At 39.9% G+C, this 213628-nt stretch overlaps 12 protein-coding genes across 28 annotated transcripts; 5 read left to right on the top strand and 7 right to left on the bottom strand.

Moving 5' to 3' along the window:
- The first annotated feature begins 17092 nt into the window (after positions 1 to 17092).
- Positions 17093 to 19720, top strand: LOC306831675 (UDP-glucuronosyltransferase 2C1-like). Its single transcript, XM_079355878.1, has 4 exons — positions 17093 to 17185; positions 17368 to 17667; positions 17754 to 18464; positions 19092 to 19720. The coding sequence occupies exons 2-4, from the start codon at positions 17368 to 17370 to the stop codon at positions 19674 to 19676; spliced, it is 1596 nt and encodes a 531-aa protein (XP_079212004.1). The 5' UTR covers positions 17093 to 17185; the 3' UTR covers positions 19677 to 19720.
- A 10629-nt stretch (positions 19721 to 30349) lies between these two features.
- On the top strand, positions 30350 to 42631 carry supt20 (SPT20 homolog, SAGA complex component). Of its 6 annotated transcripts, none has more exons than XM_079356183.1 (24): positions 30350 to 30530; positions 30933 to 31028; positions 31190 to 31225; positions 31378 to 31503; positions 32609 to 32735; positions 32824 to 32927; positions 33153 to 33269; positions 33402 to 33455; positions 33552 to 33691; positions 33886 to 34042; positions 34774 to 34830; positions 34957 to 35034; positions 35849 to 36018; positions 36107 to 36139; positions 36259 to 36370; positions 36606 to 36711; positions 37239 to 37394; positions 37866 to 38175; positions 38265 to 38380; positions 38614 to 38669; positions 39049 to 39159; positions 39530 to 39611; positions 40335 to 40423; positions 41617 to 42631. In XM_079356183.1, the coding sequence occupies exons 2-24, from the start codon at positions 31026 to 31028 to the stop codon at positions 41761 to 41763; spliced, it is 2487 nt and encodes an 828-aa protein (XP_079212309.1). In that variant the 5' UTR covers positions 30350 to 30530; positions 30933 to 31025; the 3' UTR covers positions 41764 to 42631. The 6 variants fall into 6 exon arrangements, with proteins under 6 accessions (XP_079212309.1, XP_079212308.1, XP_079212307.1 ...); XM_079356182.1 differs by having other exon boundaries at positions 38268 to 38380; positions 39521 to 39611; XM_079356181.1 differs by having other exon boundaries at positions 30351 to 30530; positions 39521 to 39611.
- Positions 42550 to 46011, bottom strand: exosc8 (exosome component 8). Of its 2 annotated transcripts, none has more exons than XM_079356188.1 (11): positions 45908 to 46011; positions 45426 to 45462; positions 45268 to 45331; positions 45093 to 45166; positions 44967 to 45012; positions 44461 to 44566; positions 44309 to 44354; positions 44134 to 44230; positions 43914 to 44034; positions 43720 to 43826; positions 42550 to 42767 (listed from the first exon to the last, which is right to left on the bottom strand). In XM_079356188.1, exons 1-11 carry the CDS (start codon positions 45922 to 45924, stop codon positions 42649 to 42651), a joined length of 834 nt encoding a protein of 277 aa, XP_079212314.1. In that variant the 5' UTR covers positions 45925 to 46011; the 3' UTR covers positions 42550 to 42648. The 2 variants fall into 2 exon arrangements, with proteins under 2 accessions (XP_079212314.1, XP_079212315.1); XM_079356189.1 differs by lacking the exon at positions 45908 to 46011 and adding an exon at positions 45565 to 45858.
- Positions 46012 to 46401: 390 nt separating this feature from the next.
- alg5 (ALG5 dolichyl-phosphate beta-glucosyltransferase) lies at positions 46402 to 50627 on the top strand. The gene is made up of 10 exons (XM_079355763.1): positions 46402 to 46803; positions 47218 to 47386; positions 47836 to 47882; positions 48004 to 48072; positions 48193 to 48285; positions 48383 to 48496; positions 48632 to 48691; positions 48786 to 48937; positions 49528 to 49613; positions 50008 to 50627. The coding sequence occupies exons 1-10, from the start codon at positions 46741 to 46743 to the stop codon at positions 50121 to 50123; spliced, it is 969 nt and encodes a 322-aa protein (XP_079211889.1). The 5' UTR covers positions 46402 to 46740; the 3' UTR covers positions 50124 to 50627.
- Positions 50628 to 53487: 2860 nt separating this feature from the next.
- smad9 (SMAD family member 9) lies at positions 53488 to 60898 on the top strand. Its single transcript, XM_079355608.1, has 8 exons — positions 53488 to 53592; positions 55195 to 55702; positions 56458 to 56673; positions 56926 to 57183; positions 57478 to 57588; positions 57893 to 58114; positions 59535 to 59791; positions 60310 to 60898. The coding sequence occupies exons 2-8, from the start codon at positions 55507 to 55509 to the stop codon at positions 60451 to 60453; spliced, it is 1404 nt and encodes a 467-aa protein (XP_079211734.1). The 5' UTR covers positions 53488 to 53592; positions 55195 to 55506; the 3' UTR covers positions 60454 to 60898.
- A 31-nt stretch (positions 60899 to 60929) lies between these two features.
- rfxap (regulatory factor X-associated protein) lies at positions 60930 to 63849 on the bottom strand. The gene is made up of 3 exons (XM_079355609.1): positions 63116 to 63849; positions 62287 to 62397; positions 60930 to 61302 (listed from the first exon to the last, which is right to left on the bottom strand). The coding sequence occupies exons 1-3, from the start codon at positions 63557 to 63559 to the stop codon at positions 61198 to 61200; spliced, it is 660 nt and encodes a 219-aa protein (XP_079211735.1). The 5' UTR covers positions 63560 to 63849; the 3' UTR covers positions 60930 to 61197.
- Positions 63850 to 67249: 3400 nt separating this feature from the next.
- dclk1a (doublecortin-like kinase 1a) lies at positions 67250 to 111430 on the bottom strand. Of its 2 annotated transcripts, XM_079356508.1 has the most exons (17): positions 111030 to 111430; positions 110094 to 110489; positions 109032 to 109381; positions 95333 to 95432; positions 91087 to 91194; positions 83339 to 83433; positions 75558 to 75639; positions 74962 to 75131; positions 74249 to 74368; positions 71929 to 72075; positions 70149 to 70282; positions 69849 to 69926; positions 69586 to 69682; positions 69394 to 69474; positions 69193 to 69306; positions 68894 to 68967; positions 67250 to 67416 (listed from the first exon to the last, which is right to left on the bottom strand). In XM_079356508.1, the coding sequence occupies exons 2-17, from the start codon at positions 110452 to 110454 to the stop codon at positions 67359 to 67361; spliced, it is 2169 nt and encodes a 722-aa protein (XP_079212634.1). In that variant the 5' UTR covers positions 110455 to 110489; positions 111030 to 111430; the 3' UTR covers positions 67250 to 67358. The 2 variants fall into 2 exon arrangements, with proteins under 2 accessions (XP_079212634.1, XP_079212635.1); XM_079356509.1 differs by lacking the exons at positions 91087 to 91194; positions 95333 to 95432; positions 109032 to 109381; positions 110094 to 110489; positions 111030 to 111430 and adding an exon at positions 85118 to 85229.
- Positions 111431 to 113236: 1806 nt separating this feature from the next.
- Positions 113237 to 119399, bottom strand: ccdc169 (coiled-coil domain containing 169). Its single transcript, XM_079356392.1, has 8 exons — positions 119259 to 119399; positions 119082 to 119164; positions 118787 to 118897; positions 118453 to 118493; positions 117062 to 117160; positions 116565 to 116618; positions 116017 to 116093; positions 113237 to 115415 (listed from the first exon to the last, which is right to left on the bottom strand). The coding sequence occupies exons 1-8, from the start codon at positions 119333 to 119335 to the stop codon at positions 115244 to 115246; spliced, it is 714 nt and encodes a 237-aa protein (XP_079212518.1). The 5' UTR covers positions 119336 to 119399; the 3' UTR covers positions 113237 to 115243.
- Positions 119400 to 120542: 1143 nt separating this feature from the next.
- On the bottom strand, positions 120543 to 127633 carry sparta (spartin a). The gene is made up of 8 exons (XM_079356510.1): positions 127159 to 127633; positions 124843 to 125619; positions 122731 to 122925; positions 122249 to 122402; positions 121825 to 122019; positions 121459 to 121620; positions 121185 to 121275; positions 120543 to 120980 (listed from the first exon to the last, which is right to left on the bottom strand). Exons 2-8 carry the CDS (start codon positions 125596 to 125598, stop codon positions 120935 to 120937), a joined length of 1599 nt encoding a protein of 532 aa, XP_079212636.1. The 5' UTR covers positions 125599 to 125619; positions 127159 to 127633; the 3' UTR covers positions 120543 to 120934.
- Positions 127634 to 127870: 237 nt separating this feature from the next.
- On the bottom strand, positions 127871 to 130907 carry ccna1 (cyclin A1). The gene is made up of 9 exons (XM_079356511.1): positions 130726 to 130907; positions 129810 to 129968; positions 129482 to 129701; positions 129282 to 129397; positions 128927 to 129153; positions 128621 to 128825; positions 128390 to 128503; positions 128153 to 128286; positions 127871 to 128006 (listed from the first exon to the last, which is right to left on the bottom strand). Exons 1-9 carry the CDS (start codon positions 130729 to 130731, stop codon positions 127955 to 127957), a joined length of 1233 nt encoding a protein of 410 aa, XP_079212637.1. The 5' UTR covers positions 130732 to 130907; the 3' UTR covers positions 127871 to 127954.
- Positions 130908 to 138263: 7356 nt separating this feature from the next.
- Positions 138264 to 148250, top strand: sertm1 (serine rich and transmembrane domain containing 1). 2 transcript variants are annotated; one of them, XM_079355550.1, is made up of 2 exons: positions 138264 to 138494; positions 147003 to 148250. In XM_079355550.1, exon 2 carries the CDS (start codon positions 147008 to 147010, stop codon positions 147347 to 147349), a length of 342 nt encoding a protein of 113 aa, XP_079211676.1. In that variant the 5' UTR covers positions 138264 to 138494; positions 147003 to 147007; the 3' UTR covers positions 147350 to 148250. The 2 variants fall into 2 exon arrangements, with proteins under 2 accessions (XP_079211676.1, XP_079211675.1); XM_079355549.1 differs by lacking the exon at positions 138264 to 138494 and adding an exon at positions 138527 to 139193 and having other exon boundaries at positions 147003 to 148249.
- A 2496-nt stretch (positions 148251 to 150746) lies between these two features.
- On the bottom strand, positions 150747 to 209452 carry nbeaa (neurobeachin a). Of its 9 annotated transcripts, none has more exons than XM_079355747.1 (59): positions 209126 to 209452; positions 206557 to 206652; positions 206292 to 206413; positions 202787 to 202913; positions 201353 to 201472; positions 200012 to 200158; positions 195137 to 195334; positions 193133 to 193266; positions 192170 to 192278; positions 190615 to 190767; positions 188427 to 188595; positions 183456 to 183535; positions 183005 to 183067; positions 182523 to 182620; positions 181577 to 181669; positions 179806 to 179914; positions 179620 to 179701; positions 179194 to 179317; positions 178876 to 179068; positions 177049 to 177735; positions 176079 to 176528; positions 174899 to 175116; positions 174493 to 174646; positions 173904 to 173927; positions 173364 to 173447; positions 172435 to 172615; positions 171652 to 171776; positions 171470 to 171538; positions 171171 to 171339; positions 170433 to 170812; positions 169919 to 170055; positions 169003 to 169157; positions 168109 to 168235; positions 166969 to 167088; positions 165853 to 165986; positions 165067 to 165128; positions 162847 to 162911; positions 162200 to 162308; positions 161721 to 161887; positions 160737 to 160861; positions 160492 to 160641; positions 159951 to 160087; positions 159749 to 159866; positions 158970 to 159072; positions 158762 to 158877; positions 157927 to 158039; positions 157499 to 157639; positions 157266 to 157385; positions 156011 to 156163; positions 155715 to 155879; positions 155271 to 155360; positions 154199 to 154376; positions 153203 to 153274; positions 152712 to 152867; positions 152319 to 152489; positions 152098 to 152199; positions 151474 to 151670; positions 151225 to 151376; positions 150747 to 150960 (listed from the first exon to the last, which is right to left on the bottom strand). In XM_079355747.1, exons 1-59 carry the CDS (start codon positions 209210 to 209212, stop codon positions 150870 to 150872), a joined length of 8571 nt encoding a protein of 2856 aa, XP_079211873.1. In that variant the 5' UTR covers positions 209213 to 209452; the 3' UTR covers positions 150747 to 150869. The 9 variants fall into 9 exon arrangements, with proteins under 9 accessions (XP_079211873.1, XP_079211870.1, XP_079211872.1 ...); XM_079355744.1 differs by having other exon boundaries at positions 154199 to 154391; positions 171470 to 171535; positions 209126 to 209451; XM_079355746.1 differs by having other exon boundaries at positions 154199 to 154391; positions 165859 to 165986; positions 171470 to 171535; positions 209126 to 209450.
- Between the last annotated feature and the right edge of the window lie 4176 nt (positions 209453 to 213628).

Raw genomic sequence — 213628 nt, forward strand, 5'->3', positions numbered from 1 at the left:
TGAGACAAGTGTTAAAACAGTAGTCATCACCACCTCAACTAACCAACTGAGAGCTCCCACTCTGGCGTATGTGTGAAAGTAAAGGTCCAGAAAATACTTGGGTCTTTGTGTTAATGCACATTGTTAAGAAAATGTCAGGGATTCAGGTGTGAAGGGCCTATTCAAAATATTGCCATAAACACCCATGTCATTACAAATGACATGCATTACATGACTCAAATGATAACTTAAAAGCCCTTTGTGCACTTTGCTGTCTAACTAGTCCCCTGCAGAATCGTTCAAACACTACAGGAAACAACTGCAACCCATCAGCTTTGATATGCCTGTTCTTTGTTTTTCCAGCTGTTTCCTTTGTTTTGGTAGTCTTTTCCTCCGAACTATATCAAGGAAGGAAAACACACCCAGTGCAGCAGACAATAATCTGTCACACAGTAGGTATAAAAGACTCTGTTCATCATCAGCTGTCAGACTATATTAAAAAAGTGCTTCAAATAAAGGATTAACAGTCAAATGTACGGAATAGGCATTAAAGATCAAACCTGCTCAGCCGTGTAGAAGTCTGATGTGTCATTTATCTTCTGCAGTAGCTGAACTCTAGATAAATAAAAGTTGCTGTTACGGTATCAAAACTTATTTTTTTAGTTACAGTGTGCACAAGCCATTCTCATTTGTCAGCAGGGCTCTGGGCAGGATAATGGCCATGTGGAAACGCCAGGATGTGTGACTCATGCCTCACAGAGAGAGCTCTGCAGCCCCACACGTGAAGAATGAGACAATGGCTGGAAGCACGGGGTGCACAGATTATAAAAGCAGATGGACGAGAGAATCAGAAATAGTCTGTAACCTGTAGTTTGTTTATCTTGTGACAAGGTTACCTAAATCCATTAATTCTCTTGTTTTACTCTTGGATTTCTAACGTCTACTTCGACACTGGTTAACTCATTGTAAAAATTATAGTTCACGTGTGGTGGCACATAAACCAAGTGACCTTGTGTCTTCTAGGAAAGAAGCACACAAACAATTTCTGCTAAGACCAACAGATTATGTACAACTTCCTTTCAAGGTCTCTTAGAGGACTCCCTCTATGTGTGTATGCCACCCTGGTATAAGAATATAAACCTACCAGAGTAAGGCAGGCTTTTTTCTTTGTATACTTGAAAGTGTCAAGGCAAAGTCTACTGTCTTTTGTGCTATTCATTTCCTGAACAACAGCATTAGCCATCCATTGTTTTGAATACACAACATTTATATTCATGTCTTAAATCTTAATGCCCCATCTGGATGCATCTACCTTGTTTACTCTGCACCAATAAATTAGATTGCATAGTTGTCTTATTCTGTCTTATTTGATCATTTGCATGTTTTTGTTTCCCTTGCGTGTAAACCTGTAGGCAGGTTTTAGACTTCTTAACAAACCATTACATCGCGCCCACCTGTCAATCATGTCAGCTACGCACCAAACAATGGAAAACGAGCATCGTTTTCAATGTTGGTTCATATTCCTGGCTCAAGTTTTTGTGCTATCTGTTCTAGTTTGTAGTTCTTGCCTCTGGTCATCATGTCTAGTGTTACTTCCTCTCTTTTTGATTACCTTCAACTGTTTCACCTGTCTGGTTTGTAACACCTGTTTCCAATCACTAAAAGTCTGTTGAGTGTCTTTGTGCTTTCTCTTCTTTGTCAGTGTGTCATATGTCATCCGTTCCTTGTGTTTGTACTCTTTGATATGCTATCTTTATTTTGTTTTTCCGGCGACTTCTCTTTGGGATTTTTCTTGTTTGTTTGTTTTTTTTACATTGGAGTTTTGCTGGACTGTGAAAGGATTTTTCTCAACTGATTTTTATCAAGTGAGTTTTGTTTTACCTATTGGTCATTGAACCTTTTTGAGTTTTGCAATTGTTTGTGTACATATTTTTGCAGTTGTTTAAATATTCAGAACTGTGACACACAGTTGCAAAGATCACATTTTGCAGGGAAGGGTAAAGAATGAAATGACTCTTTTTCATACCTGAAACAACACCTGAAAATTAAAGGGCCAAGAGGTTTGTCTGATTCCAAAGGCCGGGAAGGGCTGACACTCTCTGGCAAAGACAAGTGAAGGAGATGTGCAACTTTAGCAAATGGTAAGCCGGGATCTTTGAGCAATCAGTTTAACCTGCCTGTTTGATAAATGGCATCGCTGAAGGCTCAAGATTAATACACACAAATAGAGTATTCACAAATCCCCCAAACTTATATCAGCTTAATCCACTATTGTGATTATCACTGTACATGCAGAACCCTAAAAAAACACATCTGCTTTCATAAGAGCTGTATTAAAAACTTTTGAATGCCGAAGGAGGATTTCATTTTGCTTATGATTAGATCACACGGTTGCCTCTGAAGTTGCTAACTGGTCTGTAAATGAGGCAGCATAATGGAATGAAGTCTTTTTTTAGTAGCCACTCGCTACACCAGAATTACCCAGAAGTTGGCATAGGCGTATTGTTCAGGCATATATGGGCACATGCTGTTGTGAATAAATAGCTCTTGGGTCCCTTAAAGGTCAAATAGCGGTCCCTAGCTCCAGTATTTGTAAGGCTTTAAAGACTGGTAAAGTTCAAGGTTGTAGGGTATTTATTATTCTTTTAAAGGAATTGGACCTATAATTTAGCACATCATTTGTCCTCAAAATGACTAAGTGTCTTCAAAAATGCCCAGTATGGACACATTGATGTGTGCAGACAAGCAAAACCTCAATCAATGTCACTTCTGAACAAGCTCTCACACATTCCTCTACTTTTTTTCCATTTTCTGATGGAGAGAAAGAGCAAGCAAACACTTGCCAAATGACTCGCCCATTATGGTGACATTCTGTGTTTATGCATTGATGTGTCAGGCTGTTCAAGTTTCCTTGGAGTACAGATGATGATGAGCTCTGTGGATCCTGCAGCTGACAGGCGAAAACTTTAAAAACAAACACAAGTCCAAGATACATCATGATGGAGTTCCTCTCATGTGCCAACCTGCTGTAAGAAAAGAAAGAAACACACAGCAAAGGCAATCTCCATGTTTCAGTGATGGATAGTATGTCAGGAATAATGTCAAATTCTCTGTCCTTTGTGAACAAAAACTATCTTCAGGAGTAAAGACTTACTGCCCTGTACTGTTCTTTGGTTACTTAAACACGAGGGCAAAGTTGAGCTTATATGAGCAGACACACACACAGAGCCAAATTAAAGGACAGATATATTCTCAAAGACAAATGCTGATTACAGGCTCCATCTGTTTTTAGTTTATTTGCTTTGTCAATGAAACATCAATCATTACACCTCAGTAATCATTGTTTACACGCAGAATATTTGTTCTAATCTAAATGTTATTATGCAAAAATGTACTGAAATTTGATTTCTTATGTCAGTCAAGTATCTTATTATGACTTTAATTTGATAAAAGTAAACAATGCTTTTTCCTTTCTCCATTCCAGCTCTTGCAAGACACCACAGATGTTATGCTTAACCTTATTTTTTGATCTTCAACAGAAAATGTGCTTAAGTTGTGGCTTCAGAAAAGTGAATCAAACTGCATGACATATTTACCAAATAAATGTAATTGATTCCAGCAGAATTCAGATTTCCTTTCTCGCTCATCAGCAGATGTTCAATATGAAAAACATATTTCACACAGTCAACATCTAAATGTGAAATCCACCATAAAGTATTATACATAAACAACCATTTGTTCTTTTGGAATGTTTAAATGGAGACCCCACGCAGTGCTGGAGACAGTTGCATCATTACAAAGTGAATTCTGTATTGTTGTTTGGCTGGCAGGCAGGCTCAGAATAACTGACTGATTGATAATTCAATCTATTTCAAGGACAAATAACGACACAAAAATATCCTTAACGGAAAAGCAGCAACAGTATAACTATATAACAAACACATCATTCTCAACAAAAGTCTTACCCTACCGTTGCTAAATCAGTAGAAAGCAGAGACTATGGTCTTCACCACCCTTTATAATCTCACTATACACGTGCACAAATGCAAAGTTGCCTGCACATGTGAACATAGCATTTTTTTTTTCACCCACCAGGCTCGATCTGAACATGGCAAATGTCACTGTGGCACTGACAGCTCTCACAAGAGGCCATTTGAATCTCACATACTCCCAAATGCACTCTCTTTAAGGGTAATCAGTTTGTGAATTGGACGCTATTTAATGGATTCCTTTTACTGATATCTGATCCTACGTCTTTTTGTTCTGCAGAACACGTTAAATGGAAGTGTTGCTCTTATGTTGGCATTTCAAGTACCGTAAATTCCGGACTATAAGCCGCTACTTTTTTCTCACACTTCGAGCACTGCGGCTTCTACTCCGGTGCGGCTAATGCATGGATTTTTTATGGGGGACAATGAGCTTCTGCCGCAAAAACATTTGACTTCGTCACGTCGGATCTTAATATCAGTCATTTTGCGCTTCATGCACGCACCCTCATGATGGAAAACACACGGAGAAATACATATGATGCAGCTTTCAAGTTAAAGGCGATCGACCTGGCTGTCAAAGAAGCTAACAGAGCTGCTGCACGTTAAGATGACACTGACAGCGACAACAGAGACTGAGGAAGTGAGTAATGAAGTCATTCTGAGGCAGTGAATGGATGGACTTTTTCTTGTGAAATATATTACGGTCATCTTTTTCATCAGCCGTGTTACAGACACCGTCGGCTAGGCTTCGTATTGTAACGGTTCATGTTGTAAAGTCAGTAGTTGATAATGTGTTCATAATTCCGATTATGTGGAGAGTCAGTGAATGCACCAGCGAGAACGTGTTGAGTGGCTGTATGAGAGAACGCTGGGGGAGAGAGTTGGATTGTTACGGCAAGTTACGTGTGTTGCTCTCTGCTGTAAACGGCGTGGTCACGGCCGACAGTGATCGGGTTAAGTAAAAGTTATTATTTGAACGCTCTCGTCGTCCTTTAACGTCCGTACGGACGCTACAGTATTTGCGGATGTTACCGGTAGCCTACGTCTGTGTAAATAGCTCTTGTTATAGCGTGGACACCTGCGGCTTATAATCAAGTGCGGCTTATATATGTACAAATACATTTATTTACTTATTTTTAGCCGGTGCGGCTTATATCCAGGTGCGCTCAATAGTACGGAATTTACGGTAAGTGTCCAAATATCATAGGACAGGCCCAGAACACAATATGTGGAATTTAATACTCACATAAAAAACATTTCATGATCTTCATGAAAGATCTTGAGAACACTGCTGGGGAAAAACTGCTAGCTCAAAAGCTAAAAAATAAAGCATGATGTGAAATTTGAGAATTATTCATTCAACTGGTCTCTGACTGGTGACTTATAGAAAGAGTTCCTACAGTGTCTATAGCATAGTTAGCAGCTGGAATACATATGAGCTAAAATGCCCCTATTTGAGTTAAAGCAATGATTACTATGCTTAATGACTGACGCATATGAACGTTCACAATATTGTTTTTAGACTTAACTTAATCTGCCAAAACTTTTCAGGGTATCAATGCCACTGACTGAATTCCCACAGCTGAAAATATAACAGTCAACAGTCACTCATAGATTAAGCTAACAACCAAAAAGGTGCTGTTTGTTCCTGTGAAAATTAACATTTGTGTCGACCCACGCCCAAGCTAGATATTAGAAAGGCTAAGATGTCTAATTACATTAGGCCTATTCTATGTTTCGTTGATTTTTTTTTTCTTCACCAGACCCTTAACTTCAAAGTTCACATTTGTTTTTCTTAGTGAAAAACAACAGTATAAAAAGGCAATAAACTAACGGTAAGATGAAAGTTAAACATTGACTATAGACAAAAGGCTCCTCTATAAAAGCAATCTGTGCAGGTTGTGGTTTTGCACCACAATCTTCACAGACATCATTAAACCTTTTGGCAACCCTTGCTGGCTAGAAAATGCTGGAAGGAGGAGGAAAGGGTCATTCCACGTGGGAATAATAGTTTATCAGTTTGCAGCATACTGGAGACATCATTTGAAACTCTGCAGTGCTCCATGTGTCACACCTAATCAAAGCATACGTTTTGTCTTGTGTAATGAGTTACAAATCAGCTTGTACTATTTTACCTCCTTTTATTGTTTTGTTTTCAGCTGCTTTTCTTTATGTTTTTACTTGTAATGCTATCCGTAGTTGAATCTTTTTTAATATATTCCAATATAATATATGTGTGAATGTAATACATTGTGCAATCTCTGAATGTGTTTTTTTTAACATCAACGGGATCAATAAAGTATCTATCTATCTATCTATCTATGACGGACTATAGACTGCTGAGAGTTTAACAGAGAGTATGTGTAAGGTCATGCACTCTTATCGAATGAACTCTAAGCAGAGTTACCTGATATCCTTTCATGTCTTTGTAGCATGAAGAACGACTGATTGTTTTTTATTTACAGTTTAAAGATACACAGAGAGATTTATAGCCTCATAAATGCACATTCAGGATCCAAAGTAAACAATAATGGCACCTGGTAAAGACTGTCTCATGGGAATCTATCCAAGACACTGACTGAGCATGTGTGATAAATGGTGTGTTGCATATGCCTGTGTGTTAAGGCACCAAAAACTCAGGTCTGTTTACAAAAAAAAGTTATGGTCCAAATGCGTTTCATGAAACAGGGCAGTGTTTAGGCATAAGGACGTCGTGCATAAAAAAACCCCACTAAAGTCCCAGCATGTTCAAATATCTCTCTGAGTAACTAAAGCTCAACGTTTATACCGGAGAGACTTTTGTAAACATCCATAAACAGTGGAAAGGTTAAAGCTACAGCATGATGTAAGCAGTGGAGAAATAAACTACACTGCTATGGATAAACCAGAACCACACACCCACAAAACCACCAACACCACTCCATATGAGAAAGCAAAGGCGTCTTTAATTGTGGTGATTCAACAACCAACCAACTTATTCCAATATGTAAAAAGTGATCAAGTGTAAACAAACAAAGTGAAAATCAAAGAAAGAATCACATTATGACCACAGTATTTCCTTCATTTTAACCCAGTAGTCTAATGCCGTAACACACACATCACTCTATTTTAGCTTCAAACTAAATGCTGCAATTCAACTTTGATGAAGCACATCAATTATGCCATATTGAATTTTTTTGCCATGTGTCCTATATTTTTTTGGTTGAAAATAGCCTTCTTGCTAAGTCATGCTTTTAATTAATCATCCCCATCCCTGTGAGGCTGATGCATACACAGAGTCAACAAACTGGGGCCTAACTGTCAAATTATTTTTTTAACGTTTGGTACAAAAACTAATTTTAATAAGCAACGAATACTGTTGTAATCGTCTGAATTTTCTTAACGTTAACTGAAATGTAAATTGGATGTAAAGACACAATTTAATCTCCCCTCCATCATAAAAAGGTTTATGTATACATTGTTTTATTTGTATTGTACACATTGTACCTATAGGCTCCTTTTTTACTCTGATTTACATTTTATTATGCACGCTTACAGAATGCCCCTATTGACAAAGACTCTCCAAATTCAAAACCCAAAAGCTGCTGAGTAGTTTAACACAGAGAAACACAATCTGACACTACTTGTGCTTTGTACACACCCACCTAAAATCCCACTCAGGATCATTTTAAGCTGTAATCACATCCCCAGGCCCGAGACTCAGACTTAAGCCTCCCACCTTCATTGTCAACTGTACTGAATCATAGTCTGGACATCAGTCAAACACACCTTTAACTTCCCAGCAACAGGCCAAATGTACGTCTCCCACTCAAAAGGAGTCTCAACTCCTTCCTCAGTCCTATAATAACAGACTTAATATCTCACTTGGACCCTGCTAAAAGCTATCAATGTTCTCAAGTCATTTTTTCAGACAGTCAAACCAACCTCATATAGGCTACATATTTGCATGTGTGTGTGTGTGTGTAGTTGTGTGTGTTCTGTATTTTACAGCCATTTGGTCAGTCATGACGTTCACAGCTTTGTTATCTTAACTAGAGTCTATATCTTGTATTAATGGTTAAAGCATGGTCATTTTGGAACACGTGCTAGTTTCAAAGTGTCAGGACAAGTCTGGCAATTGTCCTCCTCAAAATTGCCTTGAAATTGCAAATTTAGTACAACATAATGTCACAGATGTGATTCTTTAACAGTTTACTACATCAAAATATCAGTTTATGTTGGCCAGTCCTTAAAATAAACAGTAATTGATTTCTGAGAAAAGAGAAGTAAAACCTTTGGCTCATATTCATTCGTTGTTCAGTCAGTTTCAGTTGTGGTTTGATCTTTAAATGGAAAAGAATAGTAAGAAAAGCTTGTTACTACTTTTCTACCTTCCTGTCATTCATTGTGCGTCTGTTTGTAAACACTAGTTAATTCATTCATCCCACTGTTTAGCTGAACCACCCATGGTTCATTTTTGCTGCAAGTTAGCTGCATTGAGATGTGCAGTGAAAAGAACAAAAGGTATAAGGTTAGACTCTGTAGATTTCCATTCACACACACACACTTCATTTTGTATCTGTGACCAAAAAAACTCACATTTTTATTTTTGTCGTCCACTTGGTTACAGAGTTTGATTTTACACACGACACACAGTAAAATATATGAAGGTTGTTTGTACAAGTGATGTAGCTCTAGAAGTATGGTGTATGAAAACCTTGCATTTTATGATTGAGTTACTAACTCAGAATAACAGACATGAGAGTCTGTTGACTCTATTCTTATAGTGGACTTGCTCTCTTAGAAATGCACTTTTCCCTTGACAAAGACCAGAGAAACTGTTAGCTTATCTTTCCATAGCAAGTTCAGCGACTCTTACTCAACTTGACGATAACTTGCATCACTGTTCCTAATATGGGGGGGGGGGGAATTATGTTCCTCTTGTTGCAGCACTATTCTCTATTTGTTTCCTATTAATGCTCCTTTACTCAACACAAGTACATCTGTAAGTGCACACACTAAAAAATATGACAATGTCTCTGAGGCTGCATTAACTTCTGACTCTGTCTTAACATTGATATGTCAATATATTCTCATATCCTCTTTGGGAGCCAGTAGACAGACCCATTGTTCTAATACACTTGCACCCATCAGTACAGAAACTGAACATTTCCAAGGTAGGTTTATGTGGTCGTTCAGGCTGAACTTTCAGCCAACGGCCTGCACATTGCATGAAATCAATCTGATGTTTCTGGAATATAACTCCATCTGCAGACAGAACAATCAGACAGAGACTCTCCATTCAAACAGGCATTGCCAGTGATGTCATTGAGCAGATGCTCATATACGATCCGGCACAAACCTTTCCCTTGTTCTCTCTTGTGTGACCTATCCTCGTTTTCAGTTTTTCCAGCATCTGTTCTGGTTGACAGTTTTGTTGAGTGGTATAAAAGTAAGGAATTCAACATTAATCCCCCTCATCGTTGTTGGGGTTGCGATAGAAAGGATAAATTGACAGGCGGTTTCTCCGGAGGGCTGCTTTGAAATGTCTGACACATGCTGCACTTTCAAACCACTCCAAAAAATCTGAAGAGCAGCTTCATTATATCAACCACACCCAGACTCAGTGCCATCCTTTGTGATCGTCCTAAAAGCAACAAGAGAATATGTCACTGCCTAAAAGTGATTTTCCTTTACCTGATATCAAAACGCAACTACCCAGGTGAAAAAATAACACACTTCAATGAACTAAAAATGTACTTAGCCTAAATACCTCTTTTTCAGTTGCTATCTGTCTGTATTTGCTTGCCTTTGAAGGCTGGCTTGATTCATTCTGTTACAGTTCAGCGAAGACCCAATTGCAGAATTAAAGAGCAGAGGAGTAACGCAAAAAAACTGAAAATTTGCTTAATCTTTTAGGCAGAGTACCATAAGTCCATTCCAAAAATATGAACAACAAAAATCAAGAAAACCAGTCCAGTGTCATTCGGGGAGAAATCCAAAAGGGCAATATTCTACTGGCTGGAGACAATAGAATATAATAGACATATATATTATCTGTTATATATATGTATAATAGAATATATATTGAGGGTAATGAGCAGATGAGCAACAGGTGTGCTGGTGCGTACTGGGAAACGTGAAAGGTGGGGTGTATTCTCTGAAGGTTCCGGGGCAACTGTAAACGGACAGCAGAGGGATTAATAATCTTCGACACCGGAAATGGACCAACAAACCTCGGAGTTAACTTTCTGGAAACAGTCCGGAGGGGTAGATCCCTAGACGACAACCAGACCCTTTGTCCTATTCGGTATCTGGGAGCAGCGGATCGGTGGTGGTCTGCCTGTTTCTTTTGACGGGCAGAAGATCGCAGGAGTTGGGTACGGGCTTGTTTCCAGGTCCGGTGACATCTGCGGACGAAAGCCTGGGCAGAGGGCACAAATGTCTCCTCCTCTTGTGAGGGGAACAATGGGGGTTGATACCCAAAACAGACTTGAAATGGGGAGAGCCCAGCCCTGTTCACACAGGAATTAGCCGTGCTCATCTTTGGGCGGGATGTGTTGGCATCCTCAACTCTGACAGGAAAGCATAGTGGAACAGCGTAAGAGCAGTTACATCCAGAAAAGCTGAGTGCCCTTATTGGTAAGTAGTGGTTCAATCTATTGTTCCTCATCATTTTGTTCTTATGCCGCCACCCTTAACTTGGTCATAGCCAGAATCAACATGTTTTAAGTTGTCCTTATATATGCATGCCCCTCTGGAAAAGCATGATTTGTAACACATTTTTTCTTCTCCTCTATTTTTATACAGATATAGTCATGGCTGAATTTCAAGGAACAACGGTGTCTGATGTGAGAGCAGTGATTCAGAGAAAATGTAACATTGAGAGTTTTTTGTCCAAAAAGAAACAGTAAGCAGTAACAAAAGTAGTAATTGAGGCTAGCACATCTTCTTTCAGAGTATTTCTGAAGAGAGTTTTCTGTTGAAAATAATGTCATAATGAAGAGAAACTGTTTGAAAATGTTTAGATGTTCCAACTGTACATCTTGAAGTTGCATTTAAATGTAATGTAATTTTCTTTTAATGATGTGTTTGTCAAAAATTAACTTTTTTTGTACTTCAAGTGTGTTGTTTTTGTTTACTTGATATTTAGCATTAGTGCACTAAAGTGTGTTAAAAAATGTACTGAGTATATTAAAGATTTAATGATAATAAGACGTACTAAAATACAACTTTGTGTACTTAAGTGTACTATTTTGAGACACCATTAAGATCAACTTAAGTGCACTTAAATTTAGTATGCCACAGTATACTTTTTTTTCGCCTGGGTAAATCACAAGTCAGTATTTTTTTTTTTACTCTTACCTTTACTCTTTTCTTCACTACATCTTCGAACTGTCACTCTAACTCTGCTCAGATGCCAGCTGGCCACTAGCCAACACATTACAAACCCCTTGCTCCTGCTGCTGTGTTGAGAGACACATTTGCAAATCAAGGACTAGAAAACCTGGCAGACTCTTTTACTTTACTTTTCCTGTGAAGGGTGGATGGATGGCTGTGATGCAGCACGAGTCAAAACAGTTTTTGTAGACATGAAGAACATCCAGTGACAGATGGGTATGAATTGTGCATTATTCAGAAGCAAGTGCAACAGTCCAAACAAAATTGAATGACTGCAATGCGCTGCAAATGAAAGAAATGCACTGCAAAAAGCAGAAACAACTGCATTAACATTAAACATACTGTAAACACATACACATACAAGATTAAAAATTACGTATCTAAAAAACATTTTAAGACAAAAAAAAATCAAGTATTTAGTGCTTCATGGCCTCCATTGCTAACCCATCCTCCTTTACCGATCATTTAGACACTATAGTGTTATTAGCATCCTTATTATAATAATCTGCTGCCCTACCGCTGTCATTACCTGCCGTATGCTGTATTACCTAGTGTATTAGGAAAGTTTAAAAAAAACATTCAGAAAAACATTCTTTAATGTGAATATACGGTGAATAAAAGTTGTTTACTACGGTGAATAAAAGCTGTTTACTTTATCCTATCAATTACTCTTTATGTACCACTCTCAAACATTATGTGAAGAAATTAGGACACGGTAGAGTTAAATTCAGGTAACACAAGAGCAGTGCTAAAAGAAATGGTGTTGGAGTGGCAGAGTTTGTGTTGATAGACTGATTGACAGATGACATCTCACTCTCGCACAGACTTAAACACAACATGCTGTGGTGTTTGGGTTGAGTCACAGATTCCATCAGACCAGCTGACAGGCTCCATGCTTTATAGTTCAGTGGTAGTTTTCAGACCGCATCTCTTGTGCCTGTCGTAACAAAAAGTCCACTTGAAATACATTTTTGTAGGTACAGTATATTTCCGCTGATGTGTTCCACCTCTGTTTTGACTAATTCAGACTTACCTTTTGAAGACATAAGACAACTTTTTTTTTTGTTCTCATAAATCAGCAAAAACAAAACCAAGTTCAATGAATGGTGATAATTCATTTATTCACATTTATTTATTCTTGAGGAATCATTGAGGGCAGGCCCTCATTTACAATGATGTCGAGAGTACAACTAGTGATAAATCTGAGGGTGGAATGATAAACTGGGTCTAATGATGTTAGGGTGGAGGCAGAAGCATGTCTATAAATGATGTCCACAACAGACAGGAAGATTGCTTCAATTACCCATTTTCTACACTCCAGAGGGAATTTCCCTTTGTTTCTGTACAAAATATCCAATGTTCTGTCGTAATTTAGTAATTAATGTGTCAATGTGAAACTTAAATGAAAACGATTGATCGAGCCAGAAGCCGAGGTATTTATACAGCGGTACTCTTCCAATATTGTGACCTTCCAGCGTATGTGCAAGTCAGTGTCTCAGATATTTCTGGCTCATGAAAAGAGCATGTATTTAGTTTTGTCTGCATTCAGTTGTAATTTTAAGTCAAAGAGGGCATTTTGTAATTTGTGCTTCTTGTAAGGATTCCATTGCTAGATGTGCAGTCTCTGCAAAACAATACAAAACTGTGTCATCCGCGTAAAGATGGGCCTTACAATTTGTGAGTGAGGATACAATATTATTAATGTACATTGTTAACGACACAGAACCTTGTAGAACCCCTTGCAGCACAGTATTTCCCTTGAAACAATATTATTTATGACTAAGGTAGTTGTTAATATGGTGCTGTATTTTTCTCTGAAACCAGATTGATGAGGACTTGAAGCGAATGATTTTAGTTGATTGTTGACTAATGACTTGGTTGGTAGTTGTTAAGTTTGTTTTGTCACCACCCTTATGCTGGGGGGCGATGTAAGCTGACTTCCAGATCTGAGGTACAACTCCTGTAGAAATTGAGAGATTAAAAAGATGAGAAATGAAAAAGATAAAAATGTTGAAGGGTGACAGGATCTCTACACTGAACAAAGTCTAACACGGAGCAGCATCCAAGCATCAACTTTTATTTGAAAAGAAAAACTTTCCTTTGTGGTGGCTTCCTTTACAGTCCACTGTGTGTTTTTATACGGTCTTCTATATGTTTTTTCTTTTTCTCAGTAACAATTTGATTGTGCCTCCTAGTTGTTGGAAGCCCACTATGGATCCAGTTGCGAGCAGTTATGTAAGCCAGAGGAGCCTTGGAAAACAGGGCTGAACAAACTGGCCCGACTGAGTATCATTACTCAGACTCTGGATGGTGAAGCAGAAGAGAAAAGGGAGAACTTTATGTCTACGTCTAAAGAACTTGGGCCATAGAAAATAGTTCAGCAAGACAACTCACAGTTGTATCATTTCAAATATTTATTGCAGCAGAACATAGTTTGTGTTTCATGTCTAGGCTACAGACTAATCACTCCTCACAGTCCGAGCCTAAAGGTGGATGCCGGGATAGTGGTGGGGCTGAGCGAGAGTGCAGTACACTGGTGCAGATCAGAGCTGGCAATAAAAGAGCAGAGGAAGAGGCCGAAATCCTGCAGCTGAAATAGACGGCTAATTGGAAGGAGGTGTTGTCAGGTGATTGTTGAGATTTGAGGCATGTCAAGAGTTAAATCAGTGCAGCTCGAGCTGACAGCCTGAACTAGCTAGCAGGCATCACATCATTTGCTAATCTGCCAAATGAAGCAGGGGTATTAAATATTTGTTTAACAGTTATTTCATGCATTGAATATTTTCACACTTAACCAAGCTGATGTGTAGCATTGATTGTCTGGTAAAGGCTTTATAGATTTCTGCTGCTGTTTGTTTGAAGAACCAGGAACAACGTCCGTGTTGTGACTGAGGTCTTGACCTGGCTGTATAGACATTTTTGTATTTGACTTTCTTTCTGTCAGCACGAGGTCTGGAGAGTATCCAAAATAATGATGAAGTTGTTTGTGGAAAGCCACTTGACTGTTTATTTTTGCACAGAAATGTTTCAAAGCACAGGTGAGAATTAATGGCTTTAGGTAATTAGGAGACATCGTTTTTCTACTATCCTGGTAATAATTTATCATATATTGTTTGACCACAATTCTTTTATTAGTCTATTTAACAATTTATAACCTCGAACCAATTTAAAAGAAAATTACATTATCCCTGTTTCCATTACCCACACACACAACACTGAGTCTATTTATAAGCTTGGAGTCATACTCCATTCATGTTGAACTTTTTGTTCCAGGCAGTGTGGTTACAGTCATGACATGTTTGGCCAGTGAGGTCATGAACAGCAGAGGTAAAGTGTATATGAGGGGTTCAAGGGTTGTTTAATGTGCAAACAAGCATTCTCATCACTACACTATGCTTCCTTGTTTGATGTAGTATGCACTGTGCCACACAAAGTAAACACGTGTGAGACACACACACACACACACACACACACACACACACACACACACACACAAACAGACTTCTGTTTCTACTTTATTACTCACTGTTTTTCATTTCTTGCTTATTGGGTACCTTATTTTGTTTTTGTTTGGTTGTTAATTGCTTGGAGCTTTTTCTCTCTTTTTTTCTGTGGCCATGAATTATTTCATTTTATCAAAACTGCACCACTGTTACAAAACGTGTTAAATAGCACATGTCATGTGAAGTCCTCACAATGGCCAACCAAAGCTATCCAAGATTGAGTTTAAAAAAGAGCGATTGGCTTGCTGCAGTAAACCTTAACACACATCCACACGCCTGCAGGTTACATTCCTGTCTGAGCCAGCTCTCCTCTCAAAACCAACGCTGGCAGGATTTATGTTTGGCAAGAACAGTGTGAGACAATGCTGGAATGCTAATGGAGTGTCACACAGTTCAAATGACAAAGTCCAAGAAGTGAAAGACTAATGGGGAACCTATGAGTTTCCATAATCTCTCAGACAGTCGGGACTTTCTCCATCTGAACTTGTTAAAGCTGTGTCTTATTATTTAAATAGTAATAAAAACCCCAAGAAAGGAATCATTATTGCTCATTTTAATTAATTTTAGCACCCAACAAGATTTTCAGTTTGCAGTCTGCAGAATAGTGTGCATTGTGTAAATCATAGGATAATAAATAACATTTCAAACTTTGAAGTAGCACTCTGAGGTGCTGAGTATAGCAGCAACTGAAGCCCTGACTTCAGCTCATTGTCATCTTGTAAAGCTGTGACCCAAAATCTCTGGAGAAAATTACTGTCCATCAGTATATATACCAAATCTAAGCAGGACATGGTTTTTCAAGCTAAATTATTTTAATTTTCTTACGGTTCAGATGAGGATAATTCTTATGCATGTGGTTTTCTGTAACATGCAGTACTTAACAAATTGTAAATCTCTCCTTTGGGAAGGATGAGCAACAAACCAAGCTAAAGCATCCTGTTTTAAAATTTGAATAAGAAAAGGCTTTGTATGTGTTTGTGCTTGTTCCTCTAGGTTACAATGAGCTTCTACATCTCTGCTGTCATTTGTTTCCTCCTGGCACAAGTTCGGCTGAATCCCACTGTATGAGTTAATGAAAAACATCAGAGCAATACAAACATGTCAGCCTGTGAGAACCAGGCCAACTGAGAAAAGGGAACCGTAAGTAATTCCTGTTGTTTGCATTACCACAGTCACTCAAGTTTGTGCTCTTGTGCACTATTGTATCTGCCAAGGATGCAAAAATGTATTTCTCCCAATGGGTATCAGCAATGATGTAACTAATTAAGGGCCCTATATCTTAACCAAGCACAAAGAACTGCAGCGCACAGAGCAAATGCCATTGATCATTTACATCAACTGTAGTTGCCTTTTTCCCGCCCAACACCCATGCTGTGTAAAAAGCAGTTGAACTTGTGCCCAAGTTAGCGCCCAGGAAGCATGTTAGAATTATAATGAAATGCAAACTGAGGTGCACTGCTGCTGAGTTGCTATTTTTGAGACACAAAAACTAAATGACACAGACCAACAAAAAACCTGGTCTTCACTCTAAAGTCATCGATTCTCTGTTGTAGGCCTTTACATGACACACGTAGAAGCAAACAGCTAGAAAGACTCACATAATTTTAATACCTAACAACCAGTGCCACATTCCCTAAGATGTTAATATGAGAGTGTTTTTTCAGTGTAGAAAACAACATCCCTGTTAATTTTGGAAAGGCAATGATTGTTGTCTAATGTGTTACATGAATGGACCAAAGTCCAATCTTTTTAAAACAAGACAAAAAAAGTCTGAAATACCAAGATAAATAACAACCCTAAGACATGCACATGTTTACCTTTAAGTGAATGAGAGATCAGTAACCACTCAACATTGGTAATGATTTGCATATCTGCAAAAGCAAACAAACCTTCTGGTAAAAAAAAACTGGAAATTCAATACTGCATGTGAAATACATACATGGGCTGGACTCAAAACCAGTCATATGATCTCCAGGATTGACAATGTGCAGGTTATCATTAATAAATCACTTTTTTAAACACGATGCATTGGTTGCAGGTTCCTCTGAGGTAAGAATTGTTCTTTCTCGACTCGAAGAAACGCATCCAATCAGACTACAAATTTGTACCAGCAGATTAACAAAATCCACAAACAAAACTAAGACGACAGAGAAAAAAGATATCAACTTGTTTGAGATTTATAGAAAGTTCAATGAAGGGCAAGAGTTTCATATGAAAAAGTTCCACTCGTAACTCATTTACATGTGAATGGACTAATGGTCAGATGATTGGAGTTTGTCCTCAACTATATTAAGAATCCACAAGTGTACCATCAGACTGCGGGTGAGTGAAAGGGTAAGTGAACATTACTATGTTTTTAGCAATATCAGTTTGACAAAATACATATTCATTTATTTTACCAGCATAAACTGTGACTTTACAAAGATTTTACCTGATAAAAAAAGAGCACATTTCTACAACATAAAATGCTCATGTAAAACCATTTATTATGCTTTGATTCCTCACTGTTACGTTAGATGACCATGGCATTTCATCGTGTGGGTGGAATATTGGTATTACTCGGAGCATGTCTGATGTCATTCACACCACCCTGCGATGGAGGAAACATTCTAGTGTTCCCTCTAGATGGAAGTCACTGGATCAACATGAAGGTCCTGCTGGTAGAGCTCCATGCCAGGGGACACAACCTGACAGTGATGAGAGCCTCTAACAGCTGGTATATTGAAGAAAACTCTCCCCTCTATACATCCATTAGCCTCATAATGGAGGAGAGCATGGAGAATTATTTTGATGATTTCATAAAGGAGAATATAAGGGTATGTCGTGGGAATTAATCATTTCGTTGTTTATGTATCAACTTGAATTTTGTGCTGCCCCTCTCATTACTAACTTTTTCTTTTAGGCACAAAGAGAGGGCTCATCACTCACCGTCTTCAAACTTATAAAAGGCTTCTTTTCCCTGATTTCAGAAGTACATAAATTGTGGGTTAATATGACTACTAAAATCATTGATGATAAACAAATGCTCAAAACCTTACTTGATGCCAAATATGATCTTGTTCTAACCGACCCAGCTGTAGGACCAGGAGTCTTTTTAGCCAAGTATCTGAAACTCCCCTTGGTGCTTAATGTTCGCTGGATCACTTCAGGAGACGGCCACTATGCGATTGCCCCCTCACCCTTCTCTTATATCCCTGCACCAGGATCGGGCTTAACAGACAAAATGAACTTCATCCAGAGGGTCAAGAACATATTTTTCCAAAGTGTTGTTGAATACCAGCAAAGATTTGTGTTGGGGCCATCATATAATACCCTCTGTGATAAACACATTGAGAGGGGATGCAGCATCATGTCACTTCTCCAGGAAGCAGACATTTGGCTGTTCAGGACAGATTTCGTGTTTGACTTTCCTCGACCGACGATGCCAAACGTGGTCTACATTGGAGGGTTTCAGTGCAAACCAGCTCAGCCTTTACCAGCAGACCTGGAGGACTTTGTGCAAAGTGCTGGGGAGCATGGAGTGATCATCATGACTTTGGGAACTTTGGTTAATGCTTTGCCTGAAGACCTTGCTGATGAAATCGCCAGCGTCTTTGCCAAGATGCCCCAGAAGGTAAGACATGAACATTGATTCACTACAAAGACAAGAGATTAAAAGAAATGCTTTTAATGTGTAATCCAAAATGGTTTGACCCCTTGTAAAAGTAAGCAGGAAGCACAAGTAGAAGAACTTTTTATTTTTAAATCTAGAAATAAATAAAGGATGGTCTAAAACTAAAGAAATCAGTCCCCAAAGAAATTAATTAAACACGAAAAGAGATTAATAGTATAGTGATAGACTGACATGAGTCTAATCAGTTGCTAAGAGTCAGGATGTAAAAAACAACTGATGTAATTTGATGAGAATTCAACTTGAATTTTTTTCAAAATGAAGATGATAAATCAAGGACTCACTAACTTCCTCAAATTTAACTTTAATGTCCTCTTTTGTTACTTTTATTGGCTTGCTTTATATGTGCAAATTTGTCTGCATTATATGCAAATTTATATGTAGAGCATCATCAAATGTGTTTATTTTGAATGTTTCTAATTATTTTAAAAACTTTGTGAAGTTTAGTAACTGACATTGTGGGTTATATCCTTTATGCAATACAGTCTGAAGAGCTGCAGCAGCGTAATAATTTTACTGTGTTGTGTAAAGAAGGAAAATAATTGTATTGTTCTTTCATTTTCTGGTCAGGTGATATGGAAGCACAAAGGGAAACGACCCTCTACTTTGGGAAACAACACCCTTATAGTGGACTGGATGCCCCAGAAGGACCTCCTGGGCCACCCACAGACCAAAGCCTTTGTAGCTCATGGAGGTACCAATGGAGTCCAGGAGGCAATTTACCATGGGGTCCCTGTGCTCGGCATACCGCTGTTCTTTGACCAGTATGACAACCTGCTACGTCTGCAGGAGAGAGGAGCTGCAAAGATTCTTGAGCTAGCTCATGCCAACAGACACACTTTTGAAGAAGCCATCAATGAAGTCCTCCATCGGGACAGCTATAGACAGAACATTCAAAGGATGTCACGTCTGCACAGAGACCAGCCGATAGCACCCATGGATCAGGCCATCTTCTGGGTGGAGTATGTTATACGCCATAAAGGGGCTCCTCACCTTCGTACAGAGGCCTATAAGATGCCCTGGTACTCATACTACTCTTTAGATGTACTGCTTGTATTGATGACAGCAGCAACTGTGCTGCTGCTCTCTACTTTTGCAGTTTTCAGGTTCCTATGCTGCAGACCAGGAAGAAAGTCCAAAACCAAACAACACTGATACACGTTAAATCTGTTGAGAGTCACAATAAAAACCCTTAAGCTTCGAATTTAAAGATAAAAGATTATATTTTGAGCAGTTATGTATATTATGTATATTTAAATTCAAGTGATAAGCAATGTTGGGATTTAGTAATAATAATGAATTAAAGACATTTTGAATTATAGTTGCTGATCAAGTTCATGAGCTAAAAAGTCCCAGTAAGTGTTCAACTGTTTTTAGGTACAAATTACTCATTGTCTATTTCAATTCAATTCTACAGTTTCTAAATAACAGAGCACTAGGGTAGAAGACAATCAATAACTTTGTCAGTGTTTAATTGGGGCGTTTGTTATTGCATGAGTGTCATCCAATCATCCGTACTTTCTCTGAGGGGTTACTCATATGTCATAGAAGTAGACAGAGTGAAATCTAATGCTAATGCCAAGGACATTAAATTCTACACCAGTGGTTTGGCTTCAACTCTGCCATCACCTTCAGGAGGGCAAAGCACGGCCAAGGCTATCAAAACAAGAAAAACAATATCAAACAATGAAACAAAATGAAAGTATGATTTGATTTATGGCAAACAAAGACTTGGCTGAGTCTGGTTTTGACATTGTGTTTTCATGATCTGCTGTTCTTTTACAGACATAAACTCCCAGGGTATTTATTGTGTGATTTTGACCTCTGACTGATTAGGGGTATTAGGGTAAACGTTTGTATAAAATAGTCAAAGCCAAAAGCATATACAAAACAGAAAATTAGGACTCACTTTAGTTTTGAAAAAGAACATTTTCTCTCAGATGAAGACTGATTGCATTTGGCATGATCTTAATAGCCTTAAGCAAGTTTTTTCCCTTTAAATAGTTACGTTACATTTTGTAACAAGATAGAAACTGTAATTCAAAGCAGAGAGTTATGTAGTTTGGGTGGGGGTGAGGGTGAAGTCTCCACCTCCGAGACTGTGAATGGAAAAAAGCACTGTCAACTTCAATGGAATTTTGGTACGTGGACAAAAAGGTCAGTTCAGTACGGACCAAATATAAAGATGTTCAGACACATTTGGAAGCCCTAAATAAGCACAGTTACAAATATAACGAAAGGGAGGTCACATCTTTAGAAAAGCCTTAAGTTGGGGAATTGTTTCTTTATGGATAATTGATGCATAAAGAAGGACTTTACCCATTTTATACATTTAGATATAATGGTATTTGAATTCACAAATTAAACTTTTGTTTTTAATTTAAATTGTTTATTGTGAAACTGTGGGAAGCTTGAATCTTGACAAAATTCAAATTCATCTATATTAACTTTAAATTCCGACTATTTGAATTATCAATCCTTCATTTTAAAGCATCTAAATAAAATAATATCAATAATCTCTTGCTAAATGTTGAATCATTAACTTAATGATGTCTCTGTAGTCAGGAAGCTAACCCAGGTCTCTGCATCTGCATTTTAGCCAACCCTGAAATATATGGATATATGGATGACTTGAAAACACATCCGAAAAATCTGTGCCAAGATGAAATCTTAAAGAAATAAAAGCCCTTGTTTTGCAGAAGGAGCTATAATGTTTCCTTCTTTTGTCTAATACTGTCAAAGTCGAACATCTGACGTCAGATCTTCCATTGACAGTTACGAAACTGATTTCTTCCACTGGCCTTTGACATTACTTATGACGATCTGAGATTTCTTGTTACAAGACTTTATATTTAAAAGTCCAGCAACTAATTTTCCTTTTTAGTTACATGGCAGCACTTTCCACACGTGAAATCAAGGGAGCTGTGTCTTGAAGTTAATCAGTTCAGACAATTGTAGCAGGGAAGCAGGCAGAGCGGTAATGGAGTAAACTTGTCACCATGTTGGAAAACTGAGGACATGTGCTCACTCGCTGGCTTCTTGTGTGTTTCCCTTGGCATAGGCCTCATGCTCTGTTGTCCCATCAGTCCATTGCTGTCTGAAATTATTTCTCCCTGTCTCTCTCTATCTATTTCTCTCCCTCTCTCTCTCACACACAGACGAGAACACACACATGCACACACACACACACACACACACACACACACACACACACACACACACACATCCCTTCTTTCAAGTTAAAAGAGTCCACATACATAACAGGACTTATTCTGGGTCAGAATGTTCAGAATGTTTGATAAAATACATTTTTATCATTACTTCAAGTAGGACTTGATTAAACTGTTGGTTTGAAGTCACACATGGCGCTAATTGTAACGGTTCAGATTGCTGCAGTATTACAAGCTTCTCCAGTGACTCAGATCCCATGATCTACTTTATCAAGTGACTAATTGACCAGAAATGAGGCAGCTCTTGTTTTTGTCTTTTTTCAACACAGCAACACTGCATCTCGGGAAGTGCTTTGAAAGAATACCATCAGAAAATCGGTTTCTAAATAGGTAAAATATGAAGAAAAGAAATAGACAAATACAAGTTTGATATGAGCCAGTGACACTCTTTTTGCACTTTTGGCATTTTTTTTTTTGATTGATTTTAAGCACAGACAAAAAACAACAACAATTGAACACACTAACAACATAACTTCAACAAACAGACAAACACTTTTCACTTTTAACTTCAAATTTGCCAGACACAGATGTAACAGCAACATTGTTGAGTCTACTGGAATATTTGTAGACAAAATCATAATTTCTTTATTAACCACTTTCTTCCAGAAGTTATTTATTTTATTGCATTCCCATATGCAATGTATGAATGCTCCTTGATTTTCTGTACACTTAAAACAGAGGCAGGGATGTTAATCTCACTAATATCTCACTGTTTCTTTAGCTCCTCATCAGTAAAAGCTTCAGCTTCGAGTTGGATTAAATAAACCTTTAATATAGAACGGTGGAGTTAGGACATAGTATCGAAAACAACCTAATATAGAATTTGTAATGATTGTTATGTGGCAGTATTTCTGAGAAAAATCTATATACAGTCTCACAGAATTGATTTCAACAAATAAAAATATAAAGTTACAATTGGAACATTAAGAATGAAAGATTTACAAGTGTGGTGGTGTCCATTGTGAAAATAAGGGCAATGACTCTGTCAAACATGAAAACCTATGTATAGAACATTTTGAAAGGCTGTTGTGTTGCAGATTTCTGTTATCAATGCAAAAAGAAAGGATTTTGAATCAATCAATGTCTTTGTTTCATTTAATTCTTTTGCAGCAAAAAGTAACAAAGCTTTAGAGTTTCAAGACAGTTGGAAGGATAACTCAACGTAATCACAATATGCTTGGGTCTTTATACACATGCTTCACAGAAAAACCTTCATGCCTAAATAAGGAGGGTTTATACAGGCGCAGTCAGAAATGTCAAAGATATTTTGTCATAAATTTCAACATGTTAAACAGTAATGTCAAGGAAACAAGTCTGAGCATCTTTGATATTTCACTATTTGTTAGAAACCTTTGACCAATGCAATTCAGATAATATATATAAAGTAGTGTAAAGACCTTCCCATGCAATTTTTTTACAATTTTCTTTTTTGAATATTATAAATGTAATTGCAAGGTGTGAAGCAATGCAGCCTAGAAACAGAAATGATATAACCTAAGGATACAAAAGAAAAAGAAAAAAACATCTGCCAAACTTTGTGATTGTACAAATAAACGTATTGATGAAAGCAAATCAAAGCACTGCCATTAGAGCAAAGCAACAGACTTTTTCCATACAAATGTGCTGACAAATCAAAGATGACGGTCGTGTAAGTATAAACCCATACTCAAATTCCTGCATAGCAGTCGTGTGGAGAAATATACAGAATTGGGTAATTTTAGTTCAGTTTTATTTCAGATTAGGACCTGCAACCATTCGTTCAGCTCATGGGTGTTGCTCCCTGGAAAGGTATGGGTGGAATGCAGCCAGAGCTTTGTTTATTTTTTATTTGTTTATTTGAGCAGGTGAAATTCTGCTCAAAAGAAGTGGGCCAAAGCAGAAGCTTATAAGTGCCCACCCCCGAAATCAATACAAAAAGAATTTACATCAAAATGGTATCGAGCTAATCACCAACTGTCTGGGATGCCTATGTTAACTGGATTTTGATTACAATTTAAACAACTCTTAGTTTTTAATCCAGACTGAAGATTTCAGGAGGGGAAGAGATTTGATTTAGTGTGCATATGAAAACATGGAAAATACAATAGGTTTGATTAAAGTATACAAGTATTTTATGTCTGTGGCTATTTATAACAGATTGTACTGAGCGCTTTATAGTTGATCTCCTGGGAGTGGGAGTTGAAAATAAATGTGCCTACAATTCTTTACAATTACTTTACTTCTGCACCTGCTGATGTCTGATTAAAATGAGACTCAACCTAACTCACCCACACTTAAACACAATACTGTATTACAGAACTTGTTTATAATACTGACGATTTGTCAATAGAGTTTGCATTGTATAGCACATCCTCCAACAAGAAACTGTACCTGCAGCATAGTTTTTGTAAGAATTGGCTTGTTATTTACTGTATATCTCCTAAAATCACTTCTGACTTACATAAGTCTGGAATGCCTTTTTTCCCATTATATTCCAACCATCAAATTCATTTGTTATCATCGCAAATGGGAGCTGGACTCCAAAGAGAAGGATTTAGTCAAAAGCCTGGCCATATGTGAGAAGAAAACTAATCAAAACAAAGTATTAGTTTCCCAATATTATGGGATGTGTAATGTGGGAAAAAAACACATTGAGTCGTTGAGGGCAGTTTTATAGGTTCCAGTTGTGCTCCTGAGGGGTTTATATCTGCAGATCTAGAGTCTGAAAACTCTGCATTAGTGACTTAGTTAATATCCTCAACAATGAGCTTCTCTGTAGTGTTGTATGGGATTACAGTGCAGAAAAAAACATCTTGTGATTTCACGGGGGGAGGAGCCAACACCCACAGAGAGTTGGCCAGTAGCTGTTAGAAAAACAGCTTTCTCTTTATGCATGTTGATGTAACCTGGTTTATATTATTCATTAATGGTTGGAAATACAAAACATTTCTTTGATTTCAATGTACATTTTTATTTCAGATTCAGTGTTTCCTGGGTCCGGCACAGAGATTGAAATAGATTTTATTGGTTGTTCAGGCAGAGCTGTTATTTATTTTAAGGTAAGTTAATTGTAACTGTACCATACTGTAAAACCGATTGTACAAAAGAATAGGATTTCTTAACACTACTGTATCTTATATTATGCTGCTTATCTTTAGTTCAAGGCACTCTGAACAAATGCAGAAATAAATCTAGTCAAACAAAAAAAGTATTTCCTCCTCAGCAGCAGTCTTTCTTTCTGTGAGGTCTGAGTTTCATCACATTACATTCATCACAGACAGGCCATAGCAGTGAGAGCTAGAGATAAAAAAAAAACCCAAAACAAACAAACAAACAAACAGGTCAGAGACAGACACATTCTCGGGTAATCCACGAAAATTCAGTCCTATTCTTCCAAAAATTCCCACAAGAATAACACTTGTTCTCATGACATTATTTGTGTGAGGTCAAATCTTGTTGTTTGCAGGTGGAAACCTGTCACAGTTAGTTTTAACTCCAGCTGAGATCACAGCTGGATCTGTGTCATGACTTGAGTCAACTCAATTTGCCATGTTTCTAACTTTGGACACTTAATAATGATGTACATGAAATAGCTAGAACCACTTACTATATCCCTGTTTTTGTGACACTATTGTCGTTTACACTGATGGGCCAAAAATAAAACCTCAAATGGCCACTAGCCCACTGGGTTTTGTCAATCAGAAGATTTGGTTTTGTTGTTTTGGGGTAATCTCTATTAGAAGAGCTATTTTTATTTAATAGAGATGTTAAATGTGTTGTTCAGTTGTAATTTTATGTATTTTCATGTACAAGTGTGGCTGTAATATTTTAGTTGTTTTTTGTGGTTAAAATGAGACACAGGCACATTTAGAGCAGATGATGTGTCTTTTGGATACACAAATGCCATGAGTCATTCAGCAGACCAAACTGTCCCGTGTAACCACACTGAGCTAATGTGTTTGTTTTTCAGTATTTCCACGTGAGCAAAATGAATGGAACAATGTACCAACAAAGATACACAGATGTTTCAAGAGGGTGTGGGAGAATAAAGGCTAAAATAAGTCATGTACCTTCAAAGATTAAAGTAAATTAAAAGTCTTTAAAAACGGAAGTACCCTGGCTGCTGTGTTTTGCTATAGAAAAAATACTATAGCCTCCTGTGTCCTGCTCTAGTATAAACTGAGTGTGGAGATTATTGTTAAATGTGAGTGAGAAATATAGTACATTGTAGGACACAATGTTCATGTTTAAGTGAGAAAGACTGTTAGGCACACGTGTCATTCAGTAGACTCAGATGTCCTGCATGCAGCCATGTTGAGCTGATATGCTTGTTTATTCAGAGAAAGAGTAAAAGTTGTTATAAAACTCAGTCTCACTAAGAAACATTGACATACATCTCTGTACCCAAAATTATTGAGTGCAAGATAGACGTCAAATCTCAATCACGCCCAAGGGTAAAATCTATGAACCCCCCCCCCCCCCCCCCAAAAAAAAAACTTCCATACGATGGATAGAAATGCATAGGCCAAACATCCCATCAAACAGGTGCCCGCCACATGTAATAGAGACAATATCTGTATGGGTCTGTATGAAACACACAAGAGGAATCTTTTACTCTTGTTTTAGTCAAACAGAGGTTGTGACAAAGCCTAGGGATTTGAATAAGGGAGATTTGAAGGATTTGAAATAGGCTTGTGCAAAGGTTGACTTGTCTAAATGTCGCTGGCTCCCAATATCTTATTTTACTTTGGGGGCTACAGTGTTTTATAAACCCAAAAACCTCAAAAGTAAGCTTCAAATTGTGATAAACCTGCTTATCCTTTAACAAAGTTATGTTTCTGTTGTTTTTTGCCTGTGTTTTCAAAAGTGGCTCTCAGTCCTGTACAGCAGGATCTCAAGGCTTCCAGTCAGATTTTTGAGAACGATAGGAGCACTCGGAAATGGAAAGCAGAAAGAGAAGAAAACTTGAACTAAATTAAAGTCCTTAAGCCCTGCCTGCTTCCATTGTAGCTTGCTCACAGACTGTGTCTACATTTCAATAATGTGACCTTATGTGCACTCTTTGGCCCTACTGTAATCTATGTCATCCTCATAGATCGGGTTCCAGAAGGTCCTTGGCCAAGATGTTTTAACTCACTCTCAGAGTTGGGCTGCTGGACGGATGAGAGTGAACATCAATGTTGGACGTATTCCTGAAAGAGCAAAAAGGATCAGGAGGGTGACTAAAAGGGATGAGGGAGTGCAGGGTTTGCAATGGATAGCGCTGTCCAAACCAACAAACACTGTTTTGTTTCATCTGTTTTATTGTGGTTATTAATTTTGGATGTATCTCCGTTGTAGCAACGAAATAAACAACAGACTTAACTGATTTACTGCCTAATGAGCTGTAATAGCTAAAAGAGCAGCCGTTTCTTTTATCTATGTTTATTTTACTGTCATTGTTTTCTGTCTTTGTTTTCTGTTGAACATGTCTAACCATGCCAGGTTAGATATTTTCAGCTATATTTTTCCTGTTCCTTTACTATGATGACACTTTTACCCACATATTCTCCTCGTGCCAATTATCACATCAACAAGTTTGAATGGTTCTGTGTGAGGCATGCTTCACTTCCGCGGTCTAAGTGTAAGCCTGCTGGAAGAGAGAAATCCTCCGCAGGGAGTAAAGTGATCCCAAAGAGATTTTAAAAATGATCTAAAATGTTTTTCTTCTTCTCGTGTTTGTGTTGCCTTCACAAAACTGAAGCCTTAATAATCTCTGCCAAAACCTGAAATGTGAATTAATGGAACAGCTGCAAACCTGGTTTTTACATGAGCTACTATTCCAGCAATTAACAATTCACTGTCTCGTGTTTGGCTCCTGCTTGTGCTGTCTATAATAGCTCCTGCAAGTAATTTTCTAATCAGTTATGATAAGATAGAAAATACTATTGATGATTATCTATGAGCTATGAAAGCAAACTAGAAGGTCAACATAAAAGTTGTTCTGGTAGCTGGAGTGGTGCCAGAAAATAACAGAGTGTAATAAAGGGATTAATAAAGTATACTACAAAAAAAGATAGAGAAAGATGGCGTCTCTTTTGGAAGATTTGCTATTCTGTTATTGCACATTTTTGGCCACTGCTTAGGTTTAAAGTTTGTGAGCACTCAGGGACTCCCTACTGGTCGGGGCGCCAAGCATTTGCCAGCCTTGCCTGTCGACAAGCAGCGCCTCTGTGAGCATGCAAGCAAACAAGCAGCAAACTGTTTTGAAAACTTCTGGTGACTTTGAGAAAGAAGAAATAAAGGGAGATGGTGGTGTTTTCTTTTCATAACCTCCATGCAGGGACCTAACTATTTGTCTCGGTGTCATGGACACAAAAACAACACAGCAAGTTCAAGTAATTAATTGAATTAAAGTATTGAGTCTGCCAGAGAGGAGCAATCTCAACTCATCACATTTTTTTATGGAGGGATTCAGGATGTTCTCATTGAAACGCATGGGGAATAAAGACTCTGACGAGCCAGTCATTGGGGATTTCCTCTGGTTTAATGAGGTTAGTAAATTTGTGATTAAAGAGTATTACAAATTACACTATTTTAATTTGACAACCATGGGAATCAGTTCAAGTGAATTATTCATCACTATTACCAATGCTTTTAGCCATATCATGTGTCAAGCTCCAACACTGACTAAGACTTTAATAAAGTATAGATAATAAAAAAGTAAATTAATGGTAAAAAGGCAATTGTTTCTGTATTTAAATTCTCCCAATAAATAAATCCTGGAGTGATTCATAAAAAAAGTATACCTTATTAATTAAGAAAGATCAAAGCTATAAATGCAAGTCCAGGCAAACAATCTTGTCATTGATTTTAGGGAAAGAAAATTAATGAAGATCTTTGATAAAAGTCTGAGAGAAGTTAGAGCTATGTCGAATGAAAGAACAAAGTGTTTGAAATGGGCCTTCAAGGTTTCAGGCAGTTTTAAGCTGAATTATTATGATGGATTGCAGTTAAAAAAAAGGTGTGCAAGGCTAAATCCTTGAGGATACATCTGGGAATGCAAGACTTGGCAAGTTATCTGTAAGTCAAAGATGACTCAGGTTTGTTTCCCTTGAGTTGATGTTTTGCCAAGTGCTTTATCTCTTTAATTTAAACTTTATGTATGTTTATAATGTGGTGGTACTTCATCATGACTGATTATATCTATGTGTTGGCAAACCTAGTGTAAACACATTGCAACATTTCATGAGCTCAAAACACAGCCCTGTGTTGTGTGTACGTGTATGCGTGCATGCATGCATGTGTGTGTGTGTGTGTGTGTGTGTGTGGTAGCAGGTGAGGACTGGTCCTTACTAAACCCCACCCAGAACCTTTCTGCCCTCATAAAGGACCTACTTAGTGTGACATTCATGTTGAGAGAACACTATTCAAAATCGACAGCATTAAAAAGAACATAGCTGCTCACTGATACATAAACCAACAGTTAACAATACATTTATGTAACTTTTTTTTAAAACTCTTATCCATGTGCTTGAACAGCATCTTCTTCCTTTTTGTTTGAGTAAATGTTTTAATTAACATATTTCTTAGCTGTCTAAGAAGGCTTTGTTTTTATGTTTCTATGGTTAAAAAAAAAAAAAAAAAAAAAAAGTTGAAATAGTATTAATTATGCATAATATGGTCTGCAACATTTTTTGTTTGGTACCTTCAGATTGTAAAGGACTCCCGAACACTTCAGTGATCTCATTTTTTAGAGTTTAACGTGAGCGACGAATGAGTGACCTCTACAGGTATATAAAAAGTCAAAATGGTCAAAAAGGTTTTCTGACTTTCATGTCATCTTAACCTGCTTCATTCTGCTCCATTCTTTACATATAATAAATGATGTCCTCTAAACTGAATGTTAATATCTGCATGAAAGGCATGAATTTTGCTTCTTTTTTTTGTAAAAAAACAAAAATTTAATGAGTGATAGGTCTACTAAATAGTTTTACTGTCTGGTGCTGATGAATTGTTCTGCTGTGGCATTCAGCCCATAATCTGCTATCCTGCCCCTCCCTCTACTGTACAATTATGGGATAACCATAGGCCTATGTGTTATATCCTTTTTGCTCAATGTATGAGTTGATATGATAAGGTTTTGTCCAGTTTGTCATCTTATTTCCGATAAGCTTGAACTTCAAAATCTCTGATTTTAAAATCAGTTCTTAGATCTTGCTTTAGCTCATTTTATGTTTCATTAATACATTTCCACAAGCAGGCTTTCAAATAGCCTCTCCCTGCCAATCTTCTGCAAATAACTTGCAGTGTGCACGCTTGAAGGTATATGTTTTGGTATAGTCTAGACAGACAGACAGGCAGGTGTAAGCAGACTTAGCAAAGCCCTACAACAACATCAGACACTGAACTGATATGATGTGAGGAGAATTTTAAGAAATAAAACAAAATGTTCATCTAATACAATTGGCCATCACCCACTTTTTTTAATTAATTAAACCATTGCAAAATGGAACAGTTGTTGTGCAAAATACCTAAGAATAATGCAAACATCTGCAAATTGTCTCTGAAAAACAACAACAACAACAAAAACAAAAACAACAACAACAACAAACACCTCTCAGCTTCACACATCAGTTAAGTCTGCAGCCACGTTAGCCCCGCCCTTATTTTTTTGCCTCAACCGGAAGTTTAGCTGTTGTTGTCACACTGGAAGAAAATGGCTGCTGCTCCGACTTTTTTTCAATGAAGACACTGATATTTCAATTTCATTTCGTTTCCTCGCGCCGGAGCTTCGTTCGACCGCTATGCAATCTTGAAGGCAAGTCGACCCTGTTCGTTGAAATTGATGTCGCCTCATTGGCTAGTGTCTCAGTTGACGTAACGTCATCAGCGTGGCTCGTAACTTACAGCTCTGCCACTAGGAAACGGGCTAGCATGCTAACGTTAGCCATGTTAGCCTCTCTCTGGACTGAGTGAACTCACGTTTGCTACCCAGTTTTTTTGTGACCCCGGTGCATAATGCGCACTCATTGGTTTTCCTGGAACATTTCGGGTAAAGGAGAAATTATTAAACAGTTTTCGCTCATCAGTCGTCTTAGATGTTTTTGTTTTTTTGACACAGGATTGAGCACCAGTAAGGCTCTTTGAAATCAGTCCTGTTTTTATTCTATGTCAGCCACATAGTGTCTTTAATTTAATCTGCGTTTGCATGGCTGTGCAGGGTGTGAATGGTCACTCTAGGAAGGTGACAGTGTGGGGCAGAAAGGACAGCATCGTCTACCCTCCCTCCCCTTGCAGCTGGCGGTGGACCACAATGGTAAGAGAGATATCCTTGCTGGTCATTTGTTTCTTTACAATCAGATGACCTGTCGAGTTGTGTGCCTTTAACCAGACATCTCAAACAGAACTTAATCCTGCAGAAGTTTGAATTCCCATTAACACGATTGTTGTCTTTCATTTGGCTCCTCTTCCACACAGCAACAAGTTTTGGAATATGCATTGGATCGAGCTGAGGTAAGAGCTGCTGTTTCACTTTTGTTTGTACGTGAAGAGAGTAATCAAACAGCTTGTGCTCACATGTGTCCATGTATAAACTATATGCATCATGCACTGTGCAGAGATAGGTCTTGTCTTTGATTGACACGGAGCACCTTACTGTTTTTCAGTACATTGTTGAAAGTGCTCGACAACGACCAGCCAAAAGAAGAATTTCTTCAGGTGGGAGGAAGAGTCTTTATCAGAAGCTCTATGAGCTGTACATGGAGGAATGTGAGAAAGAGCCAGAGTTAAAGGTTTGTGTTGTGCATTGGAACTCTTTGTTATGACCTTGCAATTAAGGGCATGTAGGAACAAAATGTGTTCATTCAAATCTGATGGGGCTGAGTGTGAAAGATTAGTTTGACTATGACTAACTGTGTGTGCGTATAATGACATCGAACAAGTGGGTGACAGTATCTGTCAATTGTATCTACAGTTCTCAAAGTGTGTGTGTGTGCAAGTGTAGCTGGATGTTGTGTGAAAGGAACTAAAACGTTTGGCACCGTGTCGTTTTTTTTAATAGTTTTGTTCAGCTCATGGGTTCAGACCAGAGTGTCAAAGATAGCTTCTGTTTTTTGGCTGTTCATTAACTACGGTGCAAAAAAAAGGATTAAGTGATTATCTTAAAAAAAAAAAGATATCTAATTCAAAATATTGTAAGTAAGGAAATCAAGTTAAGAAAAAGATTCACAAAATATTATCATGACCAAGGGACGACAAGTGTACTGGGGTCATATGACCTAAAGGAGATCTACCGCTGATGAAGGGATGGAGCAGGGTAGAAATATAATCCGGTGCCTGATCATACAGGGCTTTATAAAGAAATGCAAGGATCTAATTGAACCCTACACATCTTTGTAAGCTGATGTAGGAAAAATAAAAGATGGGCTTTTATGTAGGTTGACCTAGTTAACATCTTTGCAGCTGCGTTTTGGATCATTCTTAGAAAGTCGAGGGTGGATTTAATAAGACAAGAGAAAAAAGGGGATTGCAGCCAAGTCAGAAAGATGCACACGCACAAAGAAGCATCTCTCATTCAGCTTGGGAGACGACAGATCATTGTATAGCAGCTGTATTAAGTTGTGTGCTCACCCCTGGTTTACCCTTGCCCCTGTATTCTCTTCCTCATTTTCCTTTTCTTGCTTTGTTGTAAATCCCTTTTTGCTGTTTAGTTTTGTGATTATGCTCACGTTTATAAACCAAAGAATGGCTGTTGTGTGACAAATGGTCTTTCAGAAAAGCAAGTCAGTTACTTAAAGTTGGCTTTAATTCACAGTCCTTGTTTCAGAGAGTTGGCATAGTTGGAACAACGTGATACCTTTCTTATTTATTTATATTTCCTTTTGGTTGCCCGTGAAGAATTTAAGACGAAATGTGAATCTACTGGAGAAGCTGGTGTCTCAGGAGTCCGTCTCATGTCTGGTGGTCAACCTGTACCCTGGGAATGAAGGCTACTCTTTAATGCTCAGGGGCAAAAATGGATCTGGTAAGTAAGGTCAATTTTCCAAACGCCATCTAGTCGTGTCGTGTACCACACATTCCTCATCTTAAACATGTTTGTGTTGCAATTCTAGATTCAGAAACCATCCGGCTGCCATATGAAGAAGGAGAACTGCTGGAGTACCTAGATGCTGAGGAGTTGCCTCCTATTCTGGTGGATCTGTTGGAAAAATCACAGGTTTGTATGCACCTATTAAAATATACTTAGGTGATGCACTGCCTGTCAGCTCCTGAATGCGTTCAGATCTTCAGTGGATTTTTAATGCATCAGTATAACGTTTTATATCGACTGGTTTGAATATGAGGTAACTGCATTGCACCTGTTGTGTGAAGCATCTTTAAAGGCTGCAGACATATTTTCCATGTTTTTGGTCATAAATGTATTTTAAACTTTGTGTTTTAGGTGAACATCTTCCACTGTGGCTGTGTAATAGTAGAGGTGAGAGACTACAGGCAGTCTGGTAATACAAAGATGCCCACCTTTCAGAGCAGACACATCCTGCTGCGGCCCACCATGCAGGTATATAAAACAATGAAATGACTTAAAACCTGTACAACTACTCTTAAACTACTGTATCTCTGAGGACATGGAGCGACAAGTATGAACTGACAGGTGGCCTTTAACGTGCTGTCTGTATTCTTTACCCTGCAGACTCTAATCTGTGATGTCCATGCCATAACCAGTGACCACCACAAGTGGACACAGGTAAATTGTCCTGTTTGCTGTCTCCGTGAAAACTCAATGGTTCCTTTTTTTTTTTTTTTTTTTTTTTGGGTCTAACATTTGTGTTCCTTGCTTTAGGACGACAAACTACAGCTGGAGAGTCAGTTGATTTTGGCCACAGCTGAACCTCTGTGCCTGGACCCCTCCATTTCTGTGACCTGCACGGCCAATCGCCTGCTCTACAACAAACAGAAAATGAACACTCGCTCCATGAAACGGTAGGCACTGCACTCACACACTCGCCAGTGTAATTTAAGTTTATTCCTCACCTTTGAGTGTTTTTCTTGTGGGTAATTGAAAATGAGGGAATGACAGCTTGGTGATTGTGGGGTAATTTCAACATCTGTAGAGGAATAAAAAGACTGAAGCTTTTTAAGTCGTGTAAGACACATACTTGTTACTTGTGTCCTAGATGTTTCAAGAGGCACTCTCGAGCCTCCTTGAACAGGCAGCAGGAGCTCTCCCATCTGCCCATTCCACCACAGCTACAACTCTTCGACTACCTGCAGAGGAGGAAGGAGAGGAAACCTGCTCCTGTCATAGACCTGAAGATCTCAAAGATCGGAAACGTATGTACTTCAACACTTCAAATACAAGCCTGTCCCGATTTTAAAACCCCAAATTCTAATAACGGCTCGGTGTGGCAGCACATTTGACCACACATCACTCTCATGGCGGAGGAAACAGCACAGTGCCTGAATGCTGTCTTCAACGGAACATGACGCATAAACAAATGTCATTTCAACATCTGTCTGAGAAAGATGGTAAAGCCCTCATTGTTTAGTAGCTTTAGGAAAAAAGTAAACAATCAGCTGGAGCTTTATATATGCATGTGCATTCATAAATGTGAGCACAGCATCTGCGTGATGAGCAGGATAAAGACTAAAGGAATGTACAACACAGTTACCAGAGAACTTTAAATAAATATTGAAAATGTCTGTTTACATTATACGTCATACATCTCGCAAAACAAGATCAAACTACTGATTTGTAATTCAATCTGTAGCCTACATTTTTACACGGGCAAAAATAAACTTAAAATCTACAGTTTTGTAGTTTTTTTCCCATCTTTGCTTTGTTCAACTTTTGTTTCAAAACAATTCAAGTTCCGTCTCTTTTTTGAAGTCTGAATAAATGCAGGGCGAGTTCAGAGATTGACGTCAATAAAAAGGCGGGGCTTAGTTTCACAGAAGTCAACATAACAACACTTAGACTTGCATTTGTTTACGTTAAACACTGAAGATGAGTCTCAGCTGCCGTAGCTTGTGTTCCTCACATCCCCTCTCGTCATCTCCTGCAGTGTGTCGACATGTGGAAGCAGAACAACTGCCAGTTAAGTGTACCCAAGGAAATAGATGTAAGTAGCTCTATGCAGTAAAGCTGTGACTGAAACACTTCAACCCAAATACTTAAAAACTTATGGTCTGGCTGTTATAATGTAGATGAAAAGTAACCACATGGATTTGTTTGTTTGATGCTCTAGGTGGAAAAGTATGCTGTGGTTGAGAAATCTCTGCAGCTGGAGGACTCTCAGCCCACCACTGTGATCTGGCCTGCTGAGGTAAGTGTGACAGCCGTAATAAAAGCCCCTGTGGGTACGGATCAATGATGGCTTTTTGCTATTAATATGATGCATAAGGAAATAATGTCCTTGGCCTCTCACACTGTGAAAAATACCAAACTGCCTCTTCGCTTTGTTGTCAACAACATTTGAAATGACAGAAAAGACATCTCCCACGTTGTGAAAACACAGCAAACAGATTCCTTCTTGATTGATCCAAAAAAAAAAAACTGCAGGAAATGGGGAACAGTTTTGTTTATTTCGAAACATGTTTCTGCTATTGGAATGGAAAAATAACGGACATGCTGGACTGCAGTTAAAACGATGTCACTGAGTTCAGTCAAAGTTTGAATCTTTTCACTTATTTCAAACACATCTCATTGATTCAGTTTTCTGCGCGTTCTGGTGGTGTCGTATGGGTTTGACTATTTAATCGTGTTCCTTTCCGTCTCTTCTCACCTTGCTGCAAAAAAGTTTTAAAAAAAAATTATAATTTGTGGAGAAGTACAGAAAAAAAAGATCTTTGACATTTATCTGATCACAGAAAACTAAAGCAAAAAAATAATTTTACAACTCGCCAACATTAATAATGAAACTACATAGGATAATTCATAAAGTTAATAAAGCTCATTGGTGAAGAAAAACACGACTCAAACACTCTTTTCTAACTGTCAGAATTAAGGGAATATTTCAACACACATCTTTTTGATACTCGACTTTAAACTTTTCTTTTTTTCTGCACACTTTACTCCACATGTATTTCAAATTGTTTCTCATTTCAGCCGTTTTGTTTTTGTCCGCCTTGTGAACACAGGAAGTTGTAGATGACTACACCTTTGAGTGTGAGGTGGGCGGCCAAGCCCAGAGGACCAAGGTGTCCATCTTCCAGTCAATGGGCGACCCACGTGTGTATGGAAAGATCTACTGTGCTAAAGAAACAAAAGCAGAGGAGGAGAGCAACGACCTGAAACTCATACATCCCCCGTAAGGAGAGAACAAATCCCAGCACATCATTGAATTTATATGTAGAATTTATAAAACTCATCCTCATCTCTGTTGTCTTGATTGACAGTTTTCTCATAGGCTCAAAGATAGACGCAGACCGGTGAGTGTCCATGTTTGCTTTCATAAAGAAGCCAGTTCCTTCGAAAAACTCAGCTTTAGAGGATCTGCAGGAGAGATAACGAGCTTTAGAATAAACATTGTGTCATGTCTGTTTCACAGGTTTCTCACTCAGTACAAAGGAGTGTATGAGAGAGATGTGAAGTGTCAGGTCAAGATGTCTCATAACTCAGGCAGCTTGGGGCAGGGGCCGCCCTCGCCCAGCAAAGACGAGGTAAGAAAAAGTTCATGTTTGTGGGATGTCCTCTTGGTGTGGGGACTTTAGCATTGATGAAACAAAGAGGATTTATCTCGATTGTTACAGTGATAACCTTTTAGTTATTTTTTTTAATGTTTGATCCCTCATAGTTGAAAGTTTACTGTGCTGTTTTGATTGGCAGTTTGAATTTTTGAATCATGTTTTAAGTTGCACGTTGACGAGAACAAATGACTTTCAATGACCTCTGCAGGGTGATGGTATTTCTCCACTTGTCCAGACGTCTGTTTTAGGAAAAGGGGTGAAGCATCGACCCCCTCCCATCAAGCTGCCTTCAGGAACAGGCAGCAGCTCCTCAGGTACATACATATGCTACTTCTGTCAAGAAAAAGCACATACATATGGTGGCCCTATAACTTTTTATTTTTTTTGTGGGGTTGTCTGGTAATTGTAGAAAATCACGCACAGGTCAGTGGAGAGGAAGTGCAACCAAACATTTAAAGGCAACTTCTGGACTCCATCAAACTTTGTAGTTTTCTTAACTTTAGCAGATGAAAAGTGCCATAGTTGTTTTGTTTTTTGCCATTGGCCCATGGAGGTCAGGTGGTGGAAGGATGGAGTCTTCTTCACATCTGGTCATACAAACGTCAAGCCCTGGGGCAAAGCATTTGTTTTTTTTGTTATTTCTTGATTTATTTATTTTTTTAAAACAACAACAACCCTCAAATGTCCACTTAAAACAGCCATGTAGTTCTGAAATGTGAATGTATAGAGTTGTGAGGTCTTAAAATTGTTCTCTATGCAACACTGTTTAAAATTGTCTTTTAACCAGGTCGGCTCCGGATCAGTTCAATACTACATGACAGCTGCTCTCTGTTTCCATCAGGTAATCCATACAGTTCACAAACCACCAGTGGTCTCCTCAAGTGTCCTACACCCCCTCCAGCCAAAAGCCAGTCTCTGAACAGGAAGCACTCCCTGGAGCTGGGCCAGGTGGGCCTGCTCTCACCTGCCTCCCTGTCCCCCATGGGCTCCACGCAGAGTGAGTACACAGCAGAGGCCGACTAACCGCTGGCCTTCTTGCTTTCATCAGCTGTCGTAATGGAGCATCTTACATCGGCTTTTCCGAAGCCTTTAAAAGTTTCCCATATCTGGAACGTATTTCTGATCAGTTATGAAAAATGAATCTGGCATTGTTTGACGAAAAAGGAGCAGAACTAAAGAGAGCGCTTTTCTGTGTAGCGTTAGGCCTGCTGACAAACCAGCTGCAGTGCATATTGTAAGAAAAGGAGATCAAGTCTTCATAGCTCATTTTCATTGTTGACTGTTCTGAATAACTGAAGAGATGAGTTGGCTGAAGATATTCAACCAGAGGGGACATGTCTATCCTCTTCGAAATGATGGTTGACACTAAAAAGACAGAGTGAGTCAGAAGTTCTCTCATGTTACAATCATATTACCAAACTGTTGGTAAACCTGTCTGTCTCTTTTTGACCCACTTTTCCCTCTCCAGGATCAGGAACCCCCAAGCCATCCACCCCCACCAACACGCCATGCTCGACGCCGCATCCCGCTGACTCCCTCTCTGCCCCTCTGTCAGTGACCCCCACCCTCTCCGATCCTCCCATTGTTCAAAGCCAGACGCAGCCCACCCTCCTGACTTCGCCCTTCGCCCAGCAGCAGCTCGCTCTGAGCCAACCCCTGCCCGTCATGACCATTCCCCTCCCCACTATGGGAACGTCGATCACCACGGGAACCACTTCATCGCAGGTCATGGCCAACCCGGCGGGCCTCAATTTCATCAACGTGGTTAGCTCTGTCTGGTAAGAAAATAATCCATGATCTGAACATGTGACTTGCTATTTGGTGTAATTTTGTTTGACTTTGCTCGTGTGTGTGTTTGTGTGTGCAGCAGTCCTCAGACCCTAATGAGTGGCTCCAACCCCATGCTGGGTCCAGGCCTTAATCTGAGCGGAATCCTGCCACCTGGAGGGTTAATGCCCACCATGCAGTCAGCAGCACAGCCAGGTGAGACATTTCTGAGACATCAGTGTGATTAATTAATTATTAATTTTATAATGAAATCACGCAAACCCCCACTGGAAGTGCCCCCCTGAGCTGGTGGGGGTGCTGTGACTTGCTCAAGGGCACCTCGGCAGTGCTCGAGAAGTGGTCTGGCACCTCTCCGGCTACCAGACAAACGTCCATACCCTCCGGTTCCCATCCCAAGTCTCTTAATGTTACTTTGATTTGTGTTGCAGGGAGTCCATTTGGCCTGAACAGCAGTGCAGGGTTGAGACCTCTGAATCTACTGCAGGTTAGTTGGCTGTTGGAGCATGCACTCTGTTTTTGTTTGATATAGAAACTGTCCTTATCCTACACCTGTTTATCACACCTGGAAAAACAAGCTGTGTGTGCATTTACTGCACGGCTCAGCTCCCTCACACACCTGACTGTATGTGTAGAAGAAAAACCCTTTACTACCCTTACCTTCCTTTCTGAGATCGTGATAGTGGTCTAGTTACCCTGAGTTGTTTGACTGCTTGTTAATTCTCCTGTTTCCCTCTCCCTGTATCCTGCTCTCCCCTGCCGGTCCTCCCTCTGTTATTCTCCACACTTCTTTTTTTTCTCCTTTTGTGGTCCCCATTGTGTGTGTGTGTGTGTGTGTGTGTGTGTGTGTGTGTTTTACCCTCCAGATCCCCACTGGTCCTCTCATCTTTAACTCTCTGCAGCAGCAGCAGCTGTCCCAGTTCTCGCCACAGCAGAGTCAGTCGGCCACTTCCAGCCCTCAGCAGCAGGGGGAGACGGTGAGAAGCACAGCCAGTCACACACGCGCATACGGCAACAAGTGATTGAGAGGCTCAAAGGCTGGAATTTCTGCTTTGTTTCCATCAGCAACACGTTCTTCACTTCCTTTCTATGTTGTTCAACCACTACTGTCTCTCTTTAGTCAAGTCAACGTTTATTTGTTTAGCACATTTAAAAACAGCTTCAGCTGACCAAAGTGCTTTACAGGCGGCGAATCAAAGAGGAATAAAAATAAAAAGCAAAGAAATACAGTATAGCTTGCAGCAGCTATGACTTGAAACGATGACTGTAGATCTGTTGTTGTTTCTTCAATAAGCTTCAGTTATTATTGAACATAACAATGACTCTCTTTTTTTTTAGTTGGAACAGGGCGCAGATCCAAGTTTAGGAAACCAGCAAACAGCAGTCATAAATCTGGGAGTAGGAAGCTTCATGTCCCCACAAGCAGCAGGTATGACACCCCACCCACCCACCCCCACACACACACACACACACACACAGGAACACATTTAAAACACACCAATTTCTCAAAACAAAGATCCCTCTGCTCATCCCCCTAACTTCTTTCCAAAAACAAATGGACACCGTACACCATATTAACTGGCACTAACAACATAAGATTGATGTGTTCATTATCATAAAGACGGTACACAAGGATTCTGTAACTACATGATGGTTTAACTGACTTCAAGCCATGAAGATTGTAACGCGTGACAGGAGAGACTCAACTCCCCCTTCTTCTCTGCTACATTCGCTCTTTTTTATTTTTCCTCTCTTGTTCCCCCACCCCCCCACCCTTCGTCCCACACCCCACCCTTCCCACCCCGACCTGTTGTGCTCTATTTCTCCTTCGTTACCTGTCCTTCTCATCCTCTCCTCCATTCATACTTCTTGACCATAATCTCCTTAAAAATGCCCATGCACATGTTTCCTCTGAGATTTCCCCTCGTTCACTCTTTTTCTATTTACTTTCCTTGTGTGTGGTTATGCATTCCCCCCCCCCCATATCATCAACACCTTTCCCCCTTATTTTGCCTGTATGTGGACCTTCTCTCATCAAACCTCGCTCTCCTCCGCTTTACCCTCTCCTTCTCCTGCTTCCTCTGCTCTCTCCCATCCCCTCCTCCCTCCCTCTGGGCCTCCCTGTCTCCCTCCTCCTCCCCTCCCCCCTCAGTGCTGTCCCAGTTGGGCTGTGGGCTGGACGGGTCTGGGCCCCCGCTGCCTTCACCAAGGCTTCAGCAGCAGCACCAGCCACAGATCCAAGTAATACAGCAACTTTAACATCTTTATACACGCACATACACGCTTTAAGAACACTGAGGCTGCATTCAACTGTCCATGCTGGGATTTGGCGGGCAGGCGCTCATTTTAAAGTGAAGAGCTAACAAGTACAGGAGTTTAGTGTGAAATAGATTGTAAAAGGCAAGCACAGCTGGATTTTATGAGCTTTAAACATCTGTAATAAAACCTTTCCATGACCTTCTATGACTAAGTTTGTATTTACTGTAAACACTCTTCAACGATAGCTGAGGGTATCGTCTTTCTTTTACATGTCAGGAGTAGTTGGAATTGATTTATGTCTGTAGCACCTCAGATCTGACATTCATCAAAAGACTCCAGAGATTCTTATTTTCTCTGTTGTGGATTCACACTCTTCAGCCCAGCTTGTGTTTTTTTTTTTTTTTTTTTCTTAAAAATGTTTTACACAGCAAACCAAGAACTCCCAGCAAACCCACACGTATACACCCACAGAGCTTCTTGCACTTCCAATGGCAGCAACTAACAGCGTCTTGAACTGGGAGGCATGCTCTTACAAAAAAAAAAAAAAAAAGCATTCAGGGAAAGGATCTGAAATATTGTCTGGGGAAAACGCACTCTGTTGTAATGTTGCTGACTGCATCATGTCAGGTTAGAGACGACATTCTGTAAGCATGAAACCTACGTTTTTGTTTCTTTTTTTTTTTGCCCAGTTGAAGTTGCTGACTTACTCCGAGCAGAAAGCACGGTTGCTAAGCTGCATGCCTGTTGTTGTCAGGATCACAGCCAACAATTTGTGCCTCCAGAACGCCACTGGTGCTGCTTGACTGTATCCTGCCTCACTACCCAACACACACCCCCCCCCCCCAAACCCGCCCACCAAACTCTCTCTCTCTTCCTCCTCCCCACCTCCCCCTTTGCACCCATTAACCTCTCTACTTTCTTCGCACTCCTGTATGATGACCAGGCTTTAGTGAAGCTTCACTAACACACTGACAGACATTCAAAGGCACAAAGCTTCCTTCTGGAAACCTGAGATAAATTCCATTCAGACTGCCTGTCACAATGTTTTGCTACTTTTTTTTTTTTTTTCAGTGCTACAGTTGCTTAAAGATATTCTTAGATTCTTACAACAACAAAAAAAAGTATTTTATTGCTGGAAATGACTCTCTGTCTCATCTTTCCTCTGCATTGGACAGTTGCAATTCTTGCAGCACCAAATGCAGCAGCAGCAAATGGCTATGGGAGCAGCAGCTCCTCAGGGGGGAGCGCCACGGCAACTTACCGTCAGCCAACCAAGAAGTAAGAGGAAGAGGAGCATGCCACAGCCGCTCCCCAAGTCCTGACAAACTGAAATCACACTAAAGTGTTCCCCAGCTACATGAGGACAATATGATCTATACTGTGCTCTTTGTCTGCCTCACTGTGGAGCCTGCAGACAAACAAAAAAAAAACCTTTGTCATTTCTGTCTTTTTCTAGCTGACAAATTTGTAGTAATGGTTGCCAGAGGGTTTTGGAAAACCAAGGCTGTGTCCAACTTTGAGTACAAGGATTTTTAGAACAGAGAGTCCTACACCTAAAGAACCATAGTGATATTTTTTGAGATGACAAAAGATGGTTCTAGTAGGAAACCGGCTTTTGTAATTACAAAACGCCCCTTCAGGAAGACTTTTCACATCAGGGGCCCTGTGGACTGAGAGGACGATGAACGCACAGTCTCAGAGGAGTCCTCACGAGGCTGCCCAACCTTCCTGCCTCTGCTCGGTTGAACCCCCAGGAGAAACTGCCCTTTAAGCACGGATCCCAGCTGAGCGCATCGACACCAAATCCTCCACGTAACCGTTGTATGTGAAAATGCAAAATCTGATCCAGAAGCAGTGCCTAGGGGGGGGGGCAGCTCTCTACCTCTCAGACTGTTGGAAGTTTTTCTTCTGTTAGCCAGTCTCGGCACAGGGCTCGACCGGAGTACTCGAGATCAACATGCAAGACAGTGTACCTGTTTTTGTACAGCACATTTTGAAAAAAAGGCATTTCTTTCTCAAGAGGTCAGGAGCCATGAGAGTATTCTTATGAGACATCAACTGAGTGTGTGTAAGACATTTCTGGACACTGAGAAATAATTTTTTAAGGAGTCTTTGTCAGCAGTTTTATTGTTATTAAAAAAAAAAAAAGAATATATATTGACAGTGGAAAATACAGCTTTTAGATAAAAAGTGTTGTCTGGGACTCTTTATTGGGCGGTCTTCACACTGTGTAGGACTTTGTCGATGAGTTTCTGGATCTCTCTCTGTCGCGTGGCTGCTCTGCTGATGCACTCCTGCAGTTTCTCTCCTGACAGTGATGTCCCTCCTGAAACAGACAGAAGGGGGAGGCTACGTTTAATAATCAAAGTTACAGTTTTCAGTTATTACAGTTTATATTGTGTCTGATGCCAATCTATTATAGGAGATCATCTACTGACAGTGTTACATTTGTAACCCAGATAAACTTGTTTCTATTGTCAACTCACTGCACACTAGACAAAGGAAGATAGATGCTAGATTAATACTGACAAGGTTCATTTCAAGGAAAGCCTCATATCATTTACAAAAGTAACTTCTTATTTAAATTAAAAAAAACTCAGGTGTGTTTGATCACAAATGTATCTCACACTTTCAGAGGTATGAACTAAGCTTCATCTTTAAAATAATTATTACTTAAATGTGCACCGTGGTAGTGAAATTTGTGGAAACAGTTGGGTCAGATGGGTCCCTGAACTGCACTGTTTAGAGCTTATAGACTACCAGGAGAGAGTTACAGTTTCACTGCTGCGGGCCCTCCACATCAACTTCTGGTCTGGTATTTTATCTTCAAACTGTAACAGGGACCACATTTTCCTCGAAGGACAGTTTGTATATAGAGTTATGAACATACCACAGAATCTGTACACTTTCCCTAACTTTCACATTTCTCTATAACACTCCATCGTGCACCTTTAAATAGACATTTGCTTTAAATGTCTTAGAAATGTAAACTGCACACTCTTGGGAATCTGTAGTTTTTTATAGTCTATAAAATAGAATTTATTATTCCTGACTTATTTTAGTTGACAAGTAATCACAGGAAAGATTCCTTTCCACATGATGTAGCTGCCTTGTTTAAGGTGGTTTTGCCATTTTGGTTTGCTTATCCCATTTTACTCCGTGAGCCTTGTGTTTCTGACAAGTTGGAGTCCTTAAGCAGTTTCCTCTCGTGTAGTCAATAAAAAAAAATGAAATGCCCATAGACTATAGATACAGAGACAGAGGAGACTGTGTCTGACCTGGTTTGTGTACAGTGCAGAGTCGATCCTCCTCGTCCGTCACCACAGTGAGATGAGCAGTGGACAGACTCTCCTCTTCAGACGTCGGGTCTACGATCAGGATGGAGCTGCACGACAAGCAAGTAAGGATTACAAACCACGCATGTAACTTATAAGCACAATAACAAATACTATCAAAAAAATCCTCCACTTACTCATCAAAGACACAAAAAGAGGAACCAACTGGATGTTTCTGAATCTGCAGGCCACGCTTCTTTTCTAAATTCACCTCTGGCGTACTCGTCTCTGAGTTGATGGTGACTTCTGGGAGCTGTGCTGTGGGAAGCAGGAAACCTCAGACATCAATATGTTGATTAAAAAAAAAACAAAGATGTCTTTGCCATGAAAATAATTGTTTGTCTCTTTAGCACATACTGTTCTTTAAAGCAGCCAGCAGGGCGATGATACAAGCATCCAACATGTTTCCATCGTAGTCCAGACACATCAGGTCGCAGTAAAGCACCCAGCAGAGCTGCAACCCGAGCAGAAGCAATCAGGACCAATGACCCAACAGGTAAAAAAAATCACCAATGTTTGATTTTTGATTTACCTTTCCTCTGTCAATGCACAAGTCTTCTGTCTGTATCAAGTCAGAGCTGCAAAATCAGCACAAAACATCTTAGTCAAAGCAGCAGAAGGCATCAGATGAGTGAGCAGGATTTGGAAGGGAAAGCTAAGAAATATGTTTGAAGTCTGCAGCACCTTTCGATGACATCAGCGATGAACTGACTGGCAGCCTGAGCTTGTTCTCCAGGAGGACCTGGTCGGAACCGAGAGGAACACAGAGGGGGCAGGTCCACATTTGGTACTGACGAGAACAGAAAGAGGAGTGCAGTTAGTTAGATTCACAGCCATCCTTAGGTCCATGCAAACACATACACAGTATTGTAATCGATTGATGCCAATCCATCTAAAACAGTATTAAGATACTTACAAATTAACATGACATGTTACATGATGGAAACAAATAAGATTCAATAAAACATGATAAAAAAGACATCCTGAGAAACAAGAAATAGTCACGCTGGTAAAAAAATGTTCAACAACCAGTGAAAGAAGAGAAGTTTTTTCACAATTATCACTCAACAATTTTATTTGATCTAAATTGATCAGAATAATGTAAACACAATAACAGAAACAAAAAAGAGATTAACTATCCAATGTCACTAGCTTTAACTCCACATTTGAAACATGGCTGCTGTTCTTACCAATGTAACCTTTACCCGGTGTCTCCACTGTAGGGTTTGCCAGCTCCTGCACATGAGGTGACACAAGAAGTCAATACCATTTTGTTTACCCGGGTCAGATCAATTGAAACAGAGGGTTTCATTTACCGCTTTTATCCCACATATGACAGTTGTGTTTCCAAGTTTAACCAGGGCAGAGCCGTCTGCTGTGGATATGGATCCTGAACAGAGCAGGCACATGGAGAAAATGATCCCACATGGACTCAAGAAAAAAAACACGCAACACATCATTCATGTAGTAAAGGTGATTCCCTTTTCCCACCTATGTTTAGCGTTGTGGTTCTGAATTCTGACAGCTCCCGTCCATCAGGCCGACAGTTCTCTTTCTGAAACATTTCAATTTTAGTTTGAGTACATACTAATAATGACACTGACAGAAGGAATAGAAAGGATAATCATTCTGTGTCAACTATCCCTCACCAGAAAGCTTCGGTGGTACTCCAGAGGCTCAGCAGTCCTAAAAGTGTACCAGCGAAGGAGGAAGACAGGCACTGTTAGTTATAGAGGATGAATTCATCACAGGATCATTAATGAGCCTTTAAAAATCTGCTTCATCCACCGGAAATTCATCACTTTGAAGTTGACAGATAAAACATGTTATCGTTTTAAAGAACAGAGGACAGGCAGAAAATCCTGATTACAAACAAGTGACTGGTTCTTTCATGTGATGAATAATTCAGCAAACGTTTTACTTTTACATATCCATCCAGTTCATTACTTTTACAGTCTATGTTTTACACCTCTTTCCACAGATGTGAATAAAATGCGCAGTTAAATATTACACCTTTACTTTTACTAAGAACAGGTTTAATGTCGTTCAACCATAACCTTTTACTTAATAAGAATACGACGTATAACAAAGTATTATTATTATTATTTAAATTAAGTTGTCTCAGTCTTACTTGAAACCAGCCGCCATGATGTTTTGGTTGACCACGTGGGTTAGGTCTAATCACTACGGTGGCCGATAGGAGGAGCCCAGTGAGAAAACGAAGTAATGTTCGCTTTTCTGCTTTCCACTCAATGTGTTTAACTTAATCGAAAAGAGTATATTTTTACTCCTCATTTGTCTACGAGAAAGGGTAACCAGAATTCTACCATACATACCAGCATTTATAACATATTAAAAAAGGACTGTCAAAATAATAAAGGGATTTCTTGAACTTAAGTGAAATAGGCTGGTTAGTGCAACAAGGATTTTTAAAGGACACTTTAAAATTCTGACTTTTTGTAGGTGTGTGTGTGTGTGTGTGGGGGGGGGGGGGGGGGTATGTATTGAACATTTAGGCTTTAAAGGGCCTTTATTAGACCCGTGATGTTTCTAGTCGTTCTCACAGTTGTCCACTAGAGGGCAGTGTCTCTGTCACTGAGACCTTAAACGGGTCGTTCGGTCCTCTCTTGCCTCAAACTGATGATGTGTCGAAAAACATCACTTCACTTCCGCGTCGCCGCTGTGTTCAGCTGTGATTGGAAGTAGAGTTCACTGAACTACCTCCCGACTAATGGAAATACACGTTTTCTTATTGAGTTTATTCAACTTCTAAATCTCATGAGCGAGTACTTTCTTGTTTATTCTGTGAAGTCGAAGTGTCGGACTCAGGACAGGAAGAAGCAGAGCAGGAAAAAGAAAGCTAGCATTTTAGCTGCTAGCCTTTTAGACAGGTGATCTGTCAGTGTCTGCAGGGATTCCTGTGGACAGGTGATCTGTCAGTGTCTGCAGGGTTACCTGTGGAAGATGGATCTTCTCTGTGAAATACTTCAAGCCCTGCTCGCTTTGGCAGCTCTAGCTTTGATTGTGGTAAGTAGTTGAATGTGTTTTAGCAGGGGTTCAGTATTTGTAACGCCAAGAAAAACGCTGTCAAAATAAACTGAGTAACTTTCGTCATTTATAAACTGAAGTGTGTGTTACAGTATGAAGATGTATTTATCCATGCAAGAAGTCCCTGAGTAATGTGTTACTGTGAAGAAGAGATGTTAACTTTAAGAGGTTTTTATCACCGTGTTTATCATGAGGAAGAAATGAAAACAAACACACGAATGATGAGTAACAGGCACCTTAGCATTAACTAATTATGCTGTTTCTCTTTTTTTAATGCATAAATATAAGACACATACTAAGTATAACAAAAATTCCCCTCAGGTTTTGTCTTATTTTCTTCATGGGCTCTGTCCTAAAGAAAAGAAAACACACCTCATATTTCTGTGTTTTTAGGTGCTCATCTTAGCTCACGTCACTGCAAAGATGGTGAACCTGACACGCCACGAAAAAGAGAAATATTTTCTTACAGCCACCGGAGAGAAGGAGCCTTTCCCAAGTTTACATGATCCCCACACCAGAGAGCTCTCAGTGGTGATCCCGGCCTACAACGAGGAACTCCGAAGTGAGTGGATGAGGACACACACACACACACACACACACACTCTCACACACACACACACACACCGAGGTTTCAGGTTATCAGGATCATCTGATCTCTGTTTACAGCACTGTTTGGAAATTTAGAAAAACACATTTTTAACAAAGATGAGATTAAGCGATGTCATTTCATTACACTGCACATTTGGAGGATAAATAAATAGGCTATATTACAAATGTGTGTTTGAAGGTCTTCTACCTTGTTGTTGCTGCATAAAAGAGTCCTCAACCAGATTCTTAAAAGTTAACTCTGTTTTTCATCAACAAATGAAAAATGATGAAGTGATCATACAAGTTGGTGGATTCAAACCCCATAATCTTTTCTTCTTCTTCCTCTTCTTTTTTTCGAGGCTTAATTCTACCCTGTCCTTGCCAATGTTACTAGTGTTAATGTTTGCATGTGTGTCATTATAGTGCCTGTGATGCTCGAGGAAACCATGGAGTATTTGGAAAACAGACAGGTAAGTGATTAATCTTTGAAAGGCAATGTATTATATGTAATACTCAAAGTGGCCAGTAGGTGGCATTATTCCATTGATCAAAAACCTGTTGTCAAACACGTTTTTTTTCCCCCTCACACAGAAGGAGCACCCCTCTTTTACCTATGAGGTCATCGTGGTAGATGATGGCAGCAAAGACAAAACCACAGAGGTGATCATTTAAAACCTTTTGTTTGTGCCACTTGTTAACCAAAGGTTTTATTGCACTCTGCACTGTTTTGATCGAGTTTCAAAGTCACGCCAATACAGAGTTCTTGTGGTTTTCTGCCAGGTTGCTTTGCGGTACACCAGAAAGTACGGCGCAGACAAAGTGCGAGTCCTGACACAGGTGAAGAACAGAGGGAAAGGAGGAGCAGTGAGGATGGTGAGACTGAAGATGTCAAATTACAGGAGGTCTGAAGGCCGCACTAAAGCAGCAACTGTTTAGACTTGAACCCCGTGTGTGTACTTCTGTCTTAAAGGGAACTCTGAGCTCCAGAGGGAAGCTCATTCTGATGGCAGATGCTGATGGAGCCACAAAGTTTTCTGACCTGGACAAAGTGGAGGCTGGACTTAATGAGCTCAACCTTAAACCGGTGCAAACTCATTCCATGTTTTTGGTGCTTTTTCACAAACTTAAAGGATAAAAAAATAAATGAAACCTGCATGTGTAGTGTCATCGTTTAACATGTTTAAAACACGTATTTAATGATGCATTCTTGTCCATTTAGGAGAACATGGCAATTTCCTGTGGTTCCAGAGCTCACCTGGAGAAAGATTCTGTAGCTCAGGTACTTGTCTGTTGTACATAGACCTCGGTACTTTGGTCTTTTGTTGTTCAAACTATTAAATAACCATCGTTGTTTGTTTTTTTTGTTTTTTTAGAGATCTATGTTTCGTACATTCCTCATGTATGGCTTTCACTTCCTGGTGTGGTTCTTTTGTGTGAGAGGAATCAAGGACACACAGTGTGGGTTCAAGCTTTTCACGCGTGAGGCTGCTCTCAAGACCTTCTCCTCGCTCCACGTAGAGCGATGGTAAGTACTTTGCACTGCATCTTGTTTGTTTGAATGTCTGATAGTTACGAAGAATATCATGCCTCAGACATTGTCATTGTCCAGGACAATCTTGAAAAAGAGAATTTTTTTAATCTCTATAAGTTTTTCTTCCTGGTTAAATAAAAATATTTAAAAAATACTATCAAAAAAAGTGAAAGGTTCAAAAGGCCCTCGTCAGACGAGTGGGTAAACCAGTTAAAACAACCGGTTTCTAGAATTATAATCGAAAGAGAATTATAATATATAATTTTATTGAACAACAAGAAGCTAAACTTCTCAAACTATGAACGTAGCTGCTGCAGAAACCATGACTGCCTTACCTGGAACATCACAATTTTAAAAAAAGGCAGCAAACGTTTCTGCATCATCAGACATTTGATGTGTTCAGTTTGTGACTGTTTTCAATATTTGGTGCCGTCGACACTTTTAGATCATTGCCAAATATGTCCTGATGTTCTTTACTCAGCCACAGAGACCAGCGCCTGTGTTATTTAGTAGCTGCAATAAAAACATGAATGTTAATGCAACTTTTGAGCATCTGTTGTGCACATGTTTCCCTCTTGTCACAGGGCTTTTGATGTGGAGCTTCTGTACATCGCCCAGTGTTATAAAATCCCCATAGCAGAGGTGGCCGTAAACTGGACTGAAATAGAAGGTAGGTCTCCATAGAATACATGGATGTTATCCCAGTATGCAGCCTCTCTCTCTCTCTCGAGTGCCATTAATATATCAATTTGATGTTTTCAAGTTTTGACATGGAGTGATCTTACCTTTTCCAAATTTGAATGGTAATATGTTGGGAGTTAATTATTTTTTTCTTTTGTTTATGACTGATTTATTTATCCGTTTATGTCTTGAATTTATTTCTTTTTCCATCATTGCTTCAGTCAAATTTGCATAACATCCTTTAAAATACTTAACAAATCCTACTTTTATGATAATATTGAGTTAATAAATGGCCTGCCAGTGTAAATAACTGTACTTGTTTCATTGGATTTCTGATAAATTCTTGACTGGAGAATAAAAAGTGTGTGCGTCTGCTCTGCCAGGGTCCAAGCTGATCCCGTTTTGGAGCTGGTTGCAGATGGGAACAGACCTGATCTTCATTCGCCTGCGTTACATCACAGGAGCCTGGAAGCTACAGTCACAGCTAAAGACAGACTAGCCAATCAGAAAAGCCCAGGTGTCATAGAAACAGCCTATGATAGGGCATTCAATCATTTGTATGAGGTGGGATAAACAGCTGTGTCCGTCACTTCCTGTGATCGAGAGAAAAGTTCAGTACTTCACGTTCTTTTATTCGGACGTCGTCACGTGAAGGAATGACACACTTGTGAGCTCTTTGATGTCCTGCCTTTTTTTTTTATCAGGTTCTGGCTTGTGATGGCCGTTGTTACAAGCACATTTCTGTTGTCATGGTTACAGAATGTCTATGACTGATTTGTGTACTAAATAACTCAACCTTTGTTTTGTGGCCAATCAGCTGTGAGTGAAAAAGATTTGTATTGAGAAGTGAAGGATCTGAGAATCATTGTGTAATGACTCTGACAGGAAGAATGAATGTTATATTAGATTTGAAAAAAAGGGAGGGATTGTATATTTGAGGAGACAGGGGTATGGGCTAATGGGCAGGATGACTTGAACCAAAATAAAAACAATACAAACATCATTTATGACCAATACGGTTCATTCCCAAACTGAAGCTAAGTCAATCAACCAAAATTCCACCTGCAATTATTTTGATCATTGATTGTTTGAGTTGACGATATTTTTTTAAACCAAAAAAGTCACTTTTAATGATTTGAGGTACCCAAATATCTCAGGTTGTCATCTTTTGTTCCTGTATTTTCAATATTCGGTAAGTATTTGGTTACAAGGTTTGAAGAATGAAGTAATCTGAAAAAGTTGTCATGTCAGAGGACACTATTAATCAGCAGTCACATGTGTTTGCACTATAAAAAGGACAAACAGAAGTTGTGTCTAGCCTCTCTGAGCCTTTGGTGGAGGATGTTGGAAAGCCAAGAAGCAAAATACATATATTTCCACCTTGATCTAGGAAGAGCCAAACATCTCTTTTAATCCCTGAACCAAAGCTCTTCAACTATGCCAAAGGATTCGCTTGCAACGTTACTTTGTTGTAAAAAACAAATGTCAATAGGGTTCATGTCAAATCTTTAGAGATAAGTTGTAATTATAGCAGTAAGAACATGTTTAAGATAGTGATGATATCCTCCACAGCAAAGAAAGGGAAATACATCATTTAAAAATTATTCAACCCAGACACCCTCATGTAAATTATCCTGCTTTTTTTCTCCACAGTGGTCTGACTAAATGAAGTTCTTTTTACTGCTGTTTTCTTATTCGAGCCTGAGGTCTGGGGCACTGATGCGGATGTCTCGGAGCCCCGGGGAGCGCATCCTGTTTGTGCTGTCTGTCTTTCTGTCTGTAGCCAGACAACACACAAAGACGATTTATCAGTCTGGTTGCTCTTTTTTCATTTCCTGTGCCAAAAGTCATATCTAAAGTTAAATTGACTAGTAGGTTATGTTCTTCGATTAATTGGTGAGCTCTTCTACTCTCTGGAAATTGACTTTTCAATTTATGCCGAAGTAGAAATGCATGACATGGACGCTTTTGCGTGGCTGTTTTCCTCTCGTGTTAATTTCTAAAGCTTGCACAAACAGTGGGTTCCCTCACTTCATGCTGCACGCGGCTTCCCTGGGGGTCCCGGGACCACATTCAGGAAGCCCCTCCACCTATTAGATTGACACCAACAGTATCCTGGTGGTGGATTTTGATGATGCACCTGGTAGTGAAAATAAAACAAAAACATGGCTTTTGACGGTGTCCAAAGAGTGGTTTCACTGTTACGAGTATTGTTACGTTCCGCTGCAGTAAACCGAAAATGTCAAACTTGTAGACTCGCTGTCGCCAGCCGGGTTTGCGTCATTAACTGGACCAGTCAAGGCACTCCCGATGAGGGATCGTGTCCATCCGCAATGAAAAAAAAAACCCTCTGCCAACAATGGGTGATGAAACAAACTCAGGAGATAAAGGAATAAGCACGACCAACAGTTTCGTTTCTTTTGCGGTCGGTAGTCTCTTCTCCATGTTTGGGTTACAGGTGCAGTGCAGAGGAATACTGGTAGTTTTTACAATCTCCCAGATTAAATATTTTAAATGCAAATATACAGACAAAACTCCTGACACTAAACCTTTGTTTAACTTTAGCACGTTGTCTCCACACGATTGGCAACACAATACAACACAGTATGCAATTAAATGAATACGTCTTAATAGCTTTCTAATGCCTGATAACATCAAGTCTCCCAAAGAACATATCACTGACATGTCATTTAGGTGATACAGGTGTTAAAACGCCGATAACGCATAGAACACTATACGGCTTTTGTCCCATATATGGATGCCAGTCAATTATTTTAAAAACAAAACAGGTGTGATTGCTTTTCTGCCAGTTCTACCTTACTGGCAGAGTAAGCACGGCTCAGGTGGGACGCACATATATATTTACGCGCATACACGCGCTCTTCCTTCTGCGGGACCTGACAGTAAAATCTTTGAAACCCCACTAAAGAGCCAGGAGAGGGAGGCGGAGGGATCTCACACGCAGGCGCTGCGGTTCCAGCCAGGCTGACGCCGTCGAGGCTGTGTGGCGCTCGGCTGGAGGAGCAGAGGCTCCGGGGCTCTTTAAACCTGCGTAAAGTCCTCGAGATAACGAGACGCTAATACAGGAAGCACTTTTTTACCAAGTCTTCACAATAAGAGCTGTAACAGTCACTGTATGCCAGGGGTGCCAAATCCTGGTCCTCGAGGTCCACTATCCTGCATGTTTTAGATGTCTCCCTCTTCCAACACACCTGATTCAAATGATCAGGGTCGTTATCAGGCTTCTGCAGAGCTTGATGATGAGACAATCATTTGAATCAGGTGTGTTGGAAGAGGGAGACATCTAAAACATGCAGGATAGTGGCCCTCGAGGACCAGGATTGGGCACCTCTGCTGTATGCTATGAGACGCATGCAGTGGAATTATTTGGCCTTTTTTAATTATTATTATTACGATGACAATGTATATCATCACATTGCATTCACTGTAGTACTTTTTTAAAGGCGAAATATATTCATATATTAAGCTCGATAAATTAATTTAGTGGAAATACATCTTGCTGTTCTTTATTCCTCTTTGCTCGGGCATTGTCATCCATTGAGGCATACACATTATTTTGTTAGGAAAAAAAAAAGATACACACTATTGATTATTTTTATTGACTTTGACTGTAGGACTTTATTGTTATTGCAGGAAATGTTTATCTGTTACGTGATGTATGGCTTGAGTGTCCCTATGTAGGACTATTCTTTTTGTTTCATCTTGCAAAACATACTTTTTATTTAAAAACATTTTTTTAAAAAAGCTTTTATTTTGAAGCTTGGTTCCGGACTGACGCATTCTTCCTTCGACTGGCTTGACACCTCAGCGCCAACACACGCTCGCAGACACAACTCACAGAGACACACACACACCTCCACGGCTCCAGAGTGCTGGCTTGAACCTCTCGACTGCTGAGTATCGACACGCACAAGGCTGTCTTCGATGCACTTGTTATCACAACAAAGGTGAGACCTGTAACCACATTATTCTTCCAGAAAATGATGATGAACGTATTCTTATTGGATTTGTTGCTTAGTTAAATATTCAAGGAATGTTTCGTTTCCTTCTCGCAATTTGAATATATATATATATGTTTGTGTTTGTGGGAATTTTTTTTATATGTTTGTGTGTGTGTGTGTGTGTGTGTGTGTGTGTGTGTGTGTGTACTTTTATAATAACATAGTTACCAATTTGCCTTATCAATAAATATATATAGAACAAGCTTAGGACTACTAAACAAACTTGATAAAATTCTAAATACACTAGCCTACTTTGTAATAACTGTCACAACTTGTTTTACCCAAGTTTACATCGACTTGTGAAATTATGACAATAATTAATCAATAACTCAAACTTCTGATCACAGGTTTTACTTGCATGGTTTGTGTTTGAACGGACAGCAGGGTTTGTGTCAGCGCAATGTTTCCTTGTTTCCAAGCCTAGTAGTAGAAGGAAGCTGGCGTGTTTACTTTTTTAGGGCAGGGGTGTCCTGGTGATAAAGCATTAGGTAATTAGCCTATCTGAGCCTGTAGACTGAGTGACGCCAGACTCCATAGTAAAGCAGCAGCGGTGGACTGATGCCGCATTGAGCTCGTGCGCTTTTGCTGTCATTGTAAACCCCAGCTGTCTGTTTGTGTGTTTGAAACCAGGGTTGGTCCCATAGAGCAGTATTTAGGCATGCTTATTCATACTCCATTTTACCGGTGAGCAATCTTTTTGCAAAGTAACTGATTTAATGTTTGTTTGATTTTTTATTTTTATTTTTTTCTTTCTGTGTATTGTAGAATGATAATGCCAAAAGAATGGACGTCCGCTTTAAATGGGCCACACATGATTTACAGCTTTGCCGCAGAAGTTTAAAAAAGTCCATCATGTAACAACAGAAACTGAAAAAAAAAGTCTACTGTCTACAAACTTGACTGTATGACATTTTGAGAGAATCACTAAGACGCTGCTGTTAAAATAATGAGAATTATACTGTAAGTGGTTGCCAGATTATAGTTGGGTTGTCTTATTTAACGTTATGCCACGATGTTTAAGATGAGCAGAATGAGACGACTGCATAAAAAGAGAGCTCTCTCTCCCTCTGTCTGCATCCCTCCCTCCCCCTCCTTCTCCTCCTCCTGTCCTGTGATGTGTTCTGGCCAGACAGAATGGCTCCTGGGCGTCAGTGGCATGATCATAGAAACAGAGGCCAAAGAGGACATTCCTCATTGTTGGTGAATCTAGAAATGAGCCTGGCCATCTTGCCCTGCTCATTCTAAACCCTTTTAGTACTTGCTTCATTTTCTGGACAGAAATAATAACCTTGTTGTTTAAAGTATCAGGATCCATTTGCCCTATTATCATGTGGAAATTCTCCCCTTTGCCTAGATTGTTAAACACAAGTTGTTTATGTGGTGTTCAGTATTTTATTTCCCTACAGACAAGCATGTCATCTTATTGACACAGGCTAAACTCTCTTTAGAATTAAATCCTATAGTATTTGGTTCTGAAACTCTGAACTCATCTTTCTTTCATTTGCTGCCGAATAAGCAGCTAATACCATCTCTTTCTGCTCTTGCCAGATGATTGAAACTTGACCTGGATCTGACTGTGCGAGGAATAACCTTCACTGCAGGACACTTTGAATCAGGAGCTACTGGATCCTATCTGTGCCGACGCAGAAGGGAGAAGGAGTTCAACTCCACATCCAGCCGTGCACGGAACTAACGCAACAACAACAATACAACTCAAAGACTTGTTGCACTGCTTCTTATTATCATCTACCTCTGCCCTGGCTTCTCATTATTTGACTCCTCGCTCATACCCTCCAGGGAACATTTATCCCTTTCACAGCACCCATCAGCTCATCTGGCCGACCATTTATCCATCTCATAATGAACTCATCGGCATCCATTACGTCCCTCTTCTCATTCACCAGCCCGGCAGTGAAGCGCCTGCTTGGCTGGAAACAGGGCGATGAGGAGGAGAAGTGGGCAGAAAAGGCTGTGGACTCTCTAGTAAAGAAACTAAAGAAGAAGAAAGGGGCGATGGAGGAGCTGGAGAGAGCCCTCAGCTGCCCTGGACAGCCTAGTGAGTATGACTAAAGTCTAGTTGTTAATTACTTAAGTCATACATCTGTACATTCATCTACTCTGTTTTCCTGTGAATATGAGAAATTTCCTGTCATTTTTTTCTTGTGATCTCTCACTGATTTATCAAGTATCCCCGGAGTTACGCTAGCACAAAACAATAGGCTATAGACTCATCGGGCAATGGCATTATGGCATGTCTGGCCTATGCCAGTGATCAGCTTAATGGGGTTTTTTTTCTAGTTCGACAAGCAATTATCCTGTGATCCCCATAAAACAAGCTTTTTTATCTCAAGATTATAAGATACATTTATATATTGTTACAGGAAAACCAGCCTTGTTATCTCGAGAAAACAAGAAAAAAGAAAAAAAACACAACAACCGGAAACTAACCATTATCACAGAAAAGTGGAGTAAATAAAATATGCCTTTCCTGATGCTATTGGCTTAGGTCACGGGGCAAAATTGAGAAGTACAAATTAATCTACTAAGGTACATTTTCCTCAGTAGATTAAGAAAATTATGCCTCTTCTCCACCTTTTAAAACAGTCCCCTGTGGTCTCAATGAAACATCTGTGCTGTGCTTTGGTCAAAAAGGGGATTTTTTTTTTTTTTTTGGGATTAATGTTGTAAGGGTACACGAGATAGTAAATCTATTTAAAAAAAACTGTAGAAAAATCCTTATCCGTGTCAAGTAAACACAGAAACTTTTGTATGACAACGTCTGCCGTTTTTTTTGTTTTTTCACTTTCTCAGGCAAGTGTGTGACAATTCCCCGCTCTCTGGACGGCAGGCTGCAGGTGTCACACAGAAAGGGTCTGCCTCACGTCATCTACTGCAGGGTGTGGCGCTGGCCCGACCTGCAGTCCCACCACGAGCTGAAGGCCCTGGAGAGCTGTGAGTTCCCCTTCGGCTCTAAGCAAAAGGACATCTGTGTCAACCCGTACCACTACAGACGCGTGGAGACCCCAGGTACAAACTTAATCTGGGAACATCTTCTGAATCTGCTGTGAAAAAAAAACAAAACAAAGAAAAACAAGGTTACAGTTGGATTGTAATATCATAACAGTATAAAGCGTTTGTGAGCTGCAGAGCATGTGATCTAATAAAGTTCCAAAGCTGAAAGGATTTGCAGTAATATGATCTTTTATAAAATCATCTGGCTCAGACTCTCTGTAACGTTGTCCACCTTGTTTTCTTCCCTTTCTTTATTTCTGCGCTCAGTACTTCCACCTGTTCTGGTCCCCCGCCACAGCGAGTTCAACCCTCAACACAGTCTACTGGCAAAGTTCAGGAACGCCTCCCTGCACAGCGAGCCCTTGATGCCCCAGAACGCCACCTATCCGGATTCCTTCCCTCCGCTTCCCTGTCCCTCCTTCACCTCCTCTCCTTCCTCCTCCCTCACCCAGTCTCCCACTTCGCAGAGTTACCCCAACTCCCCCAACAGCTCGGCGGAGCCCAGCAGTCCCTATAACATGACAGGTAGGGATTTAATTATCATTGTGATATATTATGGAAACAATCAAATCAAAAAGTCAAATCAAACACATTATTGTTAAATATTAGGAAAGCACCTGAAATAATAATAATATTATTATTATTTTATAATAATAATGATCTAAAAAACTGAAGTCCTTTAGGGTTAAACAAATCTCACTGACACTGGCATTTTAACACCGGCTGCTGCAGATTGTAATTTAAACACAACAGCAGAATTTCTCAGTGATTACTTCCCACGTTTGTGCTCCTACTGTGATTTGTGATGTCTTTTTCCAGCTGAGACGCCCCCTCCTCCGTACAGCATGATGGAGCCCAGCCCTAAAGAGGATGTGAAGCCCAGCAACTCCTCAGGGACCATTAAACTTACGTTCTCTGCCCCGCACACAGGTGAACTTCATTTTCATAATTCAACATTTAATAAAGAAAACATCCATGTTCAGGTCCTGCGTCCACTGACAGCATTTTGTCCCGCCGGCACTAAATGTTGCTACATTACAAAATAAAAACCATAACCAGGTACATTTAGTTTTATTATGAGTACAAAATGCTAAGAGGTAATGTTCATGTGACTGTTACAGGGAGTAGAAGTCTACTGTATATAAAATGAGAGGATCAATGTGTGTCTAGGTGGAGATGACATTATTATGAGAAATCTTCATAGAGAATTATTCTATTTTGTGTTTCTGTTTAGATTTACGGCCGGTATGTTACGAGGAACCTGAGTACTGGTGTTCCATAGCGTACTATGAGCTTAACAACCGGGTGGGAGAGACTTTCCACGCGTCATCCCGCAGCGTCTTAGTGGACGGCTTTACGGACCCGTCCAACAACAAGAACCGCTTCTGCCTCGGCCTGCTGTCCAACGTGAACCGCAACTCCACCATCGAGCACACACGCAGGCACATAGGCAAAGGTAGAATGGACTCATTTACAGTATGTCAGAATACCGTTTCAATAATTTGTGCTTTTTAATACGCATTGAGTAATTGGTCATATGATGCTCAGTGTCTGTTTGGGTCTTTGTTAACAAACAAACCACTTCAGGCTTCTTGCACATCTGTTTCTTGTGCATGTGCTGAAGTAAAGCCAAATATTTGTGTCCTGTAATTAAAAAAAATAAATAAAAAAGTGAAGAACTGCCATTGTTGTTGAGATATCAAGCATCTCCTGGTTAAACTGTGCACTGTTAGAATGTGTGTGTGTTTGTAAGGATAGTCGTTCAAGAAAGGGACGAGAAATAAGTAAAAAAATGGAGACTATTATGATACTACTCAGACACTCGTGTCTTACGAGCATAGAGAGCCCAGTGTTTGTCCTCTGTCAGAAAATGAAAAGCACAGTTTTTAGGTTTTATTTAATACAGACATTGAGGATGTTTTTTTGATTAGAGCGTAGAGTCGACACTCTACGCTCGTGACTTGTAGATGTGATCTGAGTTTGCAAAGCTTGTTTCACATCTTTTACTCATGTAGAAGTACAGTTCCTTTTTTAGTAACAAATACTGGAAAAAGAGGAAGTCTCCTAATAACACCTTATTTGAAGTGAGAGTTAATACATGTTCTGAAATGTAGGTCTTCTTACTCTGCTTAACGAATACTGAAAGTATCTCGAAGCTAACTGAACCATGTGTCATATTAAAACTATTACACTGAAACGACTTTAACTTGACACAAAACATTGTTGTAATGAAGAAATATCCTGAAAATAATGAACATTAACTGATAGACATCACATTCATTAACTGCCTCGTCTCCACAGTCAAGTTTCCCTTGTCTCTTGTCTTTTTCTTTTTTTTTATCCTTATGGTCATGTTTCTTCTGTCATCTATGATATAAACTGATGGATACAATCGGGTTTTTTTTAATCCATTATAGTTCAAATCAGTTTTGGCATCCTGCTATGATGCTAAATCAAACTAACCGATAATTTCGCGATAATCTCATGAAGTTAAAAGCCTGTTTTAAAAAGTAGAGAGTATTGAAAACATATTAGCTAAAAAATATGAAAATAAGGAAATACCCACAAAAAATAAAGACTTAAACAGAAGGCCGACAGTCACTTAAAATCTCTCAAGTACTGAATGATTGTATATCTATCTTCCTTCCCACCTGTGGTTATGGTTTTTAAAGTCACCCTCATCATCCTGTTTTTTGACGGACTCAGGAGTCAATTAGAAAATAGGTAAAAGCAAATGCGCTCTAACACTGTGTAAAGTGTTGTGTTGGAGTTCATTTGCAAACCACAGTAACTAATTATTATTGGGATAAAGCCAAACATTCAAGATGACCATTCACTTGTTCCTGACCATTTCATGTTCTGCTCCTTCCTCTCAGGTTTACACCTGTACTATGTCGGCGGTGAGGTGTATGCTGAGTGCTTGAGCGACAGCAGTATCTTCGTCCAGAGTCGTAACTGTAACTTCCAGCACGGCTTCCACGCCACCACAGTGTGCAAGATCCCCAGCGGCTGCAGCCTCAAGATCTTCAACAACCAGCTCTTTGCTCAGCTCCTCGCCCAGTCTGTTAACCACGGTTTTGAGGTTGTGTATGAGCTCACCAAGATGTGTACCATCCGCATGAGCTTTGTGAAGGTACAGAGCATTTTGTTATATTAAAAAAAAAAAAAAAAAAAAACCTGTAGCAACAGAGAAGCAGTTTGGTAATCGTTCCCGGCTTTTTTTTCTTCTCCATAGATCAAAGATTCTCACTGACACTTGTTATTGTTCAAGCTTGATATGCTGCTAAGCATGTCCTGTCCTATACTTCACCTACATATTATGTAGGATTACAGTCCTTACTTAGCATGTATTGGCTTCACACTGCAGCCTTTCCCTCCGCTGTCTGTGGGAAGATCAAATTCTGTTAATTTCCAATCGTAAAAAAAAGTTGTCTTAATGGCCAATGTTTAGTCAATTATTCACTCTGTCCATTTTCCACTTACTATCAGTTAAATTAGCGTTCAGCCACATCCTAGTTCAACAGACATATACGTTAGGAAGTGGCTAATAAGTAGCTAATATTGTTATACACTTGTACACTCTTTACTGCCATTAGAAGAGAATGGAAACTAATGGCAACAACACTGTTCTTTATGATGTCCTCTCCGCAGGGCTGGGGTGCCGAATACCACCGTCAGGATGTCACCAGCACCCCCTGCTGGATTGAGGTGCATCTACATGGACCTCTGCAGTGGCTGGACAAGGTCCTCACACAGATGGGCTCTCCACACAACCCAATTTCTTCAGTGTCGTAACATGAAGTCACTCTTTCCTGGTGTTTCTGTGCGTTTTCCTACGTCCAATTTTTTTTTTGTGTTATGATCCTTTTTTTTTTGTTTGACCCCTCAAAATATATAAAAAAAAAAAAGATGTCGCCAACTCCTTTTGTCACATAAGTCAAATATGATAGACTGAATGTTAAAAATGTAAATTAAAGCACATGTAGCAAAATGATTATGTTCCTTATTTTTCTCCAGTAAACTATTTCCCATTTCTGTAGTGATCTGGACTTTTCCTGCACTCCTAGGTATGACGCATTGGGATTAATTTGTAGGTACTCAAAGACTTGTGTTACCATGTGTTCTGTCATTATGATATAATGCATTGTATGTACATGAGTTGACTTACTGTACAAGTTGCTTTGTATTTGTTTGATTAAAGTTTGCGTTGTCTTTACAAATCTTTTCCACCACATTTAAGGAAAGCACAATGCGGAAACTAAAAAAAGAAATGCAGTCAAAAAAAATGTTTTAATATCAGCGTCATTAATTTAGTCTCATTTTCACAGCAGGAAATATTCACTACAACTTAAAAACACAAACAAAATACAGTACATGACTTTTCCTTAACACTTTAAAAACATACACAGTTAGTATGACCTTTATTCATTCCACCAAACACATTAGCCCTATTTCCACAAAGCAGTCCGGTTTGGTTTGGTACAGATTATTATTATAAAATCCATGATTATTATAAAAAGCAGCATTGACGTTTGAGTGTCAGCAGCCCTGAAACTGCTGCTGTGATTGACTGCGGCCCTGTGAAGCCAGGAGCTGCTGCTGCTGCTGCAAGAAGCTAATCACCTCCGGACTCCTGAGCAGAGACTGAAAGGAAAACACACAAAGACGCGTTCAGATTTTGAGCATATACACGAGAAAGACACTGTTAATCTATCAAAGCATTCAAAACTAATCCCCCGCTGCACTATTGGAATAAACACAACAAATTGGAGGCCGAAAGGTTACCACATGAGTCAAGGGCAGATGAGTGAAACGTATAAAAAGAATGATATAATCAATTAGAGCATAAAGGAACAAATGTAGCTGTAGGTGACATGTTCCTGGCTTGGCATGTGTAAGAGAGAGAAAGAGATGCGTCTCCTCTCTTTAAGAGAAGAGGATATATTTTATCATATCGTCAGTTTAAGAAGTATGAAAAATGATACATATGATAATTAACAGAGGCTATTCTTGAAGCTTAAATTTGCTCGAGGGTGATTCTTCAAATGAAAAGTGGAAACTTTTAAAATCCTATATTTCTGAAAGTAAAAACAACCTCTTAATCCAGGATCTTTGATTCTTTAAAAGCACTTCAAAAAGTAGTTTTTGGCCCACCTCAGTACTTCCACTGCATTTTGTCAGAAGAGATTGTACACTCCTAAACCTACTGTAAAATGCACTTGCCACCATTGGCATGGCTCCCATTTGGTTTTAGTCTAACTTATTTGAGAGCACATAGTGTATTTTGTTTAATGACACACTACATAAAAATGTTTTGACATAAAATATTAAGTACCTCAAGGCTCTGGTTTTGATCCCCAATAATTCTTTCAATGACCTCTGTGCCTTAAATAATACTGCTTGGTGTAAATTAATAACCACTGCTATACATATTATTATTGGGTTTATATGCATGTACATATATGAACATACAGTATATAGTTCAATAAAAAGAGAGACCACTAGAAACTGCCACTGCAGTAGAAAGGCTTCCATGCATGTGGAGATGCTGATTTAAGGCACATTTGGAGTACTCTCCGGATTTTTTAACAGACCATTTGAACTTTGACTTTTCCTTTTATTACTTACCAGTCTTTTCTGATTGAGAACCTGCTCTATCAAGGAGGGTCTGGCTGGCCTGTCTCCCATCGAACTAAGACGCTGTTTGTTCACCGACACAGGCCTTTCCTCTGAGTTTTCCTGATGATCATAAAGAAGACAAACACAACACATCAACTATCAGTGTTCTTTTTATGTACAGGCTAAGTTCAGGCTAGAAGGGAAACTCGTGTGCCAAAAATTATAGTTCCAGAGTACGCTTTTCTGTGGGCTTATATCAGGGGTGTTCAAAGTGCGGCCTGGGGGCAATTTGTGGCCCCTGAGTAGATCTTTTGCGGGCCCCCGACTTGAATCGAAAAATCACAAGATTTTGGCCCGAGGCCTCATTGCAGTGGAATATTTTGTTATTTTTCATTTTCATATTAGTGAGGGCTGTAAAATATTCCTAAAATAGAAAATGTTCATTACAATTTTAGTTTACTCTTTCTTTTTTTTTAACGGCTTTGATTATTTTTCACATTTTTGTGAACTATGAAAATGAATCTATTTTGTAACTTTTGCAAACAATCAAACTGTTGTTTAAGTATTTAATAACTTTAGCTAAATACAGAAAGCTTTTACAAATATAAGTACCACATTACAGGCTTGATTCTGAGAAAAACAGAAAAAGAAGCACAAGTATTTAATTTCCTTTTTGCGAACCTTTTGATTACTCACTGTTTATTTATGTTACTGTTGAAGAAGTCAAAATACAAAAACAAAAACACGTTTAATGAAGAGTTTTTTGTATTACACTTATATTACACGTGTCCACCACATCATGCGTGGATTGAAAATGATAAACAAAACCTGGTCTTACATCGATCTTGCCGCTGGACATGGCCTGATCACTCTTCTTCTTCTTGTATTTGTCTTTGTACATCTTGTTGCGGTGTTTCTTGCACATCCACGGTTTCCTCTGCTTGGCCACCTGAGTTGTGGTCTCCGTACATCCGTCATAGGTGCATTGTTTGGGGGCGTTGTCGCCCTCCGACGTGTCCTCGTCGTTGAGCTCCTCCGGGCTCCCGGCTCCGTCTCTGAGGTGGTCTGAGGGGTCCAGGACGTCGCTCTCCTCGTCCGGATCGTCCATGTCGTAGGAGGAGGCGTTGTTGTTGTTATTGTTGTCCGGTTCGTGTGGCGTATTCACATTACGGCTGTCAACTACTCCGCTCTTATTCACGTAGTACCTCTGCCCGTCTTTAGTCAACAGGAGGGTCGCATCTTTGTCTTTGGAGGAAGATGCTGAATTGTCATCTTCGCTCATGATTGCGAAAAAAACCCCACCGAAGCAGCAGCTAGCTACTTAGCTAACAAACATCCAACCAAATCAGGTTGGTTATCTAAAGCAGCTTTAGCACCTGTATCCTATTATTAAAAGGCGCTTACCTGCTTCGAGAGGCTGACATGACATCGACAGAACTCGATCTGCGAGCTTAAATTATGTTTTAAAAATTCGGCAGCGGTGATATTTCCACGGATTAGTTGTCACTACGCGTGTTGCATTTCAATAACAGGGGTTTTCTTCTTCGGTGCAATGGCGCATTGAGTTCATGTGTTAGAGCGCCCCCCGGTGGTCAATGTAAGACATACATGCACCTCGGTTTATTAGATATACAGTGGCAAGAATAGCAAAAGGGTCATTTCCTGTACTTAGTTGCTCTTAATTAGCCACTGCCAAGAAGAAAGTTGCTCGCATAAACATTAAACGACCTTGAATGTCATAAAGACGAAAGAGTAACCTTATTTTGTGATTTATAGGAGGCTAATGTAGTTTTGTAAATATGAATATAGTCGTCATTATAGTAGTTTGATGTGCTTTAATATGATAATCTGATAATAATCTAAATCCAACTACTTGTCTGATTACTAATCAACCTGAGTTCTACCTTTGTCTGATTACTAAAGCACCACTGACTCAAATATAAAGGAGGGAAAAATGCAGGTAAATTGAGTGATATAGTCTTGTTACATGTTACCATAAAATCAGGCAAACAAGAGCAATATAGGAGATATGTTTGTGCTCTTTCTTCAAAATACAAACTATCCATATGATCATATAATTGTTTTTACTGGTTCCTGCATCCTTAATGTTTCTTTTTATTCTGATTTATTAGGAAATGTGACACCTGATTTTTATCACTGACTTTGGGAAAAAGAGCAACTACCACTATTCACAGTCCTTGCGATGGCCAGGGTCAAGTTTCACAGAAAGTGGTCAGACCTAACGCCACTAATGCTATTGAAAAAAAACCAATAACAAATTAAACTCCCCAATATATAGCTGATATAATCAAAGGGCGAGCACAGACTATATATTTACTCTGTAACAGGGAGAACACTGTGTAATGCCACATGCAATTTCCCAGCAATATTATGCTTGTGAAGCCAGGCTAATAAGTATGTAGATAATAAGTAGATAATATGGTATGACAAAATCTCTTCTCATGATATAACTTTATGGGACCAACCAACCAACCTGTCAAGTCCAGTACATTTTGAATTCAACATTCCTGTTGGATTCATATCAATTAATCCTCCCCACCCAGCAAATAAATATTGACTAGAGCAACAAAAAACTTTGAAAGTATGATGCACATTTATGTGTTTTATATGATATTCTACTGATAAATTACAGTCAACATACATCTGTATGCAACAAAAGCAGGGAGTTTCAAGAGCATGAATAGTGACCCAAAGATATAGAATGTCAGAAGAGTGCTCTAGTCTTGCGGCACCAGGACTCCAGAGCAACTGAATTTTACCGACTGAAGTTGCCAACTTAACCATTTTTCAAAAATCAAGCACTTGAAAAGAGACAGACAATGCATTTTGCAATGTATTTTAATTATTACTATACGTATTGATAGACCATTGTTGAACAGAGGTACAGGTACTGATATTGCAACGGACTGAAATACTGTGATGCAGCTATGAGAGCACTTTGGTAAAACCCATGTGCCCATGTGCTGGAGCAAGAGCACAACAAATTCATACTGATCTGGTCAATATGGTGGCACATAACTGTTTTTGTGTGGCGATGAGCATTACACAGAAAGTCACAGACAAGTGACGACTGCAGGGAGATCATCTGTTAAAGAAACAAAACTTCAATCAATCCTTGGATGTCTTTTTTTTATTCACATCATTAACTTGAATTCTTTATTGGTTGCTTTTTCAAAGGAAGTAGCATCGTTTCCAGTGTCCTACAAGAAGCAAATATGGCGTTGTAGATTCATTCTGTCCAGGTCTGAATTGTCTTGTTCAACTATATTGTTTCATATCAACTTGATGATCTCCTTTACATTTTTTCCCTTGCTGAATGACTGAAACACATATTTGACTTGATTTTTCCACTGTTCTATTAGATTAAGTACTAGTAAAGAAATATACTGTATTGTGGACTATCAAAATAAATAAAGTTATGTTATTTACATAACATATAAACAACACTTCATCACAAAACTGTTTTTTTTTTAATAAGAATTGGCTACTGTAAGTTTGTCATGCTTTCATCTGAATAAATGAAGCCATGAATGAGGTTGTACAGAGCTGAAATAAATATTCTTCCACCCTTTAAACTTCACTGTTTTTCCAAGAGTGCTGCTGGTTCTCTGACATCGATGCCTTCTGTCTCTTGGACCTGTTCGACTGCACCGAGACTGCAGTACTTTGTGCAAAAAGGCAGCCCTCGTACACTGTGAATTGTGTACATTTACCACCAAAAATATCGCAACAGTTACACCTTTCATCCCTTCTAGAATATGTGCAGGACATATGCTTTTAGTGTTGGAAAAATGTAAACAAGGCTTACAATGTGTAAATGAGCATCAAAAATTCAAGATTTAGTTTAAATGTTTAAAGTAAAAATGTTTCAAATGTTGAGTTTGCTACACAAGCACCCAAATGCTGCTATATTTTTTGTGTGAAAATGTCATGAATGATGAAGCAGTCAACAAAATAACAAGGAGGAATCAAATGCACCATTATTATCTTAATAGCAGTCTGTGTAAAATGTAAACTGTAATACTGCAATCCAACATTACAGGAAGGCAACGCCAATACTGTGAGGAGCACAGATTTATAGCACAAGTGCTGACTTTGTTCTGACTTTTCTTTTCTTTTTTCTTTTTTTAATGAACACTATTTTTTTAAACACATTTGTAAGAAAAAACTAATTTCTCCTCAAGTCTACGGTAGCCTACTACAAAAGTTCTGAGCTCTACTTCTACACTGTTTCTTACTTTCTTTCTTTCCCACAAGCTCTAAGGACAAGTCAACAAAAAGTCCTTCTTTAAAAAGGGATAGAGATATATATATATAAAAAATGCAGTGAATAAAGAATGAATAAATAAGGTTCAATAAAACATGAACATTGGTCCATATTCTCATATTGCCTTGTAGAGCTGCTCCACCTTAAGGAAGTTACCGTGTCCAGCTCGGATCATCACTGAAAGGGGAACAATGCTGTCGCCCTTTCTTGCTCCTTGAGCGTGGTAACGTGCTCAGATGAGAGAACGTTAAAAAGAAATAAATGAAAAGTCTTCCATCTCATTTTTTCTTTTCCCTCTTCTTCGTTATGTCTGCTTCTTGCTGGTTCTTTAGTCTTTCTCTTGAAATCTCTACCCCACATTGTCCTCCACTTGTCCTTTGATCGATCTCTCCTCTAAGTTTTGAAAGACAGATAAAGGGGAGCTTGTAGTTCAAGCATTTTTTGTTTTTCCCTCAATAGTTTTTTTCGACATTCATCCAGGATGTTATCTTATAGAGACTGTGGGACAGCTGATATCTCCTCTTCCTCCTCCTCCATATAGAGGGAGAAGCTGGATGAGGATTTTTCCCACCTTCTCCTCAGAAGGGTGAGTTGGGGGAGCAGGTGTTACTGGCAGAGCTGATGGAGATGTCATCCGAGTCAGATGGGAGGTTGAGATTGGGAGAAGGATCAGATATAGTGTCAGGGGAGAGGGGGCACAGGCCAGGGAGACAGTTAGGAGGCTCCGCACGCAGTGTTATTGTTGATGTTATTACTGTTGTCACCCTTGTCACTGTCTGCAAAGGCAGCGGCTTTACATCCGTGTGGCGTCCTCGTCTGAGAACCTGCCCCTCCTTATCAAAAGGGGTGGCCTGAAGGAGGAAGGAACAGAGGGCTATGGTTAGATTATGGTTAGATTGTTTTACAAAGGGATCAGCAGGAAGCACACTTTTTATCAGTTGTGGAGGACCATGAGAGTCTTGCATGTTAAGCAATTTATAACCAATAGCTAATTGGACACTTCAAAGAGGGAATAATAAAAGCAGATGCATTTTTAGTTATTCTTTCCTCTTCACATACTTTAACTTTTTTTGTTTGATTTCACCCTATTCACAAGGCAGCCATGTTCCTCTGACCTTAGCTCAAAGAGTGAAGCTGCTATAACGCTAATCTACAGAGTTCTGGTTTGTGAATGAAATGAATGTAGGCCTATAGTAGCCTATCTACAAGTTTTAACATCTTAAAGTTTACAACTAATTATCAACTAAAAAGATAATTTCAGTAAACATTTGGAGGAAAATATATCAAGAGAAACAGCCTTTATTTCAGAGCCCCCTAAATTACCTTTTAATTTTGCGACTAATGTTAACATTCAACCCTTCCGAGCTAACATACCTTGGCGAGAAAGTTAATCTTTCTAAGGGTTAAGTTTTCTGCTACTTTTTAACTTATGGTAACATTAACTTGTTTGTGGATGAACACTAATGTTAGCTGAAGTGCAGTGCAGCTAACGGCTACGTTGTTTGAACCTCCATATTTTCAGTGTCTTTGACACATGTTGGTTAAAAATCTTAAGATATAAATTGTTGTGTATCTGTGTATTTGAACACATTATAAGTGTATACATTGTTGGATTACTATTACTTTTGTTATAAATGAATTCAAGGCTGTAATTAATCTCTCCTCTCAGTATGAATTTATAAAAAATAAATAAAAAAAAACTGTAGCCATGAAGCCCTAGGTCCTCCATAAATCAGTACAGGACAAAGTCCAAACAAGAGTATGACAATTTCAGGTGAATAACAAGCCATGCTATTAGTAGAGGCAGCCAGGAGAAATGACATTAATCACACACTAAAATCAATGAAACACGTTTGGGAACAGGGTTATTTCTTTGGAAGTTAAATCTCACAAAGAAACAATTTAAACAGACAGTGAAAGCATCAGCAACACGTATTTGATTAGCACCAAATGAAAGAAATTTGTCTACTCAACATTCCATGTAGACATTTTGAATCAAAAGTAACAAACATATTTCTAAGGGTTAGATGGCCCTCCTTATTCATATTTACAGAAGTCAAGGAGACAGAGATATATACGCACACAACATTGAGGACAAGGCTTAACATATTGCAGACAACAACTATGCATACTATGTGAGATATGCATTCCCAGGCAGGGAGGGTTGTCAAAAAGTCAAGCACAAACACCACAGAGCAGGGATGACATGAAGTTGTCAAAGCAGCACAGCATCAGCACAGCAGGGCAGCACATAGGGAGGAAGGGAGACACTATTTTTGCTGGTTTTGACCATTGATCTGGTTGTGTCGCTATGGAAACCAGGCGTACCTTATCCAGTACATGGCCGGGTGCTGGTAGAAATCCAACGACCCAGATCTCTGCATAGAAAAGCTGTCATCCAACTGAACACAAAGAGAAACCAGCATAATCAAACTTAACACCAGCTAATTAAAAAATATATCACAAGACAAACCTTAATACAAAGGTTGCATCTGTCTCAAAGGAAGAAGAAATAAACTGAAAAGACTGGTATCCAATATGATTTACTGTAGAGATAAAACCTATAGAAACAAGCTGTTACACCAGTTCCACCGTGGGTAATGTAATGTCCTTTGTTAGTGACTTACAGAAATGACTGACACTCCTGCAGTGGTGTCATTGACCTTCGGGCTGGTGTTGAAGTGCTTCTTTATCTTCCCTGCTACAGACAGCTGATGATCGTTCTCACATAGACCCTCGTCCTGTTAGAGAAAGGAGTAGCGACTTAGTGCATCTGGAAGAATAAATTATGTGGGAGGCCAAATAAGTTTGATGAAAATAGTACTTACAGTGACCCATGGGTGCTCTAAGACCTGGAGCGCAGAGTATCTCTGATCCACCTCCACCTCCAGCATGGATCGAATCAGCTCCTGCAGCAGCAAAAAACAAAACATTAGTGAGTTGTGATGCCTTTTGTTGAACGGGACTTCCTTCAAACACGTGTATGCTATGTCTATTCACCAACAGACAGATATACTCACCATAGCTGTCTCCGAAACATTGTCCCAGTATGGTAGAGGAAATTCTAGCTGTCCCATTAGGATCTGATCAAAAAGCAATTCTTGATCGTCATTACTCCTGCAAACAAAATATTTCAAAAGAATGGGCTGTTAAGAAAGATAACTCTGCTCTGACAAAAATGGTACACAATTGTTAAAAGATGTAGCATTATTTTTTAACATGAACTTTTACATCAGTCAGAGAGTAAATCTTTTTAAAAGAACAGCTTTGGCTGTTCGCGTACCCTCTGAAAGGTGGAAAACCACACAGCAGGATGTAAGTGATGACTCCAGCTGCCCAGATGTCAACCTTAAGGCCGTACCTGCAAAAACAAAGTAATATGATGACTACAAGGCAAATAATGAAGAAAAAGACAGGTAATTACAACATGTAAAGAGTTGTTCTTGTCTTTTGGGATTACATTTATTTAAAAGCAGTACAAGGAGTTTTCCTCTGTATCATACAGTGCAACTACTTTAAGATAGATAGTTTGTCTTCCACTGAATTGTTCCTTTCACCTTAGCTACAGTGCTGAAGCTCTTACCCTGTTTCTGCGATGATTTCAGGTGCTACATAAGTCGGGGTCCCACAGACCGTGTAAAGAGGTCCATCTACTACAGTTGCCAAACCAAAGTCTCCCAGTTTCAGGCTTTTGCTGCCATCTGCATGCTCATAGACCTAAACACAAAGCATAAAACAAAAGTTTTAGCAGGATTCGGAGTAACTACAGATCAGTTTGATCCTAATTGTGAGTAATGAGAACTTCTTAAAATGAGGTGTGTGTACACAAATGTTAAATTCCCACTATTCAGAGACGATGTGTGTCTAAATTGAAGCAGGATTATAGGTGATGTTAACATTTGTAAAAGTATGCCAATTTTGTTTGTAGAATAATCTTAATTACCCCAGAAGGATATCTTTGAGGATTTGGAAGAAGAGCTTTTCGCTAGACAGTTTTTATATATGTATATATATATATATCTCCACTCGAGGGCGCCAAAGTTGAAAAATACCCAAATCCTGCATTTGCTTCAAACAAATACCATTTCTAGTGACTTAAACACCAGCAACAGTCATGGTTAGGAAGTACTAAATTGAACTGTACATGGACAAAAGTAATGTGACAATATAACTGCTAACAAATAAGCTGCCAATTTTTGTTATTTTTTTTAATCATCAATCAAGTTTGTGAAAGGGGTCACTCCTCGATAACCTACAGAGAATGATTACCCAACTATGTTTTTTCCCTCTCTCCCTCTTACGGTGCATTTTTAGGTCTGTTAGCTCAGCCCTAATTTGTATTATGGCCCAAAACTTTACTTTAACATTTTCACAGTATCTATCTGTTAGTAAAAGCTTTAACAAACCCCTCTACTCTCTACATGCCTACCACCAAACAGCAGGAAAAAAGTTAGCAGTTAGCAGACCGGTACCATGGAACCAATAGTACCCAAAGAACCAGATATTCCACTCAGTAGTGGCTGATTAGAGACCAAAGACAGAGTTTAAAGAACGTGAATATTGGCCAGAAACACTAATCTGAATCAATTATTGTATTGTTCATTGCCTGCTGGAAGTGTAAATAGATTATACTGTGTAAATAAAACACTTTGCCAGCATGTCTTCCCTGCTCCACTCATAAGGTTAAACATTGACCCATGACATTCAGCAAATCACTTTAAACACTGAATATGAACACCCATTTTAATATAAATATATTTATATTAAAATGGGGTTTATTCAACTCTATCTGTTACACAATATGTCAGCTTTTCTTTTCTGTTTGAGTTAAATACGCTCTGATTTTACTCAAAACAGGATGTTCAAGAATAATGATAGTTATATCCTTGAAAAGCTTACTGTTAGAGGAGTAAATTTTCTTTTATAGCATCACATTTCACCTCAGCACTTCTTATGTAATTGAGGTAGTAGGAGAGCAGAGGGGAGTTACACACTTGAGGAACCAACAAGCCTAACTCAAGTAAGTGGGGGGCAAATGTGGAAACTTCAGCTACTGCACTCGCTCTGGGATGGATCTGGTCTGAAAGTTGTTAAAAGGGGCAGAGGAGGGAGGTTACAGGGCAGGAGATTAGAAGACGGTAATGAGGAGGTGGGAGGCTTAACAAGAAGTGTGTGAGGATTTGTGAGGGCAGCAGGTATGAGTCATCGATCTCCTCTGTGAGCATGTTGTAGACTGTCGAGTGAATGATATTACTTCTCAGCTCATTCAGAAAGGATGAAGAAAATGGATCGGGGGGGGGGGCGAAACTGCGGCAAGTTTTTCAACTATGTAGACAGCAAAGACGCACTCTGTAGGAACTCACCAGCAGGTTTTCTGGTTTGATGTCTCTGTGCACAATGTTGAGGCTGTGGAGGTATTTGATGGCATTAGCTAGATTGTAGAGCATGCCACTGGCGTCTCTCTCTGTGTATCTGTTGGCAGAGGTGATGGCATCGAACAGATCTCCACCCTGTGAGAAAAAAAAAAGCAAACAAGATGGGTGGATGTTGTCAACATCAGGAACAGTGTAAATCTGATTCTGACAGATTCTAAGCTCTAAAGTGTGCTCGTCTTTTTTTTTACTGAAATGAATTTTCCGTCTAGAAGGTTGATTTTGCAGTGAAGGTTTTCTACTGCTCTGAAGCTGGAGGGCTAAACTGTGTCCTTATTCCCCACCTTAGTTAAAGCATCTCCTCCCCACGTCTTTAATATTTCCCTTTCATTTCAGAGTTTTTCACTTTTTTCTCTGCGGCCTTCTTTTCTGTGTTTGTCGAAGTTCCTAACATTTTTTATGCTGTATGAGTTTCACCCTTCTTTAACTTCTTTCTTTCTCGTACATTGTCTCTGTTTCTCCCTCCCTAAGAGGAATAAGTAGAACATGGCTTAAAATAGGTCTGACTCTTTCTTCCAGCACAAACTGTGAGAGTCTGTACCAGCAAAGCAACAGTACTTACAATTTGAGAGCTGCTAAATTCCTCTGTGCCATGCCAAACCTTCAACTTTTTACTTCTCTCTCAAAACTAAACTAAACTAAACTATATAGACACTCGACCATTATACTTCTATGCCATGTAGGGGAATAGTTAACCTTATTTAGTGTAGCTTGCTGAAGTTTAACTACAATCCTTTTTGCAGAATAATTCAGGTCCACATGGCATTATCAGGAAGGAATTATTTTGAATTTTAAGTCCATCACTGTGTCTAAACTGTTGATTTGTCTTAACTGCTACATACAATAAAAGCATGAAATCCAAGCAATGCAGTTATTATGCAATTTGTTTATTGTTTTTATTTAAATTCTTTTTAAATGTTCGGATATTTTTCTAGCTACATTGCTAACCTTGCCGAGTTGTCCTGCTGTGTAAGACCCACACCTGAACTCTAGGCGGGTAAGCAGTGTGTAGACCTGATACAACCAAAAACAATTTCTGCAACAAAGTCAACTATTTGCATATTGGAAATGTTCACAACTTTTGGGCTTCTCGTCCTGAGCTTGATGTCAAAGAAAAACTTGCTCCCAGGTGAATATAATTAATAAAGTATGTCTGTTAGTAAGAATTTAAAAGTTGCTGAATTGGGTTGAGGTCAATATGCAAGTTAGGTGAGTTCTTCAATAGCAGCTTCATATGAAGGAGTAGGGCAAAAAAAATCGATACAACATATATATATAATATATTGCCATCTGGGCTTGTGTGACAGTTATGGAATGGCTGGTGCCAAATATTGATATTCTCATCTTTAAAAAGGACTTTTTGAACAGATTTGACTGCCAATCTGACTCTCCACTACTTCAGGACTCATTAAAGTGGCACTTAGAACATAAATGAGGTTAATATGAATGGAAGTTGATAATGAAAAGAAAAGGGGAAAAAAAACAGCAGGATAAACTTGAACAGTGGGGGATAATGTAATCCTGGGCTGCGTATCATACGTAACATGAGCTACCTTAATGCCTTTGTACCAAATGTACATACCAGAGCTATTTAAAGCTTTTGCTATTTTGAAATAAAGGCACTAAGGGCCATTCATAAATCTGTATGCAATACTTCAGTTTGTTGTTATTGTGTCTCTCATTGAACTCCTTCACTCGTTCGTTTTACCCTTACCCTTTTTAAAGCCTCCATCTGTTCCTCTCCAGCTCTCAGTCCATATCATTCTCACAGTGACTCTTTCTACCTCATTCATCCACAGCCTCTGTTCGATCCTCCTACTTTGGACACACTCACACATTTCTTCCACAGATTGCCTCTCATCTATATTCTGTAGTACTCCACATCACAATGCGAACAGATGGATCACATTCCTGGCTCCTGAATTATGCACAAACCTTTCCTGACTTAGAGAGCCAGAGAGAATAAAGAATGTGAACACACGAGTGCTCGTGGCCACAGACTGATTTTCTCTTTCCCAAACTCTGTGAATGGTTGGAATTCATCATTTGCTTCACCGGCTGAAAGTTGCTGCTTTGTTTCTGTTGATGTTTCTGCGTGACCCTCTCAGATTGGAGATAACAATTGTTTTTGGAATATATCATCTAAGCATTACACTTGTTTGGTCTAATATTCCAGCATGTTTCATTGGAGGACATGATGCACAAACGCATTAGAATCATTTTGTAAACATGGATAAAAATGTCCACACACCTTGACCAGCTCCATCACCAGATAGAGCTCATTGTAAGTATCCATTTCCTCAATGAGCAGGACAATATTTGGATGTTTGACTCTTCGGAGGATGGCTACCTCGTTCTGGATCATATGCTCCTGAAATGAGAGAAGAAATAGTTTTTTAGTTTTTCTATTCACGTAAAAATTATTTTAAAAATTACAGTAACTTAACGCCAGGTTGAAAAACAAGTTTTGCTGGCCCCCCTGGTTGATATTTAACCTTTTCTCATATTTTTCATTGTAATGGGTGTGCTGTGGTGGTCTGTGTCCTTTTCCGTCAGGAATTCATTTGTACACTACTGCATTAAGTCAGGAAGGTAATAAAAAACAATATTTTCAGATGGTGTTAAATAGCTCTCTAAGTTTCACAAAAAAAGAGACATCATTAAAAAATACAAATGGAAGGGAACAATGTGTGTGTGTGTGTGTGTGTGTGTGTGTGTGTGTGTGTGTGTGTGTATATACACACACACACACACACACACACACACACATTGTTCCCTTCCATTCTTGATATTTAGAAGGTCACCTGACAGTCAAAGCGGTTTACAAAAAAATGATCTGTTCAGTTTTCTACAGTCCATCTTGTTTTTACATTGTTTTTACGAACAATTACAGCTAAACAGCAGCACTGAGTTAGGAAGGCTGACGTGTGCCTTTTCCCTTTAAATCACAATACTTTTGTTTACCTTGCCTCTACATTTCCCCTTGTTGATGATCTTCAGAGCATATTCCCGCCCTGTGGAATGCTCTACGCATTCCCGGACGACTGCAAAGTTCCCATCGCCCAACATGCGTCCCACCTTGTAGCGGTCTGATATGTAGGATGGCACAGCTGGAACCTCATCCACAACCTCAGCTGCAGGGAAGAAGCACATGGTTTATAAACTCTGAGGGACTCGAGGAGGTAAATCTGTACACTTTTTTGACTTTGAAATAATTTATTGAACTGTCATATTTAAAAAAAAAATACATTTATGAATTGTTTGCGACATCTTGGGTGAGAGCATCTTTTCTTTCTTCATTGTCACCAACTTACAGTTTGCCAATATTGTTTTTAGTTTTTACATAACAAAGACGTAAATCTGTGTCTCACAAAAGGTGAGAAAATTAGGTAACAAGGACAGGAAGTGACAATCAGAAGAGGAACATGCAGACGTGACAAGAGATAGTAGAGAGAGTGATTCATCAAAAAGGTCATGGACATGATTCAGACATGCATGCTATTCGCAAGTACACCGCCTTTGCACACTGAAAGACAGATGGGACATACATTTTTTCTCACCTTCATTGACGACTCCGTCCCCATCTTCCACCGAGCTGGAGACTTTAGTGGAAGACAAAGAGGTGGAAGAACCCTGGGACCCCTGTACAGAGAAGAAAAAGTGAGACATTTCTTTTAATCTGAAAAAGTGTTTGTCGTCAGCTCCAAACCAATCAAAGAAACAGTCTTCCTTCCTAAAACAAATGTGAATGTCCAAAGAAAGGCAAAAGTACATTCTGCCATTCCCCTTCTCCTCAGAACATCCTCAAGTCTGTCATTGTTTGCACGTCTGTCTGCTGGATCCCTCGGCCTTGTTGAATGTGTACACGGAGCTCAAAGAGAGAGCCTGACAGATTTGCTTAAGGGGCTAAACTGAATATAACCCGGCTACTAATTCAGCAAAGCACACGTGTGTGTGTTAACACTGAAAAGATGATTATATTCAAATAAGCTTCTCTTCCTTAAGTAATGCCTATTTAATTACAACTTCGCATCACTACCTTTAATACAACATAAAAACACAGGTTTCTGTGTCACTAAGGAAGTGGAACGAGCACTGCCTTTCATCCGGTTTGGTAAGTATAACAGGTCATTAAGGTAAAGAGGAGTGGCTGAGATGTGGCGCCTGCATCTATCTGAAGAAAAAAAACACAATCCGCCCTCCACCTCTTATACTTTCCTGTCTGGTTGTCATAGAAGCAGCGCGGGTGGGAAGCCAGGATCTAGTCCAGACTGTAAATGAGATTCTCCTAGTTCTTGGTTTTCTCCTCCCCTGCCCATCTTTCTCTTCCAGAACCTGTTTTCACTAAATATTCAACATTTTACAGGACATTAAGTCCCTCCATTTGTAACACCGTTTTCTATCCCTTCTCACTTTCCTTAGAATTCTCTCACTATTTCTTTTTAGTAGTTTTAGGGACTTCCAGTCCTTGAATATATCCCACAGGTGAAGCTCTAGCTTGGCTGCTAATGGAAGTGAGCTTCATCTTAATTTCACTCTAATAAACAGAACCCCCCTGGTCGATGGGAATTATTAACAAGCGCAGTTTGAGCTATAAATGATCCGCACAACCTGCGTGACGCATGATCTTTATTTGCACCATGCCAGTAACGTCAGCCCCCAGAGAGAAAGAGCTGAGCATCAGCAGTTTGTCGGTGGATATTCCTTTGAGTGATTCTGTCTGGCCGATGAGGATTATACCTTTTTTTTTTTCTTCTTTCATCCTTCATATCAAGGCAGGTGTAGTTTTTTTTTTTTTTTTTTCACGCTCTCTCATGATAAATTCATAACACTTTGTGTGACTCACACAGCGTACTCTCCTGGATCCTTAGAATAAATTAGATATTTAAAGTGTTGCTCAATTCATGGATATCTGCCATTGTTGTGATTACAATCATCAGGCTTTTATAATGACATCGTTGAATTCAAGAAGCACATTATCATTGCGTTTTAAGAGTGAAAAATAAAAATGCGAAAACTGTTCATGCTGTGTATAATTTAATCTGATTTGAGTGCATAGTTTTGTAAAAGTTTTTAATTCTAATAATTCAGCATACATACATATCATGGGTGCTGATCTATGCCCTAATCTAAAGAGATGTGCAAGTACAAGAAAGGATGCAGACCATATAAAGCAAAGTAACAGCATGTAACTTTGATAAAAGTACCTCATTTGGACCTTTATTTGTTTGATGTTCAGTCAGACTGTAATAGAGTTAACTGTCATGATAGAGACAGATAGAAAAAGATGCAACCCATGGTAATTACTCAGATAACTTAAAACTATTTACAGACCTGGGCTGCCCTATATCTCAGCCACAGTGGCTGCCAGTTCTTTTTTTTCCCTCATTCTCATTTCCACAGCTGAGACCAGGTGACTTTAGCACTGAGTCAGCCTGAATTTGGTTTATGTAATGCTGTTTTCATCGCCCAGTCATCCAAAAACAAGTAGCCCCCCCACACACACGCACACTTAATAATTATATAGCCGATGACCCTCCTGTGCTTTATAAATCCAAAACTTCCTCTCTCGTTCCGTCTTCTGTTGTCTCATCCAGACTCGTTTATCAGCCCCTCTTGTGCCCTTATCGCCTGACCAGCCCTGTCCTCTCCTCTCGCCTTCTCATTTTGGACTCCTATCTTTTCTCTCTTCCTGCCACCGAGGGAAACAAAATACTGTTGCTATGGAAACTGCTCACAGGGTGGAGAGAGAGGCAGCTTATGAGACTTCCAGTGTGGAGACAGAAGCCTATATATGGCCACATCCTTCAACCTTTGATGAACATTGCATGTCTTGTTTTTGTGTGGGAAAACGTCGAGACAGATGGAGGGACAAACCATGTACGAGGAACTACGTGGAATAGATAGACAAGAAAAAAAATACGAGGTTCAAGACAACTTGATATTTATCATTAGATTTGGCAGGACTTGTCTTGTTCATTGGAAAACACAACAATCACTATTCCTACAGCGCTACATCTTTCAAACGCAGCTCTGACTATGACTCACAAGACTACAAAGCACACTGACAAACCTTTTGCATCACGGCAGCAGACACTTCCCTTTAAACCGGCAAGGGCAGCACTCAGCGACTGAATACTGATCAGTGCATAAAATGTCAACCAAACAGGATGTCCATGATTTACCTCGCAGCGGAGCATCATCTGCATAGAGGTAGACATGATTTGTTCTTGAATAGTTGAATCGGGAGTCTTTCGTCATTAAAAATGAAATGAAAAGGTCAATGCTAGCTTTTTGAATATTATTATGACACACATGCTAAAGCCTTCTTACCACCAAGCTGAGTCAAAGCTCTTCAGCAGCATTTTCTTGTCACTTTTGCAGTTACGCAGTATCTAACAAACGGAGGATTTATTGGTGTTTGCTGCTGTGGAAACATCTAATAAGATAGGATGGAAACAGCGTATTTTGTTTAGTCCCAAGTCCCTTCTCTGCGTCACATAAAATATACTTGAGAGTCTATTTCTTGGCTCCTATTTTGGCGTCTAGACCGACAAGAAACATAATCTACTTGACTCTCAGCTGAAAGGATCAACTATCTCAGGGGATTCAGGCATTCAGCTCTGCCAGTTGGACATAGGGACGTTTTCTAATCATGATCCTTAAGGGCAGCAATCCGCAGGAATCAAGGGAACCTGATTAAATGCTTCTGGGAAAATTAAAAAAAAAAAAAAAAAACAGGAGGGAGTCTTGTTTTGCTTCAACCACGGAATAGCATGACAGAGGAGATGGAAGCACCTCTGGGATTATGTTTGTGTTGTAAACCCTGCTCTGCTCTGCTGAATACACATTGAAGCTTAACAAAGGGGAACGGTTAATAAATGTGTTTACAAAAACGGTTATTAGCATCATTAGCATCCTTCATCAACTGGAAATGTTTGTTTTGGTTGTGATAGACATGATAAACAAACAACACAAATGAGAAAAAAAGAGCACAAAATGATAATTAAATGACAATGAGTTTAATGATGACATCAACAAATGGAAATTAATACATTAAGCAAAGAAAATACATACAAAAACAAATGAGCCAAGAAGAGCTGGCAGACTCGCATGACATTACAATATGTAGATGAGGGCCCAGGTAAGGAAATATGGTGCACCTTTAGGCAAAGACTGAATACAATATTGGTAATATTGCATATTATATATGCTTATTTAAAAAAAAAAAAAAGTACCCATAACTTGTGCAAAAAGAGATGTTCCTGATTTTTGGATGCATTAAAGATATGTACATCTGAGAAGATTTGAACAATTTGTGTGAATGTAAAATTTAAGTAAAGAATAATTTAGCTTTAAAATAATGTCATTTACATCTTCTCATGAGATGTAGCCAGTCTTTTTGATGACAAAAAAATGAGACCACGTAAAGACATAAACACAACATGAAATAAGAAATATAACACAGCCAAAATGCAAATACAATCTGTAGCAACAACATTTATGTGGATGAGATGGGACAATAATTAACAAGTCCAAGGTACAAACATTCATTTTCAGCCTCCTTCACACGCACATAATTTAATTGTGAATCAACCAACACACAATATGGACAATAATATTGAGAGATGGAGCATGCAATTCAATGGATTATGGACATGGATGAGTCAGTGGTGAGGAGGATAACGGCGACACTATGGTTGACGATTAACATTTTCTTTCTCTCACACACTCATTCAAACTGTTACCTGATGTATGACAGCTGCTGTATGAGCAACATTGATCTTCTGTTTGTCTCTCTTTCAATCTGTCACTCACTATCATCTGCTTATTGTTGTTGGTTTTTTTTAAATGATTTGTTTCCTTATCTACCGTTTGTTTCCCATCTAACGGAGCAAACAAGCAGGGTGATGTGTGAATATTGATGGAAAAACCAAGTCTGTGTCACCGCACGTGTCTGTGGGTTTCATTAAAAATATGAAATCGATATAAATACGAGACGCTGGGCTGCCCTTAGTGAGGCAAGTGACCCTGAGAGAAGCACAAAGGGATAGAGGTTGATGAATGTGGACCATTCTTTCATGCTTCTGTTGCCAATTCATAAAAATGGGCCACCCAATGTATAGCACACTTAACATGTGCAAGCGTGCATCATGCGGATTACATACTTCCTGTGCACAAATGGCAATTTCATGTCAAGTTAGTTTTTTTCCCTGGAGCATACATGACTGTAAGAGATCTGCGTGCAGTTCCCATGAAGATGTTTGCACGTCTGAGTGCACTTACAGCCGTGTATGTGTGAACGGAAAAGAAAGCAAGCCATAGTGCAATGCACTGTCTGTATATGCAGCCCGGGGAAAATAAGGTTGTGATTGTCTGTGCTGTGAGAGCAACCTACATCAGGCAGCAAAGTGCCTCTAAGTGTTTAAATGCAGGGTCCAGCAGGGTGAACTATTTAATACCGCACTCGTCGTTGTAGGTCACGGAGGCTCAGTGACTGCTAAGAAAATGGATTTGTTGTAGCTTTAGGAGCTGAAAGTAGAAGTCATTTATTTTTTAGCCAAAGATGTTCTCTTAATAACCCGGATATTCAAATTCTAATCCTTGGATAATTTATGAGTCATGCATTGGTTAAACATAGTGGTACATTTTAGGTGTCAGGCTGGAAATTGTACTTTTTTGCCATTGTTAGCATAACAATAGAAGGATTTGTGCGTGTGCCCTTTTTATTTATGGTTATTCATGCATTTCCACAGAGGATGCATAAAAATGAGAGAAAATGTGCAAACAGTGTCAGAAACTGGGCGCCTACTTCTCAGAGAAGCTTAGAACTCATCTACAAGGGAAATGATGGAATATAATTTACTCCCTATGAAGTTAATACCCTTTCATATGGGAAAGAGAGAGAGAGAGAGAGAGAGAGAGACATAGAGACAGAGAGGGAGAGGGAGAGAGAGCAGAGAAGGGGGGTGGGAGAGCCAGTAAATGGTTGGGAGAAGGACTGAAGGAGAAATTAGAAACTGTCAAGGAGGAAAAGGACAGGGCCAGAATGGCTTCCAGAGCAGATAGGACGAAAAGGAAGAGGAGGAGAGAATGACACTGTTATGTAGCTGAGAAGTGTGAAGCTACAGAGTGTGGAGGGGAGATAATGGACTGTAAAGGCCCACCCCCCCACCCCCCCCAAACCCTCTCCCTTCCAGCCAGCTATTGCAGGCTTAGTACAGAGTACCAGCAAGTACAAAGACCATAACAATCTGTCGTTGAGGAATTAACACTGAACTTTGAAGCTGTGTAAGAGTAGAAATTACCCACAGCGTCATTGAGGTCAGAACTGTGGAAGAGAAAAGTGGATGGAGGCAGAGAGACACAGATTTTTGCTGTCTTTTTGCAATCTATTTTCCCTTTTAGTCATAACATTTGGCTTCACCTCTCTACAACCCGACCCGAGGAAAATAAATGATTTGAAGAAAAGAGCAGCGCAGCAGAAACTGGACACTGTTTTTATGTCTACAGCAACCACCCGGCAAGTTCTCATTCAGACAGAAGGACGAGAGAAAAAGGGACTTTAGACATCGATGCTCTTGCCAACCTCTTTCTCTTTCATCACAGAAATCTGTGTTGACCCACTTCCATTATACACAGGGCTGTGGAGGCTCCAGTGCACCTTGTTCTCTTAGCAACAACCCAAAAGTGATCATTTCCTGTTGCCCTTGCTGACCTTCCCATTCCATCAATAAAAATTTAATTTCTGATGGATTCAATAGCCTGAGGGACAGACTCTTCAACATCCATTTATTCTCCCGAGCACGTCAAATGTAGCACGAGATTGTAGCCTCTGAGCCCAATAGATGAATTCTTTATGCTATTCTAATTTTAGCCTATACAGTCACTCATATATGCAGCCTTACACACTATTTATGAACAGAAAAGATTCCCAAATCTTTCTTTTGGTGTCTGATTATAATTTATTGACTCCGACGTTCTTGCCTTATCTTCCCTACAAAAAAAGTATTTGCACCTGCACTGAAAATGACTAAATAATTACAAAATAAATCAAAGCTGCACTCCTTTTGTCTGGAAGAAAAGTGGAGTGTGTTTGAGTCAGTATTAATGACTCACGCATGTTGGAACCCATACCAAAGCATGGCAGGTCCATATACTTGTGTGTGTGTGTGTGTGTGTGTGTGTGTGTGTGTATATATGTGTGTGTTTGTAGGTGTACATGTGTTTGTATATTTGTGTGTCTGTGGATAGTCTAGCGCATGTGCTTTTATGTGTAAAAGTGTGAGGTCAAATGAGCGTGTAAGTTTGAACGAGGAAGAAGGAGGAACTCAATCAGCGGCAGGCTTAGAGCTCCAGCAAATTAAAAAGAGCTGCTGTGAGAAAACAGTGTCTGATGAGGATTGGGGCTGATATTAAAAGCTTACCATCATCACGTTGAGGAGTGGATTAACAAACACTTTGATCTTGAATGCACGCACACACTGCCCGAACACTGAACTGTGAATGCTCTCGTGTTTCCGTTTGAGTTGCATGCTCCTCTCTGTACAGAAGTATTTTCTCCAGAGTATAACTAGTTATACTGTGAACATATAGTGTCTTTACATCCCACTTTTTCAAATGTTAGCTACAGAAAATGATTCACTATTCTTCATTTGGATGGTTTTTATATGAAGCTAGGAGAATAGCCAAGTGAATAATAAAATTAAACAAACCCAGATAGTTTCTGATTTACTAGTATAAAACGTGTGCTAAAGTGTTTTCATAAAAGGACATGTACAAAATGACACAACATGATAAAAAATAACCCTATACTGTCATGTGGGTCTTTTCCACAAACATGCAATGCTAAGCACTGCTTGTGGCTCAAAGGGGATGCTTAGCAACTTTTGCAAACTAAAAACAGACTTTGTCTCGTCTTTAGATTGTAATGTGTATGTTGCATGAATGACTGACGAGAGAATGTCGAAAAGTCAGTAGTAGCATTTAGTTTGTTTTCCACCAAGACAAAAAAAAAAAATCAGTAAAAACTATTAACACCGGATAAGAATCGTAACATAAATGGATCCTAGAGACTGCCATTCATTGAATCCCAAAGCAGCACTGGTGTAGGTCAAAGATCAATGCCCAGTACCCTTTCTGAGACCCTAAAGATGTTGGGATGTTGTGGTTTTCTTCTCATTCTAGTGACTCTAAGATGTAGTTGGCCTATGCTCGGTGACAGCTTTGTCCTTTTCCTGAGAACATAGAAGGGATGTGTTATAGATTGAGTCTCACTAAATGTTATGACTGCGTGTGTTTGGCGTGTGTTTAATTGTGTATGTGTGTATTTTGGTCTTACCTGGCGTTGGCTGAGGCTGCCAGGGCTGGTCGGGGAAGGACTGGGAGATTTTCCCGAATGAGGAGTGGAGAGCTGACTGGCCGGTGTCCCGTTCACTGAAAAGGCAGAGGAAATGAGATCAGGTTGGATGAGACAGGCGAGACGAGACGGAGACATAAATATTTGAAACAGATCATCCTATAAATGTGAATACATGTTTTCTGGAACTGTTATATTTCTGAGAGTCTAGCAGCCAGCCCACACTTCCGCCCTCATCATCCATCCATTCACATGAATGAGGCAGAGGAGGAGGACAAGAAGAGGAGGTAGAGGCGAGAAATAGAAAAAGAGCCCTTCAGTCAGCACTGCTCTGTTTTTTTTTTTACTTCAGCAAAATCACAAATAATGTTGCTCTAAATCCGCGTGAAACAAGCCAGCTATATCGAGCCTTAAAAAAAAAGTGCAGGGAATAATTAAAACATGTTCAAGGCTTCAAGTGCATGGCTAGGAGTCAAGGTACACCACCAGTCTGTCCTCATTTTCAACCAGCTCTTCTGTTCTTTGCACTTGTGACCTCAGCCTTGGTCTACTTTTCCAGCTGCAGCACAGAAACCCAGCGGCATCACCTCATTAGCCAACAACATGATATTAATCAACGCTGCACTGAGTGTGGTCAAGCAAAAGCAGGATGTGTTAAAAGCCTAACAGCGATAAAAGCTGAGGTTTTGTTTTTTTACCAACTAAATCCAAAATAGAGGGTTTATGTCTTTAGGCAGTAAGACACCTCAAGTCAACTCAAGCTAGCTATAACTGACAGGTCTTTGAATGTGCAATAATTAGAGGAACCAAAACATTGCTAATTCATGAACAAAGACAAAATACAGGGATATAACAGCTTAGGGGGATGAGGGAGGGTCTTTGTTCAATTTCAAGAAAATATTTTAGAAATCTTATTATTTTCTGGAAGTGATATGCTTGAGTTGATTTGTATAAATGTGTAGGATTTGATCACGGACAATACAGGGTATATTCAAATATTGAACCAATCTTATTAAAAAAAATGCCAGAATTGCACTGGACTTAGAGGAATGGACAAATAATTTTAAAATATCCAGGGAAAAAAAAAAAAAAAGATAGTAATCTGCAATTTGCAATTGTTTGTTTCCTAATCTATAGCTACATCTATGCACATCTTTTCTGCCATTTCTGTTTCTCCTTAAAGCATTGATGCGTGTAAACAACATTTTCATTGGAGGCTCCACCTTACATAATAACATAGTTAGACACTATGACTCTTATCGTACAAAAAAAAAAGTGCCTCAACCTTCATTGTATAATGTTGGTTCCCCTGCTGAGATCAAAAGAACTTTCTAAATTATTCAGGACCAAAGAATATAAAGCCAATAGAAGACGGAAATAGCAAGAGTGCTGCCGCTTCAGCACACGAGTACAACATTTTGTCATCGTCCTTGACATATTTTGATACTAAGAAATGAGCATTTGTTTCAACACCTTTCTTTGACATGTTCATTGATGAATTCTGCATCAACGCGACGCACAAAGACGGAGCCTCCTCCCGGTTACACAACCAGAAGCTTCAACATGTAAAGATGTCTTTCTTTGACTCTGTGTTATAAAACAAAGCATCGCAGCATCACCTCTTATCACAAACATATATGTGGATAGATCCCATCGATATTATCTCAGTACAACTGAAGTTTAGATTGTCAACGACACTGACAGTCGTCGATAACTTAAAAAAATAAAAAGTCGAATTCAAAGCGGTTCCAGCATCCTTACCTTCCTCTTCCAGCATGATGAAAAAACACAGTGATAATCCACAGCGGTGTAAGGACAGGAAGAACAGCACTTGTGCACGCGCTCTTGCCGGCTATGATAGTAAACTGTGGTGAATGGAGAGACGAAGCAAAGCTGTACTACACGGAGAGGAGGCGGAGACCAAGCTTGCGCAAACTCTGACGCGCACGGGGGGGCTGTAACAAATAACATCTAGTCTGGAATTAACCTTTACTGCTGATATTTGGGATGTCATGCATGGCCTCTATTGTTTCTTGTCTGGACACCCTTAAAACAATGCAGCTACTTTTAACAGGTCTGTTTAACAGTCTGTTTTTCATGGCGATTAGGTTATTGCAGAATCGTGTTCAATAATTGTTATCATAAAGATGATGGCTTTGATTTTGACATTGACTGTATTCAGGATTGTTTCAATGCTGATTGTATATCTCAAGAACAGCTCCTGATGTATTAACTGTATTAATAACAATAATAATAACAATAATAATAATAATTATAATAATAATAATGATAATAATAATAATAAATTCCTCCTCTCTGGATCCTTGCTTGTGGCTACTCTGTGTTGTTCCTGTATGTATGTGTGATTCACCAATCCACAGTATGTGTATAAAGTATTACCTCCCGAGCAGTGACTTTTGTTTTACTTTTATATTTTTCCCATGAGTTAATGTACACATTGATCCATGCAGTGGAACTGAGGTGGGTTCCTTCAAAGGTTCCCAGTTCCACAAAATTCCTGGAGTGATTCAGCAGATAATGTAAAATATCCATAACAAATATTTCTTGAGGAAAAACCAAGGATCTATAAAAGGAGCACGATTTGAACCAATTTATACAGAACACAAACAATGTTCTGTCCCAGCTTCTTTCACACATAATGTGGAAAACACTGTGGTTAAAGGAAGCTGTGTTAGCAGTGAATAAAGTAAATACCTTTGCCTGTCTCTGTCTTTGACCTGATTTAATTATCTCCAGCTGTGAGGGATGATTCACAGGCTACATACAGTATTGTGATCAAAATTAAAGCCTTAGCAATTATGGTATAACTACAAGATATGAAGCCACACTTAGCTGTAAGATGCACTAACTGTAATGTTATTTACCTATACTTTGTGTTTGTGATAGTATGCATTTTCATGGATTGCTTCATCTTGATAAATTTGTGGATTTATCTTTTAATTGTATCAACCATGTGAGAGTAATTCTTTTACTCTTTTTCTTTTTTGTGAAGATGTAATATATGCATACGTGTAAGAGATCTTATTACAGTATCAGCAGTTATATCTGGTGTCAAGCCAAGTGTCTGTTGCTGTCTGAGAGATTTTGCTTAACATAGATGTTTGACATTTGAGTCAAGGAGATGAGTTCTTCATGCCTTATACAGAGTCAAGTATTTGTGGGCTGTCTTTCTATCAAAATATAAGGAACACTGTGAAGAAGAATACTTTGGCCAGTGACTGTGGAGTCCTGTTCCAGCATGTCAACTATTGTGAGATCCTGGTTAGCATTACTGTTAGGTTCTGATGATCAAGTGTGTCTGAGCAATTGTCTGTGATGTATATTATGTAGTGTGTTATTTGACCATTGCTAAATAAATGTAAGACGAGGTATGTTTGACAATGTTCTCCTCATTCATTCAACACAGATATAGAAACCCCCACCTTACACTTTAGTAATCCTTTGAATGTTAGAAATCAGACCAACAAATAAAAAAAGAAGCAAGGAGGGTGCAGCCCTGCTGGCAATAGAGCACACTAGTCCTAAGATAAAACATAAAGTGCATCTGAGGCTGAGAGGCATGTCCTTCCTTTCTATCTCTGCAGTCACTAGGTAATATACCAAAATACTGGAAAATGTAAATGCTGATCTAATGGAAGTAACACATTAAGTTAAGGCTATTGAAGTTATTAGACTTCACCCCAAAGGGCACAAAAACTCTCATGACAATTCATCAGGCAATTTTAAGAGATATTTCAGTCATGATCAAAGTGGTGGACCCGACCAACTGACCAACATTGATATTCTGAGATATCCAATCTAGGCCATTCAACGCTGAGATAATAAAACAATGTACAAACACTGCCAACACAATTGTTTTATGTGGGAGAGCAACACTTTAGCTGTGAACAAAATTAAAAGCTAACACTAAGGAATGTGGATCAGTAGACTTACATTGTCAGCTGACAACATTTTGAATCATTTTGGGAATGCAAAAATCTGGGGAAGACCTAGCAAAAAGCTTTAATGGGTCAATGTTGTAAGTCAATGGCTGCTCACACTCCACATTGTTCATCATATCTAATTGTTTTCTTCTTTCTTTTAATTACATTATACCCCAAAGGCTCTGTTTTTGTATAAAACACGCAATACACACACATCTGCCCGAAAGCAAAAACAGGACCTATAGACATGCATATATGAAGAGATCAGGGTGAGGGGGCTGTGCAGGGACTGGTGCCCCGAGCTGGACACCTCAGTAGGGTTGAGGAAGTGAACTGGCATGTTTCCAGTACTTAGCCCTAAACCCATAATAGGACCATAATAGCATTTAAAAGCCTATTGTTTCCAAACCAAGTCCCTACTGACCTACTGCAACTCCTAACTGCACAACGACTTTATCTTTAATTCTCGTAGTATAACACATTATTTCAATGATATCACCATATCACATTCTACTGAAAATGAAATACGTTTAATGACAAAGAAAAAGTATATACGTATTATAAGATAGGATACATGTTGGCATGTTCAAGGAAGGCTTTTCTTAAAGGCTCCCAGGAAATTTCAGCACACAAAATCTGCATGTTTAGGAAAATTATGCACCATGATACATGCGATTACACTTCACAGTACTAACACAATGCTATTTCATGCACACAAGCTGCCACAAGCCATATCCTTATCTTTCCTTTAGTGCAAATATCAACACCGCCTTGTCCATGAATTTGTTTTTCTTGCAGGCTCTATTATTTAGTTTGGTTATTCGTTCCGCTCCCCCGTGCTTATCCACTTTAAGACATGGCACATTTGTACCCTTCAAGGAGCAGGAAAAGTGTTGAAGGCTGCAGACAAGAGTGTCACAGCCAGCAGCTCATCCTCTGCAGAAACACTGGATTTAAAGCCTCTCCCATCGGACTCAGTTGATCATGAACGAGAGAGAAAGGTGACGCCCTGACGTGTCAGAAGTGCTTCTCTCTCACACCATCTGCAGCTCTCTGTTCATTTTAGCTGACATGAGGCATGACAGGAGAGCCGAGACACAGATGGCTAGACAGGCCGAAAAACTACGTATGAGTGCAAATTGTTTTCTCACATTATTTTGGGCGTGTGTGTATATAGGCACTCAGCTGAGGTTTTGAGATCATCAGAAGCTCAAGTGATGACAATATCACATTGACACGCCATAACCTGCCCACACTCACAAAATAAGGGAACATAGAGTTGGGAGCCCTAAAATGTCTTTGTACATGGCTTTTTGATGCCTTGAAATTGCAAGGTGAGTGAAATCATAACTGAAACAGTTTGTGTATTCCTGAATGGTTTGTCAGGACTAGGCTTATATAACGACCATTGATTAATTGACTTCATTAGACTGAGACCTTCAGTGCAATGACCAGTCTGATAAGCTCTTTTTGTTACCCTGCTTATGAATTAATTCAGCATATTTCTCAGAGGGCTTGTGTTCTGGACAAGAGCTGCTTATCTGGGCATCTAGTCTGAGAAAGCAATAGATTAGATTAAACATGTGTAAAGTTTCAATGTCCATCGTCTGACTTTTTCTGACATAAATGCACAATTTGAAGTGCATATGACTTCCAGGAGCTTGGCCATCTGACCATCAATGACTATCATAGTTTGTTCCATAGACAATAACCTTTCATCCAATGCATAGATGACTAGTTAGTACATTGAAAATGTCATTATTTTGAGATTTTTCCTCTGTATACTATGTCACCTGACCTTCTTCTCACCTTCCGCCATATTTTCTATAAACACTTGCGATAGCTGCCTGACGTACAAGCAAATATGGCTCATAATAAGCTGACTTTAGCCTGCCTTCAGAACAACTGAAGACCTCAAGCAAGGTTTCAAACTACTGACTTTATTTAGTGATACCGTTTACAACAACCAATCGTTTTTCCTTCCTTCATTATACCATAAGAATGGGTGATATTGTGATTGATCTGATTTCCATCTTTAGTGCTGAGACTTTATCCAGCGGGGTCTTCATCTGAACATGTGAAGTAACAACAAAAGGCATATTACACAGTGTCAGCTGTTGTTGACTGATGTCATAATTCTTTTACTAGTTGTCCTCAGGGGAAGAGGGCAGAATGTGCTTTTATTGTAAAAACAAAAACAACTCCTAGGATAATATTGACGGTGAACATTAGCAAACAAAAGGACGTCAGTCAGGGTCAATCAACAGAGGGATGCATTGATTTTTTAATTTTCACCATGCATGTTGCTCTAAACCCTCCTCTGGTACCAAACTGATGATGTTGCAGGGAATAAACACAGCACAGTAAACATCACCAATCCCGGAACATTTGATGATTTAAGCAGCAGAAGCAGCACCGGAGGGGAAACATTTCTCAGAAGTGAGAAAAGTTGGTACGCTCTGACTCAGGGTTCCAGCGAGGGCCGAGCATCAGTCAGCTCGACTGCAGGCCATAAAACAGGAAGCCAAAGCCATATATGGGTGTCACAGGCTATTGTGTCTGTATCTACATCCTCCTACTGTGCTATGTTTCCATGGCAACCAAGACAAGTCAGTCTTATTTTCCCCTATCTGTCTCAGCGTCTCTCTCTCTCTTTCTCTGACACAGACACAAACATACTATACACCTTCATACCAGACAGATCTGATAGCACATGACTCACTCGTCTAACCTTTTTTTGATGTCTGCAAGACAACAGCATCCTGAACTTTCTCTGTTCAACCAAGTTATCCTCCCAACATCCCTCCTCACCTCTTTTCTACCCTTTATCTCTCCCTTCCCTCCACTGCTACTGCTGTTTGTTTGTTTTAACTCTGCAATGTCACATGACTGTTAAGTAAAAAATAAACACATTTGTAGCTGTGCATGTTTTTTTTTTGTTTTTTTTTGCTGAAGAGCAGGTGAAGCGAGTTTCTGTATGTTACATCATCCAGCAGACCATTCCCCAGCATAACAGATCTGATATTTGTTTTGCACACAGTCTAAGCTCAAGCTGTGCAATCAGATACAAAAAAAGACCTGATATTTGTTAAAGCTGCAAATGCATCACCAAGTCCTCAGCAGCTTTGAACCAGACTGAACGTGTGTGCAACCACAAAACGATCATGATCACATGATTTGTGCATTCCTGTTGCCAAGTAAGTGTTTCTTTGTTTTGTCCCGGTCATAAAAGCATAATTATTAGACAGAGACCATGCAGCAGGTACTAGTGCAAGCTCTCCACATTTCTATTGCATTTCATTAGTATGTCAGGTGAAGACTGGCTGGTGGGGAGCTGCAGGATTGAGTCACCAACGGATCTTCTTATTTCCCTCTCCTCTCCTCTTCACTCCCTCTCTCATTTTTTTTAACCTCTTCGTTCTGTTTGCCTTTTTATCAACTCCCTTATGAAATCATTCTCATTTGAATTCATATTCTGTGTACAGCAAGACACACATACGCACACACACACACATAGTAAACACTGCCAGACACTCCGCAGAGCTCTGATTTCATGCAGTGTGTAGTCATACTGTTTTCATTTGCTGCGACACTGATTAAGTAATGAGCTAGAAAACACTAAGCAATCACAGAAGGATGCATGAAGATACAAACAACTTCCAAACTTTTTCCTATACTTTACATCCAAAATATACGTTTTATGTACAGGGGTCTTAAAGCAAAAGGTTACCAACTTAAATTGTATTGAGGTAGAAAAATAAGATAAAAATGATCACACTGTCTTACCAGATGCAGGGGACTTGCTGCGTTGTGATTGGACAATGGTCCTTGGAGAACTCCGAGTTAGGGATCCAGACATCTTCCCGTAGTTTACAGACCTTACCACACGGCACTCTACAAGCAAAGAGATAATGAAGATACGGATATGGATGTAAGAACAGGGAAATTTGTTGGTACATGAAATGATGCACTAAAGGACAAAATAGGTCATTTAAAACCATGACTTGATCATGTATTTTGTAACACACACACACACATGCTGAAAGAAAAACTGAACATAACTGCCAAACAAGTTTGATGCATTTCTAACCAACTTTCGTTTAGTAATATGATTGATTTTGTCCTTAACTTTTGCAGGAAAAAAAAATCACAAAACACGTGTTCCACACTGCTGTCATTTTTTTAACATTCAGGTCGCCTGCAAGTTCTGACCTTCACCGAGCTCACTTTCCAAATGCAATTATTGAAGTGTTGGAGTGACAGCTATGACTCACAAAGGTCTGGTATTTCACACACAGGCAGTCCTAGTAAATGAGCCACGTGATCACACACACACACACACACACACACACACTCCCTGTTTTCTTTGCAAAAATGTTGCTCCTCTCCTGTTCATTAACCCAACCCCATTAAAGCTCGTTACCATTTTAGACCAGCAAGAAGAGGAAATTATACCCAGTCTTCGAGGTGTGTGTATGTGTGAGAGAGGGCATGTGTGTGTTCTTCGCTTGTGTGGCAGACGTTGCGGCCCAATGATTAATGTACAATGTGGAGTGTTAACGTGATGACAGTTTGCCATAGGGAGAGCGAGGCGATAATTATAGTGATGCTGAGTGGAGGAGGTAAAGTTGTCTTGAGCTCAGACTGTCTTTTGTCACACTGTCTGTTTTGTTTGTCGCGCCGCTCTCCCGTCTGTCTATCTCTGCCTTTTGCCCTCTGTCTTCTGCACGGTCTCTCAGGTCATGAAGAGGTGTCAAACTGTGCTCTCTGTGTCTGGTTTGTATTCACACTTAATGTAGGAACACAAATCTGACGAATTCAAGTCAACAGAATGTTAAACATTTAACTTAGGGTTAACATTAACAGTTTAATATGTGACATTCACGCATTCATTAAAAAAAACAAAAAAACCTAGTCCTGTTTGTGAGTATTTTGTCCGATTACATGCTTTTATACAACATTTCAAACTACTTCCAAATTGGAGAAATGTGCAACTAAATTGAGGTAATGGTTCATTTCAATTGGTTGCCTGTCTTCCAGGGAAACATTAACTAAGGTTTCTGAGAGTGAGGAAGGAAGCTGTTAACTGATTACATTTGCTAAAATCCTTCCTACAGCTATTTAATTCGAGTGAAATGATGTCAGTTTAACATTACACTGACTCTTGTACTTCTGTTCGTGATGTCAAAAAATGAAATTGCTTTTCCAACACTATCATTTGAAGAGGACATGTCATGTTCTTACACTGTTAAAGGACAATATGACACAATGTCTTTTCTTATTCTCGTTTTGATTGAGAGAACCAAGCAGCAGAAATGACATACTGTGTGTCCAACACAATGCATTGAGTGAAGGTTAGTGTTAAGGGCCAGCAAAGAAAGATTAAGCAATGAAAGATAAATGTGCTGACAAGCCAGAGATGGGGTTTTTTTTAATTCAAGGACTGAAGCATAACGTGTGTAGGAAAAATCCCCATATGCCCATGGTGACCGCCCCATTTCCTAAGAACCTTTCAAAACAATGTGCAGTGTAACAGCATTGAGTATATGAGGAGAGTCCTCTGAAAGTCTTTGTTCTTTTAAGTCAAGGCTGATGATTTTCCCTTTAGCATATGCCCTCTACCAAATTATATTGATGAGTCTAATTTAATAACACGGAACTGTAATTGTAATTCTTTATTTCATACGTTTTTCATTACGTTTAACTGTCTATTTAGCATTTGGGGTTTTATTTAGTTTAATAAAAGCTTTTTTTCTAACTTTAGTGCTATCTTATGAGTTTCTTTTGCCACTCGTCATGATGCTCTAAAAGTCTTGCGTGAAGAACTTTAATTGCCTTGTTGCTGAAATATGATATATGAATTAAATGTAAAGGAATTCTAACTAATTGTGTGTGTGTGGGGGGGGGGGGGGTTGTGTGTGTGTAGGGGTGGGGTGGGGGTTTGTGTGTGTGTGTGTGTGTGTGTGTGTGTGTGCGTGTGATTCATCCAAACTACATACAGTTGAATTAAATTAGGAAAATGTAAAATCTTTCGTAAGGTATGAAAAAGCAGACTCCTTGTAAACGTAGTCTTTAGACGCGTTAAGGGATGTGGGAGATTGTTTTGGGGTCTTTAGGAAAGAAAATGGCAGCTAGATATTATCTTATGCACATGAAAAGGGAGTGTGACAGAAGAGATGGGAAGACAAAAGAAGGAAGGGGCTTTGGAATCCCAGGTGTGATGGATATTATTTAATGGATAAGGGTATACAAGGGTGAACAAATACATTAAATAAAACTCTGAACAAAAGCCAGTGCACACTCATTCATGTAGGAGGCAGGATGGGAGATGAGAGCATGAGAATACAAATGAGCACCAAATGGCAGAAGCGTTTCAGACAGAGAAGCCAGACGGGTGAAGTGAGGACATGGTGTATCCTCAGCAGCCCCACAATGGAGAACCAGGCTGAGGAGAGGGAGACGGGACAAATATACAATAGATTAGACGATGTCTTAAATGCAGCAGACGTTTTTTAATTCCAAGAGGAGAAGAGGAGTGGCAGGAGACAATGGAGCGTAATGAACTGAACAGCCCACACAGTCCTCTGCCACCTGAACCACAGAGATGTGTCATGCAGGCAGAAGACAAGGGGTACTGTGAAAGTGAAAAGGCATGATGTAATTGGGGATAAGCATAATGTAGAAGAAGACAGAACACAGGAAAGAAAAATGATTGATTTTTTTAACAAATCAATTCAGAGAAAATGTAAGAAAAAAAAAGTTATGATTAAAAAACATTCTATAATGATTCCCTGTCAAAACAAATGTTTAGCACCAAACATTTGGTATCATGCATTTTGATCCATTTTATGCACTTTATTGCCTCGTCTGCAGCATTTAATCATCATCATCCAGTTTTGACTCCTCTTTCTTATCTTACATTGAAATCAGGTTCCTTTCACACAATGGCCAATGCACGTAAGTATCAAAATACCCAAGAAATGACATTAATAAAATTAAAATTAAAAGATGAAAATGTACGCAAAATCCTGAATATGAGCCATTTTGACAACCCATTAATGTAGAGATTTAACATATTTTGTATCAAAATGTCATCTTTTTTTTTTTTAAATAAAAAAGGGATGAGATTAAGCTTTAATTTCCGATACAAAGGGCCCTGTAACCATGGTTACTAAATCTTACCTGCCTGAACTGAAATATGCACAGAGAGAGAGAGAGAGAGAGAGAGAGAGAGAGAGAGAGAGAGAGAGAGAGAGAGAGAGAGAGAGAGAGAGAGAGAGAGAGAGAGAGAGAGAGAGAGAGAGAGAGAGAGAGAGATGTGGTTAAACAAAACCCGGTCTGTCTGTATTTATTTTTTCAAAGAGCAGCTCTTTATACAGAGTTGCCTAAAGAACACAAGTCCTGTTTGAAAAAGTTTCAATTGTAAATCCATAATCACAGTTGTCTCAGGACTAAGATAATGTATTATCATAACTTGAGTAATAAAAGTAAAACCTTATACTCATGTTTATTTGAATTATTTATGATTACTTTAAATATTAGCATTTAATATAAGAATTTTTAGAAAATCTAAGAGAGTTTAGAATAACACCAGCAGCAACGAGCTTTTCAAAACAATCTAAAGTTTTGTGTTTCACAGGTTAGGTGATATTATTATAGGTACACATGAAGACATTTACCAGAGCTGTCTCTCTGATCCTTGGGTAAAAGTGAAACCAGAACATTTCTGATAAACTTTTACTGTTGATTAGTTGCTAAATAGACCAAACTGAAAAGCACTAAATAATATGCCCTAATATCAGATTAACTGAAACAACAGAATACAATCTTAGAGTTCCTATTTTGTATCATTGCATCAATGAAAAATGTTTCTTAAATTATAGTAAAAAAAAAAAAAATGCACAGAAAAAGCTTTTAAACAATCAGTGCTTTGGCCAGAATTGAAAGAAAGGGAAGGAAAACAAACAACAAAAGAAGCGATCAGATGAGTGAACAGAATAATACAAAATACCAGTAAGGATATTGGCCTCACCACTTTCATCCAACATCAAGTCATCCTGGTAGCGAAATTTCTCTGGTCCACACGCCACAAAAATGTCCTCATCGCCGAAGAAGTCATGTAGACAAGAAACCTGGAAAACAAAGAGAAGATTTCCATCAAGACTTCTTTTAGATCCTAGGTGATTAAAGACAATAGGGAACACAGCCTTTTCAGCTAAGCTTAATAGTTTAACAGATGGCAGCTTCCAAGAGCTATGACAGATTTACACTGATGGGGAACCGTTTGTTATGGTAAGGTGAATGTCTAAGTACAGACATTTTCCAACACCACTGCAGATTTTTAAATAAAGAGTATCTAGTGAGGAGTCGGGATAACATGATGCCTGGGTCTCTAATAGTTTTAACTGCTAGCCCCATTCCTGTGAAAGGCATACGTATCAATGATGTTGAGACCAAAAAAACACTTTTAGGGCGTCTGATTGTTTCCTGCTCTTTTGAGTCCATGAACATAATACAACATGCCTGCAATATCCCTGAGATTCAGCACTTTGTTTCCCTGCACTTAATAAGTCCTTCAGAACCTATTATGAGACCTTGCTGACTCACAGATTTGCTGATTCTATGCAGCACATACACTGGACATCAAGACTGGGTCTGTTCCCTAAAGTCCAACATCTTATGAATGGTAATGAGTAACTAATCAAAGTGAGAAACTAAGACAACAGAGGGAGATTTAATTCATGAGCAACGAAGTGCTCAAAAGAGAGATGTTTGACATTTTTGGAATGAGGCTCGAGAGATTAAAAACAGTTTTTTGTCTTAATTAGCAAGCCAAATTAAAACCTTCTTCAAGAAACTAAAGTCTCAACATGTTCGTTTTGTCAGCCCGAGACACGCCGTTTGTTTTCTTTCAATCTGTACATGTATGCTTTATTATGACAACCAAGCAAAGAAAAGCAAAATGCTGTTCATTATTTTCTATTTAATCTAGTCGACAGCTCATTCCATATCTGATCCAAACTCTGCGTGATTTAGTCAGGCAACTTTAATTACACCCCACAGGCCAACAATCACATTTCAATCCCAAGCCATCAATATTCTAAATTATATTTCATGATAGGCGATGCTAGAGTCACAGAGGGAGCTTTCATGGGGAGACAAAAGTTCATTCATCTGCTATGACAAATCTCCTACCAAAAATGCTATTAGGAGCTATTAAAATTTAGGCAGCATGCACGTCTGGCACTGCCTGGAGATAACACATAAATACAAAGTTCCCTTCATTGCATTTTCATAGCAATTAACATCCAAGAAACCATTTAGATTTCTATTAGGCCAATAAACATGCCCCAAAAGAAAGTCACAGCTGATGTAACAGCGTTATCAACAGATAACCTACAAACAGCAAAGACGCCATTCCTTCTTTAAGTGTGAGCCTTTGTGTGCACGTGGGGATGGGCGTCATCCTGTTTTACCGCCCCACAAACCCTGAAAGAGCCAATGGGGAGAGAGAAAAGTATGTTCAATCTAAGACACACACTCTCTGTGGACTGTGGATCATTTTCATTTAACTTTCATATCAAGGCTCAATGTGTGTGTGTGTGTGTGTGTGTGTGTGTGTGTGTGTGTGTGTGTGTGTGTGTGTGTGTGTGTGTTTGTTAGCAAGCAATAATATTATGGTTTCATAACAGAGTGCATATTGCTTTGTTGGGGCGAGCGGCTTGACTTCATAACTAGATGGCTGTGATACAGATGTGGTTGTTGTTAACATTTCCCCAGTGTCTGCACTGATGTAAAGCTTTGGCCACTTCTACACTTAGCTGTAGTGTGTTTGTGTGCGTGTATGTGTGTAGGGGGGGAATTTTCACATTATCTTCCATCTCAGTTTTGTATTTCTTGCTGTGTAGTTCTTACATAAGCTGTTTTGAATAAATGTAAACTTTTGATTAATATAGTTTGAGCTCTTCTTGGCTGAGCTGTATTCTTCTGTCATATAATCATAGACATGCTTCCTTGTACTTCTTGCAGTGATGCAATAGTATCTTGTTGGGCTGTAGGGAGAGGTTAATAACGAATCAATCATTTTTAAAAAATCAATGAACTGAAGTGGGATGACTACATCTATGTTTTCTGTTTATTTATTTATTCATAGTTAATCAATACGTGTCATAATACGTGCACACAGATTTGCAAAACTGTTCTTTCCGGTAACAAATCTGTGTGCAGTTGGTCTCAAGCCAGTCCCAAGAAACTTTTTTTGTTTCACTTCCAAATTGGCTTCATTTTTTTAACAGTAGAGGTTACTGCTTGGTGCAAATGAACTGTCTTTTTTTGGTTGTTTAAACAGGAGCACATTGATACTAGCTAGTTGTTTGCTAGTAGCTAGCTATATTTTTCCAATAGTTGTATACCTTTCTTAGCCAGTAATTCAGTAATTGTCTAGCTTTGTAGAGTGCACATTTTCAGTTGATGGGACTGATAGAGTTGGCTGTATAACTCTAACGGTAGAAGAAACGTCTCACTGAGCAATCTTCTCTATTTTTAAACTTCAGGATATATTTCATTATTTTTAGGCTTTTGCTCTTTAGAAAGGCCAAAAACAATCATCCTGTTGAAAGTTGTGTTTCTGTCAGAGAGGGTTTTTGTTGGATTTCTGAGTCAGTCCAGTCACATCCCCAGGCAAGAACCGTTGCTGCTACTGGAAACAACTAAGAGGAGGCTGCAGCTCATCTTTAAATAGCAAATGTAGTGGACCAGGAATGTACAGCAAAAGCTAACAAAGAACACTCACACCCAAAAAGTGATTATGAAGAGGCGTTTTTCCAAAGAGAAACAAGAAGAAACAGGGACAGCCTTAATGTAGGGCACCTGTGAAGTGATTATAAACTGAAGCAACACACAAACATAAACTGGATACTATACTGAGAAGGGTGTGAAAAAAGTATGGTTGCCATGGTGATTGTGCCCTCCAGGCATCTGTGCATGGCTGGTGCGTGCCACTGACTGCATGATGTGCACAGTGTGATAGAGAGCTCCATCATTCATATTCTATCTACTATGGGCACGATACCAGACAGAACTGTGTCATCAAACATAAAAACACACACATGAACCTTCACACACACACACACACACACACATACACACAGTGACACCCAGCAACTATGCTGAAACACTAATGCTACTGCTCCTGGTAAAAAACAAACAAACTGATGTTGAAACAATGGGATCCTAAGTTAAACAACGATGAGAGAAGTCCCCCCCCCCCCCAGCCCCATTGTCAAAGATTAAATGAACCCCCCCTGACTTAGTGAGAAAGCGAACAGACAGGATGAAATCGAGCAATACAGAAAGAGGAGATCTATTCCTGACTGCTACTCTGAGCTGTTCTCAGAGCCTGATGACAAAACAAGCTGCGTTTATGTCTCTGGTGCTCAGTTCTCACAGAGAAGCAGTGCAGTTACACAACATCCAGCGCTGCTAAAAAAAAAAAAAAACAAGGACAGGAAGAAACAAACAAAGCAACGCTGGAGAGGAGCAAGTGGCGACTATAATAAGCACAAGGAGAAAAGAGCAGAGGAGTGTGGAAATTGGCAATTTCATATCCCTCCATCAACTCTCACACATCTTTATTAAAGTGGGACATGGGGGATAAGACTGGCTCGCGACGATTAAAAACACAGGCTGGCATTAAAAAGGGCTTTTTGAAGCTTATGTAATTGCATTATTTTGGTTTGAAGCTTCACAACCCAGACCAAAAGTTTAAGGTTAATGATGAGCAGGTTTAAGGATTGTGTGTCACATCAAACATATCTGAGCATCTCCTGTCCTCTTACTTTACTGTCAACAATCACCATAAGAGGTAGGTTTATCATCTACTGGAGTTCGGTGAAAAAAAAAAAAAGTGTATGTATATTTAAAACATTACTAGATAAACAACAAATCAAAAAATAAGAATTACATAAATCTACAGAATATGTCTCCATTAAAAAATGGTGTTACATAAATTCCTTTTCACTGAGTGTTCCTCACTAAACATATTTGTGTTCTAACAGCGCCACCTAGTGTGCAGTCAGAAAAATGCTGCAAAAGTGCCTGTTTCTCTCCCCCCTTGGTCATTTATCCTCTCTGCTTTTTGTTCATTTTCATCAATGACAAAAAGAGTTTGTTCTGACCTTGATTCTGTACAGTGAGAAATATTGTTAGCCCCACACCACGACTTAGAAGGTAGGTCACAAACTGAGACAATGACTGTCACCACATGGGGGCGCTCTTTAATAACTACTTAAAGATTTACAGTACCATCAGAAAAGCAGGATGACAGAGATAAGCAAGATATCTACTTATTAGATAATATAAAGAACAAGTATTCAGATATCCAGCAGGATTTTAGATACACAGAGATAATTCCAATGAGAATAACTTCTAACTGATCTGAGAATAAGAAGGATGTGTTGTGTAAGAACTCGAATATCAACACGTGAAATACACTGGGACTCAAACCCCATGTGGTTCTATTTGCGTTAGCCAACAGTGGCAGGACATGCAAAAAACACTTTAAATCTGGATTTCTGTTTGGTGTAAGTCTTGAGGGAGGACTGAGGAGCATCTGTGCTGAATTTTAGTTAGGGTTCTCAAGGACACATGGGAATGTGAGTGGGAAGAGACCAACAGCTGTGCATGGACTTTCTAAACATAAAGTTAGCACTCTCTCATCTAAACTTTATGAGAACGCACAAACAATTGACCTTAAAAAAAGCTTGATTGTTTTCTTTAAGGAAATGCACCTTTTATTGTTCGTCTGCTACACATGGTGTGAAACATCAGCTTTTTGTGTTCAAACGGTATGGGATGTTCTCTTCAGCAGCTCCTGTGAATAAGCTGCAGGGAACAAATGATCCGTGACAGCAGGGCTCGCTCTGCTCATTTAGATGGGGCTATTTCTGTCTGCCTGTCAGACATCAGGTCTACTAAAGGACGCATCCGTCAGCTCCTCGATTTTTGGAGGGAGTTTCTGACAGCCAATCAGAGGACGTTAAAGTATAAACGTGCAAGAACACGTTTACACTTTTGCAAGTGCAAGATAAAGTAAGATAAGCAATACAGAATTAAGAGTGAGATTTAGTATTTGAACATCAACTATTTCATTGTACCGATTAATGTTTTGTGGTATTGTCTGAAATTCATAGACTACTGGATTTTAATTTGGATTATTGTGAGCTTTACTCATAGTTCTTAATTTCTTAGTCTTGACAAAATGTCCTGATCTTTTTTAAAATGTATTTCATGTTTTCTGTCTGTCGTGCCCACTTGAACCTGTCTGGCAGCATATTCATAATAAAAGATCTTTATAATAAAATTGATTAAAGAAGTAATAGGTTAAATCAAAATGTATGTAAATATTATTATATAATAAAACAAAAAATTACTCAAAAACATTTTTTTGTGGATTTCAATAGAAAAAAAGGTTTGGTTGGATTTGTCCTTGTGGTCCAGCTCTGATAAAAAAATAGAGGGATTTCTCAGCGACTAAGACTGACGTTCACAGGGGGAAAAAAGAAGAAGAAGAGATTGAGGACTCAGCCACTAATCTCGTGAGCAACAATAGACTCAGATTGGTCACAGTGAGGACACACGGAGGTCAACATTATCCTGCCCAAAGACAGAGCACATTTCGGAGGACTGAGCCGTCGCTGCGCTCTGCCAGAGCAGCTTAGCCGGGTGGAGCTGTCTGTGGTGCTGAATCTACTGCAGCTGGCAGGCACGACATTTCGGGCTGCTCTGAAACATTTAACACTGCAGGACTGGAGACACAGACTGATGGATGAAAGGATGAACAGATGGAAAGATGCTGCAAGACAGGCAGGCTGACAGAATAACAGATGGGTGTGTTGTTACAAGCCAGAGACAGACAGAAACAGAAAGGGCAAAGTATTTGTGTCAAATATATAGAGCGTCTGAAGAAAAATAGTTTTAAAATGTAAAATGAAAAAGAAACTGACTGACAGAGATAGATATTACCACAACAGTGTGTTGCAGTTCCATAATGTGTCTCTGAATTGAATGCAACCTTGTTTATGATACTAAAAACTAAGTTTGACATACAGTTGTAAAGAACAAGGCACTCGTTAAGGGAAAGCGTGTTTGCTCTCCTACAGTTGCAGCAAACTTACAGGCAAAATAATTGATTCATTCAATTGCATATGTAATGACAACACTAGAGCGCTTAATGATTCACAAAAAAAAAAAATCTGAGTCTTACTCCTGGAATGACACAGCAAAAATTGTCTTCCTTTCTTTCCAGGGCTATTCAAATGATTTTCTCTGAGGCTGAAGGGAGGCACAGAAAAAGACAAGAAAAGAGCGACACAGACTGTCAAGAGGAGAGAGAAAGGTAGACAGAAATCGATCTGAAAGAGTTAAGGGGAAGGGGAAAAAAACATCCGCACCCACAGGGGAGAATTCACACCGTGCATGACCTCCCGCTGCCTCAATCAGTAGAGTGCACATTGCCCCATTTTATCAGAGAACCTGACGGCATGGGAATAAGTGAAGGGGTCAGGAAACGAGAAACAAACAGAGGAAAAGACAGCCACACTGATGTGAGGCCAATTAACTGTGCAGTGGCCTGAGTTGGCACTGGTTCGGTTTAAACCTCAAACCAGCACAGCAGACTGCCAGGCTGCTGGATGGCTGTGGTGTTACATAACAACTTATGTAACAGCTTCTGCTCTCCATAAGGGGATCGCAAACTTTGTTTTAGAATGTTTCTCCAAGAATGTTGATGCTTTTTTCCTGTCTTTCATGTGTCTTCAGGGAGTCAAACTTTCTGCAATCATGAAATGAATAAAAAATAAGAAATTTGGCACTGCCGTTTCTCGATAAAAAAAGACATCAATCAACATCTGCCTCCACTCCCTCCATTTCTAACTTAACAATTCTGTCACATGCAAATCTGGTTTATTAAGTAAGCTTATAATGATTTGTCTTCATTCAACCCCACCCCCCCTTAAACCCAAATCCCTAATTAATTCTTCCTTTTTGATCTGCATCCTCTCTTTATGATGCAGGTTTGAATCCGTTTTCTAGGATGAGTGTGAGTGGGAGTCTGAAGGGTTTGATTGTGTCAGTATACGGGTTAAAAGTGAACACTGACACAATGGGATGTGTGTAATATTAGGACACAGCAGGGAAAGGTGGTAATAAGTGAGTCTTCTTTAAGAAAGTTTGTTTCTTAAGTATCTTCAATAATCTATACATTTAATTAAATTGATGCAAAAAAAAGTATATAGTTTTGATCGTGGTATGCATTTACTGTACACTAAAAACTAGAATGAAAAAATAAAAGTTTAATTGACTTCATTTAAAAGATGCAAGCATGGAGAATGAACTCAGAGGACCTTTGAGGTTGACAGCCATATGTGTGCCCTATATGTATGCTAATAGGGCTAAAAGAGACTGCTAGTGCAACATTGAAGGCATTGGTTCAGGATGTACAACACTTTGTTTTGAAAAGAGGCTTAGAGAAGCAATGTTCCCGCTTATGTTCATAATCTGGCCTCGTGTTTCAATAATGATTCAACAAAATGTTGACGTCTATGATCTGACAGCCCAGATCTGAGAGCAACCGAAAGCATCTAAAGCTGGGACATGTTCTTTCAAGTTGCAGATATAGTTAAGAGAGGGACTTGAGAGTGAGTCAGTCAGGTAGTGCGTGATTCAGACAATGTGTGCATGATGAGGTAGCTCGTTGTATGACGGGGTCCTCAATAGTCTCCGCCAAAGTCTGTCATCGATCCTAATTTGGCAGCAGGTCCTGACTACAGATAGCCTTCCAATCTGTCACAAACACTCTCTGCGGGAAAACAAAGACACACAAACTAAAAAAAAACTGACTGCAACAGAGACAAACAAACGGCATCATCTGAAACAGCACCGCCCTTACGCACAGTTTAAAAAAAAGAAAAAAGAGTTTAATCATCTGCAGAGGCTTGCTTCAAAAGCCATATCCCATCCATGTCATTAACTTCAAATAAACTGTATTAAAGCCAATACATTGCGAACTACGTGCATGACACACATTCACTCTCTACTTTTGATGCACACACACAGTGCTGGGCTGAGTAGCTGTGACTCAGCAGATCAACAGCAGGCAGATTTTTCTTCCCACAATCCTTCTACGCAGAAAAAGTGACACATTAACAAAAAAAACAGTTTCGAGTTGAGAAAACTGCCTGAATAGTACATGAGACGCAAAACATTGTCCCTGCTTGTCAGAATATGCAATATTTTCAAGTGACATTGCTGGAGTTTGCACTCTCTCTCTATTGCCTGCAGAGCTGGAAACAGGCCCAAAAGGAAAAGGGGGACAGGGAGGGGACAAAAAAAAAGTCAGACAATCTAAAAAAATAAATGAAGTAAAATGGTGGGAGGCACAGCAAAGAGAGGAAGGAGAGAAGGTGAAACAGACCGTGGAGGAGGGAGAGTGATGCCATATGTTGCAGCTCTTGGATTTGGGGGTGCATGCAGTGTGTGCTAATTAAACAAGGAATAAACAGCTGTAAAAAAAGCATGACATGTTGACAACAAGCTACAGAGAGAGATAGGAAAGAATAGTGAGAGAAAGGAGCTCAGAGGAAGGATTGACAGCTGATCTAGGCGAAGAAAGCCCATGTTTTGAAAGAGAACTAAAGATTGCATAACTGCAGATAGAGAGGGAGGTAAAAACAGCAATGGGTAGGGAGAGAATGAAATGAATAGAGAATCGGAGGTAGAGAGAAGAAGGAGGCTTCAAAGAAAGGAGAAATGATCATAAAAGGATGTTAAAAGCTTGTCAGCCTTGCCACCAAGGAGAAGAGCAGGTCAGCAATGCAGTTTGAGAAGTGAGAGCTGCACTGCAGATGGTAAACAAGTGGTACATCGTCACTCTCACATACAACCTTTGTTTGGGCCATTTCATCAGTATGTAAAATCAGTGCAAATGAGTGTGTAAACTGTTCACAACAAATATGACTATTGTTGTTTTTACATGAATGATGCAACAGGGTCATCGAAAACCAGGATTAAACTCTTCAGAACGCAAGCAACTGGGGGCAACATGCGGCTTCAAAGCAGTGCGATGTTTTAAGAAGAGTAGTCTCAAACCCACTGCCGACAGACAGACAGACAGACAGAATGTTGAAATACGGCAAATATAAGTCTACAGGCTTGCTGGCAGCTCTATGAGACTATCATTTGTACAGCGGAAATAAGAACCTAAATGCTATGAACATGCTAGGATTAAAATTGCATTCAATATGTATTATGGTTATGTTCTAGTGTGCAGAAATGTTCTTTTCCAATACTACACATAAAGAACACCTGAGGCTGATGAAAATACTGTTACTAAGGTGATGTTAGTATTTAAGTCGATGTAAAAACAGTGACATGTTGTTAAAATCTCAACATGCTGGTGGTATGTGTATAAAGTCAAGTAACACATTTCTGTAGGATTTATCGTTTGTGACGCATAAATGGGCACATTTTCATGGCAGTCCCTTACATAGTGGTTCATTTAGGTTATTTCAGAAGATTATGTTGCAGATTGACCCACAGACAGACAGTCCCATCTTATCCGCAAGATAAGACCAAATAATCACAGTCAATATGTCTTTGGTGAGCCTTGTATTAGTGTTAGCAGTGAATGTCTTCTTGCCTACACTACATACTAAGGAGCTGATTAATGAGATACTCAAAAAGCAGACTACAAACAACCACAGCGGTGAATGAGTGGCATCACTTTGTGCACTAGTTGAGTGAGTTTGTGATGCATGAGTAGAAATCTAGACGGGCCCATTAAAACAAGTGTTTGTTAATGTGTTCATGCTTAAATGTGCGTGAGCCTTACTAGTCTGGCAGCTACGGTCCAACATTCTTGTGTATTCGTGCGTGCGCGTGTGTGTGTGTGTGTGTGTGTGTGTGTGTGTGTGTGTGTGTGTGTGTGTGTGTGTGTGTGTGTGTGTGTGTGTGTGTGTGTGTGTGTGTGTGTGTGTGTGTAAACAGAGATTAGTTGTATTAATAGGCCAGCCATGTCCATGTCCTAATCCACTTACTGGTCATCTATCTTCTTGATCAGACCAATCCAGCTACACCATCTTACCAAGCTACTGCATGCCATCAAAGCAGTTCAACCAGTTGGTTCCTAGGCAACTAGATCAAATCATCATAGAAACTGGCAAAGGTGGAGAGCTTGCCAAGAAATATCAGGCTGTGGTTACCCCAGGGGAGAGGTGTTGGAGCTAAAGTACCACCTATGCAGTACAGTGAGCCTTTGGGGATAAAGGAATCAATATAGCAGTGGCTAAGACACTTGATTTATGGTTTCTGACACTGATGTGTGTGTTACAATCAGAAAGGTGATACCCACAGCTATCACAGTAGAGTAAGCTGGGAAGAAATTATGGCACATACTAGATGCTCAAAGAGACATTTTCACAACTGGTCACATTTCTATTCCCATTTTTCCCATCTCACAAGTTGTGAGGTGTTAAATGGCATACATTTATTGTTTTATTATTTAGACCAAAAGTAAATTGAACAATGAGTGGGCATCTGGCAACAGTGACAAGAAAAATCCTTCCTTTTATCAGAAACTCAAAAGCCTTCATCAGGTCTCAGATAGTAAAATCTCAAATCAAGGCATAACCAACAGTAAAACTGAAGCATCATAAACCTAATCAATAATATTGAAAAACTTAGAACTTGGTCGATAATGAATTAACACAAAAATACTTATCAACAAGGATGCATAATAAGGAGGCATTAGAGTAGACTTCAGCTGAAGACAGACTCTCAGTTGAACTCCTCAGATACCAAAAACATAATCCATTATTCATTTGAACCAACTTTAACTGCAGAACTTTTACAGAACTGAACTCTTGACATCTCAAATTAAATGTAAACGAGCATGAAAGAAATTCAAAGTAGTTACGTAAAATAAAATAAAAATAAAAAATAATAATAATAGGGCTTTTAGGATGTACTTCCTGCCCCATTGTCTATGGCCTCATTTTAGGGGTTAATGAAGGCAGTTCCTCTCCATCTCTAGACTCTGACGCTCTGCTGGGACTCAGATACTGACAGCAAGACCCAGAAACCTACTTCTGCTGAGGGCTCAATGACTGACATGGCTCAGCTTACGACAGCAGCACACACACACGCGCACGCACGCACACACATACACACTCAACTTAACCCTTAAAGTAAGTATATCCTGCAGCACACTCTGGTAATTAACTTGAGCACTCAGCTAAAGTCAATAATATATATTCAAGTGTCATCTGTGTCTAATCCTCTAAACTCTTTACCTTTATTTAGCCACATACAAGAGTGTTGTATTATTTTCTTTACACTTAATTTCAATGACAAATGGTGTTTTTTTGTTTGTTTGTTTTTTTGTGTTATGTTGTGTAGGTAGAATGTAGCAATTCTCTCTTTTTAGCAACAGAGCTCTGTCAGGCTTTAAATGTTTGGTCTAGGGTGACTACAAAGAGGGGCAGTCAATGGATGTTCCCATGTGATTAGTGTATGTGAGCCATTCATCATTAGACAAACCCATATTACACTGTCACCATGTCATTGACTATACTTGTAGTACAAAACGACAGAGTACTAGTCTTTTGTATTTTAGTATGTAAACTAAATAAGGTTTTTTGCTTGTGTGCCAATTAGCGATAGCACAACCTAATGGAAATTGTTACCCAATCCTTTTATTGGGGGTTTGTTGCATAATTTGTTTAGCTGTCCACAACACATTTTACTTTTAATTAACTCTCAAACTAGGGCTGCCCAATATCCTGTTCTATTTTCAAAGACTCTGTGTCTGTGCAGAAGTAGATACAGATAGTAGTACATTCTTAAAACCCCTTTAAAATCTGAATCATCTTTTCTCCACTTCACTTTCCTCTAAATAATAAAAACACAAACTCTCCCACATGCATTAACCCACACATGCACACACATAATAACAAAAAAACTAAGAAGGCGTTGTTTCTGCACTCAGCCATGCCCAGCCCATCCGGTAGAGACTGTGTTACCATGCCTACAGGCCCAATCAATACTGTGCCTAAAAATAGCACAACCATACTAGTCTTATTTCCAATCTCAGAAGGGGTGAACTGGGCAAGAGCAGCAGTTGTTGTGTAATCCCCCAGATAACTGCAACTGATTGTAGCCACAGTGTTAGTGGGCACTGTGCAAAAGTGTGAGTTTAATCCCCAACAGGAGGTTTCTCAAGGAAAACCCTGATCCTGGGATTTGATTGGCCCGTGTGGGGATCTAACAGCAGTTTAGGACAGGAAATCTGGAAAGACCTCTTACTAAATTACCAGTGGATCACTAAATAGACTGCAAGACGTCAGGACAATGTGAAAGCACCAGCATTCTGTATGAGGATACAGTCTTTGGAAGTGGGATAAATGGTAACAAAGAGTATTAAATAAGAAATCAAAAACGAAAGCCCCAAAGGACAAAGAGCAGATTCATCAAAGCGAGTCACAAATTTGCCATTTAGAAGATGACTACTGCTGAATGACACAGTATGGCAAATCGCCCTTCATATAATACACAATCTGTATCACAGTATTAGATTCAATTTGATTCAAGGGAGAAGTAGTTTGTGTAGCTACATTCGATCATTTGGAGCTGGAGAGAGGCAGAGAGAGGGGAGCAAACAGACGAATACAGGGAAGCTGATAATGGGGGGGGGGGGTCACGATTGAGATGGAAAGATGAAGTGAAGGCCAACATGAAAACACCAGAGAGCTCATGCTTGTCACATACATTACCTTGATCCCCAAAAGGTTGAAAGACATATTTTCCCTCTATGAGCTTTGACAACTCACAAAAACCAAACATGTACATGAGTAGCGAAAGTGCTCTGACTTAATTTCACTGCAGTGCAGCCACTGTCTTTTCCACTTCCACAACATTTCACAGCTGAAGTGGAGAATATCTCCACAGGTGTACGCACAAGCACAAGTGTGTGTACACAGTGCTGCTTTTATTCGTGCTCTTTTTTTAGCGATTTTCTCCACAGCTGAGAGAGGGAGCTGAAATGGGTGGGTGGACTATCAAGGGGGCCCGGAACGCTGATTCATTTCTGTGTTGGGAGGCTGTGCTCTGGTGCACGTCCCTATACAGCGTGGGCTCCATTCATAGATTCCTTTCATCTTTACCTTCTCTCGACCTCTTTTAGTGTGTGTCACTGTTTCTCGCTACACCTCTGGCTGTGAACGGGGACACTTCATTCATAAAAGGCTCATGAAAGAGAAATGAGAGTAGGGTCATAAAATATTTAGCCATTGTGATGCTTCTGTCAGCCTGTTGATATATCCATTTTGCTTGAAAAAAGGATGCCTGAATCGAGGTGTTGCATACTAAACCGCATACGAAAGAGCAACAAAAACACTCTTATCATAGCATCTATTCAATTTCTCCAATGGAACCACTTATCATGTGCAATACTTGTATCATTTAAGGTGGCCTTTAAACACAGAAGTCCTAAAAGGCATTGAGAAATATATCTACTTGGGAAGCGGTTTACCAATCAGCATTGAGAACCATAATAAAACCAAAGTCCAAGATATGTCTGAAATCCCCCCCCCCCAAAAAAAAGCTTAGTTTTGTCCCCAAGAACACTAGGAATGCTAAAAAATTTGACTGCTTAACTTCTACAGCCAAAGATTTCTTACCAATTTGCCCTCCAGTGTGTAGATCTTCTTTACCACTCCAGAGTCGAGCTTGATCGCGTCAGTGATGTCAGTCAGGACTTGCTCGTAGGAATGGGCTGTTTTCTTGTTCAGCAGGATCCTCACAGCTTTGCGGGGCTTCACTCCACTTCGCACCACAGTCACAAGCTTTGGACGGATGAAGTCTTTGATTTCGCGGCTCTCTGGAGAACCGGCCATGGCGCTGCCAAGGGAAGGAGGCCCGCGAGAAGCTGCCGCTGAGGCCTTGACGTTCACTGACCAGTTTGGGTTCACATTTTTTGTGTAATCCAACTTTTTGTAGGCTTCAATAGAGCTGCAAACATAGCTGTCACCTGGTTGGGTAAGGGAGGGAGAGATAAAGCATGTTTAAAAAAAAAGAAAAAAAAAAGAAAACAAGAACTTCAAAAACAATACAAAGAAATATAAAGTAAATTGAAAGGAAGCAAAGATGGTAAACAAAGTTTAAATGGGGAAGGGACAGCAACAGAAGAGAAGGAACATGGTTGCTTAGGTTAGCTCTTTGTGCAACAACTCAAAGTCAAGCAACTATTCAAGAAGCAGGCAGTATAAGCCTTACAAAAAAATATTGAAATTATGACACTGATATGAAAAATGGTTTTGTTCACTTTTCTTCTGCTGGTCATTTACTTTTTAAAAACTCATAGCTCCTCAATTGAGCCCAAACATGTTTGAATGACCAGATGGTCATTGAATAAAAGAAACAATCAACATAATAATAATTTAGAGTATGTTTAATTGTTTAAGCCAGTTTCATAGAGGATCGCCAAAAACATGTTTTATGAACCAGATTTCAGACCAGCCTGTCATGCAAATGTGTTCGTTTTTTTCTTCTAATTTTATATTTTCAATAGGAGATGCCTCTTACTTTGTTTAATTTTATTAAGAGATGAAGAGGAAAGACATAACTGTGTCATGCTTGTTTTTTTATACTACATAAGAAATCATGGAGTCCAGATGCATATGAGGAACAAAACACTGTGACCACATAAAATATGAATGAGTGCTGAAATGCTGTATACCCACCCTCTACCAGCTGGTCTATAGCAACGATCTTCTTGGAGCCATCCAGAGAGTAGATGGCCCGGACACCTTGGGGCAGGTTGACATTGTCGGACAGGGAGCGGGTCAAGTCCGCCAGCAGGGCGTCAAAGGTCCTGAACCTGTCTGTGGAGATGGCGTACACTATCCCATTGAAGTACCGGTCTCCGTTGCGGTAGAAACGGACTTTCTTGGCTCGTTTCTCCTCCGTCAGAGTCTTCAGGGTCCGGGTCCGATACAGGCTGCAGTGGGCACTGTGCGTGGGACTCGGCACCCCGTTCATCTTCGCACTGGACCGGCCGTGTCTCTGACCTTTGTCCCTGTCGTCGAAATGCTCCATCTCCATCTCGCTGCAGAGGCTCACAAGTACGGCCGTACTGTCTGAGAGAGGGGAGGCAAACAAACAGAAGCACGAGGGGGGGAAAGTTTTCACTAACGAGTGAGTAAACAAAAACAAAGAGACGCAGAGAAAGGAGGAAACCGGTAAGGGAGAGGTGTGGGCGACAGCTAAAACAGCAAGCCGGTATACTTCCCTGGTCGCCTTGTCTCAAAATAACTCCCTAATGACAGATTAAGTGCGGTTAAGCCGAGAGGTGGACAGCATGCTTCAAGACTATTCTGCCTGTCACCAGTGCGCAGAGTTATTGCAAAGGGAGACAGCGACAGTCACGAATCGATATAAGCCAAACATGTCCTGTTTATGAATATTCACAACCTTCAGTCAAACAAACAACAGCCTTAATTGAGAGTTTCCATAACAAAATAGAGACCCTAAAGCAATTCTAATACCACTTAAACTGTGACTAACATTTCAATGACAAATATTAGTTTCCAGTGTTTGTATTTTAGTGACAATGGTGCAAGAGACAAAAAAAACCTCTTTATCTATTCAAACAATTACAAGCAAATTGACATGCTTACCCACGCGAGCGATTAACGCTTCTTTGACGGTCACCTCCAGTCTGACTGACGCTTTATTTCCGAGTAGAAAAAGGAAAAGAGTTCAGTTAAGCTTGTCGCTGGCACTGAATGCTGTAATCCTGTCCTGGCTGCAGTGAGCCCCCCCTGCGTGTAGCTATACCCTTTGTTGTCCGGTTGATGTGCTCCGCAACCAGTAGTCGACGTGTGTGTCCGTGCGCGTGTTGGTGTGTGTGTGAGCAAGGAGCGGAGCCTGGATTGGAAGTGAAGTATAGGGAGCAGCTGCTTCCCCTCCCATTCTCTTTTCACCCACCTCCTCCTCCTCCTCCTCCGCCCTTTCCTCCTTCTCCACGTCACTCTGTCGTGATGTTCATTCAGTGGCGCCCCCACCCCCTCATTACGATGCAAACCCACGTTTGCCACCCGTGCTGGAGATGCTGCTGCTGCTGGTCCTGCCCCCCTCCCCCTCCCCCTCCCAACCCCACCAAAAAACGAGTTGTCTGGAGGGGATCGAGCTCACGTTTTAATAAAGACTGAACAGCTTTTCCGATAAAGCCATAATGTTAATGAAGTACATTATCAAATGAGGTCACTTTTTTTTTTTCATTTTAACACGAATAATTAGGCCTTAAATTAAACAAAAAAGTTATCTGTTTTAGAGTGTGCAGGAGACTATGCACTATAAGCAAAGAACAGTATTATGCCAAACCCTAAGAATATATGCACGTGAGTTGTTATGTAATGCACAAAGAGGGGTCCTTGGTTTAGCTTAATCCCAAACTATGGTATTCAGTCTATGCGATGCAGCTTTAAAAATTATGTAAATGCTAGTGTGACAAGTATGATTGTTGTAGCCCATTTCATCCCTTGAACATTCAGCAGGGACTACATGTTACATAAGTTTTGAGAGGATGCTCTTTTCTTCTTATCATAACATTGATTATTATTTTTCTAGCAGCTAAAACGTTTGTTTGCTTTGTGACTCCAGAATATACTCTCTCTTACAATGCCAGAGATAAAGTTTACTGATACATTGTGGCCTCTAGAGACCACCCAATTACACCCCACCATGTGCTAGTTAGCAATTAGCTCCGCCAGGGATAATGAACATTGCAGCTCCAGTCATTTAAAGTACCCTTATTCTGTTATTGTGTTTAGACTGGTTTAATGTTTCATGATTGTTTTAGCGTGGTGTTTAATGTTGTGAAATTTCATCAATACAACCATTTATCGATTCACTGAATATATCCAACCTGTATGATGGTCAAATGAGAATGGATCTATGATGCTGAGCTTTTTGGACTGTATGAACATGAATGCATCACAATGTGTGGCAGAGGCAGATAGATGTAAAAAAAAAAAAATCCATTATCCATCACTCACTTCTATTTTGGGAAGAGACAAACAGCCAGAGTGTGTCACAAGCTCAGAGCTGAAAAGGTGCATGTCTAAATTAGTCCAGAGAAGGCAGGGCTCATTTGAGGTAATGTGTCTTCAGACCAGTGCAAGAAAAATGGAGGACAAAGTAAAGGACTTAAATCAGGACAACAATCTCTTTTCATTCTCAATGCTATAGACTTTACATACAACAGTCCAGCTGTTGATATAAACACATCCATTACGTTATGACGTTATAGTTCATTTGAACCCTTATAAGCTGCTGGCAAACTAAATGCCGCTATTACATCAGAATGATATAGGATTGGATACAGCCTTTCCAAGAAATAAATGGTTGCCATTCTTCCTTGAGGTCATCTTTGCTCTGGAGACATGACCAAGCAGTTTGCTGAGATCTAATTTACTTGTATATAAAGAGGTGTTGAACTTTGACATTTAAGACTAAGGCTATCCATGTTTTTGCAGGTCCATTTTTATTAATAGAACTTAAACGGAGTCCATTAAAGCTAAAGCTTTAATCTTACAACATTGGGCGTGCATTAAAGCGGAGCATTTTCAGTATCCATAAAAAAAGGGAGATCGGCCACATGGGGATTCAGCGTTGTCTTTTTGTGGACAAGCTTCCCCATCTTCTTTGACATCACCTGTCCCTGGCTGGTCTTCTGTTTTAGATCAAAACAGTATTTTAGTGTTGAAGATTGGCCGTAAATTAACAGCAATTGGCAGTATATATGACTGTCAAATGAATTTAAGATATTTAAGGTGTGGATAAATAGAAAAGATCTTCATATTGTGACAAATCCCATTTGGAATAATTCATAAAATTGGATATGTTATTTCACTGCCAAGGACATACATTTGAAGACCAACTGAGCCTGTTGACAGCTACATACAATGATATTCTTTCCATCATGTTATACGTAATAACTTTACAACTTCACATCAAACAGTAACAAAATCTGTCACCCAGAAATCATTGAGGTTGACTGACTAAAGTCATTCACATGCACATGCATCGGGTCTCTTATTCAAATAAATAAGCAGTTGGAAGTTACACTCTGTGGTTTTCAACATATTCATATACAGTGGTGAGTACAGACAGATGAGCAAACCTAGTTAGCATTGGCAGGCAGCAATAGGGTGATTTGTAGTGTTTTGACAGATGCTGTAGTGATTTGTCACCGTGTTGCACCTGTCAGCACTAGACATCTGGTTGTTTGCTCCGTGGCAGTGTGGGTAGGATGCTGTGAGATTAACTAATACAAGCTTGTACATAAAAACTGTTTAAAGAGAGGTGGTGTAGGAGAAATAAGGATAGTGTGGTGTGCTGTGAATTTACTGACTTTCTCATGAGGCAACATGGACTGTCCATCTTAAAATTAAGTCCTAATCAAAGACAAGTAACCTATCGCTGAAGCAGTACATGTAACTGTGTCAGCAAACCATTTTAAAAATGGATGGCACTGTAAAGGGAAAGTGCACTTTCCCTGTGCACAGAATTGTCATGTGATTTTAGATGGCAGGTCACTACTTTATGGAAACACGTCTCCGTTAGCTGGAAATGAGAGAATTCTGATCGAGGATGTCATGATTTTAACATTTGTCAACATTTTACATGCTATAACAGAGCTTTGAGAAATGATATTTTTCATACATCTTAAGTACAATCTTACTTTTGGCCAAAGAAAGACTGTTTCCATCAGTTTGGTGGACTATTATTATCACGATTATTTTGAATCCCGGGGTCCAAACATCGTTTTCAAACACCTTTCTTTGATTTTGTGCGAGGGAATTTACTCCAAAAGCAAAGTGGAAGTGGTTAAGCATCCAGTGTCATAAAGGACAGTTCAGCTAGGTTAACGCTTAGTGACAACAGGGCTTGATCTCTGCCCTTTATGTTAAAGGCCAGTTTACCTGTCACTACAATACAATGTCCTGCCAATCTTGGACGCAAAGCTGAAGATCTGGTAAGGTATATTCCTACATGAATAATTATGTCTGTGACTTTTTGGTCTCATAATCCAATTTTAGGTCATAATCCCTGAGCTCATTAATATAACATCCCTGTCCTTACAGACCACTGAGGTGAAAAGGAGGAGAAAGCTAAGAGTGCATATCTACAACAATGAAAACTGACTGGATTTGACTGACGATTCTGATGCAACAAGAACGTTGTTCCAATTATTGCCTGATAAGAACAGCAAATCATCCTCCACACTTCTCCACAAACACAAATGAAACAGCTTCTGGCAGTGTTCCTTTCCACTACTTTATCCCATATGGCTGCACTTTTAACACGCCTACATTTGTAAAGGCGGTCAGTAGGTGGGATGGGGGGGGGGGTGACTGGTTGCGAGTGGTGTACGTGGAGCTGCTTACGAAGTACAAGTCGTAGGAGGTGCATTGGAAAAGAAAATTGCAGTGACAGTAGAAATGTCAGACTCAGCAGGGTTCTGGCACTTTACGAGGTGACCTAGCTCACTCAAATCCTGTAATATCCTCCCCCTTAGACATTTCCACTTATAGCCACTCGTCCTTTTCAAACATGGGGAGAAAACGCCAGGTGGTATCATATATGTACATTTGTATATCATGAAATCAGTGTGAAACTGTATTTACCAGCAACTGTGCAATGAACATTGACTTATGACCATAGCAACAGGGCAGATCGCCCACATATTAAAAAAAAGCTCTGAGGAAACTAAAAATAGAAGTATAAAGCTATTTCTCAACCATCCGCATAACAAGTGGCGAGTAAAATTTTTTGCATGATATCATCCTCCTATAACCCCAGAGTTTGGCTCGTGCTCGTATATCAGCTAGGACTTCACTGTTGGTAACCTGCTTCCCTTTTGGAATTTCTTCTCTTCTCTTCTCTCTACTGTTGCTCCACTAACACCGCCTCCTGTCACACGTACGCCTCCTCCATCTTCTTCTCTCTCTTCTCCTGTCTTAGATTTAGCCTCCTCCATCCTGCTGGCCTGCTTCCCTCTGTGCCATCAGAAAACATAGTTAGTAAAACAGGCAAAAGCTGTGGATAAAAAATAGTTTTCAGTTAAAGGGCTAAAGAGAGAGAGCTAAAACTACACAATGATAGTCAAAGAGGATCAATCTGAGAATGTATTACTAATCTGTCAAGCACATGCAGTTGTTTATTTGTTACAAATCAGGACAGTAGTATGACTCCAAAAACAAACTGATTAATGCAGATATTCCAAGATTAGATCGAAAGTATGTCACATATTAAATGTAAGTAAAGAGCTAAACACGTCTATACTCATTTAAGTCACTAAGTATTCATTTACTCATCTGATGTTATCTCTAGAAAGTCTTTTACAAAAACCGTTCCCATTGGTTGGGCTGCATTTGTGTAGCATCAAAGTCATCATTACTGATGCGCTGCCCCCTCCAAAAAGTGTAACATAAACGGTAAAGCCAAACTTCTCCAAAGCTGTAACATCATGTTTACTGTGCAAAGAGGCTGATTTTATAAATGTCTCTTGATACGTGTTTTTTCACTAATTTTGGAGCTGTAGTTAGCTTATTTCACAGTTCAGGTTATTGTTTTCATCATCTGAAAGGGTTCTCTCACCGCTTCTGTTTGCTCTCTATTGCCCTCTGTGGCTGCTGGGAGCACTGTCTTCTTTGGACATCAAGGGTAGAAGACAGCTGTAGAAATTCAGAGTAAATTCGAAGAGAGCACAAGAGACAGTTTGTTTAGAGTATGCTTTCACATGTTTACAGCCCGAGGCTCTTAAATTGGCTTCAAATGTAAAGTTTAAATGTTGATAGACACTTCTAGTTCAGTTTTCTTGCAAATGCTTTAGGCCTGCAATAACCAGTGTGGCTGCAGCAGAAAGCAGAACGTCCTTGACTCACCTATTATATAAGAGAGCAGCATTAGAGGATGAATGGGAATTCGTAACTAGGTCTGAAAGAAAGAAGCTACATAAGTCTGCTCTCTGCACTGTAATGTGACGTTGTAGCACTTGGACATGACAGCTATAGTACTGCTGAATAAGGCACAGACATAATACTCATAATGCTAATAACAGTTGTAGAAAGTATGTTTGGTTTCAGAGCTACTTGTTTGACTTCCCAGTAGCTCTTCTGTTGACATGGATCAAAAGAGAAGCTTACCTTAGCAATTTCTGAAAGATATGCCCGCCTCTCATCATTAGTTTTGTGGAATGCCTGAAAGGGAAAAATGAAACAGAGGACTACACCGTCACATTTTCTCTCTTCTCACAGGTGCAGTGCTTGTTATAAGTTTTCTGCCTGCGCATACTTTAAGAGGTCCTCAGGGTTAATGAGCCACTGGTTAAACCATAGATTACTGGCTCCACATGCTGAATGCGTAACTTTTTTTTTTAACTCAAATCTCGCTGTTTGCTGTGAAGAAAACAATAGACAAAGAACCAAGTTGCTAAACTAAGGTCATATCAGTAGTCGAAAGCAGGACTAAGATTAGGGTTCAGTTTAGCATCAGTTATTTAAAAAGAAGAATGCAAAACTGAATATAAAACAAAGCTCTTTTTATCTATTGCTAATTACAGTGACTGTTAACAGTAAAACCCATTATGGCAAAAAAAAGTTGTTTTTTTTTTTATCTGAACTACAGCATTTGAAATAAACACCTTTCCCTCCTGTTCCATTTGCAGATGACAGTCCATCAGCTGACTCTGGAGGTCACACTTCTCTTCAGTCAGGGTCTTCAGTCGCTGCTTCAGTGTCTCCTGTCACAGAGCGTTTCAATTAATTAGCCACAGTGATAACAAAGAGGCCACTGAGTGTGAAGATGTTGTACTGGTAATGTCTAATTACAAATCGATTTGGACTAGAATAACACAGTTCTGTCTCCAAGGATCAAACAATAACAGAACAGTTATTGCAGAAAACCAAAAATGGATTAGTCTCATACATAATTCAAAAATGGGAAAAACACGCATTACAGCAGGAGAAAAGCTACAAGATTTTTTTGCACAAAGCAGAGATATACTGTTTTTTGGTTTGAAAGAAATGATTTCTTCTGCATGTGCCCCCCCCCCAAAAAAAGAATAAAATAAATTAAAGTAAGCAATTAACTATAGATAAATAAATAATGTGTTTAGACTTTCAGATGTATGAATCAAATTTAAGATAAACCTGTTTCTTGACAGTTTAATATCAAATGAATACATGAATTTAATTTTTGTTATTGACTGCATTAAATCTGCATATTAATATATCAAGGGATCGTATATTTACTTACCCAAATAAATGTAAAAATATCAGTTATGTTATCTAATAGGACGAGTAGACAGAGCTGCTGTATAATAACACCAATGCTGAACGATGATCTGTCGTTGTCTCTACCTAATGATAAGATAAGATATAACTTTATTGATCCCCAATGGGGAGATTTGGGCGTTGCTGCAGCAGTATAGAATCAAAAAAAGTCAAAAACTGAATAAAATAGTAACATAAATACAATACCAAAAATAACTTAGCAGGACAGTGAAGGAATGATGTGCAGTAAGTGGCAGGTTAAAGTGACCAGTAAAGATTTAAAGTGATGTTCGTTTAGAGGCAGTGAGTTATGTAAACAGCAGGATCTATAGTCTTCAAACTGTCCTGTTCATGATTTTTCATAGATCTTCAGTCCACAGTCTTTCTGATACACTCATGAGCATCTGTTAGTCGTGCCTAAGGCAAGCAGACACACTCATATTCTGACTGTGGCATGCATTTGGTGTGGTGTGCATTTGTGTGTGTGTGTATTGTAATTAGTGTGCATTACTCTCCCATGGTTTGTAATCCTGTGATTACAGTGCTGTGATTAAACTCTGGTTTGTTCAGCCTGCATCAACCAGAGGAAGAAGAGCAGCTGCTGTTACAATCCTCTCTGTCCTTCATATTTTCTCTGCTCACACTGTGACTCTGGCTCTCTCTGCTGGTAGTGTGCTTCTCTATTTCTATATCTATTGTATTCTGCGCTTGGCTAACAACAAAACAAAACAAAAAAAAACAATAAAACGTTTGTACTAACCACTGGCATGTCATCATACAAACGGATAGAGGCCAATCGATCTGTAAAAAAGAAAGAAAACGATGTATGCATGCAGACATCACACACTTGAGTTGACATAGTCAAAGACTATTAAATTACCTCATGAATTAGCCCAGTTTCACTTAAACCAAATTTCCATTTCTTAAATCCTGAGCATCCAGAAAGAATTCTGATATTATTGCAATGTCAACACTCTTAGTGTGGAGAACGCCATTGAGTTATTTACTCTTTTGAAAAGCTTGTTTTTGGTTTACAAATTTAATCACGTATTTTCAATATCCCTTCAAAAGGTAATAATGGCTGGTGAACTTACCCATGGGGTTCCCTCGAAGGTCCTCCAGTCTCTCATGAACCAGAGACATTTGTCTTTCCAACTGTCCATTTAACTCTATTTGAGTCTCATACCTGGTCTTCCACTCATTTCCTAGTGGATAGTGGGGTGATTGTAGAAGAGTCACAGCCAAGTCAGTAACATTAAGACCAGGGTACACTACTCGGACTGAAAAGTGCCTGGGCTACAAGAGACTATACCAACACTTTTTGGGGGGGCTGAGGTGACAGATACTGTAATATACAATCATAATATCAGAAAATATAATCTAAGTTACCTTCCCCATCAACACTGTGCAGCCTCTCTTGTAGTTCAAACATGGTATTTCGTAAATCAGACACAGATTCTTCCAGCATTTCTCTACGACAGACACAGACGGGGCTATTTTTACGGCGCAAAAACAAACAAACTCTTCCATGATAACTTTTGACTTATTGACTCGAAAACAACTTACTTCGTTTCTCTCTCCTGCTCAAGTTCTGCCTGTAATCGAGCAAAATCGTACTTGCTGTAGTCGCTGTCTCCTGACATGTTTCTGAAAAACTGACGCTGAAGAAAAGTTTGTCCTTGGGGTTTCCATGGAGACCACTGTTTCCGGTTTTGTTCGGGCGTAACTCAACATTTTAGTGACATTTGACCTCCACCTCGGTTATATTCAACAGAGGAATTAACACCCACAATATATATTTTTTATTGTGATAATAAAAAAAGGTATCCAAGTTTATTTCATACTCCTCATATATTGTACATTTCAAACCATTTTTTAAAGCTTTGTTAGCCTGAAATTTCACTTCATCTCCGAATTAGGCTACAGGGTTATATTTCAACGAACACAAGTTACCTTCTCTGGCCAGCTTTAGGCTATATCTTGCAAACTAAACTATTAAACATTTGAATATAACAAGCAATTAATAAAAGTGAGCACTTCTGAGTGTAAGAAGGAGAGGCATTTTTTGTTTGTCCAGTGTGTCACTGAATAACTTTAATTAAACATCCATTACCAAAAAACGTCTCTATAATAATAGTTAAAATGTGATTTTAACATGTCTTTAGTTCGTGGATTTGTGTTTTGTTTTACATAATGGCCATTTTCCAACTTTCAAACTCTCAGCATGCCTTCCAGGTTTAACAGAATAAATACGTTTACATTTTACTGGTGAAGCTATTAAGCTAAATGAAAACAAACCAAACATTTCGTAAAATACATTTAAATAGATATGACAAATTAAAATACTTCCACAAAAATAAGTGCTATAGTTTCAGAATTGAACTGTATTGCTCTGTTGCCCTGACCTTTAACTAAAATGTAATTCTGACTCTTACTCCAAACTTTACATTTTTTTACATTCACAATTTTTTTTTCTTCTCTTCCTCTTCTTTCTTTAATTGCTCTTTTATATTCTCTGGCCGATGTTCTCTTTTCTGGGCCTCCTTCATCTTAATGTCCCCAGGCTTTTCATCTGGGCTTTTCACCATAGCCTTGGCAGTCTCCTTGCCTGCGGTCTTCAGGATGGCTTTAATTCCCAAATTGTCGATGTTGTGCGCAGCGACACCAACATTGATCGCTGACTTGAGACCAGTGTCTGTGGCTGCACCTGCATCATTACCATACCTTCATCACAAATAATACTACAGTTAGGAAGGAGTTGTTTGAAGTGGAAAATAAATGTGTATACAATATTTAAATTCCAGTGCAATGTGACGTGTTTTGATTCGCATCACACAACACATTCATATCGTATTTGTAAGTAGTTTTATTAGCAACAAACCAGAAAAAGAGGGTACAGATAGTCTGAACAGCAAGAGCAGCACCACCCAACATCAGCAGATATTTAGCTTTGGTTAACAGACCGACTCAGAAAATCAAACAGAAAATAGAGGTTTTAAATACACCTAGTCAAAAAAGAACCCAAAACTCAAACTTAGAAGTTCACTTAAAAGCTAATTTTTAAAAAATGCGAGTTTTATGAAAACAATATTTCCAATAGAATTATGTGTAAGCTGCTCCATAGAATTTGGCATTTGTCCTATTGAGTTCTTTTCTGACTTCATCTTGGTTAATGAAAAGTCTGTACATCATGCAGAATGAAATGTTAGTTCAAAGGTCTTTGCCTTTACTCCCCAGTGCCGTCATACGTTCCTCGACGTTTTTAATAGATTCTCTAAGCCCCTAAATCTGAAAAGAAATAAGCAGATCAGTTTCCCAACGTACCAAGAAGAAAGCAAAAGAGAAGAACTCGTTTCTTATCCAGTGTTGAACAAGTTGAGACTAAAAAGATGCAGAAACAGGCTAGAAACAAAATATACAATAGTCTATAAATGATCAAGAAATGTCAATCAATTAAAGAGAGAGGAAATAATGGGGAATGTTAAGACTTACTTATAGGTCACAATATTGACAGTCTCTGCTGCAACGCTTTTGCCAATAAGCTTTGCTCCGGTCTCCAGACTATTCCAAATTGTAGAGAACCCTGGTTTGGATGCAAATTTTAAAAAAATCAAAGTCATCTATTAATACTTAAAACCTCCATCTTTGATAACACAATAAACAGCCAATTCATGACTGTATAAGGATTTTTATAACCGATAAGATAATTTTCAAGAATATATAAATAAATCAGACTATGTGCATGACCTAGAATTATCCATTTTACCTTGTACACTGCTGACTGCCACAAACTTGGCTCCATCCAAGTTGGAAGGCTGGCCATCTTTACCCTTCTTCATAGACTCTGGGATGAGTTTAGCACCATGTTTCTTCACATGGGGTGCCATCTTCTCTGCCACATGTCCTACCACTGCACTGACTCCATCAACTGTGAATACACACACGTACAAGTATACATACGTGCATAATCTTGCAATTTAAAAGTACAGAAATCAAAAATCTTTTTATTTTAAGTTATTTTAAGTGTAGTTGTTTAAAATCCAATAGAAGTTTGCTTTTCTTATAATTATTTCAAAGTGCTTTGACAGGATTCTGTTTGTAGGTTCCATATGAGTTAATTTGAAGTCCTTACCCATATATTGGCTGACCCGAACAGCGCCCCCACTGGCCGTTTTAGCCACCTGAAGACCTTTGGTGACACCGGGCCTGACTTCTGAAGGAGTTTCCTCAGGAGTGATGTGGTCCCGGATCTTGGCTGCTCCTTTATGAATGGCCCTACCAGTAGCCTCTGCTCCTTTAACAAACTCTTGACTCAACTTTGTAGCGCCTTTAGACAAAATCATGTTGAGTGATACATTTTTATTCACAAAAGTAAGGATGTCTTATTCAAAATATGGTCCTTTACAAGTAAGGTGCGCAAATATGGTTAGACAATGGTTAGACATTGCAGCAAAGGAGAACATTGCCCTCTAGTGGCCATGTTTGGTAAATGGAGGAAAACCCAGTCGAGATAATTTGCCTTACCATTTTTGAAGACCATTGCTTAAAAAACACACCTGACAAGATTCCTTGAGCCATCTTCTCACTCCATCCAGGAAGTAGTTTCCCCTTTTCCCCTGTGGGCAGGGTCAGCTCTGTTTGATCTTTTGGGGTACCAAGGGGGATTTTCTCATTCAGGTTGTACACTTGTGACCCTGACCCCTCTGGACCCTGGTAGGAAATCCATTAATTCATATGCTGGTCATTTATAGTTATGACATTGATAATAGGAGGGACATGAAGAAAAACGTTTTTTTTTAAATGTGAAAACCCAAAACAGCTAACATACGTTCCTCTAAACCATGACTTAGTAGGCCAAGAGTTACCGACACCATCTCAGCTATTTTGTTTGTTCTGAAGTTTCAAGCCTGAGACACAGGTTTTTACACTGTCAACACTCCCATCCCTTCCTCTTTAAATGTGAAATAAATCTGCATATTGTTACACTGACTCAACTCAGTCATCCTTGCTCATCTGTACATTTTTGGCAAAAGCACACCTGGATTCTGAGGTCAGCAAGCTGAGAAAGCATGTCCTGGAACATGTCTCTGTCAGCAGAGGGCAGTTCAGAGGACAACACTATGCCCACATAGGACCCTGGAGATTCGGCGAAACAGTCAGGGAACATGTAGATCCCAGAATTAGCCAACAGCACTGGGGTTTCTGCTGTCAGCGGGTACAGCCAGTCACACACCTGGAAAACAAAAATAAATATATATGGTCAGAGCTGATCATCACCTGATCATTTCAACTGATTGCCGGGTATAGTTGGTTTAAATGTAAATTGCGAGAATACAGTTCAAAGGGTACTGGTAGGATAAGTGGTTATATTGTGAGCCAAAAGTACAGAGGTTGTTCTTGAAGCAGGCAGCCTGTGGCTCCTTTCCTGCATGTCACTCCCAACTCTCTAACAAGTTCTTGATTGTATCTACTGTCCTATTTTAATTTAGGCATACTAGCCCAAAATATGTAAAAAATAAAAATAAAAAAAAAACCTTCATGTCCACTTTTATAAGCACTTATGATTGATACCTGAAGTAAGATATTGTGTTTTCCCAATTATTTTGTACATAGCCTACTGTATGTCAAAAGTTGGTTTTGTGAAGCCTTAAGTTAGCCTATGATCCATGTTTTCACCTTTCAAAGGCATGTTACAGGCTTTTAGCCTAATGTCAGCCCTTTGTAAGCCATCTATGCTGCAATAACGACATTATAGGGCCTGACCAATATATTAGTTAGCATATGTTAAAGGTTGATATTACTCTGACAGATATGGCACGTAAAATGATGTCCTCTCATATCCATCAAAAATCCCTGAGAATCACTTTTAAAGAACTTTCAGCAAATTCATCAAAATTCAGCATAAAGTTCATAATTCCTACAAAAAATGTACTGTCTCAGAAAGTACCAATGCATAATGATTAAGGTGTAAAGTCATACCGCAGGCCACATAAATAGTCACTCTGAAAACTCCGATATCAGGTGATGTAAAACAGGTAAGCTTGCGGCCACATCCCACCACTGGTATGCCGCCTGACAGAGTGACCCTGTGAGGGTGCAGGACACTGACCAGCGGCACAACAGAAGAGCAGAGTCATCTCATAATGGGACCATTGTGTTACTGGAAAACAAAGCAGGGCCAGAATACAAGCAAGCCGCCTACCAGGCCGGTGTGGAGGGAACACAGAGTCATGGGTTCCATTGCAGTACACAGATCAGCAATAAGAGCTCTGTAGAGGTTCCATAAAACATTTGATTCATTGTTCAAGTTCTTCATTGACTCAAAACAACCAACAAACATTGTGCATATATAGGTGAATGTGACAGAATAATTCAATTACGAATTGAAGTATATTTTATTTTTGTATGGAATAATGTGTCATCAAAGTCAAATGAAATGGAATAATTCTAATCTATGGCTCTGCTTAAAACGTTATACATTTACAACAAAAATACATTCCTTAAACATTGGCAGAGCAATGATGCTTGAATATTTACACAATTATGCAAATCATAGCTCAATGATACCAATTTAAACAACCAATATAGTAATAAAAAACATATATGAACTGGTTTGTTAAATGCAAAGATTTAAATGCTAATTAAAAGATTTTATCGTTTGGTTATGGACTGAACTTTTTAAACATCTCCTTTAGCTGTAGAGAAATGTGACAGATGTGTGGGCTGTTCTTTGAGGTTTTAAAGACAAAGCATCTAATCAATAAAGTGACACAATGATCTGATTTACTGCCGTTCAAAACGGTCATTTGTTTGTGATAATATAACCCTGGTAAAAAAATATCGATCACACTTGACTAGTAAACTTCAGTTTCCATTCGTTATCACAATACTTGAATAAGTTAAAATCATACCTGAATAAGTTAAAAAGGGATACATGTTTAAGGACACAAAGACAGCATCATTTGTCATTGGTAACTTTACACTACACCAACCTTATATGAGTTAGTTATAAAACTGGTCTACAAGAACGTAAGAAGTTTGTGCACTGCTAAAACATAATTGTCTTTAGGACACACCCCAGGAACAAATCTTCTCTTACATACAACACCCACATGCCATACTTACTTTTTAAAACATATTGTTTACTTACATGTATAAATGCTGAGGGCCTTCCTGAAGTGCAGTCCTTTCGCTGGTTGTCAAATGCAATGATGCGAAGGAAGCCTGGATTAGACATGGAGCTGACCTGTCCATTTGGTGCCACGAAAAACATCTGCACCCCGGAACGGATTAAAAGCAGCTCATGTCCATCTCTTCCTGCTGGAGCTCCGGTCTGGAGGCTCCCTCCAGCAGGACCACAAGCCAGGCTGCGATGGCCGGCTGTTGGCTGCAGTGTATATGCCGGAGGTTGTTCCCCTGTATTTGCCATGGCTGTTGTTCCTGGTACGGCTACAGGGACTTTGTGTGTGTGCAGAACAGCAGGGGAAGGAGGCCTGGGAGGGGGAGTTCTAGGGGTGGGGATTGTATTCTGGTTGGTAGCAGGTATGCTGGGGTAGAGGTGGTGTATGGAGTTTTGGGGAGGCTGAAGATCCTGTAACAGATGGTGCCTCTGAAATCCTGATTTTTGTTGAGAGGTCTCCATGTCAGAGAGGTGGGTGTTGACAGTCTGCAGCGTGCTCCTCATCTTCTGCTGAAGCTGTCTGGCCATATCCCACGTCGCTCCGTGCTGCCTTGCCCCACTAGTGGGGACCTCCACACCTTGGGTAAGGTGTTGGTGACCTTTTCTGTAATACTCCAGGGCCTCCACTTTCTTCCCGGATTCTTCAGCTGCCAGCCCCCGACTCAGAGAACGAAATGCCAACTCATACTGGTCTCTGATGAGCAGCAGCTCCGCAGGCTCTGCCATGCTGATGAGAAGATACAGAGACTGGAAAAGACAGAAAAGTTGGAAGAAGGAATTTAAGAGTTATAGTAACCTGACTTAAATCTAAATAAACACATGTGCAACTGTGACTATTCTTTGCTTTTTAAATATTCCATTGAGAGTAATTGGCATGCCCTGGAGGGCAACTGTCTAAATATTTAATGATTGCAAAAAAAATTCACTACATGCAAAAGTATTTCATGAAACAGAAAAACATTTTAAAAATATAGTCTAAATATTTTTCAGGGGCTGCTAAAGATTAGATGCTTATCCTGTCAGTATATAGTCAATCAGGAGATTTCTCTTGCAAATTAGGTAACAGCGCTTGTGTCTATGTTTACCTATGTGGAGACACACTGATCATATCTGATCAGTTGAGACTTGCTGCAGGTGTCTAATAACTAAAACAACATGTGCAATTCGCTGGCCAAGCATTGCCCCTTTACTCCAAACTGTAGCAGTAGGGTCCTACATGCTCAAGGTGCTTCATGTCCTGGAGTTAAGAAACAAACAATTTTGGAAAAATTGACTTTAAGACATCCTGTCTTCTCACACTAAAACTTTCCTGTCAACTGTAACACCTGAAGCAGATTGAAGCTAAACTATGAAACATCGGAGACAGTACAGCAGAAGAAAGGTCAGGTGTTGTGATTTCAGTCCAATCCCAAACAAGTAGTCTGGGCATTCCCATTCCGGTTTGTGAAATATATTTCGCAGCAGGTATAAAACAATTTACAGCAAGTTAACTACTTTTGTACATTTTTTTAAATGTTTGTTTTTTCATGAAATATTTGCACAGTTGCCCTTCAGGGCCACCGTATTTTTGGCCCTAGTAGTAAACAAAGAAAAACAACACAACAATGTAAGAAGGGAAAATAAGGTGCAAGATTTGAATTTAGAATTTCTTTATTTGTAAAAGAACTTTGTTCAATTGATATATGAGGTATACGAAAAGACTCAGCGTAAAGCTGGTTTAGTTTCCAGTCCCTTACAGAGAAAAATCTGATATACAAGCAGTTGCATGCCACTAAATAATCAAAACACACAATAAAGAGTGACAGGAGAACATCACACAGAAATATGAGCTCAACCTTGATGTGTTTGACTAGTGCAGAAGAAAATGCAGAATCACTGGCGTTTGTTTTTAATAAAAATGATAAAAGAACTGAGCATGTTTCACCCTGGAGGGGATTCACCAAAATAAACAAGACCGACATACTTGTAGGCCCAGGCAGAGAGATGGTTAGAGAAAATACATCAGCACTAAGGAAGAGCAGATGAGCAATGTTAAAAAAATCTCTGTAATGCGTTTTCATTATTGTTGTTGGCTGATACATGTTGTAACAGCCAACAAACACATCAGGTTTGACCTGAACAACAGGGCTGCGTTGGAGCTGTCATAAGAACTCCCCATTCACCAAATTAGAATAATAATCAAAAATAACTTCAAATTTCATAAATATATCAGTTTCTGTTAGTTGTAAAAATGTCACGCCTGACCCATTGACAACAAAATTATTTTTTAAGTTAAATCGGGCTTACCTTAAAACGGATGTTAATTTAACCTATAAGGGGAAGAAAGTTGTCACAAAGTCCTTGTATTCATTTTCGACAGTTTTTCTTTACTGTCTCATTCAATAAATTCATTTGATTTACTAATTCAATCTGACGGACTATCTACGTAAGCTACTCAAGAGCATCAAACCCACGAAGGTGTGACTACACTGACTCCGGTCAACCTTTTCAAAATAAAACCCTCACGTCCGGTTACAATGTTTATAAAGGGACAGTTTGAAACTTTATTCGAGAAGGAACAGCAGTATATAACACTCATCTCATATAAGTACATAAGCTTACGTTTATGTGTTATCTTTCACTCAAATAAATATGGCTGAAAAGGTTACACAACAAAAATATACATATTGGCCTAAAGCCTACAAAAACAACTTTAAAATGTTGTGTGCATATATGTAGGCTATACAAGACTAACAACTCTATGGATGATGTTGTGATTTAAACATCAAAGTCAGCATTATTCTGAAAAAAAGCAGTTTTTTTAAATTAAATGAAAATAATAATTACCTTGAATAACTTACCAGAATTTAAAACCTTGCATGTATTCAACTTCTACACTCATGCATGATTTTTTTAAATTAATTTATTGTATTTGAAGAAAAACTTAAAAATAAAATAAAATAAATAATAATAATAATAAGGCATTAAAGTGTGCACTGGAGTATGACCTTCATGGGACTGGCAGTATAATAAACTGTGTTTATTCTGTCTCATATTTAATTAAGATCTGGCAGCAGTTTCAGAGGACGGACGAGGGAGTGAGTCATAGGAAAGGTAGAACAGTGGGCGGAGTGATCAATGACACACGACAATACCTGTGAATAGAGACAAAAGACCAGATAAAAGAGCATTTCGAGAGGGAAATTTGTGTCATGGCTCATCATTAAATCTATAAAATGTTAAAAATGAAATACAATAGTTGTTTTTAAAATGACACTCTTTTATGAAAACTATGCCTTACTTTGAACTCTTGTACTTTTCCCTGATGGCCTGTTGTGGGCAACTGTCTGCACTTATGAACAGCTTGTGGAGTTCATTTAGGCAAGGCATAATTTCATCCATGGTATAACCGGTAAAGTAACGTAAGGAATCAGGCTAAAAGGAAAAAACAACAACTTCTGAGACATATTTTGGTTTATTCCTAGAAAAATGTTTTAACACTTAACATGGACTCGAAGACATTCTTCTGGAAACTTACCCAAAGAGATCTGTTAATAGTGTAGATAGCCAGACAGTACGCTGCAGCTGCCACTGTTGATTGGTTGAACTGTAGGAATGGATCAATTTCCAGCAGGCTTAATTCTGCTAAATACTAAAAGCACAAAAAAACATCACAGCATATAACGTTAAACGGACATTGGGAACTGTAAAATCAAAAGCTGAGGAAAAATCCCTAAAGTCTGACTGTTGTTTCACTTATTTTTCTCACCTGTGTAAGATTCTCTGAGCTGGCACACACAGGCTGAATGGACATGAAAAGCTGGAGGAACTGGTTTATAGTGGGTGCTGCCATCTTGAAAGCTAGCACTCGGAGGAAAACATGCTCCATGTGGACCAGCTGCTTCTCAGTGTAGGTGCTGTCCGTGGTGTACACAAACTCACTTAACTCAGGAGGGGAGATCTCCTCATACTTTCTGCAAGATTCAGCAATATCTGGTTTTCAGTTCCACTCCATATATTGCTTCAATTTTGAGGATCGACTTATCATATTTTATGTACAAAAAGATTTGCCTACGCTGCAATCATTAAAGCAGCTGTGCCAACCAGCTGAAGCTTTCCCCGCTTGACACACGCCGTGCAGGAGAGAAAGCGGTCCAAGTAGTTGACAGCGAGGTGCAGAGTCTCAGAATGAAGCTGATATTCCTCGACGACTTCCACCAGCCAGTCCACCAGGATGACCCGCATGCTGATGGTGATCTCTGGATGTTTGTCTAAGTAGCCAGACCTTGGCCTCAATCTCATCTTGATTTAAAGACAAACTATCATCAAGTATTTTCTGTGCACATCCTTGTAAGTGCAATGCATTAAATGTTGCCCCTAAACAGTATAAAAACAATAATTCAATGCTGATAGTTTGGATTATTTCGTACCTCACTTGCCCTCAGGTGCCAATGAATGTCCTGAGCATACTGGGAAACACACAGCCCCTGCTCTGACATTAGATATTTATCATTTTCAGACTGCATAGAAACATCCTGGCATGAACCTATAAGAGAAAACAAAATGTTGGTTAACAAAAATACAAAGTCTTATACCTTACATGTGATGTGTTTATGATTGAAAAACGCACTTGAACTCAGTTCCAGGAGCAGTCTCACATCTTCATTCTGCAGTGCAGAAGATTCTGCATCCTGATAATAGCTGTTTGAGACAACTTCTTGACCAGAAGCTGCGAGGACAACTTCACAGGCCTCTTCCACATACACATCAATGCTGGAACTTGAAGGATAGCCAAGAAAGGTGAGGTGGGAGCTGTCTGAGATCGAACTGTGTTTGGAGAACTGACTTCCCTGTAGAGATAAACAGCTCAGCATGACAGTCACATTTAATTAATTTAAAGTGTATGTATAGGTAAATTCAGTATATCAAATATTTGAATACCTCGGCCATTTACTTACCTGGCTTTTGGATCGGCCGTGCTGCTCATTTTCTGACAGCACACCTAACACGGTCCGTTGCTTGGTCCGCTGGACCTGGGATACATCTGGCTTGATTGAAGGTGGGATATTTTCTTTGCTAGTGCGACTGCCACAATGGGCACGTGTGCTTAAGTTCATCTTTAAACAATGACAAGGAAAAGATAAAGTCAGGACCTCATTATGTTGCAGTGGTTATTTCCAACATGGGGGGCAGGACCGCAAGATAATAAGAATGATAGCAAATAATGGAAAAAGCAACATTTGACCAAGTAACATAACTAATAACAACATATACAAACTGTAGAAAGAAACCTTGCGACCACAGTGCAGCATCTGAATAAAGATATATATTTTTTTAATCATTAAACATTATAATTCATAAAAAGCCAGATACTAGTGAACAGAAAGCTATCAAAAATTGTAAAATGACAAATGACTTGGTAGCATAAAACAATCAACAGTTGTTGCATTTTACATTTTGTGCATATAAGAGAAACAGGAGATTCAAATCATCACATTTTAGTCTGAGAATTTATGCTTTGCAAAAGAAAAAAGACAAGTTATAATTATTTTAAAAGAGATGTTTGATTTCCCTTTGTGCAAAATAATAAACATGCAACACCAAATGAAAAAGTCTTCAGTTGTCAAATGAAGTTCAGCAATTAACGTTAAAACATGCCAATGAAGGTCTGAAGCAAAGGGTCAGCTTTTTCCAAACAGCATTGCCATGGTTACAAGAACTGAGCAATATCCATCAATCACAGAAACACAAGCTAAAACAAACGAGGTATAAATCAAGACTGCCAACTGAGTTGAACACTGATCAGATAGAGCCGAAACACTGTTTCCATCTGACTTTCTAATATCACAGAGCTGTCACTGACTGCAAACTCACCATCATCACGATCGACGGAGTCAATAGTTTAATGTTACGTTAAGAAAATTGAAGCATTCCAGCAAAGACCTAAAGCGGAGTTATTTAAAAGCTGAAATCCTTTTTGCAGTTTTTGAGCTAACAGCGACCTCTGTTGCGTTAAAGCCGTTTTTGATGCATGTCCTTACAGTCTATGGTCCTGCGTGAACTGTTTCTTCAACCAATCAGCTGTCTCCTGCGAACGTCTTTCTGTCACGTGCACAGACGCAACCTGAGGCGTCGTGCGTCACAAACTGTGCACAACTTTTATTGAAATGTATTATTTCAATATTTAAATAAGTGAGTAGTCTGCTTTGATTGGGTTTGATATGACTGCCTCATGTGCTTTTGTATCATCTTTCAAACGTTTACCATGTTAACTTACCCTGCTTGCACACAAATGGACAGAGTTGGCCTATTGTTGATTCATTTGTAGTTTCATAAGAGATTTAATAGCAGTGATGGCACCACTGTATTTACACAGAAAAGCCACCTCAGTAGCTGTAAACTCTTGGTATGGGCTTCTCACCTTGAAGTAAACTGGCCCATGGCTTTGACACCATAATATCACTGTTGCCTCATCAGAAGGTCAGGAAAAATAGTAACTTAAGCATATACAACCCCTGTAAAGAAAAACAAAAAGATTTTCTAAAATGAAGTGGTCAAACATGAACTTATTTTAAAGTACAGCACATTTTTATTTAATTTCCCCAATGTTAAGCTTTTTTTAAGAAGATAATATGATTTAACTTTATTAACTTATTTGTCTTTGTTTTTTCCCCCCCATATTCTAACTCTTCTATACTAACCTTCAATATGTGGCTGACTTTACTCTGGTTTGCTTATATGTGAGTGTTCAGGTTTTTTTGTTTTTTTTCTTTCCAGCAACTGCCTGGAAATATTGAGATTTCTAGGTGTGGTGATTGATGGTGAACAGCCAACAAAAACAGCCCTGACAAGAGCTTTTGTCACTGTGTCATGTCTTGATGAATGGACCTTAAGTAAGTTGTTGCAAGAATGTCAGCCTCAATCACTGGCTCAATTTTAAAGAAAATGTAGATCAAGTACAGGGACAGAGTGTAAAGCCATTCCTGCATTACAGGTACTTAATTTATGGGCAAACAAAGGCTATTTTTACACACTCATGCAGTTATTGTGCTAAATTCTATAATAATAATAATAATAGTAATAAAGAGACCAGTATTACAATTAATTATTATTATTTTTTTATTTAACAACAAACAAAGATGAGACCTTGAATTAGTCATGTTTAACAATAATTTTAATAAACAACTGTATTGAATGAGTGTGTAAAAAGTGCATTTGTTTGCCCATAATAATAATGGTTACTACCCTTATGGGTACCATCAGGGACCCATATAAGCCCAAATGGGGCCCAGCTAGTTTGATATCTGACCTACATGGGCCCCGCATGGGTGTGTTGACAGGGTAGAATCAGAACAGAGGCAGAGCACACTCTGTTTAATAAATATTTCAACTGTCTGCAAATCTGGATCTCCTTTCTGATCTGCTAACTGAAACTTGTCAGCAGTAAACCCTGCAACATAGCCAGGAGTCATTAAAGATAAAAAAAAAAAGTCTGCTGCTCCAGTGGCATGTCTTCCTGTCAGCTTCGTCTTCAGCTGGGGGTTCAATTGTGAGCTGCTTTATTAACTGTAGCTATTTGCCATGTACAAGCATGTACGATACTTGATAGGCAAGAGTGACTAAGAAGGCCAATTTGAAAAGGAAGAATACGGCCAGTCAAAATTGGTCTGCTATTAGTTCTACTGAAAAAAAGGATTACATACTTTGAGTTTTTAAATGTTTTTTTTTTATCAGACACAGTGTATGCAATAAAAAAAACATACACAAGTTAAATAACAAGATGTTTAAATAAAATTTAAAAAATCTTGTAATTTGACAGAAATTAAACAGTCTGTAGAAAGAGCTTTTTTCAAACTTGATGAGTGCTTGCAATTTCTGTGTTATCCTCTAGATGGCAGACATAATCTCCAGTAAAAAAAAGTTTTTTTTGTTTTGTTTTGAGAACAGATTTGTGCTTTGTTGTGGACAAGTGTTTCTAAATAAATCAAATTACAACAGAGTCAAATGATACTCCTCACTGAGACAGAGCAAAGCTGTGAAACACTTATCTGATTGAAATACTGAAGTGACTTCTTTTGAAAGTAGAAAGTGTCCTTTTTGCCTGCCAACCGTGAATATGTTTAAATAAAGAACTGCATGAGTAGCCATCACCATGATGATAATTGTTAAATCACTGCATGAAACAGAGGCGTTACACTAAACATGAAGGTAAAGAAACTGAAGGATGCTTGAGCTGGAGCGACAGTGTCCTCATCCTCCTGAAGCTGCTGCTGAGCAGCTCCAGTGGAGCAACAGAGGATTAAAGATTCCAATTTGCAAACCTCTTGGTCACGAGGCTGAGCTTCTTCATCCTAAAGCCAACCATCACTCCCTTGCTGTGCTGACAGCTGTACTTAATGGATTCACTTTTTGAGTGCTTAGCTGTGATTTATCATCGGACAACATTTCACCTTTCATCTTGGAAAACAACATGTTTAACTTTATCTTTTTTTGTTTAGCCCTGTTGGCTTGTCTATCCTCATATACTGTACTGCACTTATCTTAAGATAAACGAAGTACAATGAATCTAAAAATTTAAGATTTAGCTTATTAGAAATGAGGCAGGATTTTTCCCTTTGAGTGTTTTCATCACTTAGAAATCAAAGTTGCTCCCTATAAACTTGTGAAATAGACATTAACCTATTGTTTGCTTCCCATATTATACACTTGTTTTAAAATACAACATACTTCTAATCTACTGAATAAAATGAAGTTTACTGTTAAATGGCTTTGGTTTATTCCATCAAGAGTATTATTTTATCTAAAAAAAAAAAAAAAACATTCAGATTGTGAATGACAGATTATGAATGTAAATGCAGGGGGATCCAAAGCTTTTTTTTTCTTGCATTCTGTTTCAAGGTACGTTTTTTTCATGCATCAATTTGCCATGTAGTTGTCTGTAATGTTATTTCAAATAAAAACATTCAAACTCCAACATTGCAAAGAGATGGGTGGTTTTGCTTATTTAATTATTCAACACGTTTTATGTATTTATAATTGATTTTGGAATTCCTTTGTCTGTGTCCATCACATCCCCATGGTGCATCAGTGGTCATGTCATTATGTTTGATATTAGTTTATTTAGATTTTTTTTTTAACAATAGCCACTTTAGTTATTGACTAAATTATTGGTTGGGACATGTTTATACAGCCCTTACTTGAAGAAGCAAGGAAAAAAGATTGTTTAATGTACTGTATAATTATTATCACAAGTTTTAAACAAGATTGTATGTGCTGTTCTCTAAGTCTCAGATACGATAGATAGATAGATAGATAGATAGATAGATAGATAGATAGATAGATAGATAGATAGATAGATAGATAGATAGATAGATAGATAGATAGATAGATAGATAGATAGATAGATAGATAGATAGATAGATAGATAGATAGATAGATAGATAGATAGATAGATTGATAGATTGATAGATAGATACTTTATTGATCCCTGCTATGAGTATTTTCTCCTGTAAAAATAAAATCAATATCTGTCAAAACAACTGAGCATACAACACACACTCATTCAAACTTACCCACAATAAACATACCCATGTACGCGCTCAGGAGGACACACAATGTCCCCCTGTGTTCCTCAATGTTTTGTCATCCCTCTTCCTCTTTTCTGTTCAGATGCAGATTGCTTGTGACAGATAGCATTGGGCTGCTGCCATTTCATTAGCGTGATGTATTGCTGGTGACAGGCGGGGGCCAGACGGACTCATGGTTTGAGCATCGATTTTAAAACACTGTGCCATCTGAGAGAAACCTGCCAGCTGAGGATGGACAAGTCTCATCTCCAGAAACCTCAACCTCCAGTGACGTGACCCTGCAGGAAGAGAGCACAGCTGAGACTACCTCCCTCACTCACTCTGAGCACAGACCGAATATAATATCTCTGTTGTAACACCTCCAACTGTTGTGCTAGTATGTGTGTAAGAAAGTCAAAATAATGCAAACACCCTAAACTGTAGACTATAGAATGCTAGCAGCCAATTAGCTGTGTTTATTGCCTCAGAGAATGTTGGCAATCAGAATTTTCAGATCCAAGTTTTCAAAGCAACACAAGACTATAGGGAAATTTAAAGAGGCCAAATCGTCCCTGCCAAACATGCAGAACATTAGAGTCTCCAAACTCCCCAAAACCCACCACGAACAAAGCATGTTAATAGAAAAATAACTTTCCTGATGTTTCATTATGTCTCCTGTCTGAAGTTCAACTTTTTCCCCCACAGTCTTAACACTCTGATAATGCCTCATTGTAGGATCCCCGTGTGAATTAGAGAACCTTTTGTAGAGGAAAATGAAATAAAAATTCCAGGCAATCTCCTCCATTAAAAGGCCCATCACTGTAATGAGCCGGGGGCATGAAAGGAAAATGAGCCGTGAGAGAGGAAGAGACTTTTTATGTCAAGACCGAGACAATCAATTGTCTGTTTCTTATGATGGTGGAATAATTAGGCGGCTACTTTTACCAGGATCCCAGCATACACACACACACACACACACACGCACACACACATACACACATTGCTTAACCAATCTTTAGCCAGTGGGGAAACACTTTGGAGAATATCACAAGATGTGGTAATAACCAAAGTGATGCAACAAACCTTTGATGAATGTTTAATTTTTGCTTTAATGGTTCTGCTGAACTCTTTACTTTTGTGCTACTCATTAACATTACGTGAATCAAAGAGGATGGCGTTTCAAGAGAGAGAGATGGGAAGTAATATTAACTGACAAAAAAGATATGTATATGTCTAGATAGTAATTCTATAGTCCCTGTATCCAGTAAATACTTCCTTGTCCATGCATGCCTGAGCCATGCTACGCATGGATTCTGACTGTCTGAGGAGAAGTGGATTTTTCATTGCAATTAAGGCCCCCCCAAATCTTTTGGTGCTCTAAATTATTTATATATTCAAATGAATCTGACTTTGAGGACATTTTCCCCTTTCTTCTTCTCTTTCATGAATTTAGAGTGTACCCTTCAGAGGCATCAGGGAAAAATTGCCAAGACTATTAGTTGCTAAGGTTTTAGTAGAGCCGGGATTGCAAAAGGTTTCAGTATACTGGGCTTCTTTGTCACACTTCTTCTTTTTTTTTTACACAGCTGTTTTTGTTTTTGCCTTCTTCTCCACTCACAGCTGATGGTTTTGACACTGCGCCAATATCGCCTTTCCATCTGACTCATTGTTATTCTGGACATATGCTCGCCTGTCAGGCTGCTGTCCTGAGCGTGTGTGCTTCAATGTTATGCCTCAGTCTGTTTCCACTGCTCCCTGCCCTCAGATCTGTGCTGTTTATTTTGATTGCCATGACCATGCCATGGGATAAGAAGCTGGATGGTAGTCAGTACATATGTATTGGCATGTGCGATTTTGGGAATCTTTGAAACATTCTTTTACGGTCATAATTAGAGATGGAATGATTCTTTAACAACGATAAAGGAAATATAACTCAGCTTTCAATGTTGCTTTTTAAGGCTCTTTCTATGTAGGGAGCTCTGCAAAGTGGTCCAGAATATTAGACAGAGGAGGTTAAAATAATATCTGGCTTGGCACTAGTGGAACAGTGGTTGATGCGCGTGCCTCGTGTGTGGAGGCTGTAGACATCTAAGTGGGCGGCCCAGGTTCAAATCTGACCTGTAGCTCCTCTCCCGCATGTCATTCCTCACTCTCTTCTATTTTCAACTCCATCCACTGTCCTCTCTCCAATAAAGGCACAAAAAGCCTGAATTTGTTTTGAATTTAAAACAAATCTAGTGCATCTAAACATTTGTTTTCCAGTGTGTAAGTTTCAAGTTTAAAAATGTTCTCATAAGTTTAGACAAATAAGATAGTGAAATCTCCAGGTCCGCAGACAAAGCCTGGATGTAGTTGCATCGCCCTCACTTCTGCGTGTCTCCCCTTCATTAACATGCAACGCAGACACTGCTGTCCTCACAAGGGCAGCGCTAGCATGGCATGGAGTCAGAAACAGGCCGGGATATCAGGGAATAACATGGTATTGGCCGCCACGCCTTCTGGGATTAGTGACAAAAGAATGCGGAAGCCAAAGCTCTTATCTCGAGGCTTCAGTCCTCTCTCTCTCTCTCTAACACATAAAAACAACCAAAAATGACACACACAAATTCTTGAGTTTGCAAAAAGAAAAACAGGGGCACTTTTAAATACCATGTAAGCTGTGCCAAACACATTACTCCTTCAAGAAAATAAGGAATTGTGTGGGTGTGACCATTCCCTGTGATGGGAACAGAAATGCTCTTGCAGAGTGTGATTAGAGCTGAGGTCATAGGGAATAATAACTGGGTTAATTAAATGATGTGAAATGTTCTACTCCTCTATCTTTGGTGTGAACACAGTCAACCCCTGTACAACTGCTTGGAGTGTCACACTAAAAAATGTTTGCAACATGTTTTGTTTCCTTTGTTCCCTCCACGAATGGCTGTCGAATATGTGTGTGAAGTAAACCTCAGGAGCAGACATGAGGTGTTTGTTAAACTTGATTTGAATATGAAATAAAGTCAACCCACTCTCATCAGTTTCCTTTCTGTTCTTCACCACTGCACCTGGTGCCGGTGTCAACGGGCAGATGGCGGCAGGCGGACACATCTGTGGAGGAGGAGGAGCCTTTTACCCTTCACAGAGCAGGGACGGGCGTCATCTGCAACACAATTAACATCTTCATGAATACCATTAAGGTGCTAACGAGCTCAAAGAGGTTCTGGAACAGAAACACAATTTACTTTGGATCATTAAAATGTTTGTTTTTTGTTTTGTTTTCAAAGTAATATCTGACTTTTACAATCACAAAAAAAAAAAATCTAAATTTTGGCAAAATTCCCAAATTCCAAATCATACATAAGCAATGTGTCAGTTTAACATTGACAATGTAGCAGGTAAAGTCTGTCATCTAGTTGCTTGGACAACATTTTACATGAATCACAACAACAGGACAAAATCCGAAAAGAGATTAGAGTTAGGCTACTGCTTTGTCCACAGGGGGCGCCATAATCGTTCACATTTCACAATTTCAGCACTGAAAAAACAAATAAGGCATTCAAAATACCAAACTCAAGGCTTCACAATGACAGTCCGCAAACTAAATGGCCAAGTCAGCTTCTTATGTACAGTCGATCCTTAGTTTGGAGTGCTTTATCTAAAAACATTTAGATAAAAAAGAGGAAGTTTTTAGAACAGAATCACCTCTGGTTTGTTGATAGGTGAATTGAATGTATTGTATCCCCAATAAAAACATGGAAAGTTGATCTACAATGTATTTGTTTGATGTTTAGCATGAATGTATCTTACAAAATAGTAATTCAACATATTACATAGAGTGGTGTTCAGAGGAGAGAAAAAGAAGGAGGTTAGAATTCAAGTGTCAAGATAACGGTGGGTGAGGAAAGCTGGACTGAGAAATTGAGAGGTGTTAAAGTCCTTTTTTTTCTCAGGCAGCCTTCTCTCAATTCGTCTGCCAGTTTGGGGTCTGACGGTATAAAGACAGTCGCTGATTACACACCACTGGATACTGCTCACTGACACACTTTGCTGAGACAAGAGAGCATGTCGTCGACAGAAATACTGAGGACTAAAATAAAGGTTTGATTGTGAACGAAAGGGCATGCATGTAATGAGAAACATTGATTGATTGTTCAAATATCTAAGCAATTATCTAACAGCATGACGATCGACCTAGCTGTTTGTGTACCCATGTTAACTAACTATGGAGCAGCCTGTTAACTGTGAGGAATATTTCCTGAAGTGGATGGATTTAGCTGTTGACTAATGGGGTCATTATTGAAGGTTGCCGAGCAGGAGAGAGACACGTAGGAGGGCAGAGATAGAGGGAGTGACAACAAAGGGGAGGTGGGTGTTAGAGTGAGCGCTATTCCCCCCTTTCTTTCCTCTTTATCACTTTTGAATAGTAAAAAAAAAAAAAACTCAGTATTTTTTTATGAGTCACAGCCCCTCAGCAACAGATCTCATGTATGCGTGTGTTCCCTTTTGATTGTGAGCCCGTCTATTGAGAGGCTTCATGTCTAAGAGTGTCTACTCCAGCTGCACTGTCTGTGCTGTGTACCACTGAATGACAGAGAGAAGGAGAAAGACAGTAAGAGAGAGAGAGAGAGAGAGAGAGAGAGAGAGAGGGAGAACGAGAGAGGGCGAGTGAGGGAAAAGACACGGAGGGAAGATCTCAGGGGCGACAGATCTGGTCTGCTCAGCTGAGAGACCGAACACATCGGGATAGATTTCTGCACGATGTGAATGAACGCAAGGAGCAGCTTCACACACAAAAAGGTCTGTAACTATTTCTTTTTTGTGTGTGTACTATTCTGCTGCTGATGCTTTAGGCTACTCAAAATTAAATGTTTTACAAAGGTTTTTTTTAATGGGATACACAACAGGGATCATTTTAATCAAAATCTGATACTGAATGCAAAAAGACATTTTTCAGCCAAAATTTTAGGCGCCCTCAACTTTGTTTGGCGCATTATTCCTGCTGCTGAGCCGTAGAAAGACAACAACTACAAACAGAGACATCAGGGTAAGAAGAAACAGAAAGGTAGAGAAAGACACGTTGCAGGACACTTGCATGAGATGATAAAAAAAATGCAGGTGAAGACTCATTCACAAACTTGTGGAAACAGCACGCGTCTTCAGTGGCGGTTGAGAAAAGGAGGGATGGAACAGTTGGGTGATGAGTGAAGCGATTGTCCTGGCAGACTGAAGGGGCAGCAGGAGGACTGAAGAGTGTCTTCAGTGCACAAGAACACGAGCAGGGTTTGTGTCTCAAATGATGCAGCTCGTAACTCGCCGAGAAACATTCTGTCAGGAGGAATCAACTTACATGAGAACGAGGTGTAAAAAAAAAAAAAAACACTTCACAATAGAGATGAACCACAATACTAGGCAAACACGCAAACACACACACACACCAAAGCAAAAAATGCTTATCTGCTGGATACTCACATAAATCGTCCAATACTTCCTTTTCACAACGATCACTACTTCCTGCACTTAACTCATGTCATGTTGCCGTTCTTCTGCTGTTCATAGTATCCCCTTTGAAACACCTCTGACTTTTTTAAATCCTTACTTTCATGCCCTGAATATCAGACAGAATTTGGAAACAGGTGAACAGCAGCGCTCGACCCCTGTTGTTGCTTCGAGTGCACTCAGGTGCGCTGAGAGATTTTGTCCTTCAAATGTTTAGCCAATGAATAAAAACATGAGTCCATAGTTTTTGTCCAGATTAATTTAAATTCCAACCTGTTTCATTTGTCTTGCCAGGTTATTTTATTAGCAAATGTAACACAGTTGACATAGTCCTCGAAAGACCGCAGTAAAAACGGAAAGAACAATTGTGTTGGTGGAGGTTGAGAGTTTTAGGCACATTTCATAAAAGCACTTTCTTCTTACTTTCATCATTCCTGCATAGCTCTGACCTCTGGGCTGTCTGTGGTATTTGGGACTGCAGAGGCCATTTGGAATTCATGTGGTTGAGCCTTAGATCTTTTTTTCCCTTTTTTTTTTTTCCAGTAGATCCGTCTCAGAATATGGGATATTTAACATGTTTGAAATTCGGAATATTTGGACCTCATCTTGCCAATCTGGTGTTTGAGCTCAAACATGTCAAGTGCATGTCTGTGTGATATGAGCGCATACGAAAAAAATGTGTGTGTGAAAAAAAATATTCATGCATGTTAAATATTTTCCCTGGTATTGATTGTATTTGCTCAGCTTCTCTTTGTGTAGGAACAGGGTATGAATACAGTATAAGAAAGTATTCTCGCAGACACACACACACACACACACACACACACACACACACACACACACACGCACACACACAAATGCATAAAAGAATAGGGCCTAAATGCCATGACATTTTGCCTCACATTGATTTTTTCCATTATTCATGAAGAGAAAAGCTAACACCCGAGCCCGACACACGACACACCGAATGTGTGCGTCCCTGGGAAGTTCAGGTTTTAGCACATTGGCTGCATGCATGGACTGTTAATATGCGAGGCTGTTTCTTGTCATCGATAGAGATCTGTCCAACCCCAAGGCTTTCTGTGTTTGGCCCTGAATTGATAAAGTACTGTGAATATAAACAAGCCTAATGCAAAAACGATAGTCTTATAAAAAATTAAAAAAGGTGACTAAGATTAATCTACAGACAATGGATAAATAATCACATGCATTAACAGATTTTGTGGCGGTACTAAATCATCGATGGCTTTTAAGCACCTTTAGAGTTTAAAACTGGCAGTGCCTGATTGGTAAATGTAATTATTTAAGCACTAAAACTCACTAACCATGTAATAAAACGCTGTTAAAATAGATTTTGAACAAATAATTAGAAAACAGATCAAATATACTCTGGAAAACAGCAAAACAGGATTATATGTAAGACCTTAAATGAGACAAATTGTCCTAAATACATTATAACAGCACAAAGAGTGAGGACATTAAGAGGGGATCATGAGAAGATGATGAATGTGAGAAACAGATTGAGAAAGTAGAGCAGAGGAAGCTTCACGGCCCGAAGTCTCCAGAGGAGCTTTGCTGAACTTGCTCCACCAGCAGAGGATGAGATTGTCTGAGGAGTGATTTGCAGGGATTTTGCCGCTCTGTAAGGTGTTTGATCAGGACAAAAAAAAAGGACCTTTGGAGGTCAAGGCCCAATGTCTATTGAAACGACCTGATGTTGGACAAAACGTGTTAAAGTGAAGACCAAGTAAATACAGATGAAGCCGAGAGGGAGAACAAAGGGAGGGAGAACAAAGCTACAGAACATGTGAAGGTAAGTTTGCTCAAGGCAGTCCAGTTTGAAGAGAGTGCAGTGATATAGCCAAGCCAAGGGTAGACATCATTTAATGAAAGCTCTTGACATAGCCAAAAGGGCAATGCTGACATGGAAAAAGCTAAAATTCACGATCATAAAAAAGTCATAACTGGGAGTGAAAAGGAGAAGTACTTCTGTCAGAATCCATTGATGAGCTCTCAGCTGGCAGACTCAGGAGGAAACAAGAGAATAAGGACGCTGAGAGGCACAACAGTCTCTTAATGCCTGAACTCCACATGGCCCTGCATGTCTGGGAGTTAGGAGAAGACGCTTCTTCTATGTTCAGTTAAAAAAAAGAAACAAGAGCAAGTTAAGTCAAGTCAACGAAACCTAGGTTTTGGTGATGCCCAGCCCTACGGACTCCGGAAAACTTTAAGGCCATGTACTTTAGAAGAACAGCTTCATGCAGTTTCCATAATCTTTGGTCAAGAGTCCAACATCAGAAATCGTGTCACGAGCTAACAGATCCTGCATTCATGTGCAAATTATGTTAGCGATGACAAAGGACCCAAATTCCATAAGAACCTAATGAGAACATTAGGGTTGAACATATAGTTGGGAATCATGCGCTAACCACTTTAAAGTCTGCACCAAATCACTCGTTGGTTGAACAAATCACCTGCAGTCGTTTCGTTATTGGGCAGAATGGTTAGGCATTATTGTGATCTACAAAATGTAGTTTCATGTAGGCTGTGCAGGTTAAACTGACATACAGAAGATCCATTCAAATAAAGCATTGGGTTACCACATTCAGCACAGGTGTGTGGGCATCAAACTGCAAGGACGACCGAAAGCTGGCAATGCTAGCGGTACTAACTAAAGGTTGGGGTAAAAAAACGATTTTTTTTTTTCTTTTTTCCAATATCTTTTTGGGGGCATTTTCTGCCTTTAAATTAGAGGCAGAACAATAAAGAGTCAGAAATCAGGGAGAGAGAGAGAGAGAGAGAGAGAGAGAGAGAGAGAGAGTGGTGAATGACTTATGTGAAAGACCACCGAGGCCGCCCGCCTGGAGACCGACAGCCTCCAACCATTGTGCCACCATTGCCCCATGAGATTTTAAGTAGATTTCTAACTTCCAAAAATCTTTTTTTTTTGGCTTATCAGTCACTTCCTGCTGAGTGCTAAGTCTAGCTCTTTAGAATGCCAAATGGAGCTGCAAGAAATTCAGCCAGTCTCACAGACGAGTGGATTAAATCCTGAAGTATTTACTAATTCAAAGATAGTCTTTGAATCATGAATCTAGAATTGTTTCAATTCAAAAACAGATCTGAAATCGAATGGTGGCCCCAGAGCATCAAAAGCAAATCGTGTTGTGATGAACCCAAAGATTCCCAGCCCCCATACTAACGTTAGCCACGATCTTCAAAGCAATTTGACTCTGTTTACCTGCAGACGCTTTAATCTTTCATATAGCCGTGTCAAATGGATTGTGCACAATTTTGACCTTTTGACTGACTTTGAAATGAAACGAATATGGATTATTATTCCAAGCAAAATGTTGGTTGAGCAAAGCTAAGTTCTTATAACAGAAACTCAACAACAAATAACATGAAGCTCACTGGTAGAGGGATACAAAGGAGGATAAGATTACTTCAAACCACTCACGTCGCCTATTCTCAGCGGGGTCAGAGGGGAAATATTCTTGAAGATCTCAACGAGAGAGGGCAGTGCAGCACAGTTTTTGCTGGTGTCTGATAGATGACACTCTAAGAAGGAGATAGCCCAAACATGCTGTACCTTCAAAAAAAAAAAAAAGGCCCTTAGTGATCTCAAAATAATGCTTGCTGCTACAACAAAGGAAAATTACTACTGGTACTAATTGTGCGTAGGCGGTTGTGTGCCAGTGTGTGTGTGTATGTATATTTGACCTCTTCAGCCTCGGGGGGACTGCAAAGCCTGTCCTCTTAAAGTAGATTAGCTTGAAAAAGAACTGATCGTACCTTGTTGCCTGGATACAAAAAGCATCATTAAGCCCAATTATCAACCACTTAGCTCACAACGAGCAAGCTTCATCACAGATTTGAAAACAACATATCATTACCAAGAGAAACCTATACAGAGCAGGAGAGAGTGGGAGGGAATGGCAGAAGAAGAACATAGACAGGATAAGGAAAAGGGCAGAGGATATAGAGAAATAAAAACAAGGGGATGCAGAGGTGCGTGTACAGAGTCATGTGCATAAACATTTCTAATGAGCAGCATAGTTTGATGTTAAATTCCAGGACTAAGTTGACACTTACAAGTATACTGGTGAACCTGTTCCTCCTCAGAGATTGCCATTTTTAATGTGATTTTGGCTAATTGAGCTGACGTCAAGAGGTTCGCATTATTTCAGGAATGAAACAACAAATGCGACTGTTGTTTGGGAGAGAAAGGCAACATCTGATTTAAAGAAAATTGCAAGAGAAAAACAGAAAATATAACCATTTACTAGTCAGCAAACGGAGGGCAGGGCGAGACATTCACAGTGAATCTCAACACTTCTACTTTGAAAAGTTGCAGAACAGAAAAGTGCCAATATAAGCTGACAAAAGTAGCTCACACTCTTTCATTGGCCGTGGAAGACCACTGGGAGTATTTGATAAAGAAAACAGAGTTGGGGGGCAAGAGAGCATGCAATTATAAAGAGAGAGAGAGAGAGAGAGAGAGAGAGAGAGAGAGAGAGAGAGAGAGAGAGAGAGAGACTCATCCCCTCCTCATTACACTGTGCATCTCCCTGAAGGTACAGTGGGCTGTAAATGAAAGGGAGCAGACAAATGGAGAGAAGGGGGAGAAAATGAAAGGGAGTGAATAAGTGGAAAAGAAAAGAATTTGGGCCCAGAGAGGCTTACTTGAACTTCAAAAGCGACATAAGTCAATAGTGGATTAAGAAAAGTTGTATAGCAACATTGACATTTGTAGCTAAAGGGCTCAGAATGAAACCCAAGCTCGGCCCCAACTAATGCCACACATTTAACTGTTGGAGGGCCCCGCACAAAAGAAATCTCACAAAAACAACTTTTTCCTTCTTGCTGTTATCTGGTTTTACCTCTACAAACCCACCATACCAAAATAGCAAGATCCTTAAAACCTATGTAAGGCAATAGGTTTAAAGGTCACAGCGAAAAGCTAAAAAAAAATCAACCAAACATATTTCTTACATTAGGCTGCTCTAGTCAAGAATTAACTGGGCTCTAATATTTACAGTATATGGTGTATATATGAACTTAAGTTTGTCAATTGCTAATGCTAATGGCTAAATTAGACATCAACACATTGACCTGTAAATCCTTAACACTTCCAGCACATACACGGATCCCAGCTCCGCATGTGGGATATATGGTAACCAATATTTACAATCCATGGTGGATGTCTGCAAGAAGTCACACTCAGGTTCTTGTTTATGGTCGAGGCTGGACGTAAAATATAACAGATAAATGACATGACGATACCTGGATGACACGTGTTCTACCTTTGTACACTAGGTGGCGGTATGCTACATATAGCAGCCTTTTTGTTTGCGACCGCCAAATAATTAAGAGAATGAAGAAGTGTTCAGTAACACATGAAATGTTTAATGTGTTCAGTAAAGTTCATGCTGCATTTTCTCAGTATTAATCCTTTGAAACTACTTTTTTCTGTGAACATCTAGCTAATCTTAAGCATCACCTGTTTGCTCTTAAGAGGGATGCTTTTGAAAAACTGAAGAATGTGCTTTGCTGGATTTGTTCAGATCAGAATACACTTTTAAGTTCATCAAATGCAAAGAATACAACACCTCAAACCTTTAAACATGTTTGTAAAGTTTTACATAAGCTATAGCTTATTATAACATGAAATTATGTCAAACAGATCAGCTTTTCCCTGACTTGTAAACAGTCCTTTGCATACAGGTGGCAAGCTTGCATTTATTGCAGTTTATGTAAATAATTTGGTTGATTTTTGTTTACACGATCCTGACTATAATGTGACCATGCACACATCTATGTATGGTCAAGGTGAAATGCATAGGCCTAAGTATGAGAACAAAGGGAGAGGAAGGAGATGAGAGCTTGAAGATAAGAGTGAAATGAGCACTGAAAGCCGAGGTTATGTTGGGGGCCTGACAGAGGCAATAGTCATCTATGCAGCGGGTGAAACAAAGGCTAACTAGAAGATGATGGGAAATGCTGAGAGGAGAGTGTGAGATGACGTGTAACAAAAGGGTTAAGGTTGTATTTAAACTACATTTTCTGAGGAACATCATTAGCTGATTTAATGTGCAATAAAGAAGGGGCTCTCTCAGCTCTCAGCTGTCTTTGTGGAAGCTGATTATGAGGAGGTTTATTTCATCAGATAGGGTCGCTTTAGTTTATGAGCATGCATCTCAGGGTGCCACTGCCTGACAGGCATTCAATGACACAAGCACTCCCCCTGCTGTTACCCCTTATTACAATCTAGTCAGCATCCTTCAAACTGTCAAGCTCTTTGACATAAAGCATCTGTTGTTGAAAGGTTATTAAACACTGACAAATAATAATGTATTTAAGAATAGACTTAAATACATTATTATTATACATTATTATTATTATATTTATTTTTGTCATTAGACAAAAAAATCACCCTGCACATGACATTTCTCATTGCACTTATTTTGTGATTAGGTAACCATTTTGAAACTTCAGGATCACTTCAGCAAACATACCATTTTATAGGCTACTGTTTATTAACATATATCAATAGCATATTCATTGGTTGTAGCCTAGGTCACTTGTTGTAGAATATTAGATTATTACAAATAATACATGTTTGCCTGTTCTTTGCAGCAAATATATTTATGTAGAGCAGGCTACTCTCCATAGCCCTCAAGACAAGAGTTATGTATTTGCATTTATTATAGTTTTATTGATTTACTTAAAGAAAGATTTTTAAGGTTATTCCCTGGAGCAATAAACAAAAAACCCCCCAATGAAGTCAGAGTGGAGTTCAATAATTTTCCTGATCTCTCCATGTGTTGCGCAAAATGAAATTAGCATTGATTGCAAAGTACTGTATTAGCCAGAAATCTGTTCTGTATCTGAGGCTGTTTGAAGTAAATTGTTCACATTGAATTAGTGTCACTGAAGTCCTCTCTGTCTTTCCCTTAATCTCAGTCAAAGATTAGCATGTGGGTGTCAAGTGTCCTAGAGGGAAAAATTAAACTCCTGACAGCTCTAGCAGACTAAAGAGAATTTCTTTTCTTCCAAATTAAATCTCGTTCTGTTTTTTCCCTCATGCACATCTCTGCTGAAGGTCAGCCAGGATGTCAGGGATGGACGTCCCATTGGTGGACCAAAATGAGACAGGAATCCCTCCCGTAGACAATGGCACCTTCCTCCGTTTCTCCCCTACCTCTTCATCCCCGTCTGCGGCCGCCTCCTTACCAGGACGTCAGGGCAATGTGTACGTTTACGTGTGGCTCTTCTTCGGGCTGCTGATATTCCTTCTGACGCTGCTCATCATCTCCCTCCACAGGCTGAAGAACATCATCTCCTCCTCCTCCTCTGTCCCCGACTGCAGCAGTGAGGGGGGGAGCTCCTTCACAAACATGGAGATCTGTAGCATCTCTTCTCAGAGGTCCACCATCTCTTCATTGTCCACTTGAAAGGAATGGAAGGATCAAAAACTAAACTTTTGTATGCATGCATGGGACATCAGGAATGCACACCCACAACTTCCTCACTGTGACAACCATAAAAAGACACAAGGACAGTGTGACTTTACACGTCTTGCATGCATATTATAATCCGATGGGATGGCATCAAGCACGGCGTGTTTGCAAATGCGCTTGGGAAATATAAAGTAGCGCACCATGTGATGTACAGGTCTTAAGGGGTAAGAGGGACAATAAAGTCTTATTCAGAGAGCTAAGACAAAGGAGCAAGTGAGACTGCTTTCTTTCTGCATAAAAGTTGAAAGTAGGAATTAGTATCGGTCCTCTTTCTTTTTGTAAAAATGAATTTCTTGAACCGTCCTTGACATATTTACTGTAGGGCAAATAACAAATTGATGCTATGTACAGCATGTCTAATAATGTCTGCAGGCTACATTCATTACAATAAAGAACACTACTTTGTACAGGAGTGCATGTTAATGCCTCAATGGTGATGCTGTAACTTCATTGTATTTTACCACAGCTTAGGATGTGATACTTGACAAAAACGTACACATTATAACACCCTCCGTTATTCCCGAGTGTGGAGAAAGGAGACAGCAAAGACATCCTGCCGTGGGTGTAAAGGTGAATAAGAAATGAGGGTTGTGTCAGCATCTCAGAGAAGCTACAGACAGGCCGGGTCAAAAGGGGCATGAACAGCGAGATGAAATTCTGGTTCTGAACGACAGGGCTACCAGCGTGACGGATTACACTCTCCTTCCTGTCAGCTCATATGGCGTCTGATAGCCGTCTCCATAGTGACTGAAGCATGAAAGCTCTGTGCAGCTGTCAGCCTATTCTTTACTTCAGGCTTTAGACTCAGTAAGGGCTGATTCTGCCGAAAATATATATATTTTTTTTGATGGTGTATATTTTTTTTTAAATGTTTCATTCAATAATCAGAGACCAGCAATTCTGAATATGGCGCTGTTGGCAGAAAAATGCCTGGAAGCTTAATTTTCAAAGTTCCAAGACTCTGCGATATGTAATAGCAGAATCAAGACTTGTGTTCTGGATTAAAAATACATTGTTGTGTTTGTTAATTAAGATAAATCACTTTGGAGTAGTCACTGAATAGACAGTAATCATTCAACTTCAGCAGTAAATAACTTCAATGCATATTTAGTGGGTGGACAGGGACCCAATCAAATAAAAAAATATTAAATCAGTAAAAAAAACTTTTGTGTTATTGCAGATAAGCCAGGATCATGATTTCCAGTTTGCTATCCATACTGAAATGACAAAACAATAACAACCACTGGGTCATTCTGTAAAGCTGTACACCAGTCAGTGTGCACATGTCTAGATTTGAAATAAACCCCATAACATTGTTTTTTTAATTTGTCAAGAAATAAATTCATTGCAATACAGATTGAACCTTATTTGTTGAGCAGTTTAGGCAGTTGAATTAAAGTTTTGAATATTTTAAGTGTAAAGGATTAATCATTCAAATTACATCCTCAACTATTGGCCTTCAAACAGGCTTAATCTTCATGTGCACAAATACCATAAAGTTAATTCATCACAACGTTTAGACCAGACATCTTCTCTATCGTCAGGCATTAAGATCTACACACATCCGTCTGTGTACGCCCGGAGAGTCTGTGCGCGAAGGAAGTGCTGCAGGATTTAACGTCTAAAAGAAAAAGAGATGCAAAGCAGCTAGATCACCAACTTGGTCAAGTGTGCTTTGGGTGTACCGTTACAACTCAAGGGTTTGTGGAGTAAAATTTGGTTCTGGAAAATACTTCTACGAAAATACGTCCTTGATGTCTCACTTTCCCCGTGTAGAGCTGCTTTCATGCTGTAAAAAGAAAATAACGTGACCAATGAAAAGGAAAGTCATCAAATTCTTTGCATATTTTATTTTTCTTATCATGATTTTTTTTTTCAACTCACACATGTCATATTTTACATCTTTGCAATAAAACATGAATACAATAGTTTTTAGGGTTTCATAGATCCAAAAATATTTAACCTTTTTTTGGATACGTAAGTTGAACCTGTCGATAGAGTATGTGCATGTGCGCATTTGATCAAGATGGCTTCACACATACAGAACATCTCACATTTCATCCCTCCTCCTCCTCCCCCGCCTCTATCAGCTACAGAATCATGATATTGCTTACAACTGTGAGGTTGTAAAACATAATAATCACACATGGGCTCAACGTTTTTTTAAATTACAAACATCAATGCACAAATAATCCCGTCGGGGAAAATGGACCTAAACAAAATGGCAGCCAACCAGAAAGAACCAAGCTAATAAATAATGATGTGTGATTGGTGCAAAGTGCAAATACAAAAACAAACTTTTACATTGATTTGATTCTCTTTTTTAAATAATCAACAAATGTGGGTAAGTGAAGGTTTTCCTTTGCGCTTTCAGTCTTATTCAGCTGATTAAGTCTCCCACCGAGCCTGAACCAAGACTATGTACATATTTGACAAAACAATCACCAAATATACAAAGGAAATCATCATCAGTTCTCGTGGTCGTCGTCCATGGTGGCACTGGCAAGATCTCTTTATCGTTACCATCTCCGGCAAAATTATCACCATCCTTGACACCGCCATTTTTACCATCAGTCTTGTCAACATTATAGTAATTATTACACAATATTTTACATACAGCAAGTCATTAATAAATTAAAGGTGATAAGCGCAGTTTGTGTAGTGAAATAACACGTGTAGACTCTGACGGAAGCAGAGTCTTTATTTACATACAAATCAGATCGAACCCTGCTGCAGGTAAAAGAAAGAATGTAAAATAAAACCAGAAAACATTTTAAATTAAATTAGATCAGAAGCCCTGGGCAATTCTTTTGAAGTGAATTTAAGATCGAGCCAATAGCACCAATTGTTTGAATAGTCGGTGGGGCTGGTTAGTTTCAGTCCGTATGTAGTCAGTTTAGACACATTGGAGGAGTCTTAATTTATAATCCACCCAAATATAATCCCATGACTGAACTCCCCTCAATCAAAAAAAGGAACAAACTGGTTCAATAAAGAAGAAAATTAAAAGAAAAACAGAAGAAATAAAAAGAAAAAAAAAACGTAGGATCTTTGTCTGTGAAGCATTAAGTGTACCATGACCTTCACAAGTCCTGTGAGTGGTACAGGTATAATCAACCTCTACGAGCTCTGCTTGACTGCTCTTTATTTCCATTCTGCTGCCTGTCTATGTTATGAGCAGGTTGTGGTGTGTATCTTCGGAGTATAATGTGTCTGTAGTTACTCACGTGTGTAGGGACACGTGTGCACAGACGAGCCCATTCCCACCAGTGCTGCCGCTACTTCCAATCAAGTGAACTTCACAAGGATATAGAGCCTAAAGGTCCGGTACTTGTTTTTGAGATCCTCTCAGTACCTGTAGTTTCCCCACGTTGTACTGCAGATACGTAGCAGAATGCTTCACCTCTTCTCTCTCTTGTTCGCCTTCTCTCCCTTCGTCACTCTCCTGTCCACCTCAGTACCTGTTCTGGTGTTCATAGTGCCAGCGGTTGAAGTCTATGTTGAACGCCACTATGCTGCCGGATGCCATGCCAGTGATCAGAGTCCTAAAAGAGCAAAAAAATAGGATGAAAATCGATGAACCAAACTATATTAATAAAAGCACGATCTATTTTTGAGGTTTGAATTTAACAGAACATTTCCAGAGTCCAGGGACGTCATCTGACAGATTTGTGGCAAAATAACGGAATGATAATCCTGTACTCCCCTGTGAGGTAACCCAGTTTCCATAACAGCAGTGGTCCAAAAAAAACACCGTCATGAACTTGGCTGTTTTCACAGCGTGCATCTATAGTATTACTGGCTGTTACCTCTGGTCATGTGAGAGGTCCATGGCGCGGATGCCCGCGTCACAGCCTGGATAGATGTAAAGCTGTTTGAAGTCACACGCCTGCCACACTTCCACAACTCCATTATCACCTCCTGTTACCAGATTCTGTCCGTCGCTGCTCAACAGGATGGCCTGAACAGGGAAGAAGAAAGTGAAATACAAAAAAAACCACAAAACGATATAGCGGTACGTTTACATACATGTACAGTTCACACTGTGAAAGCCTTACCCGTGTGGAATCGTTGACCTCCATCTGTGCCAGCTGTTTCCCATTGATGCTGAAGTTGCAGAAGTGGCCTCGCTCGTAGTAGATGATGCAGTGACCCTCACTGGACACCGAGATGAGGCGGGGCCTCTGGCACAGCTCAGGCCCCTCCAGCGCTCTGAGCAGGTCTCCTGTGATAGTATGGACCAAGCACGGGCCCTCTGAGGGAAGAGAACAAAGAAATCAAGTGAGGAAGTTATAACGTGTGACACAGTTTATCAACATGTTTGTCTGGACATGCAGTGAGTATCTATTTATTTTTAGTAAATAAGTATTTTGGAAATCCTTGGAGAAATTTCACATTTGCAGGACAATTTCATGTTTTCTGGAGTCTGACTTTGAAGGCAGTTACAGAAAGGATGTCATCTAATCAAGGCAGAAGTAAACCAACAAAGGACAGTACCTCTATTCCTACTGTATGTGTAGTAACTTACTCCCATGATAGAAGCTTCAGAGGTTTTTAACGTTTTAATACTGTATTATTTAGAATTTTAATCACATGACTATTCACCGTGCTACTAATCTAAATGAACTTAAAAGTAAAATGATATATCTCTTCGGCACAGACAAACATGAAGAAACACAAACCTTTAGCTCCACTGATGACCAGTCCCAACTCTGCACAGACAGACACACACACCACCTCGTGGTCATGTCCTGTCAGTACTGCCCTCGGAGCAGGGTAGTCACCTAGAGGATAAAACATAGTCAGCGACTGTGAGGTTGAAAGCTTTTCAAAACTTTTTTTCACACAGATACAAAAATGACAAACTTTCATTTGTCGTTGTTTTCTTCATGTCCGTACTCACTGTTGTTTGGATTGTCACCAATTATGTGGTGTCTTCCGCTCCAGTACCAAAGAAGAAGAGTGGCGTCTCTCGAGCCAGACACGATGTAGCAGTCTCCTCCGATGTAGGACTCTGACCTGGCCAGACATGTCACAACATCCCAGTGACCAAAAACAATCTGGGTCAGCTTTCCTGTGGATAGGGAGTGAGAAAGACAGAGGAGTTTACACTTCACAGCAAGGTGCACATGGAGAAAAACAAAAAAATCTAATTTCCTGAAAAAACATCAATCTCGTCAAAAAAATAAATGAAACTGCACCAACATGATCCTCATCTCACACATTTTATTTCTAATCTGGAGTTTCCAATGTACAGTCCGGCAGAAACATGATTTATGAAATAAACATAACGTACCAGTTTCAGTGGAGTAAACCCGGAAGCTCTTGTCCCAGAAGCCACATACCAGGATGTAGCGGTTGTCAGCGGTAACCACAAAACAGTGCGTGTTGATTTGGATGCTCTGGTCGACCAGGTCAGTGATCTGCCGTTTGTTCACACCTGAATTGTTTGCTGAATGCGAGCACAGGAGGGAGACCGAAAGGTTAATGAGGGCGTTCACATGGGATAAAGGTTAACAAGCAAGTTAATGGACACTAACCTTTCCTGATCTTTCGTGACTCCGCTCACTGTTTTAAGTGACAACACGACTTACTTTGAAACCTCTGTCTCAGCATTATATGTATATCCCTAAAGTACCATGTCTGACCTGGCTGACCTCATTATATCATCTCAGAGAAAAAAGGTGTCCTTAAAAACCTTATCACTGCTCCATGTGTCACAATCAACTGTAAAGATGAATAAAGTTCAACCACTGGAACTTGTTGAGGAGATTTTTGCGCACTGACCTATGAGAGGGTCCATCTCTATGGGGAGATGATGAGCCTGTTCCAGGGAGTATCCAGGAGCTCCACGGAGGCCTGAAAGGGTCAAACATCACAGGCAGTCAAACACACACACACACGTCCATATACAGTATGGGATAAAGGTTAAAGTACATCCTTACATTCAATCCCCTTGTCGGGTACGAGAGAAAGCTGTGATGCAGATTTATGTTCAAATAGAAGTGCTGTGAATAACGAACCTCAGCTGCCTTATGACCCTCCATAATGCCATTACAAGAGTAATTACACAGTGTTTGCTGCTCTAATAAGACCGTGACTGAGGCACGTTAATAACTAATACTTAAGTGCCGACCAAAATCCCTGGGCTCAACGACGTCCACTGAACTTAAGTAACAGCTCTCTGAGTTTAGAAGCTTTACAGGCCTCATTGCAAACCTACTGTCCTAATAGTCAAATAGTGTATCTAAATTGCCTTTTTAGTATAACAGTATAATGTAAAATTGTCATTTGACTTTTTTCAATATGTACAACTTTTGAAATATCTAAGTGCAAAGTAGTTTGAGCAAGAGATTAATTCTCTTTAAAAAGGTGCAGTCAAGGTTGCACTATCAGGGTCTAATTTCCCAGTTTCTTTTTTAATTACTACTTTAACTACTTAAACTAAACATTCAAAAAAGACTCGAGTGCTCCCTGCAGTTATACTAAAAACGCCTGCAGGTACGCAGATCATTTACACATCTTTGCCATTTTTCTCAAATCTTGAAACGACTAGGATTCAGGATTAGCATCGTATTCGTTCCTTATTTATTTCTAACACTATTAATTCACCCTTATTATGAAGTGTCATGATATGTTATGGAGAAGTTATAAAGAGGAAGATCTAAGAACTATCTCTATACACTGAGTCATTAGAGTCTATAAACACACTGATGATGGTTAAACCGTAACACATTCATGTCATGCTTTATCCTTCCGAGTGATGTAGCTCTGAGCACTCACCGACTGTGTTGTGCCAGCGGTTGACGGCAAACAGCCGGCTACATGTGACGGTGACAGCGGCTGGTATGCTGAGGTGGGGGAGCGTGTTGGCTGCGACGTGGGTGACGGGGGAGTTGGAGGGGAACTTAAGCACCATGATGACATCCTGCTGCATCTGATCCTTAAACATCAGTGGGCTCTGGGGAAGGAAACACTGGTGAGACAGACAGAGAAAGAGAGAGAGAGAGAGAGAGAGAGAGAGAGAGAGAGAGAGAGAGAGAGAGAGAGAGAAGGACAGAGAGAGAGAGAGAAGGACAGAGAGGAGGAGTAGGAGAGGAGGGAAGAGTGGGGAGGGACGGTCAGGGGAGAGAGGATGACAGGGAGGGGAATGGAGGGATAGACAGAACAGATGTGACAGACGGAGGGAGGGAAAAGGTCTATTAGTGGGAGCACAGGGTCAGAGCAGGCACACACACTGAGGGGGGCTCTGGGCCGAGGAGAGGAGGTGGAGGCGCTGGCTGGTCGGGGGGTCAGGACTGACAGGTTTGGGTTGAAATGGATGTTTCTGATGTGGAGACACTGAGGCCTCGAGCTGCTGAGGGAGCAGGGAGGACAGAGAGGCCTACATGTGCTTCCAAAAGAAGCAAGACATACTGTTGTATGTAAAGAAAAATCTCACACGTTCATACAGCTACGTTAAACTACATCCTCACAAGTAATGCAGCTATTCACATAAGGAGACTACATGTATGTGAAAAATATTTGTTGCATGGGTTGAATTTTTCATGAAGGTTGTTTAACGGAGTCTTAGTACTAATATAAAGCCAAGTGGCAGCTGTAACAAAGACTAAAAAAATAATAATAATCTGTTATCACACTGATGATCCTTTCTTTTGCTTTTAAAGCTAAAAAAGCATCAGTATTTCTTTTAGTCTCATAACCAGCTTAATGTTCGAACCTGTCTTCCTGTTTCAAACAGAACTTCACACTAAAAACCTGACCTATGGAGCATGCAACATGTATGATATCAAAGAGACCAGACAAAAAGAGAATACTGTCTATGAATAAGCTAAATTGGTTGAGCAATTCTCACCAGATGCATTGCAGAGGAGCGGGGTGGGTGTGGCTCTATCAGCAGCTGTGAGGGGACCTGACCACATGCCTGGATCTGCAGCTCAATCACCTGTTGTTGAGAAGACACATATCATGAGAGGAAGGTCAAACACTTTTTGGAAACGTGAAAACAAGCTGCACTCCTTCCCCTTCATTTCCATATTTAACTTACCCTGTGTGTGCATTTATTTGTCTTTTAAGCATGCGTCTTGAAACAAATACTGTTACTGTACGTACTTTGATTTCTAGATAAAAAATAAGATTTGCTGCCATGAGGACAAATAATCGAAGAACAATTACAAACACCATACACATCTGGTACTAGTTTATGAGCTTGAATGAAGCATTTCCCGCCACAGTGTAAGAGACTGTGATTATCAGTTTGTGAGCCAACTGAGAGTGATGTGTTGCCATAGAAACCAACCTCACGCTGCACAGCATCTAGAATGTCCAGGTTGACTGCTCCCTCATAAGACATGAAGTCAAACACGTTGAGAGCACGGACCGCCTCCGGCCCTCGCTGCTTGTAGCCGAATATGAGATCAATCCACTGGTGGAGCTGACACGACACAAACTCGCTCTCCAACGCCTGGAGACAGTGAGGTGAGAGGGAGAGACGAAGTCAAGAATGAGTTCAGTAATTGTCTCCCCAGCACATGTATCCTTTTAAAAAAAACAAAAAAAAAAAAAAAAACTTCTTAGACTATCTGGTTCTCTTACCATCCGATTAATTCGCACAAAGTCCTCGGGCTTTTTTGCCCACACAGGGAGCTCCACGTCACACACAGAAACTCCATCATCCCGCACGCCCAGCTCATACTCGTTACTGTTGACAAACATCTCAGGCAAGTAGTAGAACTCTGGGATCAGCTCCTAGTGGATGGCACATAAACACAGGGTGTATTTTAAGAAAACTAATTCCTCCCATCACCATTCATTATTGTTCAATTCTGTTTGCCTTCTATTTCACTATACAGGACTTATATATCCTGCATATGATAAGCAAACCCTCAATACTTTCAGGGAATTAGAAAATGTCGCACAGTTATTGACTATTTTCAGATTGAAAGACCTCTTACTTTTCGACTAAACTTAAACAGCTAACAAAATGCTTTTTCATTCTAGAACATTCTAAAACTTCATCTGAAAATCCATGTGTTTGATTTTTTTTAGTCGCACTCTTTTTTCTACAGTCTGATTTAAGCCTGGTTTCATGCTTTTACAATAACCTCAACTTCATGAATAAATCTCTATGGTCCCTGGCAGGGAATTTGTAATACATATAGAACCCACAGGCACATGGAGTCAGGTACAACAAACATGTTAAAATAAACATATGCATGAAAACATCAAGTGACTGGAGAATGTACAACTGTGATAAGAGGAAGTGGCAAAAATTCAGCGTATGCAACAGTGCAAAAAAACTGAAGTTCCTCTGGTGTCCACATGAAGTTAGTTACAGTAGCCAACAAGACTTCATTATATAGCATCCCATGTTAAAATGCTAATTTTTACAGCAGAAATAAAAATGTTTACAGGCTAGTTGAGTGTTATTATTGGTCTGTACTGCTCATTTCCTTATTGCTCAACATGGTACAGGGGTTATTAGAATTGAAAGGTATTTATTTTCCTTATGTTAAGGCTAAGAGTAAATCATACAGTTGCATATGTACAGGTGTGGCTGAGTTGAGTGGCAGGTGGAAACTTGTAGCAGTTTGCATGGAGGCCCAGAGCCTGCGTCTGCTTGACCTCTTTGCCTGTTTCTGGACTGATTAGAGTCAGCATTTCAATTATGGCTCCTGCCGTTATTGGGCTACAAAATGCCTCTCCTGAAAGTGATGGGTGACATCACTCAGACTATGCCCATCAATGCTATGGATGAGAGATCCATCAGCTATGTCCTTGTCTGATTTAAAATCATGCAGTTGCATATTTTTTTAGTGAGATGATCCCTCAGCCTATCAGGAATAGTTACCTTAACGTCAGCTGTGTCCCTCTGACAGTTCCTCCACGAGCAGCCAATCCCAGAGAAGGCTCTTTCTGGATGGTCAAACTTGTTATCGTTAGCGTTGAGGAAAAATGTGGTGAAGGGCTCCTACAGGCACAAGAGCAGACACATTCATTTCAAAAGAAGCCTCAGGCTGTCTGCGTGCATTCAAACAGCTGCTGGAGGTGACGGTTTGTAAGTGAGGGAGGCGGGTTACTTACTATTCTCAGCATCCACATTAGTGTTGAATGAGCGGTGGAGTAAAGGGTTGTGTAGTGGTGAGGAGGCGTGCTGTCGTCGTCCCATGTCTCATAGCGCTCTGCATAAAATGCAGCGCGTTTGGGATTCAGTGCACCGATTGGCTGGAAGTAACCAGAGACAAACAATCAGCTTGAGTTGATGGCTACAAGAGAAATCATACAGTTTCTTTTCCTTTCAGAGAACGATCATACAAACTGGTGAGAAATAGACAATGTTAGGAGAAAACGTTGGCCGTTTTATTCTCCATCTACTTGGTAAATATTGTGAAAAGTTACATTCTTTCTAAGTATTGTTTCAGCAAATGAGTGGTACTGCTTGACCTGTTTTTGACCCTCATTCACCACCATGTACATCCATTGAAAAAGTGCATAAAGTGTTGTTTTCTAACCTTGGAGAGGTCTCTGAAGTTTCCAGGTAGAGTGAGATCCAGTTCCTCTGAGTCATAGTTGGTCAAAACCCAGGGGAAGATGGGATACTGGTTCAAATCATTATAAGTCCTCCCTGCGGGGAAAAGTGAGAGACAAGAGAGGAAAAAATGACAATGAAATTTGATTATACAAAATCCTTCCTTAGTTGTGTCACAGAACACTGTGGACGGGACATGCTGGTTTTACTCTGTTTTCCTGTGTGAGCCCTGTCGTAACAAATGCTATTACAACGTCTGATTAATAAATGTAATCGCAAGGTTATCCAAGAGAAAATCATTTAAAGACGTGTTTTTACACATTTTCAGACTCCACATGGAGAAAACAAAACTCAAGCTCATTTGTTTCCTTTATCTAAATAACTTCCTGATGGGAGCTCAAGCAGGCATGACTTTTTCTTCCAAAATCTCCAGATGTATTTGAAAGCTTCCCGCTGTTCTATCTGGTCTTTTTAATAAATACTTTTTATAAATTGACTCTCGGCACATGGAGGGGAGTACAAACAAGGTGAATCTGGCTGTGCAGGTATTTTTGAAGCGCGATAATAATAAAAAAACAAAATAGATCACAGGATGAAAAATCTTCACACAAAAAAAAAAAAAAAAAAAGCTAAAAATATCAACGTTACTCCTGTAAAGACATGAGAGGAACAAGGGGTTTTCTTTTCACTAATTCAGCTGTGAGGTTAAGGAGCAATGAAAACTGCCTTCGACAGGGTTCAACACAAAAAGTGGTATATATGCAGAGGACATCATACCAATCTAAGAAGAATAAAATATGACTGGAAGCAGACTTTACCTGCGATAGTGTTGAGGAACATGAGGTACTCGAAGTTGGAAATCTCTCTCCTCTGCCAGCGCTGTGTCATGTTGGACGACTTGAAGAGCTGACGAGGGGTCGCCAAGGAAATTCGCCTGGGAAACAAAAGTAGTAGATAGTTGCATGAAGAAAAATGCCTCTCAAATAAGGACGTTTGTGCAGCAGCAGACTAACAGCCTGCACCTACCTGGCCTGTGGAAGACCGTAACTCGTTCCCACCCCAACCCGGGGGAGACTGTAGACCACCCTCTTGACTGTTGCCTGGTCAGGGAAGTTAAACATCACAGATGCTGGGGAGAGAGAAAGAGACAAGATACAGTCCGCATATGAAAATCAAATAACAATTAATAATAACTTATGTGTAATTGTTCCAAAAAGAGAATACACAGATTAAAAAAACCCTCAATTAAACAGGTACAGTTTTAATATTCAAGCACTGAACTCACAAGATAAAATGACACTTTGAATGGTTGTATTTTTTCATGTAAGATTGACTATAAAAAGTGATTCCATTCATACTTTTAACGAGCCTTATGAATAATGCACTACTTTAATATCTATAATCAGCTGTTGTTACCAGGGCTACTCTTTCCTTTGGTTTTACTGTGCTACAAACAAACCCTCTTGACAGCTAATGTCACCAATGAGGACAAAACAAACTGGTTCTGAACTTCAGCTTTTAGGTGGATAGAAATGCATGGCTTGCGTTTGTGGTGTTTTCTCAACTTGCCATGACTCTTATTGTGAAAAGAAAAGGCAAGGCCCATTTATTTCTAAAGCACATTATAGCTACAAGCCAACCAAAAGTGCTTCACTCTAAAAACAGAAAAAAAAGCATGATGAGCCAGTTATATGGATGAAAAATCATTTATTAAAAGAAAAAAGTGGCAGGGATTTTTTTTGGTAGAAGATGTATATAGTGAACAAAGGAAGGTGGTGCAAGAAACAAGGTCTCTGTAGACTTACTTCTGTTGGCCATAAAGACTTCCAGACCGGTATTCTGCAGCAGGTAGCGTCTGGAGAAAACAGCTCTGATCTCACTAAACATCCATTTCCCATGCAGACCTTCTGAATATGCCAGCACCTGATAAGAAAATGATTATTTATTTAAACCTACATCCGCTTATATATTCTAAAAAACGTTTGGATCAGCTCAGCTTGTCCTTACCTTAGCATCAGTACTCTTGAATGTAGGATCATCTTCATCCACCTCGAAGTAGATTTCAGTGGTCGTGATAGACAGAGTGCCTCGAGCTACAACCACTGGAGCTACCAACTGAGCGGGAGTACTCAGAACCACGGGGCCTGAGGGATGAATGTGTTACTCAGATAGGACTGCTTCAGTTATCATACAGCATCACAATCATCACAGGACAGAAAGGCTCATGTTTGGTTAGTCTGATTGATCATTTATTTGCTTTTACTGCTTATATATAAGACCCATTGGATGTTTAAATCAGAGCAGAGGCACAAGATTAACGCAGGGATGTTGTCAGAGTCGCAGCAGCTTTAGTAGACTTTGATTGAATTGTCAATAAATCAGCCGGAGGGTTAGTGCAGCTGCAAAACTTTTAAATGTCCAACTTGCCTTTGGAGGTAAAAAGTCTTGGACGGAAACGTACTAAAAACAAGAGTCGGACAGAGCACTGTTTGGTTGTACAGAAGTAAATCTTGTGTTTCTTTGTGTTGCTTATGTGTGTGTATCTTACCAGCAAGGTTATCAATCTCTTTTTCCTGCAGCAGGCTGACGGCGTCATCGTCTCCCTCCAGCATTAACTCCGCCTCTGGATTCTGGGCCACCACTGATTGGCTGCGGAAAGTCTTCTTTGATTTCAGCCCCTCCTCCTCGTCTTCCGTGCCTGTGTGGGTTTGTTTGTAAATTTGCACGTGAGGATTGTGTATATGCAAAAAAAAAAAAAAAAAGTACAACATATTTCTGTTACACATCTCTGACCGTATTCCTCAAGGGCTTTGAGCGACACATCGGCATGAGTGGATCCAAACGCATTTCGCACAAATCTCCGTCTCCTCCTGAGGTCATCCTCCCAGTAGTCTAGACGCCAAAAGTCGTGTAATTGGCTGAACAAAAAAAAAAAAAAAAAAAAAGAGGAGATGAGTCATGTGAGTCATGTGTTGTTTCCCTCTAGGATCGATCAAGCTGAAGTGTGAGTCCAAGTTGAAGTCACAAGTGACATTTACGCTAGCAATTTCCAAAACTGATTTCCTGTATCTAAAAGTGTTTTTTTATTGGTATAAAGGGCAAGACTGATCACAGGGGGGAGTATGAAAAACACTTCCAGCTCTGTAAAAACAGATATAAAGCTTTACGCTGGCAGAGAAATCATTAAATGGACTTATTTTTCCTTTAAGAGGTAAGAGTTATGTGATGCAACTCGGTCAGAGGACTAAAGATGCAATTTTAATATCGAGTAAAGGAGGGTGTTTATTAAAAACACGCAGCACATTGTGTTGCACAATGTATTTAATCAACAGTGACATGAGGGAGACAGGCTTCAGATGCTGCATGTCACAGGATCTCAAATTACATCACGTGTCCTCCGAGAAGCTGCCAGCCTGCAGGCAGATCTGGATAAGTAGCAATCATTGATTTAATGTGTGTGTGTGTGTGTGTGTGTGTGTGTGCGCGTGTGTGTGTGTGTATGTGTACGTGCACGCAAGTGTGTGCTAAAAAAAAAAAGCATTACCATCACACACTTGCGAAGCTATCAGGCAAATATGACTTAAGGATTTGGCTGCTTGAGTGTGAAGTGGTTGATGTTAAATAATTTCTGTAAAATTAGACTGACTGTAAATATTTATTGAAATCAAAAAACTTGGCAAAGTGCTCTATAGCAATATCCATAATGATACTATTTTCCATTTGTATGCTAGTACGCTACATGTGAGCATTCAACCGGTGCTTGTGACTTTGGCTCACCTCTGTGACATCGTCCCCCACGCTCCGTGCTTATTGGTCAGGATGTTAAGGATCTTCTGTTTCAGCTGGTTGGCGGTCACATGATCCCTGTGCTTGGCTGCACTGATGAGGTGATCGCACATTTTCTCCTCTTCTCTCCGGTCCGCGGCGTACTGAGCACAATTTGACTGGAGAAGAGTGGGAGGTAAGGAAGTAAGGGGGCGGTAAAAGGAACAGTGATAGTCCAAAGAACACAGTTATTGTCCTGCGTCTGTTTTTAAATGGTTTGAAAAAGAAAAATAAAGCCTTCTGATTGAAAACATGTATAGCAATTTAATTTCTTCAACACAGGATGTGAAATATATGATTATATATAAATATATCAATTTTAATTTAACAGCTGATTCATGTATCAGACACGTCACACACTCTTTACCCGCAGCCTTCAATGTTGCCACACTATTTAAAACCGAAATGTAGACAATGCTTCACGTGTTTACCTCGAATTCAGCATGTTTGTGTACATCCTCGGCCCTCTGTCTGTTCAGGATGAACTCTGCTTCGTTAGCGACACGCACAATATGATCTTTCATGGCGTGACACAGGAGTCTGGTGCATAAGTGAGACACGGAGGAAAAAAATTACAAAAATTACAAGCTAAGTAACACCTCCATAAAAAAAATAAAATAATAATAAAAAAAAAAATAATCCAAATGATAAGAAAATGTCAGAAAAATCTCCTCATATTACAACCTTTCTAAGACTTATTTATAATTGACTATGTGTAAGTACAGAGTTAAAAAAAAAAAAAAAGTAGCATTTAGTAAGATCGACTTCTTTTGACATATCTCTCTTTTGTTGTCCTCAAATAAAGTTTGGTATGCCAGTAAACAAACATCTAAGTAAAGACAAAGACAAAATCACAGCCACTGATTATAGAGCACACCAAATTAACTGTAAACTTAATTGCACTTTAATGATTGCGCCTCCTGCTGAACACACACTGCACCATGCACTTATCCTGGTGAGGTTCTCATTAAGGCCGTATCATGGCCATTAACTGCTAAGCATCGTTATCAGTGTTGGTGGTAATGTGTAAATCACTGCGGATCATGCATGCTCATTATCGGTCTGTGTGTTAGATTACCTTCCCTCGTTGATGAGCTCGATGAAGGCCAGCCCGGCGTTCTTCTGAATGGAGTTCTGCCACTCCTAAGTGTGGAGGGCACACGAAGATGAATGTGGTTAACCTTTAACTATGTATGCAATCTTCAACCGGTACAGGACCTTTTAATCAAATTGATTAAAATGAAAAAAAATAAATAATAATAATAATAATAATAATAATAAAAAAATCCAGTTTTGGATAATCTTGTCAAAAAAAACCCCTAAAACATAGATACCTAATCATTCAAGATCCTACTGATGTGATATTAGTTTTAATGTAGCATATAGGGGTCTTTATCAATCCTCATCATTTGCAACATTTTACAATACAATTGCCTAATGCACACATTGCACACACACCACATTGTGTGTGGTGAGCATAGCTCGGTTTGTACATGGTATGGTACTCAACTTCACACAATTGGTTGTTAAACTCGTAAAAATAGTCAAATAACAAAACAATGTTTATTATCTATTGTGAAGGTCACATTGTTGCTGTTTATAATTTCAAAATGCAAGCCTCCCTCAGACAAAATCCAGAGTAGAAAAATCCAGGCTCAGTTATAGCTCGGGGGATTTATGATGTGCAGCTTGTAAAAGAATAGCAAGAGATCCACCTGGACATTTTATATCATATCTGAACATTCAGGTCAGCTGCCTCGCTCAGAAACCTCACTCCATTTTTGTAACCCTTTCCCTTTATTTCTCTCTTCCAGCCCTTCTTCTTCCTTTCACTGATGATGTATGACCTTCTTGTTTTTGACCATAAATCTTATAACAAAAAAAGAAGTGTGAGATCAACTGCCAAGAGTGACCTTAATTGACCCTGATTTGAGTCTCAATGCATCACTTCTTTTAAACTGATTACCAAATAAAGAGATTTTTTTTTGTGAAGGTGTGAGGAACATGATGTCCATTGTTGTGTAGGTCATTCCAGATGTGTTTGTTCACCACCTTATTTGCCTCTATGACGGTTTATTCTCTGATGGGCCCACTGCCCAACAAAACTGTAGTATTGCTTAATATGTAAATTATGTCATCTGAAACTTGTTTGTTGTTATGAACTTTGCAGAATCCTTGGATCATCTCTGAAGGATCATGCTTTTGAATGTTTGACTTTTACCATCTTTAGTTCAGGATAAAACTGTCCAAAACAGGAAAACGAAACACCTTAAAGGCTTTTTTAAGTATCAATGAAGATGCAAAGATCTACAGGAGTGCTTTTGATGTTTGTGCATAATATAGTGGTGTCCTCTGAGCAGCAGAAGAGTGCTGTTGAAAGCCTCAAACTATCACAGCTCCATTAGCTCTTAGGGCTGTTAAGGACACGTGGGAGCTTCTCCTGTTACATCCCCCCCCATCCATAGGATCGATATCTAGGCTAGGGTTCGCTCTCCTGGGCCTCTAATGGCAGACAAGGCCCGGTGCTGGGGGTAATACTATACATGCTGACGAGCCGCCAGCCTTGAGAGAGCAGGGGCAGTGAAGAGGGAGTGGTAAGAGGACAGGGCAGTATCGGGAGTAGTGGAAGATGATGAAAGCGGTTCACTTGCCACTGGACCGCTGAGTTAAAAAGGACCTGAAACGCAGAGCTGTCAGGTGGAACAGTGAAGATGAGAAAGGAGGAAAGAATGCACAGAGGCCAGAGTCGCAGAGTTAAGAAGAAGAAAAGAACTGTTGGGCTCCTCCAAGGACAAGAGATCTTATAAGCAGCCGGAACTCATCTCAAGAAGGAAAAATGGAAGAAAAACTCCACGATGTAAAAACCACTGGACTCAGAAACTGTCAGGAAAAGTGGTGAGTGCCTCTACGTTGTCTTTTGAGTGTTACTCACAAAAATGTGGACGGTTGCTTTGGCTACAAGTTGATTTCATTTTGTAAAAATCCAGTTAAAAATCAGTTTTACGATGCGCCTGACAAGTCACCTCGTGGCCTTGAAACTGATGGCGTGATGATGCATATAAGATGATATTATATTACATCTGCAATGCGCTCATTACATAGTCGACCCTGCCTCACAGGGCCAGATCAATAGCTCCACAGCTTCCTGTTTGCATCAGACCTAGCCACTTATCAGGAGTGTAAAGCAGAAGAGAGGCTTGTCGAGCGAGTTTGGAACGTGATAAATGGATGATGACTTTGGACATCTGACTGCGTGAGGAGAGTTAAAAAAAAAAAGAGGTGAGGTGAGAGTACCAACCTGAGAACAGAGCAGCATAACCAGCTCCACTACAGACGTGCTAGACTTCATACACACTAGACCTGCAGCACAGAAACACATAGCACAGTCAGGGGCCTCTCGTCCCTTGTCTTTGACACACAAACTTGCACGCGCACACACACACACACACACACGTTAACAAACACACACACACACACACACACACACACACACACACACACACACACACACACACACACAAACACTGCTGCAAGATACAAAAATATCATCAAAGAAGACACAGCAGTGTCAGTTGTTTCTGTTATTGCATAAAGCCATCGTAGACAGGTTTATAAAAAGCATGCCACAGAGAAGACAAGAACAAACAGCAGAGAGAAAAGGAGGGAGGGGAGAGCAGTGGGCAGGAGGAGGAAAGAGAGATCAACATTGAGACAGTGGATCACGAAACAGGACGTCAGGAAGCAGGTGGGCAGAGGGTAGTGCATCACATTTAGGACAAGCTACAACACTAGCAGTACTTTAAACCTAACATAATCTAACTAAAACATGTCGACATTGTCTAGCTAGCTGTCTTCAAAAGTGCAAAAATACTGACTTCATACCTGCTTGACGAATGAGTGAAGCAGCCAGCTCAAAGACTCTTACTCACACACTCACTCACTCACTCAGTCATACCTCCTCTCGTTCACTCACTTCATTTCATCGCTCAGCCGCTCTGACACTCGCACGTCGCGGTGAGAGACAGTGAATGGGGAGACTCCACAGAGAGACGCCAGTTATAGAAAAAGGAGCCGTGTACAGCACCTGTACCTTCTATGAGCAGCTCCTGCCCATGGCTACCCAGCAGCGTCCTGGACAGGAAAGGCGCAAAGTCCACAAAAATCTCCCTCAACAGGGGGGCCACCTTCTCCAGAGCACGCTCGAGCTTGGTGGTGATGCTGTGGTTGGAGGGGAGGGGGGGGGGGAGAAAGTGAGAGAAAGATGAAGAGATTGGGTGTGGAGAAGAGATGGGCAACAAACAGGTGATAACAGGAGAATATGTGAGGATATATAAACGGAGGGAGCGGAAACGCAGGAGCAAGAAAAGCATGCAGGAGGGAAATGAATCGAAACTTCACGAGAGAGAACGGGCAAGAAGGCAAGCTTTGGATACTAAAATACATTTTATGAAATGAACAACACGGAAGACGCAAGAAATGTACAAGATAAAAGAGAATGCGTAATGGTTTGGTATGGGAGCACTATGCCTGAGTTAGTGTATGTTAGTTCAAGTCAGTGGTACTATGGGTTTAGGGCTAATTGTTGAGCTAAATTAGCATTGTGTGATGAGAAAGTGCTTTTAAGATAAACCTGCCAAAAGGTGTTCTTCATTTAAACTTTTGTCATTCATATATATATATATATATCTTTTTTTAATCTTAACTCTTCATCTCTTTCAGTGTCTTAGTCTGTGTATAGGTGCATATCATGTGCAAAGTGAAATTGTTGTTTTCAGTAAAGAAATGAAAAAAGGCAGGTAGAGTAAAGCAAAGCAGATTTAACTATAGAGACAATTTCTGGGCCTATAAGCATGTAATCTCTTACTCTAATGTCTCTAATGTTCACAATTTATTTTTTCGGGGATTTGTCATAAGTTATATGCAGAAGCGGCCTCACTCAGGTCTCATCTGAAGTTCAGGGTTAGTGTGAAAAGACGACCATGACAGAAGTGACAGCTGGCTGTGCTACTGTTGATATGAAAGAAAGAGTAAGCTGCTGGCTAGCAACAAAAAGTGATGCTAACTGTTGAAGCCGTTAGCACGGTGATGTCTGTACTTTTCTCCCATGGCATTCTGAGATTGTGTCTGGGCGTTGCAGAGGGTGTGTGGTGGAGGTGGGGGGGGGGGGGAGGCATGGGGGATAGGACGAGTATCTCCTTGCCTAAAACACTGTCCTGCATCTCGGGGAGCTGCCTGGAAGCCTGCCAGAGAGCTAAAAGACTTGAGCTCAGGGGGCGTCTGACCGCTGCGCAGCGCACACTGCGCCACCTCACAATAGGCACTGCAATACAAACCACACAGTCACACACATGTACAAACACACATGTACAGACACGCACACTGATTAAGGGACATGTGCACACGCACGCACGCAGGCACGCACCAACTTACATGTGTGCGCACACTTCACTGAACACATCATAACAAACTGTCTAACAAACTTAAGGAGAGAGTACATAGACATACATGTTACAGTATAAACTACTACAGTATCAATAGGAACTAATATTATTTCCCTAATTATGAACGGTCTACTATGGCAGACCTGCTTATACTTTATTAGTGATAATCAGATGCCTACACAGAGTATGGAAACAGGTTCAAACAGATTTATGACAGTTTTATTGACACCCGTCAGGGTTTTCTATATCTCTCATCTCGACAGAATATTGAAGTCATGACATTAAAACACAGTTGCCATGTCAGGGATGAAAGCACCATAGAGTAGAGTGGGTGAGATGTGTAGGGGTTAATGCGTGCATGTGAGGAAAATATTCATTCATAGTCATTTTACTGGCTTTTAGAAGACCAGGATTATCAGTTGGTGATCAGATGAGCTTTAAAACAGCGTCACAGATAAATTGATTATCCTTTTATAGCTCATTCCTTCATATTGAATTTCCCTAAGGATCAATAAAGTATATATATATCTATCTATCTATTGCACCAACATTTTTGTGATGTTTGATTTGAGTATAACTGTAAAATGAGCATCGGAAGGTGAGCTTATTATAAGGTTCACTTTATTGTTTGAACGTTTCAGAACGTAGCTTCCATAAGCATTGCTCTCTGACTGAGATTTAAATCAATCTGTGAAAGTGAGCTGCCAGTGGGAATTCACTGAAAAGGACGTAGCTTTAAGTGTAAATTGAAAGAGGGAGCGGTATGAAGTGGGAAAACGACAAGCCAGAAAACAGACAAGTCAACATAAAAGAAAGCAAAAGGGAGGTAGAAAAAAAAAATCAAGTGGAAGGTGCATGGTTGAAGCGATAAGGAGCTTTGTGGTGCTGAGAGCTCTGACCTCATATTTTCCATCGAGTCTTCTGGCATGGGGGCCACCGTCTGCACTGCCGGCAGATTCTTACTCGTCGCCCCATTGACAAACGATGAAGAAGAGGAGGAGGATGAAGAGGCAGAGTCTGTGGCACCTGGACAGCAGGAATGTAAAAAAAAGAAAGAAAAGAAAAGTAGAACAGTAACATTACAAAGCGCGTCCATAATCAGGATGCAGGATTGCAAGGACAGAAAATGTATTAATATCTCAGCTGTGTCAAAATTCAATTTGGATAGAATTTCCCCAGATGAGCTGCTGCTTGTCCTCTGGTAATGACCCCCATTTGTGTAAACAGCTTTGCGATCAATATAAAGAATCAATTGCACGGTCTCCTCTTTGTCCATTTTTCATGTATGATGTGAGTGACAGGCTGACATAAATAGAAAACCACTCTGGAAAATGAAGCTGACCAGTATTACTGTATGCTGTGCTGAACAGCACTGATCTGAATCTTTGTTTTTATCTTGATCATCTTAAGTTTGTTGTTATTTATCACATTTGGGTCAAAGAATATCTATCTAAATGGTTTCCCTTCAGTGGAGTTTTCATGCTACATAAAATCTAGATTGTGTGACAGCAGAGGAGTATCTAATACTCCAAATGTAATGATCTTTTTGCGGCCATTGAAACAGACTACATGTAATGACTAAAAGATCTACTTTAACTGAGTCCAGTGTGTTTTTATTTACAGCCAGATCAGAAACTTTCTTTTTTTTTTTTTTTAAAGTGAAAAGAGTCAGCTTTCAGGTGTCGATGTACGGCCTCGTCCTACCATCCAAATGTATACATTTAGGGAATTCATTGACAGTATTAAAAAGGAGTCAAGGCGATCTGTGTTTTGACAGTGCAGATATCGCTCACCTGTCGTGTTGATCATGCTCTTCGGTGTGGCCGTCGCAGCTGCAAAAATGTTGGGTGTGCTGCCAGGGGTGGCTGCTCCACTGGTGGTGGGTGTGCCCACTGTATTGACTGACAGGCTTCCAGGTGGAGGCTTTTTGACTGGAACAACAACGCTCCTGTGAGAGGTAAGACAGGAAGGGTGAGTCAAATCTGCCCACACATTACACTTTGAATACAGAGAATATTTCACAAAGAGACGATAGAACTGGATATGTGAGCACGTTTACTATCGATATCAAAAGTAATGTAAAAGTGTTTGATGGGTGACTTATCTTCTGAAGTTAAAACAGCAGCATTGTGAAGAGGAACTTATATACTTCCTGTATACTGTAAGTATGTAACGTGCTAAAGATGGTGCCAACCATGATCTATTATGCATGTTGTCTTTAATCAATATATCTATTCCCAATGACTGCCACAGAGACAGAGTCAATATGTTGGAAAAATTGGCACATTATGAGCTCTCATTTGTCTCTATCCCTGTTTAATAAAGAACTTGATTAATGGAGGAAATGGAGGAAAAATATGATCAAAAGCTTCTCAGTCAATTATATTTCTCTGCTAACTCTGTAGTGTTTGAAGTGTCATGATGAAGAACAGTCAAGGAAGACACATGATTTCTGTTTGCATACGTTGGTATACTGTGTGTTGCTTCATGTTGTTCTCGATACTAATCGAGTGATTTCTGGATCCATCGTTTTCCCTTGAAATGATGTACAGCCTTTTGACAAACCGCTGTACTGTATACTAACATGCATCTTCAACCAATCAGGATTATCCAGAAAAAAAAAAAAAAAAAGATGTATTGATAGATGCGCCTGCTGCACATCCTTTGATATCTTTGTCTTTCGTAGGTCAATCAGTGAGTGTTACTGACCTGTCGAATGAGTGGAACTGCATGGGCAGCATCGGGTGAGTCTTCAGCGCGGGGTCTGGGTGATAGGGCGTCGGACCCGACTCCTGTCCCAGATCACTGCCATCCACGGGCGCCGCCACGAGACTCTTCAGGATTTCCTGCGATTTTGAGAGAGAGCGAGAGAGCGTATGTTGTGTTTACTAGACATTAGCTACTAATTTGTTTTTAATTAAGGTTCCATATATTTCCTACATTATGCCTCTGACAAAAATAATACAAAAAAACAGAGTACATAAAGATGAACATAAAATCTTCTTTCCAGCAGTATTTGTTGAACCTTCTCATGATGAAGACAAACCTGAGATACGTAACCTCAAAAGAAAATGAAGAAAGATTTGAACTCAATTCAAACAGTACTTAGAGTAAAAGCACAACCACGCAATGTGAATACATGTTTAATGATGATCGATCACAAGAGGCCACTGGAGGCAGATTGTCAGTGAAAACAAGCACACACACTGCCACACTGACCCACCTTGACATTGATGCCTTTGTTTGTTTGGCTGATGCTGGAGATGGACGAGGGCGGGGCTTGGCTGGGGTTGGGATTAGAGCTGGGGTTGTGGGGAGAATCCAAAAGGCTCTCCTGTGACCTCCTGACATCCGACAGGCTACACAACAGATCTGTGCCTCCTCCAACCCCTCCTCCCATGTCTCTGTCTCTGTCTCTGTCCGTCTCTCTCCCTACCAGGCCCAGGCCCAGCCCCAGCCCCATCTCGGAGCCGTTCAGGGATCCCGCCACATGGCCCTCCTCTCCGATGCCCGAGTCTGTATGGGGGAGGCCGGCCCGGGGGGAATCGTCCACTGGGGTTGGGGTCTGTTTGTCACGGTCAGAGAAGGCTGAGGTTGGGTGTTCTAGAAGAAATAAAAGATGCGATGTGATATAATGACACATTTTCTGAGTGTAAAGTGCACTGTAAAGGAATTACTGAACCTCTAGTCTGTTTTTAACACATCTGTCACAGCTATTTCATATTGCGTGTTCGATGTTATTTCTCTGTAAAGTAATATCCTTCTCTCTCTTTGCGTCTTACTTTATCCCTCTAATTGGCTCATATTCTTGGCAGAGGTTTTGTTGTTTGCCTGCAGCCTGCTTTTACTGAACCAGTGCTACAATGATGACTCATACCTGACACATCCAAGATTACCCTCTAATATCCAGGATATTGCAGTGAAAAACAAAAACAGCAACAAAAAAAAGGGTTAGAATTACCTGTACTGGTTGGGGAGTTTATCTCGTGTCGAATGCTTCTCCCTGATAGGCTGGTTGACCTGCCAATCTCCCGCTGTGGTTCCAAAATGTCCCGGTACTTGGATACCATGAGAACGGAGATAAAGTAGACGACTGCCAGCGCCAAAAACTGAGCCTGCTTGCTGTCATCCTAAAGAAAACCCCCCACACACACAGACACATTGTTCATATAAAAACATTTCCACAGCCATGCAGGTGTGTTTTTTTCTTGCTCTTGGGCCAACTGTATACACCAGAAATAAACAAACACACGTGCTTACCACATCTCTGAAAACCACAGCTCGAAGACGATTGATGTCTACATCTTGCAGGAGCCTGTCTGGGTCCTGCTAAATATGGAGGAGAGAATGTCAGATGTGTTGTGTCAAACGTTGAATATTTCTCTTTCAGATTTAGAGCATTAAAAGCAGGATCTGTGTGTATTTGTGAGAGTATGTGATACCTTGCTGGTGGTGGAGGCACTGTGAAGGCTGTCCTGTGACTTGCTACTGGTTAAGGAGGACTTGCAGCTTCGATCCCTCTGTCTTTGCCGGCACTCCAGACAGTTCCTCACTGCCACACAGCAAACTGAAAGAGGGAAGAGGGGATAAAAGCTGTAAGTATTAAACACTCATGGGTCCTTTCATGCGTCCCAGTATTTCTCAAGAATATTTTTATTGAGTTTTTTTACACATTTCCAGCAAGGGAGTACAGGTATTCAGAGGTAGACATCGGGTGTGTGCAAACTGTAAATCAGCGGAAATAAACAGGTACACTTTATCATTTGTACTGTACATATAGGTACCCAGTATTTCTTAAAGATCAAAAACTACCGCAGGTATAAAACCTTGAAGACAGTTTCAAAGTTTTTTTTGGAAGTTACATTTATTTAGATTTATTCTAAAACTGACAAACACGATATGATGTGAACTTTTCATATCGATGAATTATGCAATCAGAGCCCTTTTATCGATGATGAGAACTCTATAAATGCCCAGCAATTGCACAAGTAGGTACATACGTGAAAATAATTTAAACTAATGGTTATATCTCAGAAAACAAAAGATAAATATCAGTTTTAGACCATTTTGTGTGCACCAATTATCTAAATAATTAAAGTCAATGGTTTTTATTATTATGAAAATAAGGGTTGCAGTTCAACAAGGCAGTGATGTTCTATACCAGAGGAGAAATGTTTACAATGTTCCAACATTCGTGAATACAGAACACATTATCTAGCACACACCCAGGCGAAGGCATTGCCTCATCAGCCCTCCTGATGACATGTTCTTCTCTGCTTCGATCTCGCTGAAGTTGAGGGAGCTGGCAAAGACCAGCACGTCCACCATGGCCATGAGGCGGGAGAGGAAGGTGACCGCCGTCTCTGAAGACATGCCCTGCGTCGCCTCGATGTTTTCCAACTCCGTCTGGGAATGGGTGGAAAAAACACACACACAAAAAACTTGCTGGTTATTTAGTGAAGATGCGAACACAAAGAAGTATATGGTCTTGCTGCTTCGAGACAGATAGAACAGCATTATCCTGCTGTTTTAAAAAAAAAAAAAAAATCAAAAAGTAAAATGTTTGCAGCTAGTTCTTGGTAACGACTAGAACAACAAACATGGCTGTTTCTACCAGCAATCAGGAAAAGCAACCTCGAGTATCATGCCGTTTGAGTGAAAAACATTCTTATATGATGAAATCTGGCAACATGGAGCGTTCTGCACAACACACAAGAAGTACAGCCTGATGACACACAGGTAATGACAGCAGTTTGATGTGACAGTAGCAGTGTGACACATTAGCAGTAACAGTGCAGTGCAGAGACAGCTAACGCTAACCTAGAAAATAATTTCCCCTTGTGTTTACACCAGCCATAGTTTAGAGTTTGCAGGTTTGCAGTTTATTTACGTTGAAAATAAACCTCAGGGCGGCATATCAGGGGTTAAAACTTGCAATCAAACCAAGTGAGGGATTTTCTGTGCGCCTGCTTCAGTGAGCAGGGTGTGCGGGGCTGTGAAGAGTCGACAAAGTGCAAGCATCTAGGTGCTCGTCAGAGCGAGTGAGCATGGACATTTGGGGAGAAAACAGACACACAAGGTGAGGACAGAAGAGCACCGGTTGGTGCCTTTTAGCTCTTCTGGTGATGGTGGAAGTCTAAGGCTCTTTACCCACCTCTCCCCCTGCGCCTCCTCCCCCAGGAACAGGGGTCACCTCCTCTCCCTTTGACCCCCTCTGGGGTCCTGCTCCTCCTGCCTTCTTTAGTGTTGATACAAATGGGACAGGCTTAGCAGATGCAAACCCCAAAGACTAAAGGAAAACTTGCATGCTTTTTCTGTCTCATAATATATTCTCAGCTTTATACTGTATATATAGAGCTGTGATTTCTCTTTATTATTGATCCACCTCGTGGCCTTTCAGTCTTCTCTAACCCCCCATTATTTGTATACTATTCTAATAATGATAGATTAGTATACAAAGTGTATCTAGTTCAATATATCTAGTGCCTTTAACTTAAAGAACTAGATACACTGAGGCAGACAGATCAATGCATACCCACAATAGATACAAACAGTTCAAGGGGGAGTATTGATTTAGAAGCAAAGGAGCACAACAAATAGAAACACTATGGATTAGTGATTTAGTGTCAGTCACAATGGTATATAAACCCAAAACAAAGTAGGAGTAGAGTAGAAAGAGAGAAAAGAAACTTACACTGTTGGCACTACTCTTAGAACTCTGCACATGCAAAAACACAGACAAAAACAGAGACAAGGAAATACACGGAAAACATGTAACAGAGAGGAAAAGAAAAGAAAGCTTAAAGTAAACAGATTGTCAAGCCTTCAAATAAAATAAAGTGCTAAGTGTAAGGATCAAATAAAGGTCAGAAAACTGTTTAAGTAGTGTTAGATTGAGAGTTAACAACACAAACAGATGATTGGCAGCCAGACAATATTCTTGAATTCTAATTATCGGTAGTTGACTGTTTTTTTAACAAGAATTTCAACTTTAAAGCTTATGATTTCATTTTGGTAGATAAGATAATCCTTTATTCATCTCGCAAGCGGAGAAATTTGATAATTACTTTATAGTTAAAAAACACACACCTGCAAATGTAACGGACAAAATGTTTTAATTTAACCTATTGAATCATTGGGGATCGTCACTGCCCTGACTGTTGGAGGAATCTGGTTTGAGTCTTTACTTAAGGGGAACGCTGAGTTCCAGGCCTATGAAATCAAGCGGCTGGTGACCTGCAGTTCTCTCTCCCACCACAGAGGGGCAGAGTAGAGCCACTTACAGAGGGGGAGGTGGCAGCAGACAGGAGAGGCAGGATGCCTCCGCAGGCGATGATGATGTTGTCCACCATCTGAGAAATGAGGTGGATGGTGTTGTGGACGAAGATGATGTTCTCATTGCTGTTAACAAAATCCATCACAGACTTGGTGGAGTGGCTGAAATGGAAACACAGATGTTGAGACATCATCATAGTTGTTACTTCATTTTTTCATCATCTTCAGTCTAATCTTATTTTTGATAAAGAGTGACAGCAGAATAAGCTTCTTGTAGAAAAAAAATCCTGATACATGTTTGTTAAAAGAGCACATTTGTATGATCTATTATAATCACATCATGATATAATCATCACATGTATTATATTATTGTTATCTCAGTCAGAGATATGCAGTTCAGTCTTCCTGACTGACCTCCTCCATACGTGCACGTCAGTCTCCAGAGCGAACAGCAGGTCAGTGAGCAGCCTCTGGTGCATTGGAGACCACTTGAACTCCGGGATGCGGAACATGGTCGTGCGGGGGCCCGGGCTAAACTGCCGGCGCTGCTCCTCCGTCATGGGCATGCCCCTGAAACCCAGATCAACACGGAGGTCCCGCTCCAGCTGGGCTGCGGTGCGACCGTGGAGGGCCTGTAACATGTGAAAGGGTCTCAGTTTTCTCATCTAAAACATGGTAGGATAGGAGCAGTTATGATATTCAGTTCCCTTACAGGAACATTATTTCTTACATTATTACAGAAACCACTCAAGACTCTCTGGGAGTTAGTATTCAATGTTCACGGAGCATTTAGGGACACTATGTTCATGTGTGGGCAGTCACTAAGCTTTTCTGCTCAGGCAAACTTTCCATGATTTTTTTAATTTTTTTTTAATGTTCGTCACGAAAAGCAAATCACATAAGGACCAACGGCTGTGACTGAAGTGCCTTTATTCACTGTTAACAGGCAATATTAAGAACAATAAGCTAGGTGGAGGAGGAAAAGGAGGACGCCTTCTTCTTTCAGTACCAACTCTGAGGGGACACATTTGGAGAGTTAGCATGCCAAATGTCCCTGTCGTCTATGAAACCAAAAACCAAAGCTCATATCACGACTTGACAAAGTCCAGAAAACCATGAGGACACAAAACAGATTGAGCAAAATCTTTTCTGGATGTACAAAGAGCAAATACTTTCAAGAAGTAGTTTGAACATTTAGTTTTCCTTTATATAAGTATGCACATTATTTTATTTAATGCGAGGGCATTTTAATAAACTGTTCTAAAATACAAAAACAGAGCCTACGTTGTTATTTTTGTCCATTATTTAGTCCTTTCAGTATATATATATATATATATATATACTGTACATATAAAAAAATACATCAGGAAAATCCTTTCGAAAAGCAGCAATCATGAAAATCCAACACTGTATTAATGTGTTCTTTCACCTGTTACATACATAGCTATTAATTATCACTTATGTATCCATGAAAACCATGTTTTTTGTATTATGCTGCAATATAGAATAATAAAGAAGGCAACACTGAACCTGTGTGTCCTTTGTGAAAAAAATTAAAAATGACCCGACGACATAATCACACGCAGAAACACACCTGAGTGGTTGTCGTAGTTTGGATCTTCTTTGTGTCCTTGTCTTTCCCATCGTCCGACCTCTCCGTATCAGATGTCGTGCTGGCTGTGTCCCCCCCTGTCTTTAACCCGGCGGCCTCTCCCTCTGCCCCGGATGTGCCCTCTCCCTCGGGGAAATCTGGTCTGGAGGCTCCCTGGATCTGGGATTGGCTCTCGGCCTCAGCAATGGAGCTGATGTCAGCTAGGGGGCTTTGAATCTTAAAAGGCCCCTCCTCTGGAAGCTCCACCGCTGTGTGGCTCTGGTTCTGTGTTAGATCAGAGCTGCAGCTCGTCATGTGGGCCAGCAGGCTGAGGTCGTCACTGGCACTGGTGGTGGAGTTGGCCTGGACATGGCCGGATGGAGGGGGCTGGTCTGGGCTCGGCAGTACGAGGGGGTCTGTGGCTGCCAGAGCTGGAAGCAGCTTCTCATCAACCTGGGAGAAGAAAAATAAAAAAAAAATAAGGACAGTTCTGCGAATGTAATGTTTTATACAGTCAAATCTTTGATTTGTTTTTTTTTCTTTCTTGCTTTTAGTTTCTTGTTGTTATTTCTTCTGGTGTGGTACAGAACTCACTAGACTGCGTCAAGTGTTTCCATTTTGTTTGCAAAACTGTTTCACTTCTTCAATATTTTCTGTGATTTGCTGAAAGAATGATACATGTGCACAGACTAATTGAATGAATTAAAAAAAAAAAAAAAAATCCTCCAGTTGGTGTTAAATCTTCAAGCTGTTGTTATGGCTTTGTTTTGGGTTTTTTGTTTCGCTTCACCATCCCTGCTCACTGCACAGTATATCTCTACATCTTTCCTATACGCTCAGAAATACAGGGAAAAAAAGTCTGTAGCAGCAACCTTTTTTTAATGACTGATTGGTGGTTTTATAATCCCAATGTGTAGGGGAAGTTGTGTCTCTACTGAGGATTCTTCCAAGGATGAAAACCTTCACATCCTACCTTGCTGAAGAGAAATCCGTTGTTACTTGGGACGCTGTCCTTCTCATCAGCCAGTGTAATAAGTGGACCCATGTTCCCATCATCTTCCAGGCTGACTCCAGAAAGACCTAAGCTTGTCCCCATCCCTACCCCTGAGCCTGGCGTGTCATCTTTCGGTGCCAGATTCCCATTTAGGTTTTGAACTACAGCGCAGTACGCACTGTCCAGTAGAGAATCCACCTCTACCAGAGGTCCGTTCTCGATTCCTCCCCTTCCTCCTCCACTGACGCCTCCGCTCAGGCCTTCCGGTGACAAGTCCAAGTCATCCAGCTTCACCTCCGTGGCCTCAACCTTCTCTGCTTTAATGTCTACCAGCAGGTCGTGGACCTCCACCCTCACCCCAGGCCCTGCGCTCTGCTCCCCCGGTGTCAACGCTTCTCCGTTGGGTCGCTTTACAGCGCCTTCAGCCAGGAGGTTCCGCGAGTCTCCTCCAGCACCCTCGCTGTACTCGGCCTCGCTCTCAGGAGTCTGTGTCTGGGAGTTGTCATCAATTTCCAAGTTGCCGTTGACAACAGGGGCAGGTGTAGCAGAAAGCCCAGAGATGGTGGAGACGGAGCCTTTCTTCCCCTTTTTCATGTTCTCCTCCTCCTGACGCTGGTACTCTTCATACATCTTTGCCAAGTACTCTTTATGGGCCTCATAGGTCACCTATGACAGAAAGTGAGGGGTTATTATTGGTTCTTTAATCAGAACACAAGTCAACTTTTTAATCAATATCTTCTCCATTAGGTCGACCTTATGGGGCTCATAGATCTTCATCATGGATTAAATTCATTCTTCACCTATGTCTTCATTTGGGAAATAGATTTTAGATCAGCCATGTGCTGTCGTGGTGATCAACAAGGACCTCTTGACGAAATAATCAAGTTGCAAAATGACAAACAAAGAGGAAATATTTTTCGAGGTATCGCATCTTATGGGGGGGAAAAAATTCCCCACCCAACCTAACCTCTTTTACTGACCAGTAAGTCATTAGTTATTATTTTGCGATCAATAGATTTAAAAGGGTTCAACTTTTTCTTGAGTCTATTTGCAGTTGTACCTTTATGCTCCTTCTACCTGACCCCCTAATTTTCCTGATTTTCATTTTGAACCTTCGACAAAAAGGCTGTAATTTCTGCAGGCTGCTGGCAGAATCGGTTTGATGGTTTCTGCATTAATGGATTTCTCACGGTGTAAACTGCGAGTACAGACAAAAAAAAACATGCATCTCTCAACATATTCAGTTGTTGAATACCATAATGCAAAGCAGTGAACACTATGAAGAGCTGTTGCCTCTTCTACACCTGCAACCCAGACCCTTTCACACATCCCTCACAGGAGAGTTTAGTTTTTACTGTGGGGCGATGGGTATGATGCACCAAGACTCATGGCAACACTATGGCTGCCTTATTTATTTGCTCTGTGCATTAAAGAACAACATGGCTCATCATCAGGTGCTGGGTGTCTTCAGGAGGCAGGATGTGATGCAAGACGGACGCTGCAGAAGTCAAAGTGTAATGTTTACCACACATCCAAGAAGCAAGAGCTTAGCTTTAATCAAAGTTTAAATTGACACATTCCCCGTCCACCCGAAAGGGTTAAAAGGACATGAAATGAAGATACAAGTGAAAGAGTATGAAGCAGTTTCATTATGTGCACAAGGATCCCAACAGTTACACAATATTAGAAAACTTCTTGTGAACTTTTTACAAGAGGGATAGCAGGAGAAAAAAAACCAATTCACCTGCCTGCATTCGCTTGTGTAGCTTAAATTTTCGAGTGTTGAGTGCCTTGAATATACATTACCTTGGAGTGTGCTATGGACAGGGTGTCAACCCAGACTCTCCACCCTCCCCATTCATATTTGATGGCATGGTAGAGAAGGATCCTGAAGATGTTGTACACCATCTCAGTTATTTTCTGCTCCTCTGGGTTCTTGGGGTTGATATATCCGAGGGAGAACATCCAGTCCTGCCACACCGAGCACTGAAGCAGGCAGCTGGGACACAAACATAAAAAGTGCATGTGAGTTGAGCTGCTAAGGAGCTGAATATTAAAATATAACAATGATCGTGTGACACAAATGGCTGGTAAATGAATACATGCATTTCTAGGCGCTCTCACCGTCTGTTTTCCCGGCTGTTGCTGAAGAGTTTGATCATGTCAGAGAGGAAGAGTCTCCTAACTTCCATCAGCTCCGCGCTGGGGGATGAATTCTTCAGCAGGGTGGCCACGACTTTCAATATCACTGGGTGGGAAGGGAATCATCAGAGAAGTGTGAGACAAAAAGGGAGAAAGAAAAAAGAGATACAGCGTATAAAAAAACGTGTTTTAAATGAGAGAGAAAAATGAGGGAGGGTGAGGAGGGTGCCAGGCAGCTGATCAATAAGAGAGAGACGGCAGCAGCCTCTGAGTTCAGACTTTGTTGTTTGTTGACTCGCATTAACAGAACACTGCATTATTGGCAGGCAAAAAAAAACAAAAACAAAAAAAAAACACAGACAGACAGACACACTTCTTCTTCAACCTGCTGTGATTTTTAGCACTTACTGGGATTCTGGATCTTGACTGTGGAGTCGGGCTCTGGGTGGGGTTTGTGAACCACCTGGGTGCAGACCTGCTCTGTCAGGATCTACACACACAGGAGATGAACAGTCGTCAATAAATGCAGTGACAAACACTGTGATCCCGACGACTCAAAACAGACTAAAAGAGCGTCACTTCACAGTCACCTACCTCATACAGCGTGTTGTAGGTGGTGATGGAGACGGTGTTGGTGTGCATCATCAGCCGCTCTCCCAGCAGTGTGAACAGGCTGTGTGTGTGCATGATCTCCACCTTTCTCCTGCAGGGACACACACACACACACACACACGCACACACACACAGTTTGGCATTCATAACTGAATTTATGAGAGTTAAAATTGACAGTGATTGTCACGAGCACAAAGTCGGTCTGATATTAGCACCATGTGGTCCTGTCACTTATGATGGGACCAAAAAGGATGAGAGATGAATACCAACAAGAGAAATTAACAAGAGGCAATAACAGAACATTAACACTGTGGGGAGTCACCGTGGTAACATCCACACGGCGGCAAATTAGTAACCTTGCCAGTGGGAAGATCGAGTCTCCAAGTGGCTTTTAACTTGAGAGACAGGAATCAAGGTCAACCAACTTTTAATTTATCATTTAGAAAAAAGCTAAAGGTTCTGTTTATTATTTCTTGTATTCAGGTCACTTGAAACAAGAATGAAGTCAAGTTTAAGGTGTACGTTTCATTATGTTTCCATCTAATTATCAAACATTTTACACCATTTTTGAGCTTCAGTTTACTCTCTTTTCCCATAACATTTTACAGGAAGACAAAACTCTTTTGTCTTTCTGTTCAAATCTCTTCATCATTTTGCATTTCAGATCAGTTTTTGCTTTTAATACAGTAATAAGCTCAGGGTACTTCTGTTTGGATAAAAAAAAAAAAGCTTTTCAGAATCAGACGAATCAGAATGCTCCGTATTGTCATTGTTAGTCGTAACGAAATTTACAAATATCAGCTCTTATTTTGAAATAAAATAAGAAACTTCCGGTAAATCAAAGATTGCGACATTAACCGAGTAAAAAGAAAGTCATTATGGATCAAAGAGTGCGTGAAAAATTGGTACTGCAGTCCAAACACATAACAGTGAGACAGCTGTCTGCCCCGGCCCCCTCCACCCTAGAGCAGATGCTCACATGGGTTTCCAAGTCGAGGACACAGAAGTTTCTGTGATAAGCCAGCTCTGCGTCAGCTTCGAAATTTTTCTGCGTTCTCAATTTTCTAAATTTTAAGTCCGAATTTAACAATGAGATCAATAATGCCCCACAATAAAGTCAACATATCTGATGCTGTGATTAAAGCAGAAACCCTTTCAAGTCATTTATCATCAGGCTATCTGTACATTGCATTCATATGGTTTAACTTCTATGAATTCATTTTGACCTGTCCATCAAAAACGTAAAATGTTTGTCTCTAAAAAGCTTTCTTTACCGTATGACCAAGTCGCTCTTTGGGCCATTTTTACATTTAAACTGGTTTGAAAGGGCGTCTGGTTTGAGCAGATGTTAAGCAGGTGGGGGGGGGGGGGGGGGGGGGGGGGGGGGGGGTGTTTAAGGTGCAGGGCTCAGGTGCAGTTTGAAAGCCTGCTACCATGTCGTGCAGTGACATGTGTGTATGTCACATGGGATGAATAAAGCTGCTCATCAAGGTTCCTCCTCCCTGCCAGTGCACACTGACGATGATTCCGCCTGGACGTGACGATGAGGACATTATCTTTTGGATACACACACAAACACTGCACTCTATTCATGTCTGCACTCTCAGACATGAATAGGATTTGTGTTTAAGTTGTGACAGGAAAACAAGAAGAAGCGCTTCAAGTGGTTCCTTTTGTCAGCGAGTCTTCGTGACGCTGATTACCGCACAAAGGAATAATCAGAGAGTGAGCACAAAGACAAACAGGTACTGACTTGTGACCAAGGTGCTTGAGGAAGTAACCCAGAACTTTGAGGGCCTGGACCCGGATACTCTCGCTCTTGGAGGCCAGGAGTTTGCAAATCACTCTGTAACAAGTCAAAAACAGACACAAGTTAGTTATCTCAATAAGAATTACTGTAAAGTTCATAGATGTTGGCTATGATAAAATACTTCTTCTGCTACATCCTCAGATTTTGCATTAAATGTGCTGACTGAGCATTATAATGAAAACAGTGTATAAAAATGAAAAAAAGACCAAAAATAATGTCAGAAAATGCCAGTTTGAGGATTTGGGCTCCAACAATACAAGATGTTACCATAGCAACAGGAAGGTATTCTAGTCTCGTTGTGCGTTTGGGGATTTCCCTGCACTGTTGAAGTAACAGAGAAATCACCCAACTTGATTGTGGCTGCCATTCTTTATCAGTCTGCTAACTAAACATTAAACAACCATTTAACAGCCCTGTTCAGCCTTTAAGGTATTTTAGCTGCACAAAATCATCTGAGGGAGAAATTGAGTTTCAGGACAGGGGCTGAAGATGAAAAAATCAAATAAAAGGTTTTTATTTGTCAAGAATGGAGCTCATGAATCTAAATCTGACCCTGGTTTTAAAATCTCTACTGTTGAATTTTCAAAAAGCTGTTTTAGGTCACACTTTGATAAATCAATGGAAGATAGTTCAATTAGGAGCTCAAATTATTGATAACAGATAATTAAGGTTATTTATACTATTTTTGAAATTAATCACCTATGTAATTAATCTTTAAATATGTACTGCATACGTTCCTTATTGAAAATGATAAATATCAACAAGTAAGAAAGTGAAATAGCATCAGATGGTAAACTGATAGACTGTTATTTCACAGAAAATAGGATCTACTTCCTGGTGGAAAGATATGCTGCCACATCAAATCTTGAAATATGTGGCCAGCATTCACCTTATCCCATTTCTCTGGTCAAAAGCAGGGATCATAGACGCTGGGTGTTCAGACATGAGCGCCACCAGCAGCTGGAGCACGTCGTGGATATTCTCATCCTGCAGAGAGAAGAAAGAGAAACGGGTGAACAGGTGAATTACGAAGCCTGAATGGACAGATCAATGGAAGGGTTACGAGGACAAAAGAGAGAGTTGTAAGGCTGGACAGGGAGTGGGAGTGGGGGCTGTGGAGGAGCAGGTGGTATATCAGAGCTAGAATAGATGTAATTGTTACAGAAGACGAGTACATTCTGTTCACTCCATTGTTGCACCATTCTTCACGCTGTCACAGCGCCTGAGCTGACTCACACTCTCACTCCTTTAAGTGGACCGTAACTCCCATCCACAAATTACACATTTTGCCACCAGCTCGACTCGTCCACTCTCACCGTCTCCCCTTCCTTTCCAACACTGTGTATTATGAGTCCCGAACAAAGCATTTACCTCATGCATGGTCAGCAGGTAGTTGAGAATGCTCTGCAGCTCGTCTTCCTTCACGCCCCGGTCCTGTGAAGCAAAATAAATAAATAAATAAATCCACCAAAACACTCAATATCTTAGTTTCTTTTATGATCTCACCATTTTCACGACTTCATTTATCCTGTCCTTGTTTGATCTCTCACCCAAATACATGCATAAATTCAGCCTTTTATCAATACAAGCACACGTAACTATAAACACTTCAGGGCTTCTGTTGGGTAGCTGAACCATTATTCAATCATACCTGTGCACACACACCACAGACACACGCACACACACACACACACACACTCGCACACACACGCACACATTCAGCCGGTGGCTCGAACAAAAAGAACGGAGGACAAAGAGGAAAAGTGATTTCTTGCTTCTGAAACTATGAGGTGAAGATTAGAATCGGTTTCACCCGCTGTACCTTCAGGATGAGCTGTTTGAGGAAGAGGAGCATGAAGGCTCGGAGCGAGATGATCTCCTTCTGGGATGGCCGTGGTCCGTCTTAAACACAAAGAAAAGAATAATTTCCTGTTAAAAATCTATTTTTTATGCGCGATAATGATTGCTTTCTTTGTGCCGTCTCGGTAAGCCCTACTGTTTACTGATATTAGGTTTATTAGGCTTCCTGGAGAGCAGAGAAAAACATGTTAGCACACACACACACACACACACTCGATGGTAGAAATGTAAAGTGAAAATCACTTCCATTAACTCCAGAGGCAATTTGGCAATCTAGATATTTTATAGTTGCACTAATCTAACTGATTACAGCTAAGACACAGCAATTTACAAAAACGTGATTGATGGTCCAAATGATCTAAACCAAACAGGCAGTGTGTAATCCACTGTATAAACCTTTAAGCTCTGGCACTTCATCAGCTGTTTGCTGTGCCGGGTGACCAAGAAACAATCAAGCTAATAACACAACAGTATCTGACGTATCTGACTCCTCCTGTAGGGTGGGTGATGTCATTACCTCTCTCTCCCTCTCTCAAAGCTGTGGCATGCACTGTAAAGCAACATTAACGTCTGGAGTTCTCCCTTCCTTTCATACAGCATGTGAGATTGAAGTGAATAAAATAATAGGAAGAGACGCAACACAATGTGATTCCATCGAATAAGATGGATTAAAATGATTCAATAGGATACGATACAATTGATTTAGAGGGAACTTTGTTGGGCTCTAATGCTGCACGCTTAAACGTATTTACAGTGCACATTTTACAATTCAACGCTTTAAAATGTCCTTTTACCTCTTAAAGCATTTGTAAAGGTTTTGATTGCATTAAAAGAAGAAAAAAAAACTACAAACAATTCAGTTTTCATGGATTTCGGTGTTGAAGTTGTTTAAAAAGGAATTTTTCAGGCGCTAACTTGTGGTGCTCGATACACACGAAACTAAAGGCTGTGATGAATCGGCCCAAGATACTGCCAAATCATGCTCCTCTTACGTCAGCTATAAAAGACATAAAGGAGATCATGGCAGGTGACATAAGCGTAGTTTTCCTTTTATTGATTTCTCATCTCTACTTAAACTTCTCTTCCACATATACCAATACCAAGCAAACAGCTAGTACACAAGAAACCTCACACGCTACCCATCCTCATCAGTGCTCTATATTCCCAGCAGAGCAGTTTTGGGGTTAATCAGGCGACGATAAACATTTATGATGCCTGGCTGGTGTGCATTTAGCCACTGCACACTCTGCTGTGTCAGGATGTTTGGAATCAGCTTGGCTTTACATGGGCAAAAAAAAAAAAAAAAAAAGGAAAGTACTGAAACTGCAAAACAGGGTTTATTGTACACTTAATGAAAATGCACCTCGCCTTTCAGGACGTTTGAACAGATATCTGACCCATAGCTGCTTAGCTAGTGGAAGTGAGAACATAAAACTAGCCATAAAAGACAGAGAGATTAAAAGAAGGAAGATGTGAGGCTACTCCTTGTGTTTGATTCTGTTTTAGAAAGAGGACAGTGGATAGAGTTTGAATTCAGGGAGCGGCGAATGGCAGCAGGCGCTGCACGCCGGATTCTAACCTGAGCCGCCCGCAGTCCCCCGTCTCCCTCTGTTTCTTTATAACGTGTTGCTTCCCTGGAATCATACAAACGTGTAGGACTTCTAGGCCGTTCACCTACTCTTCACTGAAGCGATCCCCTGTGATCAATCATCCTTTTATCTGTCAAGCTGGTACACGTTGGAGGGATGGCGACACTCATTAACCATCACGGTTACACAGCAGCTCCGTGTCAAACGAGTGCACGTCTGCACCAGGTGCACATGTGTGAGTGCAACCTCCAATCTAAAGTCGCTTCTGTCAACCAGGAGATTCAATTGAAGCCTGTATTTCCTCCCAACCGCTTCTCATGAGCACTCTTATTTATCCTCTTTTAATTCTTCAAATTAGGTTGTTTTTTTGCCTCTCATGCTCCTTTTATCCTGAGCTGACTCAGTGATTTGATAAGAGTTTGGACACATTCAAAGATCTCCACGAGCACGAAGAATCATCTGAGCTAAAAATATCAACTACTGAAAAAACCCTGCGCACTCTTTATTCTGTTTATTTCAAGACATTCAGCCTTGCGTGCTCAAGAAAAAAAACTAATGGAGATGCATCATCAGATGTAGAACACTGCATTATGATAAAGACACATCAGGGTATGGCATTCAAAAGTACAACAACATATATAAAAACGACTCTTTTAATCAGGTCAAGCTATGATCATTAGTGTAGACAAAAAACATTGTGCGTAATTATGTAAGTGATTAACCAGTTGATTCAAGAGAACTCAGTTGAGGCCATTTCATTACAGTTTTTGACTGTATTATAATTTAGCGACAGGGTTCAAAAGCTGCTTTTGAACCCTGTCGCTAAATTATAGTTCCTGCACTGTGCAAAATGCCTGAGGTGCATCCACTGGGTGCTCTTCCTCCTTTTTGTAGTCTTGAAAACCATTGTAAACGTCAACAACATAAAATACTCTTGGTTAGTTAAATGAGAGGAAAGCTTGGAAGGCATCCTTTCAGACCAACGCTAGCTTAAAAAACCAACCTTTTTATCCACAAAGCCCTTTGTATGATCAATATAAATATATATATATATATATATATATATATATATAATAAATGCAATCAATGCAAATCAACCTCTTAGAGAAGAGTCGAGTGCACACAAATAAAGACCTCTAAACCAAATCTAATTTTGTCCTTTACCTTTGAACAGCCATTAGGACGCGTCTGATGCTAATTGCTACTGTTATCAACGCTTCTTCACTGAGACAAATCCCAGCAGTCAAACAGCAATATCGCTAAACAGAAAGGAAGCCAAACAGACACTTGATTAGAAATTCCAAAAGCTCCCTTGGATCTGCCAATCAAATCTGTCTGTTGCTATGGCAACAGCGGATGCGTACTCATTGCCAGTGGAGGGGTCGCTGGCAAAGACGGGGGTTGATTCAAGTAAGGGCCGCTCTAACCTTTGTGAAGCTGTTCTGTGCAGCGAACTCTGTCTTCTGCCGAATTACACATGCAGAGAAAATATCAGATCTGATCTCAACTCCGAGTGGTGTTTGTTATTTACTTTACGTTTGCTGTTCTTCTTCCAAACATGAACAAGTCTCTAGTTTTCTTTCCAAATAGCAGAGAAAGCACGGAGGGATGTCCAGACATTTCCCTTTAAAGTATAAGGTATAAATCGAATTTATACGCAAGCTTCTCAAACTCTGTGCTCTTCTTCTGAACAATCACTTATTAAAAAAAGGGATTTGGCTCTCTTGTGCAGTGGTCCAATTTACTTTGAAAGGAAAGAGAAGAAGGAGTCACATCTAGGAAGTAGGGAGCAAAAAATGGCCAAATATTTCTTATCATCGTCTCTGCACTGACTCGACTTCAACTAGATATCTTAATGTCATGCTATTTAACCTAGCACTTTACATGCTAGCCTGACGTAGCCCATGAAAGATAGTTAGCTAAAAAAAAGATATCTCAAATTAAAAACCTCTCTGATGCTAAAAAACTCCTTTTTCAAAGAAAACATAGACATAAATACCTGCTCATAGCTCAACTGCAAACAATAAAAGAAACAGTTTCAAAGAAAGTCTTCCTCAAACAGAGTTCCTCAAACACAGAAAAAGCTTTTCTTCGCATTCACAAACATACCTGCTGACAAACACAACAATTTGACGATCTTTAATGAAGTGTATTTCCAACTCATCTGGAAGGAAAGAGTGACATCTTTCAATGCATTTGTTTGCCGACACTGCTCCACGCGAGTCAGAGCGTCAAAGAGAGAACGCAAGCTTTACAAGAGCAGATCTGTGAAGATCAAAGCGCAGAGTCAGATATATAAATGTCTCCGTTTGAAAGACAGAGCAGGTATTTGGCCTGTGGGGAGTGAACATCGTCTTGTGCTTAACCTTTTTAATTGTATGGCATAGAGTGAACTGTGCTGTTGGAGAGACACAAGCTGCCTTTAAAATAGCAGCTTGTGTAAATATGTGTACAGCACACTTTAAGAACAGGGTCGTGGTTATGAAGATGGTAGCTTCAGATAGGTGTCTTAATTCATCCCCTGGAAAACGGATGCTTCTCTACCTGCATTGCTGGTTTTTAAAGAAGTAGAGTAACACAGCCAGCTAAAGTTGGATGTCAGAGAGGTTGTGAGGGGAGGAAGGTTTCAGACATTGTGCAAAGGTCTTACAAGCATAATGGTTAGATCTCATGACACCTGAAATTACAGGGTGGAAATAGGACTGTGAACATCTCCTTGTCGGTTTGACCCTCAATGCAGGATAATCACAAGAAGAAGGTCAAACAATAAAGATAAAAAGGGGAATAAAGCAGAGTGTTAAAAAGGAGTTGGTTGGACCTTTTTTTTAGACAGGTATGTGAAGTCATGAACTAAATCTAAGAATTATTCCCCTGAAGAGAATGTTGCTGTGCTGCTGGGAATCAGTCGTGACACATAACCAGACATAACCATATATAATGTGATAAACTTAAGTTTGAAACTACTTACATATACAACTGATGTACAAACAACACAAGGTAGTAAACAGATACAACCAACCACAGTTTGCTGTATACTGTTTTTCCTTTCATTTGGATTCCACCAAATTTCGAAACGTGACTGGAAAAGATGAACATTTCCTGCACTCTACTTTAATCATTTAACAACAGGCCAGCTACTTCGTATTTTGCAGATTTATCTTTATGTGTCCATTTGTCATGCAACCACATAAAGTCAGTAGACAGCTGCAATGATTCTGAGGTACCAGATGGATCAATCAGTAAAGGAATTTACATCTCTAGTTGTTTCCATGAGACGTGTATCAACAGACTTGTTCCTTCAGTTTATTTCGTACGAATGTTTTCGTGTGCAGGTGTAAACATACCTAGACCTTTCGGGTTGATGCCGCTGCACTCCAGCGGGTTGATAGCCCAGTAGTAGTACTTCAGGGTGTGCATCAACTGCAGGACAGTGCCGACACGACGGATGGTGGTGTAAATAGTGGCCGTGCCGATGAACTCCGATGATAGGTATGTGTAGAGGGATAGCTGGACCTGTACACAAACGCATCCATAAGGTCAACAGACAAATACAAGCTGTCAGCCACCTGCCGAGGAGAAACACATCTTCTCTGCTTGTTTCTTGTGTACAAACAAAAGGCTTCTTTATCCTGAAAAGACAGCAACAGGGGAAGAGGCGGAAACTTCCCTGCAGCAAGAGCACCCAGGTTTTTTTTTTTTCTCGCTTTGTGTCATTTTTGATGTTTCTGTGCCTGGAGCCGTCAAGCATCTAAGGAGCTTCTTATACAGCACTGACATTTAAGGAGGGCGCTTTCCAATTGCTTATTTCATTCTCCTTGCCTCCTGTTGTTCCCTTTTTCCTCTCTCTGGTATTACTCGAACCGACTCCCTCCATCACAATGCACAGAGTGGAGCCGGCCCCGCACTCACAGATCTCCAAGCTTATTACCAGGACTCCACGAAAGAAAGGGAGTCCTGGTAACGAGGTGACTGGCCCATGAAAATTAGAGGAGTATCGCAGCCTGACCAAAATCCCATCAAAGCTCATCAAGAATGAAAAGTGCACAACGGTTTTCATTCCATTATATTCCTCACATGACGCCAATCTGTTACAAATATCCTGTTATTCCTAAATCGAATATCGTTTGGGCAGCAGCAGTAGTGTGCAACAATCAGTCCGACTATTTTTGCATTTTGTTTTATTTAATGGAGTTTTATCAGTGAAATAGTTCTTTGTGCAGAAAAGGAAACACTAAATATTAAATAAGAGTAAATTCTACAATGGAAGAATCTGTTTTTTCTTCTGTTAAAGTTCAATTTTAGCGACATGATATAAACAAAAGTGAAAAGGGGAAAATAAACGAAAGATTGTGAAACATTTTAAAATGAAAAAGAAATTGGATGAGGCATGGTTCATTCACTGTCCCATATCTCAGTTGTGCTTGAGTACCTACTAATGAGTATTTCAACCAGGCTTATTTCATGCTCTTAAATGAAGCTGTCTGTAGGGTTGCCAGGTCTGGTTTCATCCCTCCTTTAGTCTTAAAGGGATTTTACTTGCGTATAGGTGGTGCTTGAAGCATGGCGATTTCATGAACGGTTGATTGTAAAATATTGATGTGATTTCTTTGAGTGTGTTTAAAAGTCCTCGAATGAAAAGAATGACCCAAACTATTCTTTCCAAAAGCAAAGCTAATAATAATCACAGCCAGAGTGAGAGATGGGAAAGAATAAACCTCAGGGGGAGCCAGAAAGGAACCGTGGAAGTAAGATGAAAAGGTAAAAGATGTCGGTGTTTTCTGCGGCTTAGAACATTTATTATGCACGTCTTGTTCTCTTTATGTCCCTGTTGAGTTGTGGTAATGTTTATAAGCGATGTAACGTAATTTCCTGCAACAGCACCTAATTAAAGGTAAAAACCCAACAGGCAATCACATAGTCGAGCCACTTCGAACGGATGTGTTCAGGATATGTTTCTGACTCTAACGTCTTCTTAATTCTCTAAAGCAGCAGCAGTTCAGTCACATGTTGTCTGTCTGAACTCCAGCCCTGGAGAGTGGTTGCTGCTTTACCCAGGAGCCAATCACATTGCAGGGGTCAAAGGGAAGACGACAGGAAGTCAGGAAGTTCTGAAAATAATGGAGGAGGAGAGCTGACTGACCCCCCCTCAGGGAATGCCAGAAACACTTACACTCTAGTTCAGCATGACAGAGCGAAAGAGGAACTACACATCTCCCTTCCTTCCTTGGGTCTCTTCAAATGTCACAAAAAAAAATTTTCTCCTTCGCTTGCACTCACCGTCCTGTCCTTGTGAGTTGTGCGAGCTCCTCCCACAACCTTCTCTTTTACATTATTGTAAAGGGCAATAAGATGGCAGGCCATCCTTTCTCTTTGTTTTACCACTGTGACCTGTCTACATCTTTTTTTTAGCCGTCAGAAAAAAATTCTGCTTTGGCTCTCATTCAGAGCGTAGTTGTTGGTTTTTGTAGCGAGGCCACACACACACACACACACACACAGATGTATTCAGTGTAAACACAGGAGTGAACAGACCTTGGCAGGGGTGTGAATCCAGATGGCAGCATTGAAGAGGACATGGTCACAGAGCTGCTTGAGGAGCGGCGCTCCGTGAGGTAAACCATCCAGATACTTGGCAAAGGACAAAAACTGTTCAAGTACCGCCCTGGTGATGTGGACTCGTGAAGACTGCACAGAAGGGGAAGCAAAGAGAGTATAAGCTAACAAATATAAACAAACAAATCCAAAGTCCTTGTTCAATGGCGTTTGATAACCTCTATAAAGAGGCTTTACACAGCACTGCTTCCCTTAGATAAATGTGGTCAGGCTCAGAGGTTCAAACCAAACATTTTGTTTTGAAGTGGCGACCTTGAAGATCTCTATTTGGTTCTCTTGGTTGGACACAAAGCTTCTGGCAGTAACTGCAGGTGTGATTTTGAACCCGTCTCCTAATTTTTGAACCAAAATTATTTTTCTTCTTTCCTTGATTTGCTTTTAAATGTATTCATGAAAATCACTCAAGAGAATAAAAAAACAAAAAGCACATAGAAAACTAGAGAGAAAAAAAAGTCTGGAGGAGTGGTACGACTAGAAACCTGTGAAACAGGTTATAATAGACACAGCATGATATTTAAACAAAATTAAAACAGTAACTTATTGTTTCTAGTCATCAAATATGTCTTTGTTCATCTGGTGCCAAGATATTGATTTACATGAAAATCAGCAGAGACTGCAGAGAAAACTGCCACGACTCGCCACAGCTCAGGGATAGACAGGGGCTTGTATTTTGTTCAGGGAATAGAGTTTACACTTTGCAGACAGTTATGAATATTACTGCAGAAACAATATGTTAGAACTAACTCTGTGAATATCTCATTTAAATCTGTATACCATCTAAGAGTAACCCATTCTAGGTTTGAGTAAAGCACCATTAAGTTCCTTTACAAGAGTTACCAAAGATGACTGCATGGAGACACCAGTGGCACACTGTTGCCATGGTGAATAATGGAAGTTTTAATGACAGAGGCCACTCAAGTGAAGTTTAAACGTATGACAAAACTCAACATAGCCGTTTTAAATATATAATGTGTATCTGAACGATCTGTGTCAGGATGCTTTCTGTCTACAGTGCAGCATTGTGTCCCTTTAATTCAATCGCTCTCTGCATGATGTTGCTTTATGACAGGTACCTGTGTTAACAGTTGCCAAAGGTGAAAATGCATTCTTTAACACCAGCAGCTAAAAATGAAACTGTGACTTCCTGCCACTAAACAAACCAATAAATATCTCTTGATAGTTTTTGTGTTGGAGATGTGTTGATTTAAATGTTTTATTTTAAGTTGAGTAGTTTGTGCTGCTGCTTCTCTGTGTTGCATTATAAACAATGATATGTTTGATGGTTTGCCCACTCATGAATATTTTAAAAGTAATGGTGTAAGAGTCATCAAAACAGAAACAGGGTTTGTTGTTACACAAGTGAAAACGCTTAGTTGAGGTTATAGTCAAAATCAAGGCTACTTTCCTTTTATATCCAGCAACAAAAACACACAGCACCTTCAACATTTGGTCCTTTTGACGGCCTTGTACTGACCTTCTCCAGGAGGTACCCAATCACCAGAAAGCCCTTCCCTCCGAGCATTTGCTCCTGCATGGCCACTGAGCTCTTCAGCAGCTCCACCAGGAAGGCCAGTAGAGTGGCACTGCAAAGAAAACAAATGTACTCACAGACTATCGTATTTCTCAAATGGTTCGTTGGAAATCACTGATCATATATTTTGGCCTGCACTCGGAAGCGAGTTAAACACACGCTGGGCATCTTTCAGTTACATGGCTTCACTTACCCTGACACTACAGACCTCAAACTATTCTGATATTTAAAAAAAATACTAATTACCAGTCTATCTCCCTCCTCCCTCTTTACGCTCCACTCACATCCGGTGCAGGTTAGATGTACAGCATAAGTTACCATGGTGATCTGCCCTGGTGAGAAGTGAACCAACTTCTCAGTTCAGAAAAGCCAGGGTCCACCCTAAAGTTATCTCACTAAGCTAAAAAAAAAAAACCTGCCTGGTAGTACAGGCCCCATATGTTTTAATTTTCTCCTTATCTTCCTGTGATGATATTTGACAGATTGTCTGACCGCAGGGAACGGGGATGTGGAGATGCAGCCTGATATGTAAGCGCATTAGGTGATCATGTGATGTCGTGGTATCAGCTCTATCTTATAGACAGGAGAACACAGATACTCCGACTTTCTAATAGCTGCTCATCGCTCCAGGGAAAACCACATAACTCTTCTTTCTTTCACACTCTCTATAATCAGTTATTTCGAGCCTGCAGCATAATTGTCTTCAGATAGAAAATAACTCGCACCCACAGTAGATTCATCTTCATCTAATGTCGCTTACAGTCTCATTTCTGCACTCCTTTTCCCTTTCCTTTTTTCTCAGGTCAATTTAAGGATCAATTGCCATTAACGCTGAAGATAAAATAACATTTTTCTGCTGTGTACTGCGCTCGAAACAATTTAAACTGTCCATATCCCTGTACTCACCAAACTGAGGTGTCCACGCTGCTGTCATTGAGCTGCTTGTAGTCCAGCTGAGCAAACAGGGGGAACAAGACCTGGATGCCTCCTATAGAGTGGATGGCACTGTGGATGGAGTGTGTAACAATGGCCTTCACATCCTATAAGAAGGAAATGTAATGTTAGATTGAGCTGCAACACCTAACACACTTTTACACACATGATATACAAACTATAGACTGTATAAAAAGATGGCTGGCATGACAGCTCCTCGTTCAAAAGGGAAGCCAAAACATCAGCAGCTCTCCCTACTGACTAGCTACATAATCCTAAACTCCTCCTCCTCCTCTATGTTACCAGATTAGGTGAAACTAAAAAACACAAATCAAAATACAAATCAAATAATGTACATTTTTCTCGTGTTTTTTTGTGAGAATAGTAAGTTATCATAATAACTATTTATGTGTGAACGTAGATTTATGTGGGTGTTCTTTTTCTTCGGAAGTTCAGTTTCAACCCTTTAACGGGCAAGTGACTATTTTTGGTAATTTCCGTACACATTAAATATGGCCACCCTTCTGCATCTAAGTAAGATCACTGATCCTGCTAATGTGGCATTTGAACCAAATATGGTAACTTCGTCAATGTTTATTTTTCTAAAGGAAATTAAAACTTTTTGATTTTTTTTTTAACGGAAACAAAGTTCTGTTATGTTCCCCAATAACACTCTGAGGTTGAATTTTTGGATTTCAAAGTATTTCAATGAGTGCCCTAAAAAGGGTTAATTTTAGTAAAGTGCTGTAACTCTGTTGACAAATGCAGCTCATGTTTGGACCTAATTTGCATAGCTGACTAGAACTGGTCAGAAGGAATGTACTGTATCAAACACTTACACGAGTGCAAAACGTTGTTTTGTCCAGACCCGAGGGATCAGTAAGTTACATTTTTTTTCAATTTTTCAGGTTTTTTTTGTTTCATGGAATCTGTTTTTATTCCACCTGAAGCCGAATGGATTGGGCAACAAATAACTTTTCACAAAGCTGTTGTGCAATAAATATATTTCTGAGAAATTAAAAAATAAACAAATTAAATCTTTAAATTACCAATTTAATGTTGAGGGTCATACAGTATTTTCCATATTACCATAAAGAGCCGTTTGTCAGCTAGTTAATGATGTCCTAATTTGTGGTTATGAAAATAGTATTGTGAAACTCTTACTAAACAACTCAAGTATCTTGAATTTCCCTCAGGATCAATTAAGTATCTATGGATCAAAAATACCATTTGTCTCAACTGCTGCCTTTGTAAAAATGAATTATAGTCAGTTTATAATGTCTTGTGTCCTGCCTGTCTGTATACTGCTACTGGATGCCTTGAATTTCCCTCGGGATCAATAAAGTATCTATCTATCTATCTATCTATCTATCTATCTATCTATCTATCTATCTATCTATCTATCTATCTATCTATCTATCTATCTATCTATCTATCTATCTATCTATCTATCTATCTATCTATCTATCTATCTATCTATCTATCTATCTATCTATCTATCTAGCTACCTATCTAGCTAGCTAGCTAGCTAGCTAGCCTGAATTGCTGGTTCAATTTTCACACAATGAGTATGTAAGTGCAGGGGGGGAAAAAACGATTCAAAGAAAAAGCACCATGAGGAAATGAGCCCAATTATCTTTGAATGAAGGAGTGTTTGCTTCAATACAACCACTGTGAAAACAATCTCGAAACTGGTAAATTCACAGCTGTGTGTCTCGTTCAATAATCAGAAAGCTCTAAGGCAGTAGGTTTTGTCCTTCTCTGACACACAAGGCTATATCTACAGAACTTGAGGCTGGGTGTACACTACAGCTCTGTAAGAAAATAAAACTGGTCAGATGGAAGTAAGCTCCTAAAAAAGTAGCCTGAAAATTCTGACTAAACTTCAAATTTCTGTTGTTTTTAGTCAAATCTGAATGATTGAACAATGTTGCAGTTGTTCAGAGCAGCAGTGATGAGTAGCTGCAGCAGACTGACCTGCAGCATGAGTGCATGCGGTGAGTGGACGAAGATGGAGGGGTTTTCCCTGGGTGACGACTCCAGGCAGAGCTGGGCGTCCGTTGCCTTGGCGTTGTAAGTGAAGGAGATGGAGCTGGCCAGCTTGCCATCATACAGCACCTGCTTATGGTGCTCTGCCAGGTGGATGTCGCTCTCTGACTTGAACTTGAAGGTGCTCTGCAGAGACGGAGGAAGAAAAGAAGATGTCCAAGGGAGGCCATGTGGAATAAAACTTCTGTATTCGAGAGAGGCGGATGACTTGTCAAGAGAAATGTGTGAGAGCTTGTCTTTGTGTGCGAGTTCAACACCCAAAAAGGAGTCTGCCTAATTGCAGGATGAGCCCTGTGTAAACAACACAGCATTAGCTTAATGAACACAGCGCTAACCCAGGCCGTAATTCAATTAGCCCAGAATAAGAGAGGGGGGGGATCCAAATTTATCGTCTCTCTTTGTAGTCTAAAAACAGAAACCTCACAGCAGAGTACGTATACACACACTTTCCTTCATCAGTTTCTGTATGTTGAGCTACATTTCAATGATCCTGAATGTAAATAAGAGACGAACAATATTAACAAGCTATTAGGCCCTAGTCTGGTTAAAATCAAAAACCTCGATGACAGAGCATTTTGTTTTTGATTGATTGTTTTCTTAGTTCCTTATACAGTAAAGAATACCAAAAGACAAAGATTACCATCAGTGTGTAAAGATGCTTGTAAGGCTTGTCCATACAAGGATGCACCTAAAGATAGAATAAAGTGAGTTTGCTTTGTCTGTGCAGACACTGTAAGAGGATCAGGTTGCACTTTCGGTTTGCATGGGTGTGCGTCTGCCTGTATCTGTCTGTCTGCACAGGTTCATCTGTCCTGCAGCAGTGTGGATTGATTAGAGTTCAGCTAGCTGCTCTGCCACCCTTTGCCGCAGCTCCAGGCAAGGGGCGCTCTCTCCTCTAAGCGGCCTGCTCCCCAGGTGCCTTGCTCAGCCTGACTGCACAGGAAAGCCGCGGGCTGCTCACAGACCTGCAGGCCTGACTCTTTTTCTTTTTTTTTTTTCTCGGTGCCTTTCATCTGAGGTCTGCTGTAGAAAAGGTGCCCTGAGCGGTTTCAACCATGCAGCACTGAAGAAAAGAGGGCAATCCACAATACAGACATTTTAAAGATAACAGTCAATCCACAAGGTAACATTCTTCTCTTCATCCAGGGGCTGATTTACAATTCTACAGCTTTTGCTGCTGTTATTTTAACTTTCGCCCTCTGCCTTTATTGGAATGTGCTTGACACAAAAAGCTTAATTGTATAAACCTTTCATCTGACTGTGAGGCATACTCTCCACTTATATTCACAAATACTTTCTAACTTAAGAGAATTACATGAGGTGATTACCGTTAAGAAACCTAGAATATTGGGGCCAAGTGCAAGGATAATCAATCACCAACACAGATAAATTGCTCTTTGCTTTATTTTGAAGGTTGGTGCAACAAAATACTGAATAGCCTGAATACAAAATTAATACACTTAATAAGATGCACATTTATTGCAGTGTAAGCCCATTTATTGAGGTGTGCGTGTGTTTGTGCGTTTGTGTGTGTGCGTGTATAAGTGGTGTAGCTGTGTTAATGTGAGTTTGTACTTCTGCTGAGATGCTTAGTCGCTAAGGGGTGTAGCTCCTTGTGTGTGAAAGAGCTTTGCTGACTCTTGAACTGTTCAGGGATGTATGGGTTTGCATCCAGGCAGGAGAAAAAAATGCAAAAGTGAGGGAAAGTGAATATTTTGTACAAATGCGAAGCTTTATCCCATATCAACCCTTCACCTCGACTCACCAACAGGCGGAGAGGAAAGAAAGCATCAGCTATTGCCCTTGTGACACCTGCTGGCTAAAGATACGACGCTGCTCTGCAGTGATAACATTATGCACACACACACACACACACACGCGTCTACAAATATCCATTCACCTCCACTTGGGCTCCCTACAGCTCCACACCAGAAATTAACGCTACCCATCAGGTATGTAATAACTTTCCCCAAGCAAAATTAAAAAAAAAAAAAAAACACCCTAAAAGGCAAGTGTCATTCACAGTAACATCATGTTCTGAACAAATATTTTCCAGGAAATGTTATTCACGCTGAGTTAGACCGAAGACACTAGCACACAAACATCCACACATACACCTACAATACAGGTGCCACCATAGAGTCACATAGTCCATTAATTATCCTGTGGCCAAATTGTCGCAGCACCCTGCAATGAGGACATCTGGACTCCTGATGAACCAGCTATACACTCAACAACACACAAGTGACTGGGCATAAACAAAAAACAAAAAGGACACACAAATAAAAAAAAACAAAAAACAGAGCTTTATTTTAATATTCGGTCATTAGGAGAGCATAAAAGGGCTTCAGCAAACACACAAACACACACACACACACACACAGTCATTCAATACACAGCGTGTCAGCCATCATGAGGCGCGCGGAGCGAGAGACAATAAACACTCGCTGTGTTGAGGGCTCGATTAGACGAGTGAGCAGAGTGTGTCTGCTTCATGCTCCTTGTTACTAAACGGTTTGACTGACAGGAGGTGAGAGCACAAGGATACAATCAGCTTCACACATGCACATTATCACAATCTAAGATAGTCCTCTTCAACACCGATCAGGCTAAACCGCGCTCCATTATCCTCTGCATGAAATTTTGGGAATAAGAACCAGTCTTTACTTGCTTTAAGACAAAAAGGCTGTTTAACGCAGAGTCCCTCTGGCGTTCCCCTTTAGGTGAGTGAAAAACCAGCGCACTCATCATTACGATGCCAGCATCGAGGCTTGCGGCTTTGAAACAACTGAGCCATTTAATGGTCTCTTCTGGGCATCTACGACGCCTGTTCTGTGCCATGCAGCGAGGCAATCATCTGACTGATCAGCCCCAGGAAAGTGTGGGCTGAGACCAAGAGAGGAATCAGTAATCGTGGCTGTGAAACATCAAACCACAAGCATGTGATTTAGAGGAGCAACAGAGGCGGGCATAAAACTCACATGTATGACTCATTTACATGTTGTCAAGATTTTGCCACCAGTGTTGCGGCGTTACAAAAGTATGATCTGGATTCTGTATGTAAAATCTCGAAAGGGAGCTGCAAAACACAGCATCTGTTCCCACACATCCGCAGCAACAGATAGGCGTGCAGTCTCGTGGTGCTGAAATCTTGACAGCTTTGGACACCTTTACAAACAAGATGTAAGTGGCCTGAGGCGTGCAACACTGCCAAAACAAGAAGCAGAAGACAGCTGGCAAGGTGTTGCGACATCTCAGCTGTCACTGATAGCCAGGCCAAAAGGCAAAATTGGTAATTTCTAAAGCTATCAGACCTAAACACCCAACATTTTTGAAGCATCATTTGAATATGTATTAATATAACAGGAATGAGAAGTTCTGTGTCTAGACTTTTGGTCTGAAGGCAAATCCACCCTTGTGTACTGAATTTACAAACATCAATCTGAAATTTCCCTGGTGATGTTTTGTTGTTATAATTTACTCTGTTGTACCCCCCAAAATGTCAACCTGCATCATCTATGTTATACAGAAAATTGAGTTTATTTTCAGAGATGCATTCCTCTTACAGTCAATGTGTCTGTGAACTTTAAAACATGGACTATAAAAAAGTTATGTCAGCATTTAAATCAGCATTAAATCCTTAGAAACATTTTTTTTAATTGCTTAAAAGTTCCTCTACAATATACAATTTAGGATAACTGCCATAATTAGAAATGCACTGATATCAACAATGTTTAAGGTGAGATAGGCATAGCCAATCTAAATAAAAAAATCTTCCTTTTATGTTACGGTAAAGAATACTGACCCAAATGAAAAGCTGTACTTTTGACAATAACTTTTTTCATAAAGTTTATCAGTGTGAAGCTGTTTTTATCTATTTCTTCTCCACAGTGAAGAAGAACCTCTATCTGCAATTTTCTAGAAATAGAGATCCTTACTTGTAAAAGTAAATGTTTCTTAGCAACTAGACAGTGCTGAATAGTAGATTTTGATTCCTACATGACTCTGTGAAAACACTTAACCCCACTTATTCCCATCCAGGTGTACTGTACTTGTTCACCAGACGGTACGGCTACAATAGCCAGGGGGAACACCGAGGGATTATGGAGTAGCTCCACTAATAAAGCGGTTATGATGAGTAAAATGAGTCAAATAAGATTTGGGGCACCACATGCTGGAGGGCCAGAAAACAATAATTAGCATGCGAGCACAAAAGTTAACAAGTAAGGTTAGCTAGCCACAAGTAATAGAAAGATAGTTTTAAAGAAAGAAAGAAGAAATGCATCGTCAGGAAAAAAAAGTTACCATAAAGTCAAAATTAGCCAAATGATATGATAGCTGGTCAAAAAAATTCAGCAAACTAAAAGGAACAAGAGTTAAAAAAAAAAAACATTTGGCTGACAGTACCTTAAAGCTAAAGTAGCTGTTAGCTAAACTTGATGGATGCATTGTTAAGTCATATGTAGTCAAATGTCTAAACAGCTAAAAGTAAAATGAATGTTTAAAATAGAATAATGCATCAACAATTCACGAAAGTGGAGAATAGCATTACCCAAGACAATTTCAAATCCTAATATTCATTGACACACAACAAAACCGTAACCTCCAACTACAAGCATACTGGCATCTAAGTAGAGGCTATATATGATATTGACAGTCCAGAATTGATGGATGGCTAGAACCTTTTGAGAACTCACAATGTGAATTGGAAGAGACAGCGAAATGTAACATTGAATAATGCAATCTGCATGTTGGATATTCACAGATATAAAGGACAGGAGTGATAACTGGGTGCTGTCTCACCTTGTATCCTGGGCCAAGTTGGTGAATGGCGAAGATCTGAGCTGGGTTGAGAGCTTCACTGAATACATAAATGGCTCCCAGCTGACCACAAAACACCCTGTTAGCATCTGCTGTCTCTGATGAACCCAGGAAACACTTGTCATAGCTCTGGAAAAAAAATTTTTAGAACACAATAAAAATTCTGTAATCTCTTCAATATTTTTATCTTATATTTTCTTGCATTTACTGTTGAAACCCCAAGGAGTTAGCATGGTTTAACTTTGTGCAAGAAAGAATGGTCCCAGTGTCCTTTACTGTTTAGGGTTTATTTGTCAGAGAGACATCATTTAGTTATAGTTTTCTAATCTAATCTATTTTTAGTTCAATACTATATTAATTCTGACTTTGTTGAACTTCCTGTACACCAGCCACATTTTCCCTCTGAATGATTTGATCTTAACGTTCTAAAACATCTCATTTAATTATTCATTTTTATCTCTGGTCATAAGTTCACCAGTTTTTGCAGTGATAACAACAAAAGATTATTAAAAACAGAAACTCTTTCGACAGCTCCTTGTTTCTTATGCTCTTTACAACTTTCACTATCACCTGCTATTAGTTTCTCGCTGTGCACTCACCTTTCATCTACTTCATCCCTCTGACACCCTTTATCACAATTAGATCTTTGCTCTTCTGCTTCTTCAAAATGATGGAATAAGTTTTATCTTTAGCCTTTGGGAAAAAAACAAACCCTGATAGCATCAACACATTTTGAGACCTGTATAGGTTTTCCTTTTCTTGTATTTTTTTTTTTTTTAGATGTCTTTCGCTGAGCCGTGTAAACTGTCAGACATTTTACCCCAAGGCCAAGGTATTTTTTAGAGAGAATAACACCAGCCTTTGGTAATTGCTGCAATGCCAAGAACCAACCTGGAAGGAAGTGTAATGAAGGCTCTGCTGCCACTGAGAGGTCAGGCTAACTGTCCCCCTGCTTAATGGAAAAGTTTGAAGTTGGAGTTATGGCGAGCTGTGCTGGAAAGCGGCCCAAGGGCAACTCTGCAACAGCTGATGGATGCAGAGGGCGAACCTCAAACGTTTGCCAATATCACAGTAAGGGGGGAGCAAAAGCGGAGCCAGACACTGATGGGTTTCTGAGGCTGGTGCAGGTGGCCTTATTTTGGAGAGGCCCATCATGAAAAAGCAACATGTGATTTCGAGAAGAGAGAAAAAAATAAAATAAAATAAAACGTACTCTGCTCTGTCCTATGTCCTAATTGACTGAAGTGTATTCCTTTCTACAAGAAATTGCTTTTCAAAGGTCAGTACATTTAACAACACAATGTCTCAGTCCCTCCATCTTACGTCATTGGTGTTGACGTGCCAGGCCATGTCCCCATACGAGACGAGCTGACCGTTGACATAGCAACGGATCTCTGAGTTCCTCCAGCGGTTGTAGATGTGGACGATGCTGATCATGTACCACTGGAAAAAGTGAAGAAAGAGACAAATATTTAAATAGCATGAAGAGAAAAAACAGATTCACATTTGGACTCAATGAAAAATCAAAGAATGACAAAATAGATGTTTTTCTCTATTATATTGAAAGATGTATTTCATGTCTTCTAATATTTCTTCATCTTTGCCCTTGCTCATTATTTATGACCTGTCTGTTTTCTTTTGCTGCCTTTGTGAAGCACCTGTAACTTTGCATTTTGAAGTGATCTACGAATTCAGGTCAATGAATACTGTGTGACTAAAGATAACCTTCAATATATCGAACTAAACGCACAACACAACAATCCACAAAAGTGCTCTTTCACATTCATAGTGTTCATGATGAAGATCATCACAGCACAAACAAAATATTATATGAAGCCCAAACTGAGTTCTTTTTTAAGACTGAATTTCTTTAACTCTTTAAACTTGATCATATGGGTAATAATGTAATGTCGTGGTTGTTTATTCCAGTTCACCACAGTCCATATACATGGCAGTCAAATAATTACTGTACTGTAAGGAAGACTTGTTGAAGCCTATATCAAGATGTTTTTTTTTTCTGGCCTTGTCATAAAATGTCTTTGTAAACAAAAAAAAGCGTTGAGGTTTAATGAGCGGGTTGGTCAACACCAAAGATAACCATCACAGATGTTTGCCAAACATGTCTTCCAAATCGTTCCCTTTTCTCACCTTGATAAATGTCTTACTGTGAGTGTGAATGTGTGTTTTGGGGATCACGAGCGTGTGTTGATTGGTCAGATTAATCCCTGTAATAACGCATACAGTTTAACCCGGAGGAGTCGAGTAAATGTGGACAAGCACTATACTGGAAGGAGCGCTGTAGATGGAATTTTTGCTGGTGTATGCATAACTGGTGAGTGGACAATACTACAGGTGCATGCAAGCCCACACACACACACACACACACACACACACACACACACACATATGCACACTGTGGACAAAATGCTGTGAGACATAGTGACTTAAAATTGATCAAATAGAACCACTGGGAACTTTGTTAAGCAGTGCATAGATTCAGCTGGGTCAGCAAAAACTGCAGAAGGCTATCTCATCAAGTGAGTGTGTGTGTGTGTGAGTGTGTGTGTGTGTGTGCAGGACAGATGCAGAATGCTGACAGTGTGATAGAGTGGTGGTGTGCAGGGTTTATACAAGACAGCAGCATGCAGTCTCATGTAACGAGTGGCACAGGATTACAAAACACAACCTCACACAGACTTAATTGAATTTTCAGTTGTAATGTGTGTGTGTGTGTGTGTGTGTGTGTGTATTTCTTACCTTGCGGGGTTGGAAATCGTATTTTACACAGTGCTGAAAGCCTTTTCCTTTTGACTTCAACGACGTCACGATGAGGCAGTTACCAACAAAGTGAGCGGAGTAACCGATACCTTTACTGGTGCGAAAACTGAAAGAACCAAAACAACACAATCATTTCTGTTCCAGTTCAAATCAGAAAGCTGTGGGGAAAAAAACAGTTATGGTGCTTCACTATAAATGGAGCGACAGTTGGGGTCGTCTGTGACAAAAATGACATGTTCATCGTGAATAGCATCTTTTCAATTTAATTTCTTAATCTTTCAAACAGAGGTAAAACTATTTTCCTTGCAGCCAAAATAAAGACTTGGGAGCAAAATTATTATTAATGCAATTAAAGATTTTTTTTTAAATGTATCTATGACTAAAGAAACGTTTGATAAAAACACATCTATGTAAGAACAAGAAAGTAAAAAAAGTGAAAGTTTGGTCATTAAAGGTGAAGCACAAAGCTTTCCTTTTTCACAAATGGTTCAGTTACCTACAGTAGGGAGCGCAAGAAAAAGGGAATGAAAGGGTTAAATGACTCAGGGAACTCCAAATGTCCTCCACTTTGTAACTGAGTGTTTTAAAAGGGCTTTTAAATAAAGCGTGTATATATATCTGACTACCTGAATATAAAGGTATATAATAAACAATACAATAGTTGTGCAAGGTAATTCTACCCGATAATAACATTTGTTAAATCAAAGACACTTTGTTGTTTTTATACACAATGCAATGCTTGTGTTTCTGCAAAGTATGTGTACAAATCAACTTTAAAGGAATCCAGCATTGTTAGTTCATAGATAATAAAAAAACAAAAAAATATCCCGCCAAGCAAAACACTTCACGATGATATATTGCCAAAAACAGGAAGGATTTTACAAGCACTAGGATTTATTTTCTTTGGAGCAGCACCAAAGGTCCGAGATCATAAGTTTGTGGAAAAACATTCGTAATCCCTTTCCTTACATTTCTCCCTATAACATTCCTTTTCCGTCACTCATAACCTCTGCGTAAAACCAATTCTCACTGCTAAGCCTCGTCACAAAATGAGACACATTTCACTTCGAAAATGGGCCAGGAAGGATCACACACACTGCAGAGCCAGAAAGTGGAGATAAATCCCTCTCAAGTGACTCCCTGCTAAATGTTAGGAGAGCATATAGTGTTTTATCGCGGCCTTCATTCAACTGTGAACGCCTGTATCAGACAGGCGGCTGGAGTAGCGGCTGCATCTGGGGGAGGATGATAAGACCTGGGCCAGAGAACAGAAGTGTACACCCCCTTTCCTAGATCCTCACGCACCATGACAACCTGACAATCGGCCACTAAGGAAACAAGATAACATCCTGATGCTTTCCCCGATCAGAACTCATATCTGTGATTGTATCCAGAGATGCAAAGAAACATGTCATGATTAGGCAAAACAGTTGTGCACATAAAGAATCAGAGCGCGAGAAGAGAGAGGAAGCTGCTGGTTAACGTCACCGACTGAGAAGATGGTGGGAAGAAACCAAGCAGAGGAGTAAAGGAGTTCAATTAAATAAAAGGTCAAACCTAATGAGGCTTCATAGTGGCTAACGGCTCGCTCTTATAACGCTAACATGGAGGCCAGCGAGGTCCGGAGCTGCAAAACAAGCAGAGGCATCCACCCGGCAGCACACTCCTAATGGACTGTCTGACATTTGAAATGATGTTCTAATTCATTATCTGTTTATCTATTAACTTCCTGTCTGTGTCTTTAAGTCTGACAAGCTAAATGTTCCACATCTGGTGTCCTCCAAGGACTTCCACATAATAAACACAGCAGAATTTAGTGTTGCTGGAGAAAAAGTCTGCTGACTTTCTTCACCAGAGAGGCAGAGTTATCACAAGTTGCTTGTTAAAAATGTGAAACAGTATACGGTTTAAAGCTTGTCCAGCGCATAACTGATGTTTTCTCACTGACAATTCAATATGTTTGGGTTTTTTGGGAGTTGATAAAACAAATAAAAGTGTGAAGGTCTACCACTCAATATTTAATGGAAATGTTCTTTTTTTCTTTTTCTTTTTTTAAACAAGACCATGTAAGGGAAAGATATAAAACAAAGCATTTGAAGATTCGGCTTCTCCAAAGACTTGTTGTTTTTGCTCCATCCTCAGGCTAAACTTTCCAGCAACTTTTTTTTTAAATGATTAAAATAAAGCACCTTAAAATCTTTCATTCGTCCCGCTCCAATAATCAACAGGCCTTTTGCTAATGAAAACCCCCCTTAAAAATCCTAGAATTCACCAGCAGGCAAAACTTCAAGCACATGGGTATTCAATCACTAACCCTGTACCCTGTTGACAGCTAATGTGTGAGATTTTTAGACCAGAGCAAAAGTCTGCAGTCCACTGAGTGCACTCTGCCACAGCCTGCGTCACGTCTGTTCACCTCGGTTAGTTTCTTCTTCGTTAACCAGAATGCCTTTTGACACGCAGTAAGAGCAGGCCTGAGCCTGCGTTATTCAGCTGTGACTTTTTCCCTAAGCTTGGATCAATAGTAATAGCAGAAGCAAGAGACACAGTTTGTACCGTCAACAAAAAGTCAATCGCACTTCGGAGTTCAAGTTCTTAAAGCTGTGCTCTGTGTAAACGACTGCTTTCAACAGAGGAGCAGGTTCTTCTGCATCTTTTACAACCTTTCTTCTTGTGTATAACAGCTCAAAGTGGAGAGTCGACAAAAACTCTTCCTTTGTGATATTAAAGAAACTTACACGCACAATAAACCTGCTGTTTACCGTACATGTTTTTGGTTTCTTTTACTTTTATGAAACTCCTCTATTATTGTGCCGGCAAAATTATTGAAGACATGTCAACAAAAAAAGATGTAAAAAGAGAAAGACTTCTCCTCAGAGATACATTATGAAAATGCTGAAGTGTTGAAGGTTGGATTTTCTATTCAAGTAATAAAAGAAAAGTACTTCAAGCTGATGCGATGAAGCCCAGGAGGTGACATGGATGTTTTTCTGTTTGTTGAATTTTACTCGCTCTTTCTTTTTTTAAGCCATTATACAAATGACACCCGTGTTTACGTAACTTGCACGTGCATCTTCATTAAAAACACGTGTGGGATTTTGTAATTTACACATACATTTTATTCATATTCCGCACACTCTTTTCATTAACTGCATACACGTTTTAGTAAATACCATGCATTTGTTTAAATAAATTAAACTCATAAAGACTGTTATTACCATGGCAGCCATGTTGCCATGACAACACCCTCAAGGTGGGAAGCCATAAATGTTGTTGTCTGGAGACACGATGGGCAGTTAATGTTAGCATTCGGTAAGTTCAATTAACATTTACGTTCAAGATTCACTGCCAAGATATGAAAGGCCTTTATTATTATTATATCCATGTAACCTCCCCGGGCTCTGCAGACTGCAGTATCAAAATCTCTTATCAAGGATTTGACTTTTTAACACGTTTTAAACTCGATAACTGGTGTGCTTCTTACCAATAGAGATACGGTTTGTCTTTATCCACGTTGATGTTGTTTAGTGGATCCTGCCTGAACCAGGTGTTTATAGTGAATCCGTTCTGGTAAGGCCATTTGGCAATTGGCGGCAAAGCTATGGCCTGAGGGGAAGGAAACACACGTCAGTTACCACCTTTTAAAAATTCATTTCTTTAAAGTTCTTAAGTACAAAAAAAAAGAAGCTAAAGACATTTGTTATGACGGCGCTCGGATGTACAGGTATGTGTTTGTATATTAGTCCTACCGCTGCACTGCGTCCTGGAAAGTTGAAGAAGGTATCAGGACCATGTCTTTGTGGCATCTGGTTCAGCACAGACAGGAGCTTGATAGCGTGCCTTGGCTTGAGGAGAGAGAGGGAGGTAGGAAGGTAGGACGGTAGGAATAAAGGAAGAAAGGGAAGGAGGGAGGGACGTAGAGAAGAAAGTGGCAGTCATTATTATGTGACGGATGCCGGCTATCAGTCACACAGGGGGAGGGCCTCTTAAAAAAAAAAAAAAAAAAAACACGGTGTGACATCACATCTCTACCACAACCTTGTGGATCAATAAGTCCTCAATCACCTCCGCCTTCCCCCGACAACACATCATCAATACCATGGCAACCCTTAATCGATCTGTCTCTGGGGGGGGCTGCCGGTGGGGGAGGAGGAATTAGATAAGACAGGGAAATAGGGGTGAGGTGGATGAGGTGGTGATAGTTATTAGGAGCTGCAGGGATGGATGATGGCGCTGCAGTTGACCACTGACCAGGGGTTGTTGATGGCAGTCGTCCTGGAGCCTGAGTAGAGTGGAGATTGACGAGAGGGGACGAGGGCATATCGACTGCGCTAGCAGGGAACAGCAGCTGCCAAGGAATCCTGCAGCCTGTGGAGCATGCTAACCTTACACTGAGGCCTAATAGTGACGGTTTAGTCTCCCAAAAGTATTCTAAATGTCCACAGATCAGGTAACAAGGGCTAATCAGGAAACCACAGGGAGCAGTTAAAATGAGGAGAGAAAAGTCCATCCCTAAGTGGAATATGTACTAAGCACTCCCGACTCACAAATCCTGAATTAATCTCATCAACAGATACTTCAGGAGAACTTGCCATTTTGGCCCTAAAAGTAAGCATGAGTCAGCAGCAACAGCATGGGTGATGTGGCTCCTCTTTTTTCTTAGAAGCCAATTTTACTGCATTATTTTGGCCAAATGTGGACACACAATGCTTTCTGGTTAGCTATAATATATTTGCTTGGACTCCTTTAATAACTTGTTTCTGTGTTACCTGTTAGGAGAGCCACTCGACAAGCCCCTTTGGGTTTAATTGGCTTCTCCAGCACATTTCTTTCAAAAGACATCCTTTTTTTTGTATTATCTAAATCATACTGTCTGTTTTATCTTTAGTTTTTTATGTTTTATCTATTTTGTTTGTTTTAAGTACATGAAATAAAAAATAAATAAATAAACATTATGTGTGGTAAAGCCTGAAACATTCAGAAGCACATTATGTTGATCTTAAATTAAAGCAAAAAACACATTTTGATCTTCAACTGTTCAAAATAAAGGTCTGTTCATTTTGAATATTTTAAAGGGAGACTTGCATTTTGCATTTTCTGCGATGATATTCGAACCATGCACTGTGCCCTTCGCAGGCTGATTTAACATCAACTAAAATCTTTTTTTCAATCACTTGCCTACACCCACAGACAATAAACACATCCAAAGAAAACGCTTAGAATATTTGGCTCAACAGGAACCATTTCTTGGCTGGCGTTGTCAGGGGAATGTGAGTGAGATAGAGATGAGGTGATATTGTGGTTGAGTGCAACCCCCAGGAGCCTGTTAGAAAAAGTCTTGGAGGTGAGAAGAAGAAAAAGAAGAAGAAGAAAAAAAGGAAGCACTTGAGCAATGCAGCGACTCCAACAGTGGAGCTGCTCGGTGGTTATTAATAGAAGATGATGTAATGCAGAGTATGTGACAATTATATTAAAAAAATGAATCGATGAAAGAGATGCACCTGGAGAAAAACAACACAGCAATCATGGGCTTTTAATTTACCTTCACAGGTAAATGAGGTTGTCACTGTGGTTCCCTCATTCTCACAAAGCTAACTAGTTTAAACCCTAATGAATTAATAAAGCTGCTAACAAGAGAGCAGCACTATAAAGCACCGATTAAATTGCCCTTGTCTTGACATATGCTCACTTGTCAATCTTAACATGGACATGCTAGTCAAGACACACACAACAAAAACACACACACACACACACACACACACACACACACACACACACACACACACACACAATTAAATACTGGCTTACAGTAAACCTCTATTATTCTGGGTTATGAGAACAACCATGCCATTAAGTCACATCCAGACTAACGACACATAAACAAATGCTGCATAATTAATCTGATGCAGCACAAATTCAGCTTCCACAGCTTAAAAAGTATTAATGACAAAATAATCATCATTTAACCATTACATTTGGCTTTAATTAGAGTGTGGCGTACTTCTGAGACACCAAATCAGACCAGGGAAAAATACAAATGTGTTTAGAGAGGAAAGCTTACTTTCAGGCTTTGATCTATTTGTGAATACATTTTAAATTAATCCTTTTCTTTTAATTCAAATTCATATAAAAGTCTCAAACTGAGTGTCTGAACAATCAGACTTAAACGTTTATTTTCCCAAGCATGAGAAAATCACGGTATATATTTATGAGGGCTTTAAAGTATTGATGCTATCTTAATGCTAACCAAATACACACACACACACACACACACACACACCAACAACAACAACATTATTTTTGTGCCCACCAACTTACCCAGATGCCGTTGTCTCCCCTCAGCATGCTGAAAAGTAGCTTCAGCTCCTTGACTGTGATGCTGTAACTGGCCATGACACCCAGCATGTCCACGAGGAGGTCTGAAGAAACACACAAAGCAACAAGGTACAGCAAGCACAGCTGAGCAGTGTGTGTTTGTGTGAGCTCTCATGACTGTGTTTGTGAGTCAGCGGTTGGAAGGTCGTCCAGCGACACTTCACTGATAAGATGTGTTGAGGTAATTCAGTGTGTGCTGTGATGTCTTATCTACGATTCAGCGCAGACAACATCCAAGCAAGAGCAAATTAGACGCAGTCTTGAATTTGGTGAACAGTTCCTGTGCAGAGCATTACGTAGGACCATGAAAACGTTGACCATAGTGTTGGTTTGTTCATCTCATAGGACGTGTAATATGAAACCGAACACGCAGCGTTTAATTTGTGCCGGATCTTGCAGGAACAAGATCCAGCACCTACCAGATTGTGACTGGCACTTACTTGATTGGATCCAGCACCTGTGTCACTTTCCAAATCTCTCATTACATTTGGCGCAATATAATGTTATCTGTTCTGACACTTTTTTATATTTAAATAAGTGGGAATCTCTTTTTTTCTGCTTGTATGCATTTTATAGAAATCAAATAAATAAGAGGGATCAGATGGCGGTCAGGTCACATCAGGACCCCACTGTAGGGACACGTGGAGCCGGAGTTTCATGCACTTCTCGAGAGCTCAGCGATTTTGCCATTGTATAAGGATCAACGGTTGTTTTGTTTCTTTTTCCGAATAAACAGGTCGGAACAGATTTTTTCTCTGCTGTGTCACATTGATAATTGTTTAGAATAGCGTGATGATGAAGTTGTTGCTGCTTGTGCAGAGACACGGGAAGTAGGCAGCAGAACCCCCTAAATCCGGCCCATTTCAAGCCATCGGGTTATTAAAACATTGAAACTTCCTAATGGTTTCTGCAGAGTGATAGCCCGACGACCGAACGCTGAAGTGTCACTGAAGAGGTTTTCAACATAATCACAGAAACCTAAAAGACGTTTGATCATCCTGTCAGACAGAGCAGCAACAAGACTTTATTTTAGATGTTGGCGTTTTAGTTGACTATTATTTTAATAAGTGCAGAACAACCTCTGAAAGGGAGTGAGCTCATACAGATAATAGAGCGTGCCATTACGCACAGAGGTGGAGTGATATGAAACAGAAACTTCAATCGATCATCAGTTCTAATGTAAATCATCTCAAACGTGCAGTAAGTGTGCACTGATGTGCTCGTGTCCGCTCGTCATCCTCACTTCTTTCATTATTGTAAACTGCTGTATAAACTGGTCATTGGAGACGTCACAGTGAACGTTGGCTACTGAGGTTTGCCGTCTGATGAAGTGTAAAACGTTCTGAAATCGATAGGATCTGCTGTTAATACCAAGTATTACTAAAAAGGCCTAAATGTGTATAATCCAGAGTAATCAGATAGTTCATTAAATGTGAATTTGTGCAGCACATAGAATAACATTTCTCAACTGAAAACAGCCAAACATTAAACTCAGAATTTCCAATTTGATTCTACGCACTTCTCTCCGGTTAATTTTAAGCCTTTATTGTGAAAGGTCCACAGGGCCAGAGGCTCTGAGTGTTTTTGTTGATTCCCTGACTTTTATTTGTCTGTCATCCTGCCGCTCAAAAACAGCACTCTCTCTGTGCTCCTGGACCTCGAGGTTTACAAATGAAGCACAGCGAGAAAGTGTTGAGCATAGGCTGTAATTGAAAGCCGAAGCCCGAGTGACGTCACGCATCTGTTACTGCAGGGGGCTCTGGAGGCTCATCAGCAGCAGCAGCTACTGTACTGGAAATGCTGTCTCATTCTAACGTTCAGGCATCCTAACAACAGGCAAAGAGCTGGAGCTGAGGAGGGTTTTAAGCTTCCTGACAAACCGCCACAGTGCACCTGGCTGTCAATCAAGCTGATGCATTATAAAACAGATTCCCCCCCTTTACACATTTCTTTCTAAAGCAAGGTTTTTGAGGGGTGCTGCATAGCCTAGCGGTTATGTCAGCAGCCCCATTTGTAGAGGCTAAAGTCCGGTCAGTGGGTTCGAGTCCGACATCAGCCAACACCATTTCTGGCGCTCTTCAACTTCACTATCAATCAAGACAAAAAAACAACCCCAAAAAATATGGCATGTGGAACAGCAGTATCCTCGCAGTGAGCTACATCAGTTCTTCTCTCATGTTGGTACACGAGGCAACAGCAACAAGTGATTAGCTCAGCCAGAGAGCTGAAAGTGAAAAGACCGCAGCCGACTTCTTTCGAAAAACAAACCAACCAACCGACACTGTTTGAAGACATACAAATGAAACTGAAGAGAAAAAGGAATTTATCAGGTCAGTGACTGTTTCTGCTGTATCTAGTCTCGTTCATCACCGGCTGGCTTTAGCTCCATGTTTAGCATACCGATATCGCTCTTCACTCATTCTTTGCAAGACAGTGAATAAGTACATTTACTCACAATGCTTAAATGTTTCATTGTTTTGTTTCCATCAAAACGAGCTATGCTAGCTTGTTGTTATAACCCCACCACTATCATATTATTAAAGTAAAGGACCTCTTTTCTTTACCGACCTCAACCAACCAAAATGACAAAAGACAGACTTTGAAAATATTTCCCTTGCACATTTGAGCAGAAAATTAAAAAGCACATGGTGTTTAAAGGCATTTGTTCAGTGAAGATGACCTTCCTGCTTCATTGACTTTCACTTCACACAGCCACAAAAGATCAGTGTGGATATGGCGAGGTGGAGCGCCGGCCTCTAAGAGTGAGGCAATCTGCATACAAAGGCTCTTCTTTCCCATTAGGGCCTGCTAGATATGAATAGAGTCTTCCAATAATATTTCATTAGCCAGAGCCCAGCGACAGGGAATACAGCAGCAGGCTAGCTCACCGAGGTGCTTGGTATGAGAGAGAGAGAGAGAAAGAGAGAGAAAAAACTGCAATACACAATGTCCTAGATTCAAAACCCCTAAGCCTCGTTTTTAGCACAATCAATGCATGTAGGTCATTTCAAACTGTTTTTTAGAAAGCGTTGGAATTGTGCTTTCAGAATGGAAGTGTTTGAAAATTGGCATTAAATTGATATAAGCAGCACATCCTCTGCTGTGGTGAGCAGTAATAAGTCAGTGAAGTTATAAAGCACATTATTCTACGGGACAAAAAGGACACGGTGTGAGGGAGGGAAGGAGAGGACGTGCACTCTGAGGCGTCATTAAAGCAAAGTCAAGGTCAATCTGACATTTGTAAGGAGACGGCTGTATATGTTTGCTTTTGCAATGAAGCCCTTGATATAAAATAGCACACGCAAAAAAACACACTGAGGTCCAAACCAGTCGCTCGTTACAGATTATTTGGAATGAGTTTTCTGTTAAATGCCAGAAATAAGATTTGTGGTCACAAGCTTTGGGGATTGTAGTGTTATTTTCTAAATCATAAAATACATCTTGTAGTGCCCCACTAGTGAATTTTGAAGCTTTTTTACGTCTTACAAAAGGCAGCTGCTAACAACTGGCTAATTAGGACTACAATGTCAGACAGTAACAGTAAAGCTACTGCTTGGAAGCTTAGCGCTGGAAACATGAAGTCCTTTATAGCCTAACATTAAAGAATCAACGATTAAAGAATTATGAAAGTCGCCTTTGTGAAGATTATGTTGGTAAACAAAACGGTCAAGTGTCGCAAGCAAACCTTTTTTCCCCACAGAGCTTATTTCCCCCAACAATAGAAAAGAAAACAAAGGCTGGTTCAGAATGGAAGTGTTTGAGCGCGATGCTAACTTCCTGGTTGGCCAACAAAAGCGCATCATGCTTGCGCGATTTCACGATTTGAGCAGTGGTCACCTGATGAATATGGTCAACAAGAGTGAATTCCACATTGGTAGTTTAATCTTCAATAATTCTTCAGCCGCCATGTTGCACCAAAATAAACGTTATTGAAATGATCTTAAAATGTTCCATTAAGGAGGAGAAATAATCACTACTCCACCTGAAGCTTCACTACAGATGAATGTGGCTTCAAAAATCTGCTTCGTTTCAGAGCGGCATGTGGCTCCGTCCTTTCTATGATATTGATATTGTTTTTTCCACCTACACCCACAACCCACGGCTCAATGCAGGAGCGCTTCAATGCAGGAGCGCTCTGTGCTCTTGTAAGAATCACTACTTGCTCGACACTGGATGCTGCTTGTCGAGGAAAACGTGTGAAAAAGCCTAACTGAATAACAAAAAAACCTATCCCAACAATGGTCCCTGTTACTCACTCAACATCATACATGAAGGCGACAACAGAGAAGGTGTTTGAGTGATTCTGTGCGTTAGGAAAAGATCATTTCTGTGTTTCCATTCAATTCTTATCAACATCAACTATTGGAAAATTTGGAATTCAGGAAAAAAAAAATTACATTTATTCTTTGTCTTAATAATTTATCCAAAAAAAAAATAACATACTGA

Source organism: Symphodus melops (assembly GCF_947650265.1).
Source record: "Symphodus melops genome assembly, chromosome: 11".
NCBI classification, from domain to species: Eukaryota; Metazoa; Chordata; class Actinopteri; order Labriformes; family Labridae; genus Symphodus; species Symphodus melops.

Coding starts and splice junctions, on each gene's coding strand:
- ccna1 (XM_079356511.1), bottom strand. Junction 129,154..129,281: donor GGCACCTGAGGGCAAGTGAG/GTACGAAATAAT, acceptor CTTTAAATCAAG/ATGAGATTGAGGCCAAGGTC. Junction 128,287..128,389: donor CTATTAACAGATCTCTTTGG/GTAAGTTTCCAG, acceptor TTTTCCTTTTAG/CCTGATTCCTTACGTTACTT.
- supt20 (XM_079356181.1), top strand. Junction 33,270..33,401: donor TGCTGCGGCCCACCATGCAG/GTATATAAAACA, acceptor TTTACCCTGCAG/ACTCTAATCTGTGATGTCCA. Junction 40,424..41,616: donor AGCACCAGCCACAGATCCAA/GTAATACAGCAA, acceptor TGCATTGGACAG/TTGCAATTCTTGCAGCACCA.
- rfxap (XM_079355609.1), bottom strand. CDS start 63,559: ATGAGCGAAGATGACAATTCAGCATCTTCCTCCAAAGACAAAGATGCG. Junction 62,398..63,115: donor TGTCCAGCGGCAAGATCGAT/GTAAGACCAGGT, acceptor TATGATCATCAG/GAAAACTCAGAGGAAAGGCC. Junction 61,303..62,286: donor TTCTCAATCAGAAAAGACTG/GTAAGTAATAAA, acceptor TTTTCCTTTCAG/TCTCTGCTCAGGAGTCCGGA.
- dclk1a (XM_079356508.1), bottom strand. CDS start 110,454: ATGGAGATGGAGCATTTCGACGACAGGGACAAAGGTCAGAGACACGGC. Junction 95,433..109,031: donor ACACACTGGAGGGCAAATTG/GTAAGAAATCTT, acceptor TTTGTTTTCCAG/GTTTCTTGTCTACATGACTT. Junction 72,076..74,248: donor TGGTGATGGAGCTGGTCAAG/GTGTGTGGACAT, acceptor TTTTTCTCACAG/GGTGGAGATCTGTTCGATGC.
- sparta (XM_079356510.1), bottom strand. CDS start 125,598: ATGGCAGAGCCTGCGGAGCTGCTGCTCATCAGAGACCAGTATGAGTTG. Junction 122,926..124,842: donor GGCCCTCAGCATTTATACAT/GTAAGTAAACAA, acceptor TTTGTTTTCCAG/GTGTGTGACTGGCTGTACCC. Junction 120,981..121,184: donor GTCAATATTGTGACCTATAA/GTAAGTCTTAAC, acceptor ATTTCTTTTCAG/ATTTAGGGGCTTAGAGAATC.
- nbeaa (XM_079355743.1), bottom strand. CDS start 209,212: ATGCTGGGTGTCATGGCCAGTTACAGCATCACAGTCAAGGAGCTGAAG. Junction 170,056..170,432: donor ACAAAGGCATCAATGTCAAG/GTGGGTCAGTGT, acceptor TCAAAATCGCAG/GAAATCCTGAAGAGTCTCGT. Junction 152,868..153,202: donor AGAGATGGACCCTCTCATAG/GTCAGTGCGCAA, acceptor GCTCGCATTCAG/CAAACAATTCAGGTGTGAAC.
- LOC306831675 (XM_079355878.1), top strand. CDS start 17,368: ATGACCATGGCATTTCATCGTGTGGGTGGAATATTGGTATTACTCGGA. Junction 17,668..17,753: donor TCATAAAGGAGAATATAAGG/GTATGTCGTGGG, acceptor TTTTTCTTTTAG/GCACAAAGAGAGGGCTCATC. Junction 18,465..19,091: donor TTGCCAAGATGCCCCAGAAG/GTAAGACATGAA, acceptor TTTTCTGGTCAG/GTGATATGGAAGCACAAAGG.
- exosc8 (XM_079356188.1), bottom strand. Junction 44,231..44,308: donor TGTGCATTGACAGAGGAAAG/GTAAATCAAAAA, acceptor CTCGGGTTGCAG/CTCTGCTGGGTGCTTTACTG. Junction 43,827..43,913: donor TCTTTTTGTGTCTTTGATGA/GTAAGTGGAGGA, acceptor CTTGTCGTGCAG/CTCCATCCTGATCGTAGACC.
- alg5 (XM_079355763.1), top strand. CDS start 46,741: ATGGATCTTCTCTGTGAAATACTTCAAGCCCTGCTCGCTTTGGCAGCT. Junction 48,286..48,382: donor AAGGAGGAGCAGTGAGGATG/GTGAGACTGAAG, acceptor TCTGTCTTAAAG/GGAACTCTGAGCTCCAGAGG. Junction 48,497..48,631: donor ATGAGCTCAACCTTAAACCG/GTGCAAACTCAT, acceptor TTGTCCATTTAG/GAGAACATGGCAATTTCCTG.
- ccdc169 (XM_079356392.1), bottom strand. CDS start 119,335: ATGTCAGGAGACAGCGACTACAGCAAGTACGATTTTGCTCGATTACAG. Junction 118,898..119,081: donor GCACAGTGTTGATGGGGAAG/GTAACTTAGATT, acceptor ACTATCCACTAG/GAAATGAGTGGAAGACCAGG. Junction 115,416..116,016: donor ATAGAGAGCAAACAGAAGCG/GTGAGAGAACCC, acceptor CTGATGGCACAG/AGGGAAGCAGGCCAGCAGGA.
- smad9 (XM_079355608.1), top strand. CDS start 55,507: ATGAACTCATCGGCATCCATTACGTCCCTCTTCTCATTCACCAGCCCG. Junction 55,703..56,457: donor CAGCTGCCCTGGACAGCCTA/GTGAGTATGACT, acceptor TCACTTTCTCAG/GCAAGTGTGTGACAATTCCC. Junction 57,589..57,892: donor GTTCTCTGCCCCGCACACAG/GTGAACTTCATT, acceptor GTTTCTGTTTAG/ATTTACGGCCGGTATGTTAC.
- sertm1 (XM_079355550.1), top strand. CDS start 147,008: ATGTCAGGGATGGACGTCCCATTGGTGGACCAAAATGAGACAGGAATC.